Below are 217,562 nucleotides of genomic sequence, written 5' to 3'. Positions count from 1 at the left end.
ATATTCAAACACAGTTTAATCCTTTGCATTGTATTGGAAATGTGTTCAGTAGGGCCTACATTCAAGTGAGAAGGTAAGTTGTACTGAATGTCCTCTGTGTATCCATATAGGATTTCACTGTTAAGTGAACATGACCCAGATGGAAGGCCTCTACTGACTCAGACACTGTGCACAACTCATAAAAAACAGTCTCATAATTATTCAAGAAATTGAGAGCCTCCCCTTATAATTTCTGTTTAACTCTGGTATGAGCGTATAATTATAACTGAGTGAGCCAATGGCAGGCAAATGTTTATGACTGTTGCCCAAATATAAAATGACAGACCTCCCTTGTGTTGCTTAAGGACAGACCTCTGCTGAACATGTTTTAAGAGTCTTTGATCTTCTGTCCATTTCTCATCGTATTCATGTTTACTGAGATTCAGGTTAAAGTATACTGAGTTGCTGTCTTTATTAATCTTTAATAAGGTTAGAATTGTTTCACAACCTATTATTAAAAGCAGTGTAGAATATTTGATATTTTATTTTATTTTGGTTTAATTGAGTTTTGGAGAAAATTTGGTGTGCCTTTCATTGTTGGTTATTCATATTTAATAATATTTTAGAAGGGTTGGATAATGTATTGTGCCTTCCAAGTGCTGTTGTACCAAACCATAATGCAGGTAAGACTTGATTTTAGTTTTGCACAACTTTAGTGGATACTAAAGCCTTGTAGCTTGTAGTTACATGTGACTATTCTATGGTTAGCATCCAAATTTCAAGTCTTATATGAAAGATTGAGCAATTGCTGTTCTAAAAGTACAATGGATCTTAGGATAAAGGTCCAATAAATTGCCGTTTACATGTGTTAGATTACAGTTTTCATAATTCTCATTTAACATATACACCACCATTTTGATTGAGGATTATGGGAGCTGAAACTGCTTTTTCAAGATTGTGAAATTTTGTACAGAATTTCTGAAGTGCAGTAGAGAGCACTGTCTATTCTTTACTTACTTTCAAGCATCATGGATAAAAATTGCCCCATTAAATTACTAGTTTTATAGTTATCTTTCTTGAATCCACTCCTATCATTTTGCCTTTCATGCTTGTTGAATAAAGAAACATATCCAGGTAATGATGCTTTATCTTCATAATGTGAAAATTTTCACCCACTAATTTCTGCTAATAAAGCCACTGCTAGATTAGATTAGCATAGCCATGGCTATAGCAATTATTGCTATTTAATATATTGCTATTTAATATACTGCCAGTTCTCATAGCCATATTATTATATCCCTGTGAGATGGACATGAGGTCTGATTTGGGAGACTGATTCCCTCTCCACCTGTTTTAAGACCAGAAGTTATTAAAAAACAAACAAGTGTTTACGTTTATTTTAAACACACACTGTCTGCCCAGGGTATCAGGGACTACATATGCTAGAAAGGGATTATAAGGGGATGGCTTTTGAGAACAGAAGCTGTAATGGATCAGGCCACAAGCTCATCTAGTTCAGCAATCTATGTCACACTGTAGCCAGCTGGATGCTTTTAGAAAGCTAGCAAGCTTGGATTGGAGAACAGTAGCCCTCTCCCACTGTTGGTTCGCAGCAATCACTGTTGAAAGCATATTGCTTTATCCTTCTGCTTTTAAAAATGTCTGTCATGGGTGGATTGGAAAGCTAGGTTTCATGGATTGGGCAACCTGTGCTTCTACAGCAGTGGAAGAAAAGTTTTCTTGATTTGTTCAAATGGCAAAGCATCAACATTATGGCTCACATGAATTTTGTCCCTAATTAAATCTGGACACTGCAACAAAACCCGAGTCCTAGCTCAAGGCAAGCATTGTTGCTCTTGACCATCTCTAACATGACTTCTTCTCTCCTTTTTTCTCCTTCCATAATTCGGCCATTGATGAAAAATATGGGGAAGGAGGAATGCTGTCATTTAATTGGTGCAATTGCTTGGCAAAAGAGCTCTGAGATTTTGGAGTATGACCAAATCAGTGTCTCCTTTTCCCAACCCTTGCATACAGTCCAGAAGGGTACCATGATATTGAATACAGCCAAGAAGTCCAATAGGACCAGGAGGGGCAGACTCCTCCATTCAGGCTCTAGTTAGGGTCATCCTTTAAAGTGACTAGTGCTGTTTCTGACCCATGACTAGGCCTGAACCACAACTGAGTAGGATTCAGATGCTCCACAGAAAAAAATGACTTTCAATCAGAATATGCATAGCCATATGCTGTTTTTCACTCTAATCACACCAGCATCATGACAATGTTAGGCACATTTCCTGCCACATGGAAAATAACCCTTAGGAATTTAGATTGTGCTCTGTCTAAGGGGATAAAAGAGCTATGTGGGCCTAAATAGGCACCAAACAAGAGGTGTGCATGAACTTTTGCTGTAAATACCTTAAGAATGGCCAGTATAAATAATGCCCCTCTAGAATAATACAAAGATTGCAGGGCTGTTGATGATTTTGGGGCATTTTGAACATGGGCTCAATGGGCCCTATGCTTACGAGGAGAATAAAATACTACCCCTAAATATTTAAGATTTTAAATATTGTTCAGTTGTGTGTTAATTCACCTGCCAAGCATAGACTCTAGGGCAATTGGCAAGTACTAGAATTTTAGTTTTAGAATAATTTATCTTCAGAGCTTCCTGTTTACCATACATGGCCAAAGGGCAAAAGCTTGTTTTAAACCAACTGGTATATGTGATAACAATTCTGCATCATTCACATACAACAGTACCGCAATATGCGTATCAGCCAACTTTGGAGGATGATAGGTGAGGTTGTTGGGAAGAAGTCTGGTAGCATCTTTTCAGACTAACAAATTTTATTTAAACACATAAGCTTTCATGAGCTACAGCTCACTTCACACCATGAAAACATACGCCTTTAAATAAAATTTGTTAGTCTGAAAAGGTGCTACAGACTTCTGATTTTGGGTTACCATAGACAAGATATACAAGAGCCAGTTTGGTGTAGTGGTTAAGGCATCAGGCTAGAAACTGGAGACTGTGAATTCTAGTCCTGCCTTAGGCATAAAAGCAGTTGGGTGACTTTGGACCACTCCCTCTCTCTCAGCCCTAGGAAGGAGGCAATGGCAAACCACTACTGAGAAACCTTGCCAAGAAAACTGCAGGGATTTATCCAGACAGTCGCCTGGAGTCAACACTGACCCAAAGGCACATATACAGACAAAAATAGACTAACTCTCTTCCTACAGTACTATTGGGAAGTGTCACTATACTCAGTTGAACACATGCAAGATCTATGTAATCTTTACTCTCTATGCTTTTGCCACTTCATTTCTGTATGGCTTTCTGCAATCTGTCCCTCATCCTATCCCACCTGAGTATTCCTGTAATTGAGAGAATGATTCATGCATCTGATGAATTGGACTGTAGTGTAGAGATGGGCAAAGTTTAGGTCCAGATACAAACTTATAGGCCAGGCCTAAGAATTAAAGAACATTGTACCTCTGAGTGCATACTCAGCCCAGGAATTTGTGATCAGTGTCACAAACAGCTAACATAAAACTATGAAATTATGATTTCCTCCTTTTCAGACTTTCAGTTAATTGACATAGTTAACATGTTAATACATACAGTAGTCTTCTTTGAGATAGGCTCAAACGAGGCTACCATGACTTCATGGCCATGACCATGTAGATATTTTGGCAACAATAGAGATGTGGCTTGTTATTGCCTTATTCAAGACTTTTCTTCCCAAATTAGTCTTCAACCTGGTATTTCCTCTTGGTTTTTATCCAAATACTGACCATAGTCAACCCTACTTAGCTTTTCAAGATCAGTCTGTTCTCTAGCTGCACAGTTAAACAGTAGGGACTCAGAAAGCTTTGTTGATTTATTGCAAAGGTCTTTCCAGATATATAGTTTATAACACCATAAGACAATGGGCATTAAGCAACTATTCTTATTTACCCTTTACAGGTATGTTCCTTAATGGTAGAAAAACATAGGTCTCTAGATGGGGAAAAAAAACATATTTGGAATCTGACTTCCCCATAGTAAAATTCTGGGCATAAGGTGGAACAATTGTGCATCAAAAGTCTTGTCTGGAAATATGGAAAGTCTACCAGTCAAACTCAGTCCAGTTGCTGCCCATATCTGTTTTTTCTAAACCTTATTTTATTGAATACTAAACCCAAATAGACTCTTTTGCTCAATATGTTAAGCTATAACATATGAAAACTAGCTGGTTTCAGACAACATATTAAGCCAAAACAAATAAACCTTATCATGCTTTAATTTTTAAGGTACCACTAGACTTAGTTTTGTTTCATAATATAAGGTCTTCCTTCTACCCATTCCTTTCATTGAGCATTTGATTCCAAAAAGAGCACTTATTTCATACTTCTATTACTAGTTATGTATGTCATCAAACATATAAACTCCACTCCAAATGAGAAAGAGTATATATTATTGGGTTTTCACTTTGGATGCAGTAATACGTAGAACTGCCAGAGTCCAAAATATCTTGCAATTTACACAGACCTTTTGTAAGAGATTAACAGCACATTCTGTGCTGTGATGCACACTCATTTAGAATTAGAGGAAAGGAAGGAAATAGTTGTTTCTCTGTGTTGCCATAAAATCCTAAAGCGTGATTATGTTGACAGGGTGGAGGCTAAGGAAGGAATGCCGGTTGTGGTTATCTTACCATGTGAGGGGGCACGAGATAGCTTCTGCCTGGATTTCAACTGGAATTAGTGATTCAGATGAGTTCATGGGGGAGGGATCGGAGGACTGTGGGGCTGAGAACTTTGTTTAATCCTATTATTGGACCTATAAGTAGCCATGTTACCTAACACTGAAATTAATGTGAAATGACAGAGGCATAAAAATCTTATGCTGACATTTTAATTCATCACTGGGCTCTTACTCTGGAGATCTGGAGACAGAGTAAGTGGGGAGAGCCTTTTAGGATTTACTTGCTATGACACACTGCAATTCATACATTGATGAAAGAGCTGCTCTGGAAAGAAGCTGCACATTTCACCCATTCTTCTGCCCTTAAATAGTCAAAATTATATATAGTCGGGGAATGAAATTGAACTGCCACAAATAAAATAAGCAGTTTCTAAAAAAAATTGCATCTTGTAAATACAGATCTGCATTACAGATGGTGCTGGATTTAAAGCCTGATTGTTTGGAAATTGACCTTGCAAATCTTGGTTTACTTTGATAAAATAAAAAACAAAACCTGGTGCAAAAAAGGGAAAAAATCTGAGTTTATAGCATCTGAGCTGAATGGGATTTCCAGTTCTTCCAAATATTTCACGCAGAAATCTTTTCTTAATTATTCCAAGCCAACTTTGTTTTGAGAGTATAATTTAGGATGGAAGGGATGACAAGCATTCTGGGTCCAGAATCCTTAATTATATTATAAAACACCTTGAGATCTGGTAAAACCTGCATTTCATCTACCCCAATAATTCTCATCATTTCATAACGTAAGCCCCACCAAATTGTTTTACCACAATCAAAACAAGAAGATGACTTTTTCTGAGAAGGATATTTATATTTTATAGGCTGCCTGTTGTCCTGCCATTATCATTGAAATATACTAATCAAATTTTAATGACATGCTCTATGCCCCACTTACGGTATGTGTGCCCCACCTGAGCCTGGCAATGGTGGTCCAGACAGTGGTGCTGCTCACAAAAACTCCTGCCTCACTTGGCTGGCTAGTCTTGCCTGTGCTACCAGACACTGTGTCTGTTTTGCTTCAGAGAAGACGCTTTTCCAGCTCTCCCTGAAGAAGCCAGGAACTGAACCTGAAATCTACGACTGAATGTAAATCATAATTGCAGCACCACCCTTTCTTATAATTAGCAGCTATTGATCCCAGTTACACAGATCATAGCTGTTTGCTATTATGCAAGGTAGACTTTTCTGTAAACAAACCTCCACTTTATTATTGGTAATTATTATCTTAATTATTTGTCCTTATTTTTGTTGCGACATATTATGATATCTAAGTGTACAATATAATTTCCTTTTGAAAGCATTATATATGTAATTATGGTTAATTTATATGTAATTACATTAATATTGAAGATCGTTACATACATCTTGCACCCTCAGGCACACTGTCTCGTTAAAAAAAATCAACCAAGAGACTAAATTATGCACTTGGACAGAGAGAATGATAAAATGTGCACATCCCAGAATTTATGTGTTATAACAGATTTGTTTGTAATTTCCCAAGTTTTTTGTTTTTCCCCAGAAAACCCTCCAGTTGAGAATGTTTGGACAGATATGCTCCTTGCTCTAAGAGAGATAAAGTCTCCCTTGGGTTGAGCTTGATTCCTGAGGACCTCCTTGATATTTTCATGCAGTCTCCTGGCAACAATATGGAAATAATTTGCCATTTGCTTTCTGGAGATTTGCTTTCTGGAGATTTGGTTGGTTGGTTACTTCCCAGTCTAGTCTATAGTCCTGGGGTGTCTTGGTGGTCTCCCATGTTATTTCACCTTTCGTACAAGCAGGTGGCAATATCTCACATCAGAGGTGTCTGCAGGGTGCGGTCAAAGAAGTCAAGATGGCAGCTGTGATAGGGGAATTGTAGCTCTACCTGTTTTTTGTATGCGTTGCACCTTCGTGGCCAACATTTTGGCTTTTTTGACCACACCCTGCAGACACCCTTGGCTCAGATGCTAAGCAGGTCAGGCCTGGTAATTATGTGCATGAGTAGTTCTCATAGGGGTCTGGCACAAATCACAATGATGCTGGTAACTAATTATTGGGTTAAACTTACCTATCGTCCCACCCAGCTGCTCTACTCCGTTTTAAGTGATATTTTCCAGCCCACTTGGAAGAAGTCCCTTAAGCAGAAACTCCTTTCATGCGGCCTTTCTCAGACCTTGGCTGGTCTCAGGCTGAGAACTTGATCTGCCCAACAATTACTCAGAATTGAGCTGCAGTATAATTTGAACCGACTGCCCAGCTTTTCTGTTACCAAAGCCAATTGCTCGAAGAGGCATGGCTCCTATATTTACTCCCTGACTTACTCAAACTACCACCGGGCTTTTGTAACGCCGTTCTTTCAGCGCAGTGACAGAGTAGGTCTCCCAAACACCCCAAGGCCTATCCTCTGCCCCTGCGGTGCACAAAAGGTAGGATCGATAACACCCATTCTTTCACGTTGCAGGTTTTATACCACTGATTGTTCCCCTTGTAGCAGCAATTCTTGGACAATCAGACAGCTTCTATGTTGATTTTCTGCTCCCTGATAAGGTCTTTTATAAAACCTGCAATGTTACAAAGTGTTGTTATTTAGCATCAAGGCTTTGGCAAGGGATCCATAGTACGGTTGAGGATGGATTGCTATTTATGCTTATTTGTGTTCATTTTGATTCTCTTTTTTCCTCTTTTATCCCTGTTGTATTTGCTGGCTAAAGTGAATAAGGACACAATTAAATTATGCACAATTAAATTAAATGTATTCCATCTCTAGTTGTTGACATTCGTACTGTTTGCTTACCTATAAATTAAAAATATAATTATTGTTGTTTTCAATTATGGGTAAAAATGCTTAATGGGATTTTAGGTCTTAATGACATAACTGGAATGACTTTCCTGATAAAGTTTAGATCAGGATATAAGGCTGTGATTTTAAATTTTATGAAGTAACATGAAATAAATATATTTGGGATTGAGGTACAGAAAAAGGAAGAATAATCTATAGGAAACAAATACAGAACTGTTGAATATTGAGAAAGTATGGTGACTTTAGAGAAGTGTGCATATGCCGGATTTTGCATGGGCCAAAGAATAAAGACCTTGATACAGAAAGGAAAACTATTTCAGACTTTAGGAGAAACTTGATAAAAGACATAAAACCAAGAAAAGGAAAAAATGAAAAGTCTTTGTGGGCTGAGGGAAACAAAAAGGGGATAAACAGAGGATGCAGCAAACCTAGAGGACAGCAAAAAGCAATCTGTGCAGAAGCATCACACGAATACAACTGCATAATTGCATCAGATGTTGGGACACATTTACGTGATGACATAACCACATATGGTTATCATTTGCACATCCCCTTGGCCCTGCAGACACCCATGGCTGGTGCTGGGGTTGTGTGCAATGTTTGTTACATAAATCACTTTATTTGATTGTCTCGGAACAGCCATACTGTTAGGCAGAGTAAAGAAGAGGACCTTAGGCAGCAGATCTTGCAATGGTGACAGACATACGATGGGCTCTTTTTTTGGAGCCTTTAAGTGCTCCCTTCTGGGAGAGGGCAGATCAAGATGTATTGCCCATTTTCCACTGGTCTGGTCAGTTTTTATCCATGACATGGGGAGACATTGCTTTGTAATCTGCCTAAAACAGCAATTCTGTAAGGTAAACTAGGCCACTGATTTGCCCATGATCATACAGTGAGCATCTTGGTTGAACAGAGATTTCAACTCATAATAGCCATACTAACTATTCAAATAGTAGGCAATGAAATACTGGTGGAGCAACCACCAAAGTAAAGCTCAGAGGGGATTGTAGATCTAGGGACTGCTGCTTCCTCCTGTCCTGCAGAAAGTGGTATAAATAATTTTCAATATGCAGTATTTCCTGCAGGTTTGGCTCCAGGTGTTTTGCTATTTGAGGTGAAGAAAGCTACAGTAGGTGATAGGAACAGCATCTGAAACTGAGTAGCCCACCCAAGAGGATTAAAGCACTGTTTTCTGGTATGGGAGTCAGAAGAAAAGGAAGCCATCTTAAAGAAGGGCTGACTGCACTTTCAATCCCTGTTTTGCCCTGTCAGCAAAGCGGAATAGGGGGTCACACACACACATGGGGGGGCAAGAGGAGAAAGGGAAGACTGATGGAGAAATGCCTCTTTTGGTGCCAGTTGCTGAGAGCAGAAGGCTCTCACATGGGTTTTAGTGGTCTGACGTGATAGCAGGTGTCATCTGCTCTCAGTTCTCTGATCCCAGAAAGATCACACTGTGAGAGTAAATGATGGACACCAAAGGAGCCGCTTTTCTCATCCTGCCACCCATGTCTGCGGAGAGAAGAAACTTATTATCTCCTTTTCGCCCCACCACCACTTCTTTGGTTACCTACGGAAAGAAAGGGGGTCTTCTGTCATCAGTTCTAATCGCCCACAGTAATCACCTCCACGGTACTGGAGAGCTGGGACCAAAGGAGCCATTCTCCCCTGCTTCTCGGTGCCTCTTCTGGGTCACCCATGAAAAGTGGGTCTTTCTGGTGCCAGAACTGCTTTGCTCAACTTCCATGTCCCACAGGGGAAGAGAGTTCTACAGCTACCACTCTATGGTACAGATGCCCATTTCTTAGGACCTATATTTTATTCATTCATTCATTCATTCAGCAAATTTATATAGCTGCCCATCTCCCTGGGCGGTGTACAACAAAACATAATTAAAAAACAGTACAGGTAGTCCCTGGGTTAATAACACCCAGGTTACAGATGAACCATAGTTAAGAATGGAGCCTACTGTAGCAAAATTTGAGTTAAATACACAGTGATTCGAGTTAAATACACAATGGTTCTAGTTCATTTCACAATACTACTTATATAGTATTATACAATAATACCGTTCCTGCTTACATACAAATTTGACTTAAGAACAGACCTTGGGAATGGAACTCATTCTTAAACTGGGAACTACCTAGTATGAGCAACTATTAAAAACAATTAAACCTGAATGCAAACCAAGACTGTGGGAGAATAGTCAACTTCCTAAACACAATACAAACATCTTGCAGGCTCCCCATTCCCATGGGATCCCCAAAGATGTTGGAAAAAACGTTTTAAGGGATTTCCGGAAGGGTGGTATGGGTGGGGCTAACCTCACCTTGGGGGGAATGACGTTCCAGAGAGTGGGAGCCACAGCAGAAAAGGCTGGTCTCCTGGCTCCCATCAGATGGAACTCTTTAGCAGATGGGACCTATAACGTACCCCTCCTGCTGGACCTGATGGGATGGGTAGATGTAATCAGGATATATATGTGCATCCAGACTGCTGGACATGTATGGAAAAAGCCCCCATGTAGGTTAGGTGCTGCAACCTCTTAGCGGGAGAGTGGAGTTGGGTGGGCTGTGTGGGGTGAAAAGACACTTCCACCCCATTCCCTCCCCCAGTAGGAATGGAGGGGAGGAAGTAGCTTTCCAACTGCCATTTCCTGGGGGAGAGGCAGATCTTTCTGGTGCCCTCCTTCTCTTTCCCTGCTGCTTCTGTCAGAAGAGAAGAGAGAAGCAAATGGTTCTAGAAATCAATGGCTAGGAAGTCTGTGTGTGCATGTGTTGTACACATATGTCTGCGTGTGTGCTGACAGCAGTCTCAGGTGTCAATAGGAGCAGAACAGGACCCCTGCTCCTAACTTTATCTTGGTACAGTCCATCTCAGATGGACCAGATCTGAAGCTAGAAAACACCTTAGTTTTGTTTTTTAAGAATGCACATCAAGAAAAGAAAAAAGAAAAGGAAAGAAAAGAAAAGAAAAGAAAAGAAAAGAAAAGAAAAGAAAAGGCTTCCTTAGCAGTGTGCTGGGGTTGAGGATGATATTGTGCATTCATGTCCTCAAGAAAGGGATGTCTTTGCTCAGCAACAAGCAGGACATGAGGATGAGCCCTTGGGCACAACGGATTAATTAAAACACACAGCTCTGTATTCTAGTAGATGGGAATGTCTGGGAGTTGGTTGTTGCCATCCATCCAAACTGATCTAACAACTGATACAACAGGTGTTAAAAATCACTCTGCCTGATGATAGGGCTATTCTGGGCCTGCTTCCTGACAGTTGCAGAACACTGACTTACATATCAATGAAGAATTTCAAAATATAATTGGGCAGCTTATGATCAAACTGAAACTCACTAACTTTCAGTGATGCTTCTCAGGGACTGTGAATTTGTCCCATTGATTTGCACAAATTAATTGCTCCTTGTTTGGCTAAGGATTGCATTAATACATTTAATAAAATCTACCTCCAATTGTGCTTGGGGCTCTTGATAATTACAAGGACATATTTATCCTTAAAGAAGAAAAGGCAACATACAAATTAGTTTATGGATGTGATGGAAATAAGGACGCTTTGAAGAATCGAAAGGGATGTACCAGTATAGTAAACTGACATGGTATAAAGTAAGTTTAGCTATATTTTCTTTCCTTCCTCTTATCCCCTTGTAACTTTAATTTCTTTTGCCTAGTATTCCTTTTTGCACGTTATACAAATATTGCCTAGCCTGAGAGGAAAGAGCATGTATGTATATATATTTTATGTTGACAGCAGTTCAGAAACGGTTCACCATTGCCTTTTCCCATTTTTTTTCTTAGGATTAGGGTCCCCCCCCCATTTTTTTCTTACTTCCCAGTCTCATCCTCAGCTCTGAGATTTTCTGATGGTCTCCCGTCCAAGCAATTGTAAAAAACTAACAATTGGAAGACTATTGTACTCAAAGGAAAGAAAAAGCATAATTCCCACCGTGAACTCGGGCCTAACCTCAGAACCACAGCTCCCACAAAGCATTGCGCTTGCTTCCCCTCCAACCCTTTCTCCCGCGCTGTGACATACACACGGCGACGCAACGACCTTGTGACGCAAAAGGGGTGAGAGTTCACGCCGGTGTCTGTCTACTTGCTGGCGGAATTGATACGGTCGAGAGGGGCATTTCCACCTGGCCTCCCCCCGCCCCCCATGGCGACTCGCTGGCTCCGGGAAATTTGGCAACTGGGAGTGCGGGGAGGGCTGAGACCGAGGGCGGCCGCGGCCGGCTGGTGAGCGGAGCGAGGGAAGAAGAGGGGGAGCAAGGGAGGAGCAGGGCGAGCGCGACAGATGGGTTAGGGTCTGCGGAGAAGGACCCTGGCTGGAGGAAAGCGGGGCGGTGGGGCGGCCCGCTCAGCCCTCCACTCAGAAGAAGAGAGCAGAGCTCCGGTCGTCCCCCTCTTCTTGGCAGAGCTCCTGTGCTTTTTTCTAGCTGTAGGACAAGCAATTTCAGCGGGTGGACCTTCCCTTCCTTCAGCGGTGCGTCTGTAGGAAAAGATTGACTTGCTTCTCAGTCGCGGGGAAAAGGCACCCTGGCCGTTTTTGAGACTCTGTGGTCCAATAGCATGTGCCCTCCGGAAAATGGATGAAATTGAACAAGCATCTGGAAAATCTCTGTAAGGAGGCAGAGTGTTTTAGGAAAGAACAACAGGGACAAGGACACCTGTGCTCCTTGCTCCTGAATTCAGGAGTCTGGGGAAATGAAATGCATAGTTGGTGGAAGGTCATCACAAGAGCAAAAAAAAGAAGCTTGGCAAAGAGAAATAGAGGTTAAATGGATACTCAGGGAAAGGCAGGGTCCTGAGTTAGATAAAGAATCCCCTGGGATTTTATGGGGAGTTCCTGGTGATAGCCAGGATCAGAGCATAGGGCAACAGAAACGGGAACATGACAGTTACAAGGTAATGATTATCTATTGATCTACTGATTGTGCTTCCCTGAATGCTATAAGGATTTCTAGTAATGGATGCAAACCTATAATGAAGGAAGTAAATGGAAAAGATTATGTCTCCAGCAAGGTAAGAGTGGGATTTTTTATAAGCAAAGAGCAGGGTTAGTGACAACCTCTTTTCTGCAGTTCAGGACAATAGTGTTGTCTCCTGACACGATAGAAAGCTGTGTGCCATTGCAATTAGAAATGTTTTTAAAATTGTTGTTCTCTGCTCGTTTTCACACTGCTGACAACTGTGTTTTTGGCTACTTTTTAAATTTGTGTTTCTTTGATTTTTTTATGCTGAATGTAAAACCAGGAGCATGCGGGTTTTCCTGGGTCAGTTTATCTAAAATAAGACCCTGATGTCTTGTTACATCTCTTGGTAGAGAATTAAGCAAGTCTGTAGAAGTGGTGCAAACCTAGTGGCTATTAATTTGTTCCAGACTGAGTTCATGCTTTATTTATCCTTCTCTGAATGTGTGGGTATATAAGAAAAGTGTGTTTTATATTGGTGAAGTGGTATTAAGTTGCAGATGGTAACTTGGAGAGGGTTTTTGTATCAGTTTTTGCTTGCATTTGCTGTAGTGTCTCAGCAGGTGGCAGCAACTGGCTCAGAAGCTAAGCTGAGTTTGTTTGGTCTACTTGGATGGGAGACCACCAGGGAATCCCAGAGCTGTATACACTGGGAAATTTAAAACTTCCTGGAAGACAACAGTAACAAATCACTTCTGTACTGTTGTCGAGAAAACAGCAGGATCATACTTACTTTTTATTTGTTAGTTTTATATCCTGCCTTTCCTCTGAGAGCTCAGGGTGACATATGTTTTTATTTATACAATATACATACATACATACATACATACATACATACATACATACATACATCTTTCCTTGTGAGTTCAAGGTGGCATACATAGCACTCCCCCCTCTATTTCCCCCCACAACAGTAACCCTAAGAGGTAGGTTTGGCTGAGAAACAGTAACTGGACCAAAGTCAGCTAATGAGTTTAACTGGTTGAGGGTGGGCTTGAACCTGTGTCTCCCCAGTCCTAGTCCAAAATCCTAACCATTATACCATGAGATGAGCGGCCATACAAATTGAAATAATAATAATAATAATAACAATAATAACAATAATAATAATAATACATGAATGTGAGTAGTTACTTCTGTGCAGGTGTATAATTTTTGTGAAAAACGTTATCTCTGGTTTTTAGATTGAGGTTTGATTCCTGCTGGCATGGTAAAGCTTCAAAGGCCTGCCTTAGCTCCAGCAGTAACTTGAGTTACTGCTCTAAGTTGCTCTAAGTTTTCAAGCTTAGAAAAGGGAGCTAGCTGGACAATGCTACATTTTGCTCTTTTTGTCCTTTAAACTGGGAGAGGTTGGTGGTGTCTCTTTGTTAGCAAACACCTCCAGATGAAACTTTATGGGGCTCTAGAGTTGAGGAAAAGCTGGTACCAATAGAGTCACTTCTGTTATAGATAACTGACTCACTCTGTGCCTAGATGCTTGTAGCTTTTGAGCTTCTTCCTAGCGAATTGGTGTTCTTTCTTCACTTCTGCACCAAATGAGTTTCCGGTCAGGAAGCACACTGTATGCATCATCCATGTGGCCAATCTTGCTTTTCTGCAGTTGTGTTAATAACCAATCTGTGATACATGCCAGAACAAGGTTTTCATCATGCGGTGAGTTTACAGAGCATAGAGAAGTTAGATCTGGAGTACATAGTATTCAGTACTATTCAATCAGTAGTGGCAAAATTACTGGACTGGCAAAAGGTACTTGACTTTTGGTGATTTTTTTTTTTTATGAGCTGTATGGATTAAAATGTGGAGGTACAACCCAGTGGGAAGGGGCACCTTGTTTTAGGCAGAATAGTCTTCAGACACCATCTGGACAAGTAACTTGATAAGCATAAGGAGGTGGAAAGCATATGGCTTTCCAGATGTTGTTGAACTACAGGTTTCATCTCATCATTCTTCGCTATTGATCAGCCTCCCTAGAGTTTCTGGAGTTGTAGTTCAGAGTTATCTGGAGGGTCACAGGTTCATCATCTGTTTAAACCAATTTCAGACAGAAAAGGCACTGGGATGTCTCTCTTCTTCTAGGTTAATGTGATGCGTTATCAGGATTTTCAGGAGCATGACCTGTGAGCTACATGTCCTTAGTTCAAATCACCACTCAACCTTATATTCAGTCTATAGCCTAATACAGTTTATATGTTTGAGTTTCAATTTTCTTCCCCTCTTATGTGGAATCAAATTATTTTTGTAAATTTCACAGGTTTTTGATAAGGGCTAATGAAATGAATGGGATGCATGTCTTTTAGAGGAGGATTTTTTTTTTTTTAATCTTGATGGATATCTTAACATTTATCTGCTATGTTACTTCAGATCTGGATGTGAATGGTCCTTACCAGGACTCATTTTCCCCAGAAACGGCCTTAAGCATATTTTTAACAAATCTGAAAGTGAAGTGTCCAGTAATACTTTGAGTATATAACCTTCTGATTGTACTGTGCAGATATTGCAACAATGTTTGCAAAAAGACTCCCAATCAGGATTTGGTTTTGGATTTGGTTTCCCAGTGAACACATTCCAAAGTACTATTTCTCCATGTGACCTAGAACTTAGTTTTAAACATGAATTAGTTGTACTTAAGAAGCCTGCCTAAATAGTACACAGTGGGAGTGAGGAACCATATACACGGCTCTTCTAATGTATCTTGGCTTCTTTTTTTCTCTGAATATTGCAAACAATTGTGGGGATTAATTTGGAAGCACAGCGTGTTCCTTTTACAGAATGTCTATCTAACTGTGTGTCTTTGAAGAAATTTGGGATATTTATTGGAATGATGTTAATTAATACATAGGTTTTTAAACTGGAAGTTATAAAAAAAATGCAGAATGCTTTATTTTGGGAATTAACTTTACTGGGGGGAAAAGCCTGAGTAAAAAATATCAGGTAATATTATAAAGAAATAAGTTTCAAAAATTGTCTTTTGAGGTAGGGTAGGTAGAGATGTACTATTACTTAAGAATTCCAAGATGCCGATTTACATGGCCATGTTGTGCTAAGTCACAATGTAGTTTGTTTACTTTTGGCTTAGCAGGATGATTGATTTCAACCACAGTTATATAGGAATCACGAGTTACACCTTAGCAGTACAAGTGAGCTAGGGCAAATATGGCTTATGCAACAAACTCAGACAAAATTATGGCATAGCATGATACATGAAACCAGACTCTTAAATTAGAAACCTTACTTAGATGTATTGTAGTAGCTTCCTCCACATCACCTTTGGAAACATTTGAGCTGTTCTCCAGCAGTGGCACCAAAGGCTTATGGGTATTAGGGTATGTGCTTAACAATTTCAGGATGTTTGTTCAGGAGGTTGGTGACGTGTTACGCTGCAGTGTTCGTATCTTTCCCTGTTACTGTTTGCTGTGCTATCCTGTTGCACCAGTCTGAGACTTCATCACCAAGGTTAGGATCTGGTGAAAAATTGCCAGACAAAACATAGCTTGAGATAAGGATTCTGGATACCCACAAGTCGCTGATTCTGGTAGATGCAGCTTCGTGTCTCAGTTTCTTTGTGGGGAACAAACCAATGGACTTCGTGAAAGTTAGTCTCCAGAAAGTAGCAGTTCAAGTGATTATGCCAGATTAAGAGGCTCATCTGTGGTGTCTGCAGGAGTTCTTCTGCTTTAACTGTTTTACGTAATGTTCCTATTCACAGTCGTTTGCTTGGCAGTGTTCCCAAGTAAATGTCCCAGCTAATCTGCTGGGCAGCTATTTTGTAATTGCTATTCTTTCCCCAGTCCTTTTGTCCCTGAATATGCTGCAATATATTATTTGTACGTCTTCTCCTAAGTTAAATTCCATATGGCAAATCAACTCTTTTTGCCTTAGCTTTAGTTGTATCCATTGAACTACCAATCATACTGTGGTATATCGTTACATTTTAACCCCCTCTTTTTTTTTCTGGAAAAGGCATTAAAGCAGCTTCCTCCTCTTAGCCATCCAGATGTGTTAGGCTGCAAGTTCCATTAATCTCAGTCAGCATGTTAATGATAGAAATTGTAGTCCAATGCATCTGGAGGGCACCAAATTGGAGAAGGATGTTACAAGAAAAACTCAGCTGCTACTTTCTGAAGCAAAAATGATCATAGATCTATCTTGCTCATGATGAAATTTAGACCAAAGAGAGGAGCAGAGAACATACAAGGCTTTTTCTTCAATTTATTGGTCACAGTTTCAAGTAGCCTGCAAGCTTGTCAACCTAGGCGAAAGGCCTTTTTTTTGTTAATGTCAGGTGACAGGAAATCTGTCCCTCTTCCCATAGATAGACTTTCCACTTGGCATCCTGAATGTTTACTTGTTGAAAAAACAGCTCGGCTGATGCTATGGGAGGGTTTACTGGCAATAATTGTGTAAGCTAAGCTAAGCTGGTCTGCGAGCAAGACAGAAGCTGGCCAACATGGAAGGAAATGCAAAGGCTTTGCATTACCCTGGCTGATCATTCCTCCCATCTGAATTTTAGGACATGTCATGGGAAATCAAGGAGGAAAATTGCTACCTCTTCTTTAATGAGAGTGTCTAATAGTTCCAGTTAAGAGTCAGCCATTGTGCATAGGGTTTTTCTGACAGAAAGAGCTTGCACTCCAAAAGCAAAAGAGGTGAAGAGGCCAACATCTGTCTAAGAGCGTTTCCTCAATTGCATCTAACTGCAGCACAACTATGTCCCAGCAACCTCTTTTTTTTTTTACTGTGTCCTCACAATATTGACATCATCTGTTCCCCACCCCATAGCTGAAGCAACCTTAAGTAATTCTTAAAGTAGCATTTCCCCCTTTATTCTGATACAGATTTTGCCATGGATACAATCAGATACGCTTTGTAGACCATTCTGTTGGTGGTACAAAGAGATGTCCTTTGGAGGATGGGATCAGCTCAGCACCCATTGGCCAGTTCAGATTGGTCTGGGTATGATTCCTCTGCAGTCCCTAAACACCATCTTCTGGGCTATTCTGTTTTGGGCAGCAGGCAATTCCAATTCTTTCAGGTGGGGTTCTCTCCCTGTACCTATCAGGTCTCTGAGCCTGATCCTTTAGGATTACCTGAACAGCAGCTGACCAATGGTGGCCACAGAGGTGGGGGCTGTAAGATGAAGTGAGAGGAAGAGAACTGGCTCTTCGTTACTTCATGACCCAACACTCTATGTGTCTGTTAAGGTGCTTTTGAAAAATGTTTAGCAGTATTCTTTAATAGCACTGAACTTGTATCTAAAATTGCTTGAGAGTAGCAAGTTTTAGAGGAAGTGGGGTGGGGGGTAGTAGCCAAGGCTTTAGAAAAATGCATATGGTTGTGATCAGATTCACATTTCTGATTTCTGTAGAACTGAGGATGGTACTAATATATACAATTTATTCTGATAATACACATTGCCAGTTTCGGCTTGTAGTAACTCTACTGAACAACTTGCACTTTGGGAAAAGGGGTAATGTTTGCCCAATGCTGTTAAGCTTAATTTTCACAAGCATGAAGATGATTATCTGAGGAATCTATAGAAGTGACACAGGAGCTTCAGAACCAGAAGTAGATAACCAGGTGCCCACTGGAATAGACTATGACTTCTACAATCCTTTTCCTCTACCCCCTGCTCCTCAAGAGGAACAGAAGCATTTGTCCTTAGAAGTTAATTACTCCAGAGTTGTAGTTGATGTATTATGAAAGTCAGTGGAGAATATGCCAGAATTTCCCCGCAATATTATGTTTGAGGATTTGCCCACAAGATTGTACATGTAGGACTTCAGTCCAGGAGGCCATGCTAGGTCATGCTTGCAACTTAGTTTGCTTGCAACTTACTGAATCAGAGGATGATACCTCTGTTAAGTTATTCAAGATCAAGGGATCTTGAATTTAGTCTCTAGGAACGTTTGGTAGACTTCTATTCAGCCCAGCTAATCCTGGGGATCTTTCAGTTCCAGGTACATGCCATGCTGTGGAATTCTGGTGATCCGAGAGCCCCATGCTATGAGCAGTCTTGATTGGGATCTCAGTGGTCAGCACAGCCGGACATTTATCAGCTTTACAGGACCTTTCATCAACAAACGGAAGGAATATTCAGAGAGGAGGATCATTGGGTGAGCTGACATGGCTTGCAGGAGGGTGATTTCATGATAGAGGGAAAATGTACACATGTCTCTAATATAATCATTTTGTAAGACCCACACAAGCATGAATTACTTTGGTAATAATAAACAGTACAGAACTATAAGTTTTTGAGGCTAGAACTTTCATAGTCCAAAAGAATTAAAGGGACCTATTTCTAATGTAAGGGATAAAAACATAAGGCAAGACCTGTGGTATCCAAGCTAACGTCTGCCTAATCCAGCATCCTCTTTCCCACAGTGACCAACCAAATCTTATGGGAAGCTAAAGCAATACATAATTCCCAGCATCCTTGACTGTTGGGAGTTGAGGTTCAGCAAAATCTTGAGGAAACTGCAGGCTAACCACCTCAGCATACTGTAACAATACTACCAACCCACCTGTGTTCTTCAGGAGATATTATCTTCCCACACATATGCAAAGTGGGATGTATACAATCAAGAGCCAGAAAAAGGGAACTTTTTGAAAGAACTGTTATGTGCAGATTTACCTAGACAGTTATCAGTTTGGAGAGTAGTTGTTACAGATACACAAACGGATTAATTAGCTTAAATTTTTCTGCCCAACTCATGGGAAGGAAGAATTAACTTGGACAGTCCTTTTGTTGTTCTTCCCTGCTCTCTGATATTCGGAATCTATAGATAACACATAGTCATTGTGTACGGCCAGTAGCCCTTTATTGTCAGTAGTCCTTTATAGCTTTATCTTCCATGAATGTGTCTATTCTCTATTTAGTGTGTCTCCATTCTACCTAGCTTCCTCTGCAGCAATAAGGGGTGCCTTTTCATAAATTGAAAGTTGATAATTGATCTGGAAAGAAATTTTATTATTTCTTATTACTAAGGCTTCCATATTTCTGAAATCATATCTAAGTTCCTTTGTGACAGCTTTTGTGCAGTTTCATGAGTAGGGAAAATATTTGGGAGTATTTGCTGATAGAATGAGAGCCCTAATTGCTTTCCCTCCTTCCATTATCCTCCTTCTGCCCCATTTTCTTCCCCATCCTTCCCTCTACCAATTCTGTATCCAGGCTCTATTTCTTTTATTATTTTTTATTTAAGTTTTTAACAGATTTTTAGAAAGTTAGGAATACAAAGCACAAAGTAAGAAAAAAAACTAGACAGTAAAAAACATTCTAGAAATATTTTTAGTGATACTTTCTCCCCTTACTTTCCATTTGTTTCCTAACTGCCAACCTAAATATTTGTACTTTATGTTGAACACTGAAAGTTATTGCTAATATCTGTTTAAATAATTTCATCTGTTATTTTTGATTGGTCTCATACTCTTTTCCTAGAGACCACGTTCCAAATGTATAATATATAAAGGAGCCATTCCTGCTTAAATTTGGTTAGATTTCTGTTATGGATATATACTGTCAGTTTTGCCATTGCTGCATACTCTCCAGTTTTGATCTCCCAGTCTAGTATTGTCGGCAAAGTTTCTCTTTTCCAATGTTGTGCCAAATTTGTCCTTGCAGTGTATATCTTACTAAATTGTGGCATTTTTCATTTATATTTTCTGGAGTTATCCCCAATAAAAATATTTGTGGTTTCAATTCAAATTTTATTTATAGAATTTTCTGAATATTTTGATGCATTACATTTGAGTGTGCGTGCGTGTATGATTTGTCTATCTTGGTAATTTTTGATGGAGTTATATACCATCTGCAAAATATATTATACCAATTTTCCCTTAAATTGTAGCTTGGAATAAATTTTATTTATTTTTTTCATAGCTTTTCCCATTGTTGTGCTGTGATTACTTTTTTGAAGCTTTGCATTCATTTTATCATACCATTTTTTATTTGTTCCATCTCTGTGTCATATTTCAGTAACCATTTATATATATATTCTAATAGATGATCTTGGTTTCATGTAAGTGTTTCAACTTCTGCCATCCTTCTCAAGGTTCCTCCTTTCTTGAGATCACCTTTTATTTTTCTAGCAATTTGTAAATACATCCACCATGGTAAATTCCTACCTTCATTGAGCAGTTCTTGCTGTGTCTTTAGTCTGTTTTCTGAGACTAGATGTACCATATTGGCATAAGTGATTAAATCTTTCTTGCTGTAGTTGTCCCTGACAATAAAGCTAATGGTGAGATTGCCAGACTTATCCTTGCTTTTAGAAGACTTCATATTTTTAACAAACTTTGTCTTATGTTATTTCAAATTCCTTCTTTTTTTCTTTATATCATAAATACCTATGAAGTCCAGATTTATATGGAGTAGGAAAAAACTGAAAGTAAGATTCAGAGTTTGACTCTTAGCAAAGCAAGACTCAGAAAGAGGTGGATTTGCATTTCCTAACTTTAAATTATATTATTGCACAAGGTGTCTATCATGGATAACAATGTATAATATCTCCAAACAGCAGAATATCAGTCATAGAAGGAGTCAGCTTAGCCAAGCTCTATTTCTGGTACATTGTTCTCTCCTCTGAAGCTATCTAAGGGGATAAGTGAATGAAACATAAAGAGTGCATCCTATTTTTTTAATTCCATACTCTTCCAGAACGTAAGTTCCTGGACTTGAGTAGTGGAGAAGCAATGCTGTTTTGAAAGTTTTCTTTCTTTCAGATTTTCACAGCATGATAGCTCAGTTTTACAAAGAGACATTCCAACAACCTTTGGTGCCCATGTACATATGTAATTGTGGATGTCATTGTGGACATACTACTAGAAGTCACTCTCTCTTTATTTGCAGTTACTCTATGCAGGAGATGTATGGTGTTGTGTCCAACGTGGACGAATATAAAGAATTTGTTCCATGGTGTAAGAAATCAACTGTGGTCTCTAAACGAACAGGCCATGTGAAGGCCCAGCTGGAAGTTGGATTTCCTCCTGTTATGGAACGTTATACCTCTATTGTGACACTGGTGCAACCCCATTTGGTGAAGGTGAGTTGTATATCTGTGGGCTGACCTGGCTGATGATACTTAAGTGTTGCAATAACAAAATATCAACAAGCATTGCATAATTAATAATTTGTCTTACTCTTATCCTGGTGCCTGGAGGCTGTGAGGGTCTGGATGGGGAACAACAGGCTTCAACTGAACCCTGGCAAGACTGAGTGGCTGTGGGTTCTGAGGCCTTCTGGTGCTAGAGTTATGCCATCTTTGGTACTGAATGGGGTTGCACTGCCCCAGACAGACCCTGTGGGCAATCTGGGGGTCCTCCTGGACTCACGACTCCTGCTGGAAGAGCAGGTGGCAGTCGTGGCTAGGAGGGCCAGCTTCCTGTTATATAAATATGATAAATAAATAAATAAAAATAATTAATAATTTGTCCTGGTGCCTCAGATAATTTGGAGGGAGGTTTGATTAACATTGTGGCACTAGCATTGACAGAACACTTTATAGAAATTGAAAATATCAGAAGTGCTAAACAGAAAGTCCTTTGTGTGTGACTTGTGAAGCAGCATACTCGCAAGGCAGACATGAGATATCTGCTTCATATGCGGGCTGACAGGTAAGTCTTTATCCAGAGCTGCTGTTATTAGAATGGGGCTGGGAACTCTTGTGCTATATTGGCCTTCCCCGTTCTGCTGTCCTCCATGCTGAGGAGAATTCTGGGAGTTGTAGTCCAACATATCTGGAGGGCATCAGTTTGGCCAAGACTCTGTGGGCTTTGCTGTCAACATGAACCTTTGCTCTTCTGTTATTTTCTCCAGGCGGTCTGCACTGACGGGAAGCTTTTCAATCATCTGGAGACCAGCTGGCGTTTCAGTCCGGGCATTCCAGGCTATCCTCGCACGTGTACAGTGGACTTCTCAGTAAGCACACAAAAGCTAAAAGGATTCCTCACCAGCTCATTAGCTCTTGCATAAATGAAGACTGATTTGGGGGGCCTGAATCCATCAGGCTTTTCCAAATGGCGGACCTTCCACTACTACTGAGGAAAGTCTGTAAAATTCTAGTTGTAAAGGAGCTAGAACCATCTTCTGGTGGCAGAGGTGTTTCCAGTAGTGAGCATTCTTACCACATGCCTGCTTTTCCCAGAGCTGTTGAACCAAGTCCTTGAAGTAGAGTAGGGAACTCCAAGGTCGGTGAGGTGAGGCGCTTCTCAGGGCTCCAAGCTCTGTACCTCCCACAGGAACCCCACCTAGTATGTGCCCAGGGGCATCTCTAGTCTCTAGAGCTATAGTGTGTAAAAGCAAGAAACCATCCCAGCACCTGGAGGAGCATGGAAATCCTGTACCACACATCCTATTAGGTTACAGTCTTAGCCATGAGGGTCTCCCTTGCCAAGTCCATCTCCACTAGAACCTTGGTTTCATAGACTAAACATAGGGAACTTAGGTAAAGTGTGAACAAGTCAGCCAGCTGCTGTCTTCATGACAGTTGCTAGCCTGGATCACATCTAGTTCTTAGCCAGAGAAAGTGGCATTTCTAATAGTCATAACTTTAGCCAGGTGTATGTCATAAACAGGTACTCCCTCAGGTAAGGATTTCTGTGTCATCCAACTGGATGCTATCACTCTGTGCCTAGGGCCACTCTTGATGCCCAAGGCCAGTTTGGTCTTCAGCTGGGACTAGGTTGTGGTCCTCCTTTCCTTCTGCCTCACTAGCCTAACTAGAGATGGATCAGCACAAACTAGGTGTCAGATGGGCCACCCCAATCTATTTTCACAGTAATACACTCCTGGGAGATGTCTGTAGGGAAAAAAAAACCTGTTAGAGCCTCATCAGTTTCAGCAAGCAGTTGTACATAGTTTTATAAGTATATCTTTTATTTCTGCCTTTCTCAAGAATGCTTCCTGTAGTCTCTCCTTCTGGTTTGTCATTCCAACATTCTTCTTCCACAGCAAACCTTTCCCAGCCTCTCCTCTGGAGCAAGCAGAAGGGGCTTTCTCATTGTAGAATGCCCTAGCTCCACTGTAGGAAAAGGACCTTCACGGTAGTCCAATGTGCTGTTCTTTTTCCTCAGATCTCTTTTGAATTTCGTTCCCTGCTGCACTCGCAGTTGGCTGCAGTTTTCTTCGATGAGGTAGTGAAGCAAATGGTGGCAGCCTTTGAGCGCCGGGCAGCGAAGAGGTATGGCCCTGAGACCCGCATTCCTCAAGAGCTCATGTTCCACAAAGTCCAACAGACGTGAAGGCTGCCTTCTGCTTTGGTCACCACACGGACACTTGAAGTTGGGTGTTTGCTTGCAGCATCCCCAGCCATTTGTTTTTATCTATTTATTTGGTTTCTCCTGATATCCCGTTAATTTATCCAGTGGGCTTGGCGTGATGACCAAGACTTATTCCTAAGGAAAGGGTCAGACTGTCATGTTACCTCTGGAGCAACGTCTCAGTCTTCAGTTTTATTTTACCTGACCAGGCTTTTATGCTGGGTCTTTTCTTTTTAGCATACTTTATTTGAAGCTTCTTTCTGTCCCTGTCAGAAACTGCCAACTATGAAACATATCACTGTGGCTGCCTTAGATTGTGGTTTGTGCTGTTCCTTGATTTCTTGAGAAAGAGGTAGCAAGAACTCATTAAGTTCTCTCAGTGAGCCTAGGGAAGACTGGTTGAAAATTGTGCCTCTTAAATCTTGTGTTTTAAAAGAAAATAACTGACTGTCCACCTCTTGATAATAGAAACATTGCCTGATAAGCCTTGGTTCATGGTTAGTGACTGAATTTTGAGAATCCAGCTGGGTTAATTTTGTCCCGGAAAGAAAGGAGCCAAGTAGAGAGAAAGCAGGTGTTGCAGGAACTAGGCTGGCAGTGCAGACTGGGTGAAGTCTGCAAGAAAGGCTGCTGGAGAAAAGAGAATGGCCTACAGTTGCTGCCCTGGGGGTTGCTTTGGCTTTCATTGGGACATCAGTCTTTTCCACCTTTCCCTTTCATCACTGGGTTAGGTCAGAAAGAATCGACAGCCAGTTAGCTGCCCTGCGACTGCCTTTTGGAGGGAACAGTGGGTGCCAAAATAGGAGAGGCTTCCATTTGGAGTTGGGATTATTTTAAAAAATTGATGTTACCCTTAGTGAAAGTATTTTGAGGTAGGAAGGAATGTGAGGGGAAAAGAAAGTGGTCCTTCCTATTGAGGGACCACTGAAGCTTTCTTTAATGTCCAGCTTGTGCAGCCTTCCAAGCCCATTTTATACCAATTTCAAAACTCAAATGTTACTCTACCAGTGGATGTCTTGGTTGCAAGCACTTCAGAAGTTCAGCAGCCAGGACATTTTGGTAATTAAGTCAGCAAAGTTACTCTGTGACCTAAATGGCTGTGTCAGTTTTCTCAGCTCCACTACTGTATGCTGCTCTGTATTAAGAGACTAGAAAATGGCATTAGCAGGCTGAGGGCTTCTGCCTTGGAGAAACAATTCCTGTCTCTTCAAAACTATGATTTGTCTTCCATCAGATATTTCTATGCCAAGAGTGGCTGTGTCCCTTGTGGTTCAGTGGAGATGAAGCTTCTAGGGTGAATGTGGGACAGGAGCAATTGAGCATCACGTCTCCAGACAGTTTGTGGGAAGGAGTTGAGTTGGAATCTTCAGAAACCAGCTTCAGGTGTGGTAGAACTCCATTCTGGGCTGCTACCCTTGGATATCCCCATTGTGGGTATCCCAAACCCTCCCTTTCCCCACTCCATTAAATAACAGTTCTTTGTGTTGCCTAGCTTGGTAAACTATCTGTCCCCTTTCTAGTTACCAAGGAAATTTTATTTTTGTTATAAAGCATAATTTGCACAAACCATGTGTGTGCAGGATTGCCAAGGCTGGGAAGAGAGTCCACCTTGGCTACATTTCTGTGGAGGGGCTGAACACGCTGCTCCTAATGTCTCATAAAGCTATCATCGTGGGCTTGGATCATCCTGAGCATGATGCTAAAATATCTGGTGTGAGTGTGCAGGTACACTTTGGGCGAGTGTGAGAGAATATTAGTGATCAATACATATATATGGTTTTTATAGCTTCTCATTGACCAGGCAACAGGGAGGCATTTTTATGGAAAGGCCTGGGTATAAATGTAACTAATAAAAAATGAATAAATGTTTGGTTGGGGGAAGTAAAATAATATGCCTAAAACTTAGGCCCTGCTTCACTGTGCCCCTCTTTAGCAATCCAAGCACCCCTTTGCTGTGCAGTTTGGGGAACCTGTGCCCTGGGGAGGCAAGCGTCCTCTTGAGGGAATGGCTCAACAGCATAGACCAGGGGGGAGACAGAGCATGTACTGGGGGTGCCTGCAATAAAGCAGATTCCTCCAGTGTGGGGGTATAAATCTGCCTGGGCTGCTTCTGTCTGTGGACTGTAACTGTTGCCAGACTCCAGAAACAAATTGCTTGCTGTTTCTCCAGAGCTGGCAGTTTGGTTCTGAGGCAATTCCCATGAATCAGTCAGCTGCCACTTCTCTTCCTAGGTTTTGAGCATTGGCTCCACTCTCATGGTGGAATTGTGTGTATTTGGCCCTATAATGGCTACCTTTTTCTCAGCAAATTCTCGGCTATCATCTTTCATATTTAAATATGCCCCTCTTCCGTCTGCCCTCTCAAACTCATCAACGGCTTAATTCCTGTGAAATGCCTTGAAGTTGTTGACTTGCTCTCTATCCTAGTTTCTGTTGTGTGCTGTGCATGACAAACAAGCTTCCACACAGAGGGCACAACCAGCAGAAGGCTTTTCTTAACTCTCAGGCAAGGCAGGGTTGTGTTTTTAGGCTGCCTGGAATGCTTGCCTGAACAAGTATCTTCTTTTTTTTCTTCTCTTTTTAAGAGGCATAAATGCTTGTGGTGAAGCTCCTCCTGGGAGGCTTCAAATATCTACCAGGAAATTATGATAGGATTCTGTCTTCCTCAGCAGACCACGTCTTGTGTTATGATTCAAAAAAAAAAAAAAAAAAGACCCAGCAACTTTAGATGTCTGCCTGACTAGATGTCCTTGTTATACAAGGAGGATGAGCAGTTGGGCTAATAGAAAATATTAAGTTTCACTGACACAGAAAAGAGCCTGTGAATTTAAATCCAGCAAAGTGGCTAGCATGATAACTTGCAACAATGCATGGTGGACTTTCATACTATACGTATGAACTGTTAGTCACACATTTTAAGACCTGAATACAGTATATATTTTAACAAAGCTCAATTATTGTCTGGAAAAATGGGGCACATTCAAATCCCAGCTAACGTTGCTGTAGTGGCTTTTCTCAGCTGCATGTACAGTACTGGGAGGAGGCGAAACAGAATAAGCATTTTAAAACAGTTGATATACTGGTATTACAATAATACAACTTAAAGAACAAGCACTTTCCCAAGGATTTTGCATTATTATTATCAGTCACCTTAATTGATCAAGGCTGCAAACTTATTCATGCTTCCTTGGGATTCAGTCCTACTGAGCTTGGTGAGACTTGACTTCTGTATAATCATCTTAAGGACTGTCTGTGTTTAGAACAATTGGATAGCCGTGCTGCACTCCAGGAGAAAGTTAAGATTTAAGAGCAGCAGTTGGCTTACTTCTTCATATAAGAAGAGTGTGGCTGTTGCTGTTCTCCAGGAGTATTAAAAAAAAAAAAAGCCCAATGTATGTAGAAATCCGTTTCTGAAGAAACCTAGCTATTCTCTTTTTTAAAGTTTCTAGTTGCTAGGTACAACAATGTTTAAGAATCTCAGAAGGCAAACAGCCACCTAGGGATCTATGCCCTATGCATCTTGTTGCTTCCTCCTGTAGTTTCAAGATTAAAAAGTGCAGAATGATGCAAAATCCATATTGTTCCGATACAGAAATCATAGAACTCTAGTTCAGAATAATACTTGCCCTGGCATTAATTTGACTTTTGAATGACGGTACAGGGAGGCATCTGCCCCCCTGTGCCAGGATAGTCTGCCTTTATCTGCTTTTCATGCTGAGATCAGCCGCTGCTCTACAAAGCTGGTTTGTTCGTGAGGACAAGGTGTACCTCACACAATAGGTTTGTAATAATAGTCAGTATGAAGAATGCTGACTTCACAGGCAGCTCCTTTTAGCATAGGTGGATGTCCCTAAAATTGAAAAGAGGCAAACTTGCATCCATTAATTTGCCGAGAGGGGACCAAGTCTGGCTACTGTTAATGAAGGCATAGGTGGCTATTTTTAGTCATTGATGGGCAAATTAATCTTGAAATGTATTAGTCCTTTTTCTCAAGGAGCAGGATACAGACTTTTAACTCTGCATTTAAATTATTCTAAATGAAATATTTGAATCACTACAATAATTGTATTCATGATAACCTCTACTGAAGTATCTTTAATGTTGATTCAGATACTTGAGCTAGGGTCCCACTGAAATCAGTTGGGTGTTAAATTAGGCACAACCAAAATCAGGTGCTGTGGTGTTCTTAACTAATTTATAAACGGAGATATAAGCAGTATGTCCTGCTTAGGTGCTGTATTACATTTTTCTCCTGAAGTTTCCTACCAGTCCTAGCATAGCTGCAGTGTTTTATTTGCTGCCATCTAATGAGCCTGAAGAATGTAAGTTTTCTCAAGTCACTCTGTATTAAATGCCTAATTTTGCTGCTGTCCTTTGTCAAAACAGATGTCTTAAAAGCTGTGCCTTTTGCTTCTCCCTCTGCACATATTCTTATTGAATTAGCTCTCATATTCCTTAGCCTAGTACGTGCTACCTCAAATTGTAAGAAAGAGGATGTTTGTGGACAAAAAAAAGAGTAGACAGAATCATGGACAGTGAAGGAAATTATTTTGCCCCATCCTTTTTCCTTATTTGATTATTCCAAAACTGAACAACCCCAACTGCATTTTTATAGACGAATAAAATATGTTTGCAAAAAGATGCAGTGATTTCCCCATGTCAGATGTTGTGGGTTAAATGAGGGCAGGGGTGAGTTGGATGGGAGCAGAACATCTTATGGGTAATGTGGAAAAACGTGAGACATCAGTATGCAGTTGCTGAATGGAGACAGCAAAATTCCCCTTCTGGAGTAGGCATATAACCACCTACTGCAGGCTGTAGCACATAGCCACTGCTACCCTTTGGAAGTATGGAAGGCATATCTCTGTGCTTGCTCTCTCTCGGGCCCTAAGCTCTGTATAAGAAATGATGAACGTTGAGCTGTTTGACAAAACTGATACCACGCTCTGCTTTGCAGTGCAGGTGGTGCTAATTAGCACCAGCATCACAAGAGAGGAACATTGAGTACCGGGCTGATTTTGCATAGAATTGCAGAACTGTGGCATAGGCAACTATAGTGTGGCCACAATTTTAGCTTATGGTATTGCATAAGCCAAGATGCCATGTAACGGAGCCCGTGCATCTACAGAAGCATGGGCTATGACAGATTGAGACTTCTGGCTCCCATAAGAGGGGTTTCTCAACCCTTCACAATCCTGCAGCAGCCCCGCAACTAGCCCCGTATTTGCTAATGCTGCCACTAGCCACTTTACTCCAGAGAAATAAGCCTCTGGTTTTATGCAGGAGGAAGCAAGTAGCAATCCTGCTCTCTTTTCTTCAGTAGCTGACCAACCAGGGGAACATATACTGAAGGGGGATTCCCTTTTCCCCAGAATATGCCTCGCTAATTCATTAAGCAGTCAAGTCTTTGTTATGCATATTCAGATCAAAGAACTAGAATGGAGTTGAAAGAAAAAGGAAAAAAATTACTTGAACCAAATGAATTTGGTCAGCCATTCCCAGAATATTTATTACATTTATATTCTACCTGACTCCCAATGACGTGCACATGCACAGATGGCAAGTATCTTGATAGCTTAGATCAGGGTTCCTCAACCTCAGCAACTTTAAGATGGGTGGACTTCAACTCCCAGAATGGCTGGCTGGGGAATTCTGGGAGTTGAAGTCTACCCATCTTAAAGTTGCTGAGATTGAGGAACCCTGGCTTAGATCATAGTTTATAAAAACCTATGCAAAATCTAGCTCCAGTGGTCCCTAGTGGGCTTCAAAATTTCCAGTTCCAACTCAGAATTGGAGTTGGGTCTTTTCTTACCTGGCTTTCTGCTGGTGGGGACAGCTCCAGCAGGATTAAAGACATAAAGCAAAAGCTGGCCCCCTCTTCTTTCCAAAAGCCCACCCAAGACAAGAATCCTTCCACTCCTGATTGGTTCCTTGGAGTTTAATTTTTATGGACCTGTTTACATGGATTGACAGCTCAGCTTCCCCCTTTTTTAACTCAGTGTCCAAGAGCCATTACACATGGCTTTCTGTGTGGTATGTGACCCAGCCCGTACATTTTCAGCCACATAACACACTGTTGTTTATTGCAATATCACCTTAGTCGTCTTAGGTGAACTCAGTTTCTGGACACACCATAGTAAAATGCTATACATTTCACCCCAATGATGAGCCTCATAAAAAAAAAACCCTGCTGCTTCGACTTTTAAGTGTCTTTCAATATTTCCCAAAGAAAAATGCTTTAAAATAGAAGCTGGACAGATATTAATTTCTGCACTTGATATATTTATGTGCATTTAAAGTGTTTCTCATCTTTGCTGTGTTTTATCCAGTTAGTCAACCTCATCTCAGAATGAAATAAATATCCCTATCCTTGAGCTTATTCAACTGAAGTCCACAATGGAGGTTTCAAACTCAGCAATAGAGGACTTCTTTCAAGCAAAAACATTAAAACAGGATAGCCTGTCATGCGAAGTGGTACTATTCAAAGGAAACCTGTAACTCATGCTTTTTTTCATTAATGTATGTATTTAAGACTTTGTTTCTGGATTGGACAAAAACTACAGTGACTGAATTTTCAAACATAGCCTCTGTTTTCTGGCATGTCCACAAGAGACTTAGGTTATTTATAGACGACTTCTGGGAATTTCATTCCAGCTAAATTTCATCCCTCCCCTACACCCCCCCCCCAATCTATAGCAGATGTTGACTTCCTGCCACAATGTGCACTGTGCACTTCAAAGGCAAAGAGAAGTTTGTTCCCAAGTCTGAGGGTTGGATTGGAATACCTAATTTCAACTTTTGTACTACATCTACAATCCTGCAGCAAAAAGAATCCGGAAACACTGTTTTTCTCAGTTTGCAAGAAACAATGAATCACATTTACCCTAGGTTGTGCATTCAACACATTAGTTTATGTGTGATATGGCATGTGAACCCAGAATATTGAATAAAAAAAGGGAGTGCCGTATGATGTAGAAAATTATTGTATGTACAATTTGTCAAAACAATGTATGATATTGTACACACAACTACTTCCTTGTACTTTCTTAACATCAACATGGGAAGATTCTGCTTCTGCAACATAGTGTTTTTATCAAAGTGGGTTGCCTGTTTGTAATTATACAAACTTGGGGCTCAGACGAATTAGCATTTCAAACCATCTCAATTGAGACAATTAAGACTAACTGCTTTATATAACACAGCAGTGAGTGAGTAAAATGGAAACAGGAAACTCTGCCACTCATATATGGTGGCAAATGACCCAATTTTGGCACTACCTTTTTCAAAACTAATTTAGATAAGATCCCCTGCTCCCATTCACGTTTTTAACTATCCCCAACTAGCCCAAAATGGCAAATTAATTCTGCCATCTCAAAGGAATTGAGATAAAGCCAAATCTAACACTTTGCATTCTCTTTTAGTATTGGTGACAAGCAACTCTGCAGATCTACTGCATAGGGAGTAGCAAGAGCATCAATCGAGATATGATTTTATGAGGGTCAACCAAGCACATATGTGTATACTTCCGACTGGTGGGAGGAGCCAAATGAAAGCAAAAGAAGCCATTTTGTGATTTATTATTACATGATATATTACGTGATCCCTGCTTCAGCTAACAAGTCAGAATTGGACCGCAGGGTTCCCTACTGCTTTCTTATCCAGGCTTCCTCAGAGTGCAAGAAGTCAGAGTTTTCAGTATGGAACTACTGATAAGACAAGACTTTGTTTAGATACACCCACTGGCAGGATCAGACAGCAGAGTGTTGTACATTGGCACGATCCCAATCGCTGCTGGGTCCAAAGTGGGTCTATATGAAATAATGAAAGGAAAAACTAAGGCCAGTTCTTCTCACTTATCAGTCATCCTCAGCATTGCCCCATCTATCTGTGCAGCAGCTTCTGTTGTTCCATTTACTGCATCACTGCGGTATTATAAAGAAAAGTACTGTAAGTTCTGGTCAAAATGGGAGGTGTGTGTGAGACCAATGATACAAAAGCTGCATCAGCAAGTTCTGCGAGAAAAAGGGACAGACAGCGTGACTGTAACTTGTTAATAAAAACATTTATTTTTCAGTTTATACAGAACCATCCAAAGTTTGCAACGGAAGCTGATGCTTATGCAGGCACTTACCCTGTGCCTTCAGCTTAGGTGGAGGTTTTTTTCTTTTTTCTTTCCTTTTTTTTTTGTTTTTTGAGGTTATAGGACAAAGGGTTTCACACAAACACAGAAAAACAAACATTGGTAGGAGTGTATGAAGTCCTTTCTAGAGAGGAAAGGAGGCCTGGAGGCGGATTCTGTTTGTCACCATGGCTCCTCTCAAAATTGTGGCAACTGATTTAATGCCACCTTGCTGCATGTTCACAACTGTGATTATAGAAGAGTTACCAATATTTTAGGCAACCTCCACTCCACTTTTTCATTTTCACCACTCTGACACAGAAGTTAAGGGGGGGGGGGAGAGAAAATAGGAGAAAGGGGGTTGCAACGCAAGGTGATGTTCTGTTCCTGGCTAAAGTTCACTATAGCTCTGATTTGAGAAACAAAGCACCATCTCACAAAAAATCAGGAACTGGGGAGGAACTGTCCACCTGGGAGAAGAGTGTGTGCCCAAAGGGAATGAAGACAGTAAAGTGTTATGGTAGTTTGAGGAGAAAAAAGCCAATTGCCCCTCTTTGTCAGACAAAGAGGTAAGTGATACTTGTTCAACACACTAGTATGATGGCTCAAGCCTCAGCTCTGCCGGCATCTTCTTTACTGTCTTTTAAAAACATAAGTCCGCTGCTTCACTGTAACAGAATAAAAATAGCACAGAAGCGGAGGAAGGCTGGACGTCTTGAAGGAGAGGACTCTCTCACCCACCGACAACACAGCAACAACCCAAACTGGCTTAAAAGGAGCATATTGTTCAAATGCAGGACACCCCACCTATGAGGAGATGACAGGTGGTACAACACAGCATGTGGTATGACATGATTGTAGAAAGGGACAGTATCCTCTACTTCTGGTCTACAACTGGGGACAATAAAAAAGAATCTGAACTGGAAAGGCGCACGCTCTCAAGCTTCGGGCATCAGCTCAGGTTGGGAAGAGCTGCCTGTGGAGAAAGGGACACGGGAGGGAGGCCTTGCCCTTCTGAATCTGACTTTTGGTGATATTTAAGGTAATGAGTGGAGGGGGCAATAAGAATCTAGCTTTATCTGCATTTATTTCATAAATAACCTGGAAAAAAAGTGATGGCCAGTGCCTCTAAGGAAGGATCTTTTCAAGGCCCTTTGAACAAACACAAAAAGTTGCATTGTCTCTATCATTCCCTCAATGGTTCTAACCCCTGCCACTTCCCTTGCTTTTAACCAGACTTCGCCCCCACAAGCACCATCAGCCCATCTGTGCTCATGGATTTTGGTCTCTCCAGTGGGAAGCCCAGTGCCCGGCTCCAGATGAGTTGTGACAGAACGCCAAGGGCCCGAGACACACCAAACAGCACAGTGTAATAGTTCATCTCCTTCATGCCATAGTACTGCAGAGAGAGGAAGAAAGGGGTACGGGTGAGAGGGCAGCCCAGCAATATTTCCACATACAACCCAAACAAGAGGGAAGACATATTTTGTGTGCACTCTTCCTCCTGATTAACTTAAAGCTGGCTGGGATCTTGGTTTCTGCTGCGCTTCTTTTCAGAGTCTCCTCATTCTTTGCAACTCCTCGTTCTTTTCACACCTAATGGCTGCTCAAGACAACAGTAGCTCGCAGCAGCAAAATGCCTTCAGGTCTAATCCAAGCAAGCCTGTTTTTCTAAGGAATGCAACATGAAAGATGCAAATATATCCCCCTAGAAAGTAGATTTTGGCAGATGGGCAGAAAAGCATTTCAGTCAGTTCTATTTCATTATAGTCTGATTTTATTGGGCAAGCTAGCATACATGTACTCCTTGACTTATGACAAGCTAGCATACAGGTAGTCCTCGACTTATGACGGCCCTGAACAAAGGGACTTATGACTGGCATCCAAAGTTATGGCCATTGCAGCACTCCTGCAGTCACTTGAGCAAAATTTGGGTGCTTGGCAGCCCACCCACATTTACAACTGCAGGGATGCTTCAGCTCCTCCCACCCACCTATCTTCCCCCCATCTCTGCCCTTTTGAGTGCCCTGCACAGCAGCACTCCTTGGTGGTGGTGGCAGCAGTGCTGGGGCTGAATTAGAGGCCCGGGGCCTTCAGCAGTCTCAGCCAGCCACCACTGTCCTCAGGCCTCTACTTCAGTCCCAGTGCAGCCCACACTGCTGCTGAGGAGTACCACCTCAAACCTGTGCCACAACTAGCCACCCCAGTGCTACAGCACAAAGCCCCAGCCACCCCATGCTCTGCAGGCCCTGCTGCACCCAGCTGACCTTTGTTGTTTTCCTGCTGCTGCTGCTGAGGCACCCTGTTCCCGCCCTGCTTCAGAAATCCTTTGGAAAGATTCTGAGGACTTCCAAGGCAGCACAAGAAGGGGGTGAGCCTGCCATTCTCCAAATTGCACACCCCATTCCTGCCCTGCTTTGGAAATCCTTTGGAAATATTCTGAGGTCTTCCAAGTCAGTGCGAGATGGGTCGAGCTTGCCATTCTCCAAATCGTGTGCCCCGTTCCCACCCTTTATAATCAATCCACTTGTGAATTTCCTGTAAAATCATGGCTATGTTGTACTGCTGATCTGATCTAGCAGTACAAAGTTGTTTATTTAATAGATTTAAACAGTCACCGGATCACACAGGTTGTCTGAGCAGTACAAAAACAAATCTATTAAAATGTGATATAAAGCAGAAAATATGAAACACTAAAATGGAACAAATGTTGAAAATGAGAAACTCAGACAAGATTTAAACCAACCATCCCAACTACGTTCTTTGTGGATGGTCTGGGTTTCCTTGAAAATGCATCTGGGGGCATTAGCTTGAGGAAATCTTGTTTAAAACGAAGACAAAATACTGTTTCCATCCAGACGATCTGGATGCTGGGTGACCACTTGGACAGATCTATGCAGTTTTGCGTGGATGCAATATGGAGATGACTTGCTATTGCCTTCCTATAATTTCCTGATGGTCTCCCAACCAAGTACTAGCCAGGGCCAACCCTAATTTAGCTTCCAAATCCAGAAAAAATTGCCCGGTGCTGCCACCCTGCTACAAGACAAAGATGACACCAGGGTAATCTCTGTGGAAAAGCTATTCCATAAGCAAAGTGCTATATTATGTTCATGTATATAAAAGTTACATAAGCTGCACAGAAGGGCCTTTTTCATTTAATCTGATGAGAATTTAACATGAGGAGGGGGAAGAAAGTAGTTTTCAGCCAAGTGATTTTAATGAATGAATGTGCAGAGAAGGGAAGGGAAGAGTTTTAGCCTTGATTCAAATTTGAAGTTTTCCTCCAGTCTTGGATCCCAGTTATTCAGGCAGAATTAGCAGTTTCCCTCTATACCTAACTATAGCAATATGGATGTGGCACCTATAAACTCCAAAGTCACCACTAGAGAACATCTGAAGAACTTACCCACAGCCTGCTTGAATCCTGTATATTAAGAGGTTTCAGAATATCACCCAGGAGTTCTATAACCAAATAACTGGGGATGGAAAACTAGTGGCAGGGTCTCCAAATCTTTTTTTGTGCTGATGGACACATCTGGGATTTTGAAAGCATCCTAACAAATGGCTGCCACAAGCACATGGCCAGTCATAAATAGCCATTTACCTCTGAAGTGAAACCAGGACATTTCTCCCTGCCACTTCCTCCAAACTCCCACTATCACCTCAGCTTACTTTTGTCCTTTTTTTTCTGACTGGGGAATATGCTTCTGAATGGGCTGTAGTCCTCTAACATTTTTATTTTCCTAGAATACCTCTGGGATCCAGGGCAGCCTCAGAAACAGAAATTATGCCTGGTAGCAAAAGCTATCAATTTGATTTTTCTTCTTAATGAAATGGATCCAAATAGAGCGATGGAGCCTGAGAGGCACCGAGGGAGATGTCTGCAAGTATCACATTAGAGACCCAGGATGTACAACCGCAGAGTCTGGCAAATTCTTAAACATACTTAATGAACAGCTACAGCTATGCATGCAGGAAATGATTGCATTTCCTAAAAAGACGCTGCAAAATGTCGTGCAGACTAAACTGAAAACATAAAAGAACAGTTGCCTGAACGCAGGCTTGGATGCAGACTCACAATCTGCTTCTGGAAAACATGTTATACTCCTTGATACAGACAGAAGTAACTGTGTATTGATGAGGATGGCAAACTAGAAGTTTGATGTAAAATCCACACCAGGGACTGTACACACAATTGATTCTGTACTGTCCCAAGCAGCAAAGTTGCAGAAAAAGCAAATAAAATGCAAACTGAACTTCTAAATCAGGCAGCATTGGTGGACAAGTCAACCTGGGACTAACACTCTGACACAGACTTGCTCTTGCTTGACAAATGCATCCAGGCCATGTTCAGTCAAAGCCTGACTTAAATCAGAGCTCTACAACCTTTGTTATACTTGGCTTTTATGTGGCATGGTGGGGGCTGGGTTCCAAAACCTGAATTTAAAATAGAAATGAATGAATTCTTATTAACTTCTAAGATGATCATCTAATTAGTAGACATTGGTGGAGGATCTCTATAGACCATACTCAAGGAAAGCTTCCTAGGGCTGCAAGGTGGAGCTTCAAGTTGTTCATCTTTAAATATTTGGAAACCAGCCATTAAGAAGGAAAGGAACAACCAACTAGGTAGAGTAAGTTAAATGCTGAGACAGACAGACACACACAAACTTCCCTCAGCTATGGGCAAAGTTCACACTGGCTGAAGTTGTTTCTACCTGATCAGATTTTCTCTCACTAATCAGTTAGTGCCTGAGAGGCCCCTCCAAAGAGTTAAGAAACAAGAATACCGTAGAACCCTCTGCAATACACTTTCTGGATATCATCCTTCTTGACTACAATTTCACTCAGCGCAACCATTCATTTTAGCTTGCATCTGAATGCATGAGTACAAGTCTTCCATCCCACCCTGCAAGAAGGAAGGATACCAGAGCTAGCAACTCACCTGCAGCAGGACTCCACTATGTGCGTCCACGTTGGGCCAAGGATTCTTGGCCTTTCCCTGCTCCAGAAGCACATTGGGGACAATTTTGTATAGCTGGGCTACTAACTTGAAGAGAGGATCTTTGGGAAGATGCTTGAGAGCAAATTCTCTCTGGCAGGTGTAGCGGGGATCTGTCTTCCGCAGTACAGCATGTCCATAGCCAGGAACCACCTACAACATGAGCATTGTTTAGAGTACAGAACAGTGCGGGAGGCAGTGAACAACAGGTACTTGTACTTCCTTTCCAATGACTGATCACCAACAATTACAGCTTTCCAGAAGTCGTGAGTACTGCTAGCACAACCCTTCATTTCTTTGTCTCAGAAAGGATAAACCCCATCTTACTGCAGAATCGTACCTCAGGCTTACCTTACAATGGTTCTCATGACTGAGTGTAGGGATACTGCTCCAATCCACTCTTTAACCCTCAAGAACAATATTTATTATACCTCTTTTGGGATGGGGGGAGAGGAAGAAGCAGGTGGACACATTTCCAAATAAAGTACCAAAGTGCTGCCACCCATATTTTTTAAAGAATGTCTGTGGGGCCTATAGGCATTCTTAAATAATGAGCATGCCAGAGGTGGCATTTGCAGAATGCTAGTCTGTCCATCCATCCATCCATCCATCCATCCATCCATCCATCCATCCATCCATCCATCCATCCATCCATCCATCATCACAGGAGAGGTCAGGGAACTAAGGAACTCAAGAACACAGTTTGTTAGAACATACGCACATCATAAGCAAGGCTACCATATCTATCTTTTCTATTTTATTCTATCCCAGCTCTCACTTTCTAATTTTTGTCTAGGAGAAGGATTTCATAGGATAAGCTGACCTTACGGCACTTATTTCTCTCCCACTGTTATCACCCCAAACTTTTTTATCTGTCTAAATGGGAAGCTGAAATCCCAAAAATCACTATAAACAGAAAGTGCACTCCCTTAATAATTTAAGGTGCATTATGCAAAATTTAGCTTTTCTAATGTATATCCCAGGTCCTAGCTACTGTTTTAGATTGGGAAATGAACATTTTTTCAGTTATGGCCTACTAATTTGCCAGCTTATCCACCACCCGTAAGTAATGTCCCTGTTGAATTCTCCTGAACAATTTGGCCAGATAAAGAACTATCTTGTACAATGCAAGTTCAGATTATTTGTCTGTATTTACCACCTGCCTAGGAATTCTGGGAGTTAGAGTCCACCACATCTAGGGCCACTAGCTTAGGGATGGCCAGCTCTGCCCAAATTTGTATATTCTGACTGGTAGCAACTCTCCGATGTCTCAAGCAGAGAAGAATCTTTCCCATTAGCAACTATTTAACCACTGCAAGAATTCTATTATTAAGTGATGCTTCTCTTCCAACATCTAAATCAACCTCACTGATAATTATTCTCTCAGACACTTGAATCAGTGGGTGGGTTAAACATAAATTCTCTTTGCAGTTGTCTATTATTATGCAGAGATATCAGCACTCACCCTGCCAGAGTTCAAAGTGTTCCAAATGAATTCCCTCAGTTTTTCATCAGATACATCCTCACCCAGTTCCTTCTGTAAGTTTGTTAACCACACCAGCACTTCCTGTAAGAAGATAGTGAGATCCGATGACATTGTAGGAAGAAAAAAAAGAAGACCATTTCCAAAAGCTCTGCCCACAGAACAAGGTTAACTAGGGCTATTGGACCACATGCCTCCTACCTGATTTGCAAGACCGTGAAGAGGCCCAGCCAGACCATTCATGGCTGCTGCAAAAGCTAGGTAAGGGTCAGAGAGGGCACTGCCCACAAGATGACTAGTGTGAGCACTGACATTGCCACCCTCATGGTCACTGCAGAAGGAGAAGAGGGGAAAAAAAGAGAGAGAAAGAGATCAGCACCGAGCAAGTCAGCTTATACCTGTATCTACAGTGGCAGAAAGAATTTCATATGCATTTGGCCAAGTATAATCTATAAATTAAATATTCATCCACATCTTCCCCCTGAATAAGAATATTTGAGGTGGAGAACTGAAGTCCACTTTTGGTCTTTGGGCAGAATAATTTCTTTTAATTAATTACTTCAATTTCGGCTGTGCCCAACTCCAAACTGACTCTGTAAGCCTGGGCTGCACTCCAAAAAGTGAGGCCAACACAAAAAAATGAAACTCAATTTAATTAAATTTAAATGACAAATACTACATGGATATGCCTTAAAATATGAAGAGTTAGGAAAAAAAATTCCCGTCAGTTTTTTTCCTTAAACTGATTTTTTTTTTGGAATAATTAAAAGAAAACTGCAATAAATAATTTTCCTTTAGAATAGCAAATGCAGAAAGGCAAGGTACTGCTATCCTTTATCCCACCCAAACTTTTTCTATTACAGGTAGTCCTTGGGTTATGATAACTCGTTCAGTGACTGTTCAAAGTTATGACAGCACTGAACAAGGGGGACTTATGACTGGTCCTTGGCGTTCTGGTGGTCTCAGGGTCTCTGTGGTCACGTGATCGCAATCTGGGTGCTTGGGTGCCTGGCTCGTGATTATGATGTCACAGCAGGCCACAATCATGCAATCACCATTTGTGACCTTCCCTTTTGGCTTTCCACAAGCAAAGATAATGGGGAAGCCAGCAGGGAAGACCGCAAGTCATTCCCATAAGTTACTCCTGTAAGTCACTCCTGAGGAGCCCCACTACAGAGTATGAGATCCCAGGGATCTCTTACTCCGTAGCATCCCCCCGCCCACTCTGTATGCCTGCCCGCGGCCCCCACCAGCCTACCTGTGCTCTGTAGCACCTGCCCACAGCACTCACCCACCTGCCCGCAGCTCTCACCCACCGGCCTGCTTGTCTAGGACTTCAGTCACATGAAGTCCTCTCTTTAATGACCCATGCGGTCTCTGGGTTATGATGCCAACTAGGACTGATGGGATTGCTTTCGCTAAGCGATGCAGTCATGTGACGTCACGCTTTATGACCACATCACTTAGTGGAAATTCTGAAATTAGAATTAGTTCTAATTCTGAATTGGAATTAGAAATTCAGGTCCCAATTGCCATCATAACCCAAGGACTACCTGTATTTCATAATAGGAAGTCTTTCTTTGAGAATATGAAAACTTGTCAGTACTTAGAGATCCAGCAATGCTAGAGAATTCTCCAGTGCAAGGACCAGATACATCTCTGTGTCCTGGAGGTGGGGCATTACCATTTTCAGCCCCAAAGAATTCAGTGCTTGATTTGCTTGAGGCTTATCTAGTGCTGAATTTTGATTTGGAAGTCAGTGGATCTTCTTTTGATGAGGCTTCAAAGGATAGAAGAAGCCCAGAGAAGTGCCAAAAAAAATGTTTAACACTTTAAAGTAAATTCAATCAGTAAGTGAAATTGTCAGACTAAATTATAATTTTACATTTAATAAATACACCAAATATGGTAAGTGTATGAATAAACCAAAGTATACATGTTATGTTCTTAAAATAGTAAAGTGGAGTTAGATTAGTAAAGCAGACTTAGTTCAGTAAAAGATGATATAAAATAAAAAAAACTGCATACATTTCATTTTTTTTAACATTTCCATTTCTCCCACCCCCCCAAAAAAGGAAGAGGGAGGCAGTTTTTTTCCCCATGGCTTCAAAATTTCTTGAAATTTTTCCTCTCTAATGTGCCATGTAGTCTCCAGGGCTTGAGCTCAACCCAGTGCTTTTTATTCTTATTTTAATCACGCTAATGATGGTTATTTGTGATAACTTTTGGAGGGATTTTGAATTTGCATTCAAGGTTTGGGTGGCTACATAAAGGCCCTAGGTTGTGTGCCTTTATCCTAAATAATTTGAAGTACTATACAATATTAATGCTGTTTAGTATTTGACAGATTAGTGGCATCACACACTTCTTGGCAATCCTGGAGTATTGGACTTTAGTTTTTAAAAGCAAGTATGACAAAGCCTTCCCTCACCAGCTATCTGACAAATTTAACTAGGTGTTATAGGAAGGAATACACTGGCACCTCATCTCCCCAAAACCACATATGCAGAAAAGTCACATAAAAGCTCCTTAAAAAGGCCCTTAAAAATTAAATGTATCATGATGCAAAACCACAAGACCTATACACTTGTCTGATGTCAGGACAAGTACGAAAAGCTGGGGTTTGTGCCATGACACACTGCATCTTTTTTTCATCATGGTAATTTGTACCAGACATCTATGAAGTTATAACAATATTAAAACGTTTGTATTAGGTAATTTTCTGCTGAAAAAAAATGTTCTTTGCCACTAGAGGGAGTTACTCATGAACATCAGCAGCTTTAGTAGTAAGTTTATTTAGGTCAATACCGCTGGCAGTCTAACCATCTGCAGCTTCCAGAGGTCCTTGCCAGCCCAAGGGCTTTTAAAGAACCATGCAGTAAACTGAACTCAGGACCCTATCCTACAGTTGAAACCAGACAATTAAATGTTATGCCTTTTGGCTAGTGAAGTCCTCAAAGACTGAAACACAGACCAGCTTCAAACATCATGCAAAAACAATGTGGATTACTTGATTTTGGCTTAGTCTGTTGTGTTAAATCAGTCATTGTGGTTTATAAACCAAAGTTTATGGCTAACTGCAATGAGTGAACCCAACTAACTATGGCATATTTGACAAGTCATACTTAAGTAACCATGACACAGTATGGTATGTGAACCCAGTGAGGTAGTCCTCACTTAGTGACTGGCAATTCTGTTGCTGAGTGATACAGTCATTAAGTGAAATATCATGTGACTGCACCGGACTTACAACGTCAGTTCCACTGTCTTCGTTAAGCATATCACCACAGGTCATTAAGTGTGACGTCATATGACTGTGACTTGTGACTTCTTTCCAGCTTCCCTATTGACTTTACTTGTAGAAATCTGGCTTGTGGAGGTCACAAATGGCAATCACGTGACTGTGGGACACTGCGACTATTGTAAATGTGTGCTGGTTGCGAAGCACCTGAATTGGGATCACGTGACTGCAGGGATGCTGTGACAGCCGCAAGTTCGAGGACTGGTCATAAACCTACTTTTTCAATGTCAGCATAGCTTCAAATGGTTGCTGAACGAGGCAGTCGATAAGTGAGGACTACCTGTACTATCGTTCATTGCATAAATCTGCTCAGATGGAACATCTGTACCTGCAAACCTAGCCACATTGGGAATAGCCATTGGAAAAGTTTGGATTATTCCAATAATAGTTCATGCATTAGCCAGAGCTGAACTTGTGGCCTCTACGTGCAATTTTGGGTGGTGATTTCACCACTTCTCTGCACCTGTTTTTTGACAATTATCAACTAGCTGTCATACAAGCTTTATCTTTCTCCACTGCTCAACTTTGCAAACGCAGCAGCCCCACAACTGTAGAAGCCAATATACCCAAAGGATCTAGGACTTCCACATAGGCATGGCTTACCTGTGAATGGTGAGGTAGAGCCGCATAAGTTCAATAAACTGGGGATCACTATAGCCTAGCATGTTGGTGAAATTGTATGACCAGTCTAAGGCGGGATCAATGGCGCCGATGCTGCTGCCCTCGCGGTACAGGTTACGGTAGATCTTTGCAGCAATGCAAGGCAACTTGGCAATCAAGTCCATGGAGTCTTCATAGATAAACTGCAAGGCAAAACAGGAGGAGAAGATGAATGGGAGGACTTGCTTATAGGGCTCTTCCCTCTACAGTCCCAGCAGCACATGATCTGCTAGCAGACTCCCACTGCAGAAGTTTCAACCAAGGCAAGCACATATACACAGTCTTCAAGGTGGTTCTTCATATAAGCCTTCCTGCTAGAATATTAACTTTTATAGTCATTTGTTATCAATAAATAAATTTGATATGCAGATGTTAAGAGATGAGCAGAATAAAGAATTAGAGGTTTCTATATTACCTAGACAATGGGAGAGTGTCTTTAACTTCTATAACAAGAGTGTCAATGGACCTTAAATTATGACTTATACAACAAAAAATATTTAGAATTTATTGGACTCCATTACGTGTATATAGAAAAGATTGTCAAAAACAGCATTTTGCTGGAGATGTAATAAAGATAATGCTTCTTTAAAATATATGTTCTTACAATGTCCTGTATTTACTAAGTTTTTGGAGAAAGTAGTGGACCACATAAACGTGACTGTGCGACAAAAGCTAGAATTTTCAGAGGACAGTATTCTCTTGAATTACATACCTAGTACAGTGGTACCTCGGGTCACGAACGCTTCTGTTCATGACCAATTCGGGTCACGAACAGCACCGTTCGCAAAATTTTGGTTCCTTTCGCAAACACCGGATCGGGTGCCAAACAGGATCCACGGCCATTTTCCCTCCGGTGACACGTGGTCGTGGCTTCCTGTAGGGAGGGGGACTCTCCCTCCAAACAATAACTGCCTCCCCACCCACCTTCCTGTCCTCCATGCCAGAAGTCGCCTCAAGCAAGGTTAGCGTTCTCTCTCTTCGTACCGTACTTTGTGTCATATTTTTGTGTTTAAAAAAAAAAAACAAACATGGTTCAGAACAGATTAACCGTAATTACACTGAACCTTATGGGAAAATTTGATTTGGGTCGCGACCAATTCGGGTTGCGACCAGAGTCGCGGAACAAATGAAGTTCGTGAACCGAGGTTCCACTGTACATAGAATTTGACAACTGGATAATATAAATGTCCATGCCCTTACTATGGCTAAAAGACTGATATTGCAACACTGGAAAGATAAACATATGGCCCCATTCACTCAATGGATTGAAGACCTGATTACACTTGCCACCTATGAGTGGATTGCCTACAGACTTAGAATTTGTATGGACAAATATAATGAAGTATGGGACTCATTTATACAAAATACAGTAGATTAGGAAAAAGCATGATAGTTATATGATTGTATTTTATACACACACAGAGACATATATGCATGCTATTTGCATCAGATAAATATATATAAAATTGTAACTGTTCATCGTTGTAATGACATAGTATACTTTATATTTCTTTTCTATTGTATTTTTTCCACTTATTTTTAAATGCTTATGTAATTGTTTTTTTATTTTAACAATGTATGCATTTTTGTGTTTTGTTCCTTTTTGTTTTCCTCTTTTTCGTTGTTATTATAAAATAAAGGAAAATAAAAGGAAGGAAGGGAGGAAGGAAGGAAGGAAGGGAGGAAGGGAGGAGCCTGCCTCCCTGAATTGTAAGGCCATTATAAGATTATCTTTAAGGGACTGGGAGGCTCTTTTCTCATGCTTGTTGAAGCCCCTGGGTTTGCTAATAAGTACCACTGCCAAGAGCCTTTGTAAAGAGTGAAGAATAAGAACATGCTTCTAGCACTGGTGAACAGGTTGGATTGTCACTTCCTATAATAGTAAAAACAGGCATGCACAGCAAAGGGGATGGGTAGCAATGAGTATGTCATTCCCCACTTCACCTCCAGGTTTTTGCTTTACATTCCCCATTTATATTTTCTGTCCTTATTCCTGCCCAGCATTAGTGAGTAGTCTGGCAAGGCAAATGTGCCAACCAACCTGGCCTTCTGTTGGCTGGCACTTATTCCATCTGCCTACTGCAAATGGAAAACACACCTACAACTCATAAACTATCTGAACAACTCTCTCTCTGTAGGTTTTGCAACTGCTGCGTCACATGGGTGCCAGGTTACTTCTTACAGCAGCTGCCCTGATAAGAGTTCACAACGCTGGTGCAGCCAGGTCAAGCAGGACAGATAAATCTGTTCACAAGTAGCCTGATCATGTGGGAAGGACATTCTGACTGCCACAAAGTCAATGCAGAATTAGATCTGGAATCAAAGTGAATGTCACTGTTCCTGTACTCCTGGGCTCTACAACATACATTGGAAAAGGAAGGAAGGATAACTAAGGGGCCTGGCATGAGGCAAATCAAAAAGTAGTTTAAGGCAAGGAAAGACAGAAAGCAGCAGAGGCATGATGGAGTGTGAACAGTTCAGAGGAAGCTCTATTGAACATGGGGACTCTGACATAGAAGGAAGCAGCAGGAAGAACAGTCAAGGCAACTCAGAGGTTGGAAGGGTAATGAGAGGACAAGTGGGTAGGAGTGCATTATTTCAGGAATCAAAGAATGCTAGAATCAAGGATCAGATTCCAGCTACCTTTGCTTTCCCAGAATTGTTCTAGTAGAGATTTGGATACAGAACACTTTTGAAAGAGTAACTCCTCACCGTCTCAGTCACAACGCAGCCTGCAAAGAACGTTTAGTTTAATTGCAGGACTCAGTGCTGACTGGAGTTGAAGATATGGCAAAACAGAATGCCAGCAGAAGCATTTATGCTCGTAATCAGATTGTCAGTACTGGTTGTCTAAAAAAGGCTGTCAAAAATATGGAGAATTCTGTAAACAAACAAACTGAAAATGGTGTAGTTAGATAATACTACTAAATGAATAATTGGTATGATGTATCATAAGGTGTTTGCTAAAATGAAACGGGATGGGAGAAGAAATAGTACTGCCCGTTTAGACTGAAAAGAGTCCTATTTTCTTAGTAACACAATGATTGCTGAAGCTGTGCAACACTTCGGATTCAAAGACAAAAAAATGCTGTGGGAGTGCGTACATGGTACCTGCTGCCATCTCTTAAGCCAATCCTGTCTTTCCAGGGATCGCGCTGCAACTGCAGAAGGCCCCTGTGCAATCTCTGGTAGAGATGCAGCTGCAGAAAGATGCTACAGGAACAGCCACATGTATTCTGAATATCCTTTTGCCTTCAAATCGGAAGGGTTGCACAGCCTAACAATCAATTTCTATTCAGCTGCTGGAACAGAAAGCCATTTCAGGGCACGATTCAACATAGGAGCGAGGAACCTCCAGTCAATGGACCTAATCCAGCTCACCTGATTGGCCATTCATCCAGGGAGGATTTTAGAAACAGTCCTGTCCAAACCTGCCCACATCTCTGACTACCTGATATCTTTCTCCACAACTTCATTTTCTCCATGTTGGGAGAAGATGTGAAGTAGTCAAGTAATTTAGAGCCACATAGAGAAGTACCTCAGCTGAAATACATGCCCACATGCTCTCTTCTGGTTACTCCACCTCTGATGAGGAAAACTTGGAGACCTCAGCTTCCAATTGGCATTCCTGCAAGGATGGTGGTGTTATCAGTCGTCCCTCATAGGATGAGGGTAGGAGCACTGATTCCATGATTATTCTGCAGCAACTGCCTTTGTTTTTGCAGAGAGTGAGTACTCTGGGTAGGAAGTTCTCCACTGACCAAGCAGCTGCTGAATCAGGATGCTCTGTCCTGGGTGCAGCTGTTTTCTATGAGCAGCAAGTGGAGAAATGTTTGGCTTCCTCTGTCTTCCTCTACAGAAAACTGAAGAACGATGGGGCAGAGAAGGGAGCCTGATTGCAGGATCCCATTTTTCACCTCACTTCAAGACAAGACATAATCAACAGCAAGGATAGAACCAAAGCCATCACTCTTCTTTGGAAAGAAACTATTCTCTTCTAGCAGGTTCCCCAGTTTCAGATCATGTGCTGAAAAGATTAAAGTTAATGGGCAGCCCCAGCAAAATTAGCACTGTCTCCCCACCCCACCCCCTTTCATTTCCAAATCAGACAGCAACACCTCATGACAGATAAAGATCTATGTAGCCAGACCAAAGTCTCCTTGCTTCAGTACAGAGGGTGTGCACACACAGTGTAAGTCAGGGCAGAGCACATGTCATCACGCTCAAGGTTTCATGTTACCAGGGCAGCCAGTCAGATTCCAGAGACTGAGAACCAAGGTCATATGCTGAGCTGACTCTTGTCATTTATCATGTGCTAACCAGACAATCCTAGGGAAATGCTGTACACTTGGTTACAAAGAATCTGAAAGTTAATGACTGGGCCAACTGAAGGGTTGGAATATAGTAGTACTCATTCAGAACTTAGTAAACTTAACTGGCTAGATTTCTCTTTCCCCTGCAACTGCTGATTCAAAGATAAGCGAAACTATATCCCTATCAAAACCTTGATAGGTTTAGCAGTACTTAACATTAGCAAATCAGTCCTAGAATAAAGTTTGTATTTAGTAATCCTAGCAATATACTGTACACAAAGTTCTCAACCGGCAGGTGCAGTAAGAGGACTCTGGAGTAACAATCTTCAGATTTTGCTGTGGCTTTAGTTGTGCATTAAGCATGATCAAACTCTGATCAACAAAAACTACCAAAAGGTTTAGTCTAGTTTCTAAACATTTAACAGCTATTGCCCTAATAGTCAGGTCCATACTTTGCAACACTGTGTAAGAAGTCTTTTATTTTCAACCTAAAAAAAGCTCTGAGAGAAACAAGTTCATCACAGTGACTGTACTGTGTACTATAACTGTTCTATGGCATAGCTAAGACCATACATGTATGCTTTTTCCATTTATAAATACATACAATTTCCAACATGTAATTCTGGATTTTAATTCTAGATGGCTCAATCAGATGCTGAAGAAAAGCCTACCACATTCACAATATGTACACACGTTCATAATAGTGTCAAGCTTGAAGTCACCTCTACAGCCTCTTCTACCAATGCTTGTGGGAAAGGGTGCATGCTCTTGGCTTACCTCCCAGTACTTGGTCCGGCTAATTCCCTCAGAGTAGGCGCGGGCAAAAGTGCTCTCGCTGTTGAGAGCTGTGACAGCAGCACTGAGCTGTGACATGGGATGAAGATTGGTGGGGAAGTTGTCAAGCATAGTCACTACATGGGAAGGCAGGGCTGCTCTCTTAGCCCACTCTCGAGACACCCAAGTCACCTGAGCAAAGAAAACCACAGTGTTACACATCTATAACTAGGGGAAAAAGGTGCTATCCTACAGCAGCCTTCCATGCTCTGGGCTGTTCTCTTCATTACAAAAGAGTTTTTACTGTTTTCCCCACCAGTTCCCTAGACACAAAAAAGGTTGCACAATCACTCTGAAGGTCACTTAAGTGGGCTGCACATGACAGCCTCTCAGCAACCTTTGCAATATCTTATTACCTGTTCTTGGGAGGGAATCTCTCCAGTCACCAGTAACCAAAAGAGCCCTTCAGGAAGGGGCTCTGCACCTCCGGGGGCTTTGGGAAGCAGCTTCTGGCACTCAGGAATGCTGTAGCCACGGAAACGAATGCCCTAAAAACCAACCCAAGGAGCAGGATAAGAAATCACATTTCAGCTGAGAGGCTAAGAACTAATAACATAAGCAATGGCACCAATTCTGCTCTTCTTACCTCATCAGGATCCAAGACAGAGGTCTCATATATTAGCCCTTTCATACCTCTCATGCCACCGTAGATCTGGAGAACAAAGAAGGTTACTTAAAACAAGAAGAAAGTTGCCTCCACCGTAACCCTCTAGCCAACCTGAATGTACAAGGCAGAAAAATCCCTGCCTTGTCTGATTACATCTGTCCCTGGTAAGTCACAAATATCTGACTGGATGATATTTGATAGAAGTTGTGTTTTGAGTTTGTATATGGCCTTCCTAGTTTCTCCAAATTCCCCTTCTCCATTCAGTCTGAGGTGATTTAAGTTCTAGGCCATATTTGCAGTTAGCTTATTGACATAATATTGTAAATATTTCACTTTTTATATATCATGGAAAAATTGGTGAATTGTTCCCAAAGTTTTATTACATATTTTCCACCACTTTCAGCACTCTGGAAAGCAACAGTGATAAATTTTAACAGTGTTTCTTGCTCCCTGCTTCGTCTTAATTATTTCTCTTTCCACCCACCTTTTTGTCTAGAACAACAGCTTCAATCAGGTCAAATAGAAAAGCACTTTTCAACAAACATCAAGGCTAACTTTCCAGCTGGCAGTCAGAAAACTTGCTACAGTATTTTGCATCAAGTTTGTACTAGATTACAGAGGACATCAATTTAAAAGCAACTAATGAGATGAATTCTAATTCAGAAACAAAGAACATGAGGCTTGGCACAGCCTAGGAAGTTAGTAGAAATCAAGAAAACTGTTTTGGCAGCTCCTCACTTGAGAAAGAACTGGATTGCAAATAAAATCAGCAATGCAGCTGATTGCTTAATTTTGACTTTTCCTAACAAGTTAAACTTTTACATCAATTACCATGCATGATGCCAGAAATGAAATTTTCTAAACTTATCCCAAAGTTTTGTATCAGTGAGGATAACTTTCTCAAGCTGGTACTCTTTGGATGTTTTCAGCTACAGCTATCATTATGCCAAGCGATCGTGGTCAGTTGGATGTGCCTGGAGTGAATAATAGGAGATATAAACCAGTGCCACACTGCTGAAATAGAATCTGCCCTAACCCTAACCCTGCATTGTTAATTGAACCTGGGAGCCTACTGGTAACTGCTGTGTCAACTTTACAGAGGTGCTATTCTGGACTTGTGGGATTGTCCCACCAGCAAACTTGTCACTGTGTTTTGTATCAGCTGCACTTCTGGGCCATTTCCAAAGGCATAGAGTATATTAGAGTAATCCAACTGAGTAGCAATCAACGTGTGGGTTACCATCACCAGGGCATCCTGATCTAAGTAGGATTGTAACTGGTGCACAAGTTGGGTGAAAGCTCCCCTAGCCACAGCTTCCACCTGCTGCTTAAGTAGAAGCCAGAAACTCACTTGGATTCTCAAGTCAAGGACCAGCTCCTTCAGAAGCATGACCCCATCCAGAGTAACTCCTGGGCTCAATGTTGGTGTTGTGCTCTAATGTTTATTGGCAAACAGCAACTCCATCTTGGAGGGGCATAATTTAAGCTCCCATTCAGTTCCTCATAGCCTCCAGGCACTGGGTCAGAACTTCTATGGCATCTCTGGCTCAGTCTGGGATGGCAATGTAAAGCTGGATATCATCAGCATACATCAGATAGTACATTTCCTCTAGGGTCCTCTCTAGCTCATTCCCCACTACCTTCTCACTTTTCTGTACCTCTCCTTCCCATGGCATCTTTGGGAGAGGATCTAGAATGCTACAAGAAGAATTTGTTATTCCTCATTGGCCTGGGATTATAGGCCTTTGGAAGTTTGAGAGCATGCCATTGAGGCTCTCATAAAATAGCTGCAGGGAAGGATAACCATGCTCATTCAGAAACATTTCTAAAAGCCAGAAAAGCAAAAGCTAGGCAAATGTGGAGGGGAAGACTCAAAGCCATTTTCTTAAATACAAACGTTTTTTACTTCAAGACTTAATTTACCAATATGAGTCAGAGAAAAACAACCTGGTCAAGACAGAACTGAGATCTGAGCCCCAAATGTCAAATCTCACCCTTCTCTCCATAAAACACAACGAAGCACCTATTTCAGAAAAAGCAAATGCTCATATAAAAAGACATACACAAGCAAAACATTTATCAGTCATATGTGAAAAATCTCCAGGTAACAGAAATGCATGGAATAGAGACAAAATGCAAAACAATAAAACACTACCCTCTTTTCCATCATGGCTTCCTGCCTCCAGATCGTTCCTCCTTTCTACCAGTATAATCCTACCATCCCAGTTCACCCTTTCATTTTTTACAGGAGGCACTCATCAGTTTTATCTTGGTGCCCACATGAGCCCAGAAACACACTTAGAAATAAAACTTACACTGAAGGCTGCTGCTTCTTCTCAACCTCATAGTGATTTTTTTTTTTTTTTTTGTAAAGAGGCAAGATGAGGAAAAAGCATACCCAGGAGTGGGGAGTAGTAAAGTAGGTGCCTGCTAGCAATGAGCACCACACAGAAAAATGTTCTCTCTTGAACACAATGGGTTCCAGAAGTTCTGCAAACAATTCCCAGTGGGCTCCAGTTTGACAGAACCAAAACCTGGAACATTCTGGGTGCTCCAGGTTTTGGTCAAGACAAAATTTGGAGGTGTCTTACCAGGTGAGTAGGGCAAGGCTTTTGGGCCTCACTTCTCACAGTCCTCCTCCTTCACCTGGCCTGCATGCTAGCCTGTTTGCTAATCTTCCCAGCGCCTTCCTTTCCCTATTCTCTTAGCCATTGATGCTGATGTCCTTGGCTTTTCCCTGATCCTCTGAGCTGCTTCTTCCTGGAACAAATAGACATGCTTCGGTCCAAGACATAGATCACTCAAACTGGCTGCTTTGTGCATGGAACATGGAACATTCTGTACGTTCCTGGCACTTGCAACATCATTTGGGGGCCCAGGCTAGTGGATAAGCAAGCCTGGGATATGTAACCAAAATGAATGCATACAGTATACATGAATATATCCAATAAGGAAGGAAGACAATTTATTACAGGAAATTGGAACTCATGGGCTAGGGATGCAACATTTGATTTGATACTTAGAAGTGGAGAAGTACCAGCTATTACTGGTTAAATCTTAAGCTAAGACAGAAAATTAGACCAAGGTTGAAACAATCACCACAACCAGTATCTGTGATGTAAAGTGGCACTCAACTTTATTACTAATTTATTATCAGCAGGACTTAGCTATAAGCATGCAGACCTTTACAGCTGTAGATATATAGTTGAAAGTATCTGTACCATGTGAATAGGAGCTTCAAAAAACAGAGAGGTGACTAAGTAAGATTTCCAGGGGTTCAAGGTTAGCTACCTCCCTGATAAGTAAAAGCAGTATTATGTAAAATAGTACACATTTCAGAATAAATTAGGGAAGAGAAATTAAGCAATGGCCTTAATTTGTCAGATGTATTTGGATTGCAGATTCTGAACTGCTCGGGTATAATTTTCTGTTGTTGTTTTTTCCCTGAAGGAAGAAGTGGACACATCCTTAAATAAGACCAATCCACCAGTAGCAAGTTCCAAGTAAAGAACCTCACTCTATACTAGGAGACTAAGCAGAAGAGTTCAACATGTAGTTGTTGCCATTCAAACATAATGAAAATAGTTTCTACATAATGCAGATCACTGAGAAACAAATACTAAGCAGTTCTCCAAGATCCCAGAGAGAGGTTACTTCTAGTCCTGATTCTTGCCAGCTTTTCACTTGAGACGCTAAAGTTGAATCTGAAGCTCTTATGTAAGCTGCAGTTGGATCTGAACCTTATTTTTTCATATACTCCAAACATTTTCTGATTTTTTTGTCTAGATCGCACATTAATGTCTGGAATGCAGCATAGGTCTCTGGCAATGTATCATCATCTCCCTAAAGGCATTTTGCCAGATGACAACATCTCTAACGGGAAGAACAGCAAAGAGGCTCCTTTGCAATTCATTTTGTCTGAAGATAACAATTTCATTCCTGCCAAGTACAGAAGCTAGACTATTTGCACACTGATGTATTCTCCAGTCTTGCTTGCATGGCAACAGAACTCACCATATCTACAGTGATTTGTCCAATGACTGTACTGCCATATTGTTGTCTGAAGCTTTTAAGTCTTGCTTGCTCCTTGGGTATCAAATTTGCAAGAACATCTTTCAGATTCTGAAAATAAATAATGTCAAATATTATACATAATAACAATTCAACTACTGTCAACGTTAGTAAACCAGCATAGAAAAGAGGTAGATGAGAGAAAAAGTAGTAGTCCTAAAACAAGTAGTAGTTCTAAAAGAGTAGACATATGAAGTAAAGTTTTGCTCAGATTTGTATTATACCTATTTTACAATAGCTCTGGGAGCAATCTACACTAACAAATGTTTTGTCCTAGTACCATAACATCTGGTTCACTCATGGAGCACTTGGTATATTCCACAACCCTTGTTCATTATTTCTATACTTTTTTTCTTCAGACCACTTTTACAAATTTTTCACATTTGTAATATCTTTGTGTTACTGAATTGTCTATGCTTTAATCTAGTGGTTTTATAACTTGCTGATGAAAGTGACTTCAAAAATCTTGATTTAATTTTTTAAGGATTTTGTGATTTTGCACCATTTTCACTCATCATCTTGTTTCACCTGAGCACAAAAGGATGAGATGGGGTTGGGGACTATTTTCTATGCACACAGTTTAAATAATATCCTTTTTGCTTTTTACATTGGTTTTCCTGCATGCAAGTTAAGAGGCATGCACTGTGTATTATCAATGGTTTGGTTATATGTCAAAACCATTGATATAGCTTCTGAATGGAAGTATGAAACTTTTAAAAACTACATTCTCGCATAGCTTAAAAATCAACCTGAAAAACTAGCACGATTTCTTCCTTCTCCAACAACTACAACATTGTATTTGTGGTTCTACTATAAATTCATGCAATAAATGGTGAAACGTGTTATGGTCTTACAAACTATTCCTCTATCTCCTGAAATTCATTGACAATGAGAAGCAACTATTGAATTTGAAAAAAAATATATACTGACACCAAGTATACATCTGGCACCTATAGTGCAATCACCAACCTGGACTGATCTTGGGTATAGCCAAAAGACTCCAACAGCCAACCAACAGATTTTGTACAACCCACAAGAAATGAAAAAACAACTTACTGTAGAAGCACTTGCATGTCTGGCAGCAAAAATTATACATGATGCATTCTGTAAAGAGAAAGAAATAGCATCTTAAACATTAGTTCTACACTGACAATCCTCCATGCTCTAACATGCACCTTTAGCAGACTTTGTCACACCTAACCCCACCACAGTTTTTCACTACGCTTTGAAATAGATTTGTAAATATTTTGATAATCCCCAAAATATATAAACATCAAATACCCACAATAAAATAATAACAAAAAATTAAAACCAGTAACTTAGATCTATGTAAAGAAATATGCAGCACTCAGTAAATTAAGACGGGTCAGTGGCAACCACACACAAGCACCCACATTCAGGTCAGTTTGGAACCTCTTGAGCATCTTTCATGATTGAGCAAAGATTTAAATTCTTATCACTCTAAGTCTTCCTTTTTTAAATACGCTATTAGCATTCCCATTAGTTGCTAGTCCCAACTAATGTATGTGTTTTGTTTATTACTGGGTTCTGTTAAAATGTTTTAGTCTGGAAATCCAAAGGAGGGCACTAGAGGGAAGGATGAGATCAACTGCTGGCCTCCCCTTTAAGCAACAGCAGTAACACTAATACGACCCCCTGTCTGGGGGAAGCTAACAACGGTCGCAGTTTTCAGCCCTGGCTTCAGCCCCAGCAAATGCCTGATTTACTTCCAGAAAGGCAATAACGTCAGGGCTGATCTAGGGGAGGTTCAACAATATTTATTAATAGTCTCCTGTCAGTTATGCATCACTGCTACTTTCACAGTCTAATCAACTTAGGGAAGGTAACACTTGAATTGTTTTTTCTCCCCAGAGTTGTTGCTAGAAATAATACACAGTGCTGCTCCTCTGCTTAGTTGTTGTAATCCAACCCTGTCTTCATATTCAGTTCAATGCCATACCTGGGGCATGAACAAGTTTCCTACAATCTTAATTGCTAAACAGACTAAAACTAAGGAAGAGATAATGCTGGAGCAAGATTAACTTTTAAATACTGGCTGATATTCATTCGTGGGAGAGAATAGGTTTTGTCTTCTCATCATTAGCCCATTTTCTCTGTCATACTTTGCACCAACCCACACACGTATTTTTCTATCATATGGTACCTTTTATATGTGTTGGAATACTACTCCCACAAGTCTCACCTAGTATGGCCAATGGTCAGACATCCTACAAATTGTAATCCAAGTATCTGGAGAACAGAAATATTTGGGACAATTCTTTTTGTAGTATTTTGGTAAACCACCTGGAGCTGTTAAGGGAGTGGGTAGCAAATATGTTTGTTAAATAAATAAGGATGAAATCAACAGAGCTCTACAAATCAGAATGCCTGGTTCATCACACCACACCCTAAGCCAAAAACCAAACAATCCACATAATGCCTCAGTGCAATGTGTGAACCACCCATTAAAAAATACAGAATCAAGACACCTACGGAGTTACCAAACACCTTTCGCCTGCAGGAAAATATGGTTTAGTAGGGCCATCTGTAAGAAACTAAGCTTACACCATCAGTTGGACTAATTTGTTTCTTAAGTAGATCAACTTTTATCTAGTCCCAGCATATAAATAAGCTGCAGTGACAGTGAAAGTTTTTTCCAAGATGGACAGTTCTGCTGATTAAATGAAAGGCTTTGAACATATGAAGCTGTCTTCCACAGAGTCAGACAAATAACCTGCCCAACCCAATATTTTCTGGTCTGCCTTGCCTACCAACATCTCTCAGGGCTTCAAGACTGCAGTGTTTGCCAGTCTTTCCTACAGGGGTCAGGGATTGAACACAGAGCCTTCTGCATGGAAAATGTGTGCTCTAGAATTGAGCTGTGATCCTTAATCCAGAGGATTTTGCACATAATTCTTCTTGCCTAGACATGAGGCAGCAATGGACTATGTGAGTTATTCCCCATTACCACGAGTCAAAACCTTTGACAAGATTAGCTACTTTCCCCCATTAAGTAGAAATAGTAACCAATGCTGCCTAGAACTCAGCCAAATTATAAAATGCCAGTTCCTTAATAAGCAATCCTACAAACATTGCTGACAATTCCTTGCCTACTTCCAGCTGGCCTTCAGCTTCCTTGCAGAGACTTTTCTGAGCATCCTTGAACTCATGTTTGTTCATGTCTCTTTTTACCTGCTTACCTCTTCAATAGCCTTCCTTCTAATGCCTTCTGAGGAGCACATACATGGAGGCTTCTGTTCTTGGACAGCCCATGCAGCAATTGAGCTATCTGGCTTGACACGTACACCTCTCCGATTGGAAAAAAATGTCCCACTACAGACACTGCTAAAAGCTAGGCCCATTAAAAAATATTGAGACATCAAGCTCTTGCAGAAATGTTATTACAGTTTCCACAAAGTCATTCTACATAATGCAAAGCAGAGAAAGCCAGCCGTAACCCGAAACAGTGACTTTCAGATTTAAGACTATTAAATAATCCATTATACTGCTAAAACTGGAATTTCCATACTAAAAAGGCAGCACGGTAGCTTAGCTTTAGCTTGCAGAAGAAAGATGCTTTTCTCCTAGAGCAGATTTTTTTCTTCCTCTGCAGGTAATCAGAAAGGGGAAAGAAAAACCCTCAGTCACTGCTCAAAGCAAATGGAGGATGCTTAGGGGCAAGTGGTGTGATTCCTAGAGCTGTATCTAAGCAACTTATATTTCTTCTTCACTCTGGACTTAACAGAAATATCTTGGGACAACTCCCAAAGGAAGGTTGTAGAAAAACAATATTAATTGGAAGATACACCAAATATAGTTATTTCCCATCATTTTTATGGGCAGGTGACTGAATTTCCTTTTCAAACAAATACCCTCCTGGTGCACTGAATTATTTTCATATTCCCAACTAGCACTGGCTTTTCTAAATACACTATCTGCAGGTTCAGGAACAGTACATCTACAAATATTCCATCATAATATTAAACTGTTTAGAGTGGAATATAAAAATATGAATTCATATATGAATCCAGGGCTATACTTTATTATTATAAATCTGCACTAGCATTTTGTAGAGTCTGAGTTTACATATAGTTCAATGTTTCAAATTAATATTTACAAAATCCCAAATGCTTTGGAACTAGGGAAATCCCCATTCTTTTTTCTTATTTTGAGCCATGAATTATTACTGCAGATATGTAGATAGGTGGGCTAGTAAAGATTTGAGTTAGCAACCTAAGGGTGCCTTTTTGTTTTTGCAATGCTCAATAAAAGAAGCAACATGGAGATCACAACCTTATGGACCTCACTGTCTCCTTGACAAATCAAAAATCGTGTTCACCAAAAATCTAGATGTGTAATCAGACTCTTTGTAAATCTATTAATTCTTTGAATTATATGAGATATTATATGAATATAATCTATTGATGTTCAGGACAAAAGAAAGTAACAAAGCAGCTAAACAGCTGTAACTTTTGGCACATTAAAAAGTCTATTACAAGCAATGGTACTATTGTAAAGCAGTTCATTTTTTGTGCAGAGTTATAAAAGGTTAGATTGTATGTATAAATAGGCGAATAATGTAATGGGCAGTGAAAGGAAGAGAAGGAGAAGGGTGGATAAAAATGCCAAATCCAGTCTAAACATCTGGCTGACAGTGTGACCAACAACAATAATAATTCAAATATAATGAAATTGCTATTTTGCTATTACTGCATTGAATCTAAGCCAAGTATATTTTTCAAAAACAGCCTTGCAGGTATCTACATTTCTGGAATGAAAAATGGTCTTTATCTGGGCCTGTTACTTGTATAAACTATTTACACTGTCAATTTAGATAACTTTACTTTGTCTCCTATGCAACTGGCCACAAAGCAGAGAACTAGAACCTATCAGCAGCAGCCATGGAGACAACATGTTAGCATGCACCAGCTGCATGTGCCCCAAAATGTTAAAGGTTTCTTCTAATTACTTCAATATTTGCACTGCTCTCCTTCTATAACATCACTTTTTTCCATTTATTTATTGCCTCACTCATATTTTGTAATGGTAGAATGCAATTTCTGCAGCTGGTTACAGCAGTTAAAAAAAACAAACAAAATTAAAGAAGTCTTCTGTCTGTACTTTCTTTTATGAGAAAAAAAGAGACATAGCTTGTGACAAAATTTGTGTCAGAATAAAGATCATTAAGATTCAAAATATGTTGGCTGCATTGTACTATAAACACCTCTAAGTTTTTTTTTTAAGACTATTTGCCGGCCTTCAGATCACAAATACAGAAAGCAAACTAAATATGAATGTGGTACTACTCCAACAGTTTTGGGTGAGTTCAGAAGCTCAATAGATCATTAACTATTCTCAAGGTTAATACAGGCTTAAAATGACAGTTTGTATACAGTAGCAGCAGACACCATATATGCACACATATAAAATCCTCTGCTAAATTTTGCTACAGATTCTCATACACTTAGTAATGTCAGTAGCAAAGTTGAAGTGCAACTGAAAATCTAGCAAGCTATCAAGCCTGCTTTATTTTAACTTGTGGAAGGAGCCACAATGGCTGCATTCATATATTCATTCATATATATGTTTTGTAAACCGCCCAGAGTCGTTCAACGAGATGGGCGGTGACGAATTTGATATATAAATAAATACTATTACACTAGGGTTGGCTAGAAACTATTACTTAAAAGTCTCAATGGTTAGGAGCACACAATATCCTATAATGTATTTTGTTTGGTTCTGTTTGGTTTTAGCTTAGCATGCTGTATGGAATCTCTAGATATCTCCGATCTACAACACTTCTTATACTTTATCTGATCCAGGGTAGAAGGGAAGAAAGTCAAAAAAGCATTTAGGCTAGCAACTCAAATAAGCTTCCGAGATTCAGGTCAGCAATATAATGATAATCCCTAGACCGTGTTGTGCTGACAAGTACACTGGCTGTTCCAATAAAAGGGAATATACATATAGCTTGTGGTTGAACTGTAGGGTTCTTGGTGCTCTCTGAGCTTGGCTGCTTGCTTGCAGACATTTCATTACCCAAATAGGCACAGATGATGTTACCTAGGTAGGTAATAAAACATCTGTGAGAGAGAGAGAGAGAGAGAGAGAGAGACTCAAAAGTCTCAAAGGAGACTCAAAAGAGACAATAAAGAAGCTAAGAAGGAAACACATAGACCAGAACACATCCTCTCCAACACGCAGATAAGCAGGGATTAATACCAGACAAGCAGAAAACAATAACCTAATCAAGGAATTACCTAGGAGAAAACCACACCCTCACCAATACTGGCAGGGCAAGCTACTGTATAAAAACAGGGAGCAAACCCCACACTCACTAGCACTGATGTTACCTAGTTGGGTAATGAAATGTCTGCAAGCAAACAACCAAGTTCAGAGAGCACCAAGGACTCCAAAGTTCAACCCTGAGCTACATATATTCCCTTCTATTGAAATACGACTTAATAGATATAACGGGGAATCTAAATGATATAATTTTGTAATAGAAATAAAACCAATAAAAAAGACCCTGTATGTTAAAAATATCCACACTTTGATATCCTAGTGAATGAACCTAGTGATGGTGTAGAGTTCATCAGAAGTAAAATAAGTGTCTAAATGCATAGGAGCAGTACTGTTACTGGTATCTTCAATTTTTGCCCCAAAAGGGGAAAAGATATGGATTATGCTTCCAAAAAGCGAACTGTAGGTCTTTCAAAGAGATGTGATAGCAATGATGGGGGACTTTACCCCAACATCTGTTGTGGGACAAACACTGAGAAAAACAGCACAAACGGATTAGCTATCTTTCATATAGTAATTAGTAATTAATCTGGAAAGAAATCTTGAAAGAGATAAAAAAATTCTTCAAATACCTAAAGGAGCATTATAAAGAAGATGACCAAGTCCTGTCCCTATCACCCCTTAGCACGATATGGAATAATGGACTTAGGTTACAGGAAGGAAGATTCCTTTTGAATGTTAGAACTTCCTAACAGTAAATAGTTCAGCAATAGAACCTATTATCCAGATATGTAACGAACTCATTTCACTAAATGTGTTCAAGTAGAGGCTGGCAGCTCTCTACTGGGGATGCTTTGATTTAAATTAAGCAAGAATTGGACTTTATGGTAATGTCACAGAATCATAGGATTGGAAGGGGACATAACAGCATGATTTTATGTAAAGGAGGGGCTGCTTACCACTACTCCTTTGGGTAGTTTGGCATTTTAAAAAAATATCTGAATGGAGCTTTTCTTGCCAGAAACCCCCAAAATTCTAGTTCTCAGGATGATGAGTAGATTGTGAAGAAAGCCTACATGCACTCCCATAAAGTTTTTCAAATGTTCTTCATGAACCAATCAAGTTAGCAACACAAAAGGATTTGTTTTTATATGGAATCCAAAGATTCTAACCTTGCTTGGTCTGATTTCCAGGATTCAGGCTTTCTTCTCTCTCAATTTCATATGCCTCTCAAAATAGCAAACACTATTGCATACTGAAAAACACTGCAGAAAGTATCAAATATCGAAGGCAGGGAGAAATTCCTAGGAGCCAGTCAAGTGACAAAAAAATGCCTGTACTATTAAAAAGCATATGTGTGTGGCAAATACCTGCTTCAGATAATAGACCCACCTCCTACTTAAGGGGCTTTTCTAATTAACTTTCTCACATTAGTGTTTCTAACATAGTTCAGAACCACCCTGCCCTAAAGCTGTTGAGAATTCTAGAATGACTTGTTCTCATTTCTTCATTTAAACTTTTCTTTTAGTGAGGAACATCTATGAAATACCAAGCTTCCATGTGATGCAAATATTCACCACAATAATTATTATGGGATTCTGTGTAATCCTTAACAATAGTGTTATCTAACAGGGAAGTCAGGAATCTCAACTGATCATATTAGCTTTTCTCCAAACGAGCAACTTGCATGCTAGCTGGGAATTTTAGGAGTTGTACCCCCAACATATCTGGAATTTACCAGGTTGGGGATATGCAGACTAGATGTACATGATCTCTACTCCTGTGTTGTCCAGATTGGATGTTTAACGTCAAACCAACTCTTACTTCATGGGCAAAAACTACAGAAATAATACCATTTCAGTAAGCATCCTTGTAATGTGCTATGTATTACAGCAGGTTTCCTTTTAAAATCCAAACCCATTTTTCATGCTCTCCAGGTTCAGGCCCTTCATGTATCCAGAAGGCACAAAAGGAAAGGAAAAAGATAATGTCTAAACACACCCCAGTGGTGAGCCCAAGTCACTAAATATCAATACTGCTTTAGGATAGCCTTTATTTACTTCTTTGAGAAGGCAAGCTTAATTGATGAATCTGCTGCAAAGCCCAGCTAGGCCTCAACTGGCCTATTTGAAGAATAGCACTTATTAGCCCTGCATTTGAACACAGCACCTTTGTATTTAAGGACTGCCAGTCAATGGTTGCACCTAGCAGGCCTTATCTGGATTTAGAAGCTAAGTATGGTCAAGTTTGTTTATTACTAGGATGAGAGACCACCAGAGAATTTCAGGATTGCAAGCTACAGTAGAAAGTTAAAAAAAAAAAAGAATCCTGGAAGGTAGCAACAGGAAATTACTTTTGTCTTGTTGGCAAGAAAACTGCAGGGTTGTGTCTATGTAGTCAAGCTTGATTTGAGGGACTTTTGCAAATTTTTAAGCCATAAGATATCAAGGAAACAGCTTAGCAGAAAAGAGAGAGGAAGAGAGAGAGCACATTCTGTGTCCAGGCTAGAAACCAAGTAGGTGGACAAAAGATGGAAGCCCCTTTCTTCTTACCTAGCACAGAAATGTTTCTTGTTAGCCAACTGTTAACAGGTTCAGAGATCCTTTCTGGCAAAATAACAATGTCAATTGTTTATTGTACTTCAGCTTTCCTTTGCTTTACAGATCTGCAAAGGTTGTAAACGCAAGAATTGGTTGCAAAGTTACTTTTTCATCACCATCATAACTGCAAATGGTTGCTGTACAAGGCAGTCACTAAACGATGACTACTTATATTCATGGAGCTAGTAAACACCACAATAAATTCTTTCATTTCTATAGATAATTACTGTACCCTATACAAAATCTGCACTAATCTCCAGAAGCCACAGATTAGCTGAGCTACTCTCAGTGATGGAGCTTGCTACACTTATCAGAAGAAATTGTGCTCTCACCCTCTCCAACGTTGTTCTCCAAAATGGTTACAGCAAGTGGCAGCATCCAGTTGACCTGACCCTTACTACATCAGTTAAGCAGGACGGGACCTGCTTAGTACTTAAATGTGAGATGACTAGAAAATCCCAGGGCAAGAGGCTAGACTGAAAAGTAAAGAAGCAAACCAGAAGCCTGCTTTGGTCTGTAACTTTCAGCATACACAGGGCACATGTTCCTATACCTCTCAGAACTTCAGAGAGACCAAGAAACTAACCAGTGTCCAGATTCTGTATTTCATAGCATCAGCACATACTTACCCACATGCACACATACAGGCCTAAAACGTACTCTATGTTTCAGTCATTATACACTAACAAGTACTAACATGTACATGTGAAAGAAGCATTTCCAAAGGGGCTTTTTAAAAAACCCTTCCCATGGATTTGCCTTTTTAATATGTAGTTTTGGTGTGGTTGGAGTATACATACAAAGGAGGAAGGCATTCATTAGGTTAAAATGGCCTTCAGAGGTTCCATTTCTTTAGGTCTGGAAGGGAAGATATACTAGCAGAGTGCATCTATCTATCTATCTATCTATCTATCTATCTATCTATCTATCTATCTATCTATCTATCTATCTATCTATCTCCGCCCATCTCCCCTTAATGGGGGACTCTGGGCAGCTCACATAATCCATTAAAACAATAAATATATATAAAATTGCAGCAAACATAAAAGCTATACAAAGCATTACCAAAAAAAGAAAAAGTGTAAGAGGCTGATGGTTTCCAGAGCTGCAGACTAAAGGCTTCTAAGGGACTAGCCACCCCCACACTTGATGTCTTCCCTCCTCACCCCAGACCAAGTGACAGAGCCAGGTCTTCAAATCCTTCCAGAAGGCCAGGAGTGATATGTATATATATACATACACTATATATCAACTATATATCACTATATATACACTATATATCAACATATACATTATACTATCTATCTACCTACACACACACACACTATATATACACTATATATCAACATATACATTATACAACACACATAACAAAAAGATTGAAAATCAAATCATCACATGACAACTGTCCTTGCAAATAGGGTCAGTGATAATCGATAAAGAGCCTCATCCAAGACAACGTTCTCTTTCTACAGAAGAGTTTATTATTTACCAAGTACTTATAGAATCCTTACATAAATCTATTAAGGTAGCACATGCAACTGTAGTCTTACTCTTCCCAAATCCAGGAAGAGTAGTTAAGACTACCAGGCTTGATCTGCTTGGCTTCCTAATGTTGACACTGAAGGTACATCTACAGAAAAATAGAATTCTATTCCCATTTTCATGTCCCCTCATTATTTAGAGGACACTATCACAATAAATGCCTTTAGTTTCTATAGAGCCCTCAATATTTAGCACCACAGTCACCCTATGCACCATTCAAGCATGAGTACAATTAAGGTGACAAAGCCAGCCAAGTGCTTCTGTGTCATTTGAACCTGGTTATCAGCACCTGAATGATGCTAGCCTGCCAAGGGCAACCTTACCAATGAATCAGAGCATGGCTGTTAATTCACTGAGGGAGAAACCTCACCAACTGGCTAAGCAAGAACTTCTGTGTCTGTGTCTTTCTGTTCTTTTCATTTACAGACTCCCAATTCAAACCAAGGTTCAGCACCTACCCAGTAGGCTTTCCTTATTCTTCTTTCTCTCCTCACAGCCTTAAACTGCATCCAAGAGGAAGAGTAAAAGTGGCCCCAATGACAGCATGGAGTTAAGCCAAATCTGAGAGCACAGAGTGAAGCTGCTGTGATGCCCTACCACGAGCAGCAGAGCTATTGTCTAAACAACTTGGAGAGTCTCTTACAAGACATAATCAAACCAAGCACCCTTCCTTATTTGAAGCTGACACAATAGGGCTGTCAAATATATTTACTACATTTATTTATAAAAAAAGCATATCTGTGTGGTGTTATTTGCTTTTAGTTTTTTTGGGGGGGGGGTTGTTTTGTTTTAAAAACTACCTATAGACATATAATACAGCATGCTGTATTAAACACAACAAAAATTCACCTTGAGAAACTCCAGAGGTCAGAGCTTGGTTAATTTGAGTGCAGGCCCCTTCGGATTTGAAGAAACAGCAAGTACTAAAAAATCACTTCGTAGGTCCAACAATATATGTTCCTGACTTCAAATAAAGGTTATAGAATAAAGGAAGCAAAGCTGAATATGTTTCATTCATCCATTCCAACAAGTGGATTTTTTTGTCAGCATAAGCATATGTATAATCTGAGATCAAAAAGTCCTTTTTACATGTTTAGAATTGAAACAAGCTACACAAGTATATTTTAACTGTCTTTGGCTAAACATACTAATTAGTCACCTAAATGTTTATTGTAAGTGAAAGTTTTGCCATTTTTACTTTTATTTTTGAATATGAATTAGTTCCTTGAGACTATATGTCTTTTTCAAAATTCATGTAATACTGAACAAGCTACATGTTTTAACGCTTCTACCTGTATAATGCTTTTTAATTTTTTTAAATTGTAACCAAACAGCAAGTAAATGTTTCTGGGTTTGGCCTATTTATTGTACAACAAGCATCACAATATATATTTTTTATTTCTATGCTTGTTCTATATAATGCCCTTGAAAAAGGTGTCTATTCAAAATGACCTGAGTCTGATTAATAACATTCTTCCTTCACTTAGGACTTCCTTTCTTCCCTCTTTCTGCTCTTTTGCTTTTAGTACCTACCCTCTTTTCCTTGTTTAATACACGATTACATTTATAATTCCAGAAACTGTATGTAAACTCAGAACATCTTTATTTTCAGAACATAATATTAGAAGTAAAGACTGGGCTGATGTTAAAGAATATCTGACATACTTTTAACAGAAATTTAGGCCAAAGCTAAGTTTCTAATCAACATATCCTCCCTCTACACAAAAAGTGGGCAGACACCTGTTCCGCTGATTACAGTTGGGTAGGCAAATAAATCATATTTGCATCTAGTTGCACAACAACAGTCCAAGCATACTTACAGCCTTTTCCAAGCTCTCAAGCACCAGGGACTCAGACTTCCACCCCTAAAGTTTCACACTTTACATACAATAAACCAGGCTTAAAATCATGAACCCAGTCACTGGGTTCATCATTTTCCTAAACTTGTAACTACTCCTAAGACAAGTGTTTCTCTATCAATGAAACTAAGGCATTAAAAGAAGTGTCATTCCAATTACAATACATCCCACCCACAAAGATATTTAACGATCACTTACAGGCACTTTTAAATAACAATCAGGACAATGTCCATGATCATATAAATATAGGAGCCATTAAGCTACACTCAAAAAAGTGAATTTCTAGTAGTACAAGACTAGCCCTTTTTTTTTTTCTTCAACCTCCCATACATTTGCTCTTGAGGATCTTCCAGCCCTGCACAGAAAATGTGGGAACCTGCAGGAGGAAGGGAATACATTCCATCAAGCAGACTGACACCACAGGATACAATCTACAAGCTGGATGAATATTTCCAAAGCAAGCACTTACCTAAGGTACTGAAGGTTCTAGAAAAGCACATGTGATAAATCATGCTAGGGATCCAAACTTCAAGCTATTAACAATGCTACTTGCTCCTGGAACTGGAATACCTGCTACCACTTATAAAAAGCTAACATAGCAGGGAGAATCACATGTTCATGGATATCCCTAACCCTACAGCAGACCCCAAGAGCATGTTAAATATCCTATTCCTAGAAAACACTGCTTTCAACTTCCATCGAATAGACTGAAGAGTGGTAGAAATGCAATTACTTGCAGAAGACAATAGAATATACAGATATAAAAAAGACAAAATTAAACCAAAAAGAAAAAAAAGCAGCAGTCAAAAGCAAAAAGGGATTAAGAACATAAAGATCAGCAGTTTATGCAGGTCATTACAAATGCAGTTTATCTGGCTTTCATCTAATCTTCACTATCCATGTTTCTTGTATAGGTAAGTACCACATCTCTGTTCCACCCAAAATTGGCTCAGATTAAATTTTAAAAAAAATTGCTGAGTACAGCAACAGGGCAGGGAAAAAACCAGGAACTGGAAAGAGTAAATAAATCTAAAAATAAATGCTCTGGGATCAGCCATTTGAATCCATTTGCTAGGGAACTTAGTAGGTCTGGAGACCAAATTAAAAAAAGAGAATCTGTTTGCCCTACAAACAGGTCATGGGCAAACTCCCTGGCAAGATGAGAGCAAACAGGCTATTGAACTTTCTGAAAAAGTCAGATAATGGGACTGTATGCCAAAAGAGAATATTAAGAGGAAATATGCAAAGAGGGAAATTGCCATCTTAAAGAACATGTTCCCAGAAATGACTATGGCCTATTACTGCACATGAATATATAATTGAATGCTTCCAATATATTTAATAGCTTTAACATTGCCAGTTTGAAGCAAAAAATTGTGAGAGATAAGAAAAATGGTCTTTGACAAAGCAGTCAGACTACATTCCAAAGGCACTACTTGCTTACTCCGCCCCCTTCAATGTACTTGATGACCACTGTCACATTAAAAAATATCAGCAACAACAAACAGCCTGACTGCTGACATTAAAAGGCAGTCCACTCCCATTCCAAATTACAGAAAGGAAAAAACGCAGGCCCAACCCTCTGCAGATACAACATTATTAAGGATGCACAAAATAGTTTCAGTACAAGGAACAGCTAGTTTTAAGTGGTTTATGCATAAACCAAAATAAGCATGTTTTGGATGTTTTTTCCAGATAGTCTAGAACAGCTGTTTTGTTGTGGGTATGGGTTGAAAGGAGTTGTTCAGATGGTACATTTTGTTTCAGCTGCTGTAACAGGGTCCTGTTTCTTTGCTGCTATCCAATGGTCATCCAGATTTTGGCAGCCTCAAAAGCTCATTCTGAATCCTACTGTTTTCCATAGTCAGAACACCAGAAAGTGTTTTAGGTTTTTATTCTATTGAAATAAAGAAGAGTAAAAACATTTTGGGTTTTATTTCTACCAAACTGCACTCTGTCCAGAACAGGTCAAAATAATTTCTGGGACGAAATGCTTTGTTTCATGTTTAAAACAAAACTCACTTTCCATTTTGTGGAAATCCCTGGAAACCATCGAAGAAAAAGCTCAATGTAACAGTGGATTTCACTGCCTTCTAAGCAACCTACCAATGGACGCGTTCTCCAAGTTATCAGATTACTTAATAGGGAAGGGAGATCAGGAAGGGGGGAGGGGGAAATAGAGGCAGACACTTTCCAAGCTGTATTTCCATCAGCTCAAGCAGTTTAGCCACACCAGTCTCATGCCTTACAAAGGAGCATGAACACCCGGCATGCACCTTTCCCCTAAATACCAACTTAAAATTGCATTTGAGTATATCATATATAAATTGAACGTTGACACATCAGAGCTTCCCCTTTAGAGGTCACGTGAACGGAAAAAGAGTGAGCCGTCCCGCCAAGGCCTAAAGCATACCACCAAGCCGAAGATGGTCAAACTTCGCAGTAGTGAGGGCAACAAAAAAGGGCTACCCTACAGCATTTTTGCTCTTTCAGAGCCAAATCTCCAACTACTAACGCCGTTTCTAAGACCTCCCCCCGCCGAAGCGTTAATGATTCTCTCTTTACGACAGCGGGACAAGACCGGAGAAAGGGCGAGAATAAAGAACATTTAAACGTACTCTCCCGTCATCGCAGCTGCTGGAGAGAGAGAGAGAGAGAGAGAGAGAGAGAGAGAGAGGGACGCAGCGGGGGAACAGACGGTCTCTACCCAAGGACGCAAGAAACCCCGCGTGCCAAGCGCACCTGCACGCGTCCGTAGGACTGGCACCAGCAAAAGGGGGCACCCTGGCCAAGGCGCGCTTCTGCAAGGCGAGGTGGGAGGAAGCGCTGAGAATGTCCACGCGGACACGCGCAGGGCTGCCCTGCGGTGACAGGCTGCAGCCTCTTCTTCCCCCCTCGCCTGCCCAAGCCGCGGCACAGCGGACGTGGCGCTTGCGAGAGCAGCCACCAAACCCACCCGCCGAGGAAGGGAAGGAGCGCAGCGGGGGGAGGGGAAAAGCCTTCACCTTGGCTCCCAAGAGGCGCGCGGCCGCCCTGCTACCGGCAGTCAACAAGGTCATGGCGAGCACCGATCAAACTGGCGTGGCGGCGAAGGGGAAACCAGAAGCCGCCCTCGGAAAGGGGACAGTCTGGGAGGCGGGCAGGAAAGCAGGCGGCGGAGACCGGGGGCAGGGGAGAAGACGAGCGGGCTGCGCCGGGCTGGGTCCTGGCAGCGTCAGGGCGGAGCAAGGCTGGGAGAAGGCCCGAGGCGGCATTAACAGAGTCGCTCTCTCTCGCCGAAAGAGCCGCGCCTCTTTTCCGGCGGCGGGGAAGCGCCGCGATTGGCTGCGGCGCGGTGACGGGCAGGGCTTGCTGCGCGCGGAGGGGCGGGAAGGGCGGGATCGAACGTTGAGCGAAGCGTCCGATCTAGGCGCCTTAGAAGGTCCCTCTGCGCGCTGCGCGCGCTCTCGCTCGTCTCAGCTTCAACGTGGGCTCAGCTCGCCTCGGCTTCCCGTTTCGCGAGGGTGGGAAGCAGCTTTGCCCCCATCGGGAATGGCTTTAATTTCCCTTGCCGGGATGTTCTGAAAGGTGCTTGTGAGGGTGTGTGACACACACACACACGTGTGTACATGCACGTAGATGGATTTCCTTTTAGATTTCAATAGACCGTCAAAAAGCAGAGAAGCCTAGCTGGCTCACAGAGAATGGACAAATAAAGCAGCAGGATTCCATTCGCACAGGGAGAAAGGTCACAGTGACTCCAGTGGTTGTGATGCTGTTGACACTGTCACGCTTTAACAAAACCACCAGCGTTGTTACTTCTACACGTTGCCAAAGAAACCAGGAAGAAAACTTGCTGTTATATGTAAACATCTCTAGTACAAATTCTATTTCAAAGGAGCACCACTGAATTCCTTAAGATTTAGAGCATGTAGTATCTTGGAATAAGGGCATAACAATTTGTGCAATAAATAACATGTTTTGGATTGCAACTCCACAATCTCTTGCCATTGACTCTACTGGTTACAGCTGATGGAAGGTGAAATGGAAACATCTGAAAAGCATTAGTTTATAACACTAAAATGAAAGACTGAGAAGTCTAGTTAGAAGAAAAGTAGTTGGAAGATATTTCAGTTGAATGGTAAAACATGCAAATACTGTTCTGGTATAGTGGAATAGCAAAATGTCACATCCATTTGTCATCTTAATGCTACAAATTATGACTGTATCATAGGCTGTACACTTTGTAGTAGCTAGTTTTTTAACAAACCATGACTGGATAGGTTCTTACATGTTGTTCAGTCGTTAAGTCGTGTCCGACTTGTGACCCCATGAACCATATTGCGCCAGGCCTTCCTGTCCTTCACTGCCTCCCTGAGTTTGCTCAGTTTCATGCTCATTGCTTCAGTGATGCTATCTAACCATCTCATCCTCTGCCGTCCTCTTCTCCTTTTGCCTTCAATCTTTCCCAGCATCAGGGTCTTTTCCAAAGAGTCCTCTCTTCGCATTAGGTGACCAAAGTATCTGAGCTTGAGCTTCATTATCAATCCTTCCAATGAGCAGTCAGGGTTGATTTCCTTTAAGATTGACTGGTTTGACCCCCTAGCAGTCCAGGGGACTCTTAAGAGTCTTCTCCAGCACCACAGTTCAAAGGCATCAATTCTTCGGCGCTCAGCCTTCTTTATGGTCCAGCTCTCACAGCCATACATTACTACTGGAAAAACCATAGCTTTGACTATGCGGATCTTTGTCGGCAAGGTGATGTCTCTGCTTTTTAATATGCTATCTAGGTTTGCGATAACTTTCCTCCCAAGGAGCGTCTTTTAATTTCATGGCTGCAGTCTCCGTCTGCGGTGATCTTGGAGCCCAGATAAATGAAGTCTGTTACTGCTTCCATTTCTACCCCTTCTATTTGCCAGGAATTGATGGGTCCAGATGCCATGATCTTAGTTTTTTTAATGTTGAGTTTCAAGCCAGCTTTCGCACTCTCCTCTTTCACCCTCATCAAGAGGCTCTTTAATTCTTCTTCACTTTCTGCCATTAGGGTGGTATCATCAGCATATCTGAGGTTGTTGATGTTTCTCCCTGCAATCTTAATTCTGGCTTGTGATTCTTCCAGTCTGGCATTTCTCATGATGTACTCTGCATATAGGTTAAATAAGCAGGGTGACAGTATACAGCCTTGTCGTACTCCTTTCCCTATTTTCTTGGTTCTTACATGCCTATTTTCTTCTCGTTCTTACATGCCAAAAGCTATAAAACATGGGTTATAACAACGACTAGATAAACATGCTAAGCGAAAACCGTATTTGTTTAGCTCAGGGATAGAAAGTCTGCAGTCCCTAGAGCATCATCAAATCATATTGCTAAAATTCTGCAGCAATACAATTCTGCAGTGGCCATCTTTCCACTGTGATTAAAACAAAAATAAAAATGGATATTCTGTGACCTTGGTCCTATGCTCAAGCACATCTACCTGATGTCATTACCCAACACACACCCTGTGCTCCTCAAAGGTTAATATAGCTTTTTAACAATTTGCCAACTACTGGCTTTGTACAACTGTGAATCTAACCAATAAATGCCACATTGATGCATAGCTTAGTGCAATGTATAAATCAGGATTTTTTAAATGATATACCTACTTCAAAAAGCAAATGGAAAGCAACTGCAAGGTGTAGGAGCCATAGTGAGGAGCCATGTGCTACAGGACCCTGTTTTGCCTCCCTGAGCAAACACACTCAAATGTACTGTCCTTTTCCAGTGTTAAGTAAAGTTAAATCATTAGTCCCATCCAGTCAGCAACAGAAGACATCATCTTGTCCTTTGTCTCAAGCAACAGAACAGGAAAAGTCCAACTCTTTCATTGAAGCATTTACAAAGGCCATGCCTTCAGCTTTTGACAAAGGCCTCCATCAGAAGTGTGCCTCTTTCTGGTGCAGTAGTAGAACATCACTCAGCACTGCGCTAGTATTGACATAATGCAGATCCGAAGAGTGTGGGAAGAGTGATAACGCAAGAGATATTGCAGGACAAAGGCCTTTCCTTAGCCAGTAGGTTGGTCTATGCCTCTTGCTCCATTTGGCCAAGTGCCTTACCGATTGCATACCCTCCTGAAATCTGCTAAGTTCCAAATACACATTCTGCCTTTAGCCTGTATTCTCACGCAGCAGGTAAGTGACAGAGTGCAGTCTTCAAGCTGAACCAAAATGTCATTCTAGCATTCCCTTCTGAAACCACAATGGAGTCTTTTGTCCATCTATAATTCAAGACAGCAGTATAGACATCCCTTTTCTATATAAAGAATCCTCATTTATGTAAATGTATATGGGGTGCAAGAGGGACAACAGAATCTTAGCAAGGCAAGTAACCATTTTTGAATGTCACTGTTTAACAAGTTTTTTTTTTTCATGCAGATGCAATGCACACAAATGTGACCTTGAGAGTGATGGTTGTTCCTTACAGAAGCATAAACTCACTGTTTCCAATATCATGTGGTCTTCATTGTTTTCCTGTTGTCACAAATGAACAGAGCTACAGTGCTGTTTTGGAAAGGTCCATAGAACTATAGAAGTAGAGATAACTCAGAGGTAATTTCTGTTTCAGGAGACTAAATTACCTTTGAAAAATGTTTGGAAATTTCTATTAATTTAGAATGCAGCAATTAATACTATAGTCCAGTAATACGCATTTTGCTCTTAGTGTCCCAATGTTGTTTCACCTACACTGATTGCCAATCTGCTTCTGAGCCCAATACAATGCGCTGGTCTTAACTTTTAACATACCCTGCTTTTCTTGCCTTTTGTAAATAATTTAAAGTGTGAACTGCCTGATCATTTTCTGCCTTAATGAAAAAATGTTTAAATAAAGACAGAAAATGCAACCACTTGCTTTTGAGAAGTTTCACTGCTTCCCTAAAAATGGGAATTGGAAGTGATATGGAAGACACTGATCTGGTTCACATTGCATTAAATCATGGTTTAACAATTGTTTATTGTAGCTGGCCATGTTTGCACAACATTAAGTCAAAGCCAAACCAATCACTTTATAGCTAAGCACTATATGTGGACTCTGCCAAAATAAATTTACAGCAATGTACTCAATGAATTAAAAAAAAATCTGCAAACAATTGCTATTTAGTTCCTGTAAAAGAGGGTAATGTATATTATGATATCTGTGGTTATGGTGCTAACTACTATTGCTTCTGGATGAAGAAGGCATTTCAGAGTCCTGTGAGCAAAACATTGCAGAATCTGCTGAATTAATCATTTTCAGCATGTTTCAAGGAAAAGACAAATTCAGAAAGATCACCTATACTGCAGCAAATTGTTGAGAAGAGGGAAAGGGTGTTCTGACAAGGAATATTCCTACCTCCTAACTCTGCACCTCCAACTCCTAATCACTGTGGCTAGAGGCTTGTATTCATTAGACCAGTTAGGCCCAAAGAACCATCAAATTCAGTAAACTATCAGAAAATACAGTGGGCTACATTAAATAACAGCAAGGGGAAAACTCAATTTTAAGCAAAGTTGCTTAAAAATCACTGCAATTAATAATAACCAAATGGCATCATTTGTCTTAGGTAGTAATCTTTCCCACCATCCCAAAAGACAGGCCAGTAGTATTATTTCATATTACAAATAGATAGTTAAAGTTGAAGGAAATAATGGAAGCAAACCAAAGGCTGAGTTCATTTGCAATATGATTTGTTTGGTTTTGTGAATTCAGCATGCTTCTGGACATTGTCTGAATAAATTTGGGAGGCTACGTGCTTGATGATGCAAATGACTGAACTCCTGCTGGAAGCTGAAAGAATCTGAAATTGTTGTTATAGCAGTAAAGTCAATACACAGTTGTATTGTAACGCCCTGCTCTTTTCAGTTTAAAAAAACAACAACACTGGCCAATTAGAGTAGGACCCAATTCCACTTTATTTTCTTGACATCACTGGAATATATTTTAGCCACCCTTGAAAACATATGTTAAAAGAAACCATTATAAAACCCTTTGAAGGGTACAGTATTATCCCCATTCCCCAAGTGTCTGATGCTCCAAATCAGCAGATTCCTGAATCTCACATCTCACACTCTGGCTTTCCGGCAAGATAGCAGCCAATCTAAAAGCCAATAAAGATTGTTGTGCAGTAACCATTTCACATACAGACTATATAGATTGGCTTGCTATCTGACCTAAACGCTTTGTGCAGAATTTCTGTAATATGGCCAATTGTTCCTAGAGGCCACTATCTGAGGTCAGGCGGCTGTTCACACATCACAGCTGACCCATGTAACAACGAAATGGGTATGTTCTACAAACGCTCCACCTACAGCGTGGAGCAATCCCTGCACAGTAACAATGTTATGCGGCCTCTGTACGCCCATCATAACAATAGTTCACATTTGTGCTGAAGATGGGGGAGGCTCTATACAATAGTTCCCTCTTTGGCTTTATAATGAGGACATCTATATAAGTTCTGTTTATCTTCCCCATTCAGAGAAAGGCTATACAAATGACCACCCCGCTCCAGATCTTAATAAGATGGGTTCAAGAGCCACAGTGGAATTCACTAGATTCTTCTGCTCAAATTCTATTTTGGAACTAATTCTGGAAGTTGTATTGCTGGTTGCTTGAGTCAATCTACAATTCAATTTAGATACAGCCACAAAGCATTTTTTGTTTAAAAATTAGAACAGTAACAATGGCTATACATACATTTGGAAAGTGGACTTTGATCCTCCGATAGAAATCTCTTCTTTCCTTTTACAAAAGAAAAAAATCTAATTAGACTGTGCTTTAAAAAGGCAAATGATGGATCCGTCATCTTGTGTTTGCTTCACAAAATTCTATAAAGAAGCTTGTCTTGGGACTTTTTGCTCTCCTCTGATCCACAGTCTTCAGTTTCCAGGATGTTCTGCATTTTCCCCCAAATTGAAAGACAACTGCTGGGACAATAATTACAGGCGCTTGGAAAAAGGAAGTAGTCTACAAAGAATTAGACAAAGTCTTCTACCAGGTCAGTCAGCCATTACACTTCACAGTTCATCATGCTGGAGATGTAAGGCGTGGTCACAAAGATCTATAAAAGAAGCATCAGTTCCCATTACTACAAGAACTTCCAGCTAGCCGACATGACTAGTCCACACTTACCCAATATAATATTAGTAACAATTCCCAAGAGAAAATTTAATGACAGTAATCATACCTCCTCTATACAATCAGCAGTTTTTGACTTTGAATTACTTCCTAAGCCTGGGCTCACACTATCTCCTAAATCAGTTTCTCAACCTTGACAACTTTAAAATGTGTGGATTTCAATTCCCAGAATTCCATCATGTTTATGCCTGCCTGCCTTCCTTTCTCCCTCCCCAGGCTCTGCTAATACTACATCAACTCATTTTAAAACTTACCTCCAAACCCTAATAACAACTCAGATTATTCTCTTAGGACAAGAAGAAAACTCACAAAAAAGCTCTAACATTCTCATTCTAATTAATCATGTGTTCCCTAAGCCCATGCCTGCACAACTTATGACCCGGGAATCTTGATGTTGCCTGCACGCCTACCAGCCATGTTTTATTTCCTGAAACCTGGTCTAGCTTAAGAGGCCGACTTACAATTTTGTCAATCTCCATTTTTTCATTCATATAAAAAGCTGGATCCTTGATGACTCAAACATTGCCAGAGGATCAAGCAGAGTTTACTGTACTTATTATCTTCCTAATCAGTATGAACATCATGATCTAGCCATGCCACGTAATTCCAAGAATTCTGGCAAACTGATTGTATGGACAGATCATCAGGTGAATATGCAATTGATTTCACTCCACGTCAATTATTAAGGCCACTCCTTCAAGCCAACAGTAGCTGTCACCCTCATCTTGCTGCACTTAATAGTATTATATGGCTCTAAAGAATGTAACTTTCCATAGACTTCCTTGTCAGGTTTTAGCACAGAAATAAGGGTTTGTATGTTAATTTCTTAGCTGGCTGTTACAAAAGACTTATGAAATTGAAATCACAGCCAACAGGAAGTACTACACAGTGTTCTAACGGTCAGAAAATGGCTGCTGCTCTTTGGCTGTAGCACCGTGGCAAGTTTCCACTCCTCAAACACAAGAGGGCAAAGGACAGGTGGAAACAAGCACAGCCAGATATGCAATCCAAAAATAAGTCAATGCTATAGGAAAAGTCAGTTTCCTAAATGGCGTCTTGGCAACTGGATGCTTGTCACCTCTCCCCTAGCCAGGGAAAATACACAGAGAGAACGAAGAGAAAATAATCTCTTCTACTGTTTTAAGCAGCATATAGTTATAAAAGACTGTAAGCAGTTTTCAATATCCTCCCAATCCAGAGAATGATCATTGGAGTTTCTAGGACACTGGGTAAACCTCTACTTTGTAAAATCTGTAATGGAGGGTCAAAGGGGGGGTGGGGAGGGAATCTGGTGTTCTTCTGATATTGCTGAACTACAACTTCCAGCATTCTTCTCCATAGTTATGCTGACTGGAATTGCTGGAAAGGCTCCCCAACCCTTACTGTAGATAATTCATAATTTTTTTTTCTTAGCCCTATTCCAGAGGCAGCAATTCTATAGCCAACATGCAATCTTTCATGGGAAGACTCCAGACTTCCCATGAAATATTATAGCTTGATGTGTCAGGCTAGAATTTGGAATCACCAAATTAAAAGTATAAATTGTAATCTGAAATAGGTTTCCTGATTGTGATTTCAGCCAATATTTGAATTGGAAAACCAGAATTAATTAAACCATAATTGCTTCACCTCCAGATTTTGTGTGATGAAACTGAGAACTCCAAAGAGAAAAACAGAGAAAGATTTTAAAGGTATATTCCTTTCTTGTCTTGTTTTTTTAACAGTAATTTTATTAAAGATTAAAATTACAACAGTAAAAACTAATACAAACTGAAAAAAATTAAAAGAATAAGAAAAAGTAGAAGGTACAGAAAAGAAAACAAAAAAAGGAAAAAAATAGAAAGAGAATTAGAAAAGAAAAAATAAGAATATAGTGAAGAAGAAAAAAAAGTGACTTCCCACCTTCATCACAAATATAAACAATTTTAGTAACTTATCACCTTCTCTTAAAATACAACAAATGATCTCTTCTTCCCATATCCCATTTCTTATCTATAAACAAATCCATAAAGCCTCATCATTTCAGTCCTGATGTCAGCAAAAGTCCGTTAAGGGTTACCAGAGATAGCAACATATCTATTTTAACCTTAATCAAATAAACCAACTTTATATTCCTTCCTTTTACTTCTAACAATCTTGATTTTTAGTCCTTCCAAATAGAACTTGATTTCTTTTCATTTTTTCTTTGTCCCTTCTCACAAAATTCTTCAAAACTTTAACAAACCTCTTTTGTAAATCCAATACAGGATAATTATCCAGGTCACTCTCTTGGTTAGTTGTTTGTACATCTCTTTTAATTATTAAGACATTAGTTGGTTTCTTTTGTATGTCCAGTATAACATCTTTTACCATGTCATTCTTGTAGCCTGTCATTTTTAAATCCACTGCAAGTCAGTCTCAATCTTATCAGGTAGAACTTGTTCCTCTTCCATAACATCCTTTAGACACAGTCTGTCTATAGGATGGGGAAGAAACTGCGGACTGAATACAGCTCCATGAAGAGCAGAGCTGACGACTGCGGCAGAATGAAGAGCCAGCGAATATACTGGCTCTTCAACAACAGGCAGCAAATAGACCACCTCTCTGGACAAGGAGAGGAATTGAGATCACCCACAAGTGCTCTAGAGAACTGTTTCTCACAAGGAGACTGCAAGATAGCAGTCTGTGATGGGTTTAGAGCTCTGGGACATGAGGGAATAACCAACTTGCTCAAATCGTGGTTGGTGCCTTTGAAAGGACACTAAATTTGCATTTTTTTTTCTTATCACTTTCGGAAATTGCTTGTTAACTGCTTCTCAGCTATTAGGAACCTTTGGACCTACAAGTTTTACAGCACCGAGTGAGTTTCCTTCAATCCTTAGCGAAAGAAGTCTGAACTACAAGTTTAAGAATTTAAAAATATTTTGGGGGGGAACAGCAAAAAGGTAATTAAAACTTTGATTTTAGAAAGTTACAAATGGACTAAGGGTCCAGATAAATTTGAAATAACATTTTGGAATTAATCATAAAGAATCTTTCCCACTGGAAAATGCTTTTGTTTTGAATTAAAAAAAACATAATAAGACTTAAACACTGGACACTAGAGGGAACTAAAGATTACAATTAAAGAAGATCATTGAAACTCAATTTCCAATTACAGAATGAAGCAAAATATTTTAACATTGGATGTACTGAAGGATATTTTTGAACAATGGACTCAGAAGTTAATTTTAATAGTGTCTTTTCTTGCCTTAACATATTCATTTGTATTGTACTGCATTGCTATTGCTTCTCCAAGGATCTCAAGATGGTATGGATGAATTCTTTCTCCTCAGCTCAAGGAATTCTTTATGTTTTACACAAGAGGTAAGTCTGACTGAAAAGAGGATCACCAGCCCAAAGTTACAAGAGATATTCACAGGCAGAAAAGGATTTGAACTGTTATCTCAGCCCTACATTGGTCATTGATCTGGTCATTAGTCTGTTGCAAGCTAGAATTATGATTTGCATTTGAAATGATTACATTTGATGTGATGTCTGAAATGAAGCAGGAACCTTGTTTTCTACTGAGGGATGTCTTCCACCAGGAGGGCCACATCTGGGTTAAAAGCCAGATTCCAAAGTAAGCAGAGCCAAAACTTTTCTTTTCCTTCGGCCTTCATCATCTCCCCTCTATCCCTCTCTGGTAAAGAAGGATTTTTTTCTCTTACCAACTGTCTGAGCTACTTGTCTGCAGGTGGCTTTTGAAAGGCGGGGGGATGCCATGAATAAAAAAAATGACCAACTTACAGTTACTGTTAAAAGAGGAAGAGAAAATGCAGAGCAATTTTGACTGAAGTAAAATATTGTTTTGGTAGTGGATGAAGACGGACAAGCAAAAAGCCTCCAGCAGAGTGAAGAGCATTAAGAATAAAAGCAATGAAATGATTTGGGATGAAACTGAAGAGAAGAAATACTGGAAGGAATATTTTAGAAATTCGTATGGAAACAATCGTGATATGTCAAAGAGTAAAACTGAAAGAAAAAGGAAGCATGAGCGAATGCAACAATTACAGGGGATGAATTTGTTATGACAGCCTGGGAGGGTAGTTGGCAGAATTCTGATTAAGTGATACAAGGGTTGACAATCAGCAAGATTTGAGAAGTGCAGAACAGCTTCATGCTATGTAAGGGATGTGCAAACTAGATTTTTTTCCTTTTCAGCAGGTCACTGAGAAAGATGCAAGAACATTTATTATACGTTTGTTGATTTAGAGAAAGCACAATAATGTGAACAAGCTTGAATTATGCAATGTTTTGTTGGTTACCGAATACAAAAATAAGGGCGCGGTACTAAAGAAGTACACTGAGATGGTTTGGTCGTACAGAGAAAATGAATGAGGATTCAATCACAAAAAAAATTATGAAGGAAGAGTGAATTAGTTGAGAGGAAGGGAAAGACAGGAAACTCATGATTGGATGGAGTTGAAGAGATCCTGAAAAAGACAGAAGTGAGAAGTTTAAAGAACAAAAGACAACATATGAAACCATGTATGTATGTGGTTATAGTAAAAGTAGTGGTGTTTTTATTTTGTATGCACTTAAATCTAAGAGCAGTACAAAGAGACAATAATAAAAAATTCATAACTCCTCTGAAAAAGAGAGAAATACTCTTCTAGCATCTACCATCCAAAATATTTTCCAAGTATTTTTATAATATTTTAAAGTTAAAAGTCAGCTGACCAATAAACCCTTTATTTGACATATATTCCACCTTTCATTCAGAAGCTACAGACAGCGTACAAAGGGTTCCCTCCTTCTATTTTCCCTACAATCACCACCCTATGAGGTAGGATGAGCTGAGAAAATGACTGCCCAAAGTCACGCAGGGAGCTTCCAAGCTGAGGGTGGACTGTACCCTTTTTAAACTGGTCGGTATGCTTTTAATTTAATTTGCAATCAGCAAACGACTGCAGACCAATTCCTGCCTTTCGTGCCACAATGATGGTCAAGTAAAGCTATGACAGACCACATCTTTTTAATCTCGACCGTGCTACTGATTCTGTGCTTACCTGTTCGTTTGCTGCATAGCCGGTCCTTGACATTTTCTGCTTCGTGGGAAAAGAATTCTATGAGCTCATCTTCGTACTCTTCAGCTATCTTCTCACACTGTGAGGAGAACCAAGGAATTCAGCTAAGCAGCTTTTTCACACCTCTGCTTCTTATTCCCCCAGGTCTACTGGCCAAACCAATTCTAAAGCCCAGTAAGGCTAGACCAACCAAACCCAAAGCAGTTGTCACAACTCTCTCCTTCTGCCAAACTGCACTAGAGAGAAAACACAGTCCATTGGAAGGAAGGAGAGGTGGTCAATTGGCATAATATAGCTTGTTCTTTTCAGAAGCCACGGACAGGTTATTCTGAGGACCCCTTCTTTCTGGATGCAATTCCATTCATTATATGTGGAAGTCAAATATGTATGCCTTCACATCTCTCCAAATTTCCCTCCACAAACAAAACAATCACAGGAACACATGAGTAAAAGGACTGTGCATGCTTTGAAAATGATTTGGAAAAGGCGCTTCAGCACACAAGAGCATGAGTACAGCACTTCCTTAAAGCACCTGTGCCTTTTTTCAGGTTCCACACAGGAGTTGCATTAAGGACATGGCCACCTTAATGTGAGTTGGCTCATTAAAGCAGCTATATAAGTTTCAATCTTGCAACTGGAGCCCCAAAAAGACATGGCTGTGTTAAAGAGGTGCTATGCTCTTACATTTTCTGAAGCAACTTTTTTGAAGCAGTCAGAGCTCCTCTTTTGCTGGCCCTACACTTGAGAAACAGCAATCTGAGAAAAAGAAGACAATCATGTAGCTCTCGACTTAAGCAAAGAAAACATTCCCAAAGCTTTAGAAGCAGAAGGGAAGGGAGATGGCACTCTCATTTTCTAAAGCTCCCCCTTACATTTACTGTATTTTCATAGGGCAACCTTGCACGTGGACTCCAGAGTACCACAGAGTTCAGCAATGTCTTAGAAATAAATGTTGTCTTCTTTTATCCTTTCTGGATGTCTCTTCTAGTTATGCTTGTGATGCATAGTCTTTGGTGTAGGAATATCAGTTTTGCTTCCTCAATGTATCTTGTCGTCAGGCCTAGCCCAAGGAACTCCAAGAGACCATGTAAATTCAGTCCACCAATGTTTATTAGCTACAACCTCTAGCAAGAATCTTCCCAGACTAAAACCCCAGCTCCCAAAGTCCTCCAGCCACAACTGTGTGAATTCCTCAGGGAGGTGTCAGTCTCATCCTCTTGTATCTCCCACGCTCCTCAGGAGATGTAAGAAAATGTTTTTCTCCCTGAGCCTGGCCTTCATAATTCCATTCCATCACACTTGTACAGCATATAACCAAAATTTAGCTGTAACTATAAAATTATAACTAGCATGTCAGCCATTTGTTACCATAACCCATCACTACTAAGCTGTCATAAGAGGAAAACTAGTAGTCTATGGTGCCCCAAAATTAGAAGAAGCCTGATAGCATCTTTTCCAACTAACACATTTTATTAAAAGGCATAAGCTTTAATGAGCTGCGCTCACTTCATCAGATGCATAAACAGCTAGACTGATGTAAAATTTAAACTGGGGTGAGGTAGGGAATGGTTATACAGGTGTGGATTACATGTAAGACAGATTACAAGTACCTTATCAATGAAGAATTGCAGTGTGTTAAAAACCCACTGTGTCTCTTGAGACCTTCTGAGATTGCTTGAAACCTTTTGATGTATGCGAGTTCAACCATTTCTCACTAAGTTGTGAAGCTTGTCTCTCAATAGCAGCTGCTGGTGAAGTTAAGGAGAACATCTACTAGATTGAGCTGAATAACTACTACAAGGGAATGTACTTATAAGCTTCTCGTAGGTAACTGGTTGTCCACTCTTAGAACAGAATAATGAACTAAAAATGCCTCTGTTCTGATCTAGTGTGGCTCTTGCATTCTACAGAAAAGCCATATATCACAATTAGGAGCATCTAAAAGAAAGGTCATCTTTTTCCTAACCCAGCTACGCCTTCTGGATCACTTACTGCAAACTTCAGTCTTGATGTCACATCACCATCAAATTTGGTTTCAGAAAGATCCATCTTGGTCCCATCAAAGGAGATCACTCTCACATAGTTCTTCCTGTGGGTGGAAGGATCCACCTTCTCACCATAGTTATTCATGTTCTCACAGATGTGCTCCAACAGTTCCGTCAGGTGAGCCTCAGATCTGGCATAGGGCACCTAACAGCAAACGATTAAAAAGATTTTATTTGTTAAAATAAAAAGATGACAGAAGCCCTCCCTAACTATCAAAGACAACTGCAAATCCCTTTTTGTTCTGGCATAGGAGGTACAGTATATGATGTAGAAAACTCTCACAAATGCCACAGAAGAATGATTAATCATCATGTACTTCACAAATAAAATTATTTCTGAACTTTCATACCTTCAAATATCAAACAGACTGACAAAGAAAACTGTAATGCCAACAGCCAAGTTTGGGACCCTGCTATGGTTCCAGAGGAGCACCTATCCATCAGAAATTTAAAATCTTCAATTTTTTCCCCCCTCACACGAGCTTTTTAACCATTTCCCAGTTCTCCCATCTCAGCAATTGTAATGGAAGCTTTCAAAGATTTGACTAATCTGTGTCAAGTACAGAATACATTACCTCTACTATGGACTGGCTTCCATCAGGGTTAATGCGGAAGGAACCTATCTGGATAGTTTTTTTCGGATCTACTTGAGATATTTCCCATTCCAGTTCATCCACCAGAGCCCGGCATGCTAAAAGCAAACATCACTTAGGAATCAGTACTAACAAGAGGATTATTTATCAAGAACAATACAGTCAGATATAGAATGGTTAAGGGACAATTTTGATAAGTATTGTCCACACCAAACATTTGTGTATATAATACAAGGATTCACAACATATTTCCATTTTTTGTGGTGATGGACTGAGTCACCAGGTCATTAACAAGCCTATAATCACAGCTGAAAATCTCAGCAAAAGAACAAAAGAGAGTAAATTTGTGTTAGCGAGCTCAGATTAACTAAATTTCAGAGCAGGCTTCCCTTCTCATTAGTTGTCACTCAAGTGGCCATCTGTACCATTTTAACCTTTCTTCTTCTTCTTCCTAGCTAGCCATCACTCAGGCATTAACTCCATGATTTCTCTCTGATGACATTCTTCAACATTTGGCAGCTAAACAAATGCATTATTTAAAACAGAGCATGCTGCAGATGGAACCATGCCAAGGGACTGTGTCTCTGTCTAGTAACAATTTATTTAGTAGGATCTAAGTAGAGAATTTACAGTCTATGTCAGACAAGGAGATATAAACAGCAAGGAGGTTGGATTGCCAAATTCTCCTTTGCCTTCAGTACCAATTGCAGCATTACTATTATTGTTATATTTTTATCAACATACATATATTTTGGTCAACTCAAGGTCATACCTTATACTCCTGCCTCCTATTTTCTCCACAACAACACTGTGAGGTGGGTTGGGCTGAGAGAGAGTGACTAGCCCAAAATCCCCCAGCTGGCTTTCATGTCTAAGGGAGGCTTAGAATGCCCTGTCTCCTGGTTTCTAGGCCAGCAGCTTAACCACTGCAGTGGATGAAACAAGTTCCTTTTCCTACTCTTCTTTTCCATCACTCATAACCAAGCAGGATTACAATAGGTACTGCTTCAAATCAGGAGCTAGCAATCCAAGACAAAAGGAACAGCAGGAAAAGGATGGTGTTAATATGATCCTTTCCTGAAGGTGTTTTCTAGGATAGGTCCAATAATCTCTCAAGTTCAAAAAAAATACTTCTGTGTGTAAGTAGAACTAACCAACCTGTAGCTCTCCAAATATTGCAGAACATCAGTTCCCAGCCCCGGCCTGCCCATTAAGAGGAAAATATGTTTGGAATAGCATAAAGCATCCAGCGTGCAGCCAACTACCACCAATTATATGCAGTTCTGTTGTTAATTCCCACCACTGGCACTGCCTTGGGTTGGGTCCTCAAATAGTTATTTGGAAGCCAGTTCTTAGCAGCCTTTTCACATGGGCCATGCAGCATTTGAATTAATGCCAATTGTTTAGTCCGCAATGAAAAAAAGTGAAGTCCTTCTGCAATTAGATGGGAGAGACCATTATCTGAGGTACGCAGAAGGCTTTGGTGAAGAAGAATTTATCTAAGTGAAGGAAAGCAAGGCTTGAAGGGTAAGTTCTACTAGCCCTAACAAGTAAATGTGAACTTGGCTTTTTAATCCTTTCCTTTCAGTAAGTGGCAACAATGGTTGTAGTTTAATATGCATGTTAATTATTTGGTCATAAGATATGGGCAAAAGACTTTTAATAATGCATTTGCTTAGCTATCTCAGCTGCTGGTCCGTGTGCAAATAGCTGAAGTGCATATTTGTATAAGCAGAGGTGTAGATTTTGCTGCAAAAAAACTGACATGCATATCAAATGAAGTTTTTTAGGATGAGAACTCCAGGGACCAGATGAGAAACTGCTGAGAGCTAGACTAAAACCCTGTGCCATCCTTCTCTACCTTCTATTGTAAGGTCTTGATTCAACCTAGATTCTAGATTCAAAACACATACACACACAGAAATGACTTATCTCTTTACTCAAACATATAATTCAACTGAGCAGCTCTGGTATTCCTTATTAGCCAACGTGGAAACATTTTCCTGAAGGTGCACATTTTAAAAGCCACTATGAAATTTTTCTGTTTTAAAATGTTTAAGCACTCTACCTAACTATTGTTAATTAGATTAATTTTAAAAATAGTTTACCTCCACAGCGGAGATCTTGGCTCTTCTGGGTGCAAACGCTACTCAATAGCAATAAGAGGCAGACCGTGCTTGAAATCCAGCCACTCATCTTTCCAGGTGTGGGCAAGGACCACAACCTGCATATAAAGTCAGATGTTAAGTGCAAGACTGCATGAATGCTCTTTTGAGGTGGACCCTCAAACCCAAAAGCAAGCTTCTGCAGGGCCTCAGAATTCTGTCACCTCACAAAGCACGAGTATGTGCATGAGCTAAAACACCAGCAGACCAGTGCCCCTACTCAGTCAGACTGTAGTACCATTTACTATATGAAGCTGTATTTTGAAAGGTGGCATTTAGTCGCTGAGTTCAAGTTTAGAATACAAAGCACCTTTTGTGCAACTGCCAAAAGGCAGCAATTAGCATTGCAGGTTCCCAGATGCCTGCCTGTTCTTAACTACAGTAGTCAGAACTGTAAAATGTTTGCTAGCTTGCTGTGCTTTCTGTAGACAATCAAACTCACAGTAATCCCTCTCTGATATATGCCTAACACATAAAAGAAAAATGAAGGACAAAACATGGAAAATATAGTAAACTGTTAAGCTGTTTCTAAATAGAATAGGCAACAGAGCTCACTGAGGGCAATTAAAAACTAAGAGGATGATCCAGAATACACCTCAACTACTAAACATTACTGGATTTTCAAATTAAATCTGCAATCCTTTATTTTTTCCTGATTTATTCATTGATTTCTATAGTTTTCCAATTTTTCAGTTCCCATGATCCCCTCTGTAGGCCCCTAACCACCAAACCTGAACCTCACTATATTGAAACACCCCTAAGTTCCAACAGAGAACAACACCAGTTCAGATGCACATGTGAGGGACTACATTTTTACAATGTGGAGGAAAGAAGCATACCACAAAGACAGCAAGATTTCTTAGGAACATTTTATTTCCATACACAGAAATTCTTTTTTATTTTTTTTTAAATTGGGGATGCTGAAATGTGCATTCTGAAATTTTACTGGTGAGTCCTAAACCTAAAAGCTGTTACTTGAAATTTTAGGCTTGTACTATTAATTTAGCCTGATAGAAATGTCTGGTTATGCATTCAGTTAAAGGCAGAGTTGAATCATACATGTAGCTTGATGCTTGTACTCAAGGGCAAATTAAATTCTCACCACCAAGCTTGGCAATCCTAGTATATATTTTCATCTAGTAACTCGAGGAAAGATATTAAACAGGGATTGCATGCAACTAGAGAAAGTATGATATTAAGGGAACCGATTATACCTACAAAAACATCGATTATTTGCCACTTTTGTTCCGTTTTTTTAACAGCAATTCTATCTTTAATTTCCCCCCAACACTCTAAAAATATTACTCCTACTCTTGTATTCTAGGAGGGATACGCAGTATCAGTGTTTTTCCCAGAGGTTTGGAAACAACTCCTATTAGCCTCAACCAGCATGCCCAAGAGTTAGGATGAAATTTGCAATTTATCATCTCTCCTGAAATTCAAGTTGAGAAAGCGGTCCTCATGTGTTTACAGCAGAGGCACCACTTATATACGTATATAAACCGTTCAGCTTTCCAACTATTTTACATATATTAAGATCTTTATAACAATAATCCTTAAAGCCACGCCATTATTTATTTGCAAATAGGGAGACAAGTTTCAGAGCCCGCCGCCGTGCCAAAGGCGTTCGGTGCACTGCGTGGCACAGCCGAATTCGGGACTTCCTAGCCCCTGCTCTTACTCGCTCCATTACGCCAACGTGTAAGTGCTACCCGCTACTGCTCCTCCCTAAATCGGGGGCCCCGTTTCCGAGCTCTCGGCTCCCGCTGCTTAGCTCTCACCGGCATCCCCCACAGCAGGACCCTCGCGCACCCGAATCCCCCATTCAGTGCCGGCTAGCGGCGCTTTCCCAGCCTTCTTCTTTCCCAGGGTGGCTAATGTCCGCCTGTTTTTCTGTCCGAACTAATTTCATTTCCTCGGTCGCGCTCGGAAACTGCCACCTCCCAACCCCTGCTCCACTCTTCTTTCAACACCCACTTGTAAGACTCCGGGAACGGCCTCTTTTAAGAGCAGGCGCATCCAAGCCGACTCATTCTCGCAAAAAGACCCTTCGAGGCCCCCCGGCCCACGTGGCGAACAGAGCGGCAAGGTGGCGGTGGTGGGCGGGGTTAGGCTGGAAAAGGGCTGTAGGTTGAAGGACAGCGGGGCGTGCCCAGACCTCCCCAAGGCATGGACCTAGAGAAGCCCCGCCTCCTTAACTGCTAACTTCGCTCTCTCGTAGAAACAAGGATGACTTGGGGACTATATATCCGCTGGTCTATGGTTGCAAGAGTGAGACTACAACGTGTCTGCCGGCAGTTGGAGAAAGTTGGTGTGACTTATTATCTGAGCCGCTATCTACAGTCATCATCATCTGCATGGCTATAGTAACAAATCAAATCATGTACAGTATTTACGGTCCCAGGCCAATAAAACCCGTGTGCAAAATTTGAAATACAACCCCCCCAAACTTGAACCAATAATTAGAAAAATGTAGGGAGTGTTAACGGCCTGTTGCTTCTTTGCTTCTGTACCTCAAGCTTTTGCTGACCTAGTGACTGTGTGGCTAAGGGTCAGTCTAGATGCTAAAGTTATAAGGTGCTAAGCATATAAAAGTTATGCTGATTGTAAAGGGACATTTTAACAGTTTGCAGAGTTGCAAAAAGAAATGGGAAGATGTGGTTAAGCTAAAGGCCAAATGTCTTGCTTGCTCGTATCAGAGGTCCTGAAAAGGGGAAACATCTGCAGTTTTCCTCTTTCCTCCTCCCAGCTCCTAGACACATTTCCTGAGCATGCATGAACTTTTGCACCTGGTCTTGCTTCTAACCACACTATGCAACCACATCCTCTGCACGATTTGGGCAAGCAGTGCTTTATATGAGGAACCCTTGGAGCAAGTGAGGACTAGAAACTTAACTATTGGTTTATGCTGCTTAAGCTAATGTTTTGACAACCTTGGAAGGCGGGTACACTTGTGTGTGTGACCCTCCTCCTAGATGCTTCCTGATAACAAAGGTATAAAAGCTGTTGTAAACTGTTCTGGGTGTAGCTGTTCTCTGTCTTTTCTCTGCCAGCCGGACAGAGACCAGTCCGCCCTGCTTTTCTTCTGGCCAGAAATAAAACTCTGTTTGCTTTGGAAAAACCTCTGTCTGGAGTCTCATTGGAAATCATAGAATCCAGGCTAGCGAACCTTACAAAAGGATATCACTGGGCTTTTGCAGGCCATAGCTATTACTAAAAACTTGGCAATCTTTATTGTGATTTCCAATAGAAATTAAAAGGAAGATCGTAATTTCTTGATCGGAGAAAAAATCAAAATTTTTGGTAATTGGATTTATGAGTGCCAGACACCATGGGTGGTACATTGGGCAGTGCAGCGATAGATAGGTGACTGACTCAGCTTTTGTATCTGAGCAAATGGTTGTATGAGAGACCACTATATTTTCCTATAGTCTCCATAATAAGTAGTGTACCAGTCGGGGCCAAGGTAAAAAAACTCCTATGAGGAATATGTAGGATCTTAGAGGCAGGTAGGAATTGTCTGCACTTTTTGTGCCATGATAGGGGTGAAAGATTTTGGCCCTGTCATATTGTAAATCGAAATCCCAAATCTTCTGTTTGAGTTTGGTTAAGGCTTTATCTGGGCTGAATAACAATATTACCAGTAGTGAGAGGCCACGATAAGGCACATCAGATTCAATTTGCCCCCTCAGGGATGAGGAAAATCTAGAGTGAGGTGAATCAGAGACTCACCTCAAAGGATTGTTTCAGCCAAAATCTGAGACAGCAAAGTATCAGGTGGGCCCAAGAGAAATGCAGCCAAGTTCTACATACCAGGGCATTTGAAGCAAGGGACACAAAGTATGGCTTTCATAAAGTTAAACAGCTTCTCAAGTAGGGGCATCCTTATAAACACGAAGTTGTGCTCTGTCCAACAGCAAGCCCCGACCTTTGCATTATACAATGTTATTGCTGCAGGACAATAGCATTGCCTTGATGACTCGTATATTTTAAGATTGCTTTAGAAACTTTTTGAGTTCTAATAGAAAGTTCACTCAGCTGCTTATTCCAGTAGGTGGAGGGTTAGTTATTTTTCATATAAACCACATGAAGTTTTATTTTCCTCATGTGCAAAATGTCTGAGGGTATTGAACAAATTTGCAGCATTTTTCTGCAGATAAGGCAGCATACTCTTCATTTTATTTGTACAGGGATGGGTGCACAGGACAATATCCTGGTAACTATGCTGAAACCCTAAAATATACCAGTATTTCTACAGCCTGCTCCTTCTTCCAGCTCAAAGAGAAATGGGACAGTACTCTATTCATTTACCAAAAATTACATTGCCACTCATCCCAATTTCAAAGTTCAATAATTGTTAAACAATCTAATATTTAGCCAAAATAAAATATTTTATAAATAAATGCTTGACCTTCCAGCTCCTCAGTACAGCATTGGCCATGCAAAACTCCCAACTCAAAGATTTTCATTTACTGGTAATAGTCTTTTATTTTTATTTACTTTCCCAATAACCAAATCATGACTTTTCTTCAGACAATTAGTGCAATATATTTTCATCTGAGCAGGGAACACTAACCTGATATTTCAGACAAAGAGAGGAGAGGGAAGCACTTTTGGTAAGATGGCATCAGTAGACTTCCTTCAAATGGGACAAAAGAACTGAGATATTACCTAAATAATTCCCAATGTCTCCATTCTTTCCATGATACCAGCTGAGTCCCCCACAAACCAGAACAGAGACTGCATGTGACTCATGTTAATTTATCTTGAGTTATCTAATGTTAAAGTAGCTGTCATATGTCAGCTTAATTACATAGATAATATTTGTCTATTTGGCTTCGGCTTATAAATCAGTATTAAGCCCTCCTCTAATCCATAGTTTCATGCCATTAAGCATTTGCACTTCTTGGAGATGTTCAAAGGATAAGAAGGTTAAAATTTATTCCCCAAATATTCATAGATGTTATTGTCCATAGATAATACATTCAATAACCACATCAAGCTAGAGTAGACAATGTTCTTTTAAAAATTAATTCAAGCAATTATTTTGGAATGGGGAACAATGGGAAAGGAGCAAAGGGGGGGGCAGGAGCCAAACAACTATATAACAAAGCAGTTCAAAACATGTTTAAATGTTTAAGCAGCTGCCATTCTGTCATAATTACAAGCAAAAAGTAAGACATTTCTTTTGATGTTTTATTGGCATTAAAATGGTTTTAACTTTGGCAATAGTTTCAGGGTAAAGACTTCCTCTTCCTTTTAAAATGCTTAGATTTGTTTGTGATGAAGGCTGCTGTTCACACTCCTTCAAATAAGTCAGAGCCAGACAATATATAGCTTCCTGCAGGCTTTGGAGAACTTTGGCCTAGGACAGCCACTTACATTTTCTAAGTATGCGTATGGGAAAGAGGCATTAAATGAAAATATATATGACAAATGCCCCATAAGACTCTTACAATGTCAGAAAGATTCAGGTTGGCTTTCTTAGTCTGCCCAGGGCTTCCAGTTCAAAGATAAACAGGCATTATCTTTCACTTGGCTGGGTTGTCATGAAGACCCAAAATAGGAGCAGTGACTTGTAGCCAGAAACCTTAATCAACTGCCTCTGATGTCAAGCAAAATGTACTGGAATATAAAACAGATTTCAAGATCTCAGGACAATAATCAATGTTTAAAAACCGTTAACTTTCATAACAATTAAAAGGTAGGGTTTTAAAACAAAGATTCATTTCTGGTCAGTTCTGTTGTACTTTTACCATGTCATTTTCAGAAGCCTATCTAAAGTTTGCTGTAAACTATAGTGTCATTTTGGGGAAATGACAGTGCTCTCTTATTGGCCAGTTCTAAGGTTGTTTGGGAAAGCATAGCATCAGTTCTTGTTGCCCAGCTGCACTTCCCTGGTATGGAACATCCTAGGAAGATGATGACCATATTCATTCCAATTCATAGACTAAAAATCCAGAGTAAAGAGTCTTAAGGAGTGCAGACCTAAACAAAAAAGAGCTAAATGCAAGGACACATGCCCAACTCACAGGAGCTTATTCTCTGGGAAGATAATGGACAGGAATAAAATACTATCAGGTAAACATATGGCGGGTCAATTGTACTGATTTCCAGCAAAGAACGAGTGCAATTTACAATATATGGGGATTCCTAAAAGGCAAGTTGGGCCTTTCAGTAAAAACACTGAAGCCCACATCCCTCACCCAGTCACAGCACCCCATGTTAAAAATACATTTCAGTGACTAAACATTATGTTATTCCCATAGTTTCTACTCCAGCCTAGTATCCATCTCTTCTCAGCAGCAGCTGTTCTGCCTCGGAAGGAGGCGCAAAGTAGTATTGCAGGTAGTGGAGGAAAGAGGTATCCAAAACTTTCCTGAACCTGCAGCACCTGCTATCTCTTGCTGCTCCGCCGTGTCTCTTTGCCATTGCTGACTGGGTTTGAGGAGGACCCTATGCCTGATGAGCTTCCGCCTTGGTGGTTGGGCTGACTCCTGGTGATGCGACCGCTGGTAGGATGGGTGGGGATGCTGGGTGGGTGCAGGGAGCCGCCAGAGCCAGAGGGGATCAACCCGTTGCCGTTCTGGTTCTCTGCAGCTAATGCCAAATAACAGAAAGGAACACAGAAAGATATGATTGAGACAAGACCAATGAAGCTACGGAATTCAGTGTAATTTTTAAAACCAGAGTTAACGTGAAGGATTTGTTCCCACATACAAAATCCTATATTAGAGCTCTTAGACAAGGACTCCCAAAGGAGGCTGTATAGACAGTATGAGCAAGAATGACCAAAAAAGGTGAAAAGATAGAGAAAGCAAAGGGGGCAAGCTTGCTTGTTGTTGGTTTTCGGCTTGTGACACCTTGCTTTCGGAATTGGGTTGCATTTCTTTGATTGGAGAACAAATGCTGGGTCATCTGGCAGTTGGTTCTCCAACAAGGGACTTCTGCTATTTGCAGTAAGTCAGCAGGCAGTGAGATCGTGGCCTCCAGCCCACAGCTCTGTAAGTCTACTGCCAGTCAAAGGAGACTAGCCCAGGGGATGAGATTGCACATAAAGCTAAGCAGGGATGGACACCCTTCTCAGGGGCAGCAACTTACTCCCCTAAGCAGCTGAAAGCCCCCAAGTAGTATCACAAGAAGGAGCGGACAGATGTCCTTCTGCTTACTTTTTTGAGCTTTCCAAGGAGATTTAATAATGGCGGGGGGGGGGGAATGGGCACAGGAAGCCTCTTGAAGGCAAAGTGCCCCCATCTCTACCCCAAAAAAAGCCCCAACAGCCAAGAATCACACCCATATTTTAATGGCCCCATTTCATTCCACTTTGGGGGTTTGGGAGAAGAGGTCTCAGGTGAAAATTGGAACCATTTGCCTTCTGGAGGCATCCTTCTCCCTTGTCCAGCCTTGCTTCCAAAAACCCAACAAATATCACATCACCGAAAATTGGCTTCTGTGCTACTGAATCTTGAGATGCTGGTAGAACCCATGTGGCCTCCCCACCAGTGTATTAAGCTATGGTTTGTTGACCATACAAAGCACTAATTGGATTCCCATGCAACATTGTCATAAACCATGGTTTATAACCCAGTTTCTGAATTAATATGTAACATTAAGCTAAAACCAAATAAATCACATTATAATTTACATGGCTGCAAACCAGTCAAAATGAGCGAGCAGAAGGAACAAAAGGTCCAGGTTTATGATTTAATATTATATGCAAGCCCAGCTACTGTTATTTATGCATTAGCCAGCCAATAAATTAGCCCAACCTATTTATAAATGTATAAATCAGACTGTCAGGATGTCCTTAAGGTGAGAGCAGCCCTTTCACTCCACTAGTTTGTATTACCTGCTGATGTAGAAGGTCCTGGTGTAGTTTGGGAGGCTGCAGGGGCGGCATTGTCATTCGGTGTCTATAAGAGAGAATCAAAACATTTTGACCCATGCAGAAATTCTAGATGTAACAGCCCCTGGGGCAGAGGACAGGGAGAAAACCCATCCAACTATCCACCCAGAATAACTATGTGTGGGTTCAGAGTGTGGGTGGAGAAGAGGGTAAAGATAAGGTGGTATAAACAAGCTATTACACCCCCCCCCCAAAAACCCAACTTCTGGAACAAGGCAACAAGATCATGTGAAAAAAACAGTATAGACCTCCCTCCCAGTTACTGTCATACTGACATGATATTATCTGTTGAAGATGTTACCTGGAAACATCTCAGGGAGATGAGTCCAGCCAACCAGCCAGTAAATTTGCTCCCATTTGAAGTCCTACTCATACTGTTGAGTTAGATCCATTCAGGCAACCAACAGATTTGCCAAATCCATAACCTGAGAGGATTTTGCATCATTATTTTATTTGTTAGATTTGATTCTCATATTTTCTCCAACACCATAAGGCTGCAAATGTGGGGATCCCCCTACATCTTGTCCCCACAACTCAATGACGCATGTTTGGCTGAGAGCGTGCATGAGTGGCATAAAGCCACCTGGTGAGTTTCCATGACTGAGGATGGGCCTGAATCCAGGTTTCCTCAGTTTAATGCATTAACCACTACACCACTCTTTAAAACCACACAGGAGAAACTCTTCAGCTTCTGCTTATCCCTTCACATTTAACCAAAGTGGCTCTTAAATGCGTAAGAGCTCTCTCAGGTCACAGACCTGACAATGTTATTATCCTTTTTTCTGAAAGGAAAGCCAGGATAGGCTACCCAGCTTGGGGTATCCATGGGGAGGATCAATGACTTCAAAATGGCAGGTGGAATTGGACAATTGAAGCCCTGACTCTTTTTAATGTGTATCACATGCACTGCATGCACACAAAAAGGAGTGGGTCTTGCCTGCCACTTGAGGTCATTGACCCCACCCCCTGTGGACACCCCTCTAGATGATCTGAATCTTCATAATCCCTGACCAGTAATCACTTTGGGTGGGACTAGCAAAGGGTGAAGCCCAAAACACCAGGCTTGCTTGTCCTGGATTAGTTTGTGTGATTCTTAAACTCTGTTGTAGCCTTTATTTTATATAAAAATAAGCTCTCCAAGTTGAGACTGACTCCTGATCACTTCATGGAGGCATCCATATATGTCACTGTGAACAGTACTGAAGTTCTTTGTCACTCCTTTTTAAAGAATGTTTTTTCAACTTCCTAGTCCAATCAATATCTCTAGTACTGGTTGTTGGAGTCCCATTCAAGTACTAACCAAGCCTTATTCAGTTTAGCTTCAGTCCAAACAAGACTGGTCCAGTGCTGCCACCTACTGAAACTTTCTCTTGATAGGCAAATGTAGAACCCAACTTTTACAAAATCTAAAACAAGCATGGGATTTTAAAGAGAATGCCACAGGAGCTGGTTATCATATCCTTAAAGGATTCTGCTAGCAGGAGAAGAAATGCACAAGAAAGATAGAGTTATCCTGCGATTGGGCGAGGAATGGTTCTTAGGCCTTTGAAATCCATCATTAAGCATTTATTTCACACAACATCAATTCAGACAGAGGTCCTCAGATTTTCTTAATTCCCATAAAGCACTCTGTTGAAGAAACTGGATCCCACTATTGTAGAAACAAAACAGCCCACTTTTTCCAAGAAGGATGTGTTTACATTTATAAACAATCTATTACTCTATGTATCATTCATAGTTAAGTTTTAAAGATTTAAAGTTCCACTGACCAAGCTTCTGTCCTGCCTGTACTGTTTCTGAGTCCCACATGCCACTGGCTAAGAACAATCAAATTAAGGCAATTCTTATACTTACATTTTTATTTTGTGACTGCTGGGCAACATATTCAGGATTTGGCTCACTGAAATTTGGCACTTCGGAATAAACCATACAAAACCTAGAGCAGGAAGGAGAAGAGAAGATGCAACCCTCATTCAACTGGTGAACTTCTTTTCCTGTTCTTTTTTACAACCTCTCTCCAATCATGCATACTGCAGTGTCATACTGAGACCACAATCTCTCCTACAGCAGCTTATAGCTTATTTGAAAAAAGAAGCCCGAGGCTTACAACCACAAAAGAAAAAAAAATGTTAGGCAGAATGGGGGAAGCAAAATGAGGCACCGCTGAAATTATAGTTGGGATGGAAATCCATCTGGCACTCTGGAGGAGTGAATGGTTATGGCTGAGCTTCCCTTGAAGGTAAACTGAAGACTGCTGTTCCCCCCACCCCACCCCACCCTGCCCCAAGTGGTGATAGAATGGTTCCTTTTCTCCCTGCACTGCAGTGAGATGGAATAACCATGCAAAACAATCCTGAAGACTATGTTTGGCTCTACTGACCTCTGGCAAATATGTACTCTAAACAATAGACTTTCAAGGGAAGTGGGTGGAAAGAACAAAGGTGGGCAAACATTAACTCAGGCTATTGAAATCAAAACCTGGCCAGCCAACAATCAATGCTATTGAGCTGGCATTGATGTTCATATTGTTAATAAATGAGAAAGGGATCCAGAGGTAGATAGTAGCAGTCAAGCAAGGTCATTCACAGTGAGTTCCTGTTGAAGACAAAAGGAGGGGGGAGCAATGAAACCTCTGACTCAGATATCAACTAGGAAGTGGAGGAGCCATCAGCTATATTTGATCTTCTGGTACTTGGACCAAATTGTCTTATCTGGGCATTTAAGACCAAGTCATGGCTGTTGCAGTAAATACTTCAAGATCTTTCTAACATTAAAACTGAGCACAGGTAGTCTTCAAGATGTTCAGAGATCCAATCTGAAGGGGGGCAGGTGATTTGCAGTGCATTAGGGTGTGCACAGAGCACCTGCTGGCAGTTCCTTAAATCAAACACATCTTTTTCAAGGAATGTGAGGCAGCATCTACACAATCCCACGGAAGATGCAGCTTCTTCATGAAATTGTCAAGAGGAGCTACACAGCCTCCCCCATGCACTCTGAATCACCTTTTCCTCTTTGACCTGCACAGACGTATTGTTATCCCTTGTCCTTATTCACTACATTTTCCTTCCAAGCCATGTCTTTTTAGCCTAAGAACTTCTATAGAACTATAAACTGACTTAGGAGTGACTAAAGAGCAATACATAAATGCTTTAAACAAATAAAACATAATCATATAAATCTTTATTAGCACAAATAACAACTCTGTAATACTTTAGTGTGGGATGTCTCACTGAAATATTACTGGGAAAACTAGAGGTTCACTATAAGAGGAAACATAAAATGTATCTCGATAACAAAGTGAAATATAAATTAACTACAGCATAGGTTGGGGACATTTATCCTACAGATTTAATTAGGAAGTGATGGCATAAGGTTTAGAGCTCTAAATCAGGCAGTGATTTCTTAATAGGAGATGGATTTCAGAGTCAAACACATTTGCTAAATGTAACCTGCAATATTATAAGATGTAACCAATACCTTCCATCCTAGAAACAAAGGAAGACGCCCTCCATGGTTTCAGATACTTTATATCCTCTAGGGCAGAACTGTCCTTCGGTGATAATCTGTCTTTGCACACAAATTGGAAAAAATCCACCTACCCATCCCCTAATTCCAGGAAGAACCATTGAGATAAACCATGGGCCTTACTCTCCTACTTTCTGCAGATCTCCTCCACGTCCAGTGTACAGCGTTAAGCAGCCTTTGAAAATCGATGAGTACCTGATAAGGAAAAACTCATGATTAAAAGCAGTTTTGAGCATAGTTTTGCTCAAAATGAAATCTGTCTTTTTGGTACATCACATGAAGCTCTTATCTAGCTGTACTGTGCTTGTTTGTTCCTGACTGAAGTAAACGGACCTTCCACACAAACAGATGATAATGGGTGCAAGAGGGAAGGTTATACGTTCTTAAATCTCACTGAAACCAGTAATGCATGAACTGCAAACTCATTTACCTAGGGATGAGTACCCTTAAATTCAACAAACTTGGAAGTCAAGGAGCTGTGTATGGGATCATGCTTTTAAGTATTCTAGATTTGCTCCAGTTATTGGGAATCAAACAAAAATGTTCAGTTAGTTGGGCTGGCTGCAGAGCACGGCAAGCCTATTAGAGTGGTGGGCCTTTGCTAGCATGTTCATTCATATTTTGTACAGAACATCAAAAGAGGTCAGAGCAACGTTATAGGGTGTTCTGTTTGTATACAGGTAGTCCTCATTTAGCAACTGCCTCATTTAGCAACTGTTTGCAGTTACGATGAAAAAATAACTTTATGACCAATCCTCACATTTATGACCTTCGTAGGTCTGTAAAGCAGAGGAAAGCTGAAGTAAGATCATAAGCACCATCACGGTTTCATTTAGTGATCACTTCCCTTAATGACCAAGTTGCCAGTCCCAATTGTGGTCACTAAATGAAGACTGCCTGAACACCACTTTTTATAAGTGGGTTCATGCATTCTGCTAAGCCAGTGCTTGGTTAACTATGATTTACTGAATAAGCCAAACTGGATGGATTCATATGATACATCGAGCCATAAATCATGGTTTATAAGCCACAATGGCTGGTTTCAACTCCATGTTCAGACAAAATCAAGCAAACTAAACTATGTCTAAGCACAATACATAAATCAAGCTTATGTCTGCCTTGGCCTAAACAAAAGCAAAATGAACCTTAAAAGCAACTTGCACATTTGCAGAAGGAAATATACAACTCTTAAGAAATTAGATTAAACGGTACAGATTTAACAAGTTCGATGGGACCGATCCCAAGAATTACACAGAGGGTCTTTAAACCAGGGTTGATGGAAGCTCACTCTGCTGGCCTAAAACATCCAGCAGCCCAAGTCTGCATGGCCAATGGCGGGAAATGTTGGAAAGTGTAATTCAGCAACATGTGGAAGGACTCAGATTTCCCACCTCTCCCTTAAACTTTCCTAACAAAATTCAGGAAAGTGCTAAAGCCCATTAAATAACTAATTTGTATTAAGTAATTTGAGCACATTCCGCAAAACAGGCAAGCCATATTTGCTGCTTTCTTGAAGTAGTGTTTAGCCACAGTCTCAAAAATAACATCTAATCCCCCAGCCTCTCCCAGGCCGCTCCTCTGGGAAAAATCCCACGTACCCTTTGGTGAGTCGGATGATATCACCTGGCTGGATTAGGTTTCCAACATCATCCCATACAGAGATGTTTATGCTGCCTGTTTTGTCAGCTACTTTACATGTCCGCACTTCGTGACCATCCTTTGTCTTGGTCACCCGGCCTAGGGGGAGAACAAAAACCACAGTTAAAGACAACTACGACCACTGAAGGAGTGGTTTTTATCAGTCATTGCTTCATTCCAAATACATCCTACATTCACCTGCACACTCTTTAAGAGCAGAAGCTTAAATACTGAGCCGCTATATATAAAACTGGAAGTAAATTTTTTAGATTATCCGTAAAATTACTCTTATCTGCTGAGAGTTCAGTTTGCTTCTCCATATCACAGAAACTTCTTCATGATCAGCAGCAGTAATCATGCCATATGGGTAGTCCTCGTTTAACTAGGGTAATTGGGACTGGAATTTCCATTGCTAAGCGATGTGGTCGTAAAACGCGACATCACATGATCCCATTGCTTAGCAATAGCAAGCTTGGCACTCCTTGTTGCTGTCATCGAGCGAGGATCGTGGGTCCTTAAGTGAGTCCCATTGTAACTTCGAATGGTCACTGAAAGAGTGGTCATTAAACGAGGACTACCTGTATTATTTTCCCCCTCATATAAGACTGCAGTTTTAAAGCCACTTAGTGTAAGCACATACCACTGAATTCACTAGGACTTAGTTTATAGTAAAACTTTTAAAAGTATGTCTAATCTTACATGAGGACAGGTACTGTAAACTGGTTGAAGTACAAAGGAGGAAATCAGCAATTAAATACTTATCTATATTATGGAGTCCTTGGTGTTCTCTGAGCTTGGTTGTCGTCTTGCAGACGTTTCGTCGCCCAGCTAGGTAACAACCAAGCTCAGAGAACACCAAGGACTCCACATTTCAACCCTGAGCTACATATATTCTCTTCTTTTGTTATCTATATTATTTTTAGGGGTGTTTTTTTTTCTTTTTCTTCTTTTATTTAACATTATAAATAATAATTTAGTGGAGATTTTGGAATTAAGCTCAAAAATGTATACTTCTGTTTTATATCAAGAAAACAATTCAATGTACTTTGCTTGGTATGGATTATCTTTTACTAACATTATTTTAAGCATTAATTGTATAATCAGTAATTATCTGTCCATTTATATATAGTATCTATTTTGAAAATAAACCTTTGTTTTAAATTAAAGAAAGTATTTCTAATCTGGCCAATAAGCAACATTTTTTGGAATAAGATAGCACTGCTAGCTGATTATGAGGAAAAGGAAGTTGTTATGTAGCATAAAGAAAATGAAATAATACTTCAGTTTAAGCATTCTGTGAAACAGGCATGTAGCCTGGTCTCCCAACTGTCTTATATAGTGATTAAAAAAAAACAAACCCAACCTCTCTTCCACAGATGACTTACCTGTTTCCAGCACAATGAATATAAGATTTAGATTTTTCATGCCTGGTTTAATATCCTTCACCAAAGTTTCTGTTGTCATGTTAAACGGCTTCTGATTTCCAGTACCTGGCAAATAATTTTAAGTAGTCTTATATCCACAGAAAGAATAAATAAGAAAATGTTGATTGTAGTAGATAAGAAAACTGTTCTATTTTAATATTGAATAAAGACATTACTTACGTTCTCTTCTACTGATATAAAACACAGCCCATGTCTAAATATGGAAGATTATAAAGGCATAGATATACAAGAGGTGTAAGTTAAATGTACTCCTCCCTATTATCCCATTCTTCCTTTTTCTACAATCACCTGCAAGAAGTTGATACTATTTTGCCCACTACCAAAGTTTAGGCTCTTGCAATTCTGACAAGCCGAAGAACCTTCTGCGACTGAAAAACTGTACAGAATCACATGGCATTTGCAGAAACAATATTTTACATTATTTGATTTTAAACACAATACTGTAGATTAATATGCCAACTATTCAATAGAGAAGGTGAACATGACTCACTTTTAAACAGAAAGTAGCTTCTAAAAGTACAGAGGTGAGGATGTCCAACCAGATTTTAAAATAAATCCTACATTTTAACATACAAGGGATAGGTTTACACAGCACATTAAATCATAATGTGCTTTGCTTGATTTTTTTCTCAGTGTGTTGTGTGAACCCACCCAATTGTGGTTTATTTAGTAATTATAGCTTATAGCTTAATGTGTGAATCCAGCCAATATTATCCAAACTGCAGACAGCTACCTAATTTGGAAAATAGGCTTTGAGAAAAATTCAAAATAATAATAAAAAAACCCAGCACTATGGGCTTCAAGTACATATGCAAGAAATCAACGTCTACAATATTTGCCTATCAAGAAAGAAGCAGCATATTGCTGGAAACATGTACAGGAATATGGGCTGAATTCTATATGCCATCCCCAGGCTCACAGGCCTTTTAGTCTAAGCACACCTTACACTTCTGTGAAGCCCAAGAAACACACATCTATACATTTGTAACAAATTCCTCAACAGAGATTTCAAAAGTGTGCAGATGTTTTACACACAATTCCTGTAAAAGGTACAGAAAATACCTGCATTTTTATTGTACATGGAGGTATACATTTTACATAGTTTTTATACTGTGAAACAGCCAAATACTCCATCTTACAGGTCAAAGCCATGTGGTTACTGGCCTCCATACTTTATGGTCTTCATTGTTTTTTTTGGGGGGGGGAGTTGCCTTCAAGTAATTCTTGACTCCTGGTGACTGCCTGGACTAGTCCCTGCAGTTTTCTTGGCAGATTTCAGAATTGGTTTGCCATTGCCTCCTTTCTAGGGCTGAGAGGGAGAGACTGGCCCAAGGTCACTCAGCTGGCTTCGTGCCCAAGGCAGGACTAGAACTCTGGGTCTCCCAGTTTCCAGCTTGGTGCCTTAACCACTACACCAATCTGGTCTTCACACAACATATTATTACCACTTGTACATTGTTTCTAGTGGCATTTCTGAAAAGATGGTAATTAATTGGACTGAAGTGTAGCAAAAATCTAAAAAAAGGTGTCATTAGTGTATAACACACGTTCTGCCCATTTGGGATACACTTGCAGCTAGCTATATGGATAACAAAGCATTACTATGCTTACGAAGCACTGAACAGTTTTTACTGTTTACACCTAAGATTACATGCCACCATCTTGACCTGAAAATAAAACACTTTGTAAAATTACTCCAGAAGTAAGCAAAGCAGCTGATCAGGTTTTAGGATTTTCTTTCCTTAGGATTTGGAATGTTTACATGAATTACATTATCAGTCTCTGATCATATGTTAACTGTTTTCTGTACAGAAATGCAAAAATAAAAACCTAAGTGACAAATCCCTCCTTTTGGAGAGGTTATTTTTTAATCCACAGAACCAACTCTCTACAAAAGACAAGATATTTAACCCCCTAGTGTAATTCCACTGATTACAACCTTAGAATGTATACATCAAATCACATTTTATAAATTCCTTGTTTCCATATTGCTAACAGAATAGAAGCTGACACTCCTTGAAAAAAAAAAGCCTCAACACTCTTGAGTGAAATCAATCCAAGTATCTAAAAAGATGGCTATAAAATATCATTCCCAAATTCCAGCCATGTTTAAACTGTTGCTGCTGAATCTTTCCTTTGTGCTACAAATTATAAGCACATCCTGGTATTTTATAAAAGCTAGTAATGCAGTTTTATCAGGTTTTAACGCCCACTGATCATTGTTACCTGCTTTGAACAAAACAGAATAATTTTCAGCACATGTAGAAAGCTTGTATCAAGGGAGCTGGTGTAGCATCCTTGATCTGGTTAGAGGCTGCATCCCACTGTAAAAAGGAAAAATAAATAAAGCATCTTCCATTGTTTTTTAGGGAATCATTTATCCTTCTCCTGATCAGTGTAGCAAATTTCATCTTCTAGCAGCCTTTTGCTGTAGGAATCCTCTCCATATGAAGCGGATCCTAGTTTACTTATTCTTAAAGAATATGCTTGCACTACCATAGTATAATTAAATGAAAAATAGTTAAAAAGTACAATAGTCAATATGCTAGTGAGCAGTTTCGTTCCTACTGAACATGGATTCTGCCGGCCCTACAACATGCTCATATCTTTTTGTGCTATGTCCAAAGCAGCAAACAGTTTGCTGGAAATCCCACATTCTTCTTACCTACAATCTCATGGCTATTAATTACATTTTGTATAAAAGAAAGTCCCCCCACCACTTTTCCAGTGAAACAGCCAGATGAACGTTCACTTGCAGACATTCCAGGAAGTATTCTGCAGCGTCTAGACCAGCCAATCACAGCACAAGGCAGTCTCTCGACATGTAGGAATGTTCCAATCTTCCAGCCAATTGCAAGCTGATCAAGCATTAAAGTGACAGTACCAACAACTGTAGAGATTGTAGGGGGAGAGCAGCGTTTGTCTATGGTAGCCAAAAATAGAGTCTGGTAGCACCTTTTAAGATTAACGGATTTTATTACAAGGCATAAGGTTTCATCAACTGCAGCTCACTTCATCAGATGCGTGGAGCAGCTTAACTGATGTACGATTTAACATAGTACATAAGGATGAAGGACGGGGACAGGCAGGCTGGTCAGTGTGGCTGTGCAGATGAAGGTTGCATGGGAACAAATTACAAATTCTTTATCAATTAACGGTTGTAATGTCTTAAAAACCCATTGTGTTTGTTAAGATCTTCTGAGATAGCCTGAAACTTATTGAGGTAGGTAAGCACAGCTATCTCAATTTTTGACTACCGACAACTGATTGCCAGCAGAGGGTTCTCTACTCCGGAGAAGGGTGTGCAACTAATTTGATTCTTGATGCTCAAGGACTTAACTAGTGCACTCAATACATGCAATATTTCAGCCAGTTTTGAAATTAGTACTTCATTGAATGTCTTCTTTTTGGGCTCTTAAATGGGGGCACAGTTTGGATTAGAATCAAACAATACAATTAATGGACGCCCTTGAGTATTCCACAAAATATCTCTCATTTAGTCTCTCCCATTGAACGTATCTAGGGTTAGATTTGGACTGATGCTTGTTTATTTTCTCTTGTTCATAATTATGGCTTTTGCATTTAATTAAAAATATGCATAAGTTTGCCAGTTTTCACTGTGATAAGATTATCTGTGCAGTCCCTGCAACATATGTCATGATGTGACATGACTGTGCAAAGGGCAGGGAGATTTTAGCTATATTTTAATTACTGAGACCTGGCTGGGTGAAGGGGGAGGGTCCCCTTCATGGAGATCTGTCCAGCCAGGTTTTTTGTTCTGTATCACTTGCAACCCCACGACAGGAGAGGTAGTGTGGCAACTGGTTACCAGGAGACCCCAGCTGTTGCAAGGAGTGCTGTTCTGCAGGGGGTCAGATGTGAGTTGTTACATTTCATGCTGGGCCAAAGGGACAAGCTAAGGTGCTGGTATTGTACTACTCTCTCTCACCAAACTGCTTAATCTCCTTGAAGGGGTAATTGTGGGTTTGCCCAGCCGTTACTACTGGGCGATTTCAAACTCCCCTCCTTGGGGCCTGAGGCAGCCCGGGAATTCATATCCACAGTATTCACTGTGTAGCTGATGTGTCATTATACAGTTCTTGGGGAGTTTTCCATCAGTCCATTGTCATAGGCAGCTCACTTCCTTATTATTTATTAAATTTATATGCTGCCTGACTCCCAGCAACTGTGGGCAGTTTACAAATTGTTAAAAAAAATCAAGACAAAAAACCAACACAAAACAAGAACAAAGATGGCAGAGATAACAAACCCAGATGGGAACAAAGAAAAAGAAAAAAAGGGAGCTTTAATCATGCTCACCAAAGGCCTGGGCGAAGAACCGGGTCTTCAGGGCCCTTTGAAAGGGTGGGGGAAGCCACCTTCTGCAGGGAGGAGGCACCTATTAGGATGGTCGGCCCCAAATGTCCAATGAGTCCTGTTCTTGATGGTACTTGGGGACTTCCCCAGTAATTGGATGGTGCTTCTTTTAGGTGCCTTGTTGACCATTAGAATACAGAGGCAACAGGTGCTTGACAGGATTGTCCTAAGGAGCTTCTCCCTGTGTAGCTTCTAGGTTTACTGAGGAGCATTGTGAAATGAAGCTGGCGAAGAGAGGGCCTGGAGTGACACTGGTGGAAAACAAAAAGTGAAAGCTACCAGACGTAAGTGCCCAGGCTCTATCCCACAAGCACATAAGCAATTCATCCTTCTTGATCTATAGGCAGGTTTCATAGTAATCAACTTTGGACAAATCTTTGATCTGAGGATTTGTCCTTTAAATCAAGGTTTACTGCAAATGACTCCATTTACCTCAATTGTGTAATTATGCAAAGGATATAAATGGACACAATGATGTGAATTTGGATTTAATAGACATTTGGATTTAATGGACACACACTCCACCCAAATGCTTCATTAAACTGGAGTTTTATTGTATGCCCTATATATAGGTCTTTCTGCTATAGAAAATATATATCATGTAGAGGGACTACAGCATGGAAGCATTTTTCAGCAGCTTTTATTCCCAGTTCTAAAGGTTTGACCAGATGTTTAATATTTTAAGGCTCAGATGAAAAAAAGAAAAGAAAAAAGAATCTCAGAAGGTGTCAGTGACAATCACAGTTTGGTTAGAACCTTTACTGATTCATCTGTCACTCGGCAAACTTCTGTAAGTATTCCATCAGTTCCTGTAGCCTTCTGGCTAATGACTGGAGTACTGACCTGACTTCATCTCCTAGTACTAAAGGTGCTTCTAAAAAGGGAATATCTTCTCCTGAAAGAAGATATTCAGCATATTTTTTCCATCTTTTGATCTTCAGTTACTGTCTCTCCAATGAATACCTTTACCATACCAACTCAAGGTTGGAACCTCCTTCTGAATTCAGAAATCTTTTGAAAAACTCCTTGCTTTTTTGTGCCTGTTTCCATCTTTGTGGTCTTTACAGATGTTGATGTAATACTGCTTCTTGTCTCTTCTCTCTGAAATTCTTTGTTAAGTTTCTTCCTGAAATCTTTTTTTTCCTTGGCTTTGGCTTCTCGTCTCATTTCTTTTTGGCTACAGTATTTCTACCATCTGTTCTGAGATCCAGTTTGCTTTCTTTTGTTTCTTGACCTTTGGCAGTCTCTTCTCACATTGACCCTTATCTGATTTCTTTTCACACTTCCTCTGACTCCCTATCAATAAAGTTTAGGAGTTCAAAGTGATTCCTGATGTTCCCTTTGAAAATGGAGTTTCTGAAACTGGATTGTCAGAAACTGGTAAGTTATTCTCGTGCTTCGTTTCTGTTTCCTAGGCCATATAGTCCAACAATGTTTTCCTCTTTACTGTTCCCAACTTTGGCATTCCAGCCTCCAACCACAAGAAGCACATTTTGCTTGTAAGTTGTATTGATTGCAGATTGAACTGATGATAAAACTCATCAACCTTCTCTTTTTCTGCATCAGTGGTTGAAAGCAACACTTCTTTGTTTTTGGTGTCCTGTGTAGTACACAGTATGATCTTCTGACCACAAGTCAGAATTCCAATCCATTTCAGTTCACTGATGCCTGAGATGTTAATGTGTGGTTGATTGATTTAATCTTTCACTGTGTTGTGCTTTCCCATGTTCATGCTTCTTATGTCTAGGTTCTCACGGTAATCCTGCCATTGCAGCTTTGGATTTTCTTTTGCTGCCTGGCAATATCAGCAACTAGACATTTCAAAGTTTTTAATCCTGTTGCATCATAATCAGCATTAGTACTCTGAAAGACCCTCAGCTGTTCCTCAACAGCATGTTGGGTGCCATTCCACCAGACAGCCCATCGTCTGGCCTTATTTCATCAATCTTTATCTTGTCTACCCATGTGGTTTTCTTGGTAAAATACAGAAATGGTTTAGTATTGCCTTCTCCCACACAGCAGGAGATTATGTCATTGTCTTTAAAGTGATCATCTACCTCCAACATCTTCCTATATCACTGTTATTCAATATAGGTGCCTGCTTGCTTTAGCTGAGCAGCTGGGGTGACCTTCAGGCACTGAGTGACCCTGCTGGGAGTATATACTCTTGACTTACTCTTGTTCTTTGCTCATTCCTCCAGGAAAAAAAGTGCTGCTGTGAGGCAGCAGAGCAGGACTTAAGGGGGAGGTCAACAACCATACATACTAAATTATTATCTTGATAACTTTTCCAAATATATACTGCTAATCAGTATAGTTAGAATATACTGTGTCCTTTTGTTACCATCTAATGGTCATCCATATTTTTGTAGACTACTATAATTGGAATGTAAGAGTCCAGATGACCACTAGATGATAGCAAGGAGTTTTGGTTTTTTTAATCTCTTTGCTGCCATCTCATGGTCATCTGAATTCTTGCAACCCAAATATGGGAGCCCCATTTCTTGCACTTGGAGTGCATTCAAATGGAATTTGTTTGGTTTTGCTTTAGTTTCTTATGAGAAACAGCCATTGTAGTTTGTAAAGAGCTTTGTGTGTGTGTGTGTGCTGTGTGAATGCAGCTGTGATTTATTCAGTCATCATCAATAGTTAAACAAGCTAAGCCTTAGTGCAATACATAAATCCAGTCACAAGAGATGGAACATAGCAAAATGAGGCAAGCAAGTATTTTAACGGACTGTATCTTTATATAGTTTAAAGGGGTGAACAAGACCGACAAAGGCTACATCCTTTATCCCTGTGGAACTTAAGGAATAGGGAAACTTGAAATAACAGTCACAGAAGAACTGGAAATGCCCGTTTTCCTTCTCAGAACAAAGAATGCTGAAAACCTGAGTTACCCAGAGTTCAGGGGCTACTCTAGTTAAGGCAAAAATTCCATTCAGTTTTGCAAATGTACACGTCTGTCCTTCTGCCTTTGTGCAGGAATGTTGAGTTGCCCTGGCCTTTAACCTCATTCTGTTTTCACACTGCTTCCTTTAAAGAAGTATCAGCATCACTTGAAGATCAGGTAACGTGATGCTTTGGGAAGAGGAGCGCGATGATCGATTGCGTGAATGCACGCAGCAATATGCCTGGAGCGCCTGGGGATCACGTCACGCTACAAACGCTTCCCCGTAACGCAATCTACAGCAGGCGGCCTTCCCATCTCGCGCTAAATCATCCCCAGGCGATCTCTTTGTTTTGGCTTAGCGCGAGGTGTGAACCCCGCCCGTCTGCCAGCAAACGAAGCCATAAAGTTACGAGGCTGGTTCGGTGGCTAGAGCGGCCAGGATTCAGCCCCTCCTCTCGCTTCCTGCTCTGCTGCCCGACGAGGGTGTTGAGGTTGGCGTGTTTCCGGTGACGGTCTGGGAGGAGGGGACGGAGGGGAGAACCGCGGCGCGGAGGTCGGTGCCCGGAGGGAGGTGAAAAGAGGTCCGTGATTGTGGCCGGTTGCGAACGGGGGAAGGTGCTGCTGGCCTGGGCTCGCCTCCCAAGGAGCGGCTGCGGGAGTGGGGACCGGTGGCGCTGGTGGTTTGTTTTGGGGGCGCGATGGGGAAGGGGGCAGGAGTAGCTGCGCGGAGGGGCTCAGGCATCGTCGCTGGAAGCGGCCGGCACGTCTGGCGGACGGGCAGGGGCAAGTCGGAGAGTCCGTGGCGAGAGGAGACCCGTTTGCGTTGGAAAAGGGCGGCCGATGGACAGCGTGGGACGGACGGTGCAGCTGCCCTTCGTTTTGGTAGAAGGGGGCCGGCGGCAGGCGTTTTGTTCCGAGAATGTGCGGCCGAGGGTTGTCCGGCGAGAGAATGGGGCTCCCTGGAAAGCCAGAGTAGTGGAGGGTGGTGGGAGTCCCGTCCAGCCGCAGAATTCCCTCGGAGACGTTGGGGCAGTCGCTTTCTCGGCCCAGCCTACCTCGCAGGGTTGTTGTTGTGGGGCTAGACTAGGAAAGACCCTGTCCCCCATTGTCGAGCTCTCAGAGAAAAAGTAGGATACTAATGCGGTAGAAAAACAAACGGTGCAGCATGGTGATGATCCGTGGGCGATCTGGTCTGGGGGAGCCCAGTGTAAACAGTTCTGTATGGGAAGCAAGCATTGCCACTCTTCTCACCCCGCTTTCGCGCACAGGCTGATTCTAAACCTTGACAGTACGCTCTGTGTTGTTGTAGAAAAGAGAAGGCACATTTAAAATAAAAAATAAAACCCACCAGAACCCATAATCACAGCTCCATTAGTTGTCCCTGATTGTATTTTTTTTTAAGGATGAGAAGTGGTTATGGTGATAAGCATCAAGGCCAGAAAGTTCTGACATACCAGGACAAATGTGGTCCTGCCTCCTTTTACACTCTGGTCATTTGGAGCCTTAATAAACTAGCCTGTTCTGGTCTTCAACTTAATGGGACAACTGAATGAGATTTAGGAGTAGCTGGTGGGTTATTTCAAAGACACGCGTGGTTGGGCTGGTGAAGAAAGTGTGGACCTCAGGAGCTAACATAAAAAGGAATAGGAGCATATTTTAGTTGAATTGGCAAGATTCTTGCAAAATTTACTTGGCAGCATTTTGGAAAAGGTGATTATGTGAAGATTAAAAGATGAGCTGGACCTGAATGGGCAGGGGAGTAGAAGATCACAGTCTGCCATTCTGAGCTCTTTTAAAGAAGGAATAAATATACTTGCATCTTGGTTGATAAGCTGTAGTCAACAGTATGTTGGCCTGAAATTGTAGCTTGCATAGAACAATGTGACCATGCTTGGAGTGAAACAGGGCTTTGGTTATGTTTGGGCTGTTTTGTCCAAAATGTGCCAATACTGTCCTTACTGTTAGTAGGAATTGTTGTGCATGTTACAAGAATAACTAAGGCTGACAACCTAGTCTATCTTCTCTGTGTTACTAAAAAGTGTTTTGTGAAAGCCTTGATTGACAAAAAAACATGATAAGTAGTGGACAGCACTGTCCATGGGGCGGGGGGGGTGAAAATTGGCAAGATGGCAGTGGAAGCATTATGATGCAGTCCCTACCTCTTTTGAATGCATTTGTGACATAGATGCAGATTGAAAAGGGGCAGGGCTTGCATTGTAATGCTCTGTCTGCTACTTCGCTGATTTTGCTCCCATGCCCCCACAGACTCTGCTGGCAGAGAAGGTCAATTCATTTGGGCCCAGCTGGAGATTATTATTATATTTCTATCCTGTCTATCTGGTACAACTCAAGATGGCATATATGGCATATGAAAGATTGCAATATGGAGTGTTAGAGAAATAAATGGTGAATATGATGAATTGAACAAAATGAAAGAAAAATATGTTGTGTGTTTGTGAAACTAAAAAGAGAGGTGAAATAGATCTGAATGAAGATGGCATGATTTTGTGGAGCAGAGTTGATGAACATAGGCAAAGATATAAAGGTGAAGATTTAATTATAAATGAAAAGAAGAAAACATACTCTAATACATATGCTTCACAAAGGGGCCTCACTCAAAATAAGATGTAACCCCCAGGGCCATTTCACCAGTGCCATTGGAAGTGAGAAAGGCATCAAACAAGGCTGCATATTGGCCCCACTCTTACTCAATTTCTATATCAACTCCATGGTAGGCCATCTCCTCAACACAAACTTTCTCTCCCCAAAACTTGCTGGAAGACACATCTCTGTTCTTCTCTATGCAGAAGTTGCAGCAATTCTTTCAAGTACATCTGTTGGCCTTAAAAGAGCACTGAGAGCACTAACACAGTACTGCAAGGAAGACCAGTTAGTACTCAATTATCAGAAAACTAAACTCATGGCAATTGCCAAAAGGCCCAAGAGCCACCCCTGGAGCATAGATGGCCACAAGATTGAGCAGGTCTCCTGTTTCAAATACCTGGGAGTAGTCCTTCATTCTGCCAGCAGTAGGGAAGCCCATGAGACTACCTTACTGAAAATGCACAGAGAAGCTTATCTGCCATCCTTAAATTCCTCAAGACAAGAGGTGGCCACTATATTCCTGCATCACTCAAATTATTTGAAGCCAAGCCAATAACACAACTTCTTTATGGTGCCCAGTTGGGCCCCTTCTCCAATTTTGCACCATTAGAACTTGTACAATCCAAATTTCTAAGATCGGCCCTTCAAGTCCTAAAATGTGTCTCTAATGCCACCCTGAGATTAGAGACAGGCCTCATGAAAGTGGAGGCTAGAGTGTGGGTGACCATACTCAACTATTGGCTCACACTATCTGTTTTTCCCCTTGGCCTTGCCCCATTAACTATGAGGGATGCTTTTCTGTCCACATGGAAACAGGCAGTAGCAACTAAAATCTCATCCTTGGGCTTCTCTCCAGGTCTTCTACTTGGCATGGGATATGACCAGCCATAGCACTTATTAAACAACATGCAGCAGACAGAGCACCAATTGGATCTAGCCAGGTCCCCAACCTTTATTGCCAGTGAATCCAACAGGTATTCTGCCTTCCCTATGAAATACTTAACTAAACTTGAAGTACCTAACACTGGAGGGCCTTTACTCTGGCACAGTGTCATGCCCTCCCCTCAGCTGTCCTTGAAGGCCGATGCAGGAAGATTCCTCACCCAGAGAGACAATGCCCCTGTGATTCTGGACACACAGAAACAACAGTGCATGTGCTTGTCCTGTGTTACAAGACATTTGTACTAGCCTCATCTCACCATTATTGTATAAATACCCAGGACACACAGGACAATTCTGCACCTCCCTGCTGCTTTCAGATACCAACCCTGCTACAACATATAATGTTGCCAGGTTCTGCGCATCAGCAGTTAAAACCTGTGCCATAAACAACTCTTAATAAGCATCTAGTTCATCATATTAGTACGCTCTGTAATTGGATAGATATAGTCTGCTATTTACTAACCTTTATGCTCCCCTACACACTTCTAATGCTCCTACCCCTCCTTTTAGTTTCCTTTTAGATATATTGTTTTATATCTTTTAGCTTTTTATTATTATTATTATTATTTTAGACTCTGATGTATTTTCTATGCTATTTAATTGACTGTATCCCACCCTCCTTATGCTGGTCTTTGACCACAATAAAGGATTGATTGATTGATTGATTGATTGATTGATTGATTGATGAAAACATGTTGGTGCATATGAAAGTAGGAATTGTTAAGTTGGTGACAGGTACATGTTATGATACAGTGAATGTGATAATAGAAGAACCAAGTATGAGTCTGGGGAAATATTTATTTATTTATTTATTTATTTATTTATTTATTTATTTATTTTTAAACTTGTATGCCACCCATCTCCTCCAGCGGGTGACTCTGGGCAGCTCACAATAACAAAAAAGAAAAAACACACCAATTCCTCCAACAGTGGCTAAAATCCGTAAATAATTAAAATACAAACATACATTAAAAAGTCCTAAAACCCCCCTATATATTTTAGCACTAACACCTTCAGGATGCTGGGGGGGAACCAGAACCCATCACCCCACCAGCCATCTCCACAGATGCGAGCCCCCATCCAGCCCCCAGGGCTTCTGGCAAAGCCAGGATTTAACCCCTTTTCTGAAGGCCATGAGGGAGGGGGTACACCAGACCTCGGGAGGCAGGATGTTCCATAGGGCGGGAGCCACAGCAGAAAAGGCCCTCTGCCTAGACCCCACCAATCAAAATTGCTGCAACATTTTGTGAAAATAGTAGAACATTTTGAATAAATGCAACCTGGTAGAAGCAATTATTTTGCTAGGGGACATGACTGGATGGATGGAAATGAGATGAGAGAATACAAAAAAGGTTATTGGGGCATTTGGAGACCTATAGATGAGAATGATTGGAGAATATCTGCTTAGAATATCTGTTTGTTTTGAATGTGCATGTGTATTCATGTGTACCCATAGCAAAGGAATAATTGTAAATAGAAAAGCATGATTGATTTTATTGTTTTTGATGAAAGACTGAGAGAATTAGTGAAGGCAGCAAAGATGATGAGAGGTCCCAAAGGAAAAGTGAAATGAAGTCTAAATATTAGTGTCGAAAAATGGGTGAAATGCTATGAGAATATTAAAAAACGGTAGTGCTGCAGGGTTAGATTGTACAAACTGGGAAATGTGTAGATATGGTTTGCTTATGAAATTGTTGTGCAACTTGTTTAATATACATGTGAGGACTATATCTGTGCCTTTTGACTGGAAGAATGCTGCTGTTGTTTCTCAACATAAAGGGAAGGATAAGAAGAGGAACTGCAAAAACTACAGGGGAATTGCTTTATTAAGCGTACCTGGAAAGGTGTTTGAAAGAGTAGGATAATTAACAATGAGCAAAATTCAGAAAGTGCAGTGTGACTATGCTGGGCAAGAGGTAGGTGGACCAGATATTGTATGGAGTTGATGAGGTCCTGAAAAAGAGAGAAATAATACTTTTTAAAGAACAAAAGGCAATGTATGAGATAACATATGGATGTAGTAGAAATGAGTGGTTTGAGGATAGAAAGATATCAAGAGGTATAGTGAATGGTGTTGGTGTAATTAGTTTTAGTCATATTTTCTTCTCTCTTTGTTACGTCATCCCTTTCATTTCTTTGACTTAGGTTTCTTACTCCTTCTTTGTGCTCTGTATAATGTTGCTTACCCAGAAAGGGAATAATGTGATGGTACATTATTATATGCATTGTATATAATTGTATATAATGCATTGTATATAGAATTGTATGTGATTCTGTAGTTTTCAGTTTAAATGCTGCTTTTTATTTTTTAAGAGAAAAAAATCTCCAAAGAGATTAGCGTCTTAAAAAAAAATACAGTACAAAGCTACCTACATAGAATGAAGCTTTTGCTAATGAGAGAGACTAGCAGTGTTCTGGGGAGAAGAAGATAGACTTGGTGACTGAAACTTAGGCAAAATCCTTGATGTGTCTGCAAACAACCAAACGCATTGAAGCCAGTCCCAGCTTAATTAATAATAACCATCTTTATGTTAACTTAATCACCATTGTGGTTGCTTGCTGACGGCTGATAGTTGCAGTTTTTTAGGAGGGGAACTGATTAGGGTTGGAAAGGTGGACTAGATTGGGGAAAAGAGAAACAAGCTTCCATCTGTGTCCAAAGGCTAACAGAGAGGATCATCGTTAAAATAATACTGTCTTTGAGGTCCAGTTGACATAAGGAATCAGAGCCAAGGTAAACTACCAACAAGAAACTTTGGAAAAATTAACATCTTTCATAACCATGTGTCAACTCAAGATCTGGGTTTGAATGAACATAATAGGTTTTTTTTAAAAAAACAGGCATAGAGTATTACAGTATACTGATAAGATCTATTGGGTGGTTTAGGGCTGGGGAGGTATAGGAACTGATTTATGAGGGAGAAAGTATAGAGATGTTGAATTGTTAAGGTAGTTTTGAAATGAACTTTGGTGATATTGAGGGGACTACAGTGAAGTAAAGGAGAACAAGTTTGGTTATGTAAAAAGTTAAGTGCTTATACTAAAGAAAACACATCCAGAAGAAGGCTGAAAACCATGAGAGAAACGGAAGCTTGTCATTTTGTGGGGATTAATTCAAAAGCCAGCTTGAAGAATCCAAATAAATTATATTGTGGGGATGAGTGTTCTTGGCAGGTGTTCCTGTTTTCCCTCCATTCTAAGGTTCTGGAGGTTAAGTTTCTATTGAATAACAGTGTGCAGTGGGGGATGGTTTGGAAAATTAGCTTAAGGAGCAGCTGAAGGAATAGGGCTTGGACATGTATGGTGAACTGAAACAGTGCAGTGGCAAAAGAAGTATTTAAGACCCTTTTTGATGAAACAGCAACATCTGATGAAGAATTTTGTAACAAGTCCTTGCTTGTTAACAACTCTAGTAAAGTGTAGCAGATAATCTGGAGAACATTTCCTCTAAAATTTCAAGGGCATCTTCATACTTCAGTTTAGGAGCACATGTTAGCAGAGAGCAAATCTTGCTTGTGACAGTAAAGCAGGTCGTTGCTACCTTTGTTCAGTTGTGCAATTTACAAGCAAGGGAATAAGGTATTAATAATGTTTTGGTTGCATATTGGTCTCTTGGCTTGACCAGAGCTGTTATGATCACATAAAATAAAGGGATTGTGATGTAACTTTGATAAGCATCATTTTGCAAGCAAGAAGTGATCCGATATATATGCTAAGCATCCTCTGTTCCTCTAAAAGTTGGGGAACTTCTTCAAAATGATGGGCTGGCTGATCTAATTCCTGGTTGTGATTATTGTAATGCAAGTCTCTGCTTGCAAAGTCTTATGTGAAACAGGTGAAGAACAGCTGTTTAACTCTCATCTCTTATAGCCCTTTCTTGTTTCTTTGCTGCTCCTTTATATTGTGTAAGTTTGTGTTAGTACATTGGATCACAATAGAATCTGTGAGCTTCTTGAGTCACAATTACCTTTGTATGTTGTATGGTACATCTAATTACTCAGCTGTTTCCCAGGATAATGGATTAATAAATTTCTAGGGGAAAATTATAAGGGATTTTCTTATGCTAGTATCAGTCTTATATTCTGAGCCTGCTGTATAGTTGAACTTAAGACTGGCATTGAAAGTTTCACCTAAAAAATATAAGTATCGTGTAATATGTGTGATTTCAATTTGTGGCAAAAATGGTAGATGACTGTTTAGGTCAAATGGGCAACATACCTGTTGACGTGAAATAAGGCATCATTAGTATTTAAAGCAGAACATTATGAAATGAAAACTCATATGGTGAATGTTGAACACTTTTATTAATCGTATTTAATCTATTTGCTATTGCCACTAAAGAAACTCCAAGCATTATTTTTATGGTATGGTCTGGGCAAAGCTAAACACGAAGGAGCAACTTCTCACTGTAAACTACTTAGAAATGAGACAGAACTAAGTGTTAGAGAAGGCTGAAAAAATATACTGTTGGGAAATGTTTCAAATAAGCCAGACATAATATTAGTATGTTGCAAATAATATGCCATGCCTAAGGGTGTGGAAATGAACTGAATATTAATAAGGCGGCTTCTTGCATTGTTCTGTGTGTAAAGCAAATGATTAAGAGAGTATACATAATTTTGCATACTGCTCTGTAGTTATTAAAGATAGTAGGACATTAACACATCATATCACACTAGTATAAATTTGTATTTTTAACTTTCTGTTAAGACTGAAACTATTTATCTTTTTATATACTCCTATGACCACAGATTCTGGCTGTTAAGATAAATGATGACTTAATCTAAATAAGAAGAGGGAAAAAGATGGGCCATGGTGAGAGTTCAATTCAGAAGAGCAGCGCAACATCAGCATTGTCTTGTTGCTATTCAGGAAGAAATTCTACTACAGAAGGTAAAATAACTTTCTTTCACAGGTCAACACACTTTTTACTTTATTTTAATATCTACATCTCATTTTCTCTCGAAGTCCTGTGTTTAGCTGTGTTTTGTTTTGTGGTTTATCCTCTTCTTCAGGAAAAGTGGGTGCTAGGTCTCAGCAGATGTCCACACTTGGCCAATCTTACCTGGGCTCAGATGTTAATCAAGCTTAGGTGTAGTTATATAGATCTCCAAAGAACATTATCTCTGTAGCTTAATCTTTGAAGAAAAAAAATATCCCAGAAGAAAGCAATGGCAAACTATTGTCATTTTGCTGGCAAGAAAATTACATGGACATTTCTGTGAAGTTTCTAGGAACTGAACTTGTCTTGAAGGAGATTTTATCATTTCTATGGCTATTTCAGAAGTATGATGCTCAGGAAAGTAATTAAAGTCTTCTCTGCCTTGAAGAGTAATTTGCTTGGCAGCTTGTAAATCATGGAGCACACAAATTCTAAAATGTTATCTCATCTGTGAAGAAAATAAGCTTCTGATTTCAGTGTTCAGTGCCAAATTTTCTTCTAAGAAAGGTATAATTTGTTCATGCAGAGTGCAGGTAGATATATTCATGGATTTCATACATTTTTATGAAATGCTATAAAATAAGAACTCTGGTTTGTTTCAAAGGAGTTTAACAAGCCTTATACAAAGATTTCAGAGAACACAGATGATGCCTTTAACTTTGCATAAACATGGAAGGAGTAGCTATTAAATAATGAAAGGTGTTAGCTTTCAAGAACGGATGTCTATATTTCATATGCATGGCAAAGATTGTGTACGGCTGGACATAATTTATTTTAACAGAAATAATTGTCTCTACTTATATTTGTTTATGTAAATTCTGTTGGTGTTACCTCTTCTGAAGCAGTTTGTGTCAAGATAGAATGTTATGAACACTGATTTTTTATTATGTTGAATTTAATTCATTGGTTGATCAATTTATTTTTATTGATGGGATATATTTTCTATGTTTGTAATATGAAAAGACTGCTGATAATATCTTGAACTAATTGCATCATGAGGAATATAGTGAGATATATCTACACAGAATGGTTCTTTTCTGACAATCTTCCAGTCTAAGGAAGAGCAGATAGACAAAATATTTGCCAAACAGTAGAAGAGATATAAGCCGACTAGTCATAAGTAGTTCAAATGATTGTGGAATATTTCAACTCATTCTAAAGGGAAGAAATTCTGCAGCTTGAATTCCATGGGTTTTGGAATCCTCTGATTGATCTCCAGTATTTGCAGAGAAGGGAATAGGGGGGATAGCAGCCATCAGCAGTGATCTTATTACTAACTAGAATTGTGTAATCCAGATTGAAATTCTTTGGAAACAGAAAACCTTCTAAAATATAACGATAAATAATTTAGAATGTGTTTTCTGAGAAATTTCATTAAGACTGTTCCTAACAGTCTGCTTCTACAGTTGAGTATATTCCCCAGCAAAGATAAGTGGTACAGTTGCTTCTTTCAGATACCCGGATTGTTTTGTATGTGTCTGCTTCATTAAACAAGTGCTATCTTGGAAGTAAATTCCTTTTAAAAAAGAAGAAAACTCTGGAAATTTTCATCATAAACAAAACAGCTCGAAACAACATGAATAGATTGTTTGAAAGTTGTTTTTCTTGTCCCTGTCAGCAATAGACTAATTCAAATGTTGGCAAATAGTACATTTCAGCAGTTGACTACTATAAATCTGGTACAGTGGGGTATAATAATTATTTGGGTACTCCTCCATGGCCATAGAATCCACATTTCTTGATGTTTTTGATAAATTCCAAATACTGGGTTTAGCTAAGAAGAAAAACAGCTTATTTATATGATTATTCCGTTTCTGTAGGAATTGTGAAATGTGTGTATACAGTATGTCAAATCACAGATTTGGCTACCAAAGTACAATGCCAGTTAGATGTATGTGTGTGTAGATTTTTCTGGCAACATTATAAGGTATAAGGTTTGGAGAATGGTAGGCAACATTACTAATTTTCATCCCAGCATTTGAAGTGTTCATTTGTACAACTTTTTACTCTGGTGTAGCAAGCAAGATTGTGGTTGTGACTTGCAACAGTGGAAGAAAAACAGAACAAAAAGAGTCTGCTCAGGGTCTTGGTTCATACGGTAAACCATAATGTGGCTTAAATTTGGGATTTAAATGTATGAATCCAACAATCATTGCTTATAAACCATGACTTATGGTGTAATGGGTTATGTAAGCAAACCAAATTGTAGTTTATTCAAAAAACCTTGATTAAACAAAATATGGCTTAACATGTTGTGGGAATCAGTCTTAAAGATAAAAGGTAAAACTATTATATATTTTCGTGCTGTTCAGCTCTTAGATCTGACAACCCCATATTGAGAAACAGAAATGCTAATTTTGATTAATCACAACTGCTAAATTGTTAGTTGCCAGATGTTAGAGTGAATTAGAGGTCATTGTATTTTCCAGAGGGACCCCATCCTCACCTTTGTAATAGTTTTGAAGGGCAGTTTTGGTATAGGCTACAAGCAGGTTGAATATAAATATAGGTATAGATTAAACTATGGATATTATTTTCAAAGTAAATTCTTATTTATTTATTTATATTGTGATTATTTTTATGTGATTAAATTAATCATATTTGTAATTTGCAAATAGTCACTTGAAGTAGTAAAAACATACTCTACATGCAAAATATAGCATTGCATTATGCATCTATAGGAAGAATAAGCAATCAAGGTTAATGCTGTTCTGTAAAGTACAGAAATATTTCAAATACAAGATGATAAAAAAGGTGGCTAGATCCCTGCACTCTATTGAAAGGAATAGCCTGTAGTTTTAATCCATTTCCATCTTATTGCTGACGTGGTTAAAAAGCTTTACACAGCTGTAGCGGCTTTTTGTTAACATGAGCCAAATGCAAGCACATGATGTAATTTGATATCTGAAAACAGATCTAATGCAATTTATTGCGGGGGATTTGTCTTACTCATAAGACTGGCCCAAAAATGCCAAATAGCTTATAATTTTGGGGGGAAAGAATATGTTTTTCCATTTCGAGGCCAAGAAACTGATTTCATGTGATAAAATATAGAGTGTGATAGATTTCATGTGATAGAGTGGTAGAAGTTCAAATTGCAACTGGAAAGTCAGTTTGGATATTGAGATCTAGAGCTGTTTTACAGATTTATCTTATTAAAATATCTCTTAGCAATGCATTCCATTATCAAACCCATCAATACCCTGAAATATATTTTGAAATCCACAGGCTGCAGTTCTCAATTTTATTTATTTATTTAAATGTATTGGCCACCCAACTCCGGTGAACTCTTTCTAAATTGACACGTCTCATGTTTTCTTGCTGATTCTTTTCCTGGTTATTTAAATTACTTTGTGTTTGCAATACTTGTGAAATACTGTGTATTTTAGTTTTCCTATAGTGCCATAATAAAGTTAGATTATTTAATTACTAAACTGTGGAGAGACCTATTGAGAAACCTTGATTTCTCTATGCATTTTAACTTAGAATTTGTGAACATTGCTTCAAGATTAGAGCATGTCATTCTTCTGCAGTGAAGGGGATTTGTTTCTTAGTGTTTCTCTTATATTTTAACACTGTTTTTAAATTGAATTTATGTTTTACAATAAATGGCCTTTCACTTTTTGAAGCTAGTTGAACCTCAAATCATGCATGTTTCCACTGGTCCAATACTGTATCTGACTAATTACACTGGAAAGCCTCCAGAGCTCTCTGATATCTTACAGAATATCCTTACAAGCCTCATCAAGTTTCTTTCTGTTTTGCATGCAGAATATGTCGCAGTTATCTTATTTATGATTATTACTAAAATTTTAGTAATTTTGGTCTTTGGGGTGGTATCCATTTTTTTCAGTTTGAAGGACTTTGGACTTTGTCCTGTGCTTCAATTAATGTCTCTAGGTAAAAATCAAACCAAAGTGATATATTGGGTTTGGTTAAATTATCTGTTCTCAAAGCTGGGAATAAAATCTAAAAACTTGTTTGGTAGTTGTCATTTGGTAGTTGTTTCTGTATTTTAAGTTTTATAATCCTGTGACATCATGTGGGGGATTCAGAGCCCACAGTTCCTAAAGGGCCACAGGAGGCCATCTGATGATTCAAGGACATTACTGGAAGGTCTGTGCTTGAAATGCTTTGGGGGTTTTTAAATGTGGGGAATGGAGTAGGAGACCTTTCAAATCTTTCCCATTCCTACCCAAACCTGAGAGATGACCTGCTTGGCGGGGGAGGGGCGTAGATTTAAGGAAAGGGATCTAATATTAGGAAAGCAATGAAAGAAGGGAGAAAAAGACCATCAACAGAGCGAATAGGGATTATTCCAGAGACTGTACAAAAGATGTTGGAACATTTGAAAAGAATATTACAGTGGCAGTGGCAGTATCATTGATTGAATCTCTTAAGAGAGTTTTGATTACATTTGAAAGGAATGTAAGATTTGCAAATATGGAAGAAAAGATGAATAAAAAATCTGAAGAATCTGCAGTACAAATGAGTGAGATGGAAGCAATAAGCCAAGAGATGAACAAAGATTTAGACAATGTGACACTACTGGGTTTAAAAGAGGAAGAATTTTGCCTGAGACTGAGATCAGCTATAGAACAACCTAGTGAAGATGGTAAGGAGAGGGTTGTTGAAGCCCTAAAAATATTTTTAGAATGGGAGGAAGAAGACATAGATGTAGAAGTGGGCAAGGTGTACAAAATGTACGAAGATGTAAGAAATGTACTAAGAAATATACTTGTGGAGCTTGTCAGGAAGAAGACAAGAAACCAGGTTCTATGACAACATAGAGCTAAGGATTAACATTAAGCTAAGGATTAATACCAGAGTACTGTGTAAAAGAAAAGAATATAAAATTGACTTGTTTAATCAGGGATAAGATAAGTACTTTTATAAAACATTGGAAACCCTTCATGGACTTTTTGCTGAAGATGAAGAGAAATGAGTTGATGATTTGCTGATTGAAATGGGTTGGATATGGGAAGAAGTGAACTATGTAATGTAATCTTAAAGGGGGTGGAGTGATACTAACTTGTTTGTAACTGCTGTAAAGAAGATCGGAAGTCACTTCTTTAAATATCTTTTCTTATTTTCTGCACTTTTTCTCAATCTCTTCTCTATCTTTTCTTTCTTAATTTCATTTTCTGTATTTTTTCATGTTTATCTTTTACTCATTTAAAAATCTCTAATAAAAATCTCGTATAAAAATTATATAAAAAAAGAATGTATCTTAGTATGAAAGAAATCCTTCTCTTTGATATCATTAAGGCAGCTGCTTCTGCAAGGCCACAGGCAGTCCTTTCTTAACGATGAGTAATTGGAATCAGAATTTCTGTCACTAAGTGATGCAGTCATAAAGCATGACATCCAATGACTGCATTGCTTAGTGACAGCAATCCCAGCAGTCCCCAGTTACTGTCGTGAAGTGAGGATCGCAGGTCGTTAAGTGAGGACCTCCACAATTTCCTGCTGGCTTCTAACAAGCAAAATCAATGGGGAAGCCAGCAGGAAATCACAAGTCCCAGGCAGCTTGCAAGCAGGCCAGCAAGCAGGTAAGTGACTGCTGCAGCATGAGCACAACTGGGCAGGAGGTGGCTCCGCCTTTATAAATTAGAATAGTTAATATGGGAATACTTTTAAATTGAGATTTGGTCTTGATGCTTGCAGTTCAGTGAAAAATCCATAGGTGTCCTTTTCCTTTCAGACATGATTCATCTGGATGTTCTTTGCAAAACTTGTGAGCATCTAATAATTTGGACAGCTGCTATCTGCTTTTCAAACAGATTGTTCTAGACAGAATAGGCTGACTATGATTTGTATTCTAGAGTTCAGTGGTGTTGATTGTACGTGTCTTTTTCTCTATTCCCCGTTCAAAGTGAACATCCAGGCTGATTTTTTTTCAACATTGATTTTATGCTGTATAAAATAATTAGTGAAAAGTTGTCCCAAATACTGTATTTGATCAGTAACATATTTGTCCAAAAGGAAGGTAAGCTGAATTTAAGACAACCTCTTCATACACAAAAAAAGAGCAGACAGGAGGAAAAAATTAAAAGCATAATAATATGCAATGCCCATCTTCCCAGTCTTGACAATGTGTAGACTGGCCTATGTCATCTGAAAGGAATCCTGGAAATTTGTCTTTCCCCATAAAGATATGCATGTGACTCACTTGTAAATATGTATTTACCAGAAGCCACACTCCCCAAAAGGGCAAGGGTAGAATAATAACAACAGATTAAAATTAGTTACCTATAAATTAATATATATTGTTCAGCTGTTCAATTCTGCTTCTCTGTGATCTCATAGTTATCATTTCTCCAGGATTGTCTTGTCAGGAACCCTTGAGTTCTTGTAAGCTCATGCTTGTGTTTTGTAGTGATTCAGGTAATCCTCGCTTAGCAACTGCCTTGGACAGTGACCATTCAGAGATACAATGGTGATGAAAACGTAACTTTGGAACCAATCCTTGCATTTATGACCTTCGCAGATCTGTAAAGCAACGGAAAGCTGAAATAAGATTTTAAGCACAGTTGTGGTTTCACTTAGCAACTGCTTTGCTTAATAACTGAGTTGCCGGTCCCAATTGTGATAGCTAAATGAAGTCTACCTGTAGTTTCTAGCTAGTTGCCTTCTGAAGGACACTTGTTTGATTCCTTTGATTTTTCCACGTGTCTGGGTCTTCTGCAGTGATTCTTGCCTTTGCATTATGTGTCGAAAATATTTAAACTCTAGATTCATTATTAGAGGTTCCAATAACCAGTCTGGATTTACCTCATCCATTATTGAAAGATTTGTTCTTCCTGTAGTCTGAGGAATTTTTAAGAGTGTTCTCTAGCACTATAATTCAGAGGCATCCCTTTTTTTTAAATTTCACCTTTCTGATGGTCCAGCTTTCACAGCTATATGTTACAACTGGAAAAACCAGGCCCTTGACATTGCATACCTTTCCTATCAGTATAATATTTCTGTGCTTTAATATTTTATCTAGAACTTTCCTAGGCTTTCCCCCATCTGATAAAGAGCCATATGCTGCAGTCACCATTCCTGTGAATCTTTGAGCCTAGGAAGATAAGCCTGTTATTGCTTCAACTCCTTCTTCACCTATTTGCATTGGTCTGGTATTGCCTGTTCATTTAATATTGGGGTGGGGGTGAGTTAATATTGAGCAGCAAACTCTTTTTTGCACTCTTCTTTTCCATCTTCAACAAGGAGCTCTGGTAAAATCTTTCCCTTTCCCCCTTCTAGTGGCCAAAGTGGTATCATCAGCATATCTGAGGTAGTGATGTTTCTTCCAGCAATTTTAATTCCAATTCCTATTTCTTTTAGTGTAGCATTTTTCATGTTATATCCTGCATATAAGTTTAAATTTGTAGAGTGACAGTATGCAACCTTGATGCATTCCTTTGTCAATTCTGAATTATTTGGTTGCTCCATATTCTATTCTAACTATTGCTATCTGGTCATTATACGTATACTTCAATAGGCAGATGACATAACCAGGACACCCAAGTTTTAAAGGACTATCTAGAGTTTGTTGTGATCTACCAAGTCAAAAGCTTTTGTATGATCAAGAAATCAAAAACAGACATTTTGGAATTCCTGTGCCTTTCTCATTGTTCATTGGAAGTTGACGATATACACTCCAGTATCTCTCCTTCTTGCAAATCCAGCTTGTGCATGTAGCAGTTCTCCTTCCATGTATTGCTGAAGTGAAAATTAAAGTAACCATTTTATAAACTGAATTGATCCTCCGTCTGCAGATACTAACCATTTTCTTTCACCCACGAATTATGCACATGCAAATACATGCACACTCTTCTCCTTCCTTCTAGCAGACATACCAAAAAAGAAGGGGAAAAGGCAGGATGGAGTATACTGGGGAAGGAAGGAAAGAAAAAGGGGAGGACAGCGGAAGTGAAGGGAAGAGGTGACTGAATAGAGAAAGATAAATCCTGTTGAGATGTTAGAAAAAGGGATTAAATGGACGTTCCCAAGCTAGTCAAAAATGTCCCAACTTTTCAGTAAGAAAGGCCTGTAGATATTTGCACCTCTTATTATTCCTTTACTTTCGACAGCTTCTATTCTGATTAGCAAATATAGGGCCTTTTTGGCACAAAATTGGGGGGGAAACATGCAGCTACAATGATTATATTGAGAATGTGCCTTCTTAATACAAGATATAATAAAAATAATGTGCATTGATATGCAGACTGAATTCATTATTTCTGATTTTCAATTATTAAATTGGCAACATGGACTATATTTACTATTTGCTTTCTATTCTTTGCTGACTAGCTTTTTCCATCTGCACAATCAGAGATGTGTTGAGGTCTTAAGAACACAATATTGTATCCATCATAGAATATTAGTTTTGTTGTGCTTATGATTCTATGCTTGAATTATTGTTAGGTAAAGTATATGCCACACTGGTTTAGAACCATAAACACAAGCCATCTTGACCAATCATATGCCATTTTGCAGATGAATAAAGGGGAGTCAGTCACCTCTAGTTCTTTGATGTCATAATTCAAACATAGATGTGTATCTAGCAAGCTGCCTTTTACTTCCAGTGTTGAGCACAGCAACTTTTGTCCTGGAAGTTAGTCCTAACAGAATGAGTAAAGCCTACTTCCGATGTACTCTTGCAAGCTGCTAGAAATAGCCTTGGGAAAATCTGTATAATTTTCATCTCTCTATTTTCCTTGGGAAAATAAAGAAGCTGACAGATGCAGCTACATATGTCATTAACTCTACAAAGGTGCATGGTTGAAGCTGATTTTTTTCCTAACTCAGAATAAACCAGGGGAATTCACCACAACTATAGATAACTTATAATTCAGTGATATACTGATAGGTGAAGTTGAAAGTATCAGAGATTTAGAAAATCTGTTTTGGGAAGCTTACCTTGGGGATGTAGTAGAATGATCAGAAAGATTCTCATGTTCTCCCCGACGTTTTCTAGGGAAGTCCATTTTGTTGTCTGACAACTTTGGTCTAGTTAGTTTGCTAACAATGAACAAGGCTTGCAACTTAGTGATAGAGCGTCTGTTCATGCAAAGAGTCCAGGTTCAGTTCTGTCATCTCCAGATAGACATTTGATTTAAATTAAATGTTGGATTTGTATTATCATTCAGCATAGAGAGTTCTGAGCTAGATGGATTATAGTTTGATTCAGAGTAAGGCAGTTTCTGATTCAGCATTATATAAAACTAAACCCCTTTGTGCTTCTTATTCTGTTTATCTGTTTTCAAGAGGTAAGATGGGCTTGATTAGTTTATGCTATATTATTGGCCTTAAGAGTACATGGTCTGCTCCCTGAAGGATTCCTAAGGTAGTCACTCCTGGATTGTGTGCTGTAGTGCTGTATGAAACAATGAAGAAATGGTTGCGAGATAGAGTGTGCTATCTTCCAAATAGCAATCTGGGGAAAATATGCTGTGTATACATTTGAGGAGTGAGCGATCTAGTCTCACCTGAGCAAAGATGTATCAGATTATTTCACTCTCTGACATCAGAAGTAGCTTTACTTAATTATTTCTTTCAGCAAGCTGGTAGCAAGAAATACCTTGATCCACCATTAGATGTTTTAATTTCAGAGTTACAGAACTCCCCCCTCCATTTAGTATTTACGCTGTCATTTGTTCTAAAGCCTAGGGACTTGATGCTATATATTCAGGTTGCTGCAGAAATAGAAGAGTGTGGAATATATAAAAATGCAAGTGAAGAAATGAGTAACAACATACTATGGAGGAAAGTGACTAAACTGGTGGTAATAGCCTGGTAAAACTGTGGAGAATTAATCTCAGAGAAATGGGGCTGGGTCAAGTTGTTCTTTCTCTGTTTTGCCACATCCTGCTCCTTATAAACTTGGAGCTTATCTGTGAATCTGTGGCTTGGCATGCAGCCATATCAGGTTAGTAGGCAAGCAAGCTGGTTAGAAGAATATTTAACTGCACCCAAACAACATTTTGAAATATATACATAATGTTTCTTGTGATGAAGATCCACATGTTCTCTGGATTAAACATATTCTTTCTTCCTTCTCCCTTTTTCCTAGCGTTTTGGCATTGGTAATGAGAAATGGGGTATGATGTAGCACGTTTTCAAGGGGATGTTGATGAAGATCTTATTTGCCCCATCTGCAGTGGGGTTTTGGAGGAGCCAGTGCAGGTAGGTATTGAAGACTAACTTAAATAATACGTATTTTACATACAGGTTTTATATAGCAATCATGTATTAGGACCTTACTTATCACTCATATAGAGGAACATAGCACAATGTGGTGTGATGATTAAGGTGTTGCACCAGTAATGGGGAGACCTGGGTTTTAGTTCACTCTCAGCCACTAAAGCACACTGAGGAACTTTGGGCGAGTTACTCTCTCTCTGCCCACTCTATCCCACTGTTGTTTTGGGGAAAAAAGTAGGAGGACAGTGCAATATGTATGCTGTTTGAGCTCCTAGATTAAAGGTAGAATATAAATGTAATAAATAAATACATTGTAGTTAAAGGTTAATTTTTAAATACTCTTGTACTATTATAACCTAGTTCAATTCAACTATTTCAGCCAAATGAACACGTTTAAACATATTTTGTTTTCAAAATGAATATCATTTTTTGAAAATTGCGGCACAGTATGCTAAGCATTATGATGCTTATTTAGATTATCAGCACTAGTTTTCCAAAGCAACATGTAGAACTAAGCTAGTTAATATTATGGGAGGGGGAGGGGAGAGAGAGAATATTTTGCTACGCTTGAAAAGCTTGGATACGTGTTCATGAGTGTATATATAAAATTAGGTATATCAGAAATTAAAGTTGTGGATATTATACAAAAGCAAGCCATAACTATATAATCCTCTGAATAATCTTGATAGTGATTCATGCAATGCTATAATAACATTTTTCAACCTATTAGCTAACAAATAGGGGAGCTAATCTAGGCAGTCTCTAGGAGTCAACAGTGACTCAAAAGCACACACGTACACAGTGCTAAGAAAACTTTCTGGGTCAAGATGTTATGAATTTATCATGATATTGCAAAGGTATAATTAATCTTACAGGAATTTCTGTTTACCACTGCCTTCCAAAAATACATATTCTAAGTTGAGGTATGGATATCCATGTAGAAAAGTAGTACCGTATTTGCTGTTTCAGACAGGTTGTCCTTAATTGTTTTTCCCAAGTTAATTTGCCTTTACAATGAGAAAGTTATCTTTAGTTCACTGAGAAGAGGGTGACAGATGCAAACAATGGGGGGGGGCGGTGCCTAAGGTGTGTGTGTCTTAAATTCAGTATCGCTTTTCTTTTGGGTAAAATTGAGTAAAACTGTCTTTTATATATACATGTGTTCTTTGTCTCTGCAAGAGGCAACTTTCCTCCCTGTGAAGTGCACTGTGTGGTATTTGAAGTTCAGAAGTAAGGTAGTTATTCAAAGCAATTTCTAAATCACTCCCATGGGATCTAAAAGTAAGTGTGATTTTGCAAGGTTTAAACAGTAACTGATCCAAAAGGATTAAAGAGCAAGCCGTTTTGTATAGAATTACTCTGTGATTTGAGTGTAATTTTTCCGCTATGCATGTCTCTCCAGAAAGAATGAGGGAAGTCTCCCAGGCCTATCTCTAGAGTAGGTGGAAAAATCCACATATATTTTGTAACATGCAACCATGATAAATGAATTAACCTGAAGTATAACATAATACTGTTTTTTTATCAATAGTGGAAGGATTGATTTCTTCCTTTCTTTTGGGGGGGCTGGGGGGACAAGGTGTCATTGAAAAGATGGATTAAGCTAAACAGCGTTGGACAGCTTGCTTGGTTTGCATATTTACAAAAATGGCATTTGATGGCAGAACATTTACTGAAAAGCATATTAAAAGCGAAAGAAAACCATGGCCACATACACAGTGATCTGTAAGGCTTAGCTGACTCCTCCTCCCCCACCCTTCTACATGGCCCAGATACAGAAACACCCATATATTGTTTGTTTATAGTTAAGCAAGTTGTCTAAAGACAGGATGTACAGTACTTCTAGCCATAAGTATCAGCTGTAGCTGCATCTGTCTTGTTAGCACAATAATTTAACAGTAAGCAAACTACAGACAGCCGGTTTGATAACTCTGATGCCCTGGAAAAAGAGTTTGTGGGCATACAACTTTGTGGATTACTGTACCATGTGAATATGACCGTTGTGTGGCTACAGAGTTCAACCCTAACATTCATTTGACCTTATAGATATTGTACTTGCATAACTGGATTTATTGATATTTATCATTCCATGTTCAAAATAAATGCTTCAGTTTTGTGAGAGGCTAAAATTCCTGGACACTGGATTTATTTTTACACAGGGAACTGGCAGGGACTATTCTTATCCCACTTGTTCTCCTTACATAACTTCTGCATGAGAAAGAATTGGCCAAGAAATGTGCCCTTACGTGGCTTTGGAGGTAGTAGGGCTGAAAATGTTGGCCTCTTGTTTGTGTTGGGACGATTGTAAAATAAAAATATTAAGCTTATTTTGCTTGTTTTTTTTTTTAATCTGGACAACCACACTGCTGAATTTTGTAGGGATTGCAGCCAAATTTTGAAAGTGGGAGCAGGAGTCTGTAGAGCCATAACAAGGATCCGGGGACTACATGTAGCCTATGAACCACACAGGTTACCCATCCCAGTTTTAGAGTGAGGCTAAATAGCAATTACCTACTTTGTGTATCTGACTAAATTACTTATTTTGCGTGTCTCTTAAGTAGAAGGCAAGCCGAAACAAAATGACTTTTGCAAAGCTGCACCAAGCAGCCATCTCTGCAGAACAGTAGTTCTATTTGCATTTTTGCACTGAAAGTGCTTGAATGCTCTGGTGACCTCTGCTGCAGAAATGGGCAGATCTCTCTTCAGTAGAAGTTGGCTACAAAGAGGTAAGGGCCAAAATGGTCACTCATGCAGAAAGGCAACAGGCAGGCAGTCCCTTCCATGGTGGATATGTTAAACTCATAGTTTGTGTTAATTTCTTTCAGGCCTGCATGTGTGTTCTGGCTCATATTGTGGATATTATTGGGTAAATATTCTGTCTAGTGTCAAGGATCCTCAGTGCACCAAAGTCTAGGTTGTTTTTGAATATTTTTCATGGAGATTTTATCCCATATTCAAGCAGATTTCTAACATATTACGCCCATGTAGCTGATTGAACTAGTTTTAACACAAAAGTGAAAATGCAGGATGAAACACGGTGTAGAAGCTTAATAAGTACTATAGAAATCAAATTCTCTTACATCTTTTGATAATTATTTTAAAGATTTGGGGGTTTTAAGCTAGTAGCATTTTTAAAAAGCAATTATTCAATGTTTCAGTATATTATGAAAACCAGACATATCTGGCTTGAAGTGTATAAGGTTTATTTTCAAATCATCACTGAGGGACAACTTGCCTACTGAAGCTTTATATCCTTTATTCTCATTTTTATAACAAGTAAGGTAGAAATAATAGTGATTTGCCTTGAAGGGTGGAGTGCATCCTTAGGATCATTTAGCATGAGTGAGGTAAATATTTTTTTTTCTCAGATACATTCTTTGGTTATTGGAGCATTATGCAGTGAGCTATACTTCAAAATCTGTTCATTTAGTACTTTTTAGAAAGTCTTGTGCTTTAAGGTTAATGGAAATAATGCAGTGAGTGGTATGAGGCAGCTTTCGCTCCTTGGCCTTTTGGCTAAGATCAAATGTGACACAACAAAAGTTTCCATTGCCATAAGCACAGAATTGAATAAACCAGCATAATTTATGAGCAACATGGAATTCCTATCAGGGATTGTAAATATATATTAACCTTCGCTTCTGGCTATCATCAGTTTAACGCCATATGAGACATCTGTTTCCTTAATACGCAAGGTGAATATTTGGTTGCTGGATAATGAGGTCATAAAGGTAATAGTTTTTTAATGACTACATTAATTTTGCTTTGCTGAAGTAAAAACTATTTTCCATTTATCTTGTATGGTAATTGAAAAATAATTAAATGAAATGGGTGAGGTCCAATCGCTGCTAGTTATTATAGGGGTTGTTTGTGTCCATAAGGGCAACTGAATTATTAACAAATACTCCATGCAAAAGAGACTTAAATGTGAAAGTCAAAATATATGTTCCTTTATATTGTAAACTTGATCTGACTCATTACTCTTTACTATCTTATGGTACTTTCTGTAGCATTATTTATTTATTTATTTATTTTTTGCTTAGGAATAGTTTTTAAGGACAATGATGTAAAATGAACTGTGAAGCTATAATTCAAGATCTACATAGTGTGAGCATAAGAATGTAATTTGATAGGAATTAGTGGATGGCAGCTTCCTGATATCCCATTTAACAAGCATTAAACATGTTACTGAAGTGGATGCAGAATTTCATAGCTAAAAAATATTCTGAACCTGAAAAATATCCTGGTGGTTTAACCCAAATATGCTTAGGATATTTTTAATATTTGCTCTTCATTGTATGAACTGTACTGAAGGTTTTAGTAGAATTTTTCCCTATTGATAGAAACACAGAATGCTGCTTTCTTCTTTTCTTCATCGTATTATAAAACCTGATGCTACTTTTATGTCCTGCCATTCCTCTTGGAGCTCTTCCTCACAGCAGCAACCCTGAGGGGCAGATTGGGCTGAAAACAGTGATTAGCTCAGTGTTACCCAGTGAGCTTCTTGACTTGAACCTGGGTTTCGCTGATCCCAGAACAATACCTTAACCATCACACTAGATTTCTTCTGTTCCACTGATTCAGCCACTGGTCTATCTAGCTCAGTATTGTTTATTCCAGCTTCCTCAATCAGATACCCTCTTAATATATCAGGCTATTATTATAAGTGGCTTCAGCCAATTGGCGATGATAGAAGTTGCAACCTTACGTAACTAAAGTGTTATCAAAAAGGATATCTCACATGCCTGAGAGAAGATTGAAGCTGGCACTCAAAGGGAACATGCCAGCTCTTCAGTTCTTGCTCAGCTTAAAATTTATCTGCTGAAATTACAAATCATGGAAATTAAAACCATGGGAATGTATGAATATTGCTCTGTAATGTTTGTACTTTAGCCATGGTTAGACAGCGTCCTTACCCCTGATGTAATTCTTGAGTTTTATGAGTGTCTTGCCATGTAGCTGCATGTTTTCTTTAAAGAAAAACAGACACTTGGACATGTTGTTCTTGCAGAGACAGGTTATTAAAACTGTAATCTTCTGATTTTCAGCTGGTTGATCTTCTGCAGCTTCCTCTAGGCTCACTTGGGAGCATATGGTATAAGCTGAGCGTAGGAGTGCTCAATGCAGCATATGCATAGGGGAAACATAAAGAGCCCAAGAAAAAACTGTAGGAAACTTATTGTAGAACTGAAAGCATGATGAAAACTAGAAAACTCTGATGTATTCAGTAAGAAATTAATCATCTTCATTTCCTCCAAACAACAGTACTTGGAAGTAGAGCTGTGAGACAAAGAACTAAACTTGTAAAGTGTATTAATTTGTGAATAAATTATACCTGGAAAAAGAGCCAGAATAACAACTGTGCCATATTTAGAGGATTGGCTTTTTGCTAGCTGTTTTGGGAGGTACATGTCATTTTTCATTTTTCTCTGCTTTGAGAGTACAGTGGAACCTCGGGTTACGAATGCTTCTGTTAACGAACTTTTTGGGTTACGACCAGCTCCAGCCGCAAAATTTTGCTTCGGTTTGCGAACTCCGCCTCGGGGTACGAACAGGATACGCGGCCATTTTCCCTCCCGTGACATGGTCCGTGGCCATTTTTCCGCCCCTGACGTGTGGTCCACGGCCATTTTCCACCCCTGACGCGTGGTCCGCGGCCATTTTCCGCCCCTGACGCGTGGTCTGCGGCCATTTTTCCGCCCCTGACGCGTGGTCCGCGGCCATTTTCCGCCCCTGACGCGTGGTCCGCGGCCATTTTTCCACCCCTGACGCGTGGTCCGCGGCCATTTTCCGCCCCGACACATCGTCATAGGGAGGGGAACTCTCCCTCCAAGCAATAGCCGCCTCCCTGTCCTCCACGCCAGAACGGATTAGCGGTAATTACATTGAACCTTATGGGGAAATTTGCTTTGGGTTGCGACCAATTCGGGGTGCGACCAGAGTCACGGAACGAATTAAGTTCGTAAACTGAGGTTCCACTGTATATGGAGCACTGTGCAAGGGAGTAACTATATATCTTTTCTCATATCTCTGTATTTATACTAATCCAAAATTGGAACAATACAGGGTGATCTGTAATAGGGTTGATGTGAAGGACAGAAAGAATGAACTAGTGCTTTTATATGCCCTTGATAATTTGGTTACATTAACCGATTGATTGATGGATGTTCTGCCCTATTTCCAAGTCTTAGTGAAAAGCATTCAGTGAAAGAAACTGCACGGAAGGCTGATTAAGAGCCCGTATCAACTTGAGCAGCAAACTTGATGTAATCTGAATTGGCATGCTTGACTCTGTTCTCTACACAGGCTCCTCATTGTGAGCACGCTTTTTGCAATGCCTGTATCACCCAGTGGTTCTCCCAACAGCAGACGTGTCCTGTCGACCGAAGCGTTGTGACTGTGGCTCACCTGCGCCCTGTTCCCCGGATCATGCGTAACATGCTATCTAAGCTGCAGATCACATGTGACAACGCTGTTTTTGGTTGTACTGCTGTAGTGCGGCTTGACAACCTGATGTCTCACCTCAATGACTGCGAACACAATCCAAAGCGGCCTGTGTCCTGTGAACAGGGATGTGGGTGAGTATTGCCAAATGTATGCTTGTCTGATCATGACACTGTCGTGTCATAATTCTCTGCTTGCTCTGTTGATAAATGAAGATCACACATGACAGCATGATCTGGAAACCTCAGTGAGAGTAGCTGTGGTTGTGTAGTCTCCTTTGTCAAAGCTCAGTGTGAAGTGGCTTTTGTGATGCATGAGGTGTAACCAAGTATTGGCAACTGGTAACTTGGGGGCTGTTGCTTTCAGGCTCAGTTTTCTTAGAGCAGAGTCTCTTACCTCTGTTCTTGGTTGCTTATCGTCTAAACAGTTTTTTGCTAGGCACTCAATTGTGGTTACTTCTCTGTGCAGCTTGGAAATGCCCAAAGACGAATTGCCGAACCATAACTGTATAAAACACTTACTGTCAGTAGTGCAACAGCAACAGACAAGAATAGCTGAGTTGGAAAAGACTTATGCAGAACATAAGCACCAATTAGCAGAGCAGGTACTTATTTTCTTTCCTTTTTAGTTATTTCACATAGCCAGGTGACTTTTATGTATCTGCTGATCTTTTCTAAACAAGAGGAATGAAAATGCTACTATATTTTAGAAAATTTCTGTGTACATCCTGTAGTACTGAAGTGAAAATGTGGGTAATTTTGAATATTTCTTGGACATGCATACTAGGACTGTGCAGCAGTCCAGACTCAAGCACAATTTAGAGTGTGGGGAGGCACTCACATTGCACCTGTCTGCATCTTGCTGAAACAAATATGCCTTTCCCTGGGCTGGAAGTCCAAGCCTGGGAAAAGTTGTAACCTTGTTGAAAGAGCTGCTCATAGGTCATATGAATGCAGTTAAAATCTCCCTTTCCCCTTTGAATCTGGATTGCTGCACACTGTTATCGTATAAATTTTTGAGCATTAATAAATGTTAGAATGCTAATAGCTACTATAGTAGATTAAGCTGTTTATAATATATTATGAAGTTTTTTGGTTGACGCAGTGTAGCTTGTGGGTCCTATTGATTGAGTTAATGTAATATCCATTTTTGCAGAAACGGGACATACAGTTGTTAAAAGCATATATGCGAGCGATACGTAGCGTCAATCCCAACCTGCAGAATTTGGAGGAGACTATTGAATATAACGAAATCCTCGAGTAAGTGCTGAACTCTCACTAGTGCTGGATTAGAAATGGAGTTGTGTGATGGGGGTTTAAACATGGGGAAAGGCAATAGTGAATAGTGGTGGGAAATGATTGAAAAGTGGAGCAAACATCTGTAGCAAAAATTGTGGTGTATATTCATATGTTCTCTTACAAAGTATGGCTGTTTAAACATAACAAACAAGATAATACTTTCATTATGCTAACTAAGAATAGGTTGTCTTTTTCCAGTTGTAGAAGTTGTTACTGAGGATAATACAGTGGTACCTCGGGTCACGAACTTAATTTGTTCCGTGACTCTGGTCGCAACCCGAATGGGTCGTGACCCGAATCAAATTTTCCCATAAGGTTCAATGTAATTACAGTTAATCCGTTCTGAACCATATGTATTTTTTTTTTAAACCACAAAAATATGACACAAAATACAGTACAGTGCAGTACGAAGAGAAGGAACGCTAACCTTGCTCGAGGTGACTTCTGGCGTGGAGGACAGGAAGGTGGGTGGGGAGGCGGTTATTGCTTGGAGGGAGAGTCCCCCTCCCTACAGGAAGCCACGACCACGTGTCACGGCAGGGAAAATGGCCACGGATCCTGTTCGTCACCCGATGCAGAGTTCGCGGACAGAAGCAAAATTTTTGCGAACGGTGCTGTTCGTGACCCAAATTAGTCATGAACAGAAGTGTTCGTGACCCGAAGTACCACTGTAGTAGCTTTCAAACATAAAGTGAAATTATTTCAAATCTAAATATTCAATGAGCTGGTGACCTAATGAGGTAAGAGTGAATACATGAATCACAACCACATGGTTTCTCTTGTTTCCTGAGCCACTACAGCAGCTTGATCACCAGCTAGATGGTTGCTGCTTGTATCAGTATAATAAATGGGAGATAAATTGAGGCTGATTGAAAGTTAATTGCAAATGTCAAGGTGATATGTTCAGATAAGAACAAAAATATTAAACAATAGTTCAGAACTCCTGATTGTGCAAAGCATTGTAATCGTGTTCAACCCACCATAACTGGTTTCCTTGCAATTGCACCTGTTAGTATGGGGAAGTAAAGATACGGGATAGAGGATAAACTGCTATCCTGTTTTCTGTATTTTTTTAAAGATTTGTACACCATTCCAAGTATCATTTATTTAAAAATAAATGTTCTTTTTAAAGCATTGATCTCTTACTGTCTTAAAATCTGCAGACCTTAGAATAAAGGCTAAGCTATGACTGGTGGACACACAAAATGTTAAGAATGCTAAAACTACTGGAGAAATTTAGATATTTTAAATGTTAAAATATAGTCAGAGGAGTGGAGAGCTTGCTGAGTGCCAAGAATATGTCTGGGTTACCAATGGATACCACTTTGGTAACCTACTGTTACAATAATTAAGCTTTGGAGCTTCACAGTTCTCATTTCAAAAGGGCCTGGTTATGTAAACCACCCTGGGTCCTTGGAAATGGGTGGTATGCAGGTGATTATATAGATAAAAAATACATTTCCAAACAAATTAGGACTAACAGAATTGGGAACAGCATTAGAAGGATTCATAATGTCACAGTCCTAAGAGTAAACCTCAGAAGTTGTGACTTCAAGATATGTCCTGATACATTTTATATATGAAACTTATATAAGATTCCTTTTTACAGAAAATTGGTTAATGGTAAGTGATCATCCTATACAATGCACATTCACAGGGATGAGAGATTATTCTAGGGAGTACACAGCTTATGCAGGTCAACAGAAGGCCCAATAGGCCAAGTCCCTAATCTGTGGCTATGCAGGCTAGGTTTACTGGGAGATCAGGAGCCCAGATTCTTCCTGCCTGGCATAAATAAAATAAGCCTTCAAAACATCCAAGAGGATGTTTGGAGGAAATATTTTTTTAAAAGTGAAAAGTTTGGAATATTTGCTTGGTGGCTTTCCATTTCCCTAGATGTTCTTAATTTTATATTGGAAATAACACTTTGTGCCTAGCGCTTGTGCAGAGGGTAGTCCAAGTAGACCTGAGCGCTACTCTTCATGCGAACCAACTATCATCCGGTTGATTAGAAATACAACAGAAGAATCTTTGCCCTTTAGGCTTATATTGTAGTGTCACTAGTTCCATCTCCTTTTCTTTCCTCATCACGTGATTGTGTTTTCACTTGATTCCTAGGTGGGTGAATTCCTTGCAGCCAGCCCGGGTGACCCGGTGGGGTGGTATGATCTCTACACCAGATGCTGTCCTTCAAGCCGTAATCAAGCGCTCCTTAGTGGAAAGTGGCTGCCCCACATCCATCATCAATGAGTTGATTGAAAATGCCCACGAACGGAACTGGCCCCAAGGCCTGGCCACCCTAGAAACTCGCCAGATGAACCGACGCTATTACGAAAACTATGTGGCCAAACGCATCCCAGGCAAGCAGGCTGTGGTTGTGATGGCCTGTGAGAATCAGCACATGGGAGAGGAGATGGTGCTAGAGCCAGGCCTGGTGATGATATTTGCACACGGAGTGGAAGAAATTTAAAGACTTAACAGAGATGATAAAACAGCGTGCTTGAAATATATATATATATATATATATTCCATGTCTAAGCCCACTGATTCTGTCCTGTTGTGCTGTACTAGGGCATCATTCCTCTCTCTGTTGAATAAAATGCCACTTCCTAATTATATTGGGCAAGTGCCCAGCAATTTATGCAAAATGCCATGCTGCACTCCCTCCTCCTTATGGTCATTAACCTGATCTGATGTTGACAGAGATTTCCAAATGTCTACAAAGGAGCACAACAAATTCCTCCCTGCTCCAGAAAGAGCAGTCATATAACGTCTTTGAACTCCTGATATGACTGCAATGGCTTAGATAGCTTGGTTCTAGTTTTGGGATCTGTAAACCATGACTTAACATTTTGAGAAACTGAAAGTTATTCTGAAGAATTTTAGCCCCCCACTCCCCGGTCTGTTTGGCTTCTCTTGTCTAAGACATCTCTGTATAAGCCACATGCTTTTCCATTGTGGCCTGTGAAATATGGCATTTACACAGTACTTTTAAGATAACTTTTCAGCCTTTATATAGAGAGGGATTTTGTGAGAGTGAAGGGAAGAGTAAAACATGAGAAGGCAGATGGCAAGTTGGAGTTGCAAGTAATGCCAAATGTATACATCAGTAGATCCTTCAATGTAAACTATTTTGTGGAGCCAAAAAGCTGCCTCATCAGGAGAACAATCTCTGCAACTCATTTTGGATGTGTTTACATTGTATAAGAAGCAACCCTTTCCTGTTATGGCCTGGTTTTCAGAGGAAGTCACCTTCTTTAGCTTTGTGGCATTGGTGCCACCTCTACAGAGTGAAATGTGATTCTCCTCCTAAAGTCTGGAGATCAACTTTCTCCATGCTCTTGAAGTGTTGCTGAAGGTCTTGAGTGCTTTGCTGACTACTCCTTTCTGATAAGAAGCAAGCCTTCAAGCATATGCATCGCTCCACCTGATCAGAAATGGTTCCTCTAAATTGCATGTGCCATTTAAAGTTGTATCAACTTCATGACCTTGTGAAGAAAACAGAAAATGGAAAATGAACTCAGATGAATCTTCCTTGTCTTGTTACGTTGCCTATTTTGAGAAATCTGTATTACCTGTATTTATTTTTTTTCTTTTTTACATCTTGATGATTGTGTTTAGTATTTTGTATTATTTTTGTGCTTGTATGTTTTTCCTTTTTTTTTTTTTTAATACAGTAGCTAGGAATGTCTTCAAGTTTAGTTTACCTGTCAAATTTAATTTATTTGCCATCATTTTTTTTTAATAGCAACTTTCTTCTTTCCGATGCTTTAAATATTTCTTAATTGCTTAAAGCATTTGTGCTGGAGTTCTTGAGGACAAGGAATAAATGCATCGATAAAGGAGCAGTTAGACTTGCTCCGATTGAAGTATTTTGCTATACAGTTCCATTCTGAGCAGCTTCCATATGTTCCACTGCCTGAATATTCTTCGCTGAGTAGGAATATTTAAACCAGGCTTAACTTTCTTCTCCTAGTGCTTCACACAGATTTTCTTACTGCTATGGCATAAGAGGTCTGTAATAGTGCAGAATTTGGATCACTTCATATGAACAGTTCAGATGTCTGGGGTAAAAAAATTGCTCCTGGAAACCCTCAGTAGGAACAACGGCTGCTTGAGAAGACCTACTTGTGCTGTCTCACTAGAAGTGGCATGGGAAATGTTCTCATTATGTGCAATAGTAAGTGGCCTAATACTACATGATGAGCCCATGATGGAGAATCCATGTTATAGCAATACGGTTCTCATTCCTGTTGGTTACTGGCAATCTTGTCCTCTATGAAAGAGAAGAGAGAGGGGACCTTGGAAGAAGATACAGTAGTTCAATTTCAGTCACCTAACAAAAGCAACCCCTGTCTTTCCATCATTTGTATGAATAAAGATTGTGAATAATTCTCAATATTTGCCAGGCAGATGCTGTTTCAGATTCTGTTTTGTGGGAAACGCCTGTGCTTTGAAGACTCAGTTTAGTGGCCTTTACTTCTTTGCAAATCTGACTGATAGGTTTTGCATTGTTTTTCAGCTGTGCTGGGTCCTCATTTCCTCCCACCTTTCAGTTTTAATCTTTGCTGACATACTGCTTTATGCTCTTCCTCTCTCCTCCCTCGTCCACACCCCTTTGATGGTAGAGCATTGTTTTAGAAACTGAGTCTGTCTCTGATAACTGTTTCTGGTGGTGTGAATTATTACTTAAAGTATCTTAAAAGTTCATTGATTAGTACTTCTCTTTGTAAGTCATGTTAAAATACTTGGAATGTGCATCAAAAATCAGGTCAGTTTTAGGGGTGGAATGGGTTGTGTTCATGTCTGTAATATGGCATGTTTTGAAAGGGGATTTATTCGTTGGAAATTATTTCTAACCAAGAGTCCCTGTTGCTCAGGAATTTGAAAAAAAAAAAAAAAAGCTGCTAAATCCAACCTAATAACTGCATCTTGAGCTAACTGCATCTCTTAATGTTGTTCTCCTAACACACCTTGTCTTTCACCTTGATGTCCTGCTGTCCCTCTTTCTTGTGCTCTGAAACATCCAATAGAACTTTGTCATGTCTTCTGCCAGTATCCAAATCATTGGTTGCATTTTGTGTTTTATTGTTCAATTGTGCTGACTGCACTAATAAATTGCTTTTTTTCCCCCTTGACTCCTTTACATACTTCCTTCAGATTGTATAGAGTGCTGCATCTTGCATGACAAATCTGCAAAACTGCTTAATTTCTTTTGGATTAACCTCTTCCCGCAAAGCTGCTTGATTCCTTGCTAGTAGTGGTTCCCTACCTCTTTGCCACCATTTTTTTCTCCCTAATTCCTGCGCCAAAGGCTTTCCAGGTGACCCACAAGTGATTTCCATTTAGAGTGGGAGCTGGACAGATCAGTCGCTCCTTTCGACCATTACTAGTTCAGATTTAGCTTGCCCTGTTTTCTTGTCCTCCGTTTAAGCTTGTAGTGCAAATTGGCACTTAACTCTTAGAGAAAGATGTTATTTGGATTGCCAGAGATACTCAGCCTCTGATTTTGCAGAATTAAAATAGTTAAACTAAAAACAAGAAGAAAGAAGGGCCAAAGTACCACTTGACTTAAACTAAGTAGTTGCAATAATGAAACTTGCTGAAAAGGAGCGAAGACTGCCTGCCCTTCAGAAGATGGCAGTTTTTCTTTGGGAATGGTTTTCTTTTGCCAATGTACAACTAGGAGAAAGGGGCTATAGGAAATTTGTGCCCCAAATCTGACAGAACGGAAAGGCTTTTAGCTCAGGCTCTGGCTACTGAAGGTTCAGGTTTCCTAATATATTTATTTATTGGATTTATATTCTGCTTGTCTACTTATACAAGCATTCAAGGTGTCTTGCAATATTATTGTGATGTTGCAGGAGGAGAGAGGGTGTCTAGGTATATTAGTAGATATTAAAAATGGTGTGCTAGAGATGCCATGAGAATAAGGCCTCTTCCGTGTTACATTTGCTTCCAGAGGCTTCTTTTTGGAAATGATCCACTTAGGTATGAGCCAAATTAATATCCTTATCAATTCTGTGCCTATTACCAAATCTGAGTTTAGCGAATGGATGTCCAATGAAGAATATATATAAACCAAATTGATTTAGTCCCATAGGTTTCGGCCTGTTTTCTGTTACAGACATTACTGTTAAGCTACAGTATAGAAGGAATCAGTACTAACTTTTATCATTAGGACCTGTTATAGGAGGCCCTTTCTTACTGGTTCTGCCTATTATCGGCTGCAGTTACAGCTGTCTCCTCTGTTCCCTTTTACATTTGATACAATCAGCTGAGCTCATTGTTTGGCCTATCCCAATCCAACATTACAATTTTTACATAGAAGTTAAATCTCGATTTAGAATATAAAAGAATGATGTTAGGCTATTCTTGCTGAAGTGACTTGTTCTTGAAATATTACTTTCCAATCTGTTATGCAATAAGAACTGAATAAAAGTGTCTCCCATATTATTAACTTCTGGAGTTGAAATGCCAGATCCCTGAAATCTATAAACTGAACAGGAAAGGTTGGGAGAAACATGTTAAGCTGCTTTCCTCCAAATTTCAGTTTTGAAATCTGAACAACAGGCACTTAAGCTCTTATGGAGGAGAAAAATATGCTGCCCCAACTATGTTTAGTGATACTATTTTCTAAATCTTCCCCCCACTCCCAATGTATTATTGATGCTGCTTGTGCTCTGGCTCAGAACCTGCTACTGGAGTGTGTGAATAAATGGCTGGAATGTGGCTTAAAAATAATTAGATGCTCCCACAGTATATATCTATGAATCAGGGACATTCAATATTGATTTTTCTGTCCAATGCATAGTAGTGGTATTTTTTTTTAATTGTTTCAGTTTGTTACAGTAATATCTAACTCATATCTTTCAGGTGTGATGGAATAATGGTGCCCATATAGCATGGCTATATGCTTGAGCCCAAGCGCGTTGGGCAAACTGGAGCATATTTAAATTAGGGAAGAAATATTTAGAGGTTGATGCCTTCTGGATGTTTTCAGTCATCGTTACTTGTTGGCCATATTCATTTGGACTTTTTGTAGTCCAAATCATCTGGAGGATGATGATTAAATTCTGAATTAGATTACCTTCAGTTCCAAGGAGAATGTCTGCTATTTTGGAGAATTGATGATGACAAAGTGTGTTTCATTATTCATTAGAACTATTGTACCTGAGCTGCAGAAATTCAGGTAGCCATTAGATGGCCTCAAGGAGATACTGAAAACTCCTTCTAGTATTCTGGATTTAGGCTACCCAGATATACCAGCCCTTCTGTTCCTCAGGTCTCTATAGACTTCTGGTCAAAGATGCAATTCCCAGTTACAGTGGTACCTCGGTTCACGAACTTAATTCGTTCCACAACTGGTCGCAAACCAAATTGGTCGCGAACCGAATCAAATTTTCCCATAAGGTTCAATGTAAATACAGTTAATCTGTTCTGACCCCTACGAATGTGGTCACCAACGGATTTTGGTCGCCAACCGAATCAAATTTTCCCATAAGGTTCAGTGTAAATACGGTTAATCTGTTCTGAACCATATGTATTTTTTTTTAAACCACAAAAATATGAAACCAAGTACAGTACAGTACTGTACGAAGAGAGAGAACACTAACCTTGCTTGAGGCGACTTCTGGCGTGGAGGACAGGAAGGCGGGTGGGGAGGCGGTTATTGTTTGGAGGGAGAGTCCCCCTCCCTACAGGAAGCCACGACCACGTGTCACGGCAGGGAAAATGGCCGCGGATCCTGTTCGTCACCCGATGCGGAGTTCGCAAACGGAAGCAAAATTTTGCGAACGGTGCTGTTCGTGAACCAAATTGTTCGTGAACAGAAGCGTTCGTGAACCGAGGTATTACTGTATATTGTTTGAACCAAAACAATACAAATGGAAATTGCATCTTTGACCATTCTAAGTCGACATGTACCATATACATCTTCAATAGTACTTGACGTCTTCTGCCTATGTGCAAATATTCTTTCTTGTATAAATGTCCATATTCTTTCCATCTATTTCATTTGCCTGCAACAGGAAAATCGGAGTAGATAATTGTTACAAAATCATAGGTGTGTTAGCCTATATGGTGTATTGCTGCCCTCTATGGGGTATAATATTCATTGCACTTAGTTTTTGATGTAGCACTGCCTATTTTGTGCTCTAATCTCAAGGTTTACAGTATAGTTTTCCAAACTTTTTGGGCCAGTGGGCACATCTGAAATATTAATACTCGTAGGTGAGGAAGAACAGTTAAAAGGCTGCAGTGGCTTGTGTAGCTGGTCACTAAACATTTCACAGAAGGCCAGATAGTTAATGCTAAATGATGAGTAACTTGTCCAAAATTCTGAATACAAACTCCCAAACACAAGCACTCTCCTTTTAAACTCTCCTATTCAACCACCCACAAACTCTCACTTCAGCCAATCCTCACATAACTCCCCCCAAATCTCCAGGCTATGTTTCCTTCATCCCAGCCCAGTTGGGTCAACTTTCCACAGTCTTCCCCTGCTGCTTCCTCAGATTGTGTCTTTTCCTCTTTGCCTTTCTGCCAATTACCAGATAGTAGCTGTATGTCTGCTCTCTGCCTTTTTTATTTTTATTTTGTATTTGGGTGTAGGAGGGGGACTGCTACTGCTTCATAATAAAGTGCTATCCTACAGCTGCCTTCCACCTTTACTTCCTTTAAATGTCTCTGGAGCCACATGGAGCCTGAAGAAAATAATGAAAATAATTATTTGGTATCGGCAAGATAATTCTCAAAAACAGGTGAAGATGGTGTTCCTGGGTCCATGGACTGCTATAGATACTGTGCTACTTTCCTGTGTTTAGCATCAAAGCATTTATTAAGGCATTTGGACAGGGTTGGGGAACTCAGGTGTTGCTGAACTACAGCTCCCAGTAGTGCAATTAACATGGCCCATGGCAATGAATGCTGGGAATTGCGGTTCATCAATATCTGGATGGCACAGGTTGTCCAATCCAAATAAATAAGTGGCATGGAAAGCCAAACAGCAACGTCAAATACTGTAAACAAATAGACTTTCCAAGAGAGCCAGTTGGTGTAGTGGTTAAGGTAACAGGCTAGAAGCCCGGAGACTGTGAGTTCAGTCCCGCCTTCGGCATGAAACCAGCTGGATGACCTTGGGCCAGTCACTCCCTCTCAGCCCTAGGAAGCAGGCAATGGCAAGCCACTTCCAAAATCTTGCCAAGAATAACTCAGTGGACTAGCCCAGGCTGTTGCCAGGAGTCAACTTGAGGTCACACAAGTCATCTGAATATCGCTATCAATTCACAGGCGTAACAAGCTTCAATTTACCTACTCTCCTGAGGAATGTTTTCACTGACAGCTGCCCTGTATTGTAATAGCTTTGCCCAATCAGACTGGGCCTGGAAAATGGCATTTTCCAAAGTAGGAAGACAGCGTAGGAATTGGGAAAATAATTTCCCTTCTGCTTCTAGAAAACCAAACAGGAAATACTTTTCCTAGGGTTTCAGGCTTGGCATGGCATACATACTGTGTGAGCTTCAGGCAGACTGTGCCACAAAGTATATAAAGGGAATAGAAATGGGGCCATTCTCCATTGAGGCAGCCTTTTCCCCAAAGCCACCAGACTTGGCTTCTGCCAGTTCCTGATGGTTGCGCTTCTTTAATTCAAAGCGGCTGCTCTTCACCCCCTCTCCCAAGCCATGGGGCAGCCAGGGGCTTCCTTTACATTCTCAGCGCAGCACAACCCAGGCTGACCACGGTGAGACGCTGTTCCAAGATGGTTCTCAAAAGTCAGCAAGGACCCTCTGGACTTCAGGTGGAACCCAGGTTCAATTGATGCAAAGTGAACGGACTATCCTTGATTTCCCTGATCCGATCGTCCCCCAGAAATACCTCCAATATTCTGAACTTGGATTTGGGCACCTAATAAATAAATAAGCAATAACCTCCATTTTTCTGTCACATTGAAAAGTACAATTTAGTGGCAATTTAGGAGAAGCTGAAGAGCCTAGAGATTTGCAGGACCATTGGTCTCCAATTGTCTTTGCCTGTCCCACAAGATCAGACCCGCCAGCATGCTCCAGTGCCCTCAATAAAACATCCCCCAGGGGACCCAGGAGGCAAACCTTCCCTGTTGCCGCCCTCACCCTGGGCAACACCACCTCTGCCCCCACAACCCTGACGGCCTTTAGGAGGGCCTTTTAAGACTTGGCTCTTCCCTCAGAATGTCTGGGCCAAGGTGTTGTGTGAACCCATCAAATTGTGCGTAAGTGGAATTTGTTTGCCCCAGGATGGGGCGTTTTTTGGAGGGGGGGTATTTTGAGGTTTTTAATCCTTTGGAAGCCACCCGGAGTTGTTCAGATTTGGTACCCGTAATACAGTAAAAACGGCTTTGGGGATCATCGGAAAAGTATCTTGCAGCAGCCCTTTTTTTATATCCTGTTGCCAGCTTCTTCAAAAACATGCTGTGTATTGGGAGATGTTATTGCTTTACCGAATTTATTTACAAAATGTGGAGGGCTACATTTTCTACAGCAGAAAGACCCCAACAAATGAACTCCTGATTATCTAGATGGACATGTCACCTCCGCATACTTAGCTTGGCAAGCTACCGAAATGGTGCGTTGATACCGTTTCCTTCTCTTTCACCCTTTGCAATTGTAGCTACAACAAAAATCAACCCCAGCCGTATATAAACTATAAAGCCACCCTAAAGCGAGTTTGCTTCCCGAGTTGAAAAGGGGGATGCGCTGCGCCGCAGCTGTTCTCCGTCCACGCCCTGCCTGAACAGGGAGGATCTCGGTCTATGAAGCGCGTGATCCACAAGCTAGCGAGCTCCACCAGCGTACGTCCTCCTTTCTTTCTCCAACTGGAGCCCGCCCAGTCGGGCTCCTTCACATGGCCTGCCTTGAACGTCGGAACGCCTCGCCCTCTTTCCAGTCCGCCGTGCGTCTTTTCCATTCCTTTCCACCGGGCTTCCTTTTCCAGCCGGCGTTCGTCAAAAGCAGGTGGGATCGCGCGCCGTCAAAACGAGATCGCCGTCACGAACAGGATTCGAACCTGTGCGGGGAAACCCCATTGGATTTCGAGTCCAACGCCTTAACCACTCGGCCACCGTGACTCTCGGGCCAGGGTTGCGTGGAGCTCCAGCTAGACAGATCCTTCGAGAGGCTGGACGTATTTTTTTTTTCCTCTTCGGAAAGTGAGGAAGAAGGAAGAGGACGCCGCGGCGGAAACCCGCTTTTCGGGAGAGGAGGGGCGAGGGGGAAAGCTCTCCCGCCAGCCCAACTCAGCGCCCGGCCGAAAGAAAGCACCGGTGCTCTTTTCTCGGCCTGCCCGCCTTGACGCTCGTTGCCTCTCGCCTGCGCGGCTCCTCCGTCTCCCCTCCGTAGTCGCAACACGGACTCCATTTTTGAACTTCATCCCCCCTTCCCCGACTCGTCCCTCTTTAACTTTTTCCCGTCGTCTTATTTCCTCCACCCCCAAGCTAACCTGTTCTGGTCTCCTCTTTGCAGAAGACTTGAGGTTGCCCCCCCGAATGATTTATTGTCAGCCCTAGGAAGCGTGCATTAGCACTCAAGAAGAGCTCCTGCGCATATACAGAGTTCCTTTCTAATCATGGTACAGTATTAAAGGAAATGACCTGACGGTGACGCTGCCACATCCCTCCTGAAGGATTTCCCACTCCCTCTGCCTGGCCAAGGGAAGCGCCGGCCCCTTGCCACTGAGCCGAAAGAGGTGCAAATAAGCCATGAAGGGAGAAGCGTTCGTCTGGTGCCGAAACACTTTCAAAAAACGGCGACGTGTTTTCCACACAAAACAAGGCCGTCCCTGCCCGCAGGCTTGCAATACGAAAGAGGCTCTTCTGAAAGGGAGGGAACGGACGTGAAAACAAGCCGATCCGGACGCCAGGTCTCCCCGAAACGACGGACCCAAGTGTTTCTTTCACACGACCCGACCGCGTCGTGCCGAGGGAGACCTTTTGGGATCGCAACCAGAACAGGCGGGAGGCTTTCTTGGCCTCATTGCTCCCCAGGCGATTTCGAGCCCAGCTCTTTAACACACCCTAGACGCTTTGGATATCACCTCCCTCCTCACCCGTTGTCGTCTTTCTTGGGGTGGAAATAGAAATTCACCCCTGATCCCTTCCAGATGCGATCGTCACGGTGGTTGGGTATCCTTCCTCCTGCTCTGTAGAGGAGTATCAGAATGATAGAAATGTAAGTGGCTCCTATTAAAGCCTAAATTTAGCGAAGCCGCCCTGATCTAGCCCCCTGCCCGCACACACACCCCGCCGTAGGATTAAAGGCACACAGAACAAGCGCGTTCCTTTATTATGAGCGACTGGCTCTCACGGCTGATCTTTCGGCGAAGGCATTTCCCGCCTTGCGCTCCGTGTAAGGCGGCCTTCGGCCAGCAGGGGGCGCACCGAGACAGGCTGCACGGAGCGACCAGGCTTTCTCCTCCCTTTCGCCGGCAGGGGCCGCTGCTTCCCGGGGCGGGAGGCAGAGCGCTCACGCGGCCGGCAGAGGGCGCAGCGAGGCGCTGGCGGCCGCGGTGGTGGCGCGCAGGGAGAGAGCGACGCGGCCCAGGCCGGCGGCGCTGGGAAAATGGCGGTGCGGAAGAAGGACGGCGGCCCCAACGTCAAGTACTACGAGGCCTCGGACACCGTTAGTCAGTTCGACAGCGCGCGGGTCTGGCTGGGCAAGAACTACAAGAAGGTACCGGCCTGGCCAGGCCTGGGCCTGCCGGTGCTCCTCCCCGCCGTTTAGGCGACACCTTCTGGAAGCTCCCGGGGGAGGGAAAGGGCGCTTCTCTTCCTCCCATTCCTCTTCCCCTCCGCCGCAGCTGCACCCCGTCGCAGGAGCTGCCACGCTCGCCTTCCTCCCAGGCCGAGGTGCCCCGCAGATACCCAACGTCTCTCCTTTCCTGTGTTTTTTTCCTTTTTTTTCCCAGCAAGATGGGCCCCCTTGGGGGAGGAGGCGGGGTGGGTGCTGATGGCATTGCCAAACTGGGAAGGAGGGACGCGGACCTGAAGAGAGGCGAGATTCCCCTCCCTCGTAGAGGCAGATGGTGGGATTTCTGTTGACCCCACCCCACCGCCCCGGAAGGGTCTTTAAAGCCGTGGTCCCTCTTCAAAATGCCCCTTTTCACCCCACCCTGCTACTGATCCCGCTTTTCTCAGCCAAAATAAACCACCGATCGTTTGAATCCACTCTGCCCCTCGTAGCTCAGTGATTCCTGATAGAATAGCAGATCCTCCCTTTTTGCAATTATCTCTGGTTGTTTCAGTTCCAGACTGGTTGAATTAGAGACTCCCCCTTTGACCTTTTAGCATCTGGCTGGTTTCACCTGCTGCCCTATTGTCCTGTGGACTGCAAGTCCTTCCTTTCCATTGAAGCTTTCATTTTTCATTTGTTGACACTCCAGCTTGTATAAGCAACCCATAATTGACTTCAATAATTTCTTTCCTAATTATAATAACTGTGGCCTTTGGCCTACAGAAGCTTACAGGTTGTGAAGCATCTTTCTTTTGGAGATGGACGTGTTGTGCTTATTCTTATTTTTCCAGAAGAAATTCTTTAATCCTCCCTTTAATCTTCTTTAGATATTCAGTTTTGCTTTTGTTTATTTCTTTAAATGTATTCTTGTTCACAAAAATTGGCAATGCTTTGCTTGCAGTTTTATATCTGGGCCTCATTCTTGCAAAGGAATTCTAGTCAGGAAGACAATCAGAATTACTGCTTTTGTTCTTCCATGCTATTTGCATGTTCAGTTAGTTGCTCTTTTCACATTTTCTTTTCAGCCTCTAGTCAAGTGAAAGGAGCTAAAAGCCCAAACACTAGTATTAAAATTCATGGAATTTGTTTTATAGACATATACACACATGTACACACACATATCCATACATTTATGCCCAAAAACAGTACAGAAGGAGGGACTCTGGGCCATATTAAGCTAGATGAAAGGCAGGTAGAAATACTCCTGGTTGTTTTATGTCTTCAGGTCTCTTCTGTTTGGTGACTGCATCCTTTCTGCAAGCAGCACAGAGCCTTGGTTCCCAGGCTTTTACCTTTGACCTTCTAAGAGAAGGAGAGTGGCTGAATCATCAGGCAACCCTTTAGAGTGACAGCTTTTGACCTGACAGTTCACCAGTTCCCTGGAAGTTCATATCTCTTGCCAATTTCCTTTCCCATTTGTTTCCTAAACTCAAGAATGTCGACACTGGTGAACACTCTTTCTAGGTCCTCTAATATTACTGAAAACTAGTAACAGGCAGTCCAACAATGGAAGCTGATATTTTGCTAAGCAAATTCCATGTAGGCATTTCCCCCTTCAACATACACATACACACATTCCTGTTTCTGGCCAAATCAACAGCTGAGTGATTTTTATGCATAGGTAAGTAAGCCCATATTCTACCTATAAAGGAAAGTTACAGATCCTTGATCTTTGTCAAGGATAATGCAATAGTGCACTGTTATATAATAGTGACATATAATTGTTATAAACATTGTTATTTCTTTAAAAACTCACATATTTGCTTAAAAAACACTACTTTTAAACATTTGTAGTCCAATATACACTTGAACTAAATAAACAGCTTTGAACATGGATGAAATTCTAAATAAATATGTACAGAATTAGTTTTTGGCCTAATTATATTCAATAACTGTTTTCCTTCCCATGCCCCAAATTGAAAATTATGTCCTTTTTTCTTTGAAGAGGAAAAGAAAGTTCCCCGTGCATCTCATTCTGCCCTAGCTAACGTACTTCCTTAAAAACCAGTAGGATCGTAGGCAAGGCTACTAAGAAGTAGAATTTGAAAGCAGGAGGAATATAATAGGCTATTATATTAGCTGCAGTGAGATGGGCAGTGACAAATTTGAAATATAAATAAATAAAAATAAAATGTGTCAAAATTTACAATGTCTCCATACTAATCAGCCCTAATCCATTGGTATGCTAATACCAGCAGAAGCTATTCCCAGTAACAAACCTGAAGAGAAGAACTTCTCTTCCTGTGACTCCCAGGTTTTGCATCAGCGTCCCCCAGTCCTCTGGAGCAAATTGAAGATACAGATAATCCTTGACTTACAACCACAACTGGGACCAGAATTTCCATTGCTAAGCAACACAGTTGTAAAGTGAGATGTCACCTGACCGCATTACTTAGCAACTGCAATCCCGGCACTTCCCGTTGCAGTCGTTAAGCGAATTCCGTAGGTCATTAGCTGAGGACCCACCCCAATCCAAGCCATTCCGGGCTTGGTCTCTCCCAGCCCCAAGCCTCAGTAAGGTAAGGGACTGCCTCCGACTCCCCCCACTCGCCTGTTTCTCCCCCATCTCTGCCCTTTTGGCCACTGCACCCTGCCTTGCAGGACGGCAAGCAGCCCCTGAACCGCATGACTCTGGGGCTGCTTGCCAGGCCCTGGGAAGCTGCAGCCACCCCATCCCAATCCCAGCCATGGTCACCCTCGCCACCCTGCACTCCAAGACCCCGGCTGCCCCGTATTCTGCTGCCCCAGCTTATCTTCACTGTCCTCTTGCTCCTGTTGCTGCTGAGGTGTGCCTGGCCTGGCTGCTGGGCCAGGCTGGGGCTAGGCTTTGTACTGTGCTGCGGCTGCAGCCCCAGAGCCACAGCGCACCAAAAAGCCCCTTTGTGCCACACTCTTGGGCCAAGCTGAGGCTGGGATTCCTGCTGCACTGTGGCTCAGAGGCTGTTTTCTGTGCAAAGGGGGTTTTTGGCACGCCATGGCTCTGGGGTTGCAAAAAGCAGCCCCTGAGCCTCAGCACGAAGCCCAGCCCCAGCCTGGCCCAGGAGTATGGCACAAAGGGGCTTTTTGGCACACAGTGGATTTGGGGCCCCAAAAAGCAGCTGCAGTGTGAAGTTCAGCCAAAGCACGGCCCAGGAGCACGGCGCAAAGCCGCAACTGCCCCTGCCCAGTCCCAACCACAGTTGCCATCCTGCACTCTGAGGCCCCTGCCACCCTGCAATTAGGTAGTAGTATAGGGGGTTTTTTGTTAGCAATTGTTGTTAGCAATTAGATAGGGTTTTTTCATTTTTTTTTTTGCTAGAGATACTTATGTTGATTGCAATTTCTTTTGAGACATGGACCAGTGTCCACAGTCCTGTTGAGAAATTTAAAAGTTGTTTGTCTACACAATTTGGTTCACATGTACTGTGAAATAAAATCTGTTGTAATCGGCCCACTAAGATACCTTAGAAAGTATACTAAGTGTACTAAGTGACTGCAGCTTTGGTATACCTAATAGTTATAAATTCTAGAAAGGAAAATTCTGATGCTTTGCATGTGGAACTGGATCTCTCGAGAAGTGCGGTATCTTCCCTTTGATAATAACACCTGGAATCTATTTTTAATCCTAGCTAATGAAACGTCACCTAGTTTTAATGCTTTCCTATATTATCCTGAATTTCCTTTTCTCTATTTCTTTTCTCTTTCAAGATAAAGAAAAAAGTTCTAATGTTCCCTGTAAAACCCATTTTAGGTTAGGACTTAACCTACTATTAGTCATTGGAAGCCACAAATTGAAGGTGAATGCTTTCTTGGTGCTGCTTGGTTATGGTTTAAAAGAGTAGCTACTAGGAAGACTTGGTTTCAGTTTACCTAAAGGCTCAATCCTTTTTTTTTCCTGCAGTACATTCAAGCGGAGCCCCCTACCAATAAGTCATTATCCAACCTAGTGGTACAGCTGCTGCAGTTCCAAGAGGAGGTATTTGGGAAGCATGTCAGCAATGCACCACTCACAAAGTTGCCAGTAAGTGCCAGAGTTTTCTTAATCTTTAAGGAAACAATTTCCAGTAATGTAGAAGATAATAGAAAGATTGATGCTATTCAGCACAGCAGTAGCCCCTTGTGTAGTCTAAAACTGTGAGACTTGAATAATGTTCCGTTAGAATCTTCAGCAGTTATTTTAAGACCTTTCTCTATATAAAGGTCTTCCTGTATGTAGGAAGTAAGTACATTAGGGGAAGAGGCATGTTAAATCTTTTTACTTGATGTGCTATAGAGCTGTTTATGTAAAGAAACATCACCAAACAAAATTTTACCTGTAATTTGAAGTGGCACTGATCAGAATTCTAGGATTACATTCTGCATAATGTATGGAATAAGTCTGAGAAGTTCTATGTAGCATCATGGGGATTGCAAACACAAACCATGTATTTTACCGGTGGTTAGTTCTTTGTGGGATAGCATAGTGCATATCTTCTAATGCAGTCATGTTGTCTGCAATCATGTAACGTTACTCTTAAGAGAAAAATACACTAACTATTAATTATTGTATTCACACAGAACAGAACTGTTTTATATTTTGATCCAGGCTGACAGATTTTGATGCTGAAAAAATTATTTCTGCTGTACTTTGATAGTTCCTTTAAGTCTTTGCAGTTTATTATTTAGGTTGTTGTGAAAATAGAAAGCTAACTTTTCAGGGAGCAACATCTACAGCATAGATCAGATATGACCTCTGAATCTGAGCTACAGCCTTCTTTCTTTCTAATACATAGTAATTAGGCATAGCAAAAAGAAAGAAAGCAAGACATTGTGCAAATTCACCTTGCAAAGTGCAAGTTTGTGCAAAGTGGAATTGCTTTATTTTTTTAGATAGAGCCAGGGAAGGATCAGGGCCTGGCAATTAGGAAAATAAAATTAATTCTAGCCTCCCTGTGTAATGTGGTCTCCCTGAACTTTTCCCTTTCTGTTGTGGTAATTAAGCTTTGGGAAACAAATGCTCCATTTGCTTGAAGAGCAAGAGGCAATAGAAAGGGACAGAAGGGAGGAAAAGAATGAAAATGTAAAGAGAAAGGGGAAAGAAAGAGAAAAGGAGCTTTTGGAGTAGGTGAAGCTGAATTAACCCCTTGTTTTGCTTTCTCTGCCTGTTATAGATTAAAAGTTTCTTAGATTTCAAAGCTGGTGGTGCCCTGTGTCACATCCTTGCAGCAGCTTATAAATTCAAGAGTGACCAAGGATGGTAAGCCTTCTATTTACTGTTCTCACTATGTGTCATGAAATAATAGGAGTTTGTGTTTTTATATCATTATGATAGAAGAACCTGTTTCAAGTAGAAGTTAATGTTATATTTGGAAACTTTTAATGTTTAATAAGAAGCGATAAATTGTATCTGTGTTAGGATTGTTGCATTATTGCTTTACACTTCCTTTTCCCTTTCATTGTATTGGAAGTTGGGGCTATTGAACAGTGGCATACTGGGTTGTAATTGAAATTGTGTATTTTGTCTTCCTATTGACCTATCTTAAATGTCTTCTATTATTTATTTCACAGTATTTATAGCTCACTCCATTCCTGTTATACTCTGGGCAGAGTACAAGGTCAAAGCAAATAAAAGCCCAGGGTGCAAAATTAAAATAATATTTTCTAAAAAGTCATCATTAAGCACCATGGGCACCCATAAAACTCAACAAATAAACTAAGAGCTGAATATATGCTGAAATAAGATTGCCTTGGTCTGTTTACAAAATGTCAGCAAGGTTGGGGCTATCTGTACCAGTGGGAGAAGGACATTTCACAAAGTGGGGACTTCCACTCAGAAAGCTTGCCGCCTAGTGTCAGTCCTATGAGTTAGACTGGACCAAGAAACAGATGCCACATAGACCTAAAATTACTTTTGTTAAGATTGGCTATAGTACCAGAATCTTACAAATCTGAATGAGCTTCCCATCCTCCCTCTTTTGTCTTCAAGGGGGGTGCCTATCTTGAGACATCTTCATAAACCTTTCCTCCTCACTTGGGCTTAAGAAATGTTTATCTCCTTGTTGCCTTGGTAGTGGATCTTCCTTTTCTCTGCCAAGGTCATCCTCTTTACTCTCTATACCTGGTCTATACCCCATGAATTTCGTGAGGAAGGGGAATCTGTAACAGGCCCTGTCTTAATGATTGGATCAGACAGGCAGATTCAATTTTTACAAGGTGTTGCCTGATATATGCCAGTGCTGCACTGAAAAGGGCTTAAAAGTAATGACCACCACTTTGAATTGGGATTGGAAGCCAACTGGCAACCAGTGCAGTGACTTCAAGATATGAGTTATACCAGCCTGACAGGGTTGTTCTGTCAGGAGTCTAGCTGCTGAATTTTGTACCAGCTGTAGCTTGTAGGTCACCTCTGGGGGCAGCCCCAGGTAGAGCATGTTACAGTAGTCCAGTTGAGTGGTGATCAGGGAATGGGTTACTGTCACAGGGGCATCTTGGTCCAAGTGAGGTTGCAGTTGGTGCATTAACTGGAGTCATAATTTCCATCTGCGGTTTAAGCAGGCTCCAGGAGAATATTCAAGTCATAAACTAGCCCCTTTAAGGGGAGTGTGACTTCATCAAGAATGACTACAGTAGCCAATGTTACAGAGTTGTTCAGATGTCTGTTGACAAAATTGGCTGGATTTAATCTGAGCTGGTTTTGCCCCATCCAGATCTTCTGGGCACTGCTTCAAGGCTTCTATGGCATCTTTGGCTTGGTCCAAGGTGGCAATGCATAACTGGATGTTATTCGCATATTGATGACGCTCACCCTGAACTGCCAAATGACCTCCCCCAGTGGTTTCATATAGATGTTAAATAACATGGATGGAAGCACCAAGCTTTGAGGCACTCCACAGTAGAGTTCCCAGGGATTGGAGCTCCGATCCCCACAGCCATGACTACCAATTGGAACTGCCCACTGAGGTAGGAGTAGAACCAGCACAGACTGTTGTCCCCAACTCCCAACCCTTGCAGGTGATCCAGAAAAGTGTCATGGTCAGCGGTATTGAAGGTGAGCAGGAGGTCTAATAGGACCAAGTGGGCCACACTCTCCCCATCTAGGTGCAAACAAAAGGTGTGCATCAGATTTTCAGATCCTGTCTCTGAAGTGATCCCATTAGTTCATCGCCTGCTCCAAAGTAAAGACCAAATCAAGTGTGTGCCTCCCCACATGTACTTCCCCATGTGTGTTGGAGACACAATTGCCTGTGATAATCCTGTGGAAGCCATGAATTCATGGGTTACACTGAAATCACCCTCCAGGGCATGACCAAAACCTTGGGAACTCCTTCAGTCACAATCTCAAGATGAGGTCCAGGAGGTTGTAGAGAGCCACTGCTAGGCAGTCAGTACCCCAGCAACAGCCCTAGCTTGTCTGTGTGGCCCACCTCCAGGGCAGTGCTTCCCATCATCACAAGAGTCTCAGAAATAGTTACAGCAACCTCTTCTCTCTTCCCTGGCCTTAGCATCATAGCTGCTATAGAGCCTAAAGCCCAGCCATTTCTCAGCCATAGATGCCAGGTTTGCATGTTTGGGCAACACCATATCATCGATAGATGCAGTCTTATTCCGTGTGTCAGGAATGGAAAACCTTTCGGTGATTAAGCCTAGTGAAATAAATACATAAATAAAATAAAAACAAATGTGAGATAGGTTGGGCTGAGAAAAAGTGATTGATAGAAAGAACAGTCTTCATGTAGAAGTCAGTCTGTTATCCAGGATGAATCAGGATCCATAGTAGCAGGTTTTGCTCTGTGGCCTTACTGGGATGTCCAGCCTCAGACATCAGGCTTTATGAAATGCCTCTATCCTGCCTACTTGTAAAATAGGTTATTTACAATGGATGAACTGTGTTTTTTATTGAAGGTTGTTGTTGTTTTTCTTCCAAAAAGGCGGCGTTTCGATTTCCAGAATCCATCACGGATGGACCGAAATGTGGAGATGTTCATGACCATTGAAAAATCTTTGGTACAGGTAAAGTGGCTTTCTTTTCCTCCCCTCCCCTCCCCTCCCCTCCCCTCCCCTCCCCTCCTCTCTCCTGTCTGTCTGTCTGTCTGTCTTTCATCCCAGATAGGAAACTTTTTTATCTGAGCCCAAGGTATTAATTTCCTCTCTTTCTTTCTTTTTCAGAACAATTGTCTGTCCCGACCTAACATTTATCTGCATCCAGACATTGACCCCAAATTACAAGCCAAGCTGAAAGACATCGTCAAACGACATCAGGTGGGCAAGACAGTAAAACAGCAACTCAGTGAGGGAATGGCAGATCTTGGACCTCACTGCCTTCCATTCCTCTTGTTATATATTGTATCCTTTGCCCAACTGCACATCTTGCATATATAATGGGATTGCAACCCCCAAAATTCACAGCAGTTTCCCCTTGTCTACAAAGATGGAACTGCATGATGTTTGTCCAGTTGTACTTCAGGATAAGAAATAATATTAACTCATAGAATGATGTACAACTGTTTTGCTGCTGAATCTCTCTGAAGAGAGCCCTTAATTTTTTTTCCTATTGCACCTGAAGTGACTGTTTGGTTTATAGATACAGTTGTTCAACATCATTGTACTGGAAAGCAGTAAATGATTTTCTGCAGAATAGGATGGCACCTTAAAAATGAGATGTTACTATATGTGAAGTCCTTTTGAAAACGTGCATTCTATTCCTTACTTGGCATTTCGATCCTGGTAAATGTACTTAAGTTTGCAGTTTAATAGCTGTTCCAAAGAGTAGCTGAAATAGAACCTCAGAATGGTACTGGGACATGCTCCGTGTACTGCATTGCATCAGCTTGGTTCCTCAGAGCAGCTGATGGCACAAAGACTGAACATTCAAGATTGGGAAAGGCCATTTAACAGTAAGGACTAGCACTGTGGAATTGTGCTTGATTAGCTATTAACAGTATAGCAGTGTTAATGGTATATATGACTTATAGTCTAAATCAGAGCTGGGCAAATATTCCACGTGCTAGAGACTGCAAAACAGAGCTCACTAAAGGGATGAAGAGCATGAATTTGTCACACTGGTGAATGACGAAAGCTAGGATTTTAAATCTTTTCTAAGATTAAAACTTTTATTCAGTTGCTTATCAAAAATTATGGAAAGCAATGTTGTCAGGTTTTGGTTGTATGTAACCATACTTCAACACCATGATCAAAAGGAACTTTGAAGGCATTGAAAAAGCATTTTGAGCTGCATGTGGCCCCTGTATGATTTAAATCTTGATGTTTGCATGACTTTTTATTTTTTTTTTCTTTAGGGAACAGTAACTGAAGATAAGAACAGTGCCTCCCATATTGCCTTCCCTGTTCCTGGTAGCTTGGAAGAAGGTGAGATTTCACTCTGATTTTGGTCAGAGCAATCATTTATTTATTTATTTATATTTCAAATTTAGATACCGCAGTGCATGCTGGTTTATGCTATCAGTTCTCTTTAAATAAGTAGTTGTATATTACAGAATGCAGTACTACAATAAACCATCAGTTTAACAGACTTTGGATACAATGGACATTTTTTAAATTTAGATTTCACCTCCATTGAAGGATGAAGATTTAAATTAAGGTTTTACAGCAAATGATGCAATTCACATGAGTCATGTGATTATGCAAATGACATGAATTGAGGTAGATTATGTACTTTTGAATTTAATGGACATCCCTGACCCCAAATGATCTGTTAAATTGAAGTTTTACTGTACTTTCTTTTAATGTGTTCAAGGATTTTATTTCCAGTGGCTTTGTGGGTAAATGGAATAAGTACAATTGCAATGAAAGAAATCCCATTTTAAAACAGCAGTGACCCTGATGAATTTGTAAATAAAGAGAGGGAGTCTAAGTTGTAGAAAAGGAAAGTGAAATACTTATATTCTTTTAAAGCTAAATATTTAAGCTATTACTCTTAATTCTTACAATATCTTTAATGTCTAAGATCCATTACAATTTTTTCTTTCCATATCCCATAATGTATAATTCTCAGAGTATGTTTTTTCTGCTGTTATCTAGCTCTGACTCCTAATAATTGTTAGCCATCTCTTTTTCAAGGACACTATCTTTTTTTTCCTGCTGGCTTTTATCTTGAATTTACTTCTAGTTTTATTTATACATTTTTCATTAGTTCGGTTATTGTTCATCTATTCTCCCGTCTATGTCATATAGACACTATGCCAATAAGCAGACTTTGTCTGTGATTTTATTTTGTAAAAGGCTAGTAAAATAGATCTAAAGCACCAAATAATAATAGCATTTCACGTAGAAAGTTCATAGGGGGCTTCAAATCAGCAATAGCTCCATCTATAAGGATTAGCCCTCTGAATGGAGGGAAGACTGTGAAATACAGTTCTTAATGCTTAAAAATCTTTCCTTAATGTTTATGAAAACAGGTTGTCTTATAGTATCTAAAGATATTCTCATAGAAACCTGGTAACAAATAGAATTGTACTGTCCTCCTGCCCTGTGTCTATTAAGTGGGCATCTCTAGAAGAATGGTACTTCCCACCTAATTCAAGGAACATTGTTTCTCTGAACGGTCACACTTTGCTACTGTTTTAACTTATTTTAATGTACATTACAATATTTTAATATATATGGAATCTGAAGATAACTTCTATGCATGAGCAGGTTCATTATGGATATACAGTGTATTCGGAAAATATTCAGATCCCCTTCACTTTTTTCAATTTTGTTATGTTGGAGCCTGATACTACAATCGTTCAAATTCATTTTTTTTTCTCATTAGGGGATACTCTACTCATATGGGGTACTCAGTACCCCATAATGACAAAGTGAAAACAAAATTTTAGAAATGTCTGTAAATTTATTAAAAAGGAAAAACTGAAATATCACATTGGCATAAGTATTCAGACCCTTTGCAATAACACTTGAAATTTAGCTCAGGTGCCTCTTGATAGTTGCTGAGCTGTTTTTACACCTTGATTGGAGTCCACCTGTGGTAAATTCAATTGATTGGACATGATTTGGAAAGGCACACACCTCTCTATAGAAGGCCCACAGCTGACAACGCATACTGTATCAGAGCAAAGGCTATGAGGTCAAAGGAACTGCCTGCAGAGCTCAGAGACAGGATTATTGCAGGGCACACATCTGGGGAAGGCTGCAAAAAAATTCTGCTGCACTGAAGGTTCCCAAGAGCACAGTGGCCTCCATAATTCTCAAATGGAAGTAGTTTGGCACAACCAGGACTCTTTGAGAGCTGGTTGCCTGGCCAACCTGAGCAATCGGGGGGAGAAGAGCCTTAGTAAGAGAAGTGACCAAGAACCCGATGGTCACTCTGACTGAGCTCCAGAGATCCTGTGTGGAGATGGGACAAAGTCCCAGAAGGACAACCATCACTGCAGCCCTCCACCGATCTGGGCTTTATGGTAGAGTGGCTAGACGGAATCCTCTCAGTGCAAAACACATGAAAGCCTGCTTGGAGTTTGTAAAAAAGCACCTGAAGGACTCTCAAACTGTGAGGAACAAGATTCTCTGGTCTGATGAAACCAAGATTGAACTGTTTGGCCTCAATTCTAAACGTTACGTCTGGAGGAAACCAGGTACCGCTCATCACCTGCCCAATACCATCCCAAGAGTGAAGCATGGTGGCGGCAGCATCATGCTGTGGGGGTGTTCTTCAGCAGCAGGGACTGGGAGACTGGTCAGGGTTGAGGGAAAGCTGAATGGAGCAGAGATCTCCTCAATGAAAACCTGATCCACAGCGCTCAGGACCACAGACTGGGCCAAAGGTTCACCTTCAAACGTGACAATGATCCTAAGCACACAGCCAAGACAACACAGGAATGGCTTAGGGACAACTCTGTGAATGTCCCAGAGTGCCCCAGCCAGAGCCCTGATGTGAACCCTATTGAACATCTCTGGAGAGACCTGGAAATGGCTGTGCACCGACGGTCCCCATCCAACCTTATTGAGCTTGAGAGGATTTGCAAAGAAGAACGGCAGAAAATCCCCCAATCCAGGTGTGCAAAGCTTGTTGCGTCATACCGAAGAGGACTCGAGGCTATAATTGCTGCCAAGGGTGCTTCAACAAAGTACTGCGTAAAGGGTCTGAATACTTAAATACATGTGAAAAAGGAAAAGTTTTTCCTTTTTAATAAATTTACAGGCATTTCTAAAATTCTGTTTTCACTTTGTCATTATGGGGTACTGAGTGTAGATTAATGAGAAAAAAAATGAATTTGAACAATTGTAGTATCAGGCTGCAGCATAACAAAATTGAAAAAAGTGAAGGGGGTCTGAATACTTTCCGAATGCACTGTAGTTCTTAATTCCCATTTAGAAGAATTTGCCCCATTGTGAAAACTCAAAAGCGACTTTAAATGTATCATTATGTGAAATAAAGTGTCAGTTGTACTTGGATAATAATAATCACTCCACTTTTTTTGTTTTGTCTTGTTTTTGTAGAAGAATGGGTTCGGCCAATCATGAAGAGAGACAAACAAGTTCTTCTTCACTGGGGCTACTACCCTGACAGGTTAGCATCAATCCTCCATAATTATCTTAGTTTATGGAGAGAGATACATATGGATATTTTTTAGATTTTCTATATTCTTTTCTTGGCCACTACTTGTAAATGCAAAATAAATAATTAAAGACTGATCTTTAATCTAGCTGAGTCTTAGTTTTTCCCTTATTCTTATCATGAGGCAGCTTAGGTAAATATGTGACATACTTGCTGTGACTGTGGTGTGCAATTAGTTTTTGGAATTGATTCTTTATTCACTATGTGCTTTCTTTTACAGTTATGACACTTGGATTCCAGCCAGTGAAATAGAAGCCCCTGTGGAGGATGCTCCCACACCAGAGAAACCCCGTAAGGTAATGTGATATGATGGGCTTTGGGATTGGACTACTGTTGCATTGTCGCAGAAGAGCTTTATGATGCTCCTAAAATAACAAATTCCTTCCTTTTAATTCAGAAGCAGGAAGTAGCTTCTTACCTTTTTCAATTCAAGGCAGCCAGTGATGGGCTTCTCTTCTCCTCACTCCAGGTTCATGCAAAGTGGATCCTAGACACAGATACTTTTAATGAATGGATGAATGAAGAAGACTATGAGGTAAATGATGAGAAGAGCCCTGTCTCCAGGAGGAAGAAAATCTCTGCCAAGACTCTCACTGATGAGGTGTGGTATTTTTAATGGAGCTCTTGGTCCTTTTTCTTAAGGGTATTTGGGCTGAATGTTTTAAAAGGGGAAGGGACAAAGTAGACCAACATATTAGCTGTCCCATCTCTGGAATGGGCGAAGGGCAGGGGTTACTGTGATGAAGGTAGATTGCAGTCTTCAGTTGGAATACAGACCAATTCCCAGTGGAGTGTCAAGAACTTGATGGCTGTTGGAATTTTTACAATAAGCAGTGGATTAGCTAGACTGGTCAAATCCAGCAGGGTACTTTTATTTCTAAATTAATATGTTCAGAATTAATCACAGGAATTAGTTAAGCCTTAGGTCCTATGAGATCCTGGTAGTTTTCCTTTGTATATTTAAAAATGTTCAGTGATGAGCACAGGGATTCTCAGTGTGGTTTAAGGAGACAGTTCAAGGCTGCTAGCTAATTGAGTTGACTTCTCTCTTTCCAGGTTAACAGTCCTGATTCAGACCGAAGGGACAAGAAGGGGGGAAATTATAAGAAACGGAAACGTTCTCCCTCCCCTTCACCTACTCCAGAAGCAAAGAAGAAAAATGCCAAGAAAGGGTGAGAAAAAGGATAGGCTTTTCTTGAATGTCTGGGTATGAAGCAACCTGCCATATTCCTTAAAGTGCCTCATCTCTTAAGAAAAATCAGAGTAGCCTGTCCTCCTACCCTATTCCTGAGGGCAAACACCGTGAGTTTCTTACAAGAGCTGACTTGGAATAACCAAGAGTGGAGCACCCTCTCTATTTGAAGTCCTTCCCTTTAACAGGTCAAGTCCAGGAGCAGTTTTCAACAACACTGCCGATTCTAGTCTGTGGATTCAGTTCGTGAAATCATCATTCATCTGACATTTTCAACTCAGTTTTTCTTATTTGAAAGCTAGAACAGAAAGTATTCCATTGGTCAGAAATAATTATGATTTAACTATAGTTTGATGTAATAGTATCCAGAATTGAGTGTCCTTAACATTGTTTATTGGATCTCTGCCTTTTCCTTTCCATCTGCAGGCCTTCCACACCCTACACCAAATCCAAACGTGGCCACCGTGAGGAAGAACAGGAAGATCTCACAAAAGACATGGATGAACCTTCCCCTGTTCCTAACGTTGAAGAAGTCACACTGCCCAAAACAGGTCAGAATTTAAAGCTGTTCATGAATTCCATAACCATTGCTCTTTGTCATACTTCATATATTGGAATTGGTTGGTGCAGCATGTACTAATTACAGCTCCCTCAAAAACAGTACCATTGTTGCATCCATGTGATGAGTAGAAGATTATTTTTCTTTTAGTCAGTACACCTGTGTTCTTTACAGTGGACAGTGGAAGGTGGATAATCTATAGTGCACGTTCTGTATGTTGCCTACTTAGCCCCCAAATGGAGCCTTCCGGACCTCCCAAAAGGCTCCCAGAGGGGGCAGTGCCAAATTTTTCAGACCCTTTTGGAGGGGATTAAGCAGGGAAATAGGGACTTTAAACCTTGTAGAGACTTAAGACATCCGTTACACTCCTTAGACATTTTAAACACTTTCAATTTTTAAGCCCCACAGTAAAAAAAATACCCCACACTAATGTTACAATAAGGCGGAGGACAAGAAGAAAGTGCAGCTTCCTGGCCAAAAGAGAGTGCCCATGCCTGCAGTATGATTCTTGAGGGGTTTCTTTAAATAAAGTATTCCTTCCTTGCTATCTCTTCTATAGTCAACACGAAGAAAGATTCTGAATCTGCTCCTGTGAAAGGTGGCACCATGACTGATTTGGGTAAGGGATGCTTTTTTTTTTTTTTTGATGATCCTCCTTTTACTACAGGACCAAGAATATATTCTTAGCCTTTGATAGACCAATAGTATTTATTTTATGCAATAGGAAGATTAGGTTCCCTCTCCCTCTCCAAATGGTTAGTTGTGAGCAAGTATCACCTTACATCCTCTGATAAGAACAGAGTCTGTCTTTAGGATGGTATAGTCAGTCCACCTTCCTTTAAACTCTCAGAGCAGAAACATATGGATGTTACATGATGTCATGTCCTCATGTATGAGGTTTCTGAAAGACTTCTGCCCCGCTCTTCTTTTGGGGGGGAATTTTCTGTTTGTACGCAGTGTGTATCCTGTGTGGTATTTTATTTATATTGACCACTAGAAAGCAGTATATGACTGGTTTTGTCATATTTGGGATTCATCAGACACACACCTGATGAGTTCCAAATGGGATGACACCACTTACGTGTTCCCTCCAGATGGTTAATATAAATGATAAAATAAATTATAATGATAAATAAGAAGATGTTGAAAACAAAGAAATGGGCAAGAGCTGCAAAAACCCTGATATATAGAATGAATACCTTTGAAAATTAGCCTGAAGATTAGTTGTTGCATGGGAAGAGCAACGACAATTTCCTAGTTAACAGTTTATAATGCCTAAACAGCATTTTTCTTTTTTTCCCCTTCTTTTCCTGCCTGCTTGTCCTCTCTCTTTGCCTCATCTCCATCCAGCTTTATTTCCTCTCTTTCCTTTCCCTTCCTCTCTTTTCATTCTATGCTTTGCTTAGAAGGAGGGTGAGGAATGTCTCTGCGTGTTTCTGCATACTTGAATATGTCTGTGTGAATAATTTATCTGTGAGAGAAGGTGATTAGTATATGCATATAAACAGAAATAAATTTGTATATATTTATATTACAGAATGTGTATATATCCTACCTTTCTGTTTATTCTGACATGAAGGCAGCTGAGAACAATAAAAAAGCAAAGTGTAAAACAACAAAATTAATGCAGTGAAAATCAAAACTGAAATTAAATTCACTTATTGAAATAAGTAACAGTCTGTTAGTTTGTAAATAGGGTACCTTATTTTAAGAGTCACCCGTGGAGGAGATGGGCGGCATACAAGCCGAATAAATATACAAACAAACAAACACAATTTTGATTAGTAGTTATAAATTAAAATAACATACATTTATTTTTGTCCTGACCCAGCCTTTTACACTTACATATATGCATACATTTAGTGTGATACTCATTTATTTGGTGGAGGGTGTCTCTAGGATTGGTTTCAATGGGTGTTTTCAACTCTTGGTTGATGAGGTGAGAAAGCTGGGTATTTAGCACAATTTTTGTCTATAATTTTTCTAAATACATTTCTGCCCCACCTTTCCACTTATAGCTCAAGGCAACTTAGAGCAGTTAAAAATACAAAGATAAAGCATAATAGTAAAATCAATACAGTTAAAATCAAGGCAAAATCAAAATCAGTTCTACTAAACAGAGTGAGAGCCACTTTGGTGTAGTGGTTATAGGCACCAGGGTAGAAACCGGGAGACTGTAAGTTCTAGTCCTGCCTTAGATTTGAAATCAGCTGGGTGACTGGGCCAGTCACTTTCTCTCAGCCCTAGGAAGAAGGCAAGGGCAAACCACTTCTAAAAATGTTGTTAAGAACAACTATGTGGGCTGCATGCACACACAAACACATACAAATAGTAAATCCATTATTAAGCATTAGGCATTTCTTGAGTGTTGGATGGAATGTATTTGCAAGAGGTGTTGAGTTGCTGTACTAATGGCTGCTTCTCATTTTATGGGTTCCTTGCTAGGGTGTGCATTCATTTAAAATAAACTGTTGTTATGTGGGAGAATAACAGATGTTGGAACATTTATTTGGGAAAAACTGTCTTCTGCAGATTTTAAACCAGGCAAAACAAATTATTGAGAGGCAGTCACTCTACTTCTCCTAACCAAGCCAAGGAGGAGTGTGTCTGGAATTATACCAGCAAACTGGGCTGCAAATCCAAAAAAGCTAGAATGATAAATCTGCATAATTTCAGTAAACCATCATAATCTGCCAGGAGTTCCAGAATATACAAGGAGCCATAGGCTTACTGGCCAGAATCCAGAAATCTACATGGTAGCTGTATAAGCCTGAAAGAACTTGAGACTTGTTTTTCTCAAAATCAATCTCTTGTGTGATATGGCAAATTTGCTTTTGAAACAGAAAAGGTCTACAAGAAGGATATGGAAATAAACTTTACTGAAGGTAGTACCCCATTATGTTATTGGGCAAGCTCCTTCAGTCATTTGGACCGAAAGCTGGGAAATGCTGCTGAGGCGTGTTCAAATGTTTTTATTCTTCTTCTACCCTTGCTAAATATGGCTTGATACATATGTGTGTGTACATACACACCATTTCACAAATGCCCCATTCATCCTTGATGATTCTCCAGATAGCTATGGAAGAGCAAATGGAGAATGTAGAGGTTTCTATTTCTTATTTGGGGTGCTTGCTGTTTTTGTTTTCCAGATGAGCCAGAGGACGAGAGCATGGAGACAGCAGGCAAGGTGAATCAAATGCTGCATTCTGTCTATTGCTTCTTGTCGTACCTTAACTGCCAGAACAGTCTTACCCTTTACATGGGGGCAGGATGGGAAGGATAAGCTAGTGCTAAGGGAACAAAATGACCACTTTCAGGTAGATCTCAAGTAATTGGGACTGGAATTTCCGTCACTAAGTGATGCAGTCATAAAGTTCAATGTCACATGGCTGCATCGCTTAGCAACAGCAATCCCTGTTGCCGACATTAAAATCCCACTGATCATTAGGTAAGGACCCACCTGCTACTAAGCCATTCCTGGCCTGGTCCCTTCCAGCCCCAAGCCTTGGTAAGGTAAGGGACTGCCTCCTCTTCAACTCCCCCCACCTGCCTAGCTTCCCCCCATCTCTGCCCTTTTGGCTGCCCTGTACAGCAGTATTGCTTGGTGGTGGCAGCAGCGCTGGGGCTGAAGTAGAGGCCTGGGACTTCAGCAGTCTCAGCCAGCTGCCATTGGCCGCGGCCCCTACTTCAGCCCCAGCACTGCCACTGTCGAGGATTGCTGCTTCAAGCCCCGCACCATCTTCCTCCTGCTGATGATGAGGTGCGCCTGGCCTGGCCCTATACAAGGCAGCTGGTAGCCGCACCAAGCTTTCTTCCCGAGGCTGCTTGCAACATACTCCAAATAGCGCCCATTGTTCTCCAAATAGCGCACACCGTTCTTGCGATATTTCAGAATGCTTGAGGCTTTCCGAAGCATTGCGAGAACAGCATGTGTGATTTGGAGAACAGTGGGTGCAGCCTTCTCGCAAAGTTTCAGAAGGCCTCAGAGGCTTTCCAAAGGCTTTCCAAAGCATCGTGAGAATGGCACACACTATTTGGAGAAGATGCGAGTGGCCTTGGGGAAGAAGGCCTGATGCAGCCAGCAGCTGCCTCACATAGGGCCAAGCCAAGCATGTCTTGTCAGCAGTAGGAGGAAGATGGCGAAGGTCAGCATGGGGCTTGAGGCGGCACTTGGTATTAGGGGCACTGGGGCTGAAGTAGAGGCCCAGGGTCAGTGGTGGCCAGCTGAGACTGCTGAAGGCCTCAGGCCTCTACTTCAGCCCCAGCACTGCTGCCACCGAGGAGTGCTGCTGTGCAGGGTAGCCAAAAGGGCAGAGATGGGGTGAGATAGGTGGGTGGATGGGAGATGAAGTGCCCCTGCAATTGTAAGTTTGGGCGGGTTACCAAAAACCCAAATTTTGATCACATGACTGTGGAGGTGCTGCAACAGCCGTAACTTTGGGGACCAGGCATAAGTACAGGCAGTCCCCGGGTTAAGAACAAGTTCCATTCCTAACTCTGTTTTTAACTCAAATTTATATGTAAGTCAGAGCTCATATTTATAAACGGGCTGCCTATTATTAAACATGGTGGATGGCATTCTCCTTCCTCAAGCTGACAAACTGCTGAAGCTGCGCAATGTTTTCATGAACCGCTGAAAACCACTGAAAACAGCTATAAAGAACACTCAGCTTCAGTGGTTTCTCGGCTCAAGGAAGGAGAACGCTGTCCACCATTTTTAATAATAGGCAGCCCGTTCGTAAGTACAAGTTGTCTGTAAGTTGGACGTTTTTAACCTGGGGATTGTTCAGTGCTGCCATAACTTCGAATGGTCATTGAACAAATGATCATTAAGCGAAGACTACCTGTAATCAGTAAAAGAAGATTCAGCTTTTGCTAGGTCCGTTACTGTTTTCCCTCCTTGCACGTTCATCTTCTTTCTGTTTGATTAGTTTGATTAGCTTAGTTTGATCCCAGCAGAAGTAGCCCCAGTTCCGTTATGCCCATACTGAACCATACTGACAAGCACTTCCTTGGAGACCTGTGACACCACCCATAGTAACCTTTGTGTCTTAGTGCTGTCCTATGCCAAATCTCCCTTGATTTTTATCTCATTGCTTAGCAATTTTTTTCTGTACACCAGCCTCCCGTCTTTTCCTGAATTGTGTCTGTAATATATTGGAATTAAGTCTTACACTGTGTTCCGGGTTTTGGATTGCTGCATGGATGAGTCGTTCCAAGATACCAGCTCCTCTAATAAAATTGAAGGTTAGGAACCACAGTCGTAAGAACATCACAAGCATGCACACTGCCTACTCAAGAGACTTCTGGTTTCAGGATGAAGAGGAGAATAATGCTGGGAACAAAGGAGAGCAGACCAAGAACCCTGACCTGCATGAAGACAATGTGACTGAGCAGACCCATCACATTATCATCCCCAGTTATGCAGCGTGGTTTGATTACAACAGGTGCTGGAGAGTGAGTTTTTTCCCTGAGTTCTTCCGGCCTCCCCACCTGCTCTAACGTTTTATGGTGTTTCTTCCGCAGTGTCCATGCCATTGAGAGGAGAGCCCTTCCTGAGTTTTTCAACGGCAAGAACAAGTCAAAGACTCCAGAAATGTAAGACTGCTCTTATGTGCTCTGGTATCTCTACTGGGATAGCAAATGTTGCAGCATTTTTCCTCTGCAAGGAGGAGAGTCAGAGGACATTTTACATCTTAAACATTGTATGAGTCTATTCAGGCAGGAAAGGTTCTGCATTGGCCTTTAGGAGTATTGTTAGTAAGAGGACCAATAGAGCTAATCATGTGGGAAGACTTTTACAAGGCAAAATGACTTGAGTTGAAAGCGGCTGTTTTCTCTTTTGTTTGTTTCATGTTCTAGCTACTTGGCATATCGCAATTTCATGATTGACACGTACCGGCTCAATCCACAGGAATACCTAACCTCAACTGCATGTCGTCGGAACCTGGCTGGCGATGTCTGCGCCATCATGAGGTATCTTAGCTGAGCAAGCAGAAGCACGGTAGCAGTTTGCAGCACTCTGCTTTTATTTTTCAATTGGGTTTTTGTCCTTATGTCTTCATTACTGCTTCACGATAAGATTGGTTAAATGTGACTTTCTAATGTACCGAGAAAGAAATAGTGGCCAGTGCATCTTCTCTAGCTTAAGACAATCAACATTCTTGTCTAGCTGTTGAAGGCTGTTTAATCTTCATCTATAGCTTATTTGTCACACGTTTGATTTGAGCTAAAGAGCCTGTTCTTTTCCTCTGTTGCAGGGTTCATGCCTTCCTAGAACAGTGGGGACTCATCAATTACCAAGTCGATGCAGAGAGTCGACCAACACCAATGGGACCACCACCCACATCTCATTTCCATGTTCTGGCTGACACTCCTTCGGGATTGGTGCCATTGCAGCCCAAAACACCCCAGGTAGTGTACAATGCTTAGGCCACCTGGAGAAGAAATTTAAATGCATGTCATTCTTTATTTGTATTTTTGGAATTTTCTTAACTATAATTAAGAATGGGTGGCTTACAAAGCATATTAAAAGAAATATATAGACAACAACTGAAAATATATCAACAGTTAAAACATTTGATAAAAATAAACCAGAAGCTATATTAAATTGAGAAGAAGCAAAGGAAAAAGTGGTAATCAGAGCACTCCAAAAGTCCTTCAGAAAATAAATGTCTGAAAGCTGCTAAGGAAGCATTCGAAGGAACTTTCATCATAGAGGAAATTCCACATTTGTGCATGTCAGACATCTTATTAACTTTGCTTTCCCAAATTAAAATATTAATACAAATGGGAGAGGGCAACAGGACAGAATTTTGCTTACGCTTCAGGGTCGTCAGAGTGATAGCGATACCAAGACTGGACGAAAGGGCAAAGAGATTGAAGACCTTGTCACAGAGACAGTGAAAGGGAAACCGGAGCTGGTAAGAGAATTCCCAGCGGAGGTTAGTGCTTGTGGGAGCCCAGAGAGGAATGTCACATGGATACTTTCCTCTGGAAAACTGTGGAACTCCATTCAGCCAGAGACAGAGTTAGGTCAATCTGCTTTTAAGGATGAGCATGAATGGAATTGTCCCATCTCTCTCTTCATAGCTGTGTTAGAGTTGTTGCCTATAATTTCCATATAGGCTGCATCACTGTGTGTTCATTGCTGCAGACCAAGGAAGTTTGTAATGGGTATCTGAAGACCTGGTTAAGAGAGACACTTTCAGGGCTGAAATGCTGAAATTCCAACACATCTGGGTGGGCATAAGGTTGACATATGCTGTGCTGTAGCTTGGCCCCAAATGAGAGCTAGAGGTGGATGCCTGCTTGTTCTCCTTATAGGTGGTAGTGATCTTTCAAATAGCACTGCAGAGGTCTTGAGAGTCGGGCTTTCTTTACATCACATGAAGCTTGTTCATCTCTCTTCAAAGCAAACCACAGCTTCCCAGCAGATGTTAAACTTCCCAGACAAGAGCAAGGAGAAGCCACCAGACATGCAAAACTTTGGACTCCGCACTGACATGTACACCAAGAAGAATGTTCCTTCTAAGGTAAAAGCGGAAAGACAGTGGATTTTCTCATGTGTCTCTCTAGTGGCATGTCAGCTCTAACACAAGTCTTCCTGCAGAGCAAAGCTGCTGCCAGTGCTACTCGTGAGTGGACAGAACAGGAGACACTGTTGCTGCTGGAGGTGAGCGAATGGAAAGGCTTGTGATACAAATTGCCCATAGAAATTTGCTCCTCGCAATTGCTCCTAAGCTTTCTCTAAGCATCCCTTTTTCTCTTGCTTTTATTCCCAAATTTTCAACTCGTTTTCATTCTCAGCAGCTAAAATATATTGGGCATTGACTTCTTATTTTCTTGTGTGGAAATGGTAATTTTAAAATTTGAAGAGTAAGTTGATAAGTTTTTGTTCTCTCCAGGCATTACACTTACCTTGGGATGATGATGTTTTAGTACTCTGCTATTTGCTTTATGGGTTTATTGTATATCTTTTGCAGAAGATCTTAAAGATATTAAGGAGCCATTGCATGTAAAAGAGAAAGGCTCAATTGTTTAGAAATAATATGTGAATAAAATGTCTTAGGATCCTTTTATTCTTACACAGAAATTGATATTATGTGTAGACAGCGCACTTAAATATTGTTACAGAAACAAGTCATGGTAAAAGCTTAAACTATTCCAACATATTGAAACCCAGAATGTAGAATTACTTGTTCTTTGAGTGTCATGTCAGGAGTCATACATATACCCTCAGGGAAAAAAAACCCCATCAATAATTGGTGGCTTAAAAATAGTTAATGCAATTACTTTCTGATTGTGGATTTAATAATATTCCTCTTATGTTATGTTGCAAAGAACAACATGATAACTTCAGAAATTTCTGGGAATGCGTTCTGCCCTGAGACCTCATGTTATGTACTTCTGATTCAAACCACAGCCGCAAATTGAGGAAGGGTCCTGATTCAATAGTTGGAGAAAATATTAAACATGAAAAAGAATAATAGAGCCAGGACTGCTTTTTCCCCAAACCTGGAAAGTCACTAGTAAACGTTGTAGACAGTATTAAGTTAGATGGGCCGATACCAAGTGTTTCCGATATTCTTATGATTACTCACAAACCAGGATTGGAATCCATTGTGTGAAATGAGTTTGGAAAATGCAGTTTGTGTTACATGGTTAAGGATTACATCTGCACTGAGGAAATAGTGGCTAAAAGTAGTTTCCCTGCCTCTCTGTTTGCAAGACAGTTGATTCTCACTGACATTTCTTTATACGTGATCTTTGAAAGCAAGACCGGACTTGGGAACCCAGAATAACGGCTTCTTGTATGCATCTGTTTTCATATAATGCTAAGGCATTCTTAGGTTGCCCATACAATGTATTCCAGAGAAGATGGCAAACTGCAGCTAGCAAAAGTTTGCATGCCCTCCTTTTTCCCAGCCAGGATTCTGATTATCTTTTTGGTGGCCATCTATTACTTCTTTTTAAAAAGCAAAAAGCAAACTACAAGTACTTGGTGACCTAATCCATGTGTAAGGCACCATGTTCTGGAGTGAAAGGCTAGTTCTACCCTCAGCACTTCTATATTTCACTGAAGGAACCCACCCACTTCCCTTGAGGCTGTGGGGAGTAAAAACTAAACATGAGCAGTGGAGATGCTGCTGCAGGAATCTTCCACTTTGAAGCCATTTCTGCCAGCTGGCTCTGTGAAAGCCGTAAGAAGTTAACCGTTGGTTAACTTCCAGTTCGAGTTCCAGGACAGTATGTGGAGCGTGATTAGGTAAGTTGATTCAACCCAAGCTGTCATTTCAGATTGCGTTCGAAGTCCTTTGCCTTAATCACAATCTCGGGAATGGTCCAAGTTCAGGCAACACCATGCTGAACATGTTCAGTTTGGAGGGGCAGTGGAAATTTTCATTTGAAATGTGGCTCTTTTTCTACAAGAGTTTAAGCGAGGGAAGGATTTGTGCTTAAATAGCCACCTACCCTGTAAATTGAGATATTGTGTAACTGTGTACAGGCAGCGTTTTCTGAAGTTCTGTCTCTAGCACACACAAAAACTTAGGAAATCAAATGCTCAGATTCAGGAGGGGTTTCTGAAAAGCTTCTCACTTGCAGTCTGTACTCTAATATTCCGGCTTACAGCTTCTGATCCTTGTCCATTCATATCCAAACTGTCGTCATTTCTCTGAATTGCATTTTAGGCTCTGGAGATGTACAAGGATGATTGGAACAAAGTGTCTGAGCATGTTGGCAGTCGTACTCAGGATGAATGCATTCTGCACTTCCTGCGTCTTCCCATTGAAGATCCTTACCTGGAAGATTCCGAAGCCTCTCTTGGACCCCTAGCCTATCAACCTATCCCCTTCAGCCAGTCAGGCAACCCTGTTATGAGCACTGTGGCCTTTCTGGCTTCAGTTGTGGACCCTCGTGTGGCATCTGCAGCAGCCAAGTCAGCCTTAGGTAATGAACTAGGACATTCATAGGCAGCCTGTAGTTGGAGAATATTAAACCTGGAGTGGGATGGGATTGTAGGGCAGTTGTAGAAAAAACAGTAAAGGATAGGACACCATATCACTGTCCAAGAGAACTCTGGGAAGTTCTGTCCAGTCTGCTTTTTCTAACACTTGACCATACAAGTGGACTAGAACTTTTTTTTATTGATTATGTGCCATCAAGTCATTGTTGACTCTTAGGAACCATGTGGATAGATTTTCTCCATGAGGACTAGAACTAGAAACCTGGAATTTTAAGAAGGAACACTGAGGTTTTCAGGATGTTGTGTTCCGAAACAGCTTCCTGAGAAGTGTTAACAAGAGTTTACACTGTTCGGTATCGTATTATTTACGGATTGAGAGTCTCAGTCTAAATCAGATATCTCCTCATTTTACTGTGTAACATCATTTCCCTCGCTGCACCCCAGTAATATGTTTTTCGAGCCTGCTATTTGATGAAAGCCTTTCTTTGTACCCCAGATGCTCCACTCCATCATTTTATTTTTTTGAAGTCACTTTACCTGTTGTGGCTCAAATCCAATACAGATATATTCTTCAGAGTTTGGGGTTTTTTGTATTTCTTGTTTTTTTGCAGCATGTATTTGTACTGAAATAGTGTTCATAAATATTACATGCTAATGTTTTTAGTGTGTATGTTTTATAGGTGCATGCTAAAAGCCAAGTATATGGAGCAGCACAGAGTGTGTGCTGTAGTTCTGAATGTGCAAAAGTCCTGAGATCTAGAAGGTGTGTCCACTGGCTCCTAGGGTCTGGAGTGCTGAGTACTTTAAAAAGATGCTATTTACTGCTACATCTGGATCCTGGGTCTCCAGTGTTTTCTGCTTACTCCAGAGTTCCTTGTGATCTACAACTCTTGCTGTCTTGGCCATTTCTTACTAAATGGAAGTGGTTCAACAACATTTCTTACTGGTCCCGCACTTCCCATACCCATGCCTCCTTTCCCCCTCGTACATTCATTTTGCAATGCTCTGTTTTGCCATTGGGCTGAACCCAAGGCTTCCTTTTGCAGAGGAATTCTCCAAGATGAAGGAGGAGGTGCCTACAGCCCTGGTAGAAGCTCATGTTCGCAAGGTGGAGGAAGCTGCTAAGATGACAGGCAAGGCAGACCCAGCATTTGGTCTGGAGAGCAGCGGAATTGCAGGGACCACGTCCGATGAGCTGGAGAGAATAGGTGAGGGGGGCGAGCGGGGCGCCTTCCGCGCTTCAATCCGTGAAGCGCCCTCGTTGGACCTCGCCCAGTATGCGGTGGGGACTAAGAAGGGGGCCGAGACGCAAGAGACCAGAGCTGGCCTGGCTTCCGGCCTGGAGCTCACACTCAATCGGCTGGCACAGGGTAAGGGATTCCCCTTGTCACTTCATCTAACCCTCACCCTGTCAAACTGGGAATATCAAGGGTAGAATATGCGGGAAGAAGGCTTTTGCAGGCAGTTCAGGGTGTGAAAGCATAGAGTCTGAGACATTCCTTCATGGCAGGCACTGGCTTTTAACAGAGGGGAGGGCAAGCAGAGGCCAGCATTTAAGTCTTTCCCTCCTCAAGGAGTCTAACTGCAGTCCTACCTCAGCCTTAAGGGCTAGCAGTATGAAAAAGGCTGAGTCAGGCCTAAATCTAACGACCCTCTTTGTTCTTTGGGAGAAAATTTGTTAAAATATTCCTAGTTTTCTCATACCTCCGAGAATTTACCTTCCCTGTTCCCTTCATCATTGCAACTTTTAATTCCTGCAGGGTGTGGGTGGGAGGCATATATAGAGGCCCTAATACTTGTTTCTTTTCCATTGCCCCATTTTTCCACATCTTGTTCAGAAGAGAGCTGCACAGATGAAAACCGGTCAGAACCCCAACCACCTGAAGAGAAGAAAGAGTTGAAGGTACAAGAGGGCATGGATGAAACCATAAAGAATTATAGGGCCAGTTCAACCCCTGAAGTAAGATTTGTGAGCCATAAAATAAATTGGGAAGGAGGAAAACTAGAAGAGTCATCTGGGTGGGTAGGATCAGATTGTTGTGTCATTTGGGTACCTATTTATATTTATCTCTGAGATGTTCATTTGATTGACTTTTCAGTGCAAAATTTCCTGGTCCTGCTATCCAAGCCACTGGAGTAATTATTACAGATTTTTTTCTCTGATTTGGAGACATTTCCAACTGCAGCGTATGATGTGTATAACCCTCTTACTGTAGTAGTGGGCATGTTCTAGAAAGGAGTAAGCATCTTTTATTGGAAATGACAGCTTTCTGAATTGGGCCTTTCTGTTAATGCAGGAACAAAGGGAAGGAGTCCTTGAGGAAGAAGTTAAGGAGAAACTTGGAGAAGTGCCTAGGAAAGAAGATGATAAAAGCAAGGAGGCTGATGGCGAAAAAGAAATGGACAAGAGTGATGGGGACACCTTGGGTAAGTGTCACATTCCAGGAAATGAAAAGTCTAGCTTAGTAGGAGCCCAAGTTCAGTTGGGGTGAAGTGATCCTGAGTCGTGAAGTCTCAGCCAGGAATATTTTCTCTTCACTACAATAGAGCAGGTCATATAAGCCTGAATTTGGAACATGTAGGAACTTTGCCATTAAAAATCAAGACACTGTAAACAGTTGCATTGGTAGTTGTGGAGCATCCTGGGATACCGAATGGGCTGGCAGAGCATGTTTTGCTTCTAAGAGCTTATTCATTTCCAAGCAGCTGCTGCCTTCCTCTCTGCTGCCATGTCACTGGTGTCCAAACATGCAGTGCTGAGGTTTAGGCTCTGGGAGATACTCCATCTCCATCAAACAAGCATTGCCCACTAGATCATTGTCCTTTCCCATAAAACATTTCTCTCATGCACAGCTGATGGAGAAAAGGAAAAAGAGTCAAAGGATGGCCAGGAAGAGGGACCCAAAGACCTTGCAGAAGCTGAGGGCGAGCGGAAGACCAAGGTGGAGAGGGACATTGGCGAAGGTAACCTCTCCACTGCAGCAGCTGCTGCTTTGGCTGCTGCAGCAGTAAAGGCAAAGGTGAGTTCCTGGGGAAGGGCTGGATTCTGCTCTCCTCATAGGCCAGGTCAGAGTAGCTATAGCAATTGGAACCCTAAGCCTACTTAAAACAAAAAACACTGCTGCCTCTCTCAGCCTCAGATTTTCACCTGCTGTATCAAAATAACAGATTAGAAATACTCAATATTCTATTCTGTAATGTTTTTCCTACTATGTTGGACTCAAGGATGAATGGGGTGGCATATAAGTCTGTGTAAGTAAATGATATTTCCAATAATTGCTAGCTATTAGCCATGCTGGCTGGAAATTCTGTGAATCTTAACACATCTGGAGCGTACTAGATTTTCCTCCCTGGCTTTGAGTGGGAGTTCTGTGGTGTATGGTACTGCCAGAGCTCATATGTGCCCTCTTCATTTTGGCAGCATTTGGCAGCAGTAGAGGAACGTAAAATCAAGTCACTTGTTGCCTTGCTGGTGGAGACACAGATGAAGAAGCTTGAGATCAAATTGAGGCACTTTGAAGAGCTGGAGACCATCATGGATCGGGAGCGTGAGGCAGTGAGTACAGCTGCATCCACTTGACATCCGTTTGGCTTGCTCTGATTGATCTTTGCTTTTGTGTGCGTGCACATGCATGTGTAAAAGTGATTACTATTATTTATATTACTACTATTACTATTCATTTCCTACTTGCAGCTGGAATAACTAGTTGGTGGTACAGTGACCATTTGTTTTGCAATCTGACTGGCTGACAGCTCCAGTTCTTCTTACATGGAGCAATCCATTTTGTGGACCCTGAGGATACCCAGATGGTTGAAAAAGCTGGGTACTGGACTAGCTTTTCTTGTGGGAGAGGCAGGTTCATGTATCCTAAACCTTTAGGGAGAAACTAAAACTCAAAACCCTAAATTTGAATTGGACCCAGAAACACTAATACATCTGAAATACTGTTATATACTCTCTTAAACCCTCTTAAAGCTCAACCACCTGTCTTTTCAACCAAATAAAGCTTATGAAAGGTCTTCAAGGACAATCCCATATAGATGGCATTACAATAATCACTTTGGCAAGTGCATAATCCAGAAATAGTAGCAGCTGATAAATCAACCTAAAGCAGAGGAATATACCGTTTGCCATGTTACTCAGTTGTTCTACACATCATAATGCTAGATGAAAGAACACCCCAAAGTTACAGACTTGCTGCTTCAGAGGGAGTCTAGATCCAGGGATTTTAGGTGGGATTCCATATGGAATTGGATATGTGTTCCAGTCCAGATGTACTTTATTCCCTTAACCAGGAGAATGTCCACTTGTCTAGGTTTGATTTCAGCTTCTTCACTGAAGGAGTCTGTGCCCTATGGCTAGGGCTGGCAAAGTGTCTGCATCTTGGTGACAATTAAAGTCTTTGGTGATCTCTCCCAGTGGTTTCATTTAGTCATTAAATAATATGGAGGACAATAAATAATATGGAGGATCACTGAGGGATTTTATACAACAGTATCCATGATGTCAGACAAGCGTCCTCCAGCATCTCTATCTGGGAGCTGCCTGTCAGGTTTCCTATACTATCAGCTCTGCATCCCCAGGCATCTCAGAAGGGAGAACATGGTACTGAAAGCCTTTAAGAAGTTCAGCAACACCAATGAGATATATTTAGACCCTCATCAACAGCGATCAAGGCTATTTCAGTACTGCACTGAAGTCCAAAATCTGATTTTCTGAATCCATTTATAAATTGTCGGAGCAACCATGGTATCGTTATTTGATCACTTTAAACAAAAAAGGTATGATTATAGTTGGCAGTTAATTGTAGTACTTTCAAACTTTAGTGACTGCAGTATAAGTTCCAAAGTCCACTCAGTTTGTGGGGAAGGGAGAAGAAGGGGGATCACAATGATACGGCAATGCCCATTTCTTCTGTGACGGGTAGCTCTCCTTCCCCTACCATATTTCCATCTGTCATTTGAATGTGGGTAATCTTTTCTGTCTCCCAAGCTGAGGACACGTATCTTGTCCTACATATACACGAAAAAAAAAACCCACCAGTGATTCACTGTTACCCAAACCAAAATCTAACCCCCCTTTTCAAAAGTACGCACCCCTTGTGCTTGTAAACTGCAGCCAGTGAGAAATATTATGCAGGCTATTGAGCTTGGAATCCTTCTCCAGCTGATCCTGTGCCTTATCCAAGAACAGACCCACCCAAACCATATGTTCCCAAGTCCATACACGCATAGATCTGCATATATACACATACAAACGGATGTACACCAACTTGGCCTTCACCATCCCATTGAGTGAGATAGTTTGGGTCCTGACCAGGGAATCCTGCATTTATTTAAGGTTGGTTTATGGAATAAGAATATGGGATCTGGTGGCATCCAGGGAAAACAGATGCGTAACCCTTTGCTGGCTTCCTTGTAGCTGGAGTATCAGAGGCAGCAGCTCCTGGCTGATCGGCAGGCCTTCCACATGGAGCAGCTGAAATACGCTGAAATGCGTGCTCGCCAGCAGCATTTTCAGCAAATGCACCAGCAGCAGCAGCAGCAGCAGCAGCCGCCACCCCCGCCAGCACTCTCTGTGGGATCACAGCCCCTTCCTTCTTCAGGAGCCCCTCTGGCACCCGCTGCTCACTCCATGCCCATCCCCCAAACATCTGTTCCAGCTGCCAGCACCGTAGGACAGCCAAGCAGTATGGCTCAGGCTGAACAGATGGGGCAGTCCGTGTCAGTTCAGCCACAGCAGTCGGCAACTGGCACTCCACAGACTGGCCCAGGTCAGACTGGACAGCCTTCTGCAGGTTCTCATGGTAAGTGAGAGCAAGCGTTTGCTCCGTCCTCTGTGGGCACAATAAGAAGGACCCCAAAGACTCCAGCGCAGCGATGGGACGCCAGTGTTGTGCATTTGCAGTTCCAGATTCATTCCTTCTTTTTCCAAGCTGGAAACTAAGAAACATTTGCTAGGCCTTGGAAAAGTTTTCCAGTCCAAATGGATTGTACTGGGGTGGATGGATTAATTTAGTGGAGTGGATGGATTAAGGCAGCTTCAAATGTTCATAGGAAAAGAGGATAACAAATGGAATCTAAAACTGTAACTTTGGATTAATTGCTAAGGTACATTTAATGGAACAAGTTCCAGAGCTGGGATCAGCTTGAAAATTGCCACAAAAGTGTACTACTTGGACATACTTTGGTCTTCTATCTAGGTTTCTACTAGCAATAAAGAAGTTAGTAGAGCATGTGGTTCTGTTTCAAATCAGAGAGGTTTATCCTGCCCACCTTGTTAGAAATTGTGAGATTAATATGAAAGATGAAGGCCCAATTCATAGCCTGTTGAAATGGCATTTTGGAGCCACCCCCAAATTGTCTGTTCCCAAGATAAAGGCAAGTAATATTCAAAACAAAACAATTATTTGTTGGATACTAATGTGAAGCAGCATTTGACCAGATCAGATTTTCATTTCCTCAGTAGTACATGAATTGGGTCCAAGCTGTGCATTAAAGAGTGTCTTTAAAATGAGAAAGTAACCATTAAATTGCATGGCTTTTTGTAAAACTAGAGTTTTATTCCTTGGGAGAACTTTCTGCATTTTTCTGGGTGACAGTATTCAAACTCTGGGGAGAGTTATCTCAGTTGAAGTTAGGGTGATTTCTTCCTGCCCATCAGATACCCAGTATCAGTCAGTTTCTTGAGAATCATACATTTGGCTCTGAAGCATCCGGTAGGGTTCCCAGATTAGGATGTACGGTTGGTTGATTATTCTGTGCCTCTAAAAAGGTGAAGGGTATGTTATATATTATCTGATTATATTCTTAGATCCCCAAAGCAGTAGAATGTTAAAATCCCAGTTGGATGCTAATCTGTTAAGTCTTTGCTTGCTTGCATATAGTTACCAGACTCAATACACTCTTTCTCTTTTGTCTCTCTCTGAAGCCCAGCCTCCGTTCCCCAGCCAGCAACCATCATCCCAGATTCTCCCCGGGGCAGTCCCAGCAAGCGTTCACCCTGCCATGGCTGGTAATATCCCCTCGGCTCTGCCTTTTGGAATGCCTGCCTCCATCCCATTTAGCATGGCTAGTAACGTAACAGACTCCATCGGCATTAACTTCCCTGCTAACACGCCCATCCATCCAGTGCATGGTAACCTTGCGTGCAGCATGGCTAATCCGCCCATCATCAACGTCTCTAGCGCCCTGCACCCTTCTGCCACCCCGCTGCCTCATGGTTCTGCGGCTGCCCAGAGCCCAGCTATTGTGGCAGCAATGCAGGGCAACCTTCTTCCAAATGCTGGTCTTGGATCAGGTGAGAATGGAACCAGAGGTGTTGGTGGGATGGTAGAGGGACAGAGATTACACTCTGCTCTGAGTCATAATGGGATCTTTTGACTGGGGCTTTGCAGACAATAACGTGTGACTTAGGGCAGCCAGTTGTGGTTTATTACTACCCATTACAGTTTATTAAGAAACTATGATTAGATTGATTATGGTCATTATTTGACATTAGAAGCTCCAAATGCTATTGATGGCCTTGAGGTGATTTCATTGTGGAAGCTTCCCAGCCTAGATTCTCATGGCAAAAGGAATGCATCGCATTTTGCAAGTGGATGATGTATATGTATTCCTCCCCCATCTCCCCCAAATGGAGATTATGTCCACTCTGGGAGAATGTCTGGTGTAAAGGGACCCTCGCTGCACAAATGGGTATTGGAACTAATTAGGGTTTGAGCTGAAAAAGTGAATAAAAGCGCTCCCAACTACACATCCCTACCTTGGATCTGTCTGAGAGAAAGGGTGAACCTTTTTGGGCCTGGGGGTCCACAAAGGGTAGAGTTGGTGATCAGCAGAGTGGGCAGAACTAAAATTTTGGGCTAGTTTTTTTTAAGGAGGTCGGGGTAAAGAATGAAAAAAATCAATTTGCTGAAGCACCTAAAATGGGAAAAATCAACCTAGTCGTATTGGAGTTTGAAGTTTTTTAAGGGGGACAGTCAGGCCTTAAGCATCTATAAGTCTTAAACCTCCCCAACCTTGCCAGATGCAGATGATTATTTGGGACTATAAATAGGATGCTGGGACAGCTGCATGCTACTTATGGACTGCCCAGCCCTGGGAGTTAAATTAGAGTGGGCGTTTTCCCTCTTTCATCTTCTTGTTTGGACTTGGCAGTATCAGGTGATGCTATGGCAGAGAGGGCAACAGCAGCTTCAAAGCAACTGCTGGATAATACAAGGAATAAGGTGGCTGTTCTTGCTGTTCAGTCTTTCCAGTACAGGAGAGTGTTAGAAGGACTGTGTTTGTTGCACAAAGACCAATTATGACAGCGAGGGACGAATTGTATTTACAGTAGTGTTTCTCCTCAGTGTCTTTGTAAAGCCTTCTGTAATTTATCCCATTTTTCTCCCCTTGACCCAGATCAAGGACCTTCACTGCCACCGGATACTATCACTCCCAGCCCCAGCACAGCTACGCCAGTCCCACCCTCACAGTGAGAAGCTATGAGCTATTCTTGTGGATGCCTCTTGGATGTGCCCTCACCTTTCCAGAAGGACAGGAAACCCCAAATCGTGTTAAACATGGATTCTGTTTGGGTGGGTTTTTAAATGGTTCAAAACAACGATCCGAGGAGGAAGAGAATTCGGCTCCACTGATTCCATTTCCCTATGTGTCTCAGCTCCGTCTCCTGTTTCCTTTTTTTTTGTATCTAGTCATACCAAGACTTTTTATTTAAGGAGTTTCTAATTGGTGGGGGAGGGGGGCAAGAATCTATCTCCAGAACAGCCACTACTATTTATAGAAGGCTTTGATTTTAAACCTGGTTGAAAAGGGAGTATAACTCCTTGTATGTGTCTCTCGCTCTTTTTTAAAAAAAAACAATAAAGAAAAAATATGATAAATATCTTCCATCTCCTAGGCAGGAAATCTGCAATCTCTCTTGGGATGGGAAGTAGGGTGGCATGTTACAGGGCAGATGGTATTTCCATGTGCTAATTTTTCCAGAAGGCTTTCAGCAGCATTTTTTGGTTCCTAAAGCAAAATGAGAACTGGCTAGTTATCTGTAATTGTTAATTGTTTGAATGAATTGACAAATCAGAACTGTCTCTTTCTCAAAAAGCATACTGCTGTTCCTTTTCAGTGGTGGACTGCTAGCTGCAGTTTCCCATAATCCTCCTTTCTTAGTCATTAGTGGTTGGAAGGAAGCAACTTGGGTTCACATGCCGTATTAAGATTTGTCTGGTTATAGCTTAATGTAGCATGTGAACTCAGCCAGTGTAGCCTAAAAAAAATGAACTGCAGTTTAGCACTCCAGCAAAACCCAGCCTACTCTGGGTCTGAGTTTAGCCCAGCCTTCTCCAGTGTTGGTGTCATCTTCATAGCCTGCCTTTGAAGCAAAATCAATGAGGCCGTGCCTAGCTAGAGAACAGTCATATGTGGGTGGTCATTTGCTTCTTGATTTATCAAGCCATTCTGTAAAACTTCAGACAGTATTTCTACTTGGATCATGCTGCATCCTTTGTTAAGTGCTCATAGAACAACTCTGCTTACATCTTTGTTGAACTGTATGAAACTTTCCTTTCCTTGTAACTGAAATTCAGAAATGAATTCACGGTTAGGATGAGTTCATGTGACATACCCCAGGCAATAGGAATCTACGGCTTCTGTTCAGTTTCTGATGTGAAGAAGTTACTCAAGATGCGTAAATACAGGTAGTCCTCGTTTAGCGACTACCTCAGCAACCGTTCACAAATACAACAGTAATAAACGGTAGTAAACAGTAGTAAAAACATCATTTTTCAACCAATGCACATATTTATAACCAAATTTCTGCACCTGACAACAATGCATGGTGGAATGAGAGCAACGCTGGCATTGCTTCATGAGAGAACTATCTAAATGAGATGGCAGCAACCAGCGATCTTCGCAGTCTCTCTCTCTCTTTCGTCACGTGGTTCACTTAGCGACTTCTGCTGGAACAGATTGGGGGCGCTAAACAAGGACTGCCTGTACTTGTTTTATCAGGACCAGCTGGACAAGTATTTGCCTACCGTATAAGAATATTTATGGGCAATCTCCCTAACTTTGCATCCTCCTGAAGAGAATGTTCTGTTTTCTCTTGGCTTCAGTTAACAAAACTGGAACTATTCTGTTGCTTGTACTAAGAGTGAGTGCATTTTACTTTGGGACATAGTACATGTGTTTTCATTAAAAATTAGACCAGTTTCATATTGGAAGGTTCACAACAAGGGAATCCAGTTTACAAATACTGTTTTAAAAACTACAGTACCAGAACATTTGGGAAGAAGAGTCTTATCTTGACTTTTTACTAGCTAAGTTAATATCTGAACTAAGAGTAAAATTAATAGTACAGTACAGCTCTAAGGTAACGAAAACACTGATGAACTATGAAAGAAAAAGTAGGTAACAGCAGATAGAAAGCCAGCCAAGGAAGAAAGTAAGGGGATACAGAGTACAGGGATGTCATATTTTGGAAGTAAAGCTATAGAAATGTAGTTACCATGCTACGTTTTGATTGTATTCATTTGGCCAATTTTTCCCCCATTCCAATTTTCAGTATAATCAGCAGATTTCCACCTATGTTTACGAGAATGAAAGTCCACCAGTTGCATTCCTGTGAAATGGAAAGTTTGCACAGGAACTTGCCTGTCAAGTTTTAAGGCTACCTGGGACTGCAGTAAGTGATACACCTTGTACTGGCAGGCTGGAAGTTTAGGCTTGCTAGAAACAAGCATGAAGACTAACAAATTAGTTATATAAACATCTTTGGAATATATTTCTAGTTCATCAGATGTGTGAAATACTCTCAGTTGACAAGTATGGGAAGCTTAAGGGAACACAGAAGTTTTTCCTACTTTGGGCACCTCTCTTTTTTGTAAAATCCTCTAAAATCAATAATGTTAGGCTGCCAAAATAATTACTATTGCTTGAAAAAACTACTCGGTGATGACTGTTTTAGGGAGAGAATCCAAAAGCTTATTAAAAATGAACCTTAGCCCCAAGAAGGAAATTGAGATTTGTTTTTCCAAAGCCCAGAGAATACAAATTTAATAGAACTTTGGGGAAATATTCTTATATTACTAATGTTAATATGCTAACTGTTACCTAGTCCTTGGAAAAGGTTTCAGTAAGAAACCTCAGATAAATCTGATGAAAGTTAAAAGGGGCATTTGAGGTCACCTCCTTGCTGAGTGCAGGAATCCAAATTGAAGCATTCCCAGGAGATAAATATCCAGCCTCTGCTTGAATGTGTCCAATGAATGGAGGCCACCATTTTCTGGGCAATTGGTTTCGCTGTCCAGGATACACTTTTTACAGTGAAAATCAGTCATCTTCAGCACAGCTAGATTTTTGAGACTATGCAAAAAAAATCTCTTGCAGTGAGTCTGGTCATCTGACCACATGATTCCTTTAGGATGGGGGTGAGCCCAGTGAAAACTGCCCTCTTAGTGTAATTTGAGCCATCAACAAAACCCATGCTTTTTATTATTTATTCATTTAATACGTGTGCGTACCTCTTTCCATGAGTGCAGTTTGTGATGCAAGTAGTTACGTTTTATTAATGAACACGTTTTATTTTACATGAAGTACTTATTTAAAAAGTTAAAGATTAATTGGTGATGGGTATGTGGGAAGATGAAACCTGGAAGATGGGCTGTGAACAGTAACCAACAATCTTTGCAGTTCTCAGTAGATCCCAGATGCTCTAGGTGGCACTCTTGTTCTGTATAGGGTTTTGTTACTCGAGATGCTTTGTTGCCTCAGATTAACGGATACTGAAAGTTATGGTCTGTATCCATCTTAATATAGATAAAAGCTATACCAATTTCATCATGCTGAACAATATCATAACAGGGCTTTAAACTAATGTTCTTTTGAAAATTTGCTATTAACCAGCTGGTTGAATATCTACATATAACAACTGCTAAAGTGATTCTTACTGTAAAGAATGTGTGTGTGTGTACGTGTGTGTATATTGGAAGCGCAAAATATACAGGCAAATTGTACTGAGGGTCAAATACTTTTTCACAACTGAATTGATAGGAGTGGATTTCCCCCCCCTTTTTTGCCACTGGCCACATAGAAACAGCAGTCATATGGTGAACTCTTTGGCCACTACAGTTCTGTACGTAAATATTCTATGAAGCATTGCGGGATGAGGATCAAAGTACAGGCATTTTTTTAAAAAAAGAGTGAGTCTTCTATGCGGCTTCCTGACTCATGTTGGCTCGGTCTCCCACTTACCGCAGGCCCCTATGGTGCTGGCTGGACCTCACTGCTGACTTACAGAGCGAGAATCAATGTTAGAAATAGCTGGTTCTGGTTTTCTCTCGTGAAGGGACCCCAGAATTGAGCTGGCGACCTTTCATAAGAGGCCATGGATATGATGAAAGGGCAAGGGAAACTGCTAATTTCTCCTCTCCAAGCGAACTCCCTGCTCTTGGCAGACATCACTTCCTGGTCGGCATACTACAGCGCTCTTGCCTTTATTTGGTGCCGCTGTCGCAAAGGTACCTTCTCTTCCTTTTTGAGAAAGACAAAGCCCTCCTGTTTTGACGACTGAGCCTAGTGGATGAAAGGGGCATCAATTAAATGCCAGAATTTCCTAATGCTACAAAGCTGTTAAAAAGGCAGCTTGTGCCAATAAAAACCAGAAAACTGAGGGAGCGAATGGCAGCAACGAGAAGTATTATGGTCACGCTGTTGCTAGACAACGTTTTTCTTTACTCAGGCCTACAAATAAGGCTTAGCTTTCTCTAAAGGGATGGCCGCTGCTCTGAAGTGCCAGCAGGCATGTTCAACTTCTCCCCACAGAACTGCAAATAGATAATAGGATCAGCAGAAGGCTACGCTAGAATAATGTCTCAAACATCTAGGTTTACTTCTAGGAGCCTTTGTTTTTAATTATGGCAGTTGTCCATTTTTAAGAGTCTCTGGTGACAAGAGAAGCCTGAACTGAAAGCTACATGAATAAACTTGGTCCAGGGCCCCACCATATCGAACCTTTCCTTGTAACAAAACTTGCTCCACATTAAGTGACCAAAGACAAGATGGATTTTTCTTCCATTTGAAAGTAAAAAAAACTTAGTTGTAGCAAGTACATCAGCACTTATTGAGCAAAACTAATTTCAAATATCCTATTTCTAATAAATTGTGTATGTAATGATCCCCTTTAAAATCTGTTTCGTGCTCCTCAGTGAAATGGATTTTTAGCACAATACCGAAGAGACACAAAACATCTGCTGCTTAGTCAAGATGTGGATTAGGACATCTTGACTTAATCCTAGGTTAAAAATCCTTGAGCCTTTAGGGTGTATTAAATATACATCCTAAAGGATGGGTTTAAAATATAACCCAGCTTGAGAATCAAATTGAGCAAGACTGTCCAAAAGTGCAATTAATATGGTGCATGTTGCTCATTAAAAGAATACCTTCCTGAACCAGCACATTAATCCCTCTTTACATGACTGACTCCCAGTAAGACACCTTGCATTATTTCTGTAAATAACCCTTTACTTCAGAGCAGGCTAGTATTCCAGAGGTCAATTTCTTTACAAGACCCTTTGTAGAAGATTGCATCACTTAAGAAAGCAGACATTGGAACAAAAAGCTCCAATTCATTCTGACACCCTCTCACTCCCGTCCTTCCCAGCAAACTCGGCCAGATGCCTTGCCAGAAAATCAAACTGACAGCTTTGCAGGGAGTTGATGAAATCAGACTGAAGGCTGCAGGTTGCCCACCCTTAAGTAATCTGGACCAATGAGAATTCTTTAGTACTCTATTAAAGTGATGTACGTAGCCTCTATACTAGCAGCTTTGTTAGTTCCAAGCAATGTAGAAGTGGTCTTGACTATAACCTCATCCATACTCCTAAAGACATTTTAGAAAAATGTAACCTAGATGTCTGGAACATTAAGGCTACGTTAAAGAAAATTAAAGATGTCCAAAGGGTTTTTTTTACACAAGAGTTTCAATGAAGGATGACCCTATTTCGATGTAGTAGCTCAGATGGATGGATGATTTTGGGTATTGTTTTATTGCTTTTCATTATTGTTTTATTTTCTTCCTATTTGTCCTGTTTTATTAAATAAAGCAGAAATTTTAAAAAGTTGACCAAAAGACAAACTATTTAAGAGTCCTCTGAAAGGAGGCAAAACTGCAAGTTCCAAGCCAGTTTCATAAGCACAGTTCACAAGCTGAATAATGAATGATGTGCAAGGTGATCCAGGAATCCAGTCGAAAGCTTTTGCTACCCACGCATGCCTTTTACTGCTTGTCTCTACTCTTGGCAAGGTTGTTCCAAATGAATTATTCAATGCAGATCCAAGAATACTCCTCTTTGCAACCAAATGAACCCCAGCAACTTTGGTGCTTCTTCACCCACCCAAAAGAACAAAACTCATGCAAGATAGTTCCAGAACAGTTTATTAAAGCAACTGAGAGGGAGAATCAGCCACACACTTCAGTTATCAAGTGATGCAATACAAGCCAGGCAGCCTTGGGTTTGCTTTTACTCTGGAGCACCCTTCTTACGGGTCATTCTTTTCTCCCGTAACTGTCCTAGAACTAAACCAAGAGGCTGGAGAGGAGGGAACCAAAAGCAGTTTTATACATAGATAAAAAGGCACAATCATGTGACGGATACATTGGAAGGTTTCAGAGAAGAAGCTAGAGGTGATCTTCAGCCACTGAGGACCATCCGCACCAACTCTGGAGAGAGAAAAAAAAGACACTGTGAGAATCCCCCACCGGTCAGCCAGCATGGGGCCAGACTAATCCTACTGGGGGGAAAAATGGGACCTGCCAGAACATGGGATTTAGAACTGGCCAGAGACTGCAGCATTATGTTTTTAAGCAACCAATTTTTCCTTCCCGTTATTGCCCAAAACCAGGCTCCCTGTGAAAGAACCATTTTGTGGAGAGGTATTCCTGAGAAGCAGAACAGCCAAAGCTCCCTCTTGCAGGCTGGGCTCGTAGGAGATGTGGCAGTGTTCTAATGACATAAGCTGAGAGATCAGGTTTCTTTGAAACAGAGATCGCCTTTGGGTCCCCAAAAGACCGGCCAACAGAAAGACATGCTTTTTCTCTATCTCCCCAGGAGTCCGGTATGAAATCTGTATCCTGCCAGGAGCACAGATTGTGCAACGTCTCCCCTTCCCTGCACTGACATACTGGGGCTCTACCTACAACCCATCCAGCCCCCCCCCAACATCCATTGAAACACCACCACCACCACCACCACCAACCCCCCAGATCTGAAACTAAAGCAACAAAGTAAGAAGGCAACGCGGGCAGAAAAGATTACGGCTGTTTCTATCGCTATATGCCAGGCATTAGAATTCTGGAGCTGATCCTAGGAAGATAATCTGCTTCTGGCAGAGAGGAAAAGTAGTCGGAGAGACACTCAGCTACAGCAGAGGAGGACCCAGCTTTCCGGCTGAGCCTACCTAGGAAGGAAGCGGGCGGGGGAGGAAAAATAAAAGCAGGCAGGCGGCAGCTACAGCACAGGGCTCTAAAGAAAGACTGTTCATTTAACCTTCAGCCCAGGTGGCTGGAGGAGGGCTGAAAGAGCTGGCTGGTTGCCAATCCAATTTTACTATACATTCACACCCCTGTTGTTGGCTGGTTCCTACTTTCTCTCTGCTCCTGAATAACTGAAGGAGAAGTTGTAGAGAGCTATTAGATTCTCACAGCCAATCCAATTTCTTGCAATTATCCAGGGCAATTTTGTGCGTGTGTGCACGTGCATGCGTGTGTGTGTAAACACACACCCATTGAATATATGCTTTGTTTCCTATGTGAGAGGCACACAGCCCCTTCTTACTAGTCATTTATACATACCCCCGTGCCAATATCCACCCTTACTCCTACCTCTTTTTACAGCCTTTAGAACATCCAGCCTCACCTGTGCCAAGAATACCGTCACCAGGGGAAAAAGGTACACTATCAGTTAAATCTGAGTGTTTCGCTGGTTTGTATAATACGTTCCCAAATGCAGACCCCCACCCCATACACTCCTGTTTGTATAGCCCCATCACTTGGATACACCGAGGACACTGTCTGTCTCTCACACCAGTGAGGACGCAGAACACACTGTCAGCACGGCCGGCCCGGCTCACACAGTGCATTCTACTTAACTTCGAGTGTCTTCATACATCAATGTTTTGTCTTCCTGATCTACACTAAAATTAGTTAGGCCAGAGTGAAAGTTATTTAAGGAGAGAGTGGGATTTGGGAGAGGTATTGTTTGACTATCATGAAAAAAAGCTAAGACTTTAATGGTTAGCATTTTGGAGTTATCTGATGCTGGTTGAGAAAAACTGGCATGGATTTGCAGAGGTGGGAACTCAGTGGTGCCTGCCCTTTCGTCTGATTTGAAAAGAGAAGCAGACTAAAACACCTGCTGAGGCCCTAACCTAGCAAAGGCTCCCCTGAGAGCAACCCTGGGCCTTGGTTGTGTGGTGCGGACAGCCGGTTGAGGCTCTAAGCAAAAGAATTACAGAAAGCGTAGGCCTTGCTTGCTACATTCACTCTTTGGTGAGGCAGAGGGGAGAGGAAAAATTGAAGCAGGCTTCCCCAATCTGGGGGCCCTCCAGATGTGTTGTATTTCCAGGTCCAAATTTTTCAGCCAACATCAAGAAATTCTGAGAGTTGAACTCCAACGTACCTGGGAGGTCCCAGATTGCGGAAGGCTGGTTTGAAGGCATGACTATAGTTAGTCTGGAGAAAACCAGAAGGAGGTGGTGATGCAAAGGGAAGGAAGGCAATACAAGATTGTGTTTTTCAGATATCTGTAAGGCCACTGCACAGGACAGCAAAGCCTTATTCTGCTAACTCAGAGGGCAAGACTGGACCTCCTGGCCTTAAATTATAGGAGGTTCAAATTCAACAGAACACAAGAAGAATCTTCTTAACAGCATGGTGAATCAACAGTGGCATCAATTACATAGGGAAGAGGCATGTCATTTTTTTCCAGGTATCATTTGGCTTTTGAGAGGCGCACTGGAGAGGCACATTCCACAACATAGGCAAAGCCCAGACAAACGAAGAGTTGGCCTTTCCTCCCAATCACTATTTGATTTAACTTTACAATTATAATGAAGTGCAGTTTGCGTGATTGCTCTCCAGGAGCCAGGCCAACTTTGGCTGAATTACAACCCTAAGTGACTATTGGATAGGACACCCCCTAAGAGATCCAGGGCTATAGGCTAGACTAGGAACTCAAAGCCACCCAAGAAGGAGGCAATAGCAAACCATTTTCATACCATGGCAAAAGAACTCCACTGATGGAGGTACATCTTCACTAAACATCCAATTCAACTCCAAGACAGCTTTATTTTTTAACCTTAAAGGTTCTAATTCAGCAGCAGCATTTGGAAGAGCTCTGGGGCCCATGCTTAAACCTTCAGGAGGCTGCAGGGTATGGACTGTGGGTCCCTGAATGAAGGTGTTCTAGATTTCCTGCATCAATGGAGATGGTTGGACTAAATTATCTCTAAGGATCCCTTCTCTACAGAATCTCCTCTGCTGCACCTTGAGAATGCTGATGAATTGAAACCACTACCCCACCCTCCAGCTTCTTAAAAAGCACTTCAGGGATTGTAAGGATTTTCTAACAGGGTCACCAATTAGGCATTTTCTGGAGAGCAATCCATTTCTTCAGGAAACTATCGACTGAGTGTATCTCAGGAGCAACTACATGGAGAGAACCAGCTTATATTTCCTAGAAGAGGAAGAGGATGGTACAAGGATCCTTCATCATCAGCTCAAGGCATACTGGACACACCCAGATCCAGGCTTTCAGCCCTTCACCCTTCTAAAGATTAAACAGACTTTCCCCTTAAGCTGCCACTGACCGTCTGAGGTTACCCAGGCACAGTCTTGCTTTAACCCAGCCAGAGCTGCCTCATTTTCCTAGCCACCTTCGCTTGGATTACATATAGTCAGCTACATGCAGAGACATGCTAGAAGTTGGGGAGAAATGGAGGAAGATGCTGAACAGGAGAAATTGGGAAGGGAAAAAAGTAGAGCACAAACATCTTCCTTTATTTTTCGGGCAACAAAAAAGGGAGGCTGTTAAAAAAAAAAGGATAGGTTTGGAGGAGGCGTACCCCATTTGAATTCACCCTGATAAGATGTGTCTCACAAATGCTGTAGAAAGGAAGAACATCAAAATTGATCAAGCAAATTAATAAAAACAGACACATGGAACAAAACACACAACAGCTCACTACACATCATGACGGACCACTGCGGTCTCTGCTGAACTTATTTTCACAGTCAAATGCAGCAGATACAGGACAAGGTTACAAGGAGCCTGAGGCAAGGGAGTCATTTGACAAACTGGCTTGACACACACATCAATGTCTCCCCCAACCCACACTTTCTTAACAAAGCTCACAGTCCCACAGCACTTGGGTTTAGCACGGGATATGTAAACTCCCACAACACAAAGCAATGGAAGGCAGAGATAGCACAGGTCCTTACTTTCCCTTGCTACATCTCTGTGTTAATGTGGTATGCACATATATTGTTTCTAGACTGGTGTTTCTCAAGCTTGGCAACTTTCAGATGTGTGGACTTCAACTCCCAGAATTGGCTGGCTGAGGAATTCTAGGAGTTAAAGTCCACATGTCTTAAAGTTGCCAAGCCTGAGAAACACTGGTCTAGAGAGATTTTTTTTTACAAGGAGACATGCTTGAAATTCAAAGACAGTTAGCGGCACCTACATGAATGGCACCTCCTTCACTTGGTGACCAAAGTCCACCAACTTCTCCATACTGTTAAATCTAGTCATATACCTTGAAAGGAATTGACTGCTGGCTGCCCTCCACATCTTCTGGACCAATTCCCGCCAGCTCCAGCCAGTATGACAAACAGCAAGGAATGGGGGAGATATATTCAAAAGTATGTGAGGGCACCAGGTTGCCTACCTTCTCCCTAGACTTTACCTGAACTTCCAGGGAGTTTTGCTCTATCCCAATAGGAAAGAAAACGCATATTAACACTTTGTGTGAAAATACACACTACTGAAAACCTGGCAGAGCATTCCCAATCCCAGAGTTTTCCATTCCGCTCCCCAGAGAAGAGAGATAGCAAGCCCTCTGGATCAAAAAAGTCAACTTCGAGGCCAAAAGCGTGTAAAGATCCCTGGGCCTCACCTTCATAGTTGATGCAGCCATTACTGTCTTCATGGCCAGCCACAAGCATCTCTACTTCTTCCTCTGTCATTTTCTCCCCTGCACGGAAAAAAGACGGATTTAGAAGTGGCTTGGCACAGATAGGGCCATTTTGCAAATGCACAGCAGCAGCAGTAAAATTTTAAACCCAATGGAGTAGAGCAACCAGCATCCTCAACTTGTTCAAGTTCTTTTTCTTGATCACTTCAAGGTGTGTTGAATGGACATATCTCAAAATTCCCAGCAAGTACAGCTAGAGGAAATGCCGGTGTTACCTTACCTAGGGTGACAAGAACATGACGGATTTCTGCTCCCATAACTGTGCCGTTTCCTTCCTTGTCGAAGACCCTCAATCCTTCCACGTAATCCTCGAAGCAGCCCTGATCCTTATTCTTGGCAATGGTTTGCATCATGGGCAAGAATTGTTCAAAACTCAGTGTTTTCATATTCATTTCTGGCGGCAAGGGAGAGAAACAAGGAGACAAATATGATAGAGAGATTGATTGCTACCAAACTGGCCTCTTCCCCAAGAATAAGAAACACCTCTCCTTTATGATTGGCTGGCACTGCACAGACCTCAAATCTTGAATTGCACCTTTTTCAATTAGGATCTGGGTTTCTTCCTTCCTCAATATAATTTAAACTCTGCATTAAAAAAAATGTGTTTTGTGGGTCCCTGATTGAAGATTTTGGGAATGAAGGTTGGAGATTTTGCTCATATTGCTAGCAATGGAATAAAAACTAAAACCAAGCTAATAATACCCTCTGGCAAGGGGAGAAAACACATCTGATTTAGATTTTTTGAAAAGATCCCATTAATCTTAAAGAAAGAAAAGACATTCTATGAAGCAAAGTGCCAACCTCTAGCACCAGTCTGATTCCAAGAAAGCTTCTTGCTCTCCACAGGTATTCTTAACAGATAAAAACATTGGTTGGCTGAAACTATGGCTATGTTTGGAAGCTCTCAGAAAATGGGGCAGTAGTGAGCACTCTGGAGCACCAGGAAGAACAGTAGAAAATAACAAGGCCAGTGTGCTGTGATACGTGCAGCCAACCATTTTGGGATAACAGGGTTTCCAAATCTGAGGCACCCTGCCCCCCAAAAGTTTCCTTCCCGTTTTATACTAGTAAAAGTTTTTCTGAGCATTTCCGATGATCTGGGCAAAGTCACTAGGTAAACTTCCACCAATATACTTTCAAGCACAATACTTTGAAACATATTTTAAGATCAAAACTAGACTGTATCAAGTTGGCACCCCCAGTCTCGCTCTAAGATCTATACCATCTAGATAGAAGGGCAGCCTTTAAGACAAGAACAGGAGCACTTTCAATCCTACCTCACTCCAACTGATATAGTACAACATGCACTAACCATCACTCTTGGGGTTTCCCAGAACTTTCATGACTTCAGCATTGGTGGGATTCTGGCCCAGGGCCCTCATCACATCTCCACACTGGCTGTACAGGATCTTGCCATCACCAGTTCGGTCAAAGAGCTGGAAAGCTTCCTTGAACTCTGCAGAAGGTCACAAGGAAAATGCTAAGGCAAAATGAACATCTAAGCAAGGGGAAGGGAAAGAAAACAGCACCCCAAATAACCCTTTCAATCCACAGCAAGCAGAACCTTAAGGTCGGGAGTGATATTTTTCATCACTTTTCCTCCCCCCACCCCAAACTTACTAGAACTTGACATATCTCCCTCGACATCTTTAAAACTGTGGTCTAATGCACACTTCTTTTGGAGTGAGCCCCACTGAACACAATGAGATTTAGCTCCAAGTCAACGCACCTTGGCTTATGCTCCAAATCTGTACTATGTTAGAGTTTGAAAATCCACTTGTATAGTGGATGGAACGTCACACTAAGACTGGAAATTGCTCAATTCCCTTTCAGCATGAAACTCACCTTAATCTCTGAGCCAGTCATTCTCTGCTTTACTTACCACACAGAATTATTTTAAAAAGGAGAGGATGAAAGAGCCCTATATCCCACACTTTGCTCCTTGGAGCAAGACCAGGATAAAAATGGAGTAGATAGTCAATGTCTGTGTGGTCTCTGCTAACTGCAGGGTGCGCTCACTGAAGAATACAAGCGTTTCGCTAAATTAGATCAACTTCTACCTGGTCCAGCATTCTGTGCAAAGATCACACTATGTCCACTGGAAGTTGGCTAGCCATTCAGGAGTTGGCCATGCCTGCTCTAGGGACAGGATAGAATGACTGAAACAGACAGATCTACTGATTTACATGGCATCTTATGGCACTTGCTTCACATGCTTTTAAAATCATGTTTTGGCCACAGTAAAACTGAAATGTACGAGTTTATCTGTGGGGAGATGATGGATAAAGAATTTGTAGATGGGTACTCCAATAGCAAATTACCAAAATTGGCAGCAGCTTGTAAGTCTGGTCAGAGCACCAGCAAGCCAACATGTGGAGCCCCAGTTCAGCTTGTTTTCTGTAACTCAGCAGTTACCTTTCACCAATCTGCTTGAGGTTTGGGTCAGTTATCACTCTACACCATTGGTTATGCTGACTGGGCCTGAAGGGCACTGCAGTCCAAAACATCTGGGCTGACCCAACTTGGAGAAAGCTTTCCTAAGCCTCTCCCATTGCACCTAGGCACCTGGATAGACTAGTCTATAGACAATTAGGGGAAATATTAATGTTGCTTCTGCTTGTATTCCCAGCCCAAACTCATTAAACATGTTTCAAATGTAGGCAAGCAATGTTTTCAGATCATTCTTACTGACAATCATAGGAATGCAATCTTCCCCACTGACTACTGCTTGTAGGACAGTTATACTGTCAACACCTACCTCCATCGGACATGTCCAAAATGGAAGTAATGCTACCAGTGCCCCGCAGAGTGTGTTTTTAATTTAAAACAATACAAATATAGATTCTGTAAGGTCCAAATCAATTTATTTTCAAGGGGCTGATTTTTAGAAAAAAAGTCTTTCTTTCTGATTAATTTTGTATAGTGCTAAATTCTTCATATCTGAATCCTTAAAACATGGTAGAACGAGCAACACACACAGTTACAACTGTGACAATGTTTTTTAAATGCTATTAACTGGAGGAATTTTGGATAACATATATGGCCCTTCCCTAAGGGTATCCTTGCAATAACTCTTTGAGTTGCTTAGGCTGTCAGTGGATGGCCCACAGTTATTCCTAGTTTCACAGCTAAATGGAATCTGAACTCCAGTCTTCCTTAGATCCAGCCCACCATTCTAACCACTCTGCCACAATGGCATTTGTTAGGAGTCAAGAATCCAGAAAAAGCAGAATAGTAGCTGAGGCACATCAAAACAAGCATGACACAATGCAAGACCAAGTAGCAGAATCAGAGTTTCCATCCCATGCAAGGTGACACTTAATAGAACACTTCCTCATCCCTAACTGTTTTCACTCGAGACAACTTAGCTATGGAGGCACGAAAATTCAGATTAAACACTTTGCCAATTTCTTTTCCTGCAAGTAGGGATTATGGGGGGGGGGAGTTTTAGCCAAAAATCTTTCTCAACGACTAAGAGCTTGGTGTTCATTTACTATCCCCTACAATAAGGCTAAAACGTCACTCCCTGCAACATAATCTGATTCTTTTTCAGGCAGGACCTTGTTTCTCCAGACATCGAGCTGAAGAAATAGAAGCCTTAAAGAAACAAGGTAGAAAAATTAAAAGCCAGTCTGGAATCTTCAAGAGACTTCCATGAACTTCCATGTCTTCACCAAGGACATGGATACAGGCTGACAATTATGGTAACACAACCCAAAGCAGCCCTCCTCACCTGAGAGGCAATGCTAGAGGCTATTAACGCATCAGATATCCTAGCTGATCTCCAGGAATCAGGGAGAGGGTATTTTCTAGATCCATTAGTTGAAGATGCCAGGAGCTGAGTACAGGACTGTAGAGTTGCAGACATGCCTCACTAGCTACATTCTTTCCCACAAAGGTTTTGGATGTTTTAAGCCACTAAATGTTAACCCTCTTTTCTGAAGCAATTAACCAAGAGATCCAATGGTGAAACTGATCAAAATGGTTCTTAAGTTGTGCATCAAACACACTAGCAATCTCTTTCTCTAAAAAATGTAAACCTAAAAAACCCTCTTTTTTTAAGCCAAAGTTAATACCAAAGGAGTCTGCAGGATCCAATGCTTTCATCAAAATGCACATAGAAAAGGGGCAGCTTTTGTCATCTGCCCCCACGCCCATGGATGCCCCTAGTTAATAGGAAAGTTATTCTGGAAGAAATGAATGTTTAAGAAAAGGCCAAGGGCAACTCCTACAGTGTTTAACTGAAGTGAGTTGCTAATATAGGTAGTCCCTGGATGAAGAACGCCTGGGTTATGGACGACCTATAGTTAAGAATGGAGCCTATTATAGCGAAATTCAAGTTAAATACACAATGATTTGAGTTGAATACACAATGGTTCAAGTTAATTACACAATACTACTTATACAGTATTATACAATAATACTGTTCTGGCTTACATACAAATTCAACTTAAGGACAGACCTTGGAAATGGAACTCGTTCTTAAACTGGGGACTACCTGTACATTTTTAAAAGCTGGATCTTGCATAACAGTCCATTTGAAGCTAACTTGGTCATCCTATAAGACATAAGAGAGCTCAATCAAGCAAGATATTCTGAAAAGTGATTATTGTTCCTTCTTAAGAAGAGGGAGTGGTGCTTTTTAATTAAATGGTGAGATTGCTTTTAAGAAAAGCAACTTTCTCTCCTCCTCCACAAAATCCCCCCAAACTTTTCAATTATGTTTTTGTAACAGATTGACTGCTCTTGGTTAGTTAACCACAGACTAAATTAAACACATGAAAAACTCCCCCAAAATTTAGTTAAAATCAGATTTAATGCAAGATCAAGAAACCTCTCCTCCATCTGACAGCTGTGCTCTCAACACACTGGTGCATAAACCATGCCGGCATCGAACAAAAACTCCAGAAGGATCAGACTTCAGGGCTGGCAAAACTTCTCTCCAAGGCACTGGGGTGGGGCTAGGGTTTGGCAGCCATTCGCACTAAGAGAATCATCAGATTTATTTCCATCGGAGCAGGAACAGGGCTGCTCAGCTGTGGCTGCTGCCCTTAAGACCTCGGAGTTTCAGACAGCCTTGCAAAGGAATCCGACTTGTTCGCTTCCAGACTGGAATGTACTAATGCGACAGCTGCCAACCCTTCCTGCTCCAAAATGAGTTTCTTGCCCATATAAGGAAACTAACAGCGGCGGCTGTCCCGGCGCCCATCTTCCCTCCTTTGAAAGCACCTTCCTGCAAACGGAGGAGCCCGCTGTTCAAAAGTGCCCGGCGCGGGATCTCCCTCGGCAGTAGCCAAACGCGCCTTGCAAAACTCAGCAGCTCCTGTGGCCGGGCTGGAGGGGGGAGGCAAACAGTGGTCTGCATCCACCTTGCTCAGCGGCGTGCCCGACGCTTACGCCGGGGCTGATCCTCCTGGGCACAGGGAGCGCTTCCACAAGCCAGCTCTGCCCTGCTTCCCCCGGCCCAGCTTTCCAGACAGACATCCTAACGTACGTTCGGCTAAGAAACAGAAAATGGAGGCCACTGGGTGGGTCCTTTCAGGCAGCCTTAACCAAGAAATACATCATGCATGAGCCATGCAGGGAGGGAAGAGAACCCGATTCAGGTGTAAAGGCCGGGGCGGGCCGGGCCCGAATCTGAAGGAAAGGGAATGAAAGAGGCGGGGGTGCAGATTCACCAGCTCAAGGGGGCTGAGAAAGAGCCCCGGCCTACAAGGCATAGCCACACACAGGCTGCACGGATTAAAGACCGGGCGCGTTAGCAAACAAGCAGGAAACGTGTTAGGAACAGGGAGGGAGTTGCTTTTTCTCCTTAACTCACCATCGAGGAGCTATGACCAAGGGACGCGGGGGCGGGGAGAGGGGAAACGGGGGAAAAGAAAAGAGGCTAGAAGAATCAAAGGAAGGAAAAAGAATCGTAAGCCCAAACAGGCCCTAGGAGCGCTTTAACCCTTAGACTAACGAGGCGGGGAAGGGAAGGAGAAATGATGTACCCCCACCCGCTCCCCTTATCCCTCCCCCGACTTCCAATAGCCCAATGCGGGGAAGACAAAAAGCACCTACCAGCGGTCTGATCTTCCGAGAAGTCACACTGTAAAGCAAATCCGGAAAAAGGCGTATTACTTGCGGAAGGAGAAAGGCGCCAGCCGATTTCTTTGCCCCAAACTTTCCAGCTTCTGCTGCATTTCCCGCCCTGCTACCGGCTCGACGTCTATTTATTCTTCAAGGCGAGTCGGGATCCTGCGAACCAGCAACTGCCCCTCAGCCGGCTGTATTCAAAGACCGTCCTGCATCCTGGACAGGCCTGAACTTTGCAACTCAGCCCGTTTGCAAAACTCACCATTGTTGCAGCAGCTGAGCGTCGCTCCGACCGTCCCTTCCTTCCGCCCGGAATGTGCGCGAGAGAGCTCTGCCCGGGGGTGGCTCTAAAGTCACCGCGCGGGCCTTCGCCCCCGATTGGCTAATGCCGACAATGGAGGCGGTTCAAACGCCCTGCTAAGGAGCTGCTACATTACACAGGGAGGAGGGGCTTTCCCACCCGTCCTTCTTACGTGAATGAGAGAGAGAGAGAGAGAGAGAGAAATACGGCAGGCGACTGTCGCCGGGGCTGGGGCAAAATCTCGCGGGTCGACCTAGAGGCGACTGGACGAGATTGTTGCATTGCACGTCGGGGAGTGTAGTTCTTTCTTTAAAACGAGGCTGTGGGGCTGCCTTGTATTGCTGAGTTTACTGAAATTAAATCGTCCGCTGCTTTTGCACAACACGGCGAGGAGCCGAGGTTTAGCCAGTTCATCCCATTCTCTGGCGAAGCACCACAGGCTGAACCGTGAATTGCTCGGCTGGGGTGGAAGAATACGCTGAGAGGAAATGTGGTGAGCTAATTTATGATTCAGTGGGTCGCTCCAAAACAAAATTTCACAGGGCTTTTTGAGATTTACTTTAAAGGTACCGTACCTTGGTCGCAAAACTCCGGACGATCACTGGGTGCAGAAAGTAGAGTTTTCTCTTTCTCTGCCGTTAACATATTTTTTCTTGCAGTTCACCAGCTTTACAGTTTAATATGTTTAAGAATGTTCAGAGGGACGGATAAGATTTGGACCCAGCTATTTCCTTTAAATTTATAAACAGAACCTGGAATTTAAGTCCATCAATGCTCTTTGCCTCAGTTCCATTTCTTTTCCTAAAAACGTGCCTAACGTCTGGAATGGGAGACCTGGCCATCTACATTGCTTAATTACAGTGAAGGACAGGAAGGCCTGGCGCGATATGGTTCATGGGGTCACGAAGAGTCGGACACGACTTAACGACTGAACAACAACAAAAACTCAAGCTGGTCTAATGATAGACAGGGATGCTGAGAATTGTAGTTCAGCAGCCAATTGCTAACTGCCATCATCCTGAGAGGAGCTCACTGCATTTTGCTAACATATGGATTCTCCACCGTCTCATTCTGAGTGAACGGAGTACAGTAATGCAAAAGCAAAAGGTGGCTGGTCCCACCTACCAATTTTGGAAAAGACTGGACTCCAACTGATCTCCACGGTCTGGGATGGGGTTTATAGGATGGATAGACTGAGACAGCTTTGGATTGAAGGAGACCAAGAGTCCTCTGTGGAAGGAAGTTAGATGGACAGTTCTAAGAATGTGAGGGGGTGGAGATGGGGAAGAAGGGAGAAAGTGCCTATAGAAAGGGAATGTGGAAAGAAGATAAAGGTGGAGAAGAAGGTAGAAAGAATAAGGAAGGGAAATAGAGTGAAGGAGAGGACATTAGAAACAAGAAGGATAGAGTGATGGCATGCAGCAGAGAAACTGTGACTTAACCAGATGATGGACAATGTTTTGTTTGAGAAGAAGAATGACAGAGAAGTTGGATAAAAAAACTTGTACTCCTTCATTAGAGCCAGTACAAGAAAAGGAAGGGATAGTTTTGGAGGACTGTGAATTGAATGGGAAATCAGGACTATTTCTGGCACTGTCGGAAAGGACTAAGAAGAATAACTATAGTAGCAGTGACAGAAAGGTCATGGAAGTTGATGGAAGGTGGGGAGACTAGAGATGGAGGCTTCTAATGCCCTTTTATCTGGACTGGCTGGCAAGGAGACCTGCTGCTTACTGGTGTGGTGGTCTGTGTGTTTTCAGGGGTATTAGGAATCAGACCAGTGGCAGGTAATGAAAGTCTGGAGTGTGAGGTCCTGGATCAGTGGCACACTCAACTGAGATTCACTGGTAATCTTAGCCCCTAAGGTCAGTAGAATTACAGTCCCAGAAATGGAGGGGTTCTGAGAGGATTACAAAAAGGTTGGATTGGGATGACCCTTCTGGTGAGAGGGGTGGGGGGGATCCCCATCTAGAGTGAGAGTATGGATCGGGAACTACCCTCACCAGATTATTGAAAGACTGGAAGAAAATAGAGGGTGTACATATAAGTGATCTTAGAAAGTGGGGAGGCTATCATGAATGGTTTGCCCGACTGTTGGCTTCTGTCTGACTTGTCTCTTAATATGTGAAGGGATTATTGAGATTATGTATTTTTTTAAATTGTTATCTTGTGGCTATAATGTTCACTTTGTTACTGTTACTGGATTATTGGTTCTTATGTTGAGTGTATTGGAAATGGAACCCAGGAGATGCTGTTTCTCAGTTCCTGCTTCCACCTTGTAGAATATCCTCCTCTTAGAATTAAGATGTGCTCCATCCCTTCTAATGTTTTGGAAGCTACTGAAGACAGAACTTTTTCCAAAGAGCATTTGATTGAATCGTTTCTTATCACCATCTTTATTTAACTTTGAATTACTTATATTGATTTAACTGTTGATGTTACTTTATTTGGTTTTGTTATGATTAATCGCTAGTACTATAATTTATCCTTATATTATTGTAAACTTGATTAGTTAATGATTGTTTTAATTTCTTTATGTCTGCCATGGACCTTTTAACTGTTATGGTTGTTTTTGTTGATTATTTTGTAAACCACCATGAGTTCATATTGATTCAGCAGTATGTAAGTAGAATAAATAAGTTCACAGGTCCCCCTCCCTGCTCTATATGCAAAAAATTAATTCAGCTTCTGTGTCACCTCCTTATCCTCCTTTAACACTCGGTTTCTTCTTGTCACAGAACAGACCAGTCAACTCTAGCCAGTGTTCTGTTTTTGGTATATTTATGTCAGCCCTTCGAGGTAGACTAGATTAGGAAATACACTCCACAGAAAGATCAGAACTATACTTTCTGAAATTAGCTATAATAACAGAATCTTGCAAATCTGATTGGGTTTCTCCTTTCCTCCCTCTTACACCCCAGAGAGTCAGGCAAGAGCCATCCCACTCTTCTTGGTACTATCTTGTGGGGGAGTTGGGTGGTGATATAAATTTGACAAATAAATCTAGTGGGGGGGGGGTTGGGTGGTGATATAAATTTGACAAATAAATAAATAAATAAATAAATAAATCTCCTTTCCCGGGACTTAAGGAATGCTTCTGTCGTCTTTATTTACATAATGGTTTCTGAGTACTTGCTTCAAGGCATTCTCTCTGGCTCTCTACAATTTTAAGTATTTTTTTAAAGAACTGTTATAACACACTTCACATGCTGAATAGGGAAAGCACTCTTTATACATACAGATTTCAAAGATGGGTATTGAGGCTGGGGCTACCAGATCTGCATTGCAAAAATGTAGGCAGTCACAAGAAAGATGAACTGAAAACTCTTTGCTGACATCTAGTGATTTTTACAGCCCTGATCTGGTAGCCCTAGAATAGGCAGTTAAATATAGCTATCCTGTAAATAATAATTAACCTTTATCCCCTGGAAGTCTGAATGCCAAGCAATGTTACGCTTACATACACATATCAGAAAACCACTGGCTGCTTTTTCCAGATAAAAGCAATTTGGGAAGGGGGGGATTTAGAGAGAGTGGGGAAAAGCTTACTCCCTTCACACACACCTCTTGTTGATCTGTCTACACGTGCTTACAAAAGGGGGAAGAGGTGATAGGGACAACGGGGATTTTAGGGACACTCTAGTCCCTCCTCTCTGTGCCCGGAGGCCAGAATGGAACTTTTAACTTCCAAGTAACTCTCTCTTTTGGGTTTAAGCAGAAACCTAAATTCCCCTACAGCTAATAGAAAGCACAAGTGTGATTAAGGAGTTCTGCCTTAGTAACTTTTTGTCCCAGTGTTTGGTTTTAACAAAACCTAGTTATTCAAATAATCTGTGGTTACCTTATTTTGTTCTAAAACACTGGTCCAGATGTGCAAGAAAGTTCTTAGACAGATCTTGCTGCCTCCCCCAACCTTTTCAAAATGATCGTGTGCTTTCTAGGTATGAAGCAGGCCCTCCTTATATTTATCTCAGCACTTGGAAACTAATGACAAAGCAAGAGATCAGAAACATCTGAAAATTAAAAACTTTATTGTTCAGAAAAAAACGAGTAGTTTGTAGAGTCAGATGATACAAGGAAGTGGGTTTCTTCACACAAAAGTTGTGAAATTTGCTGCTGCTCCCTTCTGGTTCCATAGAGGATCACTTATTGATGTTTCACCAGTTCAATGTTTATAAAGATCTTTACAGTCAACACTGGGAAAAAATGCTGGATTGCAGATTGTGTGTATACAAAGGTAGAAAAAAGGGGCAACTGACCCCATTGGGGATTGTGGGCTGAGGAGTCATGCCTGAAGAATAATTCAGCAGCATCTTGAGCAGCCCTGAGAAGAAAAGGGATATGTGTCTCTCACGTCCATAAGTATCAAAGTTTGGCAAGAGTTACTAAAAGAAAGCCCAAGTGTCTCTCAGAAAAAAACAATGAGAAAGTGGTGAAGCTCCTTAATCATTTGATTTTCATCAACTATATTATATTCTTTCTATTATATAATATTATAATATATTACTCCCTTCACACACACCTCTTGTTGATCTGTCTACACGTGTTTACAAAAGGGGGAAGAGGAATATTTACCAATATTTTACTCCATCATGGATCAACATGGCAATCTTTGATTTTTTTTATCAACAAGCACTCTGATAACTACTTTTAATCCTGTACTTCACACATTTGGTAAGAACGGTTGGATCTAATTCGCTCATACTTCATTACAAATGTTCAGGGATGTGGTAGTAAAGAGTATCCTGGCATGTTTTGCCTAACTGTGTGTGTACAGTTTGGGTAACTCAGCCTGCAGCGGCAATAAGACACTCTGAGATATCCCATGAAAGCTGAAGGACAGCCCGTGAAGAAGTTGTGGAGAGGAAACTTATTTAGGGAGGGAAGGAAGCAGCGCCTACCAGTCCAGAATATAAATGATGCCAAATGAAATATGGCACTTACTCATAGACCCCAGCTCAGGTTGCCATGATATGTTTGACAAATGCTGTGAGAGAGAAAAGAGAGAATTATCACCCACTCTCTTAATTTTGTCCCAGGGCTTATTTTCACCTAAAATGATTTAACTTGAGGAAGCTGTCATTCATTCATTCATTCATTCATTCATTCATTCATTCATTCATTCATTCCTAAATTGATATGCTGCTCATCTCCCCCACAGGATGACTCTGGGCAGCTTACAGTTAAAATCCAAGACAATGAAAACAATAAAAATATAAATATCCACAATTAATGTCATCCCTGCCACTTCTAGTTGCTTCAGGCTGATGACAGAAGTTGGTTGCAAACTATTACCACAGACCATTTTATTTACTTTCATACAGTAACTAGCCTATATACATCGTGATAAAATACAAACATCATTGGAAGAGCAAATATCATACCTGATGACTTTCTTTTGGATTGTTTTTAAAAGTACTTATGGGCCAGGTTTAGTTTTTAATAAAAAACAGGAGTTACTGAACTGCTATTGCTAACCTTTAGGCAATTCTAACACCTACATCAGTATTAGAGGATAAACAGATCCCATATCAGCACAATGTCAGTGCTCCCTATTTATGCAATGTTCTTTTTTAATATATATCATTTTATTGAACATTTTAAAAACAAAGATAAAAACTAATACAAACTAATATAGAGTAAGGAGGTAAAAAGAAAAAGAAAAATCAAAGAGCTAAAAGTGCAAGAAAGAAAGAAAAAGGAAAAAATAGAAAAGAAAGAAAAAAGATACAAATAAATGGCTTCCAATTTTCTTTACAGCAGTTAAAAGTACAATTATAAATTTACCTCTTTCTCTAAAATTGCATCATGACTCTGTTCTTTCTATAATCTAGCCTATCTAACCCTCAAAACCATAAATCATGAGTTCATTGTTTTCTCTTTTATGCAAAAAGTCCATAAGGGGATTCCTATTTATGCAATGTTCTATGGAAATAAAAATCTTCCAACATTCATAATTTTATGGCCACATTTCCCTGCCAGATGTGGAAGTTCTGATGTTTCTGTAGGATCAAAATGAACCAAATATGTTGCATATTCTCTCAACCGACAACAGGCATAATATCTTACCTTCATAATTAATGCAACCATTAGCATCTTCATGACCTGATAATAGAGAATCCACTTCTTCTTCTGTCATTTTCTCACCTAAAAATAATAATAAGAAAGAAAGATGGTTTATCTTTCTTCGATTTATTTATTACATTTGTACACCCCCAATTCCTAGCAACTCTGGGTGGGTCACAAAGTAAAAAACTCAGAAAAAAATACAATAAAACTGTATAATAATTAGAAAAAAGGAGCAAAAAGTTGGCAGCAACAAAAACCCTAGCCAAAAGCCTGGGTAAAGAGCCAGGTCTTCAAGGTCCTCTGAAACAGCAGTAGATCTCGTGGCCAGTTGAGCTGAACCAGACTTTGGACAATTGGATCAATTTGCAACATCTCTAAATATGTGTCCCCATAGGCCCCTTTAAAGAGATATAAAAAGTTATTTATGCAGATTGACTCTGATTATTATGCTGGCAAATCAAAGACACACAATCCTTTTTCGTTTGTTTTTTAAAGAGTGTCATATCTGGATTAGGGAAATTGGGTTGACATTCCTCTTTGTTAAAGTCACTTGGTGACATTGGGTCACTGCTTCGAAATGCAGGCAAGCCAACATTTCACTTTTTTTTTAAAGGCCTTTACAGGCTGATGCCACTTTACAACCAGCACAAATTTCTCCTGATATTTTTTAAAGTAAACCGAAGTGCAGGAACCTTCATCAATGGAGAAAGGATATTTCACTGGACCTTACAATGGAGCTAATGTTAACATTAAGGGGGTAGAAAGCCATCCAAATAGCTTGTAAATTACAGTCAATGTTAAATGAAGATCAGGGCAACATTGATATTTACTAGATTAGTGCCTTTCTAAAGGAGGAAAAATTGAGGTTGTGGCTATAGCTTGAAATGAATTTCTCTTATTTGGAAGTTCTTTTGGATGGTGGTGGTGGCGGTGGCAGGGACTGTACTTACCCAGTGTGGAAAGGACATGGCGCAATTCTGCCCCCATTACGGTGCCGTTCCCCTCCTTGTCGAAGACTCTGAGCCCCTCCACGTAATCCTCGTAGGTGCCTTGATCTTTGTTCTTGGCAATTGTCTGCAGCATTGGCAGGAACTCTTCAAACTCCACCCTTTTAGAATTCAGCTCTGCGGGGAATCGGGAGGTGGGGGAAGAGAAGATGCAAAAGGAGAAGAAGCATTCATTTCCCACCCAACTATCCACCCTTGGGGCCTCAGAAAGCTGTTTCTGTTGTCACACAGGTAGAACTCTTCACCAAGAAAAGGAATTTACATTTCCGTTACATTTGCAGATGGAACATGGGCTGGATTTACACATTATGCGGTTATGGATCCTTTTCACCATGACTGGTTGAACAAATCACAGTGAGCTAATTTCATGCAAGCACTAAATCATAAACCAGGGGAAAGGAGTCAACCTTTCCATGGCTGGAATTCTATGGTGATTTGATGAGATGGCCACATCAACATCAATTCTCTCCACTATCTTACATTACAATACAATACAAATACAAATACAAAATACTTTAATGACCAAGTATAAAATATATACAAGGAATTTGTCTTCGGTGACGACCAGCAAGATCAACACTCCATTTGGATAGCAACAGAAAAATAATAAACAATATTATTGTTTGCACAACATCTTGTTGTGAATACTGTCGTCAATGTCTTTTAATTGTAGTTTTTAACATTTGGATTTTATGATTGTTTTTTATTGTAAGCCACCTAGAGTCATTGTGCTTTTAGTGTGAGATGGGCAATTATATGAATGTGATAAATAAATACATACTTACATGCATAATATTTTTTAAAAAATTAACTCGCTGAGGGTTGGGGGTGGTATGCAAACAACAACTAAATTAGATGTATTGAACAGTCACAAAAAAGGGGCTGGGAATATATGGCCCCAGGTCACGAATTGCGCATCCCTCTTACAAACCGTGGTTTACAGCTAGAATCGTTCTTGGGGTTAGGGCTACGCAGCAATTCGGATTCGAAACGCGCGGGGGCGCTCCAGTCGCCTCACTCGGCATCTCCTCAAAGGCCACCAGCCCCGGAAAAGGCGCGTCCGCTTTAAGGAGGTCCGACAGACGCGACGTGAGCGCCCCCGCGTGCGCCAAATAACTTCTTCCTCTTCGAAGCCGGAGAGCTGCAGAGCCGTGGTTGGGATCGTTCACTATCCTAAGAGAAAAGCGAATACTGTACTGTACTTTTTTGATTCAGCATGATATAGGAACTGACGTATTCAGACGACGGTATACTGTAGTGTTTCTCAACCTTAGCCACTCTAAGTTGTGTGGACTTCAACTCCCAGAATTCCCCAGCCAGCATGGCTGGCTGGGGAATTTTTGGAGTTGAAGTCCACACATCTTAGAGTGGCCAAGATTGAGAAACACTGCAGTATACTGTGTTGAGCTGTTGGGGGAAGGGGGGTGTTTCCATCTTTAGGTTTCTATGGCCAAACGTATGGATACCTCTTTTTCTCGCTTCGTGCTGTTTTGGCACTCCTGTTTTGGCACTCCAGTACAACGAAAAAATATGCTGAAAGCACAATACAATATAGAAACGACAATTAATGCTCTTCCAGTTTCCAGGGCGTGTACATGCCCTGCCCAACTGCTAGTCTTGCAATTTTGTGTGTGCCTGCCTTTGAGTCAGTGTTGACTCCTGGCGACTGTCTGGATTCGTTCCTGCAGTTTTCTTGGAAAGATTTCGGAAGTGGTTTTGCCCTTGCCTCCTTCTTCCTAGGGCTGAGAGAGAGGGACCGGCCCAAAGTCTCCAGCTGGCTTCGTGCCTCAGGCGGACCAAAACTCACAGCCTCCCAGTTTAACTACTACACCAGCCGGGCTCACCATTTTTTACTGCTGTAATTTTTCAGTCTGAGCCCTTGAAATCCAAAGTATTTGAAAAATGTAAATTTTAAATGCAAATTAAATTAGGGAAATATACTCTATATTTAATATACTATATTTTTGTGCACTTAGATTATGATGTGCACTTAATTTAGGTTATGCTCACAAGGTCTGCAGCTGCAGCCTATTTAAACTACTTTGTTCTCTATCTGCTTTGTTCCCCACAACTAGTGAAGGTCAATTCTGGGGCCATACATAATGTTCTGCTGCCTTCTTCAAATTAACCCTAAAATCACCATTCCCTCACAGTATAGTGAAGAGTATATACAGTTACATTTATAAATCCCTCTTCTTAATCAAATTCCCTGAGTTCACACATTTTGCTAAGTTTAATTTTGGTTTAGCATAATGTCTGAACCCAGCTATTGTGATACATAAACTACTACTTATGTTAAGCATATAAAGCTGGCCATTATGTTTTATTCAACAAACGGTCAGGGGCCATTTTTTAAACATATTCTTGCAAATATAAATTATACTAAAGGAATTTATTTATTCATTTACAGAGTGATGTTGCAGGTTCCTCACATGTTCAAGAAGAATGGCTGCATGCCTCTGATAACTTTAGCAGAGCTTAAAGGTTAAGATATTTATTCCTGTGCCTCAGAAATCATGCCTTGTTGATTTCTGCAGATCAAATTACAGTTAAGGCACAAGAAGAAGACAGAGTTATTCCTCGCCAGTTATCAAGAGCTACATAACTCACATTTTCTAGTTTTATATTCCTAACTACAATGTTCTTAAATGAAGGCTGAATTTTCTAATATGATCCCTTAAATCTGGAATCTACTGCCATCCTGTGGTCATATTATAACTTTCCCTGCACGCACCACCTCAGAGATAATTTACCGTCAGGCTTCGGATGTCCCAGGACTTTCCGGATTTCAGCATTAGTAGGATTCTGGCCCAGTGCCCTCATCACATCTCCACACTGGCTTAGCTGGATTTTGCCATCGCCGACCCGATCAAAGAGCCCGAAGGCCTCCTTATAATCTAGAGAGATCAAATCAAACTTTGATATGGCTGTTTGGTGATGTGGCCTCTGAACCGGAAAGCTGCAGGGGCCTGGAGTTCGGTGGAGATAAAGCGTCAAGCTTGTCCTGCTGCCGGCTGCCAGCTAGAGGATTCACATACTGTAACCCAAAGAAACTGGACACTGCCCTCTGGAACATCTGCTTGCCCAGTTTCTGTCAGTCATCAAGTCAGTAAGAAGGTGGCTTTCTCCCTAAAGGCAAGCTCTGTTTGGGATACATCTAAATCAGAGTTCTCAACCTTGTCAACTTGAAGATGGATGGACTTCAACTCCCAGAATTCCCCAGCGAGCCATGCTGGCTGGAGAATTCTGGGAATTGAAGTCCACCCATCTTCAAGTTGCCATGGTTGAGAATTCTGATCTAGAGAGATGATGATGGTGATCTGGGAGGGTCTGGCTGTTCTTACTCTTAATATACAGAGGATCTCAGTGATCCTTCAAAGGGGCGTCATCTTGCTGTTTCCAGGGTTGTGGTGGATTGTGGTTGAGAGCAAGTTTCTTAGGAAGGAGGCGGCCCATTCCAGGAAGGGCAGAGAGACTAGAGACAACATAGTCTGGAGCAGGAGTGTGGGAAGCAGAAGAGGTTTAGAATAGCCACTCCCTAGAATCTCCCAGGGTAGATCCACTCATTGCAGTAGTACAGATTTAGTCTGACAAGATTCTGTCTATATGGTATAAGCAATGAAAGAACTGGATTTGGATGAACTGTTTCCTGGTGGTTCTTGGATTGGGCCTGACAAGGGTTTTGTCATTGGAGAATTCATCTTTCTATTTCACAATGTTATAGCCCCCAGACATTGGTCCTCAGGCACAGAGCTGAGCAATTCAGATGTTATACCCTAACCTCCTCTCTAATAATTGAGCTAATTAAGCAGGCCTTCCATTTTATAGGAAGATTCAGTTCTAAGGACAATTAAAAACCCTTCTAGGGCTTTTCCTCCTGGCTACGTTAATGAGCATCGCTTCCCTTTCTGAGTTGGCTGAAAAGTACCCCGGCATAGTTTGCCTTATCCCAACAGCTGATCTCTTTTCTGCTTCTTTAGCAAGACCGGTGACTGTTTCTGTCCTTTGCAATTTTCATGTGGGATACATTTGCTGTCCCATCCAGAGTCACCTGCCAGTGGGAAAAGCAGCCAGCGATCCCTGTCCTTAATGTGTGTTGGGGGTAGGGGTGAACAGGCTTGGGCCATGGTGGCAGGTTGGGTGACGCATATTTAAAAATTCTTCCGAAAGAGCACTAAGCCAGTGGCTTTTAGGAGCCGGCACGATGCCTGTCCAGGCATTACTTGGGGAAATGCAACTGTGGGAGCCAGATATCAGGTCTCTCCAGCAGTCCCAACCGAATGGCCATGAAGGCAGAACTCTGCATCTGGGGGGTGGGGGGTGGGCATGGGCAAGAGGAGCTGCGCAGTTCCCAGCCTCTGATGGGGTCTTTACCAACTTCATCAGTGAGGCATCTTGGGTCATTCATACAGCAAGGGAAAAAACATTGCTTTAAAACTCAACCAGCTAAAGGTGAATGTAGGCTGCCTTCATGGTAGGCTGGAGGTGCAACAAAGGCAGCGTCATGAGGATTTGTTGCTGGTGGGACACCATTGTGTCATGGTTCGCAGGATGTGGGGATAAGCCCACAAAACGAGTCAGATTCCCTACTAGAGATGTGCTGACATTTGAAAGCGCTCTCTTTCTTGTTCAGGTGAGGCAAGAAAGTCTGCTACAGCAAATTTGATATTTCTTGCAGAAGAACTCTTAGTAATGTTTTTCTTCACATTATAGAGCAAACATGATAATCTTTAGGCAATGTACTGTAGGACTCTTAGCCTGCTGAATCAAAACATATTAATGGAAAAGTCTTCCCAAAAAATTAGGGATGGCTTCTCATACTTTGCCTTTAGATATAAAGATCAGAGTACAAAATACTCACATATTAGCCGTATGTCTAAAAAACATTAAAAAATGCATTTAATAGCAGCTTTTGCTATTGAGATTCAAAAAAGGTGACTGAAAAAAGGAGCAGCTCTGAAATATACTAGATTGTAGGGTACTACACTATAGTTATGTACACATGCATGTATTCTGCTTACTTAGCCCAGTGCCAATTAATATTTTAATTAAGATATTTAGAGGCCAGAGGGAATGGCCTTGAAGAACAGAAGGGAGAGCTGCTACCACGGCAGTGGTCAGATTAGTGGGACTTGAGCCCAGACCAAGAAACTAACTTGAGAAAATGTCTCAGACGAGCCCCTCCCTTATTCACACAAAGATAAAGAGGGAGGGGGAAGCACATTCAGACTTGCAAGACCCTATTACAGTGATCGCGAACGTATGACACGCGTGTCAACGGTGACACACCATGTTTTGGGTGACATGCCAACGTTCACCAACACCCAACAACTATTCTCCCTGTTTGAGTTACCAAAGAAACTGAGTTTGTTTTACTCATATTTCATTTTTGTAACTATTTGTACATATATACATCACTACTCTATTGCAATAAAAGCAGTACCGACCTACATGGCATTGTTTCTTAGTCTGGTCTTTCTTGTAGGACTGAGAGGTATCTCTATCCTACTACAAAATATCTGGGGAGAAGTTCACAAGCAGCCTTACCAGTAACTTTCAATGGACAAAATAATTCACAAGCAGCCTTACCAGCAACTTTCAATGGACAATTTGTGCCCACACTTCTTGGTATATTCAGAAATAGGCCAAGATAACAACCAAGAAAGACACAAAGTATTGCTGAATATTATAAAATTAGCTGTTTTCTTAATGACTTTGGAAAAGTAGAATCAACAGGAACCCAGTATAAAGTGTGACAGTGGGATTCCCTCATCTTTAATATCTGAATGGGACTGAAGAGGCCGCATTTTCTGAACAACCTGTCCCTGCTGAAATTTCTGCGTCTATGTGATCATTAAAGGGACAAAATCTCTGCTCTCCTATTAATCAGGTTTGCGTTCCTTACCAAATATGGCCACACTGGACCCAACAGGAATAAAAAATAAATTCAATCTCTTAATTACAGCAGACGTTTGCAACAGAATTCAGGTCTGCATGGATCTGATTAAATCTGACAATACTGGTTGAACTACAAGGATGGGGATGGGATAAATGGGATATCTTTGTTACTGTTTTCTCTATTAAAGATACAGGGCTACTGTTCCTGACACCCGTTCCCTTAACGTCTATTTCTAATCTTAGGAATCAAGTCTAAGTGGATATTTTGTTACAGTGGAGAAACACATAAAAGTTTTCTGTTATGCTACGCTAATGCTTGCTTGCACATTCGCTTATGTCTGTGTTTGTTTATGCATAAATATATGGTAAGATAAATCCAGGTCTCTTGGTGGCCAGTGATATGTAATTAACTCACCTTCCAACTGCTCTTTGGTGAATTCAATCTAGAAAGAATAAAGAGATGGGAAATCATGTCATTTACCAGAACAAGTAGAAATCCTTACAGTAAAAAATCAAATTGGTCAAGATGCCTTCATGTTCATCAACCCCACTGTTAATGAAGTTCGCTGTTTTAAGAACAAGCTTTAGAACTAACACTGTTCTTTAGGCAAGGATGACCCATCATTGCGGATTCCAGAATCCAAAATTCAAATTAAACTTTAATGGGAAAGTTATGACAGAGAGAGAGAGAGAGATTTCAGTTTTTGACACTGGCGTATTTATTCTGCACTGACCAGTAGATGCATGGAAGGAGAACAATTATTTTAAGGCTTAGTCAGAGCATGCATTTCATTTGCTGCCTCTTTAAAAGAAAAGAACTCTGCCCATCTTATTTTTTATTTAAACTCTTGATTCTAAAGACACTAAGCAACAAATTTTGAGGATTTATTTTTTAAAATGGAGTAGGTCAACATTTTATTTTAAAAGAAATAATGTGTGATGTCATATGCATTAAATTGTGTAACCCTCCAAGTTTATTATTTTTATTTATCTGTTTACAGTCCTAGCCTACTTAGCTGTGAGCATAAGAAAATGTAAAAATTATTTACTGTGTTCCTCCCCCTCCCCACAACCTTATGAAGTACTTTAACCAGATTGAGACCATCTTTTCCAACACTGTGCAGCACATCTGTGGACATGCATGGGTTTGGCCCAAGTCAAGGTTGGCCTGTTTATAAAACGGTTCTGGATGGACCGCTTTGTAAGGATAGCACAAAGTTGTCCAAACTATGATAGTTCTGAGCCCTAAACCTTCTATAGGTCTTGTGGGTACAACATGAATGCTTGTCTGAGCATGAGAACAAAGTGGTGCCAAGTGTGTGTTTCTAGAGTGGCTGGTGTTGTTCTAGGAAGCCCATTCACGGTGGTCCCGCTCGACCACAGCAGAGCCCTGCAGCCAGAGAGAGGGAGAGACTTTGTGGTGTGAATCGGTTTAGCCCTTCTGTCCCTGGATGTGAAGCAGGCCAAGTCTCCCAAGGCCCTTCCCCCCTTGGGTTTCCATTCTTACCCAAAGGAAAGTTTCTCAAAGTGCCATACTGTTGGCCTAATTAACCCAGGTATGATATCCTTTGAAGGTTTAGCTGTGCGGTGTGTTTTAGTGGATGTATGGTTATGGTGCACTTGCATTCCTGCTATTATCTATTTGCAATATAATACAATATCTGTTGGCAAATTTTACCTGTGGCATTTGCTTGGTTTGGAGGCCTATGAGCAGTACAACCCTGTGGTGATGCTGTCAGGGTTGAAGGGGCCCTGAGTCTGATAATCTCTGAGAAAATCCCTTGCAGCTACTCCCCTGTCCCTAGTTTTCTCCCCTTTCTTTGTCTCTTCCAGGGCTCGGTTCTGTTTCCCACCTCCTTGTCTTACCAGCCAGAGGCAGAGACGTCTTTTCTTTCTCTTTCCTTTGAATTATAAACTAGTTTGGGTGTTTGGTAGAGCAAAGCTGTCATCTTTCTCCCTCCCAAGGGTCCCTGGAGGGCAAATGAGGGAGGAGGGGAAGCAGAAGTGGTGTGACACTGAATTTGTGGGCCCTCCAAACAAGCTATGTTGGCCTGGGCCTGTATCTGGGAGTCTGACCACAGCACGTTGTTGCAAATAAATGCTATCAGCAACAGAGGACCAAGATGGGACCAACAGGGCTGTTTTGGCTCCTTCACCCTTGTGCCTGGGGTGGCATGTTGGCAGAGAGAGGATACTTGGAGTGGGTCAGCGATGCCTTTCAGCAGGCAGGTTCTGGGATCAGAACCCCAAGTAGGTTGAAATACGGCCTTGCGTTTGCTCTAGGTTCAGTATCCTAATTGGAGACCCTACCTCACTGTTTTGGGAATCCTGCAGCACGACAAGGACACGACTGTTGATTGAACACTCCGGTCCTCTCGCAACTTGATCTGCCCGCTCTCAGAAGGTGGCATCCCATTAAAGCAGGGCTGTAGAGGTGGGATTGAAATAACCGCACGCCGTGCTAAGCCCCCTCCCTGCTGGTAGCCACCTGTCTCTGTCCCGGCTTCCTGAGCACGCAGGCCTGCAAATACCAGGCTTTTGCGCCTGCTGTTTAGACCTTTCGTTAAAATAACAGGAGCCCTTTCAATTGCTAAATTTATCTCGGAGCCCCTCTAACCCGCTAACCTTAGTTTGCCAACCGTCCCAATTGCCATTGTCTGATAGTGGAGGCCTTGTTATGACGGGGAAGCAACTTTACTTATTTATTGTTCAGTCTTGCATCCTGCCATAATGATAGTCCAAATAGAATGAAACGTCCATCGCACATCCCCAATTTACATTAATAGAACTATAATTAAAAGTAAAACCTCCATGGTACATGAAGATTGAACCATGCCTAAAACTAGAGCATCCTAACAGCCCAGCAGGAGCAACATGTGCTACCAAAACCTTTCCAAAAAAACCTCTATCTTGACTTGCTTGGAGAAAACAATCAACAATGGAAGCTAATCCTTTTTTCCCCCTATCTATAAAATGTCCACAGTTGCTTAAAAGTAGCATGAAAACTCCTGAATATCTAAACTCAGAAAGCCATGGGGGTTATCATCTGGTCCGACGCAGAGACCAAGAAACTGGGTTTGTAAGTTAAAATAAATTTCAAATCAAAGCCGTCACTATATATAGTAAACTGGTGGGTTCTCTTGGTACAGTAGGCTGGCCTTTGGTACAAGGAACTGAGAAGGAAGATCCGCGTTCTTAGTTTCAGTTGAATTTATGCATAATAATTTCTTCCTCAATTTCTGTTAGAGTTCTTAATAGCCATCTTGGTCATTTTATGGATGCACACAAACAAAAATTAAACTGGTATCTGTGTTAATCTTGCATCAGGAAAAAATGGCAGCAGTCCTTGTTTCTACAGATAGGCACATATTAATTGTTTTTACTACTTGTACATCTTATCCAATTTATTTGGGAGTTGAGCTCAAGTTAAAGATCAACTCTGGGTTCGGCATTCTGTTCTCTTTCCAATTTCGGCCAGCCAGATGCCTTAAGAAGCAAACGGTTATGCCACTGAAGTGCTGGTACTTTCCTGTGGCATCTGTTATTCCAGTTCATGCAGCCTCTTAGGAGTGACACAGTTAGCTGCACAAAATTCCAAAGGAATGCAGCCGTTTAACTTTGTCCCTTGTAATTTTTCAGCTGCTGTGATAACTAAATCTCTTTTTTACCATATAAATAACAAGGTGAACTCAAAATGTCTTTAGCAAAATGTCTGTTGATTACAACTCTCTTGTTCTCCTTGTACCCCCAACTCTCTAACTTCCTGTGCCACAAAAAAATAAATTCAGAAAGTTGCCCTCTTTCTTACTTGCTTTTCTGAGAAATGGGAACAATAGCTATACAGATGAAATAAATGATTCTGAAATGTCACAGGAAACGACTTGATTCCTAATAATTCCAAGTAGGAGAGACCACACTGCTTCCAATGGAAAGTGAGCAAGTCAGGTTAATGAAAACAGAGCTCTCACAAAAGGAAGATAAGAATTTAGCAATAACAACAAAACCAGATTAGATTTACACATAGAAAAAGCATGGCTTAGTTTGCATCTGACATTGGCTTGGTTTTCAGTTGTTTACAAGAGTGGTTGCTGGCCTTGGAGATACTGCAACAGCTTCCCTGGTGGTGCCTACCAGCACTCCCAACCACCAGGCCAGAGCTGATGGACATTGTAGTCCAGCGCATCTGGGGAAGGCCCATCATGGATGTCTGGTGGATGTGCACAAGTTAACATTTTTCTTCTCTGTCAAGCAAGCAGGCCCTAGAACAATCAATCAGTGTTTGCTCTGAAACTGTCAGCTCTTCTGCCCAATGTTTCGAAGAAACTACAGTAGATACATTGCGAAATACATCATGATCAAGTTGCTGGTCCCAATTGTGGTCGCTAAATGAGGTCTACCTGTACTTCATATCTGAAGTATTTACTGCCCACTGTTAGTGTGCTTATTCTTCCCATATCTAGTTCTGATGTGTTAAGTCCCTCAGCTTAGCACTGCAGTGTAGCAATCTTAAGGCACTGCTTTTGATGGAGAGAAAAGGACCTGAGATTGCTCCTCTCACGTCCTCCTCCTGCTCCATTTCCTTCCAAAGGAAAGACATGGGTTCCCTGCAGCTCCACTCTTCCTCCAGGCCTCACTTACCACCACTTTGGAGAGGTCGATGGGTGGCTCCTTGGGCTTCTCTGGTGCTGGTGCTGGTGCCGGTGCTGGTGGTGCTGCTTCTGGCGCTTTGCCTTTAGCTGCCAGGAAGCCTGGCTTTGCCCCGACTGGTTTAGCGGCTGGTTTGGCAGGTGGGGCTACTGGCCGCTTCACGGGGACATCCTTCTTGGGGGCCATGTCGCCTGGGGTCTCCTTGTGGAAACAGAGCAGAGGCAGGGTCAGCAGCACGGGCAGGCGAGGTCCCCAGGCTCACGCTGTCTCTGTCCTGTGTCAGCTTAAATAGCTCTGTCGATACAATGATGTCAGCCCAAGAGGAATTGCTGGGGACAGAGTGGGAATGCATCTAAAAATGGGAGCATCAGTCACCTTCAGCAATGCGAGGTCCTCCTTTCATTCAAGACGGAGCAATCTCCAAAGGCTTTGCTACAGCTAAGCATCCTTTCTGAACAGCCAGGCCTTGGCTCTGTCTGCATGGCACCCAGCCAGCCAGCCAGCCAGCCAGCCACCTCACTCAGCAAAACCTCTGGCTCTCTGCACCAGCCATGCTGGTTAGCAGAAGGCAAACGGGGGTGGGAGGGGGTGCTTCTACTTTAATGCAGATGCGCTGGATTAATTGACATTCTAAATAAATGATCGTGCCTGTCCCAATCACAGAGGGTGGGGACCTACCAAAGGCTTAATTATTTGAGAGGGCTGCAGTGTTTATACTTGTACCCGTCTCCCCCCACCTGCTCCTTCTGTCTTGGGAACTAAAATCATGCCTGCTCCTTTATCGTGAAGCAGAGAGGGGAAACAGTAGCAACATACGTAGCTAGAGAACATGTTGGAGTCCTTGTCCCTGGATTAGCCCAATAAGCACCCTGTTCTCTGTTCCGGAGATTCAGGGACAGAAATGAAGAAAAGTACATTTGTTGGGGTTGGGTGGAAATAATTGGTGGAGTGGATACTTTGACCCAAATCTATAACGAATACTTTACCCAAGCTAGTTGCATTTCTTTTGGAGCCTAATCACCGCATGCAGGGAAAGCGTCAATTTGTATGCAAATAGTAGCCCAGGTGAAGACCCGGAGAAGAAGGGTGTGCTCTGCCCCTTTCTGAGGTGTTGAACTATGTTCCTAAAACAGGGAGTTTGTCCTCTTATGAAATGCTTTGGCTGGGGCAGGGCAAAGGGGATAATTTTACATAAATAGAAACTTCTCCTCCTGATTTTAAGGGATGGATTCAGAATAAGTTGGTTATCTATTTTTCAAGAGTCCTAAAAATGGGAAGGTGAAGGAATACGTTTTACAGTATATGATCTAGATATAATTATAAGCTTAAGGACTGAATTCATTTTCTATCACTACCAGAGGATACTATATGGAAGTTTTATCTCTTTGTTTTCTGTTGCTAATGATCCCTTTCCCCCTCTTTTTTGTCACATTTAGTTTATTTTAATCATTACATTATACCTAGTTTTTGTTCTTCACCATATAACTCCTATTTATTTATTTACTTAGTTTCTGTTGGCATGGCAGTTATCTGTATTTCACTATTAAAAACAATTAAAAAGTAGCCTGCCTTTTTAAATTAAGCCTTTCCTTAATTTGTTCTGGAGTTACAGAACATCCATAGGATGGGAGATGTCAGGGAACTTGGGAATAAGTACCACCCATATAGAGAAACATTCCTTTGCAGAGCATAGACCATGCCTTCTTAACAAAACTAGAAATTAAATTAAATTATTAAATTAAATTACTAGAAATGGCGTTGTTACTTTTCAGAAATGTTCTTGCTGGTTCCCATGATACCTCCGAACTGTCACGGTTTGGAAGGCTGTTTTGCATCAGCTGCTTTGAACTATCATCACCAGCGTGGTGTCCCTCAATACCACTTAGGGCATGTGCTAATGATCAGCTAAATCAGATCCCCCAGTAGTAGAAATTGCCAATGTAAAACTTTTTTTTAAGCACTTAAAAAAAAGAATTCCTAAAGCGACAACTTGATAGGAAAGGGGTCTTTATTACCCGATCTTGATTTTTGCTGAATCTCAGTCTCAACATTTGAAAATTAATTGGATAGAGAGTATATTGTTTGATGAAGGACTTCCTGAAGCTTTGTATCTTATCCTAATTACCGTGGAGTCCTGGGTTCAAGAGACACTCCCAGAGAGGATTAAGGCATTAGCACAACATCTGCTATATAAATCCTGCCCTGCCTCCATTGCCCTGTGTTTGTTTGTGTTGCTCTTAGATTTGTGCAGCTGTGACTTTGCCTCTGGTTCTGTTGGCTGTGATCTTTAGAAAAGAAAGGGAAGTGCTTTTGTGCTTCCTTTCTCCCAATTACCTGCTGACCAGAAGCAAGCAAGAGAGAATCCCTCTTTTTATCCTTGGGATTTGCCATCTGAGGCTTCTGGGCCACCCGCTGCCCAGCCTCCAGAACCCTTTCAACAGTTGCTGCTGAACTGTATTTTTTCATTTGACCAAAGGGAGGAATATGAAATACACAGAGGATACGGAACCAGTGCGGTCCAGAGGTTAAGATGTTGGACTAGAACTGGGGAGATCAATGTTCAAGCGTCTCTCCTTAGCCAGAGACTCACTGGATGACTTTGGCCTCGTCTCTCTGAGCCCAGCCTCCTCACTGGATTGCTGGTTGGGGAATAAAAGGAAGGGAAGGGAAGCCCCCTTGAGCTCTGGGAGGAAAGCTGTGAGATAAAACTACCAAATCAATCATCATATGTAATTATGTTAAATTTACATTTCAGTTGAATTGAATTGAATTTTTGACCTGGTTCTTCTGGGCCCATCCTTGCTTCAGGAAAGGGTCACATTGGGTCAAAGCCAATTATGCTCTGTGGTCCAAAGAAGGCTGTGCCTGCTGAGTTATTGTACCATTACTGCCACCGCCGCTGCCGCCGCCTCCTCCTCCTCCCTCCTCCTCCTCCTCCTTTTTCCTTCTGTAATGCCAGCCTTTCCAATTTCAGCATCTTCAAGATATGTTAGACTAGCCTGGGATTATATAAATGGCACTCTGAGCACAACTGGAAGATGTGAGATTGGGGAAGGCTGGATTAATGTGATAGTGAAATCAAATGGTTAATTGGCAGAATGATGAATCTTTTTAGGCACATGAGGTAAGCCTTATGGGGCTCCTTCCATACTAAGATTTTTTTTTAAACACCTCCTCTAAAATTCTACATAGCAGAAGTTGTTGGTGGTAACTTGACTGTTTTTCAATTAGGATTTTAGTGGTAAATAGTTTTATTGGCAGAACTACCTGTACTCCAGTTGTAATTCTATAGCCACTGAAGAAAAAGTCCTGACTGTAGCATTAGGTGCAAATTTAAGTTTCAGAGAGTCTGAATTTGCTTTAATAGGGCAAGTTTCTAGTCCTGTGGCCATGAGAATACTTTTGAAAGTGCATAAGCAGTGCCTGTTTTATCGCAACACGCAAGATTATAAAGCATGTAGTGGTTCAGAGGGGGTTTCTTCGCTTAGGCACCCTATACAGGTAGTCCTCAATTATGATCACAATTGGAACCGGAACTTCTGTTGCTAAGCGATGCAGTTGTTACGTGAGTCACGCCTGATTTTATGTCCATTTTTGCCACAGTCAGTGAATCACAGGGCTTCCCCGATTGACTTTGCTGTTGGAAGCCCCCTGGGCAGGTCACAAATAGTGATCATGTGACCCTGGGATGCTGCAATGGTCATAAGTGTGAGGACTGGTCATAAGTCACTTTTTTCAGCACTGTTGTAACTTCGAACAGTCCTTAAACAAACAGTTGTAAGTTGAGGACTTCCTGTATGACTAGACCAGCATAAAAGAAATAGAGTAACTGAAATAATACAAACTGCAGAATAAACAGTGTGAATATGCACAATTTTATTATTTGCCCCATTTGCAGAAAGTATGCAATTCAGCTTTCCTTGGTGCAAAATGTTATTTGTTTGTAATAGTGAACCTTACTGGGCGGCGGGGGGGGGAGTTTTGTAAAGATTACTGAGAAAACGCACTTGGAATGTGCTGTGAGTATGCGTATTGTTTTACTACTAAAGGACCAGGCTCCACCAGATGCTAATACACACACTTTCAATAATTTCTGGTGCTTTTCTGTCCTTTGGTAAAGCACTTTCTATATACACAGTTCTTCCTACCCTTAATCTTGTTTGTGGGGAGGGGGGTCAAAACTGACACTTGGTTTGCTAGGTGACACACTCCAAACTGTAGGGGACAGGACAAAACCTCACCTTGATTTAATGAAATGTATTTCAGTTTCCTTTTCCTGCCACATTAACTATTGCAATTTGGTGGCAACTTTTGTAGGAATTTGGGGCTCCACTAGTGACATTTTCCCCCAAGCCTTGGGTAAAAGAGGGGAAAAACAACCTTTTTGTGTCCAAGAGCTACACTTAACATGGATACGGGGGCTGCAAAATAATTGGGGGGAAATTGGGGAGCGTGCAGGTTTATTCTTTACCTGAAATACATCTATTTTAGGGTGTATGTTAGTTTCCAAACTCAAACAAGAAACTCTGCTGTAGGTTTTAAGCAGTCATGGCTGGAAGGGGATCCCAAGGACTGCCAAAAGGGGACCTGGAGCCTAGATCACAGGTTACCCACCACAAGGTTAAACAAAGCCATGAATTCCCTGCTATGTCCCAGTCACAAGGCTCAGGAATTGCCAATGAACCCTTCTGCAGGGCTCGGATGCCTGTTCCAAACACATCACTCAACTGTCCAAGCCAACAAGAGATGAGGTGAGACTGGACAGCTAAGAGCCCGGAGGAGGATTTGATGGATGGCCCCACTTGTCCTATCAGAATAGCCCCCTCCACATTCTGTACTGCTTTCTATTACGTTATTAAAGGAGATTTAGGCTTGTGCTGACGTCTCTCAGTCAAATGTGTGCACATATTATTATTTTATTATGGTCTGCCTCGGATTCTAGCACCACTTGACAGGTAAGGGGGAATGCAGTGCCGGCATCTGTCAGCCTGGTGAAAGACAGAAGAGGAACGACTGGTGAACATTTCCCTTTGCAGATACATCTAGCAGCAGTATTACATAACTTGCTGTCTCTTAGATACAAGTCAGCAACTGGGGGAGGCAACCTCTATCACGCCTCCCAGCAGACATACTGGAAACCCAAAACAAGTCAATTCCTGGACATTCCTCCTCTCCTCAATATGCTACATTCTGCACAGGGACGGATAACCTGTAGTCCTCCAGGTGCCACTGAGCTGCTGTTCCTAGCACCCCTCACCCTTGGCCAAGATAGCTGAGCTGGCAGCGTTGCAATGCAGCAACATCTGGAAAGCCACAAGCTCCCCACCTATGCATAGAACCTGCTGCTTATTTCAGGGATTATATATTCACATAGGTAATACCAATGCAAAAAAATCCTGTAAATTCATTACATTTCCATCTCACCCCTGATAAACAAGCATCGACAGCACTGAATCCTCTTATCCAGAGGCCGCGTTGCAGAAGTCCAGATTCTTCTTGAGTTTGATCTATTTGCTAGATGTACCATCAGCAAGAAGAGATGTCAAGAACTCAAGGTCAGCTGCTTTGGATCTCAGAACTAGAAACAGAAGTTGCTTCCAAGTGTTGGCACCAAGCTAGCTAAGTGTTGGGATGCCAGTTTGGGAGAAGATGACCTTCAGAGTAGACGTGAAAAGGGGTGGGGATTATTCTGGCAAGGTTCTTATTAAGTAGAAGTGTGTGTGGG

General features: G+C 41.1%; 8 protein-coding genes, 1 long non-coding RNA gene and 1 other non-coding gene across 27 annotated transcripts; 4 read left to right on the top strand and 6 right to left on the bottom strand.

Annotated features, from left to right (window-relative positions):
• The first annotated feature begins 11,588 nt into the window (after positions 1–11,588).
• Positions 11,589–28,395, top strand: COQ10A (coenzyme Q10A). 3 transcript variants are annotated; one of them, XM_007425783.4, is made up of 5 exons: positions 11,589–11,760; positions 18,446–18,607; positions 21,343–21,535; positions 22,309–22,410; positions 23,565–28,395. In XM_007425783.4, the coding sequence occupies exons 1-5, from the start codon at positions 11,681–11,683 to the stop codon at positions 23,730–23,732; spliced, it is 705 nt and encodes a 234-aa protein (XP_007425845.1). In that variant the 5' UTR covers positions 11,589–11,680; the 3' UTR covers positions 23,733–28,395. The 3 variants fall into 3 exon arrangements, with proteins under 3 accessions (XP_007425845.1, XP_025020929.1, XP_025020927.1); XM_025165159.2 differs by lacking the exon at positions 11,589–11,760 and adding an exon at positions 11,790–12,144; XM_025165161.2 differs by lacking the exon at positions 18,446–18,607.
• A 3,396-nt stretch (positions 28,396–31,791) lies between these two features.
• CS (citrate synthase) lies at positions 31,792–67,674 on the bottom strand. The gene is made up of 11 exons (XM_007425784.3): positions 67,396–67,674; positions 53,200–53,247; positions 52,087–52,194; positions 48,052–48,117; positions 47,822–47,953; positions 47,409–47,597; positions 42,262–42,461; positions 38,559–38,688; positions 38,340–38,441; positions 36,818–37,027; positions 31,792–33,268 (listed from the first exon to the last, which is right to left on the bottom strand). The coding sequence occupies exons 1-11, from the start codon at positions 67,447–67,449 to the stop codon at positions 33,098–33,100; spliced, it is 1,410 nt and encodes a 469-aa protein (XP_007425846.1). The 5' UTR covers positions 67,450–67,674; the 3' UTR covers positions 31,792–33,097.
• Positions 67,675–71,356: 3,682 nt separating this feature from the next.
• On the bottom strand, positions 71,357–85,486 carry CNPY2 (canopy FGF signaling regulator 2). 5 transcript variants are annotated; one of them, XM_015887674.3, is made up of 6 exons: positions 85,351–85,486; positions 83,317–83,432; positions 81,191–81,306; positions 80,563–80,760; positions 78,553–78,649; positions 71,357–73,126 (listed from the first exon to the last, which is right to left on the bottom strand). In XM_015887674.3, the coding sequence occupies exons 2-6, from the start codon at positions 83,402–83,404 to the stop codon at positions 73,047–73,049; spliced, it is 579 nt and encodes a 192-aa protein (XP_015743160.1). In that variant the 5' UTR covers positions 83,405–83,432; positions 85,351–85,486; the 3' UTR covers positions 71,357–73,046. The 5 variants fall into 5 exon arrangements, with proteins under 5 accessions (XP_015743160.1, XP_015743159.1, XP_025020925.1 ...); XM_015887673.3 differs by lacking the exon at positions 85,351–85,486 and adding an exon at positions 85,155–85,306; XM_025165157.2 differs by lacking the exon at positions 85,351–85,486 and adding an exon at positions 85,186–85,248.
• LOC148216300 (uncharacterized) lies at positions 83,974–86,452 on the top strand. The gene is made up of 3 exons (XR_015795701.1): positions 83,974–84,321; positions 84,962–85,074; positions 85,595–86,452. It is a non-coding gene; the product is annotated as an uncharacterized LOC148216300 (long non-coding RNA).
• Positions 86,453–88,292: 1,840 nt separating this feature from the next.
• NABP2 (nucleic acid binding protein 2) lies at positions 88,293–100,690 on the bottom strand. Of its 3 annotated transcripts, none has more exons than XM_007425778.3 (8): positions 100,553–100,690; positions 100,114–100,211; positions 97,828–97,932; positions 96,403–96,541; positions 94,928–94,999; positions 93,134–93,215; positions 91,223–91,286; positions 88,293–89,973 (listed from the first exon to the last, which is right to left on the bottom strand). In XM_007425778.3, the coding sequence occupies exons 3-8, from the start codon at positions 97,904–97,906 to the stop codon at positions 89,771–89,773; spliced, it is 639 nt and encodes a 212-aa protein (XP_007425840.1). In that variant the 5' UTR covers positions 97,907–97,932; positions 100,114–100,211; positions 100,553–100,690; the 3' UTR covers positions 88,293–89,770. The 3 variants fall into 3 exon arrangements, with proteins under 3 accessions (XP_007425840.1, XP_007425841.1, XP_025020924.1); XM_007425779.3 differs by having other exon boundaries at positions 100,605–100,680; XM_025165156.2 differs by having other exon boundaries at positions 100,578–100,648.
• A 4,966-nt stretch (positions 100,691–105,656) lies between these two features.
• On the top strand, positions 105,657–140,233 carry RNF41 (ring finger protein 41). 3 transcript variants are annotated; one of them, XM_007425777.3, is made up of 7 exons: positions 105,657–105,738; positions 113,455–113,596; positions 123,706–123,818; positions 130,143–130,414; positions 130,749–130,884; positions 131,436–131,539; positions 133,697–140,233. In XM_007425777.3, exons 3-7 carry the CDS (start codon positions 123,729–123,731, stop codon positions 134,046–134,048), a joined length of 954 nt encoding a protein of 317 aa, XP_007425839.1. In that variant the 5' UTR covers positions 105,657–105,738; positions 113,455–113,596; positions 123,706–123,728; the 3' UTR covers positions 134,049–140,233. The 3 variants fall into 3 exon arrangements, with proteins under 3 accessions (XP_007425839.1, XP_025020921.1, XP_025020922.1); XM_025165153.2 differs by having other exon boundaries at positions 105,665–105,710; XM_025165154.2 differs by lacking the exon at positions 105,657–105,738 and adding an exon at positions 107,266–111,437.
• Positions 140,234–142,600: 2,367 nt separating this feature from the next.
• On the bottom strand, positions 142,601–142,682 carry TRNAS-CGA (transfer RNA serine (anticodon CGA)). The gene has a single exon. It is a non-coding gene; the product is annotated as a tRNA-Ser (tRNA).
• Positions 142,683–144,093: 1,411 nt separating this feature from the next.
• SMARCC2 (SWI/SNF related BAF chromatin remodeling complex subunit C2) lies at positions 144,094–182,603 on the top strand. Of its 6 annotated transcripts, none has more exons than XM_088138141.1 (29): positions 144,094–144,282; positions 148,223–148,342; positions 149,472–149,557; positions 152,229–152,310; positions 152,467–152,559; positions 153,597–153,666; positions 156,754–156,823; positions 157,092–157,167; positions 157,341–157,472; positions 157,928–158,043; positions 158,490–158,614; positions 159,182–159,241; positions 161,772–161,809; positions 163,939–164,069; positions 164,149–164,220; positions 164,485–164,598; positions 164,883–165,036; positions 165,453–165,545; positions 166,038–166,157; positions 166,235–166,297; positions 168,315–168,573; positions 169,636–169,959; positions 170,428–170,492; positions 170,887–171,016; positions 171,443–171,609; positions 172,011–172,145; positions 174,012–174,396; positions 175,521–175,889; positions 176,996–182,602. In XM_088138141.1, the coding sequence occupies exons 1-29, from the start codon at positions 144,172–144,174 to the stop codon at positions 177,070–177,072; spliced, it is 3,837 nt and encodes a 1,278-aa protein (XP_087994267.1). In that variant the 5' UTR covers positions 144,094–144,171; the 3' UTR covers positions 177,073–182,602. The 6 variants fall into 6 exon arrangements, with proteins under 6 accessions (XP_087994267.1, XP_087994262.1, XP_087994263.1 ...); XM_088138137.1 differs by having other exon boundaries at positions 144,096–144,282; positions 169,636–169,797; XM_088138139.1 differs by having other exon boundaries at positions 144,097–144,282; positions 175,521–175,604; positions 176,996–182,601.
• A 402-nt stretch (positions 182,604–183,005) lies between these two features.
• On the bottom strand, positions 183,006–194,324 carry LOC103054484 (myosin light polypeptide 6). 3 transcript variants are annotated; one of them, XM_007426089.4, is made up of 7 exons: positions 194,178–194,324; positions 193,901–193,928; positions 189,150–189,293; positions 188,058–188,231; positions 187,760–187,837; positions 186,710–186,749; positions 183,006–183,308 (listed from the first exon to the last, which is right to left on the bottom strand). In XM_007426089.4, the coding sequence occupies exons 1-6, from the start codon at positions 194,178–194,180 to the stop codon at positions 186,721–186,723; spliced, it is 456 nt and encodes a 151-aa protein (XP_007426151.1). In that variant the 5' UTR covers positions 194,181–194,324; the 3' UTR covers positions 183,006–183,308; positions 186,710–186,720. The 3 variants fall into 3 exon arrangements, with proteins under 3 accessions (XP_007426151.1, XP_007426152.1, XP_087994268.1); XM_007426090.4 differs by lacking the exon at positions 186,710–186,749 and having other exon boundaries at positions 194,178–194,321; XM_088138142.1 differs by lacking the exons at positions 193,901–193,928; positions 194,178–194,324 and adding an exon at positions 192,672–192,861.
• A 3,960-nt stretch (positions 194,325–198,284) lies between these two features.
• LOC103054074 (myosin light polypeptide 6) lies at positions 198,285–212,038 on the bottom strand. Its single transcript, XM_088138534.1, has 7 exons — positions 211,829–212,038; positions 207,606–207,633; positions 204,046–204,189; positions 201,236–201,409; positions 200,286–200,363; positions 199,161–199,203; positions 198,285–198,540 (listed from the first exon to the last, which is right to left on the bottom strand). The coding sequence occupies exons 1-6, from the start codon at positions 212,021–212,023 to the stop codon at positions 199,175–199,177; spliced, it is 648 nt and encodes a 215-aa protein (XP_087994660.1). The 5' UTR covers positions 212,024–212,038; the 3' UTR covers positions 198,285–198,540; positions 199,161–199,174.
• Positions 212,039–217,562: the final 5,524 nt, after the last annotated feature.

Source organism: Python bivittatus, unplaced genomic scaffold (assembly GCF_059951505.1).
Source record: "Python bivittatus isolate LINGU-HERP-01145 unplaced genomic scaffold, Pbiv_v1 ctg000220_np1212, whole genome shotgun sequence".
NCBI classification, from domain to species: Eukaryota; Metazoa; Chordata; class Lepidosauria; order Squamata; family Pythonidae; genus Python; species Python bivittatus.
This window is presented reverse-complemented; position numbering and strand designations above follow the sequence as displayed.

What these genes read in the sequence shown, in the direction of transcription:
- COQ10A (XM_007425783.4), top strand. Translation starts at nt 11,681, where the DNA reads ATGGCGACTCGCTGGCTCCGGGAAATTTGGCAACTGGGAGTGCGGGGA. An exon ending in TCAGAGAGGAGGATCATTGG is followed by an intron (nt 18,608 to 21,342) that starts GTGAGCTGACAT and finishes CTTTATTTGCAG; the next exon opens with TTACTCTATGCAGGAGATGT. An exon ending in CGTGTACAGTGGACTTCTCA is followed by an intron (nt 22,411 to 23,564) that starts GTAAGCACACAA and finishes CTTTTTCCTCAG; the next exon opens with ATCTCTTTTGAATTTCGTTC.
- CS (XM_007425784.3), bottom strand. Translation starts at nt 67,449, where the DNA reads ATGACCTTGTTGACTGCCGGTAGCAGGGCGGCCGCGCGCCTCTTGGGA. An exon ending in AGATTCCCTCCCAAGAACAG is followed by an intron (nt 47,598 to 47,821) that starts GTAATAAGATAT and finishes TTCTTTGCTCAG; the next exon opens with GTGACTTGGGTGTCTCGAGA. An exon ending in TTCACGGTCTTGCAAATCAG is followed by an intron (nt 38,442 to 38,558) that starts GTAGGAGGCATG and finishes ATCTTCTTACAG; the next exon opens with GAAGTGCTGGTGTGGTTAAC.
- CNPY2 (XM_015887673.3), bottom strand. Translation starts at nt 85,198, where the DNA reads ATGGGGGATTCGGGTGCGCGAGGGTCCTGCTGTGGGGGATGCCG. An exon ending in TCCTGCTGTGGGGGATGCCG is followed by an intron (nt 83,433 to 85,154) that starts GTGAGAGCTAAG and finishes CTTTATATGCAG; the next exon opens with GTTGTGGTCCTTGCCCACAC. An exon ending in GCTATGCAGCAAACGAACAG is followed by an intron (nt 73,127 to 78,552) that starts GTAAGCACAGAA and finishes CTTTTGTAAAAG; the next exon opens with GAAAGAAGAGATTTCTATCG.
- NABP2 (XM_007425778.3), bottom strand. Translation starts at nt 97,906, where the DNA reads ATGACAACAGAAACTTTGGTGAAGGATATTAAACCAGGCATGAAAAAT. An exon ending in ATCATCCGACTCACCAAAGG is followed by an intron (nt 95,000 to 96,402) that starts GTACGTGGGATT and finishes TTTCCTTATCAG; the next exon opens with GTACTCATCGATTTTCAAAG. An exon ending in AGGACCTTCTACATCAGCAG is followed by an intron (nt 89,974 to 91,222) that starts GTAATACAAACT and finishes ATTTGGCATTAG; the next exon opens with CTGCAGAGAACCAGAACGGC.
- RNF41 (XM_007425777.3), top strand. Translation starts at nt 123,729, where the DNA reads ATGGGGTATGATGTAGCACGTTTTCAAGGGGATGTTGATGAAGATCTT. An exon ending in AGCACCAATTAGCAGAGCAG is followed by an intron (nt 130,885 to 131,435) that starts GTACTTATTTTC and finishes CCATTTTTGCAG; the next exon opens with AAACGGGACATACAGTTGTT. An exon ending in GAATATAACGAAATCCTCGA is followed by an intron (nt 131,540 to 133,696) that starts GTAAGTGCTGAA and finishes CTTGATTCCTAG; the next exon opens with GTGGGTGAATTCCTTGCAGC.
- SMARCC2 (XM_088138141.1), top strand. Translation starts at nt 144,172, where the DNA reads ATGGCGGTGCGGAAGAAGGACGGCGGCCCCAACGTCAAGTACTACGAG. An exon ending in TCCTGGTAGCTTGGAAGAAG is followed by an intron (nt 153,667 to 156,753) that starts GTGAGATTTCAC and finishes TTGTTTTTGTAG; the next exon opens with AAGAATGGGTTCGGCCAATC. An exon ending in TGAAAGGGAAACCGGAGCTG is followed by an intron (nt 165,546 to 166,037) that starts GTAAGAGAATTC and finishes CTCTCTTCAAAG; the next exon opens with CAAACCACAGCTTCCCAGCA.
- LOC103054484 (XM_088138142.1), bottom strand. Translation starts at nt 192,729, where the DNA reads ATGCCGGCATGGTTTATGCACCAGTGTGTTGAGAGCACAGCTGTCAGA. An exon ending in AGCTGTCAGATGGAGGAGAG is followed by an intron (nt 189,294 to 192,671) that starts GTTTCTTGATCT and finishes GACCTTCTGCAG; the next exon opens with AGTTCAAGGAAGCTTTCCAG. An exon ending in TGGCTGCATCAACTATGAAG is followed by an intron (nt 186,750 to 187,759) that starts GTGAGGCCCAGG and finishes TCCTTTCTACAG; the next exon opens with CATTTGTGAGACACATCTTA.
- LOC103054074 (XM_088138534.1), bottom strand. Translation starts at nt 212,023, where the DNA reads ATGGCCCCCAAGAAGGATGTCCCCGTGAAGCGGCCAGTAGCCCCACCT. An exon ending in CACCAAAGAGCAGTTGGAAG is followed by an intron (nt 204,190 to 207,605) that starts GTGAGTTAATTA and finishes TGATCTCTCTAG; the next exon opens with ATTATAAGGAGGCCTTCGGG. An exon ending in GGGACATCCGAAGCCTGACG is followed by an intron (nt 201,410 to 204,045) that starts GTAAATTATCTC and finishes GATTCCCCGCAG; the next exon opens with AGCTGAATTCTAAAAGGGTG.